General features: G+C 49.7%; 8 protein-coding genes across 20 annotated transcripts in view; 5 read left to right on the plus strand and 3 right to left on the minus strand.

The window, feature by feature from the left end:
* Positions 1–3,854: 3,854 nt before the first annotated feature.
* Positions 3,855–13,531, plus strand: Madm (MLF1-adaptor molecule). The gene is made up of 11 exons (XM_011144937.3): positions 3,855–3,983; positions 5,343–5,429; positions 6,899–7,123; positions 7,228–7,358; positions 7,474–7,568; positions 9,898–9,981; positions 10,067–10,354; positions 10,519–10,678; positions 10,758–10,944; positions 11,041–11,160; positions 11,659–13,531. Exons 1-11 carry the CDS (start codon positions 3,855–3,857, stop codon positions 11,965–11,967), a joined length of 1,815 nt encoding a protein of 604 aa, XP_011143239.1. The 3' UTR covers positions 11,968–13,531.
* A 207-nt stretch (positions 13,532–13,738) lies between these two features.
* Positions 13,739–39,561, minus strand: LOC105185431 (uncharacterized). The gene is made up of 23 exons (XM_025296561.1): positions 39,013–39,561; positions 37,682–38,238; positions 36,390–36,500; positions 35,948–36,039; positions 35,666–35,761; positions 35,193–35,296; positions 20,792–20,856; positions 20,397–20,556; positions 19,894–20,036; positions 19,539–19,749; positions 19,281–19,442; positions 18,547–18,828; positions 17,879–18,127; positions 17,454–17,629; positions 17,183–17,332; positions 16,738–17,020; positions 16,366–16,575; positions 16,017–16,167; positions 15,679–15,901; positions 15,458–15,587; positions 15,259–15,379; positions 14,763–15,146; positions 13,739–14,660 (listed from the first exon to the last, which is right to left on the minus strand). The coding sequence occupies exons 2-23, from the start codon at positions 38,236–38,238 to the stop codon at positions 14,281–14,283; spliced, it is 4,440 nt and encodes a 1,479-aa protein (XP_025152346.1). The 5' UTR covers positions 39,013–39,561; the 3' UTR covers positions 13,739–14,280.
* On the minus strand, positions 20,980–24,991 carry LOC105185429 (uncharacterized). Its single transcript, XM_025296560.1, has 3 exons — positions 24,288–24,991; positions 22,588–23,160; positions 20,980–21,871 (listed from the first exon to the last, which is right to left on the minus strand). Exons 2-3 carry the CDS (start codon positions 22,641–22,643, stop codon positions 21,544–21,546), a joined length of 384 nt encoding a protein of 127 aa, XP_025152345.1. The 5' UTR covers positions 22,644–23,160; positions 24,288–24,991; the 3' UTR covers positions 20,980–21,543.
* LOC105185430 (electron transfer flavoprotein beta subunit lysine methyltransferase) lies at positions 26,428–34,592 on the plus strand. The gene is made up of 3 exons (XM_019842456.2): positions 26,428–27,572; positions 28,579–29,158; positions 33,966–34,592. Exons 2-3 carry the CDS (start codon positions 28,654–28,656, stop codon positions 34,319–34,321), a joined length of 861 nt encoding a protein of 286 aa, XP_019698015.1. The 5' UTR covers positions 26,428–27,572; positions 28,579–28,653; the 3' UTR covers positions 34,322–34,592.
* An 836-nt stretch (positions 39,562–40,397) lies between the features above and the next one.
* On the minus strand, positions 40,398–44,386 carry LOC105185427 (protein-L-isoaspartate O-methyltransferase domain-containing protein 1). 2 transcript variants are annotated; one of them, XM_025296553.1, is made up of 7 exons: positions 44,279–44,386; positions 43,693–43,921; positions 43,380–43,525; positions 42,363–42,691; positions 42,158–42,292; positions 41,800–42,051; positions 40,398–41,572 (listed from the first exon to the last, which is right to left on the minus strand). In XM_025296553.1, the coding sequence occupies exons 4-7, from the start codon at positions 42,667–42,669 to the stop codon at positions 40,479–40,481; spliced, it is 1,788 nt and encodes a 595-aa protein (XP_025152338.1). In that variant the 5' UTR covers positions 42,670–42,691; positions 43,380–43,525; positions 43,693–43,921; positions 44,279–44,386; the 3' UTR covers positions 40,398–40,478. The 2 variants fall into 2 exon arrangements, with proteins under 2 accessions (XP_025152338.1, XP_011143237.1); XM_011144935.3 differs by having other exon boundaries at positions 43,380–43,921.
* Positions 44,387–44,687: 301 nt separating this feature from the next.
* l(3)mbt (lethal (3) malignant brain tumor) lies at positions 44,688–59,514 on the plus strand. Of its 8 annotated transcripts, XM_019842458.2 has the most exons (18): positions 44,688–44,847; positions 49,605–49,743; positions 49,822–49,954; positions 51,633–51,837; positions 52,743–53,037; positions 53,478–53,723; positions 53,828–54,462; positions 54,650–54,809; positions 54,893–55,064; positions 55,398–55,566; positions 55,683–55,884; positions 56,011–56,466; positions 56,554–56,743; positions 56,827–56,948; positions 57,066–57,444; positions 57,563–57,622; positions 57,729–58,041; positions 58,171–59,513. In XM_019842458.2, the coding sequence occupies exons 4-18, from the start codon at positions 51,634–51,636 to the stop codon at positions 58,294–58,296; spliced, it is 3,729 nt and encodes a 1,242-aa protein (XP_019698017.1). In that variant the 5' UTR covers positions 44,688–44,847; positions 49,605–49,743; positions 49,822–49,954; position 51,633; the 3' UTR covers positions 58,297–59,513. The 8 variants fall into 8 exon arrangements, with proteins under 8 accessions (XP_019698017.1, XP_025152334.1, XP_011143228.1 ...); XM_025296549.1 differs by lacking the exon at positions 44,688–44,847 and having other exon boundaries at positions 47,786–49,730; XM_011144926.3 differs by lacking the exons at positions 44,688–44,847; positions 49,605–49,743; positions 49,822–49,954 and adding an exon at positions 50,008–51,222 and having other exon boundaries at positions 58,171–59,514.
* A 640-nt stretch (positions 59,515–60,154) lies between these two features.
* Positions 60,155–168,792, plus strand: fng (Fringe glycosyltransferase). Its single transcript, XM_011144923.2, has 9 exons — positions 60,155–61,595; positions 62,288–62,527; positions 71,374–71,422; positions 74,901–75,003; positions 108,971–109,130; positions 141,560–141,645; positions 162,143–162,308; positions 163,572–163,657; positions 166,397–168,792. Exons 1-9 carry the CDS (start codon positions 61,266–61,268, stop codon positions 166,452–166,454), a joined length of 1,278 nt encoding a protein of 425 aa, XP_011143225.1. The 5' UTR covers positions 60,155–61,265; the 3' UTR covers positions 166,455–168,792.
* Positions 168,793–185,657: 16,865 nt separating this feature from the next.
* Positions 185,658–287,597, plus strand: part of LOC105185423 (uncharacterized) — a 181,711-nt gene continuing 79,771 nt past the window's right edge. For 2 of the 5 annotated variants that reach the window (XM_025296562.1, XM_025296565.1), the window contains exons 1-3: positions 185,658–185,942; positions 189,559–190,281; positions 198,018–198,209. In XM_025296562.1, coding sequence (XP_025152347.1) covers positions 198,203–198,209 — 7 coding nt within the window. In that variant the 5' untranslated portion in view covers positions 185,658–185,942; positions 189,559–190,281; positions 198,018–198,202. The other 3 variants (XM_025296563.1, XM_011144922.3, XM_025296564.1) reach the window with 3 other exon arrangements.

The following is a 287,597-nucleotide window of genomic DNA, read 5'->3' on the forward strand; positions in this document are numbered from 1 at the left end:
GAGGACGAGGAGGATTAAAAGGATGAGAGAGAGAGAGAGAGCGAGGAGAAAGTGTGAAGGAATGGAATGAATGGAGGAAAGCGAAAATCAGCGGTAGGAAATAAGAATTATAGGAGTAACAGCGGCATAGAAATATAGATATATACATATGTATAAAAATAGATGATGAACGAACAATTAATTATAAGAGATAAGCGAGCGAGTAGATGTAAGATATTCGTAAAGTAGATTTAAGGAGGGGCGGGGAATGGGAGTGTGTGTGTGTGTGTGTGTGTGTGCGAGGGAACAGGGGCGAGCGCAATAGGAAGTAAGGAGGAGAGATTATATTGGAAATTGTGACCCCGCCAGGGGAATCAATAAAGTATACATACAATTAAATATTGATCGGTCTTCAATTTTCGGTACTGATTTATTCTTTCATTTCTTTATAAGAGAAAAAAAATTGATACGAATCATTCATTTATTCAAGTTAATTTGTTGAGTGAATTAGAGGGGTAAGTACCTAAAAAATAAGAACAAATTGTAATTGCGCGTGGACGATTTTCTGACGTTGATTTACGGTATTAATCGATATTCGATTTTCGGTACTGATTTACTCTTTCATTTTTTTATAAGAAGAGAAAAATTGATACGAATCGTTCGTTTATTCGAGTTAATTTTATGAATAAGTTAGATATTGATCGGTCTTCGATTTCGGTACTGATTTACTCTTTCATTTCTCTATAAGAAGAGAAAAATTGATACGAATCGTTCGTTTATCTGAGTTAATTTGTTGAATAAGTTTAGAGGGGTATGTACCTGAAAAATAAGAACAAATTGTCATTGCACGTGTGCAATTTTTTGACACTGATTTATGGTATTGATCGGCCTTCGATTTTCGGTATTGATTTATTCTCTCATTTCTTTATAAGAGAAGCAAAATTGGTACGAACCGTTCGTTTAACCGAGTTAATTTGTTGTGTAAATTACGTCAAGTTGTTGTGTAAATTAGCGGTAACTACCTGAAAAATGAGAACAAATTGTCATTGGACAATTTTCTGACACTGATTTACTCTTTCATTGCTCTATAAGAAAAGGAAAAATTGATACGAATCGTTCATTTATCCACGTTAATTTTTTTTTATCATATATAAGTGGTCCATGGGACAATTAAATATTCAAATATATGTTGCCGTATCAATGTCTCCTTTATAATAATTTTGACACGTCTGGAGACACATGATGTATCGTTGCCCCCATTCTCTTCGTCCTGCTTCCCTGTATAAAATGTCGAATTGAAACGTATTAAAAAGTATTGACATTTAGAATATGTCTGAATTCTGAATCTTTTTGATCCGAAGAAAAGGATTGAAAAGTATTAGTTTCCATTAAATTTTACTGCGCTAAATGCGAGACGGTCTCTTTCGCCCGGGTGCCTCACGAGGGAAATTTCTCTGGTACGTCTAAGTCCCGTAAGGCCATCAGTCTTTGTAGTATATCTCGTCGGTGCATAAGGTTTATATTACCTGTACATACATATTTTGAAACATTTTCTTTGGATATTATATCAAACAGATTTTGCGTGTCACGTAATATCCTTCGGACTACACGGACATTATTATTTTGGTCATTTTGATTTCTTTGGTGTTCATTGAATTATCCAGAACGCGCAACTGCCATGTTGAACGACTCAATTGTCGTGTGAAATGTTTCGATTTTCACAAATTCATATAAAATTTTTCATTTTTCACTGATTCACAGAAGTCTTTCACTTTTTATTAGTTCACGCTAGGGAAAAGATTCATGATCGCTGCCCCGAGCAGCTGCAACGCTTTTCGAATCATCTATGTCGGCGCGCTTTTACTCCTCAGATTTCTATCATTAATAACTCGATAATTATTGCGAATCTCGCAAAATGGTATGGGACTTTTATGTTTGTCTCAACCCAATCTACCTTCACACTTCGGGTTGGCAGTACGCTATTATGGTTATAGCACGGACATAAAGCGCCTAAAATGGATGTAGCACGGACTGCCACCATATACAGGTTTTACCGTCGAAACCTGAAAGTGGATGTAGCATCGTAGTTCCCCTCTCAAAATGGATGCAGATGGCGCCCTTTCCCAGTGCGGAAAGTCGGTGTCATCGAAAACACCGCGTTGGCCGCTCTCACGTTCCTCTCTGATAGAAGTAGCCTAAGAAGCGAATAATGGATTTCTTGGTGCCATCTAACGGTATCATGGTGAAACCAGTTTGACTTGACAGATTTGAATGTCGGCTAGGTAGAATTTGAATTTTTATCGAGTAACTCATTATATTCAATAAACTTAAGGCAGTATTATAATCAGATAATTTGATCTCATATTTAAAACAATTTTGAATTTATCTTAAAATTCTGCAAGGACCATTTTATTAGCCTTATTTTTATTACATCGGATAATAAATTGCTGACAATGTCATCATATTCACGCATTATGATTGTTGATTGATTTGAAGAAACTGACAGTTAAGTTAACTATCAATTAGTTTAATTAAAATTTGCAGAAATTGCAAGTTACAAATTATTGTCATCTTAAAGATGACAATAAAGAAAAAACTTAAAGATCTTAAAGATGATAATAATTTGTAACTTGTTTCAAAAATAGTTTTCTTTTTGTCGAAATTGGCTGATTTAAACTTGGTTCCTAAATTCGAATCAAAATTTCCAATAAAAATCGAATTGAAATTTAAATTAAATTTGAATTAAACTCTATTAGCTATATCCGTCAGTTAAATCAACAAGCAGATAGCTTGATTAAAAATAAAATATACAGAAAATCACCTGAAATATCTCAAATATTATATTAAATATCTCATAGTAGCACCTGCAGCACACAGGTTTCGTAAAGTCACACTTAAAAAGAGAAGTAACATTCGGAATATTGTGCAGTTTCCTCAAATAATCAACAGTCATGATGCGTGAATATATGAAGATGACGCACGGGGAGGGGTCGAAAGATCCTAGTGGCCCTACGCCTAGTAAATGCTAAAGTATCTACTTATCACTATTTGTTACCGAAAGATAAAAGGCTGGACAGACGGACTAGTAGTCCAGGTTGATGCTCCAATCACATACACCGGTGTACCGTTATCAACGTGTCGCCGGTCGCTGGTCGCTAGATGGTGCCACAGTAGCGGCAAAAGGGGTGCGGCGCGAACGCAACACGGCGATCGCCATACTGGGCGAACGTGACCGAAGACACAGCGAAAATGAATGCCAGAGTGTGTGTCACATCGGGGCAGTCTCGCTGGTAATAGAGAGGTTTTATTTTGACAGTGCGATAGGCGTGCGGCTAGCGCGATGTCCGGCACCGCAGCGCGTCCCTGAGCGAAGCCGTGCAGCGCCGATACGCGCCCGTCCACCGCGTAAGATCAGAAATATCGCCGCTCCGGGTCTCAGCCAGACGGGAGGACGGGGGGACGACGAGCGGTCCGTGCTGTGTGTGTACCTGCATGTGTCACTGCGAGTGAGTGCAGTTTGGCCCCAGGACCGTCGCGTATCTATACATTGCTTCGCTCAAGCCGAGGTTCAGTGTTTGTCGACTGTGACGTTCTCGTTGCCGCTATCACCGTCGTCGTCGTCATCGCCGCCACCGCTGCCGTGGTCGACGCCAACTGGTCGCTCCTGCTGTTGCTACTGCTCTACCGCTACCGTTACTGCTGCTGCTGTTTTTCACTCTACGTCCGCGTGCACGCTCGTCCCAAGTTCACTACTCGTCGCCGGTCGTTATCGCGTCAACAGCCCGATGCGAGAGTGAGAGACACTACGTCGTCGCCACCGATGAGTTTGGCCTGCTGTTCGCCGCTGCCGCTCTAACTAATCGCAAGCGTGTGTGATGCCCGGGAGCCGCTCCAGCACGGACCCAGAGCACAAGTCACCGCGGGAAAGTGGTGAAGATTCCGAGGATGAGAGCGAGATCCTGGAAGAGAGCCCATGCGGGCGGTGGCTAAAGCGTAGGGAAGAGGTACGCATCCTACTCACCCAGCTGATGATTCCTCAGCTGATAGATGTACTATAATCTTGCATGGCTATGTTGCGACTTGTATCATACCAGCTGCTTGTATCGTATGTACAGCTTGTAGTTTTCAGGAATATGCTAAAAGTCCCAAGGATATTGTGATATTATCCCCGAAACATGAAACGATCTCTCTAATCTAACTTGGGTGCCTTTGGTATTCTTAAGTGTTGCTTCTTATCATTACCATTTTCAGTACAATTAATTGTGCCAGTAAGATAGTGGAAACTATTATGAAGATTTTAGCTTCTACAGTCTCGACATATTTATCATTGTTAAACATAGATTATGGGCTTCCTTAGATATACAGATCTTGGATTGGTCTTAAGTGCTTGAATCATTAAGGCTTATGTGCATTTTAGATTCTTGATATTGCTAGAATTATGTGTTCAGATTGTTCCATACGGTATCAGATTGTTGCTGATATTTCTGAATAAATATTTTAATAAGTTCGTATGCAACTCATAAATGATGATAAAAATATATATATATTGCGATATATTAACTGTCTCGGTAGGTCTTAAAGATCAATGTTTTCATAATATACTACAATATAGCACTATACAAGAGACTATAATTTGTAAGACATAAAGTTTGTAAACATACAACTACTCATACTACAGCTTCTATTTAGACCCCTATTTTATACCTCTTGTTGCTATTTATAGATATCTTTTGAGATAGTACCATTGACGTAAATTTGCTTAATAAGCTTTTGTCTCAATATTGTAGTATAATAAATATCAGGACAATGTATTTCGGGTTGCATTTATACAGGTGGACATATGTACACAGATGGTTCTGTTGTAAAAAACTTCTAGATCATTAAGAGATTTGCTTCTGCGCGACGCAAAATATCTTTAGAATATTGTTTCTCTTGTAGTCTCTCCCTTGTTATTTAGCACGCTTCATCTGTGTCTTAGCCTGTACCAAATTGTTGGCACAAACATCTCACCAATATTAGGGGTCCTTTCATATTTTATTCTAAAATTAGATCACTGACGTCTTGTTATCAAATGTTCAGATCAATCAAATTATTTTGGTCATGTTTACTTACCACACGCTGATGCTTTCCAACATCTTTTGAGATGTATACACACATTTATACATATGTATGTATATATATATGTGTGTGTGTGTGTGTGTATATATATATATATATGTATATATATTGCTTCACGCAAAATAGGATTATAGATTGCGTTATACGTGCATTTACGCATTTACAGATATGTCGCATTATAGACATGTCGCATATCTGTGTATCTACATATTTTGCGTTAATCATAGAGAATATATCAATTTCAGGTATATGTAGGTTCTAAATCCACGATAGCTGAAGGTACTAACTTTGGATCGACAAGAGGAGCTGAAAACGAAGTCACTGAAATGGAAGTATGTACATTAGGAAACAAAAGACGAAATAATTTTTGTATTTGGTCATACTTGTGTTTTGAGTTGGCTTATTTTTTCAAACTAATCCTCGCAGTGGTCATTTATAATTTATTTTCTGCTGTATAGTATTTATAGGTATCTTTCTAAATATAGATTAAGTTAGAGAGAGGGAGAGAGAGAAGGAGAGAAAAAGAGAGCGCAGAGTTTTTAGAGAGATAAAGATAGTAATAATTCGCAAACGCATTATTCTATTAAGCTCAGGCTGGATACATTATTGCCGTAAATACCTTCAGTGGCGAACCCTCTCCTCAGAATCGCTCCCCCTCCCAGGATTCCTGGCAAGGTCACATCCATGTAATAGTAAATAGGCATGAAATCGTTTCAACGTCACTTTAAGTACGTTTAAAATGGACGATTACAGTAATACAATCCATTATGCTATATATAGAGAGACTAGCAGATTGTGTTGGAAGTACCCGCCCAGAGCTTTCGTCACAGCTTACAATACGCATTTATAATACACGAGTATATTTACATAGTACTCGGAATAGTCAAATATCCGGTTAATAGCCTTGAATTCGATTCAGTATCTGTCTACTTGGATGTACATATACACATGTTATTGTATGTTTATATATATATATAAAACTTTACATTGCATCCAACAAATTCAGTCCTAAGGGTTTTACATGTCTCTGCATTTGCAATAGCCAGAAACTTCAAAACAATATTCAAAACAATCAGACGCTTGAGTAACGGCCATAGACCATAACAGATTTATAGTTTGCTCAGGTATCTGACTTCAACATCGACTACAACTGACTTCACTAAATGGCATTAAACGGCACTATTGTAACTGATATATCGCAACCAAGTCATAGAAGGAGTTCTTTCAGTGACAAAACCTTGCAGCTTTTTCTAAAGAAACTCTATACGAGTCGTTTACACGACTTTCGTAAACACGTTGAGCTAGGAAACAAAGTTGGACGATTACAGTAATGTAATTCATGTGCTATATATAGAGAAATATATAGTTGGTTGTCTTGAAATAATTCACCCAGAGGCTGTTACAAGCAACAGAACTCTGGGTTGGTATGCCCAAGTATGCGAGTAACAGGTCTGGAAAATCTAAATATTCCTATAATACCTGTGGATTCCATTAACCTGGATAACGACCTGATACTTTCTTAAATACAGATATAAATGTATATCCAATGACTCATATAGCCTTTACATAGTTTATCTATATTTTATCTATATCTACACTTACAGTAGAGAAGGATGTGAAACCAATATCCGAGAAAGTCAAGTACTCGTTCAAAAAGTAACGCTATTATATCAACAATTCTTATAAGAAGAAAACTTTAATTTCTTTTTTTCTGACCTAAAGGAAATAGACAAGTCGTTGATCTTAGTTGCAAATACATCGGACCATGAAACAAAGATACGAGACTAGTCTTTGCTTTCAGGTGGAACAAAGCGATGTTCCGGGAATCGATTGTGCTTATCTGGCAATGGATACGGAGGAAGGAGTTGAGGTGGTATGGAATGAGGTGCAATTCTCGGAAAGAAAAAATTTCAAAGCCCAGGAGGAAAAGATACAGCTCGTGTTTGAAAACCTTACGCAGCTGGAGCATCCTAACATTGTTAAATTTCATAGGTATTGGACAGATACTCACAATGACAAGCCCCGAGTAAGTGAATTAATTAATCATCCTATCATGGTTGTAACGAAAATTGTAATTTTCTACGTGAGAATACTGCTGAAATTCATTTTTCCTATTCCGTTACTCTCCAGGTTATATTTATAACGGAGTATATGTCGTCCGGATCCCTGAAACAGTTCCTAAAGCGAACAAAGCGCAATGTAAAAAAGTTGCCTCTACAAGCGTGGAAACGGTGGTGTACGCAAATACTTTCTGCACTCAGGTAATACAAATAATATAGTTTGTGACGTTGATATCTATAATATCAACAGATAAGAGCGCATTTTTCAAAGGATCAATCTTTCATGCGTTTGCTTACACATGTCGCAATGTTTCAGTTATCTGCATTCCTGTTCACCTCCCATTATCCACGGGAATCTTACCTGTGACACTATATTTATTCAACATAACGGACTTGTAAAAATTGGTTCAGGTAAGTACTCTTGTAAGAGAAAGAAAAAAAAGTAGTAGAATGAACTTTTTCTGCTAATATCAAATACAGAATGCATACGGGAGTATCATTTTGTATTGAAAACAAACTCAGATAGAGCGTGTATCCATCTCTGATATCTGAATTTGTGCCTGGTAATACTGCAAAAAAATGCAGACTGTCGCACGACAGAATTGTCATTTCCTGTATGAAAGTAATTGTTGTATATATAGCAAGACGAGAGACTATGCTAGGTATCCCCCATCTTCTCGTTCACAGGGTTGTCAGAAGCTTATATCTTTGTTTTGTCGTAATCTCTCATGGGAGAAAAGCAAATATTATGCCGTGCGATCTCTAATTGTCTGAGAAATGCAGAGAAAAGAAATAACTATATTCTTACTGGTATTCGTTCCGCTTATATGTATGAAGTACAAGGCGAAGTAGGTATTTCCGGAATTGTATTATGTGTTTTCTAGTTACTCGTTACTCAGCTGAAGTAAATACGATTTATATGACTCAGCCTGTTGACCGAATAAGCAACGTGGCGAATAACATGATTTGTCATTATTACTGTGTGATATTACTGCGTGTCAGAATAGATGCATCCCTGAAGTGACACAGGCACACGTGATCACACATGATGAAAATATTTGTTTTGTTTCTTTATATAAATGATTATATTTGACTCCGTCGTGTCTCACGAGAAAATTATCACAGATACACAACTGTAAGAGACATAGCGTTACTTCTCTCTGTCTTTATACCCAAACGAATACTGCGAAACCATGTTTGCTAATATATATTCAACAGGAACGCATCAAACGTGATGTTTACTAATCTAATTTGTACATAGCAAAATTTCCGTTATTTTTAGCATAAATATCATCCGCTATATACATATATAGACTATAGAAATGTATAAATCGTGTGTGTGTGTGTTACGAATAGAGAATTGATCATGACTACACGGGAATGAGTGTGGTTTTATCGAATTGTTAAATTCGAATTTACAAATGGTGCTTAGAATTACACATGTGCATACATATTGTTGCTCTCTTTTCGTCTATCTAGATTATAACACGTTTGCCTATAATTCTATTGTAACATTAGTAACATGAGTCCATTAGAAAGATTGTGTTTAAACTGCCTTTTCATATTAGGAGTAACTTGAGTCCTCATTTTTAATTGTAGCAAATAGGCATAATCTAGATAATGAAAAAAACACAGCAAAGCCTCCGTGAAGAGAGAGGAAGTACGAATCGTACTTTCGTACCCGTCCGGAGGATAGAATCCACCAACGTCGGTGTCCTTCAATTGGTGTAATTGTCAAAGGTGGTGAATTTCAAGAAAAAAACATTTGGCAGATTGTGTGTCGTCAACTATTGCCAGCTAAGTAAATTAGGCATAGAGAGGTAAACAATTTCTATACTAATTTTAAGTAGTTTCATTAAACGGAGAGAATTGTGCGGAATAATTGAAATTTGTTTTAGTTACGTTATATAGTGCCACTATGTCGCACTACTTATTCTTCTGATTATTAATTGTATTTTAACTAAGGAGGGCAAAGCGCTCGCGATGTGTGTCTCTTTGTCCTCCTCACAATCACCTAGCGCACGCATTTTCATTGTACTTCAATATTTTTCTCTCTTCTTTTTTTTTTCTCTCATACCCTTTCAAATCCCCGATCAAGAAGGGTTCCTCAAAGGTTTTCCTCTCAAAGGGCTCCGCTCCCCGCATACTTGTTTTGATTTAATGAAAGTGGCTCTTGTTAGCAGAATCACTGTAATCACGATTAAAACATATGCGAGTAAATTATTTGTTTAAACGAAATAACAGCTCACTTTTTGTTTGTGTGTTTGTGTTTTCAAAAAAAAAAAAGAAAAAGAAAAAAGAAAGGAAAAGAAAAAAGAACACATGTTTCTCTTTTCAGAAATACTTTCACATTTGTACATGCGAGAATTATTAACTGTATGAGGGCTCAAGTTACTCTTAGGATTAAATTTTCAGCCAGAACACAATTTTTCTAGAGAGAGGTTTATTCATTCATCTCGAGTAGCCAGCAGACATATAACACGCAAGTGGATACGGCTTTTAAAAGGAGTAACCGAGGTATCCGATAGATAGAACAATTACCGGAAACTATACGAGCCTCGTGCTTTGACTGACGCCCGTTTTTACCCACATGCAGAATCCTGTCTGGTGGCTGCCCCACAACCAAAATTTTTCTAACACATCGTCGAATACTTTCACATTAATATGTCATTTTTATGTTGACGCTTTGCTTGGGACGGAGTGTCTTGTGAAAACGGCAATAATCTCCTTCTAATTACAGTGGCGCCAGATGCGATTCATCATCACGTCAAGACCTGTAGGGCGAACATGAAGAATATGCATTTTGTGGCCCCAGAATATGGAAGTGAGTATACGTGTCTCGGCGGTGGTGTCGTGCGCGCACCCCGATTGTACGTCGATTAACGTCGCCGCTCATTGTCTTTTTCAAGATTCCGTCACACCAGCCATAGACATTTATTCATTCGGGATGTGCGCTCTGGAAATGGCCGCGCTGGAAATTCAGGGAAACGGTGATACGGGTACAATCGTTACCGAAGAGAACATCCGGAAGACAATAGAATCTTTAGACGATGTTCAACAAAAAGATTTTATTCGTAAATGTCTTCAGGTGGACCCGCTTAGTAGACCGAGTGCGAGAGAGTTGCTGTTCCATCCCGTTCTATTCGAAGTACACTCTCTTAAGCTGCTCGCAGCGCACGCCTTGGTCAATTCAGCCAGTAAGTCGAGGAGCGTTCTCCCTCCATACGATACCTCCGAATTATCTATTGCTTTATGATTAGGCTAAGAGACAGTAATTAATAAGGGCCACACATTCCAAGAATGCTAGCTACGACGATCTTGTTCATATTGACTCTCACGCGTTGATGTCGATTTTCTGTAGCCAACATTTCGGAAACAATCACAGACGAAGTGTTGCAAAGGCTATATGGACCAGACACTGTAGTCGCCGAAATAAAATATCAAGGGATGCCCCCGCAGCAAATTCGGTTAAGTGATATCCCCGTTACGGAAAAGTTAGAAAAATTTGTTGAGGATGTAAAGTGAGTATCTCAGTCATGTCGGGATCGTCTGTTTCTTCTTGATAACTTGCTTGACCAGAATCCATTTCACCTTCGTCAGATACGGAATATATCCATTGACTGCATTTCTGGCGAAATTACCGCCGCCCGTTCGATCGAGGGCGATATCGCCCGAGGTGACAGAATCGGTTAAGTCGGTCACGCCCGAGCCCGTGGACGTGGAGTCTCGAAGAGTAGTTAATATGATGTGTAATGTTAAACCTAGAGAAGAAAGTAGTGAATTACTTGTAAGTGCTAGGCTGGACGCCGAGAGCATTCTAATTAGTAGTAGACGGCCTGCGAACGAGCTAGTAAGCACTCTTTTATATCTGTGTGTCTTGCAGATGACAATATTGTTACGAATGGATGACAAGATGAATAGACAGTTAACATGTCCTGTGAGCCAAATGGATACTTCGATGCTTCTCGCACAGGAACTTGTACATTTTGGTTTTATTAACGAGGTAAATGTTCTCCCTCGTGTCCTGTATCAGTCACGAATATGTACCTCTGACCTATGAGACAAGGAGAAGAGAAAACTGGCCAATGAACCAACACAGAACGGGAATTCATTCTCATTATTGTTTCCGTGAATATCGCGGCAACATTGCGTTATCATAGAAACTAAATGTTTTTAATAATTTTCATAATTTTAATCATTATTTTTCATCATTAGTTTTGACAATTTTAGTCGCAACTTTGAATCTTGACCTCAATGAATCGAGCTGTGTTATTGTGTTTATATTCGCAAGCTTCGACTTGTATCGGCTCTTGTTGATCAAGTACTTTCTGTTTCATTGAAAATGCAAGAAGCCCCCGATATCGCGTTAATCGTTGATTGAATATGCGGCAGAAAGAGAGATAGAGAGAGAAGGAAAGAGAGAGAGAGAGAGAGAGAGAGAGAGAGATCTTGCAGAGTGCTTATTTTTGGAACATACATTTTACACATGATCCTATTGCAGAACGATCGTGATAAAATAGCCAATTTAATCGAAGAGGCATTGAGGAGATACTTCAACAAGCAAATGGTAACACCGGGAATGGTATCGTTAACCAATCTTCCTACTCAAACTACTCTATTGCTGCCTGGTCCGGAATTTCCATGCTTGCAACACTTCGACAATTCCGTGTGCAACGCCGCCGCAGTGTCCAATAGTGATAGTGCAACTAACCTGCTGCCAAAAACCTCAGGTATATCCGTGTCAAGTAACAAAACGAATAAGCTTCACGACGACACAGAGCCGCCGACGATCACCGAAAGCGGCAGTTAACCATCCAGGACGTCTGATAACTCAGTTCACTGTGCCACTTTGCACGCTTTATGTATAGACTGGCTATGTATTTTTATATTTAAGTGAACAGAAGGGGGAAAGATGGGGGGGTGGGAGAAGGAGAAGGAGAATGGAAGTAAAGATGGGAGGGTGCCGTGGCTACACCTCTAAACTGACTGCAAGAAAAACAAGAAGTTAGGAATCGCTTAGCGTCTTTACTTTCGTTTCAGTCTGTCGAAGTCAACGGTTCTGTTGTCAAATTATATCGGTTCTCTGTATTTTAGAATTTTTTTACATTATATAGGTATGCGAATAAATTAAAGAAAATGTACGAATCTAATGTAAAAAAGACCAAATACTTGTGATTGTACGATTAAGAGGGCAGTTAGAAGTCCGCTGGTTATCGATTCGTATCTTCACACGCAGCTGTGTGTACGATTTGATATTTAACTGTTGTAATTTACTCATTGGGATGCAATTATGAGAGAGGAGAGAGAGAGAGAGAGAAAGAGAGAGAGAGAGAGAGAGAGAGAGAGGGAGAGAAAGAATAAAAGAAAGAGAAAGCTCACCACGTCCCTTGTAACGGTCTCGTAGAGAATTACGAAGTTTGGAAAATTAAAAAAACCCGTTCGGAATTTCATAGTCTGCGTTTTTCAGAACGACGACGGCGTTCATCGTGACATTTATTTTATGCATGTACAAAAATCGACTGGAATCAATACTTGATCATGCGTACAAAATTACTCTTTTGTACAATTATCGATTGGATCGATTAATATTAAAGAAAGTACCGTATGGGAGCTTGAATATTATTTCGGACGAGTTTCGATGTTTCATCGCGCTCTTGTCGTCTCTCTCGCCAAAATACTCAGCGTGTCGTAAAGTCTAAAGTGTAAAAGTGTGTCGAGCGAATGTGAGCGGCGTTCGCCGAGAGGAAGAGAGAAGGTGACAGCGGCGTACTCGTTCGTTTACCATGTTGTTCTTTCTTTTTTGTTTTATTCTTAGTTACACATAGACCAGATCGCGATTTAATACCGGCTCAAATAGATCTTTGGTGGTAACTCGGATGAAGCCACGGCCCTACTATACTTGGGTATTATTGATGTGATTAAACCAAGGTTATTAAATCTCGATAAAATTAGCTGAAATCCTTGTAAATACTTTATATTTTTAAGAAAAATCTGTTGACACACACAGAAAACTAGTCATATAGGTATATTCGAGTGCTAACAGACTAACACAGATCTTATTACGTCTTTTGCATTTATAACACGTGCTTGGCCAAGAGAGATACTGCTCCAATTTCATACCTCCGTCGAATCGATTTTCAGTGACGCATTTCTCATTAAGTAAACGACTAACCCTACTAGAGGTAACTACTACAAACAACAACATAAACACTTCGATCTTAAGTATGTAAGTAGATTATCAAAACTGAATTAAATGTGTATAGCTTTATAATACAAATTATAAATGATGAAAAAAAAGGCGCGCGATGACTGACTCGTGGATATTATGAAAGGGCTGTACGATGACAGTGATAAATAAATACTTTAACTCGGAATTTTTTTCACAATACCATTATACTCTCGGACTACACCGCCTTCGCCGCTCGCGAACGCTTACGTCGCGTGCCAATTAAAATCTTACGTAGTACAATTTACTTTTAATATTCACTTATTGGAGGGACGATAAGTCTTACGACATTCAATAGACGTAAGCGCGAGTGTTGTCCATGATGCGGCGCGCAAAGCCGCGAGGTTGTACTTGATGACGTACACTTTGACGGATAGAGCGCTAACGATAATCATCTTTCGCACGGTCTCTTGCCGACTCGTGATCAGCGATTGTTTCACGACTTCGGTCTGGCGCGAGATTCTAAGCGACAATGTAAGAAATGAGAAAAGACCGCGCAACGACATGCATCAGCGACTCGCGAATCTTCTGATAACATGCGAGAAACAAGTTTTCTCGCTCAGACGCTTGACAGCATCGACGAATCGTTCATCTTACAAGTCACCGCGAATATGAACGTATTCGCCGATCGTCACCGCGCTTTTTGGACCTTTATCTTCCAAGTTATATCATGTCACAATTATATCATGTTTACGTTTACGAACTCGCGGGAAGAGTCTCCGTTGTAAAGAAATATCGACGAACACCTGAAACAATACACGACGCCCCGCCGGGCTCGCGCCAAGATCCGCGACGGATTCTGTCTTTGTACAATAACAACCTGATTGGCTTGTTTCACGGTGAGAATATTTTCTCGCTACGCGTGTCTCAGCAGTCCCCAGGAGACGGCAAGGAGTCTCAAGCACTCTCCTTCGCGTGTGTGCGATTAAGCAGATAGTCGAGGTCGTGCGAGATGCGGTCCAACATGCCGCTGGTCGCGCTGTCGCAGCCGGTCACCATGATCTCCGGAGTCTTCTTCTCCTCGCCGTCGGGCTGCTTGCGCTCGCTCGTATTGGCGATATCGGGTATGGCGTTGCTGACCGTGTGTTCTCGGTTTTTGAGCTCCGCGCTCGCCAACAGCTCGACGTCGCTCTTCACGGCCAGTGTGACGTCCGGCATCGCGCTCATCCGTGACTCTACATCGGCGCTGCAGAGGACCTTGGCCGCTGGACAATCGGTCGTCGACACGCTGCTCGTCGGCAAGAACAACTTGCTGTCGCGGTACTTGGCGATATCACCGTTGCCACCGCCGCCGTTACCGCTGCCGCCACCACCGCCGTTGCTGCTGCTGCTGCCGCCGCCACCGCCACCGCCGCCGCCCCCGCCGCCGCCGCCGCCGCGAAAGCTACAGCAGTCATTGACGCTGTAGTTGACCGCATCGTTGACGAGGCAACGAGAGCTGCGGTGTGCCGAGAACGTGCTCGCTGCGGTGGTCGAGTCGAACACCGCCACCGGCTCCTGGTACTTGCGCGGACTCGTGCTGTAGTTCTCGAGGTCGATGTCGTCCGACCGGTCCACCCGGATCTCCGGCAGAAATCTGCTGGTCGCCACCACGGCCGTTGACTTGCCAGAGTAGACGGACGACGACTCGGACACAAACTCGCGCATGTCGATGCTGCCCGCGGCGACGCCGCGGACTTCCCGGTACGGCTCGCCGGAGATCGACAAGGTCGCCGGCGGTGTCGCCGAGTCGTTCTCCATCTCGGCGTCACCCTTTGAGCATACTAAAAGCATAGCGAAAGTAATAATCAGCGTAAAAACTAACTCCACGCACAAATAAGAGCAGCTATGAGAGAAACTACGAGCGAGTCGAGCTCTCTCACATATATGCAATACCTTTGATCGGCTCAGACGTGTGCTCCTCGTCCACGCTGCGTTTCCATCTGATTTTTCGCAGCATTGGCCTGATAATCGCAACCTCGGCGTTCACGATGTACACGATGATTATGTCGAAGCCCTGCGTCAACAAAGAATGACTTTCATGCCGTTTCAACATGTACAGCAATTATGTAATTACCGCTGACGCGATACTCACCAAAGCGAACGATAAAGACGCGAATACGTAATGAAAGATTATGGACGAGGAATTGATGTAGATAATAGATGACGATTCCATGGCGATGATACCGCAGATGATGATAGCCGCGTGATGCAGTGTTCGTATCCTGCAATCCAGAAGTGACGATGATAATAACTCATACTCGTAAGCGGGATATCTCGAATGCTACAGATCGTACTACAGGCTTTTGTCCGTACCTCGTTTCTATTGCTTCTCTCTTCATCACGTTCTCCTCCACTAGCGTGCGGACTTTGTGCAGCACCCCCATGTACAGCAATATGAACACCAAGAACATCATCGTGGCGCAGCTGACGAATATGTTGTAGACGCCGCTGCCATAAATGAGCCACCAGGATTCGTGTCGCCATCCGGTACTCTGGTGCGTAAGTTCAGTCGCGAATACAGCCATGATGGGGACACCTGAGAACGTAAAAGTGTCGTTAGGCATTTAATAAATACTACGAGCGAATATGCGCAATCACGCGTAATTCTATACCCGCGATCGGGCATAATTAATTGAGCACGTAATTCTCACCGGTTATCACGGCGATAACTGTCGGTTGAAGATGCTGACTCGGTCGGATCTGTGTAAGCTCAGCGTACACTATCAGAGCCTCGGAGATGGGCGCCGACATGCCCACAAGGAGAAACGCTTCCAATCCGATCGCCACGAGCGAGTACGATGACTAAAACACACATAGCGAGGAGTTGGAGAAAATGTTCGGAGCAAAATCGAAGTACGTAGAATGCAAAATAAGATCCATCGAGCAAAGTCGCGCGCAAAGTGAGTCTTTTGTCGGAGCAAACCGTGGAAACGATGGAGTTGGCACTCTTGAAGTCAACGGTTCAGGTCAAATCGTTGCTGGGGAAGATAACGTTATTACCTCTGGCAGATTATTGTGGACGGCGTAAATGAAGATGGCCATCGCGCCGATTAATGCGCCGCAGCACTGGAGCTTCAAGAAATTCAGCCAGCTTCTGTGCTTCCACCAAAAGGTGCTCAGTATCAGCGCGGACAGCAAACACTGAACCAAGCAACTGCTACATCCGAATATTATAATGAACGTGGTCTGTTCTGTCTTCGCCAGTACTACCTACAATGTTGGAAAAGTCCATTGTAAACGACAGCAACTTTAACGCTTGAGCTCGAACCTTCTTAAGTGAATTATTTCATGACATTATCAATATAGTCCGGAAGCATAAGTGACGCCGGCGGAGGAACATCGATGATCTTCTTAGATTGGAACTATATTTACTTTTACCGCGCGAGTCGTCAAGAAAACGGCGACGGTGCCCGCGGTGGGACACAGACAGTGTGTCGTGACGTCGCCGAATGCTGTATTCGCTATGCAGCTGTTGAGATCCCACGACCCAGTGTTGTCCATCAGGCCGCACGACGTGTTCCAGGAGCTCGTTTGGTTTTGCAAATGCCGGATTTGCAAGTCGACCCATATCTTACTGAATTTATCGATCCCGAAGGAGGGTACCGCGACGCTGATCACTCGGGAATTGATGCGAAACTCGAGATCCGTGCCGTCGCTGGAATTTCGTTCGATCTCCATTCATATTCATCGCGCATTTAATTCAATTGACGGAATTTCATCTTTTCGTAAAATCATAAATATATAGTTAGATTACTTGCAAAGCAAACTCGCCGATTTCTCTCTCGCGCTACAATAACGACTAAATGAGTAAACTCACTCGAGCTCCGTGACATACGCCGTTGGGATAAAGCGGGACATGTTTTTGTACACGATAACAATCCCGGTAAATGTGCTGTTAGACTTTACATTGCGCTGTCTCTTCTTCCACAAACGCACAGCTATTTTATCCTCGTACCAATCAGGGTACCTGTCATAATAAACGATCATTCGCGACATAAATACACAGCTATACAGACGTGGATTTATTACACGATGAAAAAAAAGCTTTGCATCCTGCGGAAAGGTAGGCAAAAACGTGGAGTAATTACACGTGCTCGGCCGACGGCATTTGAAGCGAATGCGTGATACTATCCCCAGTGTGAGATTGCAGTTGCTGAATATCCACGACCATGGACGACAGGGCCAAATGTTTGTACACTTGCTTGAGTTGCTTGGACCAGTGAATTAGATTGCGTTGCGTAAGCTGCAGCAGCACTGACAACTTCTGAAAACCCAGATTTGCAGACTCGTAGTGGAGTGGTCTGACCGAGTCTCGAGAATAAGAAAAAAAAAAAAAGAAGGTTGATGCTCAAAAGCACGGCACAATTTTGAGTGGCGACTTTCATCCTTGAAAAGTGTAGGACTTGAGCGAATAACTTCCATGTTGCAATTGTCCCACTCAAAAGTGCCTTGTGCTCTCGGACTGTCCTCCTCACGACTCTCCTTCTCAATTTTAAAACCGCGTCATTTTTACCTCTTGACTCAAGATCGAGTACTCGTCGCTCAGTATACGATTTAATATGTGAGTGAGCGCCTCCGCCGAGACCGACGCGTTCAGCGAATCGATATTGTGCTGATACCGTTCGATTTCCTCCAACATGCTTATTATTCGATCGCCTTCGCCGGGGTAGAGCGGCAACGTGCGTTTGCGCAGAATCTCCCAAAAGGCGAGGATCGTGTCCGAGCTCGTGGTATTTTGGTAACCCAACGTTAGGCTTCGAAACTGCGAAGTAGAGTTTGCAACGTTAGATGCATTTCTTCGGCAGTGGAAACTTGGAATATCTTTAATCAATTTTGATTAACCCAGCCAGTGTTGGCGCTCGCCACATTAATTAAAAGACCAACATTCTCTTGTGGAAATTACTCTGACGTTTCCATTCGCACGAAGTCGTTAGCAATCTATCTTTGAGATACACACTTTTATAGCGTATCGTCATAAATATTGAAATACGACTGGAGTGGCGCATCAAAAAATTACCACGACCTTTAATTCACTCGTGTTGACTCGTCCGACGTATAGCGATTTATTACAGATGTTTCGTATTACCGGTCAAGGCTGTCTCGACTCGCCGTATTCTTCGTAAAGTCATCGTGAATCATCACGAGCCGAATGCAAAATGCTGGTGGGAACGAAATGCTCACGTTATTGTAAGGCGAGACCAACGGCTTGTACAAGCATAACGAGAAGTCCGGTATCTGCCATTCGGGCGTAGTGGCGTCCTTCATCGAGCAGAGTCTCGAGACTCGTCGACCCACGAAGTATCGAGGGCACTCCAGCAACGCCTCCGATCCTGGCGCCGTGTCCGGCCATTGCAGACCCCAGGACTTGCCGCCGATGCAGATCGGTATCAATGTTCGATTCATCACTTCTACACGGACGGACATGGACTTGTGCGCTACATTGCAGGTGTAGATGGCGGATTTCTGGAATGACAAGCAGGCTATTTAACACTCAAGCTACAAAAGCAATCAAAATATAATAGGTGTGTAATTGCACGTGAAAATTACTCCAACTTACGTAACATTTGCATTTATGTAGTGTTGAATTTATATAACAATGCATTTATATGCGCTTTATATTTCTCATAGACATTGAATAAGACCGAGAAAAACAGATGAACATTTTCACCCTTGCGTAACATCTCTCCCCTCGAAAACCTATTTCATTTCAATTTCGCTTTCGCAGTAAAGATAAATCGCCTTAGTTGCTGAGGGTTCCGGTATAAAATAGATGAAGCAAATTTCTATCGGATCTTCAGACTAACGAGCGACTAAGTCAACTAAGTAAGTTGCAAAGAAAGAGATCTCGAATAGGCGGAAGAAAGATGGAAGGGCCAGAGAAATCTCTGCGCGACGCGAAGACGATGCGCTTCTACCTGAGCGTTAGTGATCTTCAGGATGCTACCCGCTGGATATAGATCCTCCCAAATCGCTTGACCGGGCTCCAGTTTCAGCAGAGCGCGATTCTTCGTCCAACCGAACCCGATCCCGATGTTTCGCATGTTGGGCGTCGTGCATGTCAGCTGAATATTGCTACCCTGTGAACAATAGTTTGACGATATCGGTGTAGGTTTCTCTCGGGATTCGATCTCGCAGATCGTCTGCGACGGGCTAATCTAATAATCGCGGCTTACTTTCTCTATGATGGCGCTCATCGGCACCACCTTTACGTCCGGCTCATCTCTAATCTCGATGTAGATGCTCTTGCACTGCTGCACGCCCCAGTCCACCACCTGACACGTGTACTGACCGCCATCGAGCAGGGTCGCTTTCTCGATGGTCAACACCGATGTGTACACGTCCGAGCCGTCGTTTGGCAAATTGCTGATCCAAATTTCTCGGAAACTAACATCCAAGTCAATGGAACACATGAGTCGAGATTGTTTTCTTTATTTCGTAAAGGGTGAAACACGGGCGTGTTTCAACACGGCCCGATGTTACCCGACATCGTTTGAACTCACGATTGAAATAAACAATTGGATCGAATACCTGGTGGCTTTGCTCGTGTTCACCAACATGCCGTCCTTGTACCAGGTAAAGTTTATGCCGTAGCTTCCTTGAGCGGCGCACGACAAGACGATCTGATCTCCCAAGTGAACATCATAATCGTTCACCTGATTGATCCGCAGATTCTAAAAAGTGGCTCAACTCAGCGAGTTTCACGATCGCACAGCGTTCGATTACACTCTCGACAGACTTTCGATCATAATCACTTGATGGGTTAGCGAATTATATAATAATAACAGACAGAAGAACGAAAGGAGAGAAAAATCAGCGCGCCAAGTCGTAGAGAAGAAATTCGCAATAATAATCAGCAAGAATATATAAAAGCATAAGGAACGATAAACAGAAGAAGTGAGAAGAAAAGGGAGAGAATAATCGATGAAATTACGATAGCTAAGGCAATTGATCAATCAAGTCTAATTATCGAGACATCAAGCGGTTGATACGCAGATATCGCAGTGTCCCGCGGTAATCGCAGACAGTTGTACCTGCAACTTGAGTGCGGGCTTCTGCTGGAACGTGAAGTGCGTGGATTCCAGGGCGATTTCGCTGAGACGTCGACGCTGCACGAGTCGATTGAGCGACTCGCGGATCTTATCCCCGTCGTCGGAGTTGCCGAAAAAATGAAAGGTAACCTCGGCGGTGGGTCTGTCGAAGGGAATGGTCATGATGAAAGAGCGATCTGGCGAATCACCTCGCGCAAAGTACAGTGACACATTCGCAGCAAAAGACTTTTCTAATCGAGCAGAGAACCGAGAGAGTTTACTTGACAGCGGGAAGCGATCGTTCCCAGAGTATTCTCTATGAAAGAAATCGTTCGAGAGACCTCGCGGTCAACCTGCGTATAACTGTACGTTTTACCCTTCAATGTGTACCTACTCACGTCACGCTCAGGATTTTTAGCTCCTCCATTGAAGTGATATTCGAGTTCCTTAGGTACTTGGCGAGCTATAAGAACAAGTACCAGATAATTAAGCAGGTGTGTATCGGTCGCGCGGCAAGAAGCTACGCGATAAGATACAACGGATGCGGGCATGGGAGAAGGGGCAAAGTAAGAGATCCTTGTTCGAGTTTCTTGTTAAAATTTCACATATAATCTTATTATCGTGTAGTGTTACATAAGTATAGATATCCTTCTCGTCGAGACGCGCGCTTCGGCGGCGCCGAGTTTTACAAAGAGTACGCGGCGAAGATCGACTCGCTTCGCGCGACAAATCACAAGCAATCTGGAACTGTACACGCATGTTACATAGATTAATTAATACATTCTTATTCAGCTACCACCCCGGTGCTCCCGCAAGGCAAGTCACTCGCGCGTGGTATGTCCTTGTTCCAAGGATAAATCACAAGAGGACCGCGGCCCTCGGGCGGCCCGGCGGTACTCGCGATTTTTCTCAGATAATAAGTGTCCGGATGTCAGTATCCTCGTTGATGAGACACGCGCGCAGGGCACGCACACACATACAGACACACGTATGTGCCGCGTGCCGGACTGATAAATTCCCATTATTCGCCGTAGTGGAGGATCTCCTCAGCGACGACCGTCCCCTCCTCAGCGAAATGCCTTGGATGATGCGTAAAGGACCGCGCGCGGCGGTTAGTTTCAACTTCCTCCCAAGGACCAGTCTGCGAGTTTCACTCCGGCGACTCCAGGAAAAATGGATCGTCGTTGGTAATGAGGACGCAGGACATGTCCGCGCTACCCGGGCACAAGTGCGCCCGTATCCGCTCCCGGGACACCCTCAGCACCTTGACGCCGATCTCGCGGCAATAAGCCTCGAGCAATATCATGTGCAGGTGGCTGGCCGAATCCATCTCGACGTCGAACGGCACGAGACAGACGGTGTCTTGGCTGTTGCATCCCCGGGAGGCCAACATCCGCAGGGTCGGCAGCATGCCGCATGTGATGGTGCTGCCCTGGCAGCCGAGGCCCTTCTGCTCGCACCTTGACGACGATTTTCCGCTGCAAGCCATTCTCGATCAGTCATCCACCTCGTTACGTAAGTCCGCGGCACGATCGCGGCTCGATAAAACGACTCGCGGAAATACCCGGGTGACGATTTCGCGCGAATCGCGTGCTACGACTTTGTATTGATTTACTTATTGCACACGGCGCGCGAAAAATCCCGCGTCGATCAGTTTCGCGGAGATCTCGCGATAAACGTTTCTGCTGATTCAAGGAACGATAAGAATTTTCCTCGACGTGTCCAAGGCGCGAACAATTTTTTTCAACAGAGAGACCAGCTCCCAGGTATCAGAAGTTATCTGATTTTTGCGCGAACAAACCCGGGGAAGAGATACCGCGCGCTCTTTTGCAAGTTCTAGATTCAGTCCCCGGTGATAATCGATCGATTTCTGCAATGTCACGAAGCCACGGCGAAAGCGAGGCTAAGCGCGCGCATCTGCGTTTTCTGACAAATCGTAGAAACTCTCGTCTGAGAGGCTTAAAGTCGGGAGGACTCGCGAACGAGATAAATAAAAATCGTCCAGCGTCCGCCGTGAGTAAGCATCTTTTTATCGCCGTCGAGCAGAACGCGACCGTCGCGGCGCGGCTCTTCGAAATTTGGCGCTCGCGCCACGTGAGTGCCAACGCGCGCGATAGCCACGTGGAAGAACGAAACGCTCTCTCTCTCTCTCTCTCTCTCGTTCGTGTGTATTTCGTGTGTTCCGGATAACTACCTGTCGCTCATCGCGGCCTGCGCGTGGTAGGATCGTGGTTCCTGGCAGCAAGTCATATCGGTCAGTATCTCCGGTTGCTCGTTCGGCGGTTTAATCCTTAAGCCTCTCTTGCACACTTCACTGAACGTCGGAATTTTCTCGGCCTCGCTAATGGCGGAGGGACGAATCTTCCGCACTTTCGCTGGAAGCTCCACGAGGTGGTTAATCCCGCTGGACTCACAGAAGCACCGACAGGGAGACAGAGAGATAGAGAAAGAGTTTTCTCGTCTCTCCTCTTCTCCTTTCTTCTCTCTCTCTCTCTCTCTTTCTCTTGTTTTCCCTCGAAGACGCTTCCGCTCTGACGCAAACTGGCGCAACGCTCGTGGAATTGTTGTCGCAGCAACGGAGGCGCTTAGACTAGCTCTGATCGGACTCTTCTCTCACAAGCTTCTGTCTACGTTTGACCTCGAGGTGCGCGGCGCGCGACTTTTATATCGATCTCGCCCCACCAGCTCATCACCTTCGCGGATAAACCGCCACTGCCGCCGTCGTCGCCGTCGCCGTCGTCATCGTCGTCGTCGTCGCGCCGTTGGGCTACGTACATAACGGAGCTTTTTATCGGTACACGCCCACACGCGAGCTTTACCGGGAAACCCGTGGAGGAAAAGACCGCGCGACGAGTCAAGGGAAACCGTCGGAATTAGATCGACGGTCCCGGCGCACCAAATTTCTCGGACAGAAGGCAGGTGATAGGAAGAGAAAGAGAGAGAGAGAGAGAGAGAGAGAGAGAGAGAGAGAGAGAGAGAGACAGCGGGATCTTTTTCGAAGTCCTTAGAACATAGATTTCGTAAAATGCATTGCGGAAAAACGGAAAATCCGCGGAAAGAGCAGAGGGGAAATAAATTACAGAGAAGAGTGACGGCGAAAGAAAAATTGAAAATTCCCGTCACTCGTCCTTCTCCCTCTCTCTCCCTCGACAGCGTAAAGAATAATAGATGCATATAAATAATAATAATCTTGATAACAACAACAATGGCCGAAAAAAAGGACGGATCAGATGAGAAATTTATTACAATTGGGACAAGTTTCCTCTTAAGCCGCACAGCGCAAATTTAAGCATTAAGTTGGACGATCGGAAACCGGATCAAAGTGCATGCGTTTGTTATCTGCCGGGGAGAAAAACAGAAACAAGTCGAGGCAAATAGAGGCTCGAATTAAAAAGCAATGCGATCAATGTGCGCGCAGAATTAGCAAGTCGCGAACAACAAAGTGGCGAAGGTGACGGTGAAACGCGCGACGACACACGGTCGATGGTCGATGGTCGATGGTCGGTAGCGTGCAGAGATCGGCTGAATAATTCGGCTTGGCGCGGAATTCCGGGGGACGCGGAGCAACGGCGAAATGTTGTTGCGGGTGACGCGGAAGTAAGCCGATGGTGCAGCTTCGCGTCGTTGCTGATTTATTCCAACGCCACTTCGAAAGAGCATTTGCGCTACACACAGTTGCGGGCCGATCGATAAACTGTACTTCCCGAGTACTTGCCGAGAAGGCTTCGGCTTTTTGCGTTGCGCGCTCGCTCGCGTGCCCGCGGCTTTCGAGCGGTTCGTCGAAGCGCCAGTTGTGGGTCGAGAAGTTCAAGGTGAGCAAAAGAATCGTCGCACCGGTCGCTTCGCTTTTCGCGGATACGCGAGTGTTAATGATTCTTCGATATGGTACACTACCTGGAAACGAAGCGTGCCGAGCTTTCGATGAACCAAAGCATGCGCGCTTCACATCTCGCGTCGCTTTGTCGCGCTCATCGCAAGACAATTATCCGAGGATTCTCGAGATTTGTTGCCACAATATGCCATAATACAACAGCGAGTAGCGCTCTTGTAATGTCACTTCTTCTCACATATTCATGTTTACATGTTATACATGCTCATGCATAAAAAGATTGTATCTGAAATGTATAAATTTCACACAACGTACACCAGAGTCATTGATTATGCAAAGTGAGATACGTTGGAAAAAATTACCTTCGCTGTCGCGATAGAAGCTCGAACGGAAGAATGAGAAGTCCTGTTTATTTGAAAATTTCGAGCGAGAATGCATCTCGCCTCCGGGGAGCGGGAGCGTTGCTCTTCGGCTCACCGTTTCCGTTCAATTTGCGATCGTCGTGGCGAAAGATAACGTCGTCCGTTGATTCCGACGAGCGATACATATTTATGAATACCGCGACCTCGTTAAAGCGCCAATGAAAGGGGAAATTACGTCCTCTAATCAGCCTTAAACGCTCGAGATCGCGCCGCACGAGACTTTCAGCGGGCGGGGGAATTTCAACGGAATTTAACGAGAACGAAACCCGACCCGACAGTCGTGTTGGGAAACATAATTACTTAGTAATAGCGCAAACAAATTTCCATCGACGATGGCGAGCGAGGGGGGGAGAGGGAGAGAGAGAGAGGAAGAGAGAGAGAGAGAGAGAGAGAGAGAGAGAGAGAGAGAGAGAGAGAGAGAGAGAGAGAGAGAGAGAGAGAGAGAGAGAGAGAGAGAGAGAGAGAGAGAAATAAAGACGGCCGGTTCTGCTCGCAGTGACGCGCTAGATATCAATTCAAGTGGATTATCTAACAATCTCATCGGCTCCACAGCCACGTCCTCTTCAGTCAGCGGGCAAGTGCGTCGCACTTATATGGACAATCACGATGACACCGCTCTTTTTCTCAAGTTCACTGACAACTGACGAGGAAGGTTCACCTCGGGCACAATCGAAATCTGAAAGTACAAGTACGCCCTTAGTATCGCGTTTCCTATGAGGTTCGGAGCTCACCAGGTGTACCAGGTGTAATCAGACATCCAAGAAGGAGTGCGATATCGAGAAACACGAGTTTGCAATATACAGTCTACAAATAATGGGACAGATTAGATAAACGAAGACTTGAAACTCTCACCGAGATAGCAAGTTGGCGCGCTATGAGGTAACGCAAGGGCTGGGAACCTCCTATTTTTCATCATTACTTCGACGGTTAGCGAAGTATTAGCGAACGGCTAGCAAAGTTAACGGAGTTACCACAAAGAGAGAGAGAGAGAGAGGCTCCGCAGGCGAAAATTCCACGTCACTTTGTGCACTCGAGGAAAACGAGCCCAGAGCTCCCCTGAGAGTTCTCTCCTTTCGTTGAATGTTGCAACATGTACGTGCGTGCCTTATGTCGACTCGGGTCCAATTTCATCATCCGCGAGCACCTGACCAGGAACTGAGCCACGTCGACCGACCGCCGTCGCGGCTGACATGGTCAATAAACTTCATTTCGACAGGCGATCCGCGATCGCTCTTCGTGCACCCGCCCCCGATCGAGATTACACATGTGCTCATGTTATATTAATCCTATATATATATATATGTATATGTATATGTATCTCTTTCTCTCCCATATACGTCCGACAGAGGGATGATGCAAGCCTTTGTTCCCCCGCGTTTCATCAGTCGCGCAATCGCACAATTTCCGCGATAACGGAAACGAGGGGATTAACAATATCCACCTGGGGAAGTATTAATATCGCCGTCTGTGTCCGCGGTTGTGCCGCGGTAACCTTTTCGCTCTTTCGCGAACGGCGAGGGTGAGAAATATCGAGCAACTGCCACGAGCACACGACGATATTAATTTTTATTAGGACGAAGCACGACCTAATTCTTTTTTTGTCGTACTCGATGAATTCGCCGCGAGTTAATCGAGAATAATAGCCCGATGGCCTACGGTTAATGAGTCTGTAGGGCCCGGCAGCAGGATGAAACGGTGAATAATTAAACTAATGATTCGATATTCGATAAACTGTACGCGCGATAAATTAAATTTTCGCTGAAGGGAATAGAATTCCTGGTTCTTGGAAGTGGATTTTATCCGAGAGAAATTTCGCTTCCTCCAGCTTCGGCTTCGGCTTCGGCTCATCCATCGTTATGTTAATTCATTATGTCAGTTCATTTAAATTTTTCTCTCCCTTGCGTGTCATACGAAATCACCCTCCGAACTTCAATTCTAGTTTCTCAAATTTCATTTCCAGATACTACCGGAACACTGAAACTGAGCGCAATATGTTCCAATTTCGATATTCAACTGCGTACAATATCGGACCTATTAACCCGTATGAGAGGGAGAAACGCGGAGAACATATCATAATGAGATATCGATATTATAAATGATAGTAATTAAGCGTTGAACATACAGAGTGACGATCAATTCGAAAGGATATTAATTAAATGAACGATCATTACGATAACGATGATTACGTGAACCTCACGTGCCGTGTGTGTCCTATAAAGTGTTCTATAAAGTCGTATAAAGGTCACAAAAGCCGAAGGTTCGCCTTCGTAATAATATTTGTTTTACAGCGGCTATGCGCGCTTTGTATTGATGAGTATAACCGGCTCGGGTCCGTTGATATTGTTACTCGGAAAAATGCACGGCGGGTGTATTGCGTAATAGCCGTGTTTTTTTTCGATGTGATATAATGAAATTACGTCGTGGCAAATTACATCAGCGGCGAGGAAACGTGTTTGCGATAATTAATCTACGACAAAACGCCGGATGGATAAAGGGTAGAAGACAGAAAGAAAGAGCGAAACGGGAGGTAACGAAGTTTAAAAAAAGTTATCGAATTAAGGTCCCGGCTTTGACCAGTTAATAGACCGTGTACGTCTTCAGCCGAACGGAAGAGTCTTCCTTTTAAACAGAAAATTCAAATTAGTGAAGACAAAGATGAAGGAAAAAGGTTACTCGCGGCCGATTTATCTGAGACTCTTTCTGAAAGTTTATTTAGGATTCACACCTCGCTAGGATTCGCTACACTGTTTGACCTACTTCTTACCCAAGAAACGTTGATCGATGGAACGTTTTCCGGTCAAGAACCTCGCAGGCGCGCTACCGTCAGCGTTTCACTGAGAACTATATTTTGCAACACGGATCGCTGGAAATCCCAAGACGTCTGGGACAGGGACGCCTTCCAAGTCGCCTTGCAAGTTTCGCGATAAGGTGATTCCCCGTAAGAGCCATATAAATGTGGCTGAGAGTACTCGAGCGCATATATATATTTTCTTACACGGAAACATCAAAACGCGTCTCAATTTCGGAGAAAAATCAAGCGAAATTCGCGCAATGGAGCAACGAGCTGCGCAATTTTTATTTGTTTATTTTTTCAGGTTTTTAGATAATACGACTTGCTGCATTTTCCAATGTTTTCGTGCTTACGAACTCAGTACAAAGCGTCCGGTAGTTGTGATTATAATTGGATTGTGTGGTTATTCGCAGTCGGGGGACCTATTTGCGCAATAAATTCCATTGTAACGTCATCGATAACCGTGCATGCAACACATTCTGTTTTCTTTTCACCGACGCGATAGAAATATACGATTGGATCTGTGAAAACGGTTGTAATTTGCCACGAAATTCACAAATGTCGTCTCGCACAACAGTGCGGCAAGGCGAAACACGTGATTAATGTTACATCGTTTCAGTGATCACTGTCACGGTTGTGCCGGAGTGCGCACTTGTTTTTCCCCGTTGCTCCCATGAATTACGAACGTTATTCGAATTATGAGCGCAAATGCAAATTTTCTCGCGGGAAGAACCGCAACGTCGACACATTTCTTGCGTATCTTTCGGTGACATGGCCGAACGAATTTGTTAAAGTTAACGCGGCAAGTTTTTCAAGCTCCGCTCACAGAGCGTCCTCGTGATCGATAAGGAGGTGTCTCTGACACCAATGTGAAGCAAAATATTTTCTTGCCCGCGATTCTCAAATCAGTCGCGATCCAATCGGTCGGCAATCTTATCGCGTATATCGGGTAAGACAAAAATTTCTTATTATCGTCCGCACCGGGATTGCGATCGCGATAATCTTCTCAGAAGATAATCACGGCTTTCTATCGAGAAACGGAAGTTCTCAATGGACGATTATGTATGCCGTTCTTCTCTCTCTTACAATAGCCACTTATAAAACAAATAACAAGTTTAACTCCGGGAATTGTGTTTATTTTAGGACTCCCTGATAGCGGCGATAGTGTGCTGGGTAGACGGGCTATAATTAACTCCCGTTTCTAAGCCGTCAGCCGTCATGATCGCGAGAAGTGTCGCATGCTTGAAAAAACGCCTCATCGCGAGAAAATTCTCGCGGAGCACAAAGGAAATCTGGGATCATGTTCTGCGGAAGAACCATGGGATGTCGCTTACAGGATTCACGGAGAGCCGAGGGGACGTGGTGAGGGCGATCTTGAACAATACCGAGGTCTCTCGCGATCACATGACCCCGGAACTGAAGTTGTTCCTGTTGACGGAGAATTGTCCTTTGTATCGCGAGCCCTTCGTCGAGGCGAAGGATGACGATAGGCGACTCGACGCATTCCAGGACCCGTTCTGGTCCATATATTGGCCTGGCGGACAGGTGCTCACGAGGTTCATCCTCGACGACAGGGAGCGAGTTTTCGGACGCGGGCCGCGAGGTGCGGGGAAAGGTGCACCAAGAAGGATACTGGATCTGGGCGCAGGATGCGGCGCCACGGCGATAGCCGCGAAATTGATCGGTCCGTGGCAGCAAGTGGTCGCGAACGATATCAACGAAGGTCAGTACATCTGGTGCGATGATTAATCAGTGGGCAGCCCCGGCAAGCCTCTCCTCGACTCGGATCGCGCGAGTCGTTGCGAGAAATACAAATCAACCCGGCATTGTTAACATATGCGCGACACGTCACGAGTAACCACGCAATTGAATTTTCTTATCTAGCGAGGAAAACTTCGCGCTTCCAGCCGCGCAATGAGGCCGCACTCTCTCTCTTTCTCTCTCTCTCTCTTCAACGTTTATTAATAGGATTCCCGGAATTCTCTCTCTCTCTCTCTCTCTCTCTCTCTCTCCCTCGCTCTTATCTGTCGCGGTCCGATAATGTTCATTATCGCGGTATTTTCGTTGGAAAAAAATAGCTCGGATGCAGGATGCGAGCGAAATAAAATACTACGAGTTCGGGAGTCCCTGAACACACACGACACAGTGGGCGACCACAGTCGCGGTGTGTCCTTGCGTGATAACACGTAACTGATGATAAGGCTGGTTTCCCAGGTTACAAGAGCGGCGAAAAGCCCCGTGAGGCAGAGCTTCATTGAGATACGTGTGAAAAATACGCAGGTGGAAATAATCTAGCGAAAAATTCGCGCTCGCTCGCTTTGCTCGCTCTATTGATATTTCATGCAGCCGATCGGCCAATCGCACATCGCGACATCGTAGCTGACTGTGACACCGCAAGATTTTCGAATGATGTAACCGATAGCGATCGTTTCTTGACGACTCCGTTATCTAGCCAGTTATCGTCGGCCTGACGACGCTTGCAACTTGCGTCGAATTCGTTATTAAAAGGACACACGCTGCAACGTCGACTCGATCGATTCGGTGATCTATCGGTGCGAAACTGCGTCGTGCGAAAAACGATTCGTGACGGGTCATAAATTTCCGGGGATAAATGCGCATTGATATCACAAACATATATGCAACGTGCGGTTATTGCGCTTGTTTTGCAGTTTCCTCGGTGAAAAATATATGAGGATGAGAGGTAGAGAGAGAGAGAGAGAGAGAGAGAGAGAGAGACCTTTCGCTTTGTACAAAGTTCCTGCAAACGCAGGAGAAGATATGCATGATATATATGCCTGTATGCGCGGGGAATTACTCGCTTGTTTGAATAACAATCTAACTGCGATCGGGAGAGCGGAAAGATGAGTCAGTAGCGTAACTAGAGCCTCAAGGAGGCTCCCGATTAGCGTATGAGAAGCCTCCAACCAATAGTTCGCCGAAAAACAAATAGCAGCCAATAGTCCGACAATGCAAACACGCGCGAATTGCGCTTTTACTCTAAAGTCCAAAACTTTTCGTCTCTTTTTTCCGTCGGCTTTAGAAAGTTTCCGGCCACGGGAATCCCCTGAGGTTCCGGCCAGGCTCGAGACTCATGGCTAGCTCGTTGGCTCGAGGAAATACCAAATGGACCAGAATTGACGTCACTCGTTGTGGTCAGGTATACGCACGCTCACCTGTGCGTATACCTGACCACGCGCGTATACGCGCGTGTGTATGTGCGCGGGGACGGCCAGGTGTGCATTGAATGAACACGTCGCGACGGCGCCGACGGTAGCCTGTGGCGAGCCTGGCCGTCAGATAACACTGAATTCCGACGGTGTGATTCAGAGAAGAATGCCGAATGCGGCCCGGCCGATTCCATCCGCGCGTTCCGCTCGCGCGCCGGCAACGTGCGTTGCGAACGCGCGTTGCCTGCCGATAGTGGCTATCGGCGGCTGGCAGTATGCTGGCACTAATTGCACACCGTACGTGGAATTAGTGCGCGGTCGCGAGGGAGAAGGTTCGTTCTATCAATGAACCGATTGCGTCGCGCGAGAGGAGACGTCAGGAGAGACGTCTCCTCTCCCGCGACGCGGCGGTTTCCTCGTGACGAGCGCGTGGCTGCGCCACTGCGACGCGCTTTCGTCAGCCGTGTATTAGTTAGTGACACACGGCGACGTCACTCGACTCGCCGTTCGACTTTGCAACTCCGCAACTATTTATTGCGCGTCAAGGAGAATCGCGCCAGGGCGGCGATTTCGCGTTAGGCACGGTCGCTCGTTATTGATAGCGTTATCGCGGCTCCCGTTATCGCGCCTGCTATCGTACAAGCGCGACAGTCCGTTCTTGCATTAGAACAAATAGGATAATTTTTGATCAGATAACGATTTGAGACTGTTAACGCGTCCCAGGCGAGGAGAATGTCCCAGGAGGAAAATGTCAGCGCGAGGGCGCTGATCTTCCGCCGTTCATTCGCAACCGCGGATCTGATTTCCGGACTGTCTCTCGAGTCCGCCGCGGTCGGTGCCGAAAATCTGCGGTTTTACGAGGAAGTAGATTATGACCGTCGAGTCGATGGAAATGAGGGGAATGAGGGTCGGAGATAAAGGGTGAGACAAAAGGGGACAAGCAATTGCTAATTACGAGCAGATAACACGCACAGGCACACAGAAGCGTACGAGCGGCGAGGAGCGAGACAATGGATTCACGGCGAAGCGAATAATGATCGCTGAATTTGTAGAGATAAAGGGTTCCTGTAGAAAACAAGCACAAACACCCGTCGATTATAAGCAATGCGGGGAAACCGCACGAAAGCCGCGGTAAAAGCGCAGCCGAGAACTCCCGATGAGCGACCTGTGCGAACGCATTACGTAATCCCGCGATTAGCTCGAATTTCCGCGGACGACGATTTTTAACGGAGAGTTATTCCAGAGTCGTGCTTCCAGATGAACCCGCGGAATAAATGAATCTCCGGAGAGGTCATTACAGGGCGTGCGGTCCGCGGTTATGTATTACGCTAACAGCTGGGCTCGTAAATTTATTCCGGCCCAAGCAGGTCAGGAGGCAATTAAGAAGTAGCGCACTTACGCGCGGGTTTCCCCGTCTCACGCAGATGCTGGAATGAAGGGCTTGCCCCTCGTGCGTCAGTGAAAGGTTGTCGATTCTCGGTACTACATTCCTCCAACACAGAAATCGACGATCGATACTTTCTCCTTAGCTGTTGCCGGCGAAAACGGCAACGAAAGATGACGAAAGATGATCGTCTCACTTTCGCAGAATACAACCGCGGATTTTATTATCAGTCGCTACAATAAACATCTCGATATCGCGGTTTTCCGAAACGCGGCCGCAGGAAAAGCAGAGAGAGAGAGAGAGAGAGAGAAGGAGAAAGAGCGCGCAAACACATTGCGTATGCTTGCGCTCTCGCGCCAACAATATTTTCCGTCTCGTGTTTATCAACTTCGTATAAAATTACGAAGAAGTCGACGAGGTAAAATCGTCGCGCGTCTACAACGCGCCGCTAACGGGCTTTCCGGTCTCTCTCGCGAGCTCAAAAATTCACGGAAGTGGATTACCATTCGTTGCGCTAGCGCGCAGCCATCTCGCATTAATTCGGCACGCAAATCGAATATGAACCAAGGACGTTATATTTAAACGCGAAGACGCGTGCGTTGGCCCGTTCCAAGGTCCACGGAGCGAAGCCAATTAAAGCGTGTGCGACGAAAACCCGGTGATGCAACGTAGTTGCGTGTAGAAGGATGTAAGGTTCAACGACGACTTCGCGCTATCGCGTGATTATCTTCACACATTGCGCGGACATTGCCATTTAATTGCGAGCGCGAAGATTACCCGATCGCGACACGTTCCACGCGCGAGATACGCGCTCGTTTATCGCATCGGCCTCAATTGACCTTATGGGATTAATGTTATTATCTCGTGGACGTGCGTTTCCATTCGAGCCGTTAATTGCTTCAAAGGGGCATGCAGGTTTTCTGTTTGGCTGATGGAAAAGATCATACCGGGTTTATTCAGATTTAGCAGCAGTTTGCCGCGTTTTCGCGAGACCGTGGGGAATCGAGACGGGGGAAGTTATCGACTGGCGTTTCCGGAATAGCGTCTGCGATTGGAATGAACATTTCCTCGTCGAGTCTTGGGTGTCGGTAATAATACAACCATGAACGCTTCGAGTTTAGACTCGATGCGCGTCAAACTAGAGGTATAAGATGAAATACCACATTTTCCTCGATTAATTGCAAGCGCGCGTCAAAGCGAATCTCTGACGTCCGTTTGCAAATAACTGAGGAATGACATTTTATGTATTTTCTGCTTTTATCCTCGGGAGAATTTCAATCTCTGAGACGCTGATTGAGCAAGATATTTAACAATAAAAATTGTGAAGACGTGACAAATGATGATTGCTTCTTCGAAGGATGAACCTCGACGCACGATTCTGAGCGTATCGAGAGCATTCGTCGCTAATATATCTCGGTCGGTGCCTAGCATTATGATGGAACGACGAAGCCAATTCAACGAAACATATGCGGGAACGTGAGAGAGACAAATATTCACGATTGCGATATTAATAAAGTGCATGAGTCAGAGTTAGGGATAACTCTGATAAACGCACGCGCGCAACACGGTCAGTTACCTGTACTTGGGAACGAGTTCTCCGACCGCAAAATGACAGACACCAGAGAAAGATATTTCTAAGCGATTGGACGACGTGAGCTTGTATCGCCCGTCGAATTTCTAAATCTAGGTTATCAGTCAAAGACACCGGTTAAGGTGTCCGAGTTATGCGCGTTAATTTTTTCAATGTTCCGTTAAATATCCCACGAAGCGGCATCTTCGGTCAAATAAATCGTAGTGAAATCGTTATAGAAATCGCGTAGCACTTTCAACAAATTCGATCAAACGATCCTTCCTGTTATTAATGTAAATACATCGCGAGACATTAATCTCCAATTAATTCTCCACATTGACAGCGGGTAAAGATTATGCGCGCGTAATGCGTGCTTCAGCAAAATGTGAATACATTTCTTGGATTTCAGTCGCTTGCGTCGCTGTTGCGATGAATGCCGTGCTAAATGACGCAGACATCGAAGTGTCGTGGGAGAACCTGCTGGAAAGGCCGCCGGAAGATCGCTACGACGTGATCTTCGTCGGCGATCTGTTGTACGACGAGGAAATAGCGAGCGTCCTAATTGGCTGGCTGGAGAACGCGCACGTACGTGGTGCGCGAATTTACCTGGGAGATCCAGGAAGGCACGGCTTAACCGAGGATCTCAGGAGGCGATTGAGATCGCTGCGACGATACTCCTTACCCGCGAACGTTCAGAGAGAGAATCACGGTTACGACACAGCCACCGTGTGGGAATTTGCGGCCGGAACTAAGCGACTGCTGTAGCTCGTACACTTGCGTGCAGCTGCACTTGGCGACGAAGATTACATTATGCGCGGACTCGTCCGAATTTCGAGATTCAAACTGGGTCACTGGGAGCCAGTGACAGCGAGAAACTTAGAATACAGCTTGTTTGCTTGTGTAACTTTAGTGAGACAGATTTGTCTTCACGTCTTTATACAAACAATCGTAATTCGCTCATCTTCCTCCTCGGTATATGGTATATATGTGTACATATATTTTTCGTAGTCATGAAATAAACGTTCGAGTCAGAGAAGTTCAAGTAGCTCGATCTCTCGCAGAGCTCGCGGAGGATTCATCGTCACGTGTTGCACAATATTTGTGCCAATAGCATGTTTGTGTGAGCGCAACGCGCGCTCATTAGCGTATTGACGTAGTATCGCACGAAAATCATTACGGCGATTGTAATTGGCCGTGTGACTGTGTGCGGACGCAACAGCAGTGGCTGTCGAAGCTCACCGGAATACCGGTTACGGTTTTACGCACGACGCGCGTGATTACGTTAAACCACGGACGTTATTTCGCGCGGGGAAGTCTTAAATAATACTGTTCCCGGCAAAGTGCATTTCGAGGTATGTACGCGTCGCGCGTCATTTTAATAGCAGGTAATCCTATATTCGTTACATAAAATCGATTGCCTGGTCTGGCGAAAAAATTTTGCGCAAAATGCAGCCGCGCTGAAGCGCCGTGCGCTCATGCACTTGCAATATCGCAAATATTTACCGAGCGTGTCGTCCCGTCGCGCAAAGTGTGCGTCACTCTGATAAACGATCGCTGTTAGACGCAATTCGTATTTTCTCATCTCACAATATCCGCGTGAATTTTGTCAGACTGATCTCTCGTGCTGTCCACTTACCTGTTTACTGACGAACGACTCCAGGCTGCCGTGCTGCGATATCAGGCCGGTGCGGAGAGACGTGACGTTCGACAACTTGATTCTGCACTCGTACCGCGATCTGTCTACAAGCACAAAATTTATACGTTGAACAACGAAATCGGGAAAAAGTCAGACTCTGAGATATACGATCAAAATGACAATGTGTAAAAAAGTAAGAGCTCGGTTTGGCTTATAGTAGATAACTGCTTCTCATTGACACAGTTTAAATGTCGTTGTTTTGATTTATACATTGTGCAGCATTTTCCTGTTGAAAACACAAGAAATACGTTCTTGCTGAACTAAAACAACGAGTCACCGATAGTTTTTTTTTGACTTAGCGGAACGGTACATGCGGTAGATGTGTATGTTTCTGAATTATTGGCAAAAAACCATTTATTGCCTAACGTATTGCAACTATATGTCAAACATATGAGACAGCCGTGAAGACTTACTGTTGTATATCTTTGTACCGTCTTTACAGGTGCACGGCTGCTGCTGTTGTTGCTCGTCAAAAGGACATTGCAGTATGCAGTTCTCCGAAGCGCATTCTGTGAACATGCATAATTAATCGTAGTTAAGTCTGCGGCCTTGTGCAATTCCAAAGAATTCCGTGTATCAACAGGATCGTACTTTAGCCGGCCGTATCGCGGAGATAAGCGAGCATAAAGAATGCGACGCACAATAAAGTGCTACCCAAATAAAAACAAGATCGTCTAATCGAGATAAAGCGTTACCGGTGTCCAAAATGTCCAGAAGGCGAGTTTCGCAATTGTGGCCGACGTAGCCGTCCAGACAATCGCAGCGCATTGCCTCCGCTCCAATTTGTCTGAAACCAACAACAAGATAACAGTTGGTTGTTAATTCCACGAACCGCTTCTGTCATCAATTACGAATTACTCGCAAATTAGAAATAAAGTTCTACCTAAGAGAAAATTCGAGTAAAAATAATTTGTGACACTCCAGTTATTGCAAACAAATCCAAAATTAACGATATCAGCGGAAAACCTTTTTAAGCGGAAAAGAAATAGGTGCTCAAAAAGATTGGTATCCACGTATTTGTATCGTGCAAATATCGAGCAAATATTTGAGATTTATTTCGTATAAACAAACGTACGCGTGTTTTATGATTCATTACAATAATTGATCTTTACAAGCTGAATCCGTATTATTTCATACCTGCACATAGCTTCGTTTTGGCAAACCGGACTGTGTTGATCGTTGAAACACAATGGACCCTCGTTACAACTTCTCCCGCTGAAACCGTCGAAACAGTCGCACCAGAAAGACCTGAGCGAGAAGAGAACCGTAAGAATTATGAATATCCCGTGATCCCAGGATTAACGGACAAATTGAAGGGAGCGGAGGATCATTGATGATTCATGAACAGCGAAACCCATATTCCCGCGATGAAACTTCGTAGGCGTTCTATTCCTTAACGTGTTTACTCCCTAAAACGCGTTTCTGAGAGCTTTCGTGAATTGAGATAGTTGGGTAAACAGCAAATTATGGCGAAGCTAAGGTTGACGCCTATTGAACAATCCGAATGCAGATGCTTTTTTATATATCAGTGGGAACAAGGCAAATCTAAATTAAATGGAAGCCAATTTAATTCGTTTAGATTTTTATACTCTATTCAATTAAACAGAACATCGCTTCTGAATAGAGACGCAAATAAAATGGAGTTACGTCAAGTGTTTGCGGTTTACCCCACGAGAAGCGCTCGCTACGATTTTTGCGAAACAACCGTGAAAATTTTGATCATTAAGCTCGGCAACTTTCTCTCAACGTAAGTTCGCTAACATTTCAAATGTATTCACCCGCTCTTAACTCCGCTGAATCTTTGAATTTTTTAATTAACCGAATTAATTCTCCGTTAATGCTAACTTTGCAAGCTGCTGAGAAATCTGCAATAAAGAACTTCTCTTTAACTCTGCCAACGCAGGCGCGCCACGAAAATTCGTTTTACCTTTAACCAATATTATACTTGCAAGGGAATTAACTAATATTAACTTAACGATCACATAAATTCATTCTGCGCGGCGGTAAAAAATGGGCTTTGTTAGTGATTACATAGTTTACTATGTAAACTGAACTATGTGAAATGTCTCATAAAGTATTCCATCATGCGCCATTTATCGGAAAAAAAGAACATTTAAAAAGTTGCCTCGCAAACAGAGATAAAAAATGTATACTTATTTCCTAACCAATTGATTATAGAAACAACATTTTGCGACATATCTGTTCTTACATTAAATATCTAGGGCGATCCTCTAAACTGGTAATATAAACAGCTATTTCTTCATTGTCTTCTTCTTTCATGAGGAATCATTTCCCTCTCAGTTACACTACCAATTATGAGTCATCATTCTATATCGGAGCACCAAATGTGTTCACATGCGAACACAATGTTGAGTGATGCAACTTCGTAGAATGTATGCATATTCTACGGAAGGATTAAGGAGACTCACGTGTAATCCGCGGAGACGAGACAGTTCCCCGCAAAGGAGCAATCGCGCATAGTGCAGGACTCGGGATTCGGCTGTTCCTCTGTCATCTCGTACGTCACGTTAAAGCCGTACACGTCGAGGAGGTCGTTTAACACGCGTACGTGATTGCCCTCGAAGCGGTCGAGCTCAAACTCGATCACCAGGAACGGCCGGAAGGTCCTCAGACGGCGGTACTCGAAGACGTTGCCTTCGGTCACCTCCTTCACCAAGGCCGCGCCGAAATTCATGGTTTCGGATTCGTAGTACGCGTACTCGGTGAAGCGCAGCCCCTTGTAGACGTAGAGCTGCGTCAGGTAGACGACGATAGAGCTGTTGATCGACGGGATGTCGGACACGTCGATCACCCAGCGGCACTTGATCGGCAGCGAAAAGGGCCCGGGGAAATTCGGTGTGTGTATGACACCCCGCGGACCAGCCAGGTGGCCGCCGCAGTATGGGTCGACGGTAGTGGTGACACGCGGCAAACGGGCGCAGGTGAGATACAGAAGCAGAAAGACGCCGGCTACGGTCGACCTCATCTTCGTTCGACGAGTTTTTACAAAGAGAATATCGGCGATGTGGTAACGATAAGAAAGAGCATATAAAAGCGTGTTAATAGTGTAATAAATGTGTAAAAGCGTATAAAAGCGTGTAAAAAATAACAAGATAGCGGGAGGATAATGGAATATTCGATAATTATTATGAGCGAGAAAGGTGGAATGAGGTTTCGAAGGTTGTAAATATGAAAGACCTCGGAATCTCTCTCGTATTTTAGATTTACGGCACAACTGTCTGTCGATGAATGAACGGTAGTAACCCTCGAGACTCTCGGGATAGTCCGGATTTATGACGTCGTTCCTCGATAAACACAGCGATTTAGTTACGATTTATCTCGTTGGACGCACGAAACAATGAGAAGAATCGCCCGTTCTGTCGAGGACGTGTTTGAAAAATCATTTCGTCTCGGCGTTGATCCCGCGTTGTACTTCCTTTACCTTTAACGAATTTGTGCAAGATTTGCGCAAGGGACTTCGAGAGTTTTTTTCTACACATAATTTAACAGATGCTTCCTCACTTAATTCGACATTTTCGTTTCTATATTACTTCTCATTTTTCCGATAAAATCGCAGCTGATAAAAGTGCTGAATGACACTGCAACATTCAACAAATCAGATCTTCTGGACGTCATAAATCAGCAAGAAAGAAATATTGAAGACGTTTGTCTCTCGATACAATAAGTCTTCTGTGACAGTTGTAATTCATTGGCGCGCGGTAAACACACACAACACGCTAACGCACAACATCCAGCTCACCTTGATCGTGGACTCGACGCGTTATCGCGGTAGTATCTCTGGAGTGTGAACGACCGCGCCGAACTGTCTTCGTTCTTCTGCTCACCGTCACCGTTCAATCAGCCACCCTTCTCGTTTCTTCTCGCGTCAACGACGCTCCGGCATGACGACGTCGATATCCCGTCGCGCACAAGCAGCAGCTGGTGACGGGGCCTACTTGCGAACACCACACAGAACACGAATCTCCGAGGGTATCCGGTGCACTTCCATCGACCCCATCGTGCATCATCGAGAGCGAACGCGGGACAGATTCGCGGCAAGACGAAGCAGCGACCGCGCAGTTCGCAGTTCTGTCGTAGAACAACGATGGACGAGGGTGACTGAGCGGATCGGCAGACTGACACCTCGACGCGACCTCGTAGTCGTCAACGAGGCCGTGTATGCATGTACCGATACTGAAAATCGTTCGTCACGTTTATCACGACAGATACACGGAACGCGCGATCCGCCGAGCCGCTGGGCGTCAGCCTCCTGTCGCGCACCAGCAATCTGTCCGCGCGCACCCTCAGTGCACCCCACGCAGACTAAGCCGCGCTCTGTGTACAAACGCTCCAGCGCGGGAGTGTGCTGCGCTGTCAACAAAACGTACCCAGCATCCCTCGTTGTGGCTGTACATATTTCGCGTCTGGAATATTAATCCGAAAAGTTGTCTCGTATCTTCTTTCGTCGTCTAAATCTAAGTCGATGAACTTGAAATCGATACTTTCGTCTCTCGCGGTCTCTGTAAACATGCGGGTGTACTTCGAGTCACCTTCGAGTTTCCTTCTCATTTTATGTTATCGATAATATGTTAGGATCGAAAGGGGAGACGCTTGAGACGAGGGAATCGATGTTCCGATAATACTGGAAAAGGTGATGGAATTAACTTGGAAATGGTACCTTGAAGATCTCTCAATCCGCAAATTTGGATAGGTATTCTTGGGATCAACAGGCATACAATGTACACTAATCCGTACTAAAGTCGGAGGAATCTCGTCTCGGGAGTCTGAAGTTGCAGATTGTAAGTGCACTATGCAGGATGGTATTCAGAAAAGGTGAAGTGTCCGTTTCGTAATCGGGGATGTTGACATTATCCACGTTGTTACACCGTGATCTACGTAATCTATATTGAGTGATAGCACGCTAACCGGTACAATAACTAGTTGATACTGGAAAAGAAATTACGTGTTAATGATTCATAGATATTCGTAGACGAGACTCGGCGTATATCAGCGACGATCGAGTGCTGTTTCAAGTTGCAGAACAACTCGAGATAGGATTTCGTTTTGAAAACATCGGCGCTCTTGGCACAGCACTCCTTCGCGCGGATTATGTAATGATCTTGGGAAGCTCGTGTAGTGACTAGGGAAGAAACGGCCAGTTGTCCTCTGCGTAATAAAAAGTTATATATTTGTTTAAATAAGAGAATAAGATATTTGTCGTTTATCTTAGAATTTCCGGTTGTAGTTTATATACAATTTCACTGAGAAAGGCAAAGGTAACTGTTGTATTTTATCTGTCATGTAGCCGGTGAACGCGTTGCTATCTACATAGTGGCCGATGACTTCCTTGTCGTTGGAGGTAGAGTCTTTCGACAAAGAGCCGTACATGTTTCTACATGGTTTGTTGATCGATATAGGAGGCAGATCTATGTCCATCGTGTCGGTAGCGTCAGAGTCGTCGTGATTAGCGTTCGTGCTAAAAGACTGGCTGGAGGATTGACTAGTGGATGACTGACTGGAGGGCTGACTTTCTTCGTTGCTAAGATTTGCGTCCTCCACTATACCACTGTCCGTTTTCTTGCGTTTCCAAATTTTATGGCGTCGCACGAAGGCTATATCTTCAGCTCTCTCTCTCTCTTGTTCGCTCTCGCTCTCGCTTATGCTGGAATACGTCGCAGCAGTCGACGGTACTTCTCTCTCGTGTCGCGTCTCGTTGATGTTATTAGATACATCGGCGAGCTCGGTGGAACTGCGAGTTGTGGTGCCTTCGCTTGTACCGAAGCAGAAATTCTTCTTGGCGGATTTCCGTTTTTGTTCGTGTTGATTATCGTCAACGCTCGTACTACCCGCCATCTCTCGAGCGTCCTCTCGATTATTCTCATGACTATCCTCCCGAGTCGCTTCTCTAGCATTTCGGGTATCTTCGTTGATAGTCCTTGCATCTTCTCGCTGGTTTTCTCGCTGAGCGTCAATCGGATTCGGTTGTATAACAGCGCGTACCAATTGCAAAGTCGTTGTGATAGCCTCACCTGTATCAGCATCTACGTTCAGCAGGAAGCGCGCTCGACGCTCGGACAACGCGCTTGGATAGTCCTGCTCTTCGACTTCGTCCAAGACCTCGTCCAATACTCCGTCAGCTTCTTCGAAAATAGGTATGACGAAACGTCTGAGAGTGTGCTGTTGCGGACTTGGTTTCCGTTGTCCTGGTATTATCGGCTTCTCGGTCTCGAGATCGGCATGTTCGTTCCAGATATTTTCGCGCAGACGATATCGAATCTTACCGCGGCAGAGTTCTTGCAAAGACAAAGGATTGCATTCCGCTGCAACATAGAATTTAATGAAACTCGTTAGAAATTTCACCGTGAGCATGTAAAATATAGATTTAAAACTGCAGCAAAGATCTGATATACTAATTTACAATGAAATCTGAGAATAAAATTAATCTTTTTTTCTTCTCATTATGAAAGAAAGATATCGGTAATTGGAAAGTATTAAAAGTTGAAGACGTAAAGCAAAAGGTAAATTAGATTCTTTAAAGGTTACGTACGCAGCTGAAGTAAGTTATATTCCGACACCAAAGGTACAATTAGATTAGCAAATGAAACGGGAAGCATTGTATAATGCATCCAAGTATTCTTGTTCACTCTTTCTACACGGACCAAATTATCTCTGTATGGCATTACTAGTATACCACCAACACGAACAAATTGCTTAATAAACGCTTCATGACTTTCAGGGCATGCTGCTCCACAATATACCCTGTCGTATTGTCTACCAGGTATAATGCTGAGACAGTTTCCTGTTGAATTTGAAATCATACGTCAAGTTAAATAAATTCAAAATCTTAGTAACAATCGAAGTTTACAATTATCACAATTTATTGTTTTGAAAATTATTCGTTTTACCTTGTATGAATAACGGCTCACAAAAATCAAACTCATTCAACGCCAGTGACTTCTGTTTAAATTCTTCCAGCCTGTCGTATGCATATTTTAGACAATCTTCATGTAATTCGATACCATGATTCGTTCCGTGTTGTTCTGAAGAAAATAGGAGAAGATATTGTACATGTCATAACATGTTTGTTCATCAAAAGAATATCTGTCTTACTCAACAACAGTCCTGCCATTGTACTAAGATAGCCAGTCCCAGATCCAAGATTCAGAAAGCTCAAACCAGGTTCTAAACTGAGACCTTCCATTACTTCGCTGTATACACATGGAGCTGACAAATGTATATTTCCATGTTTCCAAGCTAAATCTTTGTAAGCACTATCTTTATGAGAGGATAAAACATAATCAGCTCTGTCCACAGCTCTGAAAACTTGTTCCACTTTCTTCGTTTTGATGTAACCAGATTCTATTAAATTATCCACTAATTCATCATTGTCTTGTCCACTACTTACTGCTCCTCCCATGTTTGCAGAAGTATTGAGTATTCTGTAATATTATTAATACATATGCTAATTTGTTATCAAACTATCATATAAATGCATATAAATGCAAATATCATATAAATTTAAAGAAGATAATAGATAATTTCACTTTTCTGGATAAATATGTTTGTCCGAACTGAATAAATATAAAAAGGATGATAAGAAACATACTGATAAAAATGTAATAAGGAATAATTATATTTATGTTAGCATATCATATATCTTCAGGGAATTGCTTTTGTATAAAATAGTAATTATCAATAATTTTATTTAGGAAATAATTAAAATCAATATTAAGATATAGTTGATAACATTAAACATTCTCTACCTATTTATATAACAATAAGTGCTATTTTATTAGTTCACTGCAGCAAATGATTTTTAAAATACCAATAGAAATACAATATGGAGGTCCCAGATGAAATGGAGTCTCAGCTTTAAAAATAAAATCATGTTGGGTCAAAGTGTAACTATCAATAATATGGAGGAGTCGCGGCGAGATGATTAACCACGTCGTCGTTGATTCGTTTTAACATTCTCGCGATCATTAATTCGATTATCAGCAACGAGAAACCGATGATGCAACGGATGATATAGCAGAGGCTTTTTATTTGTAACAAGACACACATACATACAAGAAGCAGACAACGTACTCCGATATACGACTAAAGAAATTTGCATTTTCAACTCACATGTATATTTATCTATGATGATAATGCTGTATTTCGTCGCACACTCTTTGTCTCTCTCTCTCTCTCTCTTTCTCTCCCTTTCTCTTTCTCTTCTCTCTCTCTCTCTCTCTTTCTCTCTCTCTCTCTCTCTCTGTCTGTTTAACTATCTGCAACAACGAAATGTACGAAACGCGAATGCAATTCGGTTTGAAGCACACAATCACGAATCACGAGCACACGATCCGCAGATGTCAGATCAAAAAATAATTTAACAACGACAGCTGATAATATGGAGTCAACGAATCTTCGTCGTCAGAGTGGGAGACAGATTTACCTTTTCGATTAGCTAATGACAGTGACGAACGTTGTCGCGTAACGATGTCCACTATGTCGCTGCACTGCGTACTGCCATAACACACTGAGACATGGACTTCGTCGCGACAGCAGTCGTGTTTTGATAACGCGAAAGGTACATCAAGTCCATCAGCTGATGTTGCAAAACAAGCGGTACACCGCCACCTAATGCTACGCCATTGCCTGAATTGCGCTATTCTCACGGAGCTCTGTGGGCGCGTTTAGCGGTGAAGAGCCATTAATATTATTAAAATATAACAGAATGAACTTCCAATGTCGCAAAATTATATATTGCGTCAATCTGAATGATCGAGTCGTCACGAATAAACGTACGGGACATTTCCGCATGTCATGGGCAAAGAAATTTAGACTCACCGAAACTTGTAAAAATTTAACTTCTTGTTAACAGAAACGCAACGTTTATGATATTATTCTTCGAAACAAAGACCCAGATAAATTATTGTTTTCACGTATATATATATATATATATATGGCAATGCGATAAGCGATATGATGATCAATTAATTTCTCACAACTCCAGTAAATAGACTGAATACTTGACGTACGTTTGTTACACCCAAGAACCACTGCCTTCTTCAAGGTAATTGTATGGTCGCTCTGTTATTCGCTTCTTTCTTTAATCCTTCGAACGGGAAGACGCGGCAGCTTGTTTGAACTAAACGAGCGTCGCCATAATGGCTAACTTTATTTTTAACCGTATTTTGTAACCGATCTCACGTAGGACAATAAAAGGCAACTTCCTCTTTCTTGTTGATAATTCTCCAGAAAGAAGCAAAATCGTTTGAAAAAGGGCAAAATTCTCACCTTTGGAAAATGGGAATTATATTCGCGTCAGACGTATCGACACATAAATCTGCAGTTTTGTCTCGAAATTCTGTTATCTCCAATCATCATAGACCCTCTAAAATGACCCTATATAATAGTTTTGCTCTTCTTTAGCTGTACTTTCCACACTATCATGCACATTTTTCTCTTCTACTTCGACCAACATTCTTGTGGCGCGATCGGCCGTTCGTGCTGAAACGTTCTCGCTTGATAGGCCGACTGGACGGATTATAAAAGAAACTTTCGTCTTGTATAGAAAAAAACCAGACCAGGACCGAACATTTTGCCGGTGAGTAAACTATTAAACTACAAATTAGAAATGGTAGTGTCTAACACATGGTTAGCGTCCACGGACTGCAATCCACGGTTTCCGTGGATGTTCCATAGGTTACGTTGTTCAAAGTGAGACAATCGCATTTGCATTGTATATGCATATATATAGAGAGAGGGAGAGATCAATTACTTCGAGCATTCGCGTATCTCGTACGGGAAAGGTATAATATAGTGCAGTTAAAAATGAACAGACTTTGCAACGAGAAACGTATCTATGCAATACGCCTATGTCTCAAGAAATGCTACTGCGCACCGGTACCGCGCATTCAGCACTTTCTGCACATTTTTACACAGAAACGAAACAGACCTATACTCAGAGCCTGCGGAGTGAAAGAGACAGGTGGAAGCGAGTACAGGTGATATAAACGTGAAGTCAGTCTTTCTCTCGTCCATAATGGTGGCGACTGGTAACTTTGAAAGCAGAGTTGTGCGTTCGCGATATTTTATCAGTATATAAAGTAACATCGGCGCGTAAAGTAATAGCTCGTGTTCACCTGGTGTTACCAATCGTCAGGTGTACATCTTACGGCAGGCGGCGGTCACCGATTGCCGGAGGAGGTTGCCGAAAACCTCACTTGGTGTACGTTGCACGGACGCTCGACTGTTTTCTTTTAGTAAGTATAATAGTATACAACACGACCATGTGCAGCTCGCGATTATTGCAATTTCACGCGATACGCTGGAAAATTGATTTGTATCTGTAACAAATACGAACATCTTGACGATAGCTTTCACGACGTAGTCGTAGAAGATATTCCAAATATGCGGACATGTGAGTTTAATTCTAGCTGATTCACAATAGACATCGAAGCTTTCGGCTCTTTGTTCCAAGCCCCAAATTGTGATTTAATTTGCGAGTAAGAGTGTTTCCCGCTGTCACCTGAAGTCGCAATCTTTAAACTTTAAGTGAATTCGTCAGATTCAAGTCCTTTTAAGGCAGCATAGAAAATATTTTTTGCTAATTAAATTAAAAAGTGCAGCGAACGACTGAAAGGTTACTGTACCTGTGTGGTGTATGGATCGAACTTTACAAACCGGCACGATGCGCGAGTCGTGATTTAATTTACGTTTTTCTATTTTTATTCGACTAAATTCACCTTACTAAATTGCACTCACAGATTTGTGTGTTTTAGTTTGATTCACTCGCGCACACGTTTCACGTACATTTTGCGAATTTTTTTCGGACCTTTAGATGCATATACAAGCAAAAGAGGTTCTTCGACGCTCGACTACTTTCACATTATACTTTAAGTTATTTTAAAGGTACGCATTGTATCCTCCATCGTTTTTTTTGTATTATATAAATATTATCTCCTCAAATACGAGATAACACAAAAGAAGCATGAAACGCGACGCGAGGGAAATAGACTCGAGAAGATATATCAACGATGAAGCGACGCGTACGTGTAAATCGTTTCTTGATTTTTTCATTCGTCATAGTAGCTTTGCTTGTTGTCGATGAAAAAAATTTAATGCTCGAAGCTGCGCGAGTCGGCGATCGAATCAGCTACCGTTGATCGTCTTAATCGATTCCTTACACATCATGATGCCACATGCGCAGTGTTGTTTCTTGGCTCGCATGGAATATCGATATTTTCTGGCAAGAGAGTACTCCTCACATTTGTAAAATAATATACACATTAGCCCGGAGCTCGGAGCACGCAGCTCGGAGAGGTTAGGCTGCGGCTAAAAACGTTAAATAGAACGCGTTGCAATTTCCTCGCGTTGCGTCCGTTCCATGTCAAGAAATTTGTCAACGAGAGATAACGTACGATACAATATGTTGACAATTTACCAGTACGCATCGTTCGCCCTGCAACGTGCTTCGCCGCGAAACGCGTCTCAATTCCTCTGAATATCGAACGGGGCTGTTCGCACGAAGCAACATGTATCTGCCGCGCTAATTAATTCTTCGCGCGAAAACGGATTCTGCGGGATTGATCCATGGAATCCAAAGCTGCCTTTTGCATTCGGGGCACTGAGCTAAAAATAAAGAATTAAAAACCAAGAAATAAAGACATGATTTTGTAGCGATGGATGGAACAAAGCAGCAGTAACTCAAAGTGGAAGAAGTGCGCGTTCGTTAATTGTGCAAATATTTCTCACTAACGGCAGATTGACATCCGTTGCGAGATATAAATTGCGAGCGTCTTGTCTCTGCCATGTTTGTTTTTTCGGACTGATGTATAGCCAAGATGGCTCTTAAAGCATCCTCCTTTCTCTTCCTTGGACGCCATTTTATTTTCATTACTGTTATTCAATTATGGAGCTAAGTAACAAAAATGTCTAGCAAATATATAGGAAAGTTCTGTGAAAAGACGTCATTTCTGCCAGGTACCTTAAGTATCTTTCAAGCGGACGATCATTTATCTTTTTCTATATAAATTTGTGAATAATGAAACGTTCTTATACATTCAGGTATACATTCAAGATCCTTATACATTCAGTCCTTATACGCAGGTAAAAATAATTTTCACTTTTTGCAAGTTCGCGTTAAAAGATTTGTGACTGATTTTAAGGTCTACCCTAACAGCACAGATGTCCAAAGGACGTCCAGAGTCTTAACGACGTCCTGGAAACGTTTCTTTACCCTCAGGACGTCCATAGGACGATTACGTGTCCACAGGAGATTATGTGCTGACTGGGTATTTAAGGTATATTATATGCATTGTATATGCACACGATAAAGTCCGAACTTTTCTCACGAGGAAACTCATGTGACAAATGATTTTTTCACAAATAATGCTTTTCAGACCTAATTCATTTCGTATTCATTTTAAATAATTAATTGGGACAAAGGAAAACAGAAAGAGAGAGTATGAAGAATGCGTGAGCCTTAAAAACTGCGTTTTGATATCCATTCTCAGTGCTGAAAATTTATTGTTCATGTCTCATACATTATATAATATTTTAAAATTTCCATATTGGTAGTGGAATATCGGAACACATCCATAATCGGCAGATTGACAATGGTGTAAAAAAAGAATCAGGGAAGGAATTTGACCTGTTCTATTATGTGGTACGATGTCGACATTGCCATCTAACGGGAGGAAACGGCGTCACCAACTAATCCCGACATGATTCTTTGTGTTATCGACATAAATATCTGAATGTTTTAGGTTATAATGCAGCGTTAATTTTCTAATTTGCAATTTAAGTTTGCCATTTGCCATCCGTCCGTAAGGGAGTATGTATACGCGTTTACGATGCAACATATCGATGCGTATTTTTACGAAAATATAGCGCTTTCGTCATCGGAAAACGGTCAGTGCAGCGTCAATATGTTTTGCATCACGGGCGTAAACTCACATCCACATGCCTTCAGCATCACGAGCAACTCGTAACGATTTCTCGCCACGTACCTGCATTAGTGCGTGTATTCTTTTACACGAAGCTGAGAAATATTTTCCGGATTATATCGATGTATTATTTAGTCGACCAATCAACACTGACGCGCCTGCGCATGCTCCTCTCTCTCTCTCTCTCTCTCTCTCTCTCTCTCTCTTTCTCCCTCTGTCTTTCTTCGTCATTTGGGTCGTCACATATTTGAGAATTAACACTGAACTTGTCGATGTACACCATAATTGTATATTCTTATCGCGAAGACAATGAAGAGCAACAATACACTCGCGTTATTACACGTTGAAACGTACTTTCGGCTCGTAGACGGAGTTAGAGTTAGTGAATGCTGTGGGCGTAAAATCTGGCTGAGCATTCAGCAACGCGCTTAAATCGCGTCACGATTCGCGCCAAAAAGCACAAGCATGTCTCTCAGCGTGTATCGATCGTGTTCACGTCGTCGCGTTTACGAGCGCTTGCAAATGGATTCGAAAGTAACAAACTGTCGCGACTCCGTAGCTGCCGAGTCGCCCGAAATGCAGGAAATCACGTCGAATCGTTGTTATTGTAAAATACTTGTCGCTCAGAATCGTAACAAGCGCGGTAGGCGCCCCTGGCTAGTCAGTCAATTTGTAACTTTTAATATTCCGTGATACGCATTGCCTGCAACTGCATATTCTTTATTAGCAATATTCGCCGGTAAATCAAATTATCGGAGAGCACCACTCGAGATAACTATACATTCAGGTATTCAGTTGACGCGGCTCAACATGTCTCTCGAATTACAAAAGTATACGCGATAAAACGTAAATATGCCATTGTTGTATAATTCTATATTCGACATTTCTTAATATTTGAGGTGTGCGAATGCAACTGACGTGAAAGCGATAACGGCGGACTGAATTGACAGCGACCTACTCGAGAATGGTTGGCCAGCGGGATGCATCTGTTTTCTACCTTTTTTCCATCTTTTTTTTTTCCATTTAGTGATTTTATACCGGACGATACTCGGAGCTGTGCGGCGCTGCGACACGTTTATTCAGTCGTCGCCATGTTTTTTAGCGAACCGAAAATATATTCGACTCCTATTGAGCGAAATGTGTTGAAATATACTGTCGACCGACGACGACGGTCGACCACGTACCAACGTAAGAACGTATCTCGCGAAATAATCGGTCTCTTCAAAGTTCATGTCCAATTGCACACGATGCACTTGGGTTTTCGTCAAATCAATGTTCTCGAGTATGTTTTGCGCCCTCTTTGTAGGCTGCGGCCCTGAGAGCCGCCCAGTTTGTCAGTTTCTTGCTACGGCTCTGTTCTTGTTAACTAAAGTTACCAACAACTAAAGTTGTAACGTATCATCTCTGATCGTAGTTTTCTCCGAAAGGAAGGAAACGAGAGAGACGTGAGAGGTGTAAAGAGATCTGGTCAGGAGGAATCAGACTCAACAGTGTGGAAGAGATCTCTCGACTTGTAATTTCCCGGTCAATTCGCTCGTCTGTGCGTAATTACGGTAATATGCACACACCGCGCACGCCATTGCCGGGCGTACATTGTCGTTGCGAATAAACGTAAGATTTGTTTCTTTCAGCTGTCCCTCACATATCCGTAAAGCATGCTCGCTTTCTTTCTCGTAGTAAGACACCGAGGATATACCCGTTTCGTTTCAAGGGCAGATAGTGTAAGCGAAAGGTGTAGCTGAAAGGTGCTAGAGAAAGGCAAAGGTAACAAAATAACAAGGGAACAAATTTGCACGGTCTTGACGTCGAGTCTGAAATTGCATCGAGATCGATCGGTCTCCTGATCAATCGAAACTCGATGTTCGCGTGATGGCCGGATCGAGATCACGCCTCGATCGATCGACGCCAACGGCTCCTGGTGCGTGTGCAGACGCAGAGGCGTCGTGTAGAGTGCCGTTGGCGTTTGCAAAATGTAGTTGACGCCAGTCGTGGTGCTACTTTTTTTCACGAAGCGACGTTTGCGCGGGAGGTGGATCCGAAATCGGGCCCTGGGACAGATGTCCGCGTGGTTTTCTCGAACGGCGAGGCACAGAACGCGAAGCACGACGTTCCGCGCCGCGCGAGCGGCGATCGCGCAACGGCGATTCGGCGGCGGCGGCGGCGGCAGCGGCGGCGGATACGTGAGCAACGAGGGAGTTTTGCTCCTCTTGAAAAATCTCTCGCGACGACGCGTAACGTTAGGTACGAACGGAATTAGGTATGTAGAGACGCTCGCGCGCGGCCTGATTGGCTAGCCGGGCTGCATCCGTCCACTGTACGGCGCGCAGCAGCCAATGGCCAGCGAGTTGCTGCGCCGTCGCCACTGCGTTTTTGGCCTATGGGGTCGTAGCTGTTGCCGTACGCGGAGTCTAGGCTCGAATGCTTAAAAGATAGGTGAAGATTTTTGTTAAAGGCGTCCGGGTTGCGCGGTGCCTGCATTCGCGTTTGCTGGATGGTAAATTCACCGGCGAGGACGGTGGCTGACGCGGGCGATAAGGATCACGCGGTAGAACGGATCGCGCGGGCGTTATTCCGGTGAAAAGTGTCGTGTGTGTATACACGTACGTTGCCTCCTTCGTCTCTGTGAGTAGTGCTCCTCGCGTGCGATGTACGACGGACGATTCGCAAAAGTAATTGAACGACGGTCCGCCGGTCATGGTGGCCGCTGCCTACGGCACGTAGCTACGCGCTCGTTACGCGTAGAACACGCGTAACGTGCGATCCCAGGGTGCACGGTAGACTTTTAAAGCGTTGAAAAGTGTTGAACATGATTGCTGTGCCTCGGCGAGAATAAGTTCGGCGCGCCATTCAAATCGCTCTTTCGGACTGTTCACGACGAGTGCGTCGAGCGTTCCAGTGCGCGAAATTCTCACGAGAAACTTGTTACCGCGAGTGGCTCGTGTCCTTTATGAAGTGAGAATTTCAATTCCGCGCAAATTATGTAACTTTTAGGGACGAGATTTACCGAGAAAAGCAAGCAGTATGTCTACTAGGTTCGTTCTGTACTATACGTGCATACTTCGTTTTTAATTAATGGATCATGTATTAGACTACGTTACGAAAATGGAGTATATTACGTTTCGATTTATTTTACGATAAGATAAATATCCGTCCAAATTCATGTGTTTCACACGCAATTCTCTGTTTCATAAAAGAAAGGGAACATTTTCCGTAAAATTCCCTGATTTTTTTTATTTGGTGAGGTGGAATTAATGGGACAGAATTTATCATTAATTTATTATTTATTATTTATGAATTATCGATTTGGAGAAGATAACTATTTTAAATCATTTTGCTTTTGGATGTTCTGTTTGAATTATAAGTCTCTGAGGATATCTTTTTCTTGCCATAGCGAAGGCTGTGGTTATTTGAAATAATAAATAACTGATCCATTTGTTAACAGAATGGATGAAGAAATAGTAGTAGATGATGTAGATGAAAATAGTAGTGCTGAAACGCAGCAGATGGATGACTCAACAACACCCGTAGTGCCTCTGCTATATATTCAGCAAAGCAAAGTGCGTTCCAGCCAAACGACAAATGCAAATCAAACTCTTGTTACACCTAGTACTCAACTCGCTGCTATTATTAATCCGGTAAACAACCAGGTAACTTTTAAAAGCCTTCACTCACATCATATGCACATTTCTTTTTTTTTTTGTTTTTTTTACATCTTGTGCAATATTATGCGATATTGTAGGCTTTTTGTTACTTATGTTGTCTGCAGAGGTTGAAAATTGTTCCAAGTAGATTATTACTATCAACATTTGTTATTATACACATATTTGTTAATTCTATCTCTTATGTAAGCACTTGTACATTATTCAAAAGAACAAAGAATATATTAGAACATTCATAATAACCTCAAATTGAATGTATGCTTCTTAGTGAATTATATTATATTGCTCATATATATGCTTCTGGAGTAAAAAATGACAGCAATAAGTATAGTTCATGTTCAGTATACATATATGTAGTTCTTGATGGAGCCTTATTAGATTCCATGTGTAGGTGGCAGTGAGTGGTGCATCTCCTCATAGTAAATATAGATTTGGTCAACAGACATTACATACAGTGAGACTTGAGTAGAGATATGTAGAAATTAGATTAGTTTTCTTGCGAAAAGTATAAATTTGATTAGTTGAAACCATTGGATTTTAATATTCTGTGATGTTTGATAGACTAGGGATTAGTCTTTAGTATACTAGGTACATTGACACAGAGATTACATTGGTACAGAGATGCATATCTACACACACATACACGCACACATCCACACCCACACCTACATCCTCACACACACACACACATATATATATTTACAAAGTATACTCTAGTTAACTTAGTGATTCTTGCAGTTAATATAAAAATCATCCTTGAGTTGACATATTTATCAATTTTAAACTTTCTGAATTAAAAATATGTTGAAATAAAATGTTTTAAAGAAGATGGAGATTTATTCTTCTATTATTAGACTAATCTTTCAAACAGAACAAATATATTTTTATTTCAGATTGTCACCGGGCAAAATAAGGTGTTTATACAAGGTTCAGGTCAGGTTACAACATCTCAAAGTAAGCAACATATTGTAATTCATCGTCCCATGAATAGTGTGAGCTCCACAACAACACCACAAGCTCAAAAGCACATATTACTTAGAAAATCAACGACATCTACTGCACAGATTGTGCCTCTAAATACAAATCAAGGGAGCCAATCCAATGCACAGACAGGAAAACACACTTTTGCATATTTGGGAACTCTCATTAAACCTAACAAATCACGGGAATCTGTTGTTATACCTGCAGGTAATAAAAAAAAATTTTTTTCATTTTATAAATTTCAAAACCAGCTGAGTGGATGGCTGTGCAATTTTATAATTTATATAATATATAAGGAAAGAATGTCACAAATTATATATTAATGTATGTTACATAATCTGATAATACTAAAATAAAAATTATTTAAAAATGCATTTTTGAGCATTTAGTTACAAACATTTTTTTTTTATTTTGTAAAAAGATATATACAATTTTGATGTATTTTTTCATTTATTTTAATTTAATTAAAAACATTTTTGCATTTTTATCTTTAAAACAATTTTATTCAAATTGATAAAGAAAGTTGGAGAAAACATGAAGACACAAATAATTTCTTCGTGAAAAGTTACAATTTTCTTGTAACAAAATATTTTCTGCAATATGTGAATTAGTTATTTATTTATTTATTTGGTCTTAAATTTAAACAGGGGCCCTAACAACGACTCAAATTACTAAGCCAAAATTAGTAATTGCTCCAGTAATATCTCAGCTATCTCAAACATCAACGAGTACCACAAGTGGTTCTCAGAGTCAGTCTTCTAAACATATGGCAAACTTATTATTACCAGTGACCATTCCTCAGCAAAGTGGTTCCACAAAACCTAGCATGTTTAATTTGAAAATTAATACTGCCACTGGTCCATTTAATTCGGAAAACAAGGGAACTATAACAGGTATGAAAATGAACTTGAGAAGCAATAGGCATTAATAAGTACCAACTTTTTAAAAATATGAAGTACCAAAAATAATATAATTTTTAACATTTTTTGTATTCTAGTGTTACGTGAATCGAAAACATCAAATTCAACTTCGTTGCCACCACCATTGCATCCTATAGCGAAAATGAGTTTACTGAATGCAAATAAGGGCAGCTCTAATTCCATAGATAGTATTAAAATTACCGAAAATCCAGATTCAGCTGTTATTACACCAATTCCGAAAAAGGAAGACAATAATCTGCCAGAGAAGCGAAAAAAGACAATTAGCAATATATTACGGGGTTCTAGCGAAAAACGAATGAAGAAACAAAGTCTCCCAAAGTCTCCTCAAGACAGTTTGGTGGATGTTAATTACGCGCTAAGTAGTCCGGAATCCGAAGATAAAGATAAGAAAGTTCAAAACGATGACGACATTACATTGATCAAAGTTGTTCCTGGTGAGGACAAAGTCTCGAAACTCAACACAAATATGGATGACGATGTGAAAATTGAAATTATTAAAACACCAACGAGTTGTAGCGGTTGTAGCATTGAAACAGTGGCGGACAATAAAAACGAAGCGAAGTGTAATAATTATGATGAAACGAAGGAACACTTAAATACTCTGCATCAGAACGATTCAATGAATTTCGATGCTACCAAAGCTTTAGACTGGAAAGACGGGGTTGGTACTTTACCAGGAAGTAATTTACAGGTGAACAAATAGTGATAGCAATAGAAAGTGTAACTTATTGTATCTAAAGAAGAAGAATTGAAAACTTGCTACACATTATAATTATAAAGAAAGAAAGAATATCACATTCCTGTAACATTACTTAAATTTTTTACATGTACAAAAATATAATATAGGTGTATGAATAATTTATTTATTGTTTATTTAGTTTCGTATGAATGAGTTTGGCTTTATGGAAGTACTAGATGAAGACGAAAGCAGTAAACAGAATAAGGATGGTATTGGTGACAAAGAAAACGTATGCTTGACGCAAAATTCTTCAAAGTCTGGTCCTGGCACGATTAACAATGCTAGCGTGGAGAAGAAACGTAAATTACAAAACATATGTTACGGTAATATATAAATATGTATATTTATGTGTTACTATAATAAAACCTACCTGTACTTTTAGCTGATGATAAAAAATCTAGATCGGTATCTGCGGATACGATGTATCACTGCGAAGGTTGCGGATGTTATGGATTAGCTGCTGAGTTTGAGAGTCCAATATCGTGCGGTCCTTCTTGTACAGAACTGATAGAGTCTAAAAAACAACCTGCAGGTCGAAAGGATAAAGATCTGAAGTACGTATTATGCATGTAGTTCTATATTGCTGATGGTATATTTCTACATTGGAAAAAAATGACCAATTTATAAATATTACAAGATATAAAGATTCACTAAGTTTAATCATAAATTCTGCTCTTTAAAGTATTATTTGATCAATATAGTTAGAATAGTCATATTATATTGGGATATTTACGAATTGTAAGGTTTTGATAACTATAATAACTATAATAACTATAATAATAAAAAGACAATAAATAAACACTGACCCTTTCCCTCTCAAAATACAAATTTGATTTTTAATTAAAAAATTCGTAAGAGATTTATTTTTATGAAAAATATTTACATAGGGACCTACGTGCAAAGAAGAAACGCAAGAGATTATTACAAGAACAGCAATGGAAAGACATAGAGGAAAAGTCTGATGAAAAGATGCATGACAAGGTCGAGACAGATGAGGAGAATACAATGGCAGGAATGGATGACGAGAGCCAAGGAGGAGATTCGTCTGAGTCTAAGGTAGGAATTGCCTGCAGATAAAATAAAGAATTTAATTATTTAATAACGCCCATTAAGTTACTGAAGTGAAATATAATAATCAACTTTGATTTATATTTTTACATTGTTACATGTAGTATCCTTGGCTAAAAGGGAAGCTTGGTTTCTCATGGCCAAAGTATCTTGATCATTGTAAGGCGAAAGCAGCGCCAGTTAAGTTATTCAACAAGGATCCTTTCCCGTACACTAAAAATCAATTCAGAGTAGGAATGAAATTGGAAGGAATAGATCCGGAACATCCCTCACGATACTGTGTTCTGACGATTGTCGAAGTTGTAGGTAAGTTATCGAACCTACTAATAGACATATATACGTATTTGTACGCATGATATTAATTGTTAATTTTACATTATTATTTATATTACAATGTTATATACTTCATGTTACTTATTATTAATATACTAGGTTACCGTATGCGCTTGCACTTCGATGGTTATCCAGAGAACTACGATTATTGGGTAAATGCCGATAGTATGGACATATTTCCTGCTGGATGGTCCGAGAAGAACGGCCATCGATTGGACCCGCCAAAGGGTTACGTACCTAGCAACTTCAACTGGAACGCCTATCTAAAAGTCTGCAAGGCGACCGCAGCGGCGAAGAACATATTTCCGAATAAAAGTGCGTTGCAGGCTGTCTTCACCACGGGTTTCCGAGTAGGCATGAAACTAGAGGCGGTAGACAGAAAGCATTCGTCGTTAGTTTGCGTTGCTAGCATAGCTGGTTTAATGGATTCCCGGATATTGGTACACTTCGATTCTTGGGACGAAGTGTACGATTACTGGGCTGATGCAAGCTCGCCTTACATTCATCCCGTAGGATGGTGTCATCACAACGGTCATAGTCTGACTCCACCAAATAGTAAGAATCTGAAATTAATTAACTATATATACACAATTCACATTTTTATTCCTTCATGCTTATAAATACGCGATGTGTGCAATTAAGATTATAGGGATTCGAAATCCTTCACTTGGGACGCTTATCTAAAGGAAACGCGAACGATGGCTGCACCGGCTAGAGCGTTCAAGCAACGGCCGCCTTGTGGCTTCAAACGTGGTATGAAGTTGGAAGCGGTCGATAAGCGGGTGCCACAGTTAATCAGAGTGGCAACGGTTGAAGATGTTAAAGATCACATGTTTGTATAAATTCGTTTGCATAAATATGTTTTCTCTTTCGTTCTCGTTTTTGTGTCTTATGAAGTGTTCGTATCTTATACAGGTTGAAAATACGGTTCGACGGTTGGCCCGAAAGTCACGCTTATTGGGTGGATGACGACTCGCCCGATATTCATCCTGTGGGTTGGTGTATGAAGACAGGTCATCCATTGGAACCGCCACTTAGTGAGTTACCCTTTTTTCAATTTTTACTTTGTTTCACTTTTCAATTTTACTTTATGCATGCACTTCAGAATATTTTATGTTTCCAGCGTTACTAATGCGTATTTTATTATAACGTAGCGCCAGATAATTTGAACGATCGCCCAGAATGCGGTACATACGGCTGTCGAGGTATAGGGCATATAAAAGGGCCAAAATTTGCGACACATAACTCCGCATCCGGTTGCCCATATTCACCTCAAAATTTACATAAATTAAGGCAGATGTCTGACAGACTTAATTTCGCAAAGCATGAGGCGTGTGACTTTGAGGATGATATGCAGGATAAGTCAAGGCTAGAAAAGATTGACAAAATAAAAATGGAAAAACTCGACAAGCCCGATAAACTTTTATTCCCGGACGACAGGATATTGTTGATGGACAAAGAGATTAAACAAGAAGATGGAGATTCATCGGATAAAAACGACAAAAGTGAAAATAGATCAGAAAATTCAGAAAAGTATGTTGATATTTGTAACACACCAAAACTGTGATCATATAATTATAGCGTAAATATATGTTATGTATATTTACTGATATATATGTGTTTACTGATTAATGATTTTTTTGTTTCACAGGTCTTGCAAGTCTAATGGCCAAACAGATGATGATGAAGTCCCAAGGAAACGAAAAAAGAGGTTTGTTGCTTTGATTTTTCATATTTCGAATTCATAAAGACGCACCTACATGCACAATTACAAACAGTTGTTAAAACAGTTGTTAAAACGTGTGTTTTATTTCCAGACGTCATGTCTCCGAAGAGCAATTGTTTTCCGTTTCAAATTCTACGTACAGCGATTTGCAGTGGAATCCTACCCCGTATGCTACAGGCATGCCAGATAAACAACTGCGTAAGGAATTGTATCAATCTGTTTATAATCCAGGATACAATCCGTTACCAGAGGCGCCACATGTATGGGCGAAACATAGTAATGCCTTAAATAGAGTAGTAGCTAAGCAGAACACAAATCCGCGAAGATGGTCCAATGAGGAAGTCACTAAATTTATACAAAGTGTTCCTAATTGTAAGGATATCGCTCCGGTCTTCAGAAAGCACGTAAGTCCTTTTGCAGTTGTCAACATGTAATCAACACAACAGTCTGTTACTATTGTTATTGTATTGCTATTGTTACTATTGTTATTGTTACTCATCATCATCATTATTATTATTATTATTATGTTACAGAATATCGACGGAGAGGCATTTTTAATGTTGACGCAGGAGGATTTGATGTCGTTATTAGATCTACGGCTAGGACATGCTATCAAATTGTACAATAGTATAGTTCTATTGCGGCAACGAGCGACATAAATAACGCAATGTGAGAAAGATGCATGAGATTGACTTATAATACGCAGTGCATAGCTGCCATTATAGAGTCTGTTTAGTGCATATTTATTTGAAATACTATTAAGTACGGCATATATGCCAAATAAATATTTATTTAAAATTCTCTGATTTCGTCGATCGGTGCGACAGCGAAAGGTTATTGCAAAACTTAAACGCTTATATGCATATCCGTTTAATTTTTTTATATTTGCCATAGGATCATTACAAATTTAAACATTTTCGGCAGACTTGGCTACTTAGACTCAGTTTTTGTAAGATATTTCTTGTAGCAGAAATATTTTTCACGGACTAAGTTTCTTACGAGAATGTTTCAATTTAAAATATCTTGTGGTATATCAATTCCAGTAATGCCTGACACATACGACTTGCAGTAATTGTAAGTACTTATAATTATATGTAATTTCCTCATATGAGACAAGTGCATTGAATCATGTACAAATGTAAATACAATTTTAATTATTAAGTATTGTAATAAAGCGATTTAAGCAATCTTTTCACCCACTTCTGTCGCATGTTTACGAAATTAGGAATTAGTAATAACAAATCATGTTTATCATCTCACACATTGCGTGACGCGTTGTAAAAAGCTAAAGAAAAGAATATCGATGTTCGATACGCGTGTTTGAGGGGATCTGCGGACAATTTCCTGGTCGAGAAGCCCGACTGAAGGTATTACCGACAGTATGATTCTGTAGTACTACGCGAGAGAATACAATAGAGTCGGGCAGTATATGTTAAAATTTGATCAATTTATAATTTCGTTTCGTCACATGTTGACACAAAAAACATGTTTTTAAATTTTAAGAATTTGGACATTAAGTTAATCATAGATGCTTTGTAAAGTTATACTGTGGTGCCGATAATCATAAGAGATTATTCAATATCTCACGGAATTGCTGAATCTTTTTTCAAATAAATCTCTTTCTCTCTTTTACTCTCTCTTTTTTTGAGAGACATGACAGCTATAGGAATCATATACTCTACAATGGCATCGATGGTTATATATTAAATATATATACTTTTTATACGCAGAACTTTGAGAAATATTGACGTCCAATTTTATATAGATGAATTCAACTTCCACCAGTTTTGCTAGTAAGATAAAACAGATCGATTACTATCGATTACTATCGATTACTTTCGTCCATATCTTTAGCGAATTTTGTAGTTTAATATTGTTAAATACATTATATATATAGGTGTCGTGTTTTATATTCTACAGCATGTGTGGATCCTTTTCCTTTCTACTATGTCCTTGCATATAATTGGATACCCAATGAATATGGAAAGTTTTCTTGTTGCGAGAGTGTGTAACTTTGTTGACAGCAGTGCAATTTAAAGCGAACAATACCACAGTGCATATGATTGGAATAATTTTCATAGTTCTCGGATAGAATAAGTCCAATATTTGCAAATATACGATTAATACAAAATGCAATATTTCTGCATCTAAATAAATCGGATGTGAAGCATTGAATTTATTACAAATCGCGATCTTTTTTGGAAATATTCAGCAAATGTCTTTTTTTTTTGTACACTTATCTAAGTACAAATGTTTAACAAATATCAATTCAAACCATATTCCCAGAGTGACGTAAACCGCTTCTAACTGGAACAATATACGTTATTATGTATATTTTTTCAGAATATTTTGCAAAGTAAACTTGTGGTGTTCACGTACGTTTGAAGATTCAGCATAATACAATTTCTCAAAACAAATGTAAATGGTGTGAAAATTGTCCGCAGAGCGTCGTTTAAGCTTAACCGAGGCGAAATCCGATCATTTTTACGTCCGACAATTTTGTACATATTTTTGTTCGATCATTTTGCAAAACGAAATGCTTCTTCGGTGCAATTCGTCGTCGGTCGGTCGCGTGCTGCAATTTGAAAGAGAGCGATTTACGCCGGTGTATGCACCTCTCGATCTGTCCCCTCCCTCGGGCGGCCGCACGCTTGTTGGCAATCCCCCTCTTTCACTCTCTTCCTCCCTCCTCGAGCGACCGGCCGGCGACGTGCCTGCTATGGTGATGTTTACAGCGTAGTCACGGCAACGTCTCATGTGATCAGTCGGCGAGCCGTCGTGCGCCGGGTAACAGTAGGTGATTGTGCTGTGTGTGTGCGAGTATCAAATTGTGCTTCGCGACGTGTATCGTATTGTCGCGATCTATTACTCACGAAGCGTTGACAGTTCTCGACGGCTCAATTTTGAGCGGAATGCAAAACGCCGGCACGTCGTTGGCGACGGACTTGGATCATTCAGTGTCAATTACTTTAAAGAGTCGCGTGCGAACGTGAAGCTGTCGCACTTGAAGTGAACGAATCAACAGCGATACCTCGTCTCTCTTTCTCTCGAACGTTCGAACCATAAAACCGAGAGAGAGAGAGAGAGAGAGAGAGAGAGAGAAAAAGAGTGATTGACACTTCGTAATTACCGTACACGATAATCACGGGATGAAACACGAAGCAAAGATCGAAACGCCGGCGTCGATCGGTGCGAGGCTCAAATCGCTATTTCCGGAAGCGTTCCTCGTTTGACTCGCGCGCTGCTTTTTCTAACACGTGACACGTGACCGGCGTCGAGGGTGCGCGCGCGCGCGCGCGCGCCTCGTATCGTCGCTTTGTGTCGCGTTGTCCCATATTATCACTCCGTTTATCGTTCTGTATCGATAGCACATTCGACGCACTGTGTGTCTCTCTCTCTCTCAGCAGAATCCCGGCTCTGCTGCGAGCACGACCGAAGGACGACTGAAGAACGAGCGGACGAGAGTTCGCGCGTCGCCGAGGACACAAAAAAACAGGAGTCAAAGTCAAAGCGGGGAAAGAGAGAGAGATAAGAAGAGTGCTTGGCGCGACGTGAAGTTGGCCGGGCCGCAGACGGTCACGTGACCGCGCGGGAAGGACACGAAGTTAGTCGTGTGTGTGTGTATGTTATGGTCGGCGCGTTTTCGTTTGCCAGACGAAAGGAGGACAGCGATGCTGTGCTGGCGTGGCCGCAGGTGAACCCCGGGGGGGACGATAGATGCGCGGAACTCGCGATTGCGGGACAAGGGTGGCCCAGCAAGTCCACCACCGTTAGCTGCTCGCGCCTTCACTCGCCCATCACCAGCACCGTCGTCGTCGGCGCGGAATCCGGTGCTGCCATCGCCGCCGGCATGATGTCGCGAAGTCTGCCGACGAGACGCGGCCTACAGGCGTTGGCGCTCGTACTCGCCACCTCCTACGCCACGATCTTGCTCTACCAGGCCGTGGCGCAGCGTCAGGTAATTAGAACGCTCCTCCTTATCGTGTCTTGTCCTCGTTAACGCGCCGTTTTACGGCGCGCTCGTCGTGCGGAAGCACGCGCCCTCCTAACCGTCGTATGTGTCGGCGATGCCGAACGAGGCGATCGTCGGTTGCTCGATCGTGGGGAGGGAAACCCTCTCCCGGGGTTTCTCATTGAACACCCCGTCGTGTTCGACGCTCGAGAGAGAAAGAGAGAGAGAGAGAGAGAGAGAGAGAGAGAGAGAGAGAGAGAGAGAGAGAGAGAGAGATCTCGAGCTCAGATCGCTTCGTTCTGCGTCCTCACCGTTTGGCGTGATAACCTTTGAGACCTTTGCGAACGATATGTGAATATTCATAAGATAACGGTTAGGTTAGGAGGTTTGATTTCAAAATGTCGCTGGGGAGAATCATCGGTAACCCCGGTGTGCTGCCACACCTGCGGTACCTGCCGTGTCGTGTCGTTAGGATATGTACAAAGTTATAATTAGTTACATATGAACAAGATCAATAGAGAGGTCTCTATCACCGAATCGATGAGCGATCATTCGAAACGGCGCGATAATTCACACATTGGTAACACGATTTGTCGCGATACTGATCGTTAATCGCCTTGTTTACTTTCCTTTCCGCTGACTCCTCTTTTTGCATCTCTCTCACTCTCTCTCTCTCTCTCTTCTCTCTCTCGTTGCAGTGGATCGACGAGGTGAACCTCGCGGAAGTGAGCAGGAGCGTGATAGTGGAAGCACCTGCGTCGAGGAGGATAATCAGCGAGGAATCGCCGCCGGTGACGCCGCCGGTGGCGACGGCGACCATGGCACCGTACACCACGAACCTCGACGACGTGTTTATCAGCGTGAAGACCACCAAACATTATCATCACTCGCGCTTGCCGGTCATCATCGCCACGTGGTTCCAATTCGCCAAGAATCAGGTGAGTCTCTCCTTTTGTGCCTCGCCATGCTCTTGTAGACCTGTGTAATTCCAATATTTCGAATTGATCGGGGAGCCGCTCGCTCCCCGTCTTTTTGCCTTGGAATCTCTGCCCTTCGATTTTTAGGAATACAGCGCGGCCCGCTAAAAACCCGGGATTCCGATACTTAGCGATATTTTGCGACGTTATCCACTTCGCTCGACTGCTTCGCTGATTTCGTTCGCTTCGTAAATATTATCGTGGCATTGTCGGGATCATCGTGCGGTTCTGCTCTCAATTGTTGCTTTGTGAGATTAAACCTCTTGTCCTGTAATATCGCTTTTTCGGCCAAATGTAAGAGACACGAGTCAGGCTCGTGGTGCAATTTTTACGTGTTTTGGTCAATATGGTACGTATATCGGGCCAAGTATAAGAAGCGCGAGTAAGACTCATCGTATGTTTTGCGGGCCGAACGTGGAAAACTAAAGTGAGATTCAATTTTTACGTGTTTCCGCCAATGTTCTGCGTCTGCGATGTTTCTTGCGACTTGCGATTTATGTATGATCGGGCATTATACAGATGCAACTTTATCACCGACTTTGGCACGCGCTGTCGCGACTTGAGTCACTTGAATGCAAGGGCTTAAGTTAATAGCATTAACTTTTGACGAGGGAATCTTTCACACGCGGAAATAATATCATCGTTGTTTGTTGATCAAGTCTTTAATATTAGACCTATCGCAAGACCTGCAATATCGTGCATCTCTTATCGATATATTATAGACAGGTATAGAAAATAGAACTTCTTTTTTTTTCCAAAGTAACATATTGGTATGTTTAATTTGTAGAGTTATATTTTGCAAAATAACTGTATATTCTCGTCAAACTGTCAAGAGTCAAACATCGATTTGAATTGATGAAACATCGATGAATTTATTATGAGAAATTATTGTAATACATGGAATTTATACGTATGGTATATTATATGAAAATATTACGCAAGCATAATCGATATAAATGCGAGTGTCAGTTGAGGGGGAAGAAAGACACAATTAAATAACAAGAGACACGCGATAATTATCTACCGACTAATGAGAAAGACAAAGAAAGACGAGAGAATAATGAAGCAGCTCGCACGGTGAAGGAAGGGGAGGGAGGGAGGGGTAAAGAATCGGAAGGAAATAATATCTCGGGGAGTAACGGCTTCGTAACAATCGCGGCGTCCGCGAAGTTTGCGAGAATCATCACTCGTAAAGAGAAGGCGGGGTTAATCGTGTTAAGGCGTGATAAATGTACGCATAGTCTTATCGCGGCGTCTTGATCGCCGCGGGAGATACATCTATACGCTTTTCCCGGGGAGCGGAATAGGCCGCACTTTGTGCACGACTCGTCGGGCCCTATCCGAGGGTATCGAAGCGTATTCGCGTGGACTGAGGCGTATTCGCGCGTACTTCAGCAGAGACCGTGTCGCCGAAGATCCGCTCGATGAATTCGCGAGCTCTCACGCCGTGGGAATGGGACTCCTTCAGTCCCTCCTTCCCGTACGGTCTCTCCCTTCCTTCCTTCCCATTCGCTCCCTTCGCTGGATATTCGCGTAATGGTAAATCGTGATCTTCCGCGGAGTCGTCTCGGGAAATTCTGCAAAAAGCTTTCATCCTGAAACTCTACAGGAGAACAATGCCGTCGGCCATGCGATCGAATTAAATCGGAGACTGCGACGGTGATTTATATTTCATGAGTTCGAGGAGCAAGGCGATGGATTTCTATATCTGTCTGTGAATCAATAAATGTACGAATTGTCGGCGAGAGAATCAATATCGCGCAGCTTTTGTTCACACATACACGCACAATTTATAGTCTCGCAAATCTTTCTGTAATAAGTTACTTGGGCTGCGTACGGTCGACTTCTACGATCGCGTTCTCTTCTTTTCTGCACGCACTTCGAGACGCGTGTACATAATTTACGTTGCGTATATTTGTAATATAATATACGTTCCTCGTGCCGGACGAAGAAATAAGAACACAACACAACATAACATAACAACAACAACAACACGACGAGGACGTTCGTGTCGACCAGCGGCTTCTGCGTTCTTCCGCGTTTCTTCGGGTTAATATACCGTTTCTCCGGGTAATTGCTACCTAGATTTGCACGCGTTCACGCGTTTCCTGTGTAATCCCGCAAGGTTGATTCTCTCACCTGTGCCACGCTCCTGGAGGAGCATGAAGCGACCCACGAGGCGAGTCGTCGCCTCGTGTCGCTCTCGTCGATAGCCCGACTCGATTCCGTCCGTCGGGCTTCTGATTTCACGCTCGATTCTCTCGCTCGTCTCTCGAGTCTCGCGCGTTGATTCACATTTTTCACGGCGCGATATAGGAAACGCCAATTGGCCGCGTTAGTCATCGTAATTTCGTGCCTCTTAGAATCTTCCACTTTTTGCATTTATCCTTATTAATTCATCAGCGATATTTGATACTTGATAAGTCGAATATAACGCGTTAACATTTGTCACTTACACATTTGCACCCGCATTCGAATTCGCACTCGAGAAATTACGAGAAAGTTACTTTTTCGATTTTTCATCTCGTCGAAAACAGGTCGAAGGACAGTTTTTCACTTCCGGTAATTAAGCAGCTTGTAATTCTCACGACGCGCCGCGTCTCTTAATTTGCTTCGTATCCCTGATTATTCTCTCTTTTTCTCTTTCCCCCCTTTCTCTCTCTCTCTTTCTCTCTCTTTTTCTCTGTCTCTCTGTCCGTCGATCTCACGCTTTTTCATTGCCTCGTACGTCGTTGCCCGTGACTCGGTACGCATTTTCCGCGCGATGCGAGCGGTGAAAAAGGGCGATGGGAATAATAAAAGTCTCTGTCCGGCGTCGTGTGTACGGCGTCGCTTGTGTTTCGTGGGAAGATCTCACGACTTACCTCCGACCCCGGCGACCTCCGCGTTAACCGACTTAGTCCACCCACGAGGAGAGCATTTCCGACGAACTCACCTTTTCGTTCCTTCTTTCTCGATAATTAAGCGATGCACCGCGATCCCGCGAGTCGGCCGGAACGACGGTGCCTTCGCAGGTAAGAGACAGATAGAGAAAGAGAGAGAGAGAGAGAGAGAGAGAGAGAGAGAAGGGAAGGAGAGAGAGAGAGAGAGAGAGAGAGAGAGAGAGAGAGAAAGAGATAGAGATCTGGATCGTTACTGACTTTCATGTTTTCATTGAGGCGGAAATCCAATGCATTCAACGAGTACGTGATATCGTATAAATCGAATGAAAGAACATTTCTGTGTTGTAAAAAGTGCCGACTTCGGGAACGATTCGTTTCGTATATTTGCGGCCGTTTGATTTCACAATGAATCAAATGCAATATTTATCTTCGAAATAGAAAAACAGTTCATTTATGCGTATTCGATTGAAACTGCGAAGCATTTTAAATGTTAATAAAATCGTAGACGCGCGCGTTTGTCGAGCAACAACAAGGGCGAAAGAAAATTATACGTCAATAATCTCGAACGGGTCGCGTCGAGCGAAGCCCGCGTTGCCTTTCTTCGCGGAATTAAAAATGCGCGACTCGATTTACGTTCGGTGATTTATCGCGGCTTAGATAATAGACTCAGGTAGAAGCTCGGCCGCCCGCTCGAGGCTACGAATTGTCTATCGGGGCAACACGTCTTGGAAGTGTAGATCGGTTTCTTTCCGAATTATTTGCGGGAAAATACCCCTTGAAAATGTAGATTGCACGCTCGCGAGAATTTTTTGAGTTGCACGACGAGCAATCCTCGCGAAGATTGCGCTCGTATCGTAAGCGTATCTCGAGCGAGACGAATGTTGCGCTCTTTGAATTTCTTCGAGCGAGACTTCGCCTCGAAAGGTAGCCGAGTAACTCGAATTCGGCTGACTTTTCGTACGGAGTGAATTTTCCGCTCCGAATCGTCGAGTGAATATCTCCCTTCGCGTTCGAAGAGCGCGAATCTGACTCTATCGTCTCGTAGGAACAAATCGACTTTCTCATCGACCGAAACATTCGCTCGTGTGGTTTAAGAATTCACTCGGAGTATTTTCCATAATCGAACTGTGAGTGAATTTTTGCTTCATTTTCGATGAGATTTCGATTACGAGAAAATGGGAAATATCGCGAGATAAAGAAACAACACGAGTGCCCTTTCCGCTGTCCGCATGCGCAGTTTTATTCGTCATCGCTTTTATTTTGTTTGTCGTCGCTTAGTCAACACTTTCGCGTGTCTATTGGTTTGCTAGCCGGAAAGTAAATCCCTCCGAGGGACCCGAAAGAACGTCGACAGGCAGGTTGTCAGGCCAGTTGAGGTTTCTTCTCCTCCTGTGTCCCTCTGCCAAATCAAACGGCGTCGCGATGTTTTGATTATTAATCCGTCGTATATCGCAAGATGACGCCTTTTAATAACGCGCTCCACTGAGGAGGAACATTGCTCGAGCGTTTATTGCCGTCGCGGTCCCTACATATTCACCTTTCTCCCACCGGCCACCCTTTCGCGGCTTTGTTAATGGTCTTTAATGGCCGCGTTTATACACCTCGCCACCTCGCCTTCTTTTCTCGTCCTTACGTGCCCGGTATTTTATGCGGCGCGATAATGGGGTCAAAGTCGTTAATACCTCGGCACTCGGCTCACTCGCGAGTTGCCCTGCCTCGGGATCCGCCTCCTAGAAACCACGAAAACAATCAGGTCTCGCGTGTCTTGTTCGCGTTGTACCCCGGCTTTAACAACGTTAAGAAAAATCGCGTGTACCCGGGAACGCTTAATGATACACCTCGCGATCGTCCTCTACGCAGGATGCTCTGCAAAGCCCCAATATCGACGTAAATCACCGAGATAATTCATTGAGGTAATCGCCTCGATCGATTCCACCGTTCGCCCAGGCTCCTTAATAATCGTCGTTAAATCGTAGTCAATTAAAAGTCGAGTAAAATCCCATCGAGGCAAACTGATCTCGCCGAAAATTAAGCAAAGAAAGATATCAGTGTTTTGCTGCTTAAGCATACTCGGGAGCTTCTCATCTGCATCAACCTCTCTCTCTCTCTCTCTCTCTCTCTCTCTCTCTCCTCTCCTCTCTCTCTCTCTCTCTCTCTCTCTCTCTCTCTCTCTCTCGCCCAGCGATTAAACCCCGAGGTGACTTATTCCCTCGGTTACTTCTTCTCTGTCCTCCTCTTTTTTTACTCACGATAATCTTCGGGAGATTTTTCTCTGCGGGTTTGTGTCCGGAGTACAAATTTGTCTGGAATTTCTCTCGTTGTGCGCCTCTTTAAGATTCGACAGTCATGCCGTCCGATTATCGTGTCATTAGGCGCGAGGTGTGAACACGGCTAGGCACAAATTTTCGTGATCCACCAAAAGACCCGGATTGTGTGGATCGCGTGGTCCAGGCCCGGTGTCGTTACTCAGAATGACTCGGCCGATACTGCAATCCCCCAATCGACGAAGGTCGTTCCACCGGTCTGAACTGGCTCTGGATAATTGGTCGATTACTTCGGTTATTTAAGCAAGTCTTAAAAGGCCCCGAGGCAATTTCGCGCGGCGCGCCGATGTGGGCTCGCCCGCTCGCTCGCTCGCGCGCTCGCGCTTCGGCGAATTATTTTCTCTTAATTTCCATTGCCTCTGCTTTGTTCACGGCGAGCCGCCACTGTAGTTTTCAATTGGCCCAATATGTGCGATATAATCGACGCGCCACCGCGCCGAACGATATTTATCCAATCCTTCCTGATTGAAGATTACGATACGAGCGTGCGTCGTGGAGAATTCGGCGTGCCACGGACGTGAGGCACGAAAGCTCGGTCGAGCGCGAAGAAATGTTCTCTCGCAGCGTCGCGCAAATGTATGAATATATTTGACGCTTTTGCTTATTCATTTATTGTAATTTATTCGTCGCAATCGCTGCTTACGCAGAATCCTAATGAGTTGGACAAATCAGAAATCAGACAATTCAGAAGATCGATGAGGTGCCGGGGCGACCGCTTCACGGTCGCCTGGAAGAACGAAATTTTTTCGTTCGTTTTACACGATTACAGAGAGATCCCAACGGAGGATATCAAAATTTCTTGGAAAGAATTAAAGCAATTATTGAGCTGCGCCGCAAAAGTTTTGATGAATTTCCCAAAGATGTGGTTGATTCAGCATTTGATGGCAGCACTTACACAAACATGTACATGTATGATACGTATATTAAAAGATATGATAGAAAACAATGGCAATTACACGACAGAATTGAACAAATCGTCTTTAATACAGAATCGGTCCATTTTTCTATCACGAGATCCACTAAAACTTTTGTCGCATTCACCCAAACAGTTCGCCAAACAGCCGCAGACAACCCTCAAATCGAGTTCGCTAATTCGATTTGAGCTACTTAAATTGATTCCCTTTTGTAGCGGAGCGCTTTTCGTTTGCCCACCCAGTCGACTGATACGAATTTCACCGGTTACTGTCGTTACGCTGATCGTGCCCCAACGTCTCTTCGGTGAAGTCATTCGGAAATGTACTTTCTGCCGAACGTGGATGGTTTTATAAAATTCGCGCAGCTAACGCAGTTAACGATATACTCCCGCATAATTTTCTCCGCTTCGGAGATTGCCGGCGGACGACGTTCGCTCGGCGTAGGTGGGGCTATCGTGAAATTCTCCTCCGCGGCGCGAAACGAATTCGTCCCGCCTAATTAGTCGTAACGAGCGCGGCTCTTAATACGGCTCTGCGCTCTCGCCGTATCCACAAACTACGGCGCAGCGTGACTATCGCGCTACGTGAAACGACTCGCCGGACGACGGAGTGACCGACACTCGGGCGAACTCGACGAATTCCCGGGCGAAAGGACCGAAGATCAGCTTAACGACGACACGCGTTAAGTACGCCGTACGCGCCGGATTAATGCAATTATGTCGATGTAATGCGACGCCGGTGCCACTGACGTCACCGCGGCGCACACGCTCGCTCGTCTCTTATTTTTGTACGCTGCGTACACTCGTTGCCGGATATTCTTTCTGGGAATGCTGACGAGTTCTCCGGCCTCCCTCTTTTTCTCCATCCTCGCATGCCTCGAATAAATTGTCGTCGCAATTGTAGCGCCTCTCGTTGCACGCGCTATTTTTAACGTTCTTCGCATTTTGAGCCCTCCCCCCCGCCCTCGGACATCCGGTTGCGACGACATCCGGAAAAGTGTCGTCGAACCTGAACTCGAGATCGAATGTCGCGCGTCGTAACTTGAAAATCCGCGCACTTCTGCTACGCGATCTACCGTCCAAACTCCCCGTGAATTGCGATCGCTACTGGCTGACTGGCTTTACACGCGGTTTACCGAATTCTGTCCGCTGATCGCGACATCGATTAAATCACGCGTGATTTATTTATCACCTCTAGCCGCCCGTAATCCATCCGAGGTAAGCGATTTAATTTCGCCCCAATTAAAACAGACCGACGAACAGGCCGACGTGATGCGCAATTCGCCCGCTCGTTTAATAAACGCACGCCAGGACGACGTAAAATATCGGGATAATTAGTTCGCAATTCCGCAACGCGCCGCCGTTCACGGGATTGTTAGTCGTTCGCGCGGAGAAAGCGGTGTGGGTGTGAAATTACGGCGGCGAAATTGCCTCACGCCGACAATTTTCCCGTGAAAATTCTTTCACCTTTTCTCTCTCCCTCGCCCCCCTCTCTCCCCCCTCTCCCTCCTTACGGTCGTACAATGACGTACGCAGTGGCCACGTGAAAATCATCGGGATACAATGCTTCTGACGTCTGCGGCGTCATCCCCCTTCGTTCGTTCTTGCTCCTTCACTTCCTGAAGGGAACTACTCTTGGGAACTAAAAATAAGCGAGTACTTTAACACGTGCGGTGTACGGCGATCGTAACGTAACGACGCCGTGATACGACGTTCGTCCAGATGCAAGTGCCGCGGAAGGGAGATGCGATGTGACAGATACAAATGGAAAGCCTCAGTTCTCTTTCTCTTTCTCTCCTTCACACACGCTGCCTCGATATAAATTTTCTAACGCCACGAAAAATACACGGGAAACTCGAGTAGTTTCCGATTGAAGGGTACAGTCGGCGGCAGAAAGCTTGCCACGCTCGTTTCCGTTTTTTTCTTTCCTGTTGATGAGTTTCGTGATTCGTATCCGACGGGAGAATTTATGTTCCAGTAATTCCCAGGAGATAAATTTCCTTCCCTATTGGATGCCGGACGTATATTCCGAAATATTACGTGCCGTGCGTCTCGTGCTATTTTATAGTTAATAACCGGGGGATTTATTTCTATAAAAGGTTCTTTCAGTTCTATTTTATTCATATCATGAGCACACGGGATGTAAACAATAGGAATACTGTTATCGAGGCGATCGTTGAAACTTTTTCGTTTGTATACAAACGTATCGCCGGGGTGCGTGATCGGAGACACAATCGTAAACAGACGGCAAGGTCGAAACATTACGCGCGACTTGTTTTATACGGTTTTATATTTGTTTCTTGCCTCGCGAAGTTGTGTCAGTACGACTTCGGGCTCTCGCGAATACAAATGGGAGAAATATCGTAGCGGCGCAAAGTGCCCCAAGGTTAGTGGATTTATTGCATGTAACTGACGCGAACGGAGCGACCCGCTTCGTTTCGAAGGGATAAGAAAAAGGACTGAAATTTACGATCGATACGTGGTGCGTGTTGTTTGCTGGGATGGTCTGCGGTAAACAATCAAGTGCGTACGTGCCGCAACGCGATTATTGCGCGCGCCGCGCCGCGTTGAGCCGGATCGCGAGTGCATGTGTGTGTGTGTGTGTGTGTGTGTGTGTGTGTGTGTGTGTGTGTGTGTGTGTGTGTGTAATCAAAATATAACACGATTTCCTTTCATTCTTGTTTGCAGACCTGGTTCTTCACCGACAGGGAGGACCCGTACTTCCAAAATCAGACGAGTGAGTATTCTCCTTTTTCCTTTATCTTCTCTGATTTTACTTGGCAAGACCAAATTAAAAGCCAGTCCAATTATCTGTCGTTCAGCTGCACGCTGGAATTTTCATTCAAAGTCTCGTGAATTTGCCAGTGATTCTTTATAAAAGTCGGGCAAGTAAATGCGTCATACAGAGTCGTTGCACTTGACTCCTCTTCGGTATCTCATTAACATGTCGCATAAATTAAAGATTGATATCCGTAAATTTTGACATAGAAGACATCATTATTTTTTTAATAAAGACTGCAAGACTTTCTTTCTGAATAATTAGAGAATAATAGACTCTTAATGGGCCGTCGGTTGTAAATCGATCTTTGCTCTTGCCAGGATTTAACAGTGAGACTTATAAGGCAACATTGCGGTCGATTTATGATTGTAACTTTGTGTATTTACTAAAATCGCTAAAATTCGCGACCGGTTGAAAAATCGCGCGCGCGGCATGAGAAATGATCGCGACGATGCCGTTTCATTCGTCGACCGAAGATCTCGAGATTATGAGAGCGCACCTGTCGATGCGCGATCGCGTAAACATTTTCTTTACAAATGGCTCTATTAAAAAAGAAACCCGGGCTAAGCGTACGTGTACTCCTCGTGTAATATGAGGCACGGATAATTACGGCGGCAGGCCTTAATGGCCGTCCTCGTTTATGCGATAATTGCTGGCGAAACGAGCGCGTGTGCGGGAGCTCGTCTCGTCCGCTTGTAGGAGCCGAGTCGCTCGTCAATCATTTCGAAATTTTAGTCATATCTGCTCTCCGTGTCGCTCGCAGCGTCGCAGGATTAAGGTGCGGTTTATTTGGACAATTGCTCGGGGCGTCGAAACAACCGAGGCACGCGGGTGTGACGTCATTTCTCTGTATACCCGCTCTATTTAGCGCTTAATATTGCGGGACGCAGCATATATTGCAAATTTAACAGTCAACTCAAATTAACCGGTTAATTCGGGTTAACCTGAATTAATCGTGGCTGCATGTTAGCGGAACTTGGCGGAACCTGACTAATTCGCCGGATTTGCGCATCTAATCCATCTGGAAATCTAGAAAATCTGGTTTAGCCGCTTTGACGCGTAGCACCTCATAATTACATGCACACACGCGCGTGCGCGTGCATACGGTCTCAAGTCCTTGTCTCTTATGACCTTCACTTTGTACACTTGTTTCTCATATCTTAAAATTTACGACGTTTGGAAATAAGAAGGAGAAGAAATGGTAAACGTCAACTCGGCCGATTTTGTTTTCGTCAAGGAAAACGTCACGTTCGAGAATTGCTGTTGTCGCGGTGTCGCGAATACGCAGCGGTATCGGGGATAATTATCGAGACACCGGATGTTCAGTAAATTAAAAAACGACACGCCGTATGAAATAAAGAAAGAGAGAAAGAGGAAAGCAGAAGGCACGTGTGCGCGAGAATTGCTCGAATAGGTTCGGCGAGATCTGCATACGCTGTATCAACCGGTTTGCGCGAGCCCTCGGGAGTGATCGATCGATCAATCGATCGCGTCGATAGCCACTCTACACGCGCAGAACTTTAGAACTTGGTACTCGCGTACTCGGAGTGAGCACACTATATTTATGGCGAGCATATTAAATTGTTTTGACTATTAAGCAGCGCATTAAAATTAATTACGCGAAATCGCTTATTTGCTCGCTTGTTAATCGCTCGGTTTTCCTTAAGTTAATTCATCGATGACACCGGGGAATATAGAGTGTGCAGTATCTTATGTAAAAAAAGAAGAATGAAAGAAGTAAAACCAAGAGCAGGAATATTTCTGTTTACTCGCGCAAATTTATTTGCATCATTACGCACTGATGAAATGCCCTCGCGGCTCGCTCGCTCGCTCGCTCGATTTCTTTCTTCTTCTCTTTTCCTCGTGTAATTCAAAATTCCATTCCGTCGCTTTATATCCGCGCGTGAGTCAGTAGCACCGAGCACCGAGGATAATAACTGCAACGGCGAATTCTAACCGACGAGACGGATCGTTGCCGGCTTGCTATAGTGCACACCTCCGACTGCACCCTCGGGCGCGGATGCGGATGACGAGGAGGCGGAGAAAACGGATGATGAGAGACGGCTGGCGAAGGGCGGAAAGATACGCCGCGAACACGGATAGTATATCGTGCAGCGGACGAAGTGAGAGAAGCGAGTCTTCGTTCGCTCTTGTAGTTTCGATCATTTTGGACGATCATAACCGCGTCGTTCTCGCGGCCGAGGGTAAGAGTTGCTGAAGAGAAAGTATCGGCGGTGTGTCGCTACGCGGGCATTAATTTCTTGGACGAAACGTCGATCACGAGATGAAAGTGCGCCCGTGATTTGCGAAATAAAGCCGCCGAGGCCTGATGGCGATTAGCTCGTTTCCACGTTTTTTGATAAAGTAGACAGTTGGTCAGAAACATTACAAACGTTTCATAAAAGTCCTTTTATATATATATATATATATATAATGAAGCGGTTATTTACCTAGTCACGGAATTTTCCTAGTCACGTCGCTCGAAAACGCCGTAGAGCAAGATCGGAAACTCATCAGCATGACGAATCAGCAACCGCGCGTAAGAAATGACGAAATTCGCGCGGATCGTTACGAAGAGCGCACGGGCGCTCCTTAATAAACTCGACATTATTTCATGCTCCGCTCATAACTCGGGCCGCGCATTAGTCACGAGCGAAGCCGGCGGAGCGTAGGTGGACGCGGGTCCCGAGAAGGATAATATCGGGTACAGAAGGAGGTACGTAGGAGGAGGGATGAGCACGCGAACCCTCGGGCACCGTCCGACATTTGACCTCACCACGCGCTCTGCACCGGTTTGCACCTCCGCATCGGCCATTTCTCATTACCGTTCCTACCTGACTCGAACTCGATCCACCCTTCGCGGTTTGCCCAGGTGTGGACGCTGACAAGTTCGCGCCGGAAATCTCGCGTGTAACGACGCGCTGGAAAATATCGTTTACGTCGAGAACTCGACTCGATCGAATTTCTCTCTCTCTCTCTCTCTCTCTCTCTCACTCCGCGTCGCGTTTTCTGTATGCACGGTCACGTGTCTTCGTGTTGCGCGCGATTACCTACTTTCAGGAAATTATGGATGCTACAAACCGTCAATGGCCGAATTTTATTAACGACGTAAAGTTGATGACGATTTTTCCACGTATCGCGCGTTCTCTTTTGTTGCAAGTTACTTCTGCAAGTCTCGAGTCTGCAATCAAATTCCATTCAAGACGATCTCGATTGTTTGGCAAAGAACACTCGCTCCGTGCACGCGTGTGCGTGTATGTACAACTTTAATCGCGATACGTCCCGCCGTGGAAGCGGCGGTAGCGCTCCCGAAGAAGCGAGAACCATCAGCTCGAATTAATTAGGCCGCCGTAGCAGCCGCTCGGGAGGATGATTATTAAGCTCTTAATTAATTGCACGCCCACCCCGCGCTCAACTCCTTCCCGTTTGCTTTCAGACGGCCACATGATCGACACCAAGTGTTCCTCCTCGCACAATCGGCGGGCCCTCTGCTGCAAGATGTCCGTCGAATTCGACCGATTCCTCGCCAGCAACCGAAAGTGAGTTTTTCAAGACTGTGCAATTTTATTTTGACATATTTTATTAGTCGCATCGAGTAGTACTAACGCCAACAGAGTGCCAGCTTTGACAAGGTTTAAGCGGATTTACAGAAATTGCAGACGCAAGTAACAAAGTATCATTTGTCCTGGAATTTTTTTCCATGGATTTTTTCTGTTGGCGTTAAAACTACGGCGGTAGTATTCTCGAGTCGAAATTTTGCCTTGAAGACTTTTCCCTGCGACTTTCGTCCAACTTGAAGTATTAATTAGAAATTATCCGACCTTAATTAACATCGACGCTCTTGTCGGTCTCGCCGAAGGACGCAACAGGTTGATTTTCTGTACGCTCTTTATGTCGCTGGCATGACCGCGCTGCGCTTATTAAGATTTTCACTCTCACCCGCTTTTAAAGTTTCTGGATCTTGTTTAATCTGCGCGCGTGTGCGCGACTCTCTCTTACGAGAGATTTTTAGAACATACACATGAGATAAGTTTTATTTAGAACGAAGCGCGTTTACGGAACAATAACAATAATAAAAACGGAACAATAAAAGCTCTCGGTTTTAATCTGTCGATCGGACGACAAGTCGGAATGTTTCTCGTTTGATCTCTAAATACATTATAAAGCCACGTCCATCAGAATCTGGTTATTCAGAGATCATCTGTCTGCTGTATAGCGCCTGCGCTATACGCTATACAATAACACACGAGCAGCATAACAGCGATAACGCATCGCGCGATGCGCTTCGGCGAGTGAAGCGTGACTTTTCCTCGCGAATTAAACAAAACGGAATGAGAAGCAATTCGCTTGGGGCAAAAAGTCGTTCGCGATCTCACTGTTCGGCATTCTTGCCCCCCTTTTTTTTTTCATACGATTCTACATCGCTCGCGCACTCGGTGCACTAATGATAATCGCCCGCGCAACAGTCGGGGACGTGCTAGCCAAGATATCACTGTCCTTACGCGACTCGTTCTCCTAACAATCATCTTGGCGCCGATCTCGGGCGCAGACGGCGATCCGATAAGAAGCCGGACGTAAGGACACCCGGCTATATCGTCACTCGGACAAATAAATATCTCCGCTGGAGGCAGGCTTATCCTCGGGGTTATCTGCTATCGCTACGCGTGTCTCCCTTTTTCTCCTCTCCACTAAGCCGCGTCCGGAGTCTCCGTTACCGGTTTGATTATCCGAGCGAGCGTCTCGATAACAGTATAACGTCGATATCCGGTCCGATAACACGTCGATCTCATACGCGCTAACCGTACATAAGACACGGTCTTCTCTACGCTCGAGACAATGCACGCTGCCGACGACGACGACGACGACGACGACGACGATGACGGCGCGTTTGGCTCCCTTCCCGGGCGAACAAACGTTGACGTTTCCGCGTCGGAGATCCGTGCGTTAGATCACGCGCTGGTGGGCAGGCAGGTAGATGGGAATCTATTATCGGCGATAGATGGTACTAAGTGTTTCTTCATTGCGAGATTGATACGCGATACCCCATCGCGTCGCAGCCGCCACCGTCGTGTCGCCGCTCGTGTAGCCTCAACACTAGGAATGGGATCAAGCTCGGTATGCGCCGGGGAATCCGAATCAATCCGATACTCTAACGCGAGGAATGCTCGCAAACTCTCTCCCTCTCTTCCCCTTCGGTTCACTTTAACGGTGCTTGTGCGGACACAGGGCGAACGGTGATGATACTCTGGCGTTTCCTCTCGTTTCCGTCGGCTTTTGTCCTCGGGGATCCGATTGCCCGTCTTGCAATTACAACGATCCAGTTTCAGAGGCGGTGGATCACTCTGTAATAGCGGTGGCTCCTTTTGAGAGAGAAAATTTCCTTTGCCTTTTCCCTTTTTCTTTTCTAACTGTGACAGTTAGTTTAGTTTTTCCTCGGCCCTTTGTCCCGGCTCCGTCGACTCCGTCTCTCGATGTTGCTTCATTGTATACGAATCTAGATACGAATTCAGATACGAATTTCGGGGCCGTTGTGTTCGTAAGGTGCACTTTTGTTTTCCTTGCCCTTGAGCGCAACGGGCGCAGGTATCACCCTCAACAATGCATTCCTCGGGGAATGAAAGGGCCTTAATCCCTCGTCGCGCGGATATCGAGTTCGTGCCATTTCGTACCTGCTGGTTGGACCAGGGAACCGCTGATCGTCACTCCTATTCTCTGGAAACGAATGTTTTAAGCGTTTTTAAATTCTCTCTTTTTTTTTTTCTGTTTCCCTTTTTCTCCGCAAATATTCGGGAGGTCGCGGTAAATTTTTAGAGAGATTTTCACGCAACGCGAGTGATCTTGATCTTGACACTTGTTTTGGAGGGTTCATTAATCGAGTAACTTGCGTCTTACATTGGATTTTGAAGCGTCCTCTTTTCAGTGCGAATTTGCTTCCAATGGTTGATTCAGTCTGAGAGAGTTAAAGCGCAAACTGCTTAGGAATGAGCCTCTGGAACTATCAATATTAACCTGATCTGCGCTGCGATAATTTTTCCAAAGAGTTTTTGGCGGGTGTAGTTAGGTAGAATTCCGCCTTGTAAAATCATGCGGGCGCAGCACGCAGAAATAGAAGAGACGGCTCTCTCCTTTCGGAGTCCAAATGGCTGCGCTGTCCCTTGTCTGAGGGTTAATGGATTTGCATAGGCGCGTTTTTCAGGCGAAGTAAACGGAGATGACCGCGACGGTAAAAGGGATCGTCTCGCGGCGGTAAACGCGACTTATGATGAAAAAGCTGCTGCGCGATCATTGGAGGTAAGTCGGGCTTCCGCGTTGTTTGCGAACGCGGTGTTATTGCTGCGACTGGACCGTCGAAAATTCGGTGTTTACGTAAGGTGGCTTAAATGCTGACTAACGCGCGCGACCCACGCATCCTCAAAATATTATCTCTACGTGGAGTGGTAGCGCCTAGGAAAACACGTCTAATGGCTCGTCGTCGTCGTCGCGACGACTCGTCGCAAGCCAATTAAACGTTTTAACGTGCGCGCCGTTCGTCCATCCGCCCGTCGGCGTTCCTCTCCGTTCCTCTCGTTTCCTCTCCGTTCGTAGGGGGGGGAGGGACATTTTTTTACGATTTATCTATGCGCCTCGTTGAAAACTCTTCCTCCTCTTAGCTGCGAGAAAAATCCGGTAATGCCCGATGTGACGCGCAAGCTCTCTCTCCTCGTCGCCGTGTCTTTTTCTCTCGCGTCGAAAAAACACCCCGTCGAAGGTCGAACGGTAGTTGATTTTGCCGTAATTGTCCGCGTCTCGAAGTTTTTTCATATTATCGCGTGATAATACAGAAAATTCAAATGCACAGAAGACATTTCTCTCTCTCTTGAATAAGAGCGCTATATCTTTCTCTTTTATAAAGTTATAAAAGTTTCTCTTTTATAAAGTTATAAAAGTTTCTCTTTTATAAAGTTATAAAAGTTTCTCTTTTATAAAGTTATTAATGAATTTCTTTGGAGAATTTAGTCTCGATAAGTTGCTCGACACGCTCGAAACAACAAGTCGCAGTAATCGAGAGAAATAATGTTTACAAAAATGGCTCTGTTTTATGAGAATAATTGTTTTCGTTTCCTTCGGTTTCAACTTCTTCTGTGTGAATCTGTGCTTAGTCGCAACGTAATTTTAATTTTCTCTAGGTTCAGCTATATAAATTTGCTCGATCATAATTAATCTGTATTTTTTTGCATGCCTTACCGCGTTACTTGTATGCAATTACCGCTAACTACCAATTACGTTGCGACATGTCACTACGACAATTTGTTACGATAGTCGCTGTCTTGAGACTTGTGGGCCACGTAGAGGAAATGTTCATCTTTGATCTCGCTTTGCGTCTCATTTTCATACATTGTCGTACGCTTCCGCTGGTTTACTTCCAACCGCTCGCCCAAACAGGCGCTCTAAGTGTGTTGACGACAGATTGTTATGGGAAATTCACCTACAGAATTCCCGACGGGCTGAATGTTTTGTACATCGCGACAGGTTGTTTAATTATCTAGCGTTTAAATATATCAGTCTCTGTCAGCGCGACTGCTCGCGCGTCGCTTTTCTCCCTCACGATGTTTCGGAAAATATACCTTGAAATTCGCTCGTCCGTCTGTGGCCACGTTTGTGCGTTCCCTTTGACGCATCTTCCATCTCTTGGAAGGAAGTTTCCCGCAAGTTTCATCTCGTTCTCGATTGTTTAAGCGATGTCCCGCATGTAGCACCTTACCGCCGCGGCCGAGCTTACACGTCGCACCGAAAACCATAGGATACGGATGTGTTTCCCTTTTTTTTCTTTCTTTTCCGAAACAATTAATATCGCAGGTCTTTTTCGAACGACCGAACGTCCGAACACGTGCTCTTCGTGGTATTCTTGGTCCTTTCCGCAAAGGTTTGCAGCGGTCGGGCGTCCTTTTGTGTTCTTTCAAAAAGTCTACAATACGCCACGATTCTGCGGTACGAGGCGCGATGAGGTAGGGCCAAGACTCTCGAGAGCTGGAGAGAGAGAGAAAGAGAGAGAGAGAGAGAGAGAGAGAGAGAGAGAGAGAGAGAGAGAGAGAGAATGAAGAGGGACGGTAGGAGAGAGGGTGAGCTGTCTCTCGTCCTCATGTCGTGAGGTTGAGACAGGGGAAGAGATTAAAGGCGGAGGGAAGTGGTACCAGCTGGCCAGGAGGAGACGATTCAATCTCCTTCTCTACCTTCTTCTTACCAGCCGATGCCTTTCGAGAGGGCATCGAGAGGACGACAGGAGATAGCCGGGGAAAGAGAAAAAGTGTCTCGGATGTCACATGCGGGCCTGCTGCGCTTCTTATTGCTCTCCCCGCGTCTCTCTAACTACCTTCCTCCGCTTCTACGGAACCTCATCCTCCTTGTTCTTCTCCTGTGGTCTAGGGTTCGCTCTTCTCTCAATTTTGCATACGCCGCAAGAGCGACCAGCAGGAGCTATCCGATAATCGCGAACGCTCCGCGGGGGTGAGAGATCGCGATGAGAGAGGAAATTAGAGGAAGAACGTCGTGAAAATGTCGTGAGTCGACTGTCGATCAGTCGTGGCAAATTCGCATCCCGGACTTTGAAAATAGCCGACGGGCAGGAGGCGAGTCGTTCTTTTTACTCGTGAATTAAAAATTTAGCCGAGCGTGCTGATTTAATGATCATGAAGCGTCACGATACGAGTTTGACGAGAGAAAAAGAGAGAGAGAGAGAGAGAAAGAGAGAGAGGGAGATTTACGAGACAGGCTCTTTCGAGTAAGTTTCGTAACTGCGAGATTAATCCGACCGAGATAACGTGAATATTTTCTTTCTTCCACATCGCGTGAAATTTCTGCGTTCCGTCGTTGAACGCGTCACGCGGCTCTTCCGTCCGTTTAATTATCACCGGCGATTTCGCGCCTCGCTTCGTCCAATTATGCAGGTGTTTCACGCACAGCCGCTCAGATCCCGCGCGTCGATAAAGAGCGGCGGCTGGCGTAATGACCGCGCGAATTTACGGGATTCCACGCGTCGGAGACGCGTCCTCTGACGAAACTGTCGAGAACAAACGCCCGTGTTCTCAAGGTGACATTATCGGAAATTGGTTCAGCTACTTGGAATAAGCTGATGACGAAGCCCCTCCTCGGCTTCGACCGAGAGAGCGAACTGTGTCGCCTCGCGCCACGAACAAATGTTACTATCTCGGAATTTAGTTCCGTAGCAGGATCTCACTGCAGCATTAGACGCGCGCCGCGTATATACCGAGCCGTTTCTCGTCGTATCCGCCCGACTCGGCCGTGCGGTTTGCACAGCGCGATAGCTGCTATCATCTGCAAATAATACCTTTTTCCCGAGAGAGATTCCGATATCTATGTCTTTCGTCGAGGTCGCGCAATCTTTCGGCATCCCCGGCTGAGCCGCTTTCGGCTCAGCCGCGGCGATATTCTCTCCGTGAGACAAGCCGGGACTATATATCGCCTGTCGAGGGAACGGGTGCTCTCTTGATCTTTAATATTACGCCTTGCCACCGTACAATTATATCGTAGATATGGCACGCGGCCTGACACGTCCACATCACCGGCGCGGCGATACGTCCATACGTACGCACACGCACGCGCACACGCACACGCACACGCGGGGAAAGCTCTCTCGGACGGTGAATCAAGTGCGTAAGATCCACTCGAGACGCGACGTCGCAATTAAGGTGGACTTAACAAATTATAGCTCTCCACTCGAGTCCCGAACGTGTCTCGTATGGCGATGCACGTATGCAAATGTTGAGACACGTGTGTGTGTGTGTGTGTGTGTGTGTGTGTGTGTGTGTGTGTGTGTGTATGTGTTGTACACGAGCGTCGTACGTCTCGATCGCAGGACGCGGGCCGGACTCGAACACGCGCGTTGCAGATTAGAAAGGAAGCTCTTCCGCTTTTTTCGCGCTGCTTCTTTGCTCTCTGTCCCTCCCCGTGTCGAGCACTGCCGCGCTCGCGAGAGCGCGGTTTCTGCAGTAATTACGGCGGATATCCTTGGATACAATTACCAACGCCACGAGCGCGCGCGCGCGCGCAGAGCAGCAAAAAACCGGCACCGCTCCTGGACGCGGAGTTCCCGCAATGGTTAACGTCGCGTGACCGCGTATTATACATATATAGGGCTGCCGGTAATGCCGCATAATAAGCGTTTAGAGACGTCGGAAGGACCTGCGCCTCGTGCTTTTCCTCCGCTCTCTTTTTTTGTCCGGCTCCTCCGCGAGCCTGGCCGCGCCCCGCTCCTCAGTCCGTCCGTGATTCTCACCCCCGGGGGCGCTTCGCTCCCCGCTTGTGTGCATCGCGTCGCGTTCGATTTCCGAGTGCGCAACACTCGGCGTGCCCTTTCTGGGAGGGGATCCTGAGGAATTTTCCTAGCAGGCGGCGCGGCGGACGCTGTTTTTCGGCTATTAAAAGATTAGATCCGATCTCTCTCGTACTTAACGCTCAGGGCGCGATATTGTCAAGCTGAAATAACAGCCTGCGGGGTTTGGCCTGCGAGGCGCCGACGGAACCGAATTATCGCGCTCTCCGCGCAGTTTATAAAACAATTGGCCGATTATTACGCGCGCGCCTCGGGAGTAACGTACGACAGCCGAGCGAAAGACGAGCGTTCGCGCTCTCGCGATCACGCTCGTAGTCAAAACGGCGGCGCGGCTTTTATGCGTCGTAATAAAAAACTGTGTCGAATGCATTTTTCCTCTTCCTCTCGGACGGGAAAGGGAAAGTTGACGCGCGATATTTGAATTCTGCTCCCTCGAATTTTTCTTGGGCGAAGCGTCGTTCCGAGCGGCTATGAATGCCTAAAGAGTTCCACGACGTCGTGACGAATGGACAGGCCGTATTCTCGTCTAAAGCCGCTTTTACAACGCCTCGGGTCTTCTAAAACATATACAACGCGCCCTCGCCCTCTCTCTCTCTCTCTCTCTCTCTCTCTCTCTCTCTCTCGCAAACACGCGGACGTGCCTGCATTTATTTTCCAAATTAACCCGGCGCTTCGACTCAGTCGCGAGACAAAGGATCGTATTCCGACCGCACATTCAGCGTTAAGCGCGGCCGTCCATAATTTCCAACATTATTCGCCCCGTTTGCGGATATTAGGTGCGATGTTATTCCAACTCGAGAATCAGATAAGCCGAATGCGGTCGGAATGCCGGGCGAAGCGAGAAAATAAATAATTACAACTATTATTCAGCCGCCTCTTTCGGCCGCGGGAAACTCCGGTTATTCGCATTCGCATTCGAAATTTATCCGGCGTGTTTATCGCACGAGAATTAAGCGCGCGCCGGGTGAAGCCGAACCGGGAGCCGGAATTCGGGCGGAGTGCTGCTTCAGCGTGAAACAGTGACTACATTCGCCGTACGCCTCTCGTCATGTTTGATTTCTCGATTTCAATCTCCTGCGGCATCGCGAGTAAATCTTCGCTCTACATCCGGCAGAGTCCGTCGAGTCGCGCTCGCTTCCTCCGATTCCCATCGACGTGCTGCCTTAATCCGAGCGTGGGTCGAGCTCGGAACGAGAAATCGTCCGATTCGCAGGCGCGTCCGTCCGACTGTAATCCCGCCTTAAACGGACGTGTCTCTCCGTAGCGGCAGGTGTATCGTAGGCGCCTCCGCGCCTGCGAACGTGACGCGAATTCGATAATTCCGTCGTCTGCGTTCCGAGAGTGCCTCTCCCGCGCGAATGCGAAATATTATTTCTTTCGATGCGTCTCGCTCGTGCGCGAGCAGCACCCGCGGGTGTCCCCGTTTTTCACTCATGCTTGTTTGACAGATTCCCGATTCGCTTGCCGATCGCCGGATGTTTGACTCACGGGAGCACCGACGTGGAACAGGAACGGTTCTCACCGCCGTCGTTTCTGAATTTGTGAGCGCGCGATCGGTACTTACTTGTAGGCAACCTTGTGAGAGAGAAGAAGAGATAAACCGGCGGTCGCGGACCGTGGAGGACCATCGAGTCGGCGCTATCGAGTCGTTCTTGTTGACGAGCGCACTTGTCGCGCGATTAAATGGATTTTCTTTTTGCGCCCGCGCGCTCGAGCGTACCGCGGTGTTTATTATGCACGCGTGAACGTTCGCTTTAAAGCGGTCGTCACGGCCATCGATCACTTAACTGGATCGAACGTTCGCTCGAGAGGGAGAGAGACGGAGATGATGAGAGAGATACAATTGATTTATTTAACGCACGATCGTTGAACCGCCGGTCGCGGCGATTGGTTAGATTCGTCGTTGCGCAGCCCCAATCAGATTAATCGACGCACGAGCGGCGTGTTATTATGGAAATGGTCAACCGCGGTCAATCGGCTGTCCGACAGAAAAGCGCGCGCTTAATGCGCGCGTACGTCATGCGCTCTGCGTTATTTCGCCACCGGATTATTATCCCTGCGATGGCGATTGATCCTCTTCTCCCAGGAAGCACAACTGCCTCCCCCTCCTCCTCCTCCTCCTCCTCCTCCTCCTCTTCCTCCTCCTCTTCCTCCTCCTCCTCCTCCTCCTCCTCCTCCTTTTCCTGTTCCTCCGGTAATTTTCAGGCCGTGTAATTCCGTGAGCGAATGAGCGTGGACGAGGTCGCATTAAGGACGGGCAAGAAAAGGCGAATCTCGTGCGGCCAGTAGTTCGCAGAAGCGAGACATGTTCTCGAAGCGATGCGCATATGACGGGGTTGCTGCAAGAAACGACATGCCCTCGCGACTGTCATGCCATTTTCCACCCCGTGGTAGAAATCGATCGAAGCACTTGACCGTGCCGCTATTAAAGGAAAAATACGTACACTGTTATTGCGTCGCATGGTGCTTCGATAAAAATCCTCCTGTTTGTTACACTTTTGTCGCCAGCTGTATTATTTTGTCTACTAACAAGTCCGCTTCTCTCCCCATTTGTTTCTCCGTCGATTTTTGACACGCACGAAGACAGCTGTCATTCCGTTGTAGAAGTTGATTGAAACATCTGCGATCGTGGAGAGCCACTAAAGAAAAAAGCTTCATCACACACGTTAATATAGCATCTCCAGAGAGTTCTAGCTATCCTTACAAGTAAACCGCGGGGAACGTCAGACGCCGATTTGTTTCCAATTTTTATAGTTATTTTTAGTGTCAAAATATAAAGAAATCTGTTATCATTTTTAGCTTAAATTAATTTTTTCAATTTTTTCGAAATTTCTGAAGTTTTTTGTTCATTTCTTATTCATTTTCTACCAGATTTTGACGTTAAAATGAGCTTGTTTGCTGGATGGTGAGCCGAAAGATTACCCAACGTCGAATGTAGCGTAAAACTGAACACTTTTTCAACAATGACGTCAGCCATATTAAATCCGCCATTTTGAATTTTACAAAATGATTCTGATTCATAATCGGCGACATGTGTGCGCAAATTTTAACAGACAATCAGATATATATATATATATTTTTAATAAATATTGTTCTAAATATGTATAAAATAGTGTACTTGTGCAAAACTTGAAAAATTTCGAAAAAAATTGAAGAAATTAATTTAAGCTAAAAATAACAACAGATTTCTTCATATCTTGACATAAAAAATAACTATAAAAAATTGGAAATAAATTGGCGTCTGACGTTCCCCGAGGTTTATTTGTTAGCTTCGAGTCGTACCAATCTCGCATAATAATACCTCTTCTCTCATTTTTTCACTGCCGCGTTTTAACGCGGCGTATGCATAAAGCGGCTCGTCGCAATCGCTCGGATGCGGAACGTTTTAATTCGCGAGCGACATCGCAAAGTGCTCGTCATCTTCCTCGCGCGTCGCGGTTTACGACGCCCGTCCGACTAAGTGCACACAACGATTCGACAAATAAAGCGACACGCTAAGATCGTCGTGTCTCTCTATAGCCGGCCGATGATCGGTATCAACGAAACATCGCGCGGCGGAAATTGCGCGGGATAAATCGCAAAATTCAGGAGGTTTACGACCGATCACGTTCCCGCCGACGCGCCGTCGCGTCGATTATAAAATCGCGACGCTACTTTTTCCTCCTCTTGCCTCTTCTTCTTCTTCTTCTTCCCCCCTCGATCCGCGTGGCACGTTTCGTCCTATACGCTCGAATTCGCGCCGCGACCCGCGCGCGCGCGCGCGTAAAGTATGCGCGAGAGCGACTCGCGCGCGGTATGTGAGCTTCTCTCAAAGTCCAACGGATTTACATCGTTGCACGAACTCGTTCGTAACAGGTCGCTCGCGTATGCACACGTACCTGCGTGTGTGCGTGCGTGCGTGCGTGCGTGCGTGTCGCCATTCGCGGATCGGCTGATGCGCGGTGGCTCTCCTGTATGCACCGAAACTGGTTTGCACCTGATACCGGTCTCGCGATCGAATGACGCGTTTCAATGCGTTCCCGCCCTCCTTCCCCTCCCCTCTCCGTCTGATCTCTTTCTCTCGCTTTCTTCCTCTGCCCATCGCCTTTCCTCCTCCTCATCTTCCTGCGTTACCCGCTCTCCTCCCTCTTGGCGGGCTCCGCGCGCGGAGATCACGCGAACCTCCCCTCCGGGCCATTCGATTCGTTTTTTCGGACCGCGATGTTTGCTCTCGTGGGATAAGATATCCCGGTGATCGTCGGAATTATGCGCGACGCGCCGGTATATTTTATACATCCGCGCGCGCGCGCGCGTCCCCTGAAGCCGTGACCATCGACGATTAATCGCGTGTCGATGCGCTATGCTCGTCGCTCGTAACGTTGTAGAGTTTCCGTGGATTTATTCGACGCATCCCTCGGGGGCTATCGCTTTACGTGTCCTTCTCATTCTTCCGCGGCTAATGTGACGCATTAACTAGGATGAGCCGCGTGGAAGAGCCGCGTTATTGATATCGCGACGGCATGCGATGCGCAGGGGAAGAATGCGGAGGGCTGGGAGTGCTGCTTCAAAGGTCCGATACGGCGCGCGGCGGCGCGGCCTCTTCGGCGAGAGCCGAGATTTCGAGGCGACTCGGGAGAAGACGAATCAAGATTTAATTTACACCTTACAACTTCGGAAATTATTCTCGCGGGCGACTACTCTGTAGAGTAGGTTAGATCACTATCGTCGAATTCATTACATCGAATTCTATGCGCGTCCTCGGGTCTCCGTAGGTTTTCGTAATCCCAGCCGCGTGGCTCGTCCACTTGAACGATAATTCCCGTTGAAATTTCTTTAATTTATTCAAGCCAATCTTCTTCGGGGACGCGTATCGCGCCTCCGAGCGAGCGGCTAGGAAAATAACGTAAAGTAGGCACGTAAAGGACGCAGTGTCGTAAGGTACAGGTGTAAAGGTATCGCGCGGAGAGATTCTTAACTCGGCTCGCTTTCTAATAAAATAGTAACATTCCAACGGAAACCTGTATCTCTATGGTACACCCGATGGTACGCCGTTCCCTTGCGAAGGGTGTACTCGAGTGTACGTGGACGATCTGGAATATCTCCTACGAGCGAATACCTTGCGCGAACTTGTTCCACGTGAAGGTGATACCCTCGGCCTTTAACAGAGACGTGAAACATGTTAACGTTCGCGCACATCGGGAATCGTATCAAATTACAATTAGGAAATCTGACGTTCCTGTTCCGAGTTGATCCTCTTCAAGCGAAAGATCATCGCGTCTCCCCCTTTTCGCGAACAAAGTTTCTCTCTCGAGAGGCGCGTGTCGCGGTAATTGCCGTTGCCGGAGAGGGAGAGAGAGAGAGAGAGAGAGAGAGAGAGAGAGAGAGAGAGAGAGAGAGAGAGAGAGAGAGAAAGAGAAAGAGAGAAAAATTCGTGCCGCTTAAGTGCGACTCGCGCGCCCACTGATTTATGTCCCGACGGTTTTCCGAAAATTACCCACGAAGGTCGTAAAAACCGCGAAGAGCCCGTTCTGGATCGCGTATAAGACTAGGAAGCAGTTCACTGTCGGACCGATAAGCTTCGCCGAGCGTGTCGCGATTTTTCGCCCGTGAGACTTCTCCTCTATAAACAAAGTGCACGTCGCGGTTGCATCCACCGATGCCGAATACTTCGCGGTTTATGATCCGTGGACGCTGAATGGCCGCGAGATTGTCCGGTTATCTCGTAGGTTGCGTCAAAATAGACTCTTACGGAGAACAACATTGTTGGCGATGACGTAGAGCGGTACTCTCAACAGCGAGCGGAATACTCGCGTTACTTAACATCGTCTTACTCATTCATCGTTAATAAATTCGCCTTCTCACTCGGCATTTAAGTGACAGATTTTCCGCTCTACTTGAAGCAACATCTCTTTATTACGCCTAATTATTCAGGAATTGTTAACGTGTTGGCCCAGAATGAAGCGATAATTTCTTTGTTTTTTAAATGCGTAAACGGTTTATGGGGCCTGTATAAAAAATTTCACAAGCTTGGAGCAAGCCTAAGTTAGGTACACGCCATTGTAAATTGCAAGTATCGCTCGTTGTCGGATTCCTGGAATCTGCGATAAGAGCCGGTACGAGTCCACTCACGGCGCGGGTTTTTGCGCTGCACTCTTGCCTTACTCGTCGCATCGAGAATAGTCCATATACTATGTCTCTCCGCATGAATGATTCCATTGAGAATCACGTGGGCGGATAAGGTCGGGGAGGCATCTCGCGTAGAGGTCGATGGATTCGCGAGTGGATCAATCTGTTTCTTTTCTCGACAATGCTCGAGTTTAGGTAACAGGAGGACTTCGTCGTTGAGCGTACGCAAAGTGACCGGGTTCCTCGAATCCCGTATTGCGAGTACGACGCTAATTAACGTAAAGTGCGAGAGATGTACCGATTGACATTATTTCATCGTCCGCCGGTGTCTGTCAATTTGGCGATCTGATCGACTTAAATTTTTTTTACTCGCTACGTGTCGTATGATTGAACTCGCTTCGGAGATCTCGAGAGACGCTTGAAACATCGAAATCGACATAGTTTTTCGGTGAGTTGGATTTCCAACGGCCACGGAAGAACGTGTGTGCCTTCTGCGAGTCGTCGCGTTTTCAGCGCGATGCGGCTAATCATCGCAACCATCGTCTCGTGTCTCCGCTGTTGAAATCCGGATTTATCGAAGATGTACGCGCTCGTTACGGTCCTTCGCGTTCGCGATGCGCGACGATTGGCAGCTCCTCGGGGCTCCTTCCCTTTTCGGCCAGCGTCTCAAGGGGAGCGTCTTGCCGGCCGTCGCGAACACTTGGAAGGCAATTTCTGTTATCAATGTAATATTCTGCAGCGAGAGGCCCCGGAAATGGCTCATTGACTCTCGCCGCGCCGCTCATTGGTACATCCGGCGCGATGCTTGCTGGTACACAATATAACTTGATACACTCGAAAGTGGAACAAAAGAGTCTCTATACGTGACGTGTACGGTCCGTGGATACGTGCGCCCGTCTGAAGAGCACCCACACCGATAATTGCGTTGCTTCCTTTCAACGATGCCGCCGTGCCTCTACCTTCGCTATCGCGAGCCGCTTCCTCGTTCGTCATCGTCGCCACGCAAAAATTGGTCTTCACGTAGGAATGTTTGCTAATGGGAGCACACACACACACACACACACACACACACACGCACACGCACACAAGCGGTGAAAATAACGACATTTCCCGACGAAAAGTAACGCGACTTTTACTCGAACAGACTTGTAATTGGCAGTCGTAGCTCTCAAAAGCGGTTCTGTCTCGAAGCTCGAACATTAAATATATCGGCAACTATATTACACGTCCGTGTTCGGGCAGCACGCCAAATAATTTGTTGCGCTCGATGCGAAATGGTAGCCGATACGTTCCTTTCACTTCTAAGCGCACGTGGCCGTATCTCCGAGAAATTCCTCGTAAATTATCGGCATTTTAGCTGAGGAATATCGCGATCCATTTTTCACTTGGCAAATAGCCTCCAAGTTTCATGTTCCCTCCTGCCTGCCTGCCTGCCCCCCTCTCTCTCTCTCTCTCTCTCTCTCCGTCCCCATCGCCGCGATCGGCGAGTTATAAATACACGCTCGGAATTATGCCCCGCGCCGCTCCACATTATTGCACGCGCAACTCCACGTGGCTTGCGCAAGCCGTATTGTCTGAATATTCTTTCTGCTTCCTTTTTCACGAGATCGTTCGGTCAGTCAGCCGCGACCTCGAGTTACGCTCGGGTTATTCATCGCTGGCGCGAGCGATCGCGGGTTTCGCTCCCTGATTAACTTCGCCTCACCTCGCTTTCCACTCACTACTTATCCGTTTGTTCCTGGCGCCACGCCCACGTGCCTCGCAGGAGCACCGCAGGAGACGCACGTGTATCCACACACCGGTGGATATGTTCGCGTCCGTGATCGCCGTTAGGATTCGGCAAACGAGACGCCTTTGGAGAAACCGACTTTCCCCGCCGCGTACCGCGATTCAAACTTTGCAAAATCCTACTCGGCAGCGAGAGAAAGGGAGCAGCTTCTTCAGGAGTCGTTCGATACGGCAGCGTGTCGCTCCTCGCGTGTCTCTCGGCCCGAATCGATGCAGACCCTCGCGGGTATCCTCAATTCAACGCTGACGACTGTGAGTCGCGTTATATGCGGCATCGGATGTTGCGTTCCTCGCGTGTCGCCGTTAGCCGCCCGACATTCCGGCTCAAATCCGTCGCGTTCGCGAGATACGAATCAGACAGAAAATCAGACAGATATACTCCCGAGAGCAGAACGATACCCGCTGTAATTGGTAAGATCGAGTAACGTAGTGTCTGTCGCAAAGAGGACGTATCGGCTTACCGGAGAAAGGAGAAGGAATAAAAAACAAAATCGGGGACGCTTCGGCGGAGAAAACATCGAGATTGTTGCAATCGTATCCGCGTAACAAAATATTCTCGAGAAAGAGAGATTGCAAAGAGAGAAAAATTTCGCGGTCGATGTGCAAGACCCGACCTCATTCTGTGTGTCGGGTGTGCTCGGGTGTACTGCGATTCGACGTACCGTGGCTGTACGATCCGTTTCTCCTCTCCCCTCCCTCCCCCCTCTCTCTCTCTCTCTCTCTCTCTCTCTCTCTCTTCCTCGTTCTCGTTCTTCGCTTCCTTTTTCTAATCGATTGACAATAGCACTCGGGGCTCGCTGTACCCGCATATATCTCAGAGCCACTCTTATTTCGATCGAGTTGAGGTGAGACAATCGAAGAACAGCATGATTATCGCGGTCGGGATTCGCTTCGCTTTGCGCGTCTCTAGCGACATTTTAAGAGAATCAGACGGTGAAGGCTCGGTTAGAGAGTATCGTTTTCGCTCAAAAACACGGGGGAGAGAGAGAGAGAGAGGGAGAGACAGCTCCGTCAGCGCAACCGAATTTTCTGCTACCTCTGCGGACCTATCGGAGGGAAACTCGCTCGCTCGCGGGAGCAGAAAGATTCCCGACTAGAAATTTTGATCAGGTTCACCTAACATTGATAAGGACCTAATAGAGTGAAAATGAAAAGTAATCCTAAGTAAGTCAGTCCTTATAATGTCCTAACAACAAATGAGTAAGAAAGACCTTTATAAGGTTAGTATGATATAATATGGTTCAGTTAATCAGGTCCTTGTCGGGATCTTATTCATTGTACCTAATATGATTTGCAATATCAAGTTTTAACAAAACAATTTTTGGGTGTCATTTCCAAATATAAAAATGTTTGCATTGAAAAAACACTTCAGATCACTTGAATATATTTTTAAAATGCTATAGAAACTATCCCTTTTTTTAGCAGTCAATAAATAGTTGTAAAATTAACGTGACATGCAACTTTTCTCTTTAACACCACTTCATGTCTTGTCACTTTGTGGTACTTAATGATTCTATGATATTCATTTTATATTTCTTTTCCGAAACATTTTACAAGTATGCTCGAGCGATCTAAAATATTATTTCATGCAAATATATTTTTATTTGAAAATGAGACGAAAGAATTCTCAGCTTGTCATTTCTTATTTCTAATGTCATCCAAAATCCAATACAGTCGTGGCGAGTAATCAGGAGCCATAAATTTGGAAGAAAAAACGTAATGGATCTCCATAAGGTAACTCAATAAGGACCTGATTATGAATCCTTACCAAGATCCTGATATCCACGCTGCACGTTACATGACTTACTTACTAGGACCCGATAGTATTGTCATTCCTGGGACCTGATGTCCAAATGAGGTTAACCCGATCAGAGGACCATGGGATAAATTTCTAGTCGGGTTCCTGCAGGAGGTTTCCCCTCAGCCAGTTGCCTCGTTTATCTCCGGCGAGTTTGAGCGCGAATGCGAGCACGATTCCCGTCCGCTTCCGTTAACAGAGATATTTCTCGGCCGCGGTCCTCCTTTCAATCACCAGCCGAGGTTTCTTTCCCGCACACAGGTGTCTACCGCGGCACACACAGGCTTCGCTGATTTTTCTCGAGACCCCCGCATCCCTGCGTCCTTCAGGTGCTTTCAGGATCCAGTATGTGGCTTCGCTCGACGGTCCTCGCGTCTCGAAATTCAAAACGCGCGGCTCCGTTAGTGCGCACGTAATGCGCGTGTAAACGGCGGCGCGCGGTGCCCGTGGCGAGGACGACGACGGGCGCGCGCGAAGGCTTCGTCCGGTCTCGTCTCGGCGAGGGGGATAAATGCCTGTCTGGTGTCCACGGTTAATTCCTGGCAAGGTGCGCGCGTAATTCCCGTCGGTTCCGCCGCACAATGCAACGTGATGCCACGGCGGCATCGTCGCGGTACGCCGACACGCGGTTGCACAGCCGTCCGGTTTAATTTATTGTACGCCGAGTGCGCAGCCCGCGCGACGATTTAACGTCGGCGGCATTTAACGTCGCAAAAAGCCACCGAACCGTCGCGGGCCGGGGTCGCGGGCTGACACAATGAGGAGTTATTGATCGTCAATCATGCGCGTAAGAATCGCTCTTTACGGGCTCTCTAATTGGCGCACTGCTTGTTTATTATTCGCGGCGCGCGAATTCTTCCCTCTGCGCGACTTCTCACCGATATGTGAACGACGCTCTGAATGAAGCTCTCGAAGTTCCCGTCGAAAAATTACACGCATGCCTTTCCTTTACGTTTCATTTATGCCGTGACATTTTTGCATTTTTTTACAATAACGTAATCGCGTTAAAATTGTGCTAAAAATAAGATATTGTTCAAAGGGGAGGGCGGGTTGATTGATCAATAACGTGTGATAATTAACAACGAGGAGATAATCGACTGGAGATTTCAGCCGCGAATGTAGACACGTTATCCAAGCGCTGTGTTCGTCGCTTCGCTGCAAAAACGGACGATTTGCGTTTTGCTGGAGTGCTCCGCTGCGATATGACCATTTCCGGCGTTAGCTGCACAGCGCGTATTTGTAATACGCGGAGGCGGTATTTACGAGACAGGATGTATGGGATTTTGGAATTATATACGCGATTCACGCGGTCTTTACATCCGACTTAACGCGCGGCTCAATGAAATGCAACATTAATGACGCGCGTATATATAACAGCGATTTTAACAGCGAATATTAACAGCGATGTTAAATATACCGATTAAATGTTCGATATCTAATGGCTCGTGATAACGGGGCCGCTGACGCAATTAAATTTCATTCGCTGCGATAACGACGATAGCGAACGCGCGCGCGTGCATATACATATACATTTACGGTTTCATGGTTGGCCGGGGGAACATCGATCGCCTTTTTCCGCTTCGTAACTGCTTACCGATCGGATCTATTACGATGTGTTTACAGCCCCATGGCGCAGGTTAATGATCAATAATCTCCCCTCCCCCCCCTCCCGTTTTGCTTCGAATACACGCATCGTGTCCGCAGAGTAACCTGTAGCGCGCAGTCTCGCAAAAGCGGTCTCGCATAAATGATTAATTAATATATTCCAACCGCTGTGCTGTGCTCCGGTTCAAGCGAGCAACTCGGATTTTCTCGCGTGATTTACAGGCTCACAGATATTAAGTAGGCAGTCTGGAAAGTTCTCGACCTGACACACACATGGCATTAGAAACTGTCAAACTATAATTGTATGGGAAAGTGGCTGATCCCTGATATAAAGCCGTGTAAAATTTTATTCGATCTGTCAAATCATTCGAGTAGTAGCACCAGTTGAAAGAGCTTTGTGCAAGATGGGCAAGCCGCCCATTTGCTAACAATTGACGAAAAACGCACTCGAATGCGTATTTCTCAAGCGTGTTTGGATTTCGTTTTGAGCAAAATAAAATGGATTTCAAGCGTCGTTTCATAACTGTTGACGAAACTTGGATCCACCGCTATACGCCAGAGCGAAAAGAACCTTCCGGAATCACACTTTAATGACGGTATTGAATTACTGGAAAAACTTGTTGGAATAAATGTATTAAAGTTTGAGTTTGATTATATTGAAAAATGAAACATATTTCACGGCAAGAAAAATTTCTTTCATTGTTAGGCCGAGAACTTTTCAGACTGCTCGTAATCGTAAAATCCTATAGCTTCCCCTCTAATCACCGAGCTTGGGTAGATTACGCTTGAGGTCTCATAATTGTCCCCGACGATAATTCCACACCCTCGCGCCTCGAGGACAGTCTTGTCTTGATTTGTCTCGCGATGTGGGAGAGAACAATAAAGAAGCAACGGACAAATTTCATTCGCTCCGCGAGCGCGCACAACAATTCGCGACAAGGTCATCTCTCGATCGAAACGTTCGCGACGTCAAGCCACTTTTTCACGCATTCCGCTCAGCTTAGCCAACGAGCGATTGCGATGCACGAGCGATGATCCTCGACACTCGACTTGCTTCCTTTTCGCCGGCTGTTGTCGCGGCGGGAAACGAAAATCGAGAGCCGGCCGGCGACGAAGCGGCCGTCACCGTGGAGCGGACCTCGTAACGGCGTATCGTTTCGCGATAGTTACCGCGCCGCCAGGCCGGGCCCCGGTTTAATAATCAATAATTTCCCCCTTGCCAGCCCCCCGGGGCTGCACGTGTACGGACCGTGCCGCGATCGTGCCGGACGCGCCGCGAGAATTTTGTCCGCCGTCGATTGCGGCGGCGCTCCGCCGTCCAGACGATACTTTCGCCGCGGGTTCGGGGGAGGGTGGCCGCGGCTCTCCTCGTGCTCCTCCTCCATCGGCTGCTCTTCTTCCCCCTCCCCCTCTCTCTCTCTCTCTCTCTCTCTCTCTCTCTCTCTCTCTCTCTCTCTCTCTCTCTCTTTCTGCGAGAGCCGGCTCTTACCCCCGCTCTTTATCGTGGTCGTTTTATTTGACAAACAGCGCGGCCGAGCTATGCACACTTCCTCCGGGAATCCTGGCTTTCATCCGGGCCGTTACATCGTTCTCGATTTTTGATGCCTTCGCGCCCCCGGGCGATCGATCTATATTATCGACGCCGGACTCGTCGTCAGAAATTGACGAGGACGAGCAGGGGGTCGGGAGGTAATGGCTGTTAAATTCAGTTTATCGGCGATACGGGGCCGTGTAATAGTCCGCGAAACACGCTCCGCCACTCGCGGAAAATTGCGAGACACGCGTGTATCGAGATCCTTTCTTGTTCCTAAGTGAATCGCCATCGATCATGCTGGACCCATTTATACGTAGTCGTGTACAACATCGCATTTGAGCGAGAGAGAGAGAGAGAGAGAGAGAGGGAGAGCGATTCGCTTTGTTCTCGCAATCTTGTCGGGCTACTGCGGCTCTGCGGGATTAGTTGCAACGGGGGACGCTCCCTCGTGATCGCACACTTGAATTTTGCAGACGTTTACAATTTTGAGATCGCGACCGATCGCTCGCGTGTGTTAGCGCGAAATTAATCAATCCGCCGCGCGGCGGAAGAGGACGCCGGGAGGTTGCGCGCTCCTCTCGATAAAACGCGGCGCTTCCGCTTTCACCTGAGCGGGCCCGTATCGGGTGACCAATCGGCTGCCGCTTGCAAGCTGTTGCGTCGCGACGCTCGAGGGGCCCCCCAGGATTGACCTGCGACCCCGTCCCCCTGCCTCGCACCGCCGCACCGTGCCTTGGAGGCGTCAAGTCAAACGACTTTCATTGAAGGATGTGCCGGTCGGGCATCTTTCTCGCGAACGTGGCAGCCCGGGAGAAAGGGCCCTTTTATCGTACTTCGTGTGCCACACGCGTCGACCTACACGTGCGTAAATTATGTAATTAACGTCGGGCAGTGGTATAAAAGACGAGCGCGCTTTGTGCGGTAGTCCGGGGTCAATTGGAATGATGCTCGTTTGACAGGGAACAAAATAGGGATAGGGAGTTGTTGTTGCGATCATTTCTACGTTCACGCGCGCCCGTGCGTTGAGTTTCGCATTTCTGAAATTTGCGCCTTATTTCCGAGCGTTGTCGAGCGAGTGACGAGGAACGAACCGCCAGTGAGAATGAAATTGAAAAGCTTCATCTCAGGTGAACGAAACAGAGACACGAAATCGTGGGGAATAAAACGAACTGACGTCGTATATTATACGTGTATTGTATACATCGATAGCCGCGGACAGCTACACGTTGTCGTATTTTTCTCGTCCTTTCATCGGTAGAGACTTTTTTTTCTCGTCGCTGCATATCGCGTATCCGAATTCATTTTTCTGCGCGTATCAGCGTACATACAGCACGGAATCTGCTTTTAATGGATTCACCGTTCTCGCGTTATATACGTGCTACCTACAGGTGCAACCTATATCCCTGACGTTATTTGCATGGCGACGTGATAAAATCGCTCGCTCGCATGTGCCAGGATATGCAGGAAACCCGAGCAGATCCCTGCCACTTGATAGTATCAATTCATCGTTAACAAGTCTATTCGCCGCGTATCTATTTCGCCTACAGTCACGATATTTCACACTTTACTCTCGATATCATTGCGTTGTACTCTCCGTCACTCGTGGCGAGCGCCCCAGGTCGACTTCCCTTCGACAGAGACGACGTCTCGGCAGACTCGTTCGAACCAAGTGACTTCTGTCGTCAAATTCGATTACGCCAAATTTTATCGTCTATCCAGGGTCAAGCGAGTCTCATCCCGAGACGAGATTCGCGAGGCTAACCGAGAAGAAAGGGGGAGGGGGGGGAATAAATTCGCACGCACACTCGCCGAGGAGTACGCGCGTCGTTGAAGCTCGTCTCTCTCGTGCGGAAACCGCCGCTCGCGATTTCGGTCCGTGCACTCCTTTCTCACCTGAGGAGAAACCACGTGTTCGTTATTCCCAGCGGTATCATCACGAGGACTCTTCATTATTTCCCATTGTGGAGCCCGCGGCGAGCGCGTAGCGTTCGCGGTTACGTGGCGCACGGAAAGCGGGTTGCCTCGTCTCGCCTCGCCTCGCCTCGCCTCTTCGGCGAGTGCAGGTGCAGCCCGTATTTACCACGTTATTTACAATTTGCGCGGCGCAGGCGATAAGATCGGTCGCGCGTCCTCGGTCGGCGCGGGGAGAGAGAGAGAGAAAGAGAGAGAGAGAGAGAGCGAGAGCGAGAGAGAGAGAGAGAGAGAGCGAGAGAGCGAGAGAGCGAGCGTGTCAATATCGAAAATATGGAACCATATTTTATCATCCTCCCCGGAGATTACGTACGCGTGCAAGCGAACAAACAAATAAACAAACAACTAACAAACACACGCACACTCGCGCTGCTGCAACGACTCCGACTCGTTTTATCGGAGATCTTTCCGGTTTCCATGATGACCTGATCGTGATTCTAACTTTGCAATCGTGCTGGTGCACGCTCGAACAACAACAATGTGCGATACTTGATATAATTGCGGCTTTAATGCCATGTGTTTGGAAGGATCTTCTCAGGACGTGGAAATTATTGCTGACTCTTTGCGTGGCGCGCATAGAGCACGAGCCGGCGCGTTAATTCTCCTCGCTTATCACGGGACGAGAAAGATTATTACGAGAGAAGAGTCCTTTGCCGATAAGTTCTTTCTCTTTCTCTCTTTCTCCCTTCTTCTGCTGTTCTGTGGCGCGCGAGGTTCGCTCGCGCTAATCGAACGGTTTATTTTACCGCTCGCGTAATTACGCGTAAAATATTGACGCTTAATGCCCGATTTGCGGCTTTTAACGCGCCGATAACGACTCCGCCTCGGCCGATCTTACCTGCGACCCGGCGATAGCGCTGCGCCGCGTTACAATATTACACTGGGACTTAATGCCAGTCGTGTTATCGTTAAGTGCCTACTTGAGGATTACGCGAGAGCGTTAATGCGGGAATTAATAGGTCGCGCAATTTGTTCCGAGAATCGCGATATTCGTCGCGGCATATTATTGCGCCCGATTGTGCTCCGTGACCGCGACGAAGCGAGCGCAACTTCTCTCAACGAAAGTCACGGCTTTTGTTACGTCGCGCCTCGGCGTGAGGTGTTATCACAGTCATTTACCGACTGATCAACGGGGCTGCTTTCTTCCGTTTGTTTTTCTTTCGTTTCAACGAAATACTCGCCGAAGTGATTTACTTGTCAGGCTTGATGAGGGAGGAGCGTCGTCGGCCTCTCGCGCAAAACTCGCGCGGAAAGTCAATTCAATTAGCTTCTTGACGCGCCTGAAATCACACGCCCGACTAAGCACGTGAAAACGATCCGGTTAACTGGAAAATTAGCGGCGAGCCACGACGGCCGGGGTGCGAAATTACTAACAATTATCTACGCGCAGAAACTGAAATATATATTGCGACCGATCGAAGCCTGATAGCTCCATTAACGAGATACGCGCGCGCTCGCGCAAATTCCGCTGCAAAAATGATGTGCCGACGCGGTGTATGTCGGCGAGGCACCGTTTGTTTAATTAATGCGTCCGGCATACGTAATCGCGCCGCGGCTATCTCCGCGGAGCGCGCGAATGAATCATCAAGAGGAGGACTGACCGCGGCGAACGATATTATTAACCGGCAATTAGTCGCGATACAAATCGGCCCTGCCTCGCCATTATATCATGCGAGGGAGGCGGCATTTTTCCAAGCGCGCGGAGTAGAGATCGTCTTGGCGAAACTACCGGCTTGGAAAATGCTACCGGACAATTTTTTATTTTACGCGTCAGACTGATCGGCATCGCTTGGTCGTTTGGTACGCTTTTAAAAAAACACCGCGAACGTGTTGCGCAGCTCTTGCATGATCGATTATTACGTTGTAATTTATAACGCAGAGAGATAATGTTATAAAATAGTGAAATCGCTGATGAGTCGGTGTTGATAAATGAGCTAAATTTATAATATACTCGTCGATGAATCAAATAATTGTACGTGTAATTTATTTAATAAATAAAACGGATTATTGACGATTTTCGGGATAAATATATTAATGCTCGATGAACCGTAAATCTAGCGAATCACCTCTCGTTTCAGCCCTCAGTAATTACGAAATTACCAGTTGATAGTATCGTTGGCTGATCGTTTGCGGAAATGATAAACAAGTATTGTTTTGAGCGATAAGAGAGAGAATTTGTGGCGAGCCGTTTCGTCGGGGATGCGCCTACCCTGAATTCCACTTCTCGGCCTCGATCCGTCCTCTCGTTTTGCTTCTCGTCCCTTTGCCGCCGTATCTTCGCTTCTTTTTCTTCCTACGTTCCTTTTTTTTCCCTCGCCCTTCGTAGTCCGGAATGGCTTCTGATAATCGTAGCGCGCGGCGTGGCGCGGTCGGGACGGCTCGTTACCTTTACAAATCGAGAGCCGGCCGATCAGATTCGCGGCGGATGTGCAACAGGTGAAATTACACGTCGAGAAAATTGCCGATCGTCGATCTCCCCGTCTTCCCGCCCGAGACCAGATTTCTCCTCTTTCCCACTCGTCTGTCCCGTACGTCTCGCGTCTCTAAGTCAGGTCGATTTTCAACCCGCCCTCTTTCGCCCTCGATTAAACATTTCGGCTACCCTGGTACCAAGCTGAATCTGAATCGCGTTGCCCGCTTCGATTAGGCTATCCGACGCTCCCACAGGACCGTCGCAAGAGCGTCGCGGCGCGATGACGTCGAGCAGGTCAAGCACCGGGGCGAGCAAGCTCGCTCGTTAAAAGCGACTCGACGGGAGTCAATCGAACGAAATCGGCGACTCACAGACGAGCACACCTGGCTGTGAGTGATAACATCGGCCGCCGCGCGCTAACAACACGCCAATTCGTAGTCCGTCCGTGAACGTTCACCCGTTCGCAATGTGTCGCGTTCCGTTATCCCGCGCGCGGTTATCGAAAATTAATATCGCGCCGATACACTGCACAGATACGCGCGTCATTGGCGTGCGCGTGTTCGCGCTCTCCCATTAATCCCGTGAGTCACGAGCGGCGTGTCCGCGCGCGAGCGAGCGAGCAAACGAGCCGAATATCGAAAGCGCGTTTGCGGGAGAACGCGCGGAGGTCGCGCTCCCGGCACGAACGTGATTTAATATACGCTTTCTGCAGTCCGGATCGTGAGCCACCACGCCCGTGGTCTGAACCGCGGCGGTGGCGGCGGCACACGCCAGCCCTGACCTTTTCCATCCTCTCCGGCGGCCGGTCCTCCTCTCGTAAGATCGGGAGATTGCGGGCTTCCAGCGGCGCGCGCGATCGGCGCGAATGATGCCTTTATACGGCGCTCCGTTCCTTCAGCCCGACGTGCGCCATTTCCGAGCCTGGCCTCCCCACCGCGGGGATTAATTAAAAATAACGTGCTTTTTACCGGCGAAACAGGCATTTCGTTCCCTCGCGATCTCGCTTGTCTCGTCGCTCCGCTCGCCGCCCCTCGCCCCTCGCGCCGCGTCGCGCGCGCTCGAGAAGAGCGCGCAATCCTGTAACGAGAGAGACTGCGCGCTCGCAGCCATCTTTTTGCACGGCCAATTTAATTACAATAACCGCCCCCCCCTCCCCCCCCCCAACTCACCCACCCATCCGCCCTCGCCCCACCGTGCTGCGTCATCCTGGCCGCCGAATTATTTCGTCAAGCGCGCGTTTTTGTTACGAGAGCGCCCGCGGCGCGGCGGCGCTCCGTGACGCAAACGCACGCGGCGTATTATTATTGTAGATAAATTCCCGCTCGATGGGATGATAGCGCGCGCACGAGTGAAAATAATGACAGGGATAAACGCGTGTTTAGCTAGATTTGTCGTTGCGATGAGACGACTTAACGAACGACTCGGTTCACACGTGATTTTACAACGCTCTGTCACGCATACTGTCGCGCGCGAGAGAGAGAGAGAGAGAGAGAGAGAGAGAGGGAGGGGGGGAGAGATCTCCTTATCGGCGAGAGGAAATAAGGAGAGACATGTAGAGCGAGCTGTCCGCGAGTGATGAGAAAGCAGACTAAGGCTGAATTAAATCGCTGATTACGACGTAGCGGTCGTCGCGATGTCTGGATGTGTGTTATAATTATCTGCTTGTTGTTGTGTGTGTGCATTTAGCCGAGAGAAACGATTGTCCGTCGCGCGCACGTACAGACGCGCCTTCGTTAATTCGGGTCTAGTTGTTAACAAGACTGGCAGTCTGATTGCAGTCTCTCGATTAATCTCTCGGTCTTTGTGGATTTTTATTCTGTCGTCTCTCTTGAACAGCTGTTTTTTTTTCTCTTCCTTTTTCTCTGTCTATTTTTCTCTCACACACATATACACACACACACACACACACACACACACACAGACAGAGCCGCTTCCCCGGGTGGGAATTACAGCTATTCTCGCGAGTTATGATTACGGCGCGTTCGTTAACGGTTCGCCGGCGCGTCATTACATTCATTAAATCGGTCGCGAATTATTCGAAAGTCGTCCCTTTGATGGGAATCGAGTCGCGATCAGTTCCCACAATGAACCGAGCCGCTACCCTCTCGCCGTTTTCATCATCCCCGATCCATCTATTTCATTGACAAGTGGTCATGCACGGTCGATAGCGGTACGCGCGCGGCTGCAACTCATCCGTATGTTCGTACGCGGCTGCTACAGATACTGGGTGCTCATAAATTACACATTCAAATCCCAGGTAACGATTTCAACAGACGCAGCGACGTAGCCGTACGTGAGCGTACGGTCGAGCCTCCGTATGGTCGAGGTAACAGTTTCACCGATGCCTCGTTGCTTCTCTAATTTTTCAACTCGTAACTTCCGTCATCCAGATTAATCTCTTAGACGAAGCGTAGCGCAAAAAATATATATAAAATTCCCCAAGACATATTAAAGCCTTAATATGGCTTTCTTAGGTTGAAAGATAGCGCCTCAAGATGCAGTCTAAGAGGTATCTAAGGTAAATGTCCCAGTAAACCGGACGTTGTTTACGCGTAGTCGTCACAAAGAATACAATCTTAAGAATAGTTTGGATCTAAATATTTGCATTTGTTCGAAAACTTAAGATTCCCTTAAGTAGAGAGCAATTATTTAACCCAATGTGTATATCTATTATTAATGAAATATTTATGCGAGTAACGAAGCGCGTTAATGTACCAGTGACCGGACAATTGAAATAGACTATGATCGAATGTTCGGATACAATTTGTCGCAGTGTCTGACCGCAATTAGAAAATTAGTATGTGCCAACGGGAAATAATATAAATATAGATGCTATCTCTTAGTGAATTTACTAACGATCGACCATTATTTTGCCGAACCGATAGGTGCACACTTATTTAATTAATTTTTATTTTAATGCAAAACTATCAAATTGGATATATTCTTCTCCAACTGATCGTCAAGTATTGGAATTTTTTTTACAATAATTATTACTTCCATTCATTATCGTTGAAACAAATAGTAAATATACTTCAAAGTGGTTGGATACTGGGACGTGTCCGGACATTGGGACGTTCACCTTACCGGTCGCGCAGACTCGCCGACCTCCTCATCCGAGAATCATCCTCGCTCCTCCGCGTGTATTTACGCGTGTACGCGCGGGCGCAACCTTGATTCGGGAGGCACGCGTGTCGCTGCACGTGTGCGGCGCGGCGGAGCTTCCGGCGGGCGTCGACGGCTTCTTAAAAGCGCGCTGCACGCGTGGCCGTGCGTGCATGGGGGGCGGGGGTCCTGGGAGTTCCCACGGCCACGGTGGATGTGCACCGTCGCCCCGAGGTACACCCACGGGGCTGTGTCGTTAACAGAAGCATTCGGTCACATGTCGCGGGGTTACCGACCCAGCAGCGGGCCGTTCTTCACGCCCTCGTGCACACACGACACACGCCGCCGCCATCGCCGCCATCGCCGCGCCGTCGCTGACTTATGTTGTCCCAAGCGCAGGTGGTAGAACGAAGGGGAGCCCGATGTGAAGGGTGCGGCGGTAACGACGGCACGAAGGTCGATAGAGATCGACAGGATCCAAGCAAATAAAATTGACGAGGCTCTCGCGCGGGGGTATCAAAGAGCGACGAAAATTGACGGGTCGGAAAATCGACCTTTTCCGCGATCCTTCACGGGAAATTCACTGTTGTTTCTGGGTGTTCTTAGCGTACTGTACCCGACGCGCAAATTGACACTGAACGTTTCTGTCTCGTTTCGGCTTCCTCCTCCGGTAGTGTTTGACTATCGCATAATCGGGGTGAGTTAACAAACCTCAGTGTCAAGTGTTGCGTGTCGGGTATAATAATGTGTTGAAGTCGCGGAGAGAAGATCAATTACGGGGAACCGTAGGCGTTAGTCGGCCTGAAGTTTTCACCCGTGAGTCGAAATTGCAGAATAATTTTCAACGAAGCAATTGGCAATTGCCAATCAGCATTAGGCCAGTTAGAGCCGACGCGGCTAAAATTGATTTCTTGCTTGATCGAACAAGATTCGCGTTTCATCTTTAATATGCTCAACATTTTCCCGATCGCGACTTTGGGATCCTCCCTTTTGACGTCGATATTAAATATTTTCATATTCACGACATCGAAGTTCGCTGATTAACGATAAAGAAAGTGGCACAGAGATGTTAATATCGTATTCTTAATAAAATTATCTTGATAAAATATTCGGGAATTTGTCGATTTCTCAGAGACGCGGCGGGAGAATTACGTGGCGTGAAAAAGTGCTGACGAAACCCGGCGGCACCGAATTCCTCGGGTGCACCTTCGCAATCATTACGAGCGTAATATCCGAGCCGACGAGCGGCGAGAGGCAATTTGGCGGAGTCGCGAACTAAAGGAGATCGCTTGCAGATTTAATAAAGATCTGTTGCAATCCGAGGCGCGAAAATACGGCGGCGGTCGCGCGGCGGCCGCTTCAACGACGGATTCGTGCGGATAATTATAAGGCGCCCTCGGTCTTACGGTACGCCTTGCCGCGCGGGAGAGAACTGTTTTTCGCGCATCCCGTCCCATTATACCGTTGCGTAACCCCCCCCCCCCCCCCGCGATAAAAGCGAGGCCACAGCCGGAGAAGCCGAAGAAAGTATCGGCGCGTTTGTGCTGCTTGTGCGTGCGCGCGGTGAATCATTTTATAAATCACGTTCCTTCGTACTTCGCGCGCGCGCGCGCGCGCGCACGCACTTGAGATTCGCGAGGATACTTTTTTGCGTAAGAGGCGCGTACCTCTCGGAGAAATGAGGCGTAGCCGCACCTGCGGCTTGCGTTGCCGTTGCGGGAATCTTACGGAGGAGTTTTCCCTACGACGTTTATGCACGCACGATCGGATTCCGCGGTTGGAGCAAAACCGAGCAAGACCGCTTCGAAACAATATCCATCCGTTCGGTCGGTCGGCGGTGAGCGGCGGGGCCACGCAGAAGAAAGAGCGATTCACTCGGTTTCGTACATCCGGCCACTGCGAGCCTCCCGTGTAACGCGATCGTTTACACGCTAATTAACGGAGCGACACACCCACGACTCATCGAGCTCAGCTGAGCGTGATGTCGATTTTAGCGTGACGACACTCGACTCGTACGTTCGGCTTGTTCAAGCGCGTGCACTCGAGCCAGAGTATGCCCGAGAAAGAAAGGCGGGCGGGGGGGGGCGGGGGGGGGGAAAGGAAAGAGAAAACTTTTATAGGACGTCCCTCTGGAAGGAACTTTCACATGAATCTAGCTACTGTCGGGAGCGCCTGCTTTGTGTTTACAAATTTTATTAGCTTCGCTGCGAGATTTAATAAGAACGGAAAGGAGAGAAAGGCAGAGAAATGGAGTTCAGACATTCGTCTGCAATTTATTAATTAGAATCTATTAATAAGAATCTCGTGTCAAAACACGATGAAAAGACAACCGTGACTATAGAGAACGCGTTTACATGTATATATGAGATAGAAACGTGACGATACGCGTGATGTGAAACCGTTGAAGTAACAGCTGGGCGCCGGCGAGATTTGCCTGTGTTTTTTACACAGACGCATTGTTGGCACAGTGGCTGGTTTCTCTCTCTCTCTCTCTCTCTCTCTCTCTCTCTCTCTCTCTCTCTTTCAGCGCCACTTGATCGCCCTTGAAATATTTTTCCCCCGTAACTCCCACAAACAAACCGCTCAATCTCGGCACTCCCGGCAAAGGGCAACCCGTGATGTATATCGCGGCAGCGAGTATTTTCGAACAATCGTTTAAATCCTTCAGATCCACTGAGAGGAGTCATTAGTATCTATCGACATTCGAATGTATTATTAATGACACGCGCGAGCGCTGTGGCGCTACTCTTAATAGAAATCATATATCCGAACACGGATCTGCCTCCGCGCGGCGATCGATGCGGCGGGCGATTTATCTCAGCGGATTCGTCGGGCGCCCAAATCGCCCGGCTAACGAGCCGCGATTGAGAAAGAGAGGACGGCATTTAATTGTTTCTTTCAGCAGCTGCCGGTGCAGCTCCGGGTCGCATGATACTTTCGCGCGGCATTACGTTTAATTAAAGGCGCTATCCCGATTTTACGAGGCGGCACTGATGAACGGATTAAAAGGCCTTTCAGAGAGCGTCCGAGTGTCCGCGCGCGCGTTTTCAGTTCGACCGATTATTACCTTCGAAGCGGAACGTCACGCTTTTGCGCTTGCGTGAAAACACGCGGGCGCTTTCGTAGCGTTTACTTCCAGATGCGATCGGGGAACATGGGAAAAGAACGAGTGAGAGACAGAGGGAGGAGGGAGAGGAGGAGTTTTGGTCCTCGCGCTTGCTTATTTACGGCTCCGTAATTATTCGCTTTTTTCAGGGGACAGCCACTCCATTTCGCGCTCGTTACAAGTCGCGACGCGCTCGGCGCGCGTGTTGCATATTCATGTCCGACAGTTTCCTCGCCGTGTAAAACAAATCGCGATGGACCACGCGCGCGCGCGCGCGCGCGCGTATACTCTGCAAGCGTTGTCCGTTCGGCAAAAGAAACAAGAGAAATTTCGCGCCTTTCTTCCCTCCTCTCGAGCCCGCTTCTCCTCCCTCGCGAGGCGTTACGCGCCGTTCGGCCGCAGGTAGTTTCTAATATATATGCAGATCGCAGATACGAGATATCACCGATCAGACACGTGATTTACATACGTCGCGGCTTCCCACTGTCGGGCCTGTCACTCCAAGTGCCTGTGCGCGTTTTCAAGTATAATAACAGAGCCCGCCGCACCCCTCGGAAGTAACCCCGCGAACGTAACTGCTTGACTCTCGAGCGGTCTTTCGCTGCGGACGAAAAAAATAATGCACATTCTACTCGCAAGCACATAAGAACCGGCTCTTTCGAAATACCCCGCCTCAAGATCGCCTCTCGCGCGTCTACACTAAACACCAATAAAGCCCCGACACTCGGCAGGTCGAAACTCATTAGCCGATCCGCGATCGTTCACATACCGTATCTGTACGCGAGTATACATCATGACTGTCACGACCGTTCGCCTAATTTATCATTTCGACAGCTTGACGTACCGTATCATATCGCGGACACATCGTATCATATTCCGAGACGCGGTGGGGGACGACGATTAGAGGGATCGGCGAGTTTTAGCCCGGCAAATGTCAAGGCTCCGTCGAAGAAGGCGCGCGAGAAAGAAATGTGTCTCGGACACACATCGCGCGAGAGCCGGCCGATCGGCTTCAGCGCGTCCTTTCAGCGTCGCGTGTTCGTGTTCCCGAAGCGCGCGCATTGTCGCGGCGAGGGTGAAACGAACGCGCGCGCGCGGCGAACCCCGTTCTCGCGCTCGGCAGATACGATCTCTCGCGATCGTATATGCGAACAACGAGCGACGTCCTCGCTCTCGGCCTCTCGCCGGTGTATAAGCCCCGGCTACGCCATTAAGCTGGAATTCAGGTGTATTAACGACGGCCGGGCCGCGCGCGCCGGCCAACGTGGCAGGTACGTAGCGACCACCCGTGGCCACCCGGTAGCACGCTAATGGCAACCGCCACGGCGGAACCGTTCGTTAGAGAGATTTTATTTCGCCTATCTTACGCGCTCGCTCAGAGCTATACACGACGTTTACTGCCGGCAACACGAACCCGCGTCGCCGCCGCCGCTCCTCAGCCGCGCTGGGAAAGGGTTTTACACGCAGGGTAGACGGGTACGGCGGCGGGGGGAGGGCGATTGCGTACGATTGCGTCGCGGTGTGTTGCCGCCGCTGCCGCTCGCGGGGTTGTTACTCTGATTGCCGCAACCGCATCGCCCGTGGGTGACGAGAGGTCGACCGGAAGCCGCCGTGCAGCGTGCTGAGCCGCAGGAATTGAGGGAAAATCATCTCGGAGCTAATATGCAACGCGAGCGCGAGCGGAGGTTAAAATCAGTACGGGTGAGCGGAGAGCCTTTCTTTGAAAGGCTCGAAAGAGGCGAATCGCGCGATCGCTGGTGTGAAGCCGAGCGAAAGAAGCGGTGACTCATGATAAGGAGTATGACGGAGTCAAGGAGTAATGAATGATAATGAGAGTCGATAACGACGAAAAGAATTGACAATTATTGAGCGCCATGCGCTCGACAAGTTGCCAATCGTCGTCCACCGTTGGTGGCTCTCATCGGTCGAGTTCCGATTATTGATTTATCCGCCGAAGAGGCGAGGAAAATTGTTTTTTTTTTTTCTTTCTTTTTCAATGTGAGAGCGAACGCACACACATCAGTATGAAGCTGTAGCGAGGATCAACGCAAAAAGTGCGTTGAAACGTAATCTATCTTTTCCGCGTCCACGGCGAATGTTTACGTCCATTTCGTGTTGATTTAATCCTTCGACGCCTACTGGTAACTATAGTTACCAGAAACGCACTTAAGAATCCATAACTTAGTGACACAAGGAGATATTTTCGTTTTCTTTGCACCAGTGTAAAGGTGAATTCTTCTTCTAAAAAATGGTATATAGATTGTTGTACGTAGATTCGGTTTGGTCTGTTTTCAGCTCAGTTTTAACGATAACATGTTTTGTCAAATTCCAAGTAGGCACAGTTAGCATTGTTACTGACATCTCGAAGTCCACTATAAATGAATAGATTGGTATCTGTTATAATTTTATACATTTGGAAGCTTTCTCAGATGCCAAATGTGAAATTAAAAGAATACAGAAATTCAAAATGGCGAATCCAATATGGTGGACATGAAAGTTAAGAAATCAAGCTATTTTCGTGAAACCTGGTGACCTACAGCGCTTTTCATGCGGCGAAAAATGAAGGGACGATTGACTATCTAAATGGTGATCTATAAGATATTCTTCTGAAATAGTAAGCTTTTGACGCTCTGAATGATAAACTTCACTCACAAATATAGTAAAGTTTCAGCTCCAAAGTGTCAAGCTGACTATCAGAGTTATGTGTAATGTAGATTACCCTTTACTTTTCTCTAAATAGGTTGCTCATTTCGTATACGCTTTTAGGATCCAAGTCATATTTACCAATAAACAAGAAACGAGCGATAAAAAGAACCAATATAAAATTCTGATATTTTTTCTGGTTATCACCACTTATAGTCTCAGTTCAAAAAAACTAAAATTTTATTCCTGAAACACTTATGAAGAAATCAGGCGTTAAAGGGTTAACGAGTGTGTTGAGAAACGTGCATTCGCGGCTTGCGCGCGATTATTACACCGCCGGCCATCGTTCGTGAGTTAAAAAGTGTCCCGAGATCATTGCTATTCCGTTTTAGTCGCTGCTTTGTGTCAACGTGCCGGCTCTGTCTGATTTCGGCTATGTCGGTTACTTTGCGAAAACTACACCGGGGCGACTCCGGTATTCTCCGTGTAGCTCTCAAACTGCTCGGCAACGAGTACACGGCAATGCGACTAATTCCGCGAGAAAGATAGAGAGAGAGAGAGAGAGAGAGAGAGAGAGAGAGAGAGAGAGAGAGAGAGAGAGGGAGGGGGGGGGAGAGCGCTTGAGCAAAGCGGCATGCGTCGAGTTTCCGTGGTCTTATTCGAGCGTCGCTAAGCTGCGCGCCGCGTCCTCGTTATCGAGAAATGCCGGCGAACGGAAGTTCCGCGAGTGTTACGGCTGAGTAAGTGAAGGGCGCGATGCGCATCTGTTGAATCGTTAATTTCCAAGCCGGCGAGCGGGGAACGAACATACGTACGAGGCGCGAATCTTTATCCTCGTAATCCTAATTAAAGCGAGCTGCGACGTCGCGCACACTTTGTCTTTCTCTTTCTTTCTCTCTTTCTCCTTCCCTCCCGCGTCGTGCGCGTCCCGCGTCGACACGTTGGAGGTCGACACGTTGGAGGTCGACGCTTTAATCACGATACAAATTGCGAGTTCTGCATTGTTACTGTATAATGCGCACGCGCGACATGCGCTATTGGGACGATAAGGTCCTTCGGCGAAGCTGTGATTTGTTATTACATCGCGTCGTTTCGCTATCGCGTGTTTCAGATGGTTCTGCCACTTCGACGACGACAATTACGTGAACGTGCCGCGCCTGCTGAAGCTCCTGGACAACTATAATCCGCGCGAGGATTGGTACCTAGGCAAGCCGTCGATACCTTCGCCCTTGGAGATCGTCAGGCAGGGCCCGGAGCCGCAGCGTCGACCGGTGAGTTTACGAATCAGACCTCGTATCTTTTCACGTGTGTCTCTCAATCGTTCTCACTGTTTTCCACCGAATACCGTCGCATGACTTTACCGATATAAAAAAGCAGAGGAGACCAATGTTCCTCGATTAGTGTCACGCGCAAAGCGAAATTTCGCTGGCTATATCGCCCGTTCATGTGCCGCGACGGACCACCTGCTTCGATCTAAACTTAGACCCTGAGAACCGTAATTGCACGCTTCTCCGAAAGTCAACTTATTACGCGCGTCCTTCGCGCTCGGTCAACCGAGAGAAAGAGAGAGAGAGAGAGAGAGAGAGAGAGAGAGAGAGAGAGAGGGGGGCGCGCCACAGAGAAAGAGATGTCCCTCGGGATTGATCCTAGAGCTGTAATGCTCCAACAGTAGCAATTTGCAACAATGGCAATAACGAGCGTTGCTCGGCGCGCCGCGCCGACGGCACGCGAAAACGCCGTGGGCGTGAAATTCGCCCCGACCGCCTTTGAAGCTTCCGGTGGGTCTCCCGCGATGAAATTAAACGCGCCTGCGAAAGAAAAAACTGCCGGCTGCAGGCGAGGGTGGAAAAAGGGGGAGGTAAAATCGTTTTCGCGGGTCTCTCTCGCTCTTTTCCTCTCTCTCTCTCTCTCTCTCTCTCTCTCTCTCTCTGTCTTTTTTCTCTCTTATTCTTCTGTGCTCGCGGTCTTCACGCGAGAAAACGCTACCACGGCGCACCGTCACTAACGGGTGGTCTTATCGAATTTATGCATCCGCGAGGCAGAGGCGGCGTCGGCTCCCGGCGAAGTCGAGCGTGCATACGTCTCGGTAACTGCGGGTTTAAAGTGAAATAGGGATCGCCTCGCTTTTGCGAGCGGTTCGTTCGACGCTGAGAGCGAGGAGGCGCGAAGGAGATACCCGATAGCGTCTATTCTTTTTAATGCCTCCCCACGGTATCTTCCGCGCCGCGAGTTCGCGCTATTCCCTCGTATATATGTCTCCCTTATCCCGCGTGAGTGTATGATAGGTTTTTATGGCTGGGATCTCTCTCGCGTCTCTTTCTCTTCCTTTCTTCCTCGGACTCGCGTCCGTGAAATCCCGATTTTCCTCCGCGGTAGACGCGCGCGCAGCCTGCCGCGACCGCGCGCGCTCGCTCGCTCGCTCGCTGGCGCGCGGTTTATTGTCTCTCCTCGGATATTCAATCTACGACACTTTTTACACGCCCGACTGCACGTATCCTCGCGAGATTGCTGCCGAAATTGCCGCAGGAGCTGCGGCGTATTGCGCGACGCGAGGCGTTTTTCACGGTATCTTATCCCTTATCGCGAGTTTATGAGCGGTCGTTTGGCGAAGAGTCGCGAACGTCGGACTTATCGGATACCACCTGATACCTCCAGTGAGGAAATGCTAATCCCGAAGATAATGGATATTGTGGTGTGTGTGTGTGTGTGTGTGTGTGTGTGTATATAACGCGTTGGGGAATATTTTTTTAAAGCAGTAGTTCGATTTAACTGCCTCCTCAAAGTGTGTGCTGTGCAAACGTCTTTTCCAATTATGCGCAAATTTACAACGGGGATGGCGAACGCCATTAGAGACACGTCGCAAGGAGGCGAGAGGCGAACACATTTGTAAGAGGGAACGAGACACGTGACAAGGTGTCTTTTCAAGGCACATCGAGCTGAGAAATTCGCCCGGACACAATGACGAATCGATAAAAGCGCGTCTCGCGTGCTCCTTTAGCAGATACACGATGCGATTTGGATGTCGCCGATATGATCGCCGGCGCTCGGCAGCCGACGGCTAAAGGAAGCCCGCGATCTTATCACGCCGCGGTGTCATGCTATGAGGCCATTAATCCTTTTTCTTCTGTCGAGAGAGAGAGAGAGAGAGAGATGAGAAATGAAAAAGAAGAGCCGTGTCTCGCCGTGGCATCGCTCGCTCGTTCGGGAGAAGGAGAAAGAACCGACCGATATGCTCGAGAAAAAAAATTCCAGGACACACGCGCGTCATCCGCTTTAGAAATTGATAGCCGCTTTTAATCCGTTCGTCGAGAAATTTAAGACACACCGGTCGCTATTACCCTCTCTCTCGCACGTCACTTTGGCGCGGATCGAATCAGTGCGCGGCCGAGCGCTTTCTACACTCGCGGAGGATTTGCATTCCGCGATCGAGGAATAAGGCGAGGTACGAATTGGAGGAGCCGCCGCTGTTGCTGCTCCTTTTCATCGCGCCGAAGAGGCGAAAGAAGGGGAGAAAGTGGGAAGCTAAGGGGTGGGAAGGAGAAAATAGATAAAGACGAGAGCGGGCTTCGTGGTGCTCGCGAGATGAAACGATAAATCTTGCAAAGCCCGAAGGAGATCCGTTCTTCCCTTCGAGATTAACCGCTTCTTATAAGGTCCGATCGAAGCCATTCATCAAGCGCGCCTTTCTTGATATCTCTTTCCCTGATTTCTCTGCGCTCGTTAAAGTCTAATCATAGCGCGGGTACCGATTCCCTCCCTTTTCGCTATTCGCGAGCTCTGCGCGCGATCTACGATCGCCGATAATCACTCGGACCTTTCACTACCGAATCGACTACCGCGCTCGTGGAGATCGTGCGGGATTTAGATCGTTGATTTATCAAGCGTTCTGCCTGTTTCGAAATATCACGATCTTGGAATTTTTATTTCTTCCGAGTCGCGCGCGGTAGTTGCAGTCTCCGTTGCAATTTCGACAAATGTCTCTAGTAGATTATTTCTAGCGGACAGATTTCAAGTTACTTTTCGCTGGAAATTGGCGTTCCTCTTGTTCCTCTAACGTGAACTCTATCGCTTTGAGGACTGAGCGGAAGTCTCTGACGTAGACATCTCCGAACATGACGGCGATAAAAGAATCGGCTGAACCCACAGTGGAGCGCCGCAATCGGCCGTTGATAAAATCAAAGTCGCGTCCGCGAGACTTCATACGCGCAAACGTAACCGTAAGAGCGAAGCCGAGAGTGCGGCCCTCTCAGATTAGCCGGGAGTAATCCGCGCCGGGAGGAAACGACGCGCGAGTCGGTGATCTATGATCCGGGAAAAAAACGCCCGGCCGTACAAATCCGGCGCGAGCGTTCGAGGAAAGCCTCTTACGCGCGCTTATCCGGCCGCCGGAACCATTTTTCACGCCATTATTTGATGCCGTGGCCGCGGTCGTGAAATCCGGTCCGGCAACGCCCGACACCAGTCACAGTCCGTACAAACTCGTTACCGGTCGGCACCAGAGATACACCAAACTCGACCGATCGTACACACGGTGTGCGTATTTGTGTGTGTGTGTTTGTATGTGGACGTGGACGTATATCGATCGTCGCGCGGTAACCCACTTAAAGTGATGCGGTGTTCATGCAGAATTTAAATTGGCCGATATCCCGCGAAACGTTCCGCCCTCCCGCCGCACAACTTAATCCATTAAGCACAGGTCGATAAAAAGCGCGCTGAATACAAGATCTCCTTGAGTACGTCGTGCCGTCGAAAGGATTCACCGGGGAGGGCCGGGCAGATTACGGCGTGCCGCGAGCGTATTGTCATGGAAAACACCGAACGTTAAAAGGGAAACCACGAGATCGGAAAGCGACTTGGCGAACTTGGGCGAAGCGCGGATCGTAGCATTCTCGACCCCGTCGTTGAGCATTTTCGAAATCCTCCCGAGGCTCCTCTCGTCCACCTGGAATAATAAATCATATATTAGGAGCTTCTCGCGCGAGTCGCAGGACGGATTAGCCGTGCGCAAATTATTATGTTAGGCATGAAATCTCGACGCGCGCAGTCAGTTTCAATGTATAAATTTTCCTTTTCTCCTCCTACTAAGGATAATATTGTTTATTGAGAAATATTAGGACAGCTGGGTGTTGTACGAAATGTTTTCGCTGTCCGTTTCTCGAGGTGAGGAGAGAGAGAGAGAGAGAGAGAGAGAGCACCGGCGATTTTTTTTCTTTATTTCATTGCGACAGAAACAGAGAGAAAGAGAGAGAGAGAGGGGAGGGGGGCTGCGCCAGCCGATTTGCATCTGAGAATTTAGTCCGAAGTTTCGGCGGGAATTTCTCGCAAAATCGCGGCTCGCGTTTCACTGCGATTATGCAAAATAAATCTGGATACGTGCGCGTCTCTGTGTTGGTTTACGTAAGGCGACGGCCGCGGGAGCGGCGTTTCGCGATCGTTTTATTCCGGTTTTATTACGCAGCTATTTGGCGCACTGCGTTTTCTGCACAGTGAATGGACATTGTTGTCGGTTGGCGCGGTGCGCATAAAGGGACCCCTGATCCGCCGATCGCGGACGTTTTTCTGCTCTCTACGTGGTCGCTCTTTCTTCGCGGTCTTCTTCATTCAGCCGCGTCTTACGATCCGGTCGGACCAGTATCGCCGCCACGAAACCTCTCGAAAGTCGATCGACCGCGGTTCCTGTGAGCACAAGTATCGATGGCGCGCGCACGGCAGCCCATTTGCGAGGACCTTCCGGCTCGTACGCGGGAATCATTTTCGCGCGAATGACGCAACCCCCGCGCGTCGCGCGGTCCTGCCGCGCGATATTAATTAAGGTAAAGATTGCGCCCGATTATATTCCCTCCTCGTACGAGCTGCGATCCGCTCCGCTCTTTAATTAAGCAAAAAGCGGCCACTTTATCTTTTATTCATTTCGTAAAAAGGATCAATTTGCATATAAAAAGAAAGCCGCCGGGCGAGAGGGGGCGGTTGTGTTGCTGTAAATCAGCTTCGTAATATTCGAGAGTACCGACTAGTCTGACTTTCTTTCTCTTCTCTCTCTTTCTCTCTCTCTCTCTCTCTCTCTCTCTCTCTCTCTCTCTCTCTCATCGCGGGGACACTTGGGGAGTCTGATCTACCGGAAAATAGCTCACGACTCGTGCGGCGAATTTATCTCGTTATTTCATAGCGAGAATAACGCGCGGCGAGGACATCGCTCATATCACGTCGATGTTTTACACCGGGGCGGAAAGAAAGTTAAGCCACCCCGCCGAGTCCCGCACGAAATGTCAAAATGTCAATTCGAATTCTCCGCGGTAGTCCTGTCGCGCGCCGCGGCCGCCGCGTCCGCGTCGTCTCGCACGGTGGATGCGGTGGTGGTCGGATTTTCAAGAAGCTCGGCTTCGAATTTCGTCACGTCGCGCGCGCTTTCCTCCGCATGAATGCAGATGCATTCTGCTCGGTCCTTATCTCGGCCGTGAATCGCGATTCACGCTCGCCGATGGACCCGCGCGGCATGGACTTTTCTCCCTCGCTCTCGTTCTCCCCGCCTCTCTGTCTTCTTCTTCTTCTTCCCTCCGCGCGCTCGTATGTATCTACGATGTAATATATACACGCGGGTGAAAGGTGGTTACGCGTACGCCCGACGAGGCATGCCGGCGGCCGCCGCGCCGCGCCGCGCCGACCAGCTAGCCGGAGAGAGCACTTATATCCGAAGCCGGAGCACCGCCGCCTTCGTGGCAGCGTCCTTCGTCCGGGCCCAAGCGACGTGGTCGAGCTATCTCTCCCGACCCCCCATGGGTGTGGTACCATCTTCCAAGCGAGATTATGGTCTCCGCCGTGGACGTTACTCCCCGCGGGCTCCGCGTACTCGTATATTATATTTGCCCGAGAAATCCTCGGGCCCGGCTCGCACCGCCTTCGCCTCGCCTCGCCTCGCCTCGCCTCGCCTCGCCTCTCGGTGCGCACGTGTGCACACACACCGTGTGTGCCCAGGAAGAATCGGCTCGTTACTGCGCCCTGGCGCAGACCGTTCCCTCCGTCTCTCTCTCTCTCTCTCTCTCTCTCTCTCTCTCTCTCTCCTCTCTCTCTCTCTCTCTCTCTCTCTCTCTCTCTCTCTCTCTCTCTCTCTCTCTCTCTCTCTCTCTCTCTCTCTCTCTCGCTCGCTGCCCTCGCGAGCGGTATATCGCACTTAAGACCAATTAATGAGAGCGAGAATGTACGGTAACATCATCCGCGGATGAGGCCGAGCAGTTTGCACTCAACGTTTAAGATGTTAAACGGCGGATCGCTCGATTAAAGGTCGAGGACTTCCCGCGGAACGAGCGCGCACCGCCCGGGGCACCGCCCCCTCCCCCCCGGGTTTCGGGTTACGAGAGATCGAACACGACCCTTTTTCTCGTGGTCGCGCGTAAAAAAAGGAAGAGGTGCGTTATTCGATGCGGCGACTCAGCGATGCGATAGACTGTGACTTACGTCGATCTTTCAGGTCGCTGAAAGCGATGAGAGTTCGCAATATACCTCGAGACTTTGCGAGAATGCATGCATGATTCGGCGGAAAATCGCGCTAGGCCGCGAGCGCGACAAGGCAAGTTAATCTGCGCTCGAACTTTCGAAATGCGAGCTCCCTTTGAGAGCATTTCCCAAGCGGCTCGGCGCGTCGAGCTGCGCAGCAGAATTTTCGGACACCCTTTAGCGCGGCGTAATATGCATTTAGAGAGCCGCCATCGGCCGCAGGAAGCCAAGACTCGCCGCTAATGCCGGGTGCCGGGTCGTGCGGCGGCGTGTGTCGTTAATGTTTTCGCATGTGGAATTTCCAGCGAGGTAACCGATTTTTAAGTGGATTACCGAGCGAGATACCGAGCGTTTCACCGCGAGCTCTCGCGCGAGCTTCGTGTCGGTGCTTTTCGCCGCGCGAAATTTCTAACACGCCCCAAATGCAACCGGGCACGCGATGGCGCGTGTGGATCCCGTCGAGATTTCTCCCGTTTCGCCGCGACGACATTGAATAAATTCTGGCCGTTGCGCGAATTAATAACGCAATATCGCCGATCCGACGTCGATTGCGGTCACGCGCGACGAAATTTGCGACGACAGTCTCCTCGCTTCTTCCAGCCCGATTTTTCTCCCCTGCTCTTTTCGCTGCAAATTTCGCCGTTGCTTCGTCTCCGATGCGATGTCAATTTTCCTCTCTCTCTTTCTTTCTCTCTTTACTTTTTTTTTTCTAACTGCTCATACAATGCGCACTCATACGATCCGCGACGATGACAAACCCACTTCCGACGCGCGAGCCGCGGGGCTCGCTCGGCACAATTAACGCCCGCGAGATACGGCCGATCTGCCAAAGCGTGAGAGCGCCGGCAAGCAGACGCACGGTTTGCCGATAATTAACCCCGGCGACGCACAGTGTTGTGATGCAGGAAATTGATGTTCAAAAAGGTCTACAGCATTCAATTTTCAACCGATTGGGACAATTTTTTTTTTTTTTTAATGAAGCTGAAAAGATTACTTACAATTCTATGAATCCGTGGATTGTGAATCGTTTACTACTCAACTCGTAAACTCCAAACCTGCTGCAGAGCAAGCTGCAAGCTGCAGAAGCAAGAAACAAAGGAAATTCGAAGATTCAGACAGTTCAATAGTAGGCGGAAAATTTCCCGAGTAGCAACGAATGAAGATTTAATGCATAAGCTATTGATTTCTTCGGATTTATATATCGCAAGTGTAAGAAGACAAGTGGAAGAAAACCAATACTATAGTTTGGCAATTATAATGGTTTGCGCGTTGACAGAAGTAGAAAAAATCATCTTCTGAAAATGTATCAATATTTCATACTTTATCTATTAAGGATTTGATTAGGATTCCTGATATCGAAAGTATCGCTCAGTAGAATTGTAGGTAATCTTTTCACCTTCATTAAAAAAAAAAAAAATCGTCCCAACCGGTTGAAAATTGAATGTTACAGACCTTTTTGAACATCAATTTCCTGTATCACAACTAGGGATGGGCGATACAATAGAAAATATCGATATTTCATATAGATTTCATATCGATACGTATCATAAATAAAAATATCGATACATAAAAAATATCGCATAAAAAATATTGATATTAGTAATATCGATACCACTAATATCCTTATTTTTGACTATGTACCTACCATATATTTATTTATTGATTTATACTTGTTTATACTAAAATCTATTATAGTTACCGTTTTTGGAATGCGTCAGAAATAGATGTATTCCTAGTCATTTCATAGGAAAAAAGAAAGGAATCCAATTACATTGACAAATTGCTGAACCGTTGTATAACCGTTGTATTTCCTGAACGCAGCCTTATATTTAAGTCCGTCTTAAGTTCATGTTTAGATACTACGTAGCCAATGAAATGATCCATACAATATCTGAAGATGAACTTGAGACGGTCTTAAATATAAGATCCGACTATGAATACCGGCCTAAGCGTGTGCAGATTAAAAATATTATTTGTTTAGTTTCAGCGACATTTTCGTTTAATTAAGACGGAGTACTTTTAACAAATTACATGATATGTACGCAAATTCAGAAAGCTTCTTAAATTACCCGCACTCAGGTTAGCACAAAAGCACGCACTCCGAGCAAGTGCGCCTAATAATAAAAAGTTACTAGGCACTGGGACGGAGCGAGTGCATGTCAATCGAATTCGCCATTAATTTGCAATGGTTTGCGACGATTCAAACGCAAACGGAACTGAGAATGGCTATGGTTGGTAGCGCTAGTTCCAAAAGTTTCGGTACGCTAAAATTTTCGCCCAGTAATACCAATGATACGTATTGAACTGTATATATCGATATTGCTCTTGAAATATCGGTACACAGTAACATTGAAAAGAAAAATATCGATATTTGGACCCAAAAGTATCGATGTTTTAAAATATCGATACTGTATCGCCCATCCCTAATCACAACAATGTGCGACAGGCCGGGACGCGTACGCGCGGCTCGTTGCACTGATAGAAAAATATAGTTGAATCACAACTATAATCTCACTATATTTTATAGTTCATTTTGGCGTCAACCATATTTTTATAGTTCCTGGAACCTGCAAAATATAATAGAATAAACACAAATATATAATCAATGATTGTCTTAAATAATTGTTTAGTTACTTTTACCACATATATGGTAATTTCTCATTCACAGATATAGTGAGATTTAATATAGTTACATCTGTCATCATTTAGCAAATATTCTGTTATTCTGGTAATATTGACTATATAAAAGAGTTAATTTACCTACCATTGTATCCATATTTGTATCTATACAATAACTTTAATTTAACTTACTATAATTCTTAGTAAAAATATTATATAGCTGGTTATACTATGCCTATATCGTAATTATTACCGATATTATGATATCACTTACTATAAATATGATATTTCGGACTATAATTTAGTTACTGTATATCATTATAGTTCCAAATATTGGGTTGGCAACTAAGTGATTGCGGATTTTGTCGACAGATGGATTTTACACTTTCTTTTGTTTCGTTAACGTGTTCAAAGTACCTAACCTATATTTTTTTCTTATTGTTTGGACTTCTACCTTGCATTTAGTACAAAAATTATATCGATTAGTTGTTTAGTTTTGTTTTCATCCCAATTTAAAAATGGAAGAGCAAGACGTGCACTTCAGACATATTTTATTGTATTATTTCCGAAAAGGCAAGAACGCATCGCAAGCACACAAGAAGTTATGTGCCGTATATGGGAATGAAGCCTTGAAAGAAAGACAGTGTCAAAATTGGTTTGCCAGATTTCGTTCTGGTGATTTTTCATTGAAAAATGCTCAACGATCTGGCCGTCCAGTTGAAGTCGATGAGACTCATATCAAGGCCATTGTCGATTCAGATCGTCATAGCACAACGCGTGATATTGCAGAGAAGCTCAATGCATCGCATACATGCATTGAAAAAAATTTAAAAAAGCAAATTAAAAATTTTGAATTTTCATTCTTATTTAAAATTCGCAATCACTTGGTTGCCAACCCAATATCATATACTTTTCTCTCAGTGTAGTTTGGAACTTTTTCGGCGGCGGCCGATGCTGCAACTGCGAGCGCGCAGCCGCGACGCGGCGCTGGCGGTGTCTCTCGCCCGAGGTGCCGTCAGGTGAAAGGAGCGCGCGCGCGTATGCCCGCGGTGGATGAATGAGCGTAAAGCGTATGCCGCACAAATTGATAGGCAAAGTAGAGCCGGTCAACGCGCGCGCGCCCGGCCGCCGCCATCGTCGTCGCCGTTGCCGTCGCCGTCGCCGTCGCCGTCGTCGTCGCTTGTAGGTCAATGCCGCGGGGGACAATTTGCTAATCGCACCTTTACCTCGCGACTTGGCGCGAGTGCGGTCGACCGCGGGCTGCCAGCGACCCATATCGACGCCTTCGGCTCCGTCACGTCACGTAATTTCACGGGGAACGCGTAGCCCGACACCATGAGCGTTGCTCTGCGATTCGATGAAGCCTCTCCCCCTTGCGCGTCTTTGGTCTCCCGGCGCCGCGCCGTCGGCGACCTGCGATCTTGTGATGACGAAAATTCCACCATCACTCGTCGGTCGCGGCCGAGTCTCGTTCTCTCAAGAGAGCGTTTCTTCGTCTCGCGCATGGATGCGCTTCGCGATTGACGTTAGGATCTCACTCGCGGTATAAATCACCCCCTCCCTGCCCTCCTCGCGGTAGAACTGTGTTATTATTGCGGGATCCTGCAGACGAGCTCGGGGCGAGCCCGCATCTCCGGTCGGGGAACTCGCGGGGGAAGCACGGCTCATTACAACGAAACCGATCGGTGGTCCCGAGCGAAGAAGAGCGATTAATCCGCCGCGGTGAAGTTCTACGTACGTAGGTCGATGGTCGTTGCTTTGCATTTTCCCCGACGGCGTCGTAATTGCGTCCGCAGGAGCGCGCGATATCGCGCGCACCACGCCTGTAGGTGAAAGGGTGAGCGTGCGGCCGCTCGCGGAAAAGAGCGCGACGGCGGGAATAGAAAGGTGGACGAGAGCGAGCGAGAGAGACAGAGAGTGAGAAAGATGTAGCATCAGCAAAGGACTCGCTTCGTTCGTCGCGCGTCGTCCCGTCTCTCGTGGCTTACGGAGGCTGGAAATCGAGCCGCGCACGAGACGGTGATTTCGGTGCGCCGGTAGGCCGATCCACCCGAGGGATAACCTGCCGATGAACCGTAAACCAGGAACTTATTATCTAGCCTGTATAACCGGCCACGCTTTATTATTACGACTACCAGCGCAGAGAGCCGGCGAGAGAGTGCGGCCGTCGTTCCGCAACGTTCCGCGCTCCTAGATCTCGCGACGAAGCAGAGACGAAGGAACCCGCGCGCCGGCCGCGCCGCGCCGCTCTCGGCCCTGATATATCTCCCCGACGATTTCTTGCACGACTCGCTTCGCTCGTTTGCAATGTCGTTGTCGTCCTTCTTACGATGCCTTCTCCGCGCCGCGACGAGCACTCGTGAGTTTTACGCGCGGCCGGCGGGAGTACTCGTCGCTTCTGCGTCGACTCGTCGTCGATTTTAGCATAAATAAAATGATTGGTCGAACGATCGAGACCCTCCGGTGAACAAGAGAAAGAAGAACAAGAGAAGAGGGAGAGATCTCTGGTGGAAAGAAGCAAATCGACGCGACACGATACGTTGAGTCAGCTTTACGGCCGTCCCGATTTAGATCTCGATCTGATCTGATTTCTCGCGTGAACGACGGATTAATAAGACTCGCGGGATTTCGCTCGCGGGAAAAAGCTTCGGCTAATTGGCTCGCCGCAAGTACAACCCGCAAGTTGAGTTGTTTCCATTCGACTTCACTTGCTGATCTTTTACTAGGTAGAATTGGGCATTTACACGGTGCACGGTTACACGGTGGGTATAACGGGGCGCCGCCCGACCACCGCTTTCTGGAGTTGAGGTAATTCCGCTTACTTTGCATAGTTGCGGAATTTACCCGCAAGCGTCATAATACTCGCGGGCAAACTGACCCTTGTTGTTTCGCGAGATGCCTTCGGAAAGCCGCTCGCGCGTTCATTCATGCTTTACGATCGCCGCTTCTTCCTCGCGATGCGGCCCAGCCCAGTTTACCGCCGCGATTAAGCCCGTTTCATCATTTACGCACGCTGCCGCGGATATATACATAGCGCGCTCGGCCGCCGGCTCCGCGGCGAGTCCTTACCTGCGTTATTATCTCTCTCTCTCTCTCCTCTCTCTCTCTCTCTCTCTCTCTCTCTCCCTCTCTCTCTCTCTCTCTCTCTTTTTCTCCACCCTTGAGAACATATCGGCCGGACTCGCGAACCCGCCCGAAACGACTGGCGCGCGTTCGACGAAGAAACGCGAGCCTGCGGATGAGATTATTGCGCTCTTGTATAAAATCATCTCTCGGCGTTGGCGAGTAACAATAAGGCGCCGGCCGTGTTTCTTTTCGTAATCACATGTCTCCGTTGCGCGATTCGCCGCGCGGCTCCGATTTTTCCGCCAAGCGAAGGGCGCTCGGTATTCTCTCTCTCTCTCTCTCTCTCTCTTTCTCTCTTTCTCTTTGTCTCAAGCTTCCTTCGACGCTCCCGGCGGAAACTTCGACGCCGGCACGGACAACGCGTTCGCCGCAATTTGCGCTCGTTATTTCAATTACGTTCGTATTTAAGCTTGCGATAAGTTCGTCGTCGCGCTCGCTCGCTTGCTCGCTCGCTCGCTCGCTCGCTCGTTCGCCGCTTCGCCAAGTTAATTACCGCGCTCTGGGGGTCGTGAGTGTTTCGACATGGCTCTTTTTTCGAGCCCCCGCCGCCGCGCGAGCGGCCACCTTTCGCGATTCGCGTCGCTCGGCTTTTTCACCGAACGCGAGAGTCCGCCAATTAATCCATATTGTCCTACGAGGTGAGACGGCGGATTCTGTCGGATTTTATTATGTCTGGTTAACCGGCCGGTAAGTAGGACGGAATCCGATAATGCCCGGCGATTGTCGGCCGCTAACAGCCTTTATTCCTGCCTCTTTTTGCCGGGTCCGCCTTTAATATCGAGTTCGTTCTTCCCGCGTGTTTCCTGGCGAATCCGCTCCAAGTGCATTCTGCCGCTCGAAGGAGTGTCCGAGGTGTTACGGGAAAATTGCGCCGCTGCTACGGCGCTGCAGCGGTGATGAGGCTCCTTGATCTTCATGCTGCGGCCGATTCTTCGCTCGCAATTAATTTCTTACAAGACACTCTGTCGAGGAACCACGCGGCCTTCGGGTCTCCGTTTGGAAACTCCGGTGGTAATTAGTGCGAGAGCAGATTGAAGTTTCCCGAGTCCTGTAAGGGACTTTGGAAACGACGCGATTCCGCGACCAACGCGAAGAGCCAATTTTTCAGCGATTAAGATCGACGAATGCGCGGAGCAGCGCGGAATTCACGAAAGAGTTACGATCCGCCACTGCGCAATTAAACGCGCGCACTCCGCGCGGAGAGAGTCAACGCGGGGCCCTCCTGATGCGCGCGGAGCGGCCCCGCAGCGACGATAAATTTCCCCCAGGCACGTCCTCGTCGTCGTCGTCGTCGTCGTCGGGCCGTTTTCCGCCTGTAAAACAAACCGAGTCTCGCGTTACCTCGCGCGCGCGCGCGCATATAAACCTGGCGCGTAAAGCGCATCTTTTCACGTAGTCGCGCCGTCCTCGGTGTTCGTCGCCGATTATCTCGCTAATCCGCCCACAAACGATGCACCGGCGCGACCAATAACGATGATGCACGATAACAGTAATAACAGCTGTACAGTAATAACTATAATTACGCGTTATTGTTGCCGCTTATTATCGTTCCCGTTAGAGCGAGCCGCCTCTCTCGCGCGGAACCCGCGCGGGCTCGCCGATCCGCGTGCACCTGTTGTCTATTTCCCAGCAACGCCGCGATGTGAAACCGATAATTAGCGCTGTAACGCGCGGCTTTAATTATAACAGAAACGATAAAGAACGGAGTTCTGAGGAAGCGCGCCTGCGACAGCGCGCGACGCGGAGCTTGGAATCTAGGAAAAGTCACCGCGAGCGCGCAACTCATGATTTATCGAATGATTCTCGTGACAATATTCCGTTCATTTATCTACGTTTATCTGTCTGTCTAATCTACCTATCCATCCGCAATGGAAAACGCACTCGCGTAGATCTCGAAGGAGAGCCTCTCCGCAGCGGAGATATTTTTACCGACGTTTCCGACGGCTTTTAATTATCGCGCTGCTACGGACGCCGAAGAGCGTCGCTGTGGGTAAAAAAAAAAATGGCTAGTGATATATGTGGCCGTTAAACGCCGCGGTATTGGATGCGATCGTGACGTTAGATATAGCCTCGGTTCCGGCTGTAATTAACAGGTAGACAGTAACGTAGAATACCGTAACTCCCTGTAGGGTGTTGACTAGCTTAATAGCCTATCAGCGGTGTTTCTCTTTCGCCAGCGCCCGGCTACTCTCCTCCTCATTTTGTTTCGTCCGAGCGATTTAGATAGGAGAGACACGGCGAATCGCGCGCCGTCGTATATTAAGGGATTTAATCGCGCGCGCGCGCGTTCGGTCGGCCGGCAAGAAGGTGTTTCCGCTGCTTGAAGGCGCTCGATTTGGAAAGCGACATTACGCTAACGATTCCGCGGAGTTAGTCACCGTTTATGTTTCCCTTGGATTAGCGTGTGCGCTTGGATTTGGAGTGACGAGCCCGGTGCCGGGCTCGGCCGAGTGCTAATAGAGGATTTTTATTTACGTTTGAAACGTAAAACGCCGCCTGTCGATCAGCTGCGTCTTTCGTAATTCGTTCCTGATTAGATGAAAGTTACATGCGTAGGAATAAATTGGAACTTTCGAAACCAGTTTCTCATTTTCTCCTTCTCTTCCCCCTCTCTCTCTCTCTCTCTCTCTCTCTCTCTCTCTCTCTCTCTCTCTCTCTCTCTCTCTCTCTCTCTCTCTCTCTCTCTCTCTCTCTCTCTCTCTCTCTCTCCCTCTTTCTCACTTTCGTATTCTCACTTTCGTAAACTTGTGCGATAAGGGGATACGATCTTTTATTTTTCACTTTGTTTAGTTCGTACTTGAGTTGTGCTAATCGCTGAAAGTCGACGGGAGAGTTATTGTCGATTTATTATCTCGCGGCGGCGAACCTGCTCTCGAACGTTTCAGATACGTATTTTTGCTCTGGGCAATGTAGCGCGACTTATTTAAATATGTATGTGTGTTCACATGTAAATCGGATCGCGTATTATAAACACGTCCCGCGTGATTTATGAAAATTAATGCGGACCTGCATTAATTAAGATCAGAAGTCGGAGATCGGTGCGATACTCGTGCTCGACGGGCGGACCGGGAGAGCGGCGCGGAAAGGAGCATAAAGAAAGAAGAAATAATTGATACATTAGTCATAGCTGTGAAATGTCAATTGAATCGGTCGGTTTCGTTTTGATGTCGATCGCTTGCGAAATTCGGTCTCCTAGAAATCGCCTACTTACCGCCTAATTCCCCGTCGAATGTCCCGTCCCCGCGTGGGTTCAGCCAAACACACGAGAGAGAAGAAGAGACGGAGAAGGGGGGCGGGAGGGGGGTGGGGGGTGGAGAGAGAGAAACCTCGAGAGGCGGCAACGACGATAAATAATTTCTCACGCCGTTATTTAATTCGCATTATGCAGAACAGCGCGCGACGTTTACATTTCCAGATTTTTGTCGCGCACGCACGCGCGTGCGTGTTCGAATGGCTCGAGTAGCTGTTTCCGACACGAATCCTCGACGCAGAAAACAGCTCGCGATCGCGTCGTGAGTCAGGGGCGAGACAGGGTGACATTCGAGACGGAAAAATCCGATCGGAGTCTTCCCGGGACGTGCGACGGCAGCCAATATAATGGCTCCATTACAGACGAACGCGCGATTCGCTCGGCTGCGACGCGCGGATTCCGCGGGCGTCTCGGCGCGGAGGAAGCTGCACCCGATTTCTCGATTTCTTCCTTCGCTTCGGGCTGACTGCGTTCGAACTGCATTCTCCGCCGCGCGACGCGCTGTCGAATACGCCCCGGTATAACAGTTATCCGGGTTTTCCAGCTGGTGAGCGACAACGGCCAAATAAAAAAGAGCTGTCGACCTTGTCGGGCGTCTCGCTCGTGCGTTCACCGTCGCGAGGAGCGTGAAATCGATCAGCGTCTCTTTTTCTATTTCTCTCTCGGCACGTGAGCTGGACTCGTGTGCTCTCTCTTTTTTTATCTCTTTTTCTCCCCCTCCCTCTCTCTCTCTCTCTCTCTCTCTCTCTCTCTCTCTCTCTCTCTCTCTCTCTCTCTCTTCCTCGCCACGGTCCTTTCTGTAATTATATTTCTTCCGTTGCGCCAACGCGCCGTGACGCGTGTCGATCGCGATTAGCGATCGCGCGTTAGCTCGCTTTGTAAGAACTCGAGTGACCGCGATGAGCGACTGAAAGGCGACGTTATTAAATTGCTTTTCCAACGCTCGCATGGGCGTGACTCTATCACGCTGTTACGGCTCATCCCGGGAGTCTCGACCCAAATTCCAACGGCACGCTTCTTCCTTCGAGTTGCTTCCCTCTCCGAGAGAAACTTTTCCCGGGGGACACCGTTCTTCGTTCTGCCGTAAATCTTCGATAATTGCGTAACGTCACCGCTACGTGTCTAACAATTGCAAAGCGCGGGACTGTGAAATCGGCCTCGTCAATCGCCGGTATCCCCTCGTCCCGAGGTTATCGCTCAACATTCCTCGGCTCGTGAAAGAATCGCCTTGTTGATTTCCCGTGATGAATCCGCGGATCGGAAACGGCGATCTCTCGGCACCCTGCGGAAATATCCTAGGCGTGTCCGCGAGCCGCGAAGCCGCTCGTGTCTGCGTCCGTAGCGCGCAACGCGGGCGTAGCATCTCTCCGAGGTTGTTCGTAAACGAAGAACACGACGGAAGGCAGAAGATGACGAGGAGATATAGGTGCTATAGGTAGAACGAAACGAGCGTGAGGGCGAAAGAGAGCGAGGGAAGCGAGGGAGCCGTAGGTGGCCGCAGCAGGAAGGCAGTAAACTCGCGGCGTGCCAGTGGCCGTATTAATCATTTGAGAGAGGAGCGAGAGAGAGAGGGAGAGGGAGGGGGAAGGAGAGAGTAAGAAAAAGACGGAGCCAAAGAGTGAGACAGGTAAGGAGGCGGGCGAAATCTCCGGTGAAATACGAGACATTTTATTAAACCTATTCGTTCGGATGCGCGCTCGGGCCGCAGCCGATAATTATCGGCTACTATTCGTTTTAATTAAGAAACACCGCGTGTCCCCTCTCGCAGACGTCTCGGCCGCTGGAGAATGTCGTGACGTGAATGCCCTTCGCGTTCGACGCGCGCGGTTGCTTATTGATAATTATAATACATATTTCCTCGTCTCATTCTTGCGCGTTACTTGCGGATTACGTGTCGATTTCGCGCAGTTGTTGCTCCTCGCTCGACTCTGTCTCCGCTTTATCTTTTATTAAGTATTCTCTTCTGCTTTATCGGGGTTTGCATCGGCGAGCAGGTGCGGCTCGCGTCTCGCGCGATCCGAATTTGCGAGATCCGTCTCCCCTTGTGAGTTTAACTGATTTTTTTCGGCCGGTTGACGTGACTCGGGGGAACACGTCGGCGAAGGAAGGTATGTGGAGTTTAGAACGTGATCAGCCGTGCGTGCGCAATGTTTATTCCCCCTTTCTCGCGACGGCGATAGAGAAACCACAAGGAAATCGTTCGCGCAGAGAACACGCCGGCACTCTCCGAGGCAAATAACCGACGTCGTTTCGTGGTGAACGCGGCCTTCTAATGTAAGATCAAGGTCGATGGGGAAGTGCATCAGCAAAGATCTCTCGAGTCCTACGCGCTCTCTCGCATGCTGCGCGTTCTTTCGCGCCAGCGCGAATTGCGAGGATCGCTCCGCAAATGCTTTCGGCCGCGACGGGTCGGCGTGTGACTGGATTCCGCTGGGGGGAAAAAAAAAAGAAACAAGACCGGCAGATTACGGCAGATTTCAGAGATCAATCAGCGCTGGCGAGATTAAACCGAACGGCCAGGTGTTAGGCGAGTCGTTTTCGAATTTACCGTACTGACGATTATCACTCTCGTGAGTATTTTCGCATAATTCAGCATGAATATGCGGCCACATTCGCGGATTTAATCCGCGAATTAAATGGCGAATTGCTGGCATCGCGATTTATATATCGTCGATTTTCAACGGAGTTCACGCTCGCGAGTGGAACATTTTTTTAACAGACGGCCACCGATTGATTGTTGAGAATAATTATTTTGTCGCTTTGTCGCGAGCGAAACTAGTATATTATTTTCGTGGCTAAAATTCGAGTTATTAGGCAAAACATTTGTCCATCTTATCTCGAACTAAATGACGATTTTAAGCTCAAATGTGTTAGCCGCAACTTTTATGCGCTTTCTCTCAATATTGATTTTAATATCGTCCTTTTGATATCGGATAAAAACAAAAATTCGCCACGGTCAAGCTGCACGGCCCATCAGCCTGTTGGAAACGTTCATCCGGATTGTTTCGTGCGTACTAGAGTCTCGAAATCGGCCGAGCATACATGAAGAGTTCGCGGCGGCGCGGTGCGGCAGCGGTTGTTATTGCGCCGCGCGAAAATTGCGTTGCCACCGCACCGCGTTGCTCGCACGCTACCTATACTCGCAATTTAGCAGAAAATCGCGGCCCATTCGTGCGGTCTGACAGAGGCCATCGGGGCATACGGATGTGCGCCACATGTCGTGCATCCTACGGATCTCCTTCTCTTCACTCATCATCTCGGTCCTCTCTCGACTGTTTCGACGATTTCGCACTTCCCTCTTTGACCTGCTTATGACATTGCACTCGATAATCCTTTTGCTTCGGTTGCATATTCTCCGGTCTCTCTTCTCTCTTGGAAAAAAGGAAAAAAAAAAGAGATACGTTGCCGAACATGCACCTGCAGCTGAAACAAACAGGCTTAATGGCTGTGTGCGGCGAGCAAAAAAACGTGCGTCCCGGAGCGAAAGAGGAGCTACCAATTGAGCGTAACAATTAGTCGTTCGGCGGTAAACGAGGCGACACCGCGTTATTTATCGCCACGTGTTGGCCACACCGTCGCTGTTTTCTGCTGTCCTCTGATCTTCCCTAGTTTTTGCCTGACCCGTGTCTGCCCTTCATCGGCCTTCGAGTTATCGTCTAACGAACCTCGTCGATGCTCGTCTTAAGTGGTTCCTCGGACGGGTACTGACGATACCACCACCACCACCACCACCACCACCACCACCCTCTTAGCTCCTCTTACAAGCGCGCGAATCGTCTATTAACCCCGCGTGTTAGTCTGGCGGGCCCGACGAGCGCTGATGAGGGCCTTAACTCCGATATCTAACCCGGAATAATATCCGCGATTAGGACACCACGTGTTCTCCCCCGTCGGAGCCTCTGTAGTCGTGCGGGAGAAGAGAGCAACCGAAAGTAATCTTTCGTTATTTCGCAAAAGCCGCGTTCTCACCCGCCACATGTCGTGCACTTCTTCCACCCTTTTGCGTCCGTCTCTTCCTCCTCCCTCCAGCCGGTCCTGCGAATTATTATTTAATGAGGCTTGCGTTTCTGCGGCTCTCCTCACATCGCCTCTTCTCGTGGCGTGGTACGCCTTTATGGATGTTGCGGTTTCGACGAGAGAGCAGAGAGAGAGAGAGAGAGAGAGAGAGAGAGAGAGAGAGAGGGAGAGTGGGAAGAAAGGGCGGAAAGAGAGAGAAAGAACAAGAGGAAGAACAACGTGAGCGAGCGATCGATCGTAATCATCGTGTATCATAAAGAGATTGCGGTGGATTTTCGAACACGCGGAGCTCCGCTCGCCACCGCCGCGGTGAGCAATTTTTTCGGCAATTCGATCGTGTCCGCCAGCGCGTCGATACACAATCACTTTTGCAGCCGCGTTGCCGGACCGTCGATCTCTATAATTTGCGCTACTAAAATAAAATCGCCTCGCGTACAGCCGCCGACATTGTGATTAGTGATGAGAAAAAAAGAAGACGAGCGGGAGCACGTCGTCTCCCGCGAAGGGCAACACGCTTATTATTCGACGAACAGAGAAAACGTTCTCGCGATCGTATCGACGCTTCGGGAGCTGAGATTGTGTTACAATCTCCCCGCCCCTCGTCCTCTCTCTCTCTCTCTCTCCCTCTCTCCCGACGCTATGGGAAAAATAAATATTTCCCCCCGAGATGGTGTATGGAAAAATAAATACTGCATTATCGCCATCGGGCACCGCGCCACTCTCCGCGCATCCTCTGAAGATCGACGATCCAGGCCCGCTCCTGCTCAAGCTCGAGACGTGTCGTTGACATCCGTGCCAGGGCGAGGAGGGCGATCGGGACAGGTGGATCGTAAAAATCCGTTTTACTGCTAAACGCGACCAGATCGGGAATGAGAAACTCGCGGTGAGAGGGGGCGGGGGGGTTCATAGGAGGCAACGAGCGCGCGCCGCTTATCTAGCAGGCCGTTGCACCTTCCTATTAAACGGAGGCGTCAGAGGGTGGAGATACGACCGTGGCGGAGAGAGCAGATAAGCTCGCACTTATATATCAAAAGCATCATGAATTTACCGCGAAGAAAAAGAAAATGAATGAGGGAGGGAGAAATATCGGAGACACAGAAATATCGCGATACCAATTTCAACGGATAGTCGACAAACGAACCGCTGGCTCTCTCTCTCTCTCTCTCTCTCTCTCTCTCTCTCTCGCCGACATTTTTTGCTTATTTATTTATAGAGACATATTCGCCTGTGCGTGTCGCGCGCGCGCGAGTTGATAGATACGCGGAAGTTGGCTTCAATTAACTAAACCCCCGGGGTCTCTGCGCGCACTGAATCATCGCGTTCGCGCTCGCGGAATATTACATTACCGCCCGCGCGCCGAGAGAGCGTAATTGGAATCGAAATTGCGCGTCAAAATTCGCGTGGATTATTATTATTATTATTATTATCGGTCCCGGGCGCGCGCTTACGCGTTGCATTATCGTCCGGTGTTATTTACGAGCGAGAGATTCGCGCGCATAATTCGCAGCCCTCTAACGGGGCCAGGCTGTTTTTCCCCGCGTTGCGGGACTCCCGTCGCGTCTCTCCCGTGTAATTAGCGTGCTTCTTCCGCCGCTGTGACGTGGATTATTCATCGTTCTCGCAAAATCGAGGTGCTCCTTTTTCTCGGGTGTCAAACAATTAACGCGTTCGCTGTTGTCCGCGCGCGCTTCCTCTTGCTGTTTGCGCGGAAATTTCGTTCATGTCGGCTCTCCGTCGGTCGTTTCCGTCGTAACGTTTTCGAATAATCTCGTGATTGATTCTTTCAAATGCAACTGCTTGCGTGCCAGGTGTAACTTGAGACACGAAAGTGTCGCCGCGCTTTCGTTAACTTAACGTCACGCGAGTTGGTTCGCTTCCGCGGGAAATCGCCGGAAATTTTCTCTCCCGTCGCGTAACTCCCGCCGCCGCGGGGACAACATTTTCCACCCGCCACGAGCATTCTCCCGCCTTCGATAAGGGAATTCACAGGGAGCAACGTGGCGAGAGACTTGGCGAGTCTCGTCTTCGAAATAATTAACTCCCGTCAACTTCCCCGCCGCGCCGGAACGACCGAGTTCGCTGCCATTTCACTCGGAGCCATTATCGCGCGCGCTCACCGCCGTCCTCCCGCCGGCTGAATTGTACTTTTCTCGACCTCTTCCGCTCGCCGCGCCGCGGCCCGCTTGCGCAGAGATCTCCTTCGCGTGTTATCGCGTCCGCGATTTTTTCCGCATGCCGGACATTGCGATCGCACGGGCGAGCGCGCGGCGCCACGAGCAAAAATGCTGATAAGAGGAGACGCGAAATTCACGCGGAATGCGTCCGCTCCTCCTCGGCCCCACTAATTGCTAATTGCACGGCGATAATTAAATCGGCGGCGGGCCATGGGATTCCGCGCAATTACGATACGCGTCTCGCAGAATGTGCTCCGGCTGTTTGTTTGCCGTTCCGCTCGCGGCCGCCAATTACCCGCGCGCAAGTAACGAGACGAGCAAGGACATTACGTTTATGGGACGGAGGTGTTTCCGATCGAAGCCCCGCTCTCACGCGTTGTAACGCGTCGATAACGCGAGGACGAGGACGTCGCCGTTCGTTAGCCGCTCCTGATCGGTGCGTTGCCGCTATCGCAATTATTCGCGCGTGGCTCGCGCGACCGTTTCCGCCGAGAGTTCGCGATGATATTCGGTAATGAGCCTCGCACGGCGCCGGTGGCTCGATAATTTCGCGCGCGCGTTAAGTCCGCTATAGCGGCGGCGCGGTGACATTTGCATATCGACAGATTTACATAACGTGGCAAAAATCCACATGCGCGCGAGACCGGCGCGAATGATTGTCGCCCGCGAGGCGACACCGAGCCGATTTCTGTGCGCGCAAGAGAGAGACGGAGAGAAACGCGCTCGGATTTCCGCTGTATCGATACCAATTTCAGCGACCGTCTCTCGGCGGCGCTGGCCGTCGCGGCGAGATTCCATTTGACGGCTATGACTGCACTGTCGTCCCATCAACGGCCATCGCGTGTATCTTGAGCTTCCATCTTAATTGGCGCACAAGTGGCTCCGCTTGGGCGCGCTTGTCCCTGAGCTTCCGGAAAGCACGGCGGGCAGGACGCGTTACGAACGTGGGAATCGTTTTCAAGGTGCGCGACGCCGTGAAACAATCCGCTACCGGTAACATCTCTCGGTGTGTTTACTCCGCCGGAAAATCAATATTATTCATGAGGCTGCGTCCGACAGCGGGGCCCGCGAAATTATTAAAAAAAAGAGGGAGAGAGAGGGGGGGAGGGAGGGAGCAGGCCGAGGCAGCAACATCCGTTGCAGCGCGTTGCGGTAAATAAATAACGGCGGTGAGCGCGCCACTTATTATTCACTCAACTCCGTTCTTTGCGTCTCGCGATCTCCTCGTGGCGGAAAAATCTCCGTTCGAAAAAAATCCGTTCGTGAAAATCTCTCCCGTCGAGAGCGAGAGAGGAGAGAGAGAGAGGGAGAGAGAGAGAGAGAGAGAGAGAGAGAGAGAGAGAGAGAGAGAGAGAGAGAGAGAGAGAGAGGGAGAGGCGGCGAAAGAGACAGGGGGAGAGAAAAGGAGAGACTCGGAATCCCGCGAGGTCTCTTCCTCCGCATTCCGCGAGTACGCGCGTTCTCTCCGCGCACGGCTGCGTCCCACAGGCCGCTCGCGCACCTCATGGAAGCGTCTCATCGTACGTGAGAACTCGAGCGCCAAGTGGAGCGCGGCGGTGGCGGCAAAAGAGCACTTTGCGAGCGCATCGGCGGAAAGAAACGTGCTGGAAACGGCGGTAACAGTCGGCATTAGCATGTTGCGCTTCGCCAGGCTGGTGGACCGCGCGCGCGCGCGGCCTTCCCTTCGGAAAAGAGTCGCGCGCGAGCGAGCGAGCGAATTATCGGCGATGCGTTTCCGCGAGGCGACACCACGTGGAAGCACTCAATTAAGCGGACGCGTTACGAGCGCGCGCGATTACGCCCGACTTCCGTGTACACGCTCGGCATTCGACTTTTTTAACGCTGCGGAGCTGAGGGGCTCCGGGAAAAGGAGATGGAGTGAGGCCCCGGCGAGGGAGGGGGAGGAGGCAGGGAAGGATGGAGAAACAGAAAGAGGGAGAGAGAGCCGGTGCAGTGGTTTTAACGAAGCTTTCGTAATTACGGTAGAGGCCGGGTATTGTTCGCAGGATCGGCCGCGGGAACACAATGGGGCGAGTTAGCGTGACCCGTGACGACCGTACGGTATTCGCCGATGCTGCGAAAAGTAGGTATGCGTCGGTTGCGCGCGCGCCGCTCCTCTCGTCGGCGGAGGAAAGTCGCGCGCGGCTGTTTTTCGGGATTAATTACCTCCGGGACGGCGCGGCGGTGTAAACGCCGAGCGTGGCGGCGAGTTTGTGCAACGTGGGGTGCGGGCGCTGATTATCCCCTCCCCTCCCGGTAAGTCACGTCGGCATCGTGCGAATCTGACGAGAGTCGAGCGCTTGTGGTCAAAACGGGGATGAATCGTGCCAATTTCGGCGGAGAGGACGACACTATCGCGATAATTCCGACCTCGACTCGGAGGCTCTCTCGCGCCGCGCCGATCTGAGCGCGAGCGCAACTGCGAGGTTTAACGCGGTTAAGCTGCAATAACGCGCGACAAGATCGCGTGTCCGCTCGCGTGTCTACTCACGACGCACGCTCCCGTGAATGCTCACGTCGTAGCGTATCTCGCGCTTCGTGCATTTCCCTGTCGCGTTTCATCACACGTCGCGAATAATATTCCGCGAGCGCGAGAGCGCGCGTTGTCTTTGTGTTGCGCTTGCCGTCGCGCGAAATTGTTTAACGAGCTCGGCCGCGATAAATCATGCACCGTCATTGCCGCGTTCTGTGCCGCGCGCGTTGCTCGACCTCCGGCCGCTCTCCGGCCTGCCGCGCCGTCCTTGCCGCGCGCGTTTCGCCTATGCCGCGTTTCGCGATTAGACGGCGGATAAAGAGAGAGAGAGGGAGAGAGAGAGAGAGAGAGAGAGAGAGAGAGAGAGAGAGAGAGAGAGAGAAAGGAAAAAAGGGACAAGGCAGATAGGCGCGGAATGAAAAGAGGGCAAGAGAGGAGGAAGGGAGCCGGCTTCGAAAGCCGCGAAGCAACGATGGAAGATGCGCTCGTGACCCATGACGGCCTCCATGGGCATATACCGCGGAAAAGATGTATATCCACGCCGACACGGCGAAAGACATGGCGGCGGGTAGGAGGGGGTTGACTGATGTTTCCCTATGCCCCACGTATGCTACCTCCATTACTCCGATATTATTATACCTGCTGCTTTATATCTCACGGCACCATCTTTGTTTTGCGGCGCATCCGGTGCGCCGTGCACCGTGCGGCCACGATCGCCCCGGTGCGACGCGGAGAGTTCTCCGCTTTATCGGTCCTGTTTTTATTTCCTCTCTCTCTCTCTCTCCGCTCTTCTTTTTCTTCTCTTTCCTCTTGGTTTCTTTCGACGAGCGCGTTCGCCTCCTCTTGCATGCGGCGCGCACGCACGCGAAACTCGCGACGCGTCGGACGCCGCTAATCACCGCGATATAATCGCACCGGTCGGATGGAGGCGATACGTCGTGTCTTTTGAAAAGTGCGTTCCTTTATGGACCGTGTGTGTGTGCGTGTGTGTGTGTGTTTTTGTGTATCATCTGGTTCACATTGAGTGGCGCGTATCATGCGATAGCAATGTAGGTTCGTGAAAATTAAATCAATCGCGAGGATTGTGGGTAGGGAGGGATATGAATAGAAGTACGAGAAATGCACGGGAAGGAGCAAGAATAAAAATTGCACAGAAAGCTTTCAACGTGCGCGAAAGTCGTCTTCACGACGTTTTCCCGACGTTCCGTGACGCATCGCCAGCCTCGTCCGCTCGCTCACCCCTCCGATCTGCGCGTTAGCGAAACTTCGCGCCCGCGATATGCCCGGACATATTTGGTATCTAATTGTTGTCTTTTGCACGCGACATTATACTCCGCGGCCGCGGCCTCGAGGTGTACGCTTCGGTACGCTCCCGAGAAACACGAGATGAGGGAAACGACTGTGTACAGAAGAAAGCCCTGTCTCGTCTCATCGGTAGTTCGTTGTTTCGCCCAGCGAGGTAAAAGCGGAGCGGGCCGTATTTTTGTAGAAGCGGCGCCCCGTGCTTGCTCTCCGCCGACGTTTATTTAGAAAAACTGGTCGGCAGCCTTGTTTGGGAGCCTACCAATATTTGCATGTGCGCGTGTGCTGCTGCTGCTCTTCGAGTCTCGAGGGTTGGCCGAGGATCGCGGCAAGTGGATTCCACTTGCCGCGGCCTCAGGAGCACGCTCTCTCTCTCTCTCTCTCTCTCTCTCTCTCTCGTCCCTTTTACATCTCTCGAGGGACTTTATTCTGTCGTCCGCTTACTCAGCGAGCTCGAGAACGATGCTCGACGATTTCGTCGGGCGATTTATTTCGTCGGTCCGCGGCGGCGGGCACGATGAAGTCATTAGCTCTCGATTGCTCCGCGGATCGTAAGAAACAAGCGCATTCGCTCGGAGAATTGGCGAAAAGGAGCATGATAACACTGCGCATGTCTCTAAACAGTAAATACGAATTGATGAAGTGACTTTTTATCGAGCGTGAAAAATAGCGCGAGAACGAGCGAAGGCGCCTGAAGAGAAGAGATTCGGTCGACACGTCGTCCGCGAGTCGATCCTCTCCTAGTCACGCGTTTCTTTTTCTTCCTTGTGACTCCAATCTCCTTGTGACCTCGCGGAGTTTTGAATCAGCCTGCCAGAGGCTATTTTCCTCCATATTCGTTGTATCCCTCCATCTTTACGAGCTTCCCCCAGATTTGTTTTCCCCTCGAAGCGTTGTTCCGCAGCCGCGTAGGAACGGCCCTGCGAGGCGCGGCGGGAACGGCGCATTGTCCCCGGTGGATTTATTCGTCCCGGTTAAATACGATATTGTTCGAGATTGAAAAACGCTCGACGAGGAATTTATGGAAAATATCGAAGGGCGCGCGCCCCTCGCCGCGTTTATATGCCGCGCGGGACACGCTCGAGCGAATTCGAAACAAGAGCAAGAACGACTTCCTGGCCGCGCGGTGGATACACAGATATCGGCTTGATAAATCTACGTGGAAGTGCGGATGACCGTGCATACAAATCGTCAGCCATTGGTCTCTCTCGCGACGAGCGGGCTGCTGTGTTGCTGTGGTACGTTTATAAAGCGAGAGGCAGATAAGCGCGGAAGAAAAATAAGGGCGACTCCGCGCGCGCGCGCGCGAGAGCGTCGTTGTTCCACGGTAATTTAATTAGATTCGCATCTCGCGATCGATCTTGCCCTTCCGAAGAGAACTCGCGCGAGATTAATCGCGAGAGGCGTGTTCGATGGAAATGGCTACGGTGTGTGTGTGTGTGTGTGTGTGTGTGTGCACGCGTGCGTGAGGTGAAGGAAGTCGAAAGAAAGTCGAAAAGGAAGTCGCGTTATCTCTGTCGCGGAGCCTTCTATTTCTCATCGCCGCGCGATTGGAATTCCGCCTGTGTGCTGCATCTGGCTTTCGCGATGCGCTCGCACACGCTGCGAGCGTTCGCCCGCATGTCGCGCTCGCATTCTCGCTCTGCGAATTTCTTAGTACGTAGCCTCTCGCGCGCGCATCATCCGCCACGCTGGTCGAGGTCATATCGGAGTCTCTAATCTGTTCATTAGTCCTAATATACCGAGCGACTAGCCACCCTCCATCAGATATTACCCGCCGTGTCACTCAGCCTCGGTTTTACGACCTCGAGAACGGATGGCGCGTTCCACGGAGAGAACGATCGGCGAATTGCGGCTCTTTTTCTTCTCGAGCGTTTCGACCGAACGGACGCTCGGACGCGCGGCGGCTCATCCCTCGGCTGCGGTTTCGGATGCCTCGGGACGCTCGTTAAACGAAGCGCTAAGTAATCGTGCGCGTTTCAAGCTCTCTCTCTCTCTCTCTCTCTCTCTCTCTCTCTCTCCTACTTATGCCCGTTTTGCACGGTTGAAAGTAGCTTTCACGCTCGCGGTCTGCTCTCGCAAAGGCGCAAGAAGCAGAAGAGGAAGCTCATATCCGGTGCCACCCGGTCGTCTCAACGACGCGCCGCGGGAGGGAGATTCGCGCTCTCGCGCGCGACGTCTTACGAACGCACGCAGAGATCCGCGTCCGTCGACGCAGAGCCGGCCGAGGATCGGGAAGTTGGTACGTCGAGGAGTCGAGCGGGGATAGTAATTAAGCGGGAAGCATGATCTCAAATAACTTGTATCCGGCCGTCGAGAGACGACGATAGAGAGAGAGAGAGAGAGAGAGAGAGAGAGAGAGAGAGAGAGAGAGAGAGAGAGAGAGAGAGAGAGAGAGAGAGAGAGAGAGAGAGAATCGAGGGAGGCCAATCAAACGGCGGAACGTATCCACGCGGGCCCGCTGCCAATCGTCCGTACATAATTGGATATAGAATCGTGCGGCCTTTGCTCGCATACGACGCCGTATAGTCCCCCTCCCCCTCCCTCCAGGGCGACGTGCCCTCGTCCCGGGTTAGGAATGTAATTAGTCAGAGAAGCACCGGCACACAATCTTGGCCGGCGATCGGTAGGTCCCCTTCGTTACCGGTGCGCGATGCCCCCCGAGATTGCCGGCGTCCGAGATGGAGCGATTACCAGTCGTAAATACGCGCGCGATAATTAAAATTACTGACTGATTGCCTCGTCGGGCTTTGCTTAGCGAGAGTCCGGGGCCGGTCCCGGCAGCTGCACCGGGATCTCGCCTAGGATCCGTCTCCAAAGTACCGTGAAGACGTTAATAACGTGTAGCGGGCAAATCCTTGCGCGAATTCTGGAGTTCGCTCGAAACCTCCGCGACTTTTGGCCTCTGAGAGCTCCTCTCCTCGCTCGTGATAGCCGACGCCTCGTCTTGAAATTTGCAAAATAAACCTTGCCGCCTTCGTCGCACTTTTCTCCGCTCTCCGCGTTTCTTCGCGCGAATTCTGGATTGTCGGGACTTTTGGACTCTGAGAGCTCCTCTTCTCGCGAGTCGCGAGTGACAACCGACGAGTGAAATCATCTTGAAATTTGCAAGATAGGCCTCGGCTCAATTCGCCACACTTTTTGTTCCTCTACTCTCCTACGAAATGTTCGCAGTCGCTTCGATTGGGGTCTCGCTCGGGGAAGAAGTTTAGAGGGCACATAGGCACCTTATACTTTTGCATGAGAGCGCGCGACTATAGTCGACGGCGGTCCGACCACGTGAAAGAGTTCATATACCAGATGGCACGCGGCGCCCGCGGAGAAAAATCCGAGGAATGGCGCTCGGGTCAACTCGCGCGCGGCTACGGAACCTGCGATAAACAGCAGGGAGTCGCACGGGATTACGTTGAACATTGGTTCGCGAGGCATCGCCGGCTGTATAGCGATTCCGGTGTCGCTGTCCGTACCGTGCGCACGCTCCCTCGTAACAATAAGAGCGGGTTCACGGGCGACCTCAGAATTCTCGCGTCCCGGGTCGCTCCCGGTGGCTCCTCTCTCTCTCTCTCTCTCTCTCTCTCTCTCTCTCTTTTTCTCCTTGTCTCTCCCCCGTGACTCCGCAACACGATGTTGTGTTATTCAAATGGCCCCGAAAGAGAGAAGTAAAGAATAGCTGTGCCTTCTTGTAAAAGCGGCCCGATACTATCTCGGGCTACCCGTATCGCGCGTGTATATCAAATGCGTCTGTGTGAGCTCCCGTCTCTTCTCCTCCCTTTATTCCCGCGCTGCTTCCTCCCCTTCTTTTCGCTACCTGTCTCGCGGTAACTCATCGGCCGGACGATATCGTAGCGCTTCTTAGCGCCGCCGTCGTCGAAGCGACAGCTCCTCGCCGTAATTATATTCGCCGACGATTTTAATCGTGCCGGCGCGGCGCGGCGTAATGAAAACAGCGCGGCGCTACGCGGATGAATTAATTATCGCGCAAAGTGCCGCGCGGCGCGCGCTGCACGGATTAGCGCGACGGTGATTTCATTGGCCGTGATTATTACGCGCCGGTTATTTATGGATAGTTTAATAGCCGTCGCGAGCCGTTGAGATTATTATATCGCGGTGCGACAAATTAATTATTAACCGCGCACACACGCGCCGGTCGGGACAGAGCGCCGCGGGACAGCTTGTGTCGGAAGTGCAGCGCGTGCGGACGCGGCGTAAAATTACGCTGGACATTCGTTCCGACAGCTTCTCCCGCGAGAGAGCTTTCCTCTCTCGCGGAAAGAGATCGGCCGCGGCGGAGCGTCGTGATCGGGCCGTGACCCGCGAAGCGCGGAGATTATCGGCGGCGCAATTTCTGCGTCATTGGGCAGCGGTAGGCCCGGCCAGCAACACCGCCGTCTTATTATTCGCCGCAGCCGTGCGAAATTATAGATCCTCAAACGGAGCGGCGGAGCCGATTACACCGGCCGCGTTGGGCGTAGTAGGTATGCCACGTACGTGCACGTAACGGTAACGCCGCGCCGCGCCGCGCCGATCGCCTTGTCAGCTGACCTTACGGACGTATCGCGCGCACGTGAGCGCGTGCGGCGGGCGCATCCGTGCTTCTGCTGCCGCTGTTGGTAGTGGTGTTGCTGATACCGGTGCTGGTGCTGGTGGCCTCTGCTGCCATCCGCGATCCTCCACCACGCCCAGACCGAGCGGAAAGGAGCACACCGCTGTGCTCCAGCGGCGTGTCCGATAGCGCACCAAGCCGAGATGAACGTCGAGAGATAGCTGAGGTCAACGTCGCAGGCGTCTACGGGCGTAGAACTTTTCGCGGTACACACGAGAGTACACGTCTCGGATCTGTCAAAGTGAGCAGCCGGTTGCACCAGCGAGTCGCTCTTTGTCGCCTCGACTTTGTCGTCGACCGCGCGATAACCGCAGATAACGATGTAAAACGATGTATAGGTCGTGGATGCAAAATGCGAGCGACCATCAAACCCCATAAAAATCCAATAAAGTCGCGGATCGCGAAGTAACGACGCGCCGCGCCTTGTGGTCGTTGACCAACCGCCCGCAATCCTCGGGATTTCACGCTGAACCGTCACGGCAGAAGCGCGCTACATTTTACAAGCGAGCGCTATCAGCGCGACGGGTTTCGCGACGAGAGCCACCTTCCGCGCGTCCAGTTAAGTCAATTAAGCGCGCGACTAATTCGCATCGCGAGATTCGCCTCGCGATAAGCCTCGCTCCTTCAGCGCGCGCGGCGCGGCACGTCGCCGCGAGACGTTTCGCGAGCCTCGCGCAAAAAGCGCGCGACGCTTTTATCGCGGTGATGCGTCGCGCACGCACGCGTGCAGCCCGAGCCTCTCCGTAGCTTCTCCGGCGATGCCGTTCGCCGCGGCTCGTGCACCACGCCTCTCTCGCCAGGGTACTAGCGGCGCACGATTCTACGGTCCTATACCGGTATCGAGATAGTATCGGCCGGCATGGATCGCGCTCGGGCCGCCTAGGAGTCCGGCTTTAATAGCCTGCGGCCACGGCAATCGGCCAGAAATCGCTCGTATCTCAGCTCGTTGTGTTTTCGCACCGCTCGGCCACACACACACACACACACACACACACGTGCGCAGGCGAGTATTTGTATGTAGAACGCTGGTGTGTCTCACACTCGCGGCGGCGGCCGCGGTAGCGTGTGCGAGAAAACGTTTCCTGGAGCGAAGTTTCCAGGTCAGCGGGAAAAGACCAATCGGAAGCAGATATCTTTCCCGGCGCTGTTCTCGCGTGCTTTTTATCATCGTGTCGCGAGCGACGACGATGCACCGTTCGACGACGACGATGATGCGACGGTTTGACCGGTACGAGGCGGTGAATCGCACGGACGACGCGAACGTTCCTCGCGGTCGTTCTTTTCTCGCGTGTAATCGCGCTTTCTGCCGATTCATAATTGCAGGCTGGATGCACGCGATTGTGAATCGTTATCGAGTCATTCGCGTGCGACGCGCCTCCTCGCGAGTCTCTCTGTACGCGGCGGGATTTGCAGTCGATTTGCTGATGCTTGTTCTCGTTTGCTGTGTTTCGATCGCGGTATATTTTTATGTACATGAAGCGCGGGTGAAGCAAACAAAGCTTCACCCGTAGGCCAAATCTCATTACACTGAGAGAAAAGTATATATTTGGAACTGTAATGATATAGTAACTAAATTATAGTCCGAGATATTATGTTTATAGTAAGTGTTACTATATAATGTCGGTAATAATTACGATATAGGCATAGTATAACCAACCATATAATATTTTTACTAAAAATTATAGTTAGTTAAACTAAAATTATTGTATGGATGCAAATATAAAATGGTAGGTAAAAGTAACTCTTTTATATAGTCAATATTACCAGAATATTTGCTAAATGATGTGAACTATATGAATATTAAATCTCACTATATTTGTGGATGAGAAATTACCATATATGCGGTAAAAGTAACTGAACAATTATTTAAGAACAATCATTGACTATATATTTGTGTTTATTCTATTGTATTTTGCAGGTTTCCACCAAGTATAAAAATATGCTTGACACGCCGAAATGAACCATAAAATATAGTGAGATTATAGTTAATTCAACTATATTTTTCTATCAGTGTTGTCCTTCTTATCCTTATTTCCCCATATCTTGCCTGCATATATAACACAATTATATGTCAAGCTGTCGGAAAAAGTGACAGATTAATCGAATAATCAACGCAATTCGCACGCGTACTCGTACACGACGTTAACGATTAGAACAAATAATTAGTTTTAGTTCAACGGGCGCGAAAAAGGTTCTATCGAACGCTTACTGTTCAGTCGATCGGCGTGGCTCAAAATCGGTCGCAATTCCAGCTAATTTCGCGAACGTTTCGAGGAGAAAGTCCCGAGTCGCGCGCGTCGTGTCGTGACGCGACACACACAAGGCGGGTTCGCCGAAATCACTAACGACCTCGGCGTAATTTGTTCGGCCAAAGTGGCGTGACACCCCACGATACGCCTCGAAATATAATCCATCCCAATCCCTAATTCTCATCGAGCGAGTCATTCATCCTTAATCGGTCAACGACGATCGCCGGAGCGCGGCCGGTCTGGCCTCCACGCCGACGACGACGACGATCGATCGATCGATCGATCAGCCGATCCGATCTCGGCTCGATGTATCGTGTAATTATAACGGCGACTTCAAGTCGACCGCTCTGTCGGAAAGCCTCCGCTAATGTCGCTTCTCTTTTCCGTGTGTTTCAGCAAAAGGTGAAGTTCTGGTTCGCCACGGGCGGCGCTGGATTCTGCATCAGCCGGGCGTTGGCACTGAAAATGACTCCGGTCGCCGGGTGAGTTTTTACCTCGCATTATGTATTCTCATTTGTTACTTAGTAATGACAATGACAACGGTAATGACACGGCTGATGATGACGTTAATGGAACTTCGCGGAGACGGACCTTTGCTATTCTAGCGACAGAATTTTCCGATAATACGTATTGCATATTAATAACATTGATAATACCCATGATAATTGCTATACATAGTGCAATGTCATTAATTATTAAATATCATGCTAATAATTATTAGGATTGATTAACTTGGACGAGTTATATCGTACGTATATATCGTCATTACATTTACACGACATACAGTATCCAATTGCGTTAATATCACCTCTTTCGCTCGCTTTCGGCACATTAACTCGACATCGATCGCGATATAAGATCGCGTCGATGAAGCTTCCGTGGAATCGGTTCATCTGCATTTTCTCGATTTTCCGTCTGCGGCGGCGAGTCTCCTCGCAGAAATCCTCATCAGCGAACACGCTCGGTCACGCGTGACGCGTGTGACAGTTAGGGTTGCCAAATTCAAAAGTTAAAATTACCGGACATTTCTTCTTTGGTAACAAACCCAAACCGGACTAAACCGGACAGAAATAATAATCATGACATTTACATTAAACATATACAAAATATGACAAGAATTTATTTACAATATTAATTCCCAAACCAGATTTTATAAACCTAGATTTGACTGAATAAAATAATAAATTATTACTTTTTTAATATATAAGGAATGATGGATCGGCGGATCATCTACTAGATGACTTTTCGCGTGGCGCTTGAAACGGAGAAACGTTGCTAGAATCTGAACTCTCATTCCATTGATTGGATATAACTTAAAAACCGGACATGTGACATCCGGTTTGACTTATTAACCGGACACTGGACAAGACTTTTGAAAACCTGACAATCGGGGGTCAAAACCGAGCAGTTGGCAATCCTAGCGACAGCGCGTCAGTAGCGCGCCTCGTCGTGGTGGTTCTTTCAAGGTTTAATCTAACATGAAAACGCGTATTAACGATCTCCGGTTCTCTCTCTCTCTCTCTCTCTCTCGAGCTCTACCTCCGCGTCTTTTTCTCCGCGCGGCTGTCCGTCCGTTTCTACCTGCGACGGATCAAATAGCGCCGTCGGCCTTGCCCAGTCACGCTTACGACGACCGATCGGCGCTCTATCTGTTTGTTACGCATCGGCTGATTCGGTGATCACGCCTGTACAATTACGCATTTCCCTTGTTCCCTTGGCATACGAAATGAAAGTCGCGCGAAACGGGCGAATTCCGCGGCAGCGCCGGGCGCTGGAGCGTGGAAACGCGCGGCGGCGGCGGCGGCGATAAAAAAAATGGCCGGTCGTTACGGCGATCGTAACGACGGACAATTACGGACGGCTATTATCGACGTCGCCCTCGGTAAACGCGTCCCGATAGGCACGCCGCCGGTTGGCACGTATGACGGTTTATAAACCGCGCGAGCGCGTGATCATCGAGATGATCGCCGGTGGAAGGTCGAAAGCTTCGACGCGCACTCGCACCGCTCGTAAATCACCGTTTATGGCGCACAGTGGCCAATTGTTTATCCTCGCTCCTCGATAACGTCATCGTCAAGCGGCACGAACCGCGCGCGGCGCCGGCTATGGCCGGCCGTTTGTTGTTATTAACGATGTAAAAATCTACGAGAGGGTCGGCCATGCGCGGCGATGCGCGCGATCCAGTTTTTCGCGACGCGCGAGAGCGGCCGCGGTGATCGCCGATAATCAATCCCGAGCTCAAATCTCGTGCGCCCGCCTTCGAGTGTGCCCCTTCGTAAAACCTCCTCCTCGCTCGATCTTCGTCGATTCGATCGATTTATACATCAGCCGTGAAGGAATCTCATACGATCCTCTCCTGCTTTCTCTCTCCTGCTCCTCCGCCTCTCAAAAACAGAGCAAGCAAGGGGCTCGAGCTTGAGCGCATCGCCGTCTACTCCAAATTGCGATTAATAAAAAAAGAAATTGCAAGTATAAATTGTAAAGAGGTGAAAATTGAGAAGAAAGAACAGTAAAAGAGAGTATAAATTGCGCATTAATTTTATGCTTCGTCGTGCAAATTTTAGATTTCCCTCTCTTTCCGCCGCGTTACGTATATCCTATACGAGGCTCATTCCGGGACAGACATATGCGCTGTTCATTCTCTCCTGTTTCCTCCTCCGTGTCCTCGTCCTCGACCTCCTTATACGGATTCGGAGACAGAACGGTCGAGGTTGGCAAAAAGCCCAGCACCTGGGAGGGCCCGCGAATCGGTCGTATCTCCGTCCCCTCGTAGTCTCTTCCGCTCTGCCCTCGCGCTCTTCCGTCCATTTCGCGGTGTACACGGTCCCGGCATTATCCTGCCTCTAGTACGCTCGTTCGTTTCGTGTGTTGCGACACGAGAAACACGGCTGCATCGTAAGAACAGGCGAGGCGAGTGCATCGAACAGCTTTCTCATTCGGATGAGCGACCGACGACGACGACGACGACGTGACTCTCCGCAGACTCGACGCAGTTCTGTTATTTCGCCGGACGTAATCCGGCGGCATTACAATTCATCGTCGCTGCAAATCACCGCAAATTTATCGCGACGATGACGACGAGCGTTTTGCTATTCATTCTTATTTTCCCGGCAGCCGGCGTCTTCTGCCGCGCGCGCATCTGTCGGCGGAATCGGCGCGGCAGGAGAAACGCGATGCTTTTCCACCGCGGTTTCTTCTCCGCGTTTCGAGTTTGCTCGCGGTTTGCGGCGGCTCGCGAGATAAGCGATAAAACCCGCGGCCGCTGCAGCGGGGCGTGCGAATTATTCCGCGGAATTCTCGTGCATTTTTCCGCGAGAACGCCCGCGCGCTCTCGCGCGTCGCGCGAGCTGTAAAGTCGGGTGAATTTAATGGCCGTCGCGCAGACGTCGCACGCTCCGCTTGGTGTCGCGCGCTTTGCATTACTTTGATATTATTTCAGACGCCGTCAGGGAGCGATTCCGCCGCGCGACAGTAAGTACGCGCTCGGGAGCGTAATCCCGCTTGTCTTCCTGCCCAGGCGGGAACGTCGGGACGATTACGCGTTCCCGCGTTTTAATTTATTCCGCTCCGAGATTCGCGCCGTGCTTTTTCCGCGCTTAAGCGAATAATACGGGCATCATCGCGCGCGCCGGCACTTTTCATCTCGCGAGCGGAGCATTCCTCCACTTCGCCCGCCGAAAGAGAGAAAAAACGCGCGCTCCTCTCGCCGCCGTCGCCGGCTACTCGCGATTTTATTTCGTCGCGCGAGCAGGCCAAAGAGGAAAACTCGCCTGGTCGCTCTTGGCTGCCGCAGCTCTCTCTCTCTCTCTCTCTCTCCTGTCTTTCCGCCAGTCAGCTAAGAACGCACGACGCAATTGTCTTCGCGTTTCCATTCTTTCCCGGCCTTATCCTCCTCTCGCTGATGGCGCGCTTTTAGCACGTTGATTGCAGAAAAGCTTCGCCGATCGTTGAAAGTCGCCGAGGGTGTACGGCGAACGCGATACAAATCGAGACGCGCGCGCGCGGATCTTTCATCCGTTCTCCGGCCGCGGCGTCTGAGCCATAAGGAAACGCGAGTAGATTTTTCAAGTGCCGTTATGGTCCAATTTTGACGCATAATTTGCGGCACTCGACGTTGTCGAGTCCCGGCCAGGCGAGCCGAGCAGATCGCCCGCTCGCCGTCGGAAACCGCTTTTCTCATTTCCAAGCTCCGCGAGCGTCTCGGCGCTCCGTTAATGCGCTGTAACTCGCGCGCGTCGAGGCTTTCTAAAGTATTTAATCTCGCCGCGCGCGCGCGGAAGTTGCCTCCTATTTTACGAGTCGCCGGACTGTGAAGAGGCAGTTCTACGGTACTCGCGCGCGCGCGCGCGCGCGAGAGAGAGAGAGCCCGGCCTTTTAATCATTTTCAACTCGTCTATTTCACCCTCCCCCGCGCTCCCTCCGCGCGCTCTGATCGCGCTGGATATTTTTCGGAGATCGGTCCGGGCGCGCGATGAGCTGCGTTCTTCGCGCAAGCCATTATCGCGGTCTAGTCGAGCAGCGTGCTATCCGATTTCAGCGGGTTCTCACGTTCCCCGTAAGACTCAGCCGAGCTCCCGGCGCGGCGGACGTTCCGCTCGTTGCTCGCGAATTGTCATACGCTCGTATCCGCTCCGTCAGCCCTCGCGTTATCGTTCCGCCGGCGTCACGGCAACGAGACACCGTAAACACCGTAAACACCGTAAACGGGGCGCGCGAGAAGTCGCCGTGGAAATTGCGATCCGAGCGATGCTCGGGACTATCGGCGAATCGTCATATCCATCCATCTCGGGGCGCGGACGTGTTCGTTTTCTCCGCGCGGACAAACAAGAGGGTTCTCGCCGCAGCGCCGCTTCACGCGAGAACCAGCCTCGTTTGCGCGAGCGCGTGCGCTCGCTCTCCAAAAGGAAATATCGAGCGGAATCGGGCTTGGTAATCCAATCTATATCGGGGTAATTTGCTGAAACGGTACGTTGGCGCGGAATATTTGCAGGCGGAAATCGGCCGACTCGTTTATCGATTTGCATTGGCGCGCACCGCAGCGCTGCGCGCGCGCCAAGTAAACTTTCTCGTTGCGCGATAAATATAGTAAGTCTCCCCGCTTGACTTTTCGAACGATCGGTCCCCGCGACGGAATCTGCAGCCCGCCCGAAAGAATCGAGCGTGGCTGCACGGTAAACGTTAAGCGACGTTTCATTCCCATCTTCTGATTTGACTTGAGTTTAACCGGTCGCTCGTTACTTTCTCGATAACGACGTCCGAGTCGCGCGCTACTTTCCTCCGGCGCGATCCGACGCCGGATGAGTTCAATCTTTTCGACGCTCACGGCCGGGAATTCGAGGTGCACTCGCGAGTCGCGGCGTCTCCAGTTAGCGTAAGGACCACCACCTGCGTATTCCTGCGACCTGTCGAATGTTGGAACTCATCGCGACATGATTACTCGGGACATTCGATCGTACGGTCGCTTAAGCCCGTGTCACACTACGGATTGAAGATCAAGGATTGCGGATTGAAGATTGAAATTTGACCAATTGGAATAAAGCAAATCAAAACCGAAATTCGTTGATTTGTCGAAATCTAATCTTCAATCCGCAATCCTTGATCTTCAATCTGTAGTGTGACACGGGCTTTAAGCGAATTCAAGGGATCGACTTGAAGGACACATCTCACCTTTTCCTTCTCTTGCATTCACGAGAAAGATGCGGTCAGTCTGTTTATCATACGCTATATCTCGGACGAAGCGAAAACATGCCTGTCGATCGATTCCAGCGGGAGAATTTCGGGCCGGAAGAACTCCCCGTATAGAAAATATGTTTTAGAATCTATTTGGGTTCTATCCCGATTTCCCAAAATGTGTTTGGGTTCTAACTGGGAAATCTGTACAGATTCTAGTTAGAAGTGTAATGTTTTAAAAATGCGATTCTAAATGGGAAACACAAACAGATTCTGCTTGGTCACTCCCAACGTTTTCCCAAAAATGTTTCGGGTTTTCATTTTACATTCTATGATAAGAATGAGATGTACAATACCTTAAATATTTACACTTTACATATATATGCATACACACATATACTTGTAAAATGTAAATATTTAAAGCATAAATACTGGGAGCAATATTTTGTGAGAAGTTTTTATAAAATAAATGAATATTTAAAACCATATATATTTTTTATTGTGAATATTAATATATAATAATTATCTCTTATATATACAACAATAATGCATATACATAACCGAATTAATAATATGATATATATATATATATAAATTCGATTTTTAAAATAACTCAAATTGTTTACGAGAGAAATAATTATGAAAAAATATTAATAGAAGGCTTTCAAGCTAAAAAATAAAGAATATATATAAATATCCGACAAACTCATCTAATTTACACATGTACGAATTAATCAAATTATCTTCAAATATAAAAATATATTCTATACATTGTATAAAACGAAAATGCACTACATTACATCCGAATACGGAACAATTTAAGACAAAAAAACATTTGTATTATCCCTATTGCATTAATAAAAAAAGGTTGGAATTTACACGTTATTTCTGTTCCGATTCTAGATAGAGAACCCATTTTTGGGACAAGAATGGGATTTCTAATTGGATATCGTGATGGAATAACCTATTTTGGGACAAATTTGGGTATTCTAGTTGGAATCTAAACTGCATCTGGGAAAATCCTAAGAAATTTCTATACGGGTCGGCGGGTTAATCCGCCGTGTAACAGCTCCGAGATTGAAGTTCGTTCGAACCCGATTCGATTTGTTTTCGATTGCTCGCTTTTTTCACAGCGCAAAGAGCTCTAGCATTCGGCTGAATTCGGCGGAATTTCTCTAACGATCGCGATCGTCCGCGCGGACGACGTGGAAACGCGACGTGGAATCCGAACGCGAAACCGTTCCGCCGCCATTGTATTAGTCGTTTATCGAGCAACAAAGAAGGATAATGGCCGGCCATCTTCGTGGCTCCCGCGGCGGAGATGGATCTTAATTAACGGCGAACGCAAGAAGCCGCCGTTCGTTACAATGGGACCAGCGAGACGAGCCGGTCTGATTGCCACCCACGTGCAGAGAGAAGGAGAGGGGGGAGAGAGAGAGAGAGAGAGACGCTACAGGAAAGTACAGCAGGAAGCACGCGTGTGCAGCGCGCGCGGTGCGTACGGCCGCTCGCGCGCGTATATACCTATATTTATATCATTTCCTTGTTAGCGCACGCGGAAAGAGGAGGCTGAAGGAGGAAGAGGGCAATAAATAAGAGAGATTAGAGCGCAAGGAGACGATAAACGCCCGCGCCCGCGATTGTCCGCGTTTGCCGCGAGCTGCGCTCGCTACATTTTCCTGCTCGCTGGATGCTCCCTGTTTATCGACGGTTACGAGAGGCCAGTTTGAGAGAAGTGGCTTTTAACGCCGCGCGACAGGGTAGTTACGGGGAGGTTATTTAATCCTGTCGATACTACCGGTGACTATAGTCACCCGTTATCGCACGCTCACTGTGTCCTACGGGATGGGTGACTGTAGTCATCCATCGTCGAAATTGTATTATTAACCCTTTGAGGCATAGTGGTAAGTATATTTACCATCCATTTATTCTCACATTTTTATGAAATATTTCATATTTGAGGGATTCTTGCGTCGGGTTTTTTGCGTTTTTTAGCTTCTTATATGATATGGGAACATACATGAAAGGTTGAAAAGTGTTTTGCATAAGTTGTTCATTTATTATAAATAAATAAAGTGTAAAAAATACACATTTTTACAGAAAAAAATCATTTTCCACGAACTATGAGTGAATTTTTTGCTCAAAATCCAGATCTGCGGGTTTTTTGGATCGCTGATTACGAATCTGAGGTCCAAATTTCAAAATTAATTTTCCAAGATGGCGGTTTCAAGATGGCGAATCATAGAATTTTTATCAAATTGGCTAAAATTGTACTCTGGTTAGTTTTTGAGGTCGCTGATTACGAATCTGAGATCCAAATTGCAAAATTAATTTTCCAAGATGGCGGATTCCAGATTATCGCGATTTTTCATATTTGTGGCCGCCACATTGAAACCACCGTCATTGAAAGCACGTCAAATGCCTTTTAGTACCTCTCAGCACCACGTTCGGTTTCTTTTCTTCTTTTTTCACGCGGGAGTCTCGTTGTTTCAGCCCGATACGCGACTCCTGCTCGCGGTAGTCCTCTCTCTCTCTCTCCCTCTCTCTCTCTCTCTCTCTCTCTCTCTCTCTCTCTTCCTCTCGAGCGCAACAAGGTGTACGCTCTCCCCTCGCGAATTCGTCGCTTGGCGTTTTTTCTTCTCGTTTTCGGGCCGTTTCTTTAACCGTTTTGCCGGGCGCGCTCGTATACGTGTACAGTCGTTCGCTGCCGAGCTCTCTTTTATTGCCCGCCTGAAAAGAGGAGGAACAAAAAGGAGGCAGGAGATGCGCGCACCTGCGAGCGAGAACGTTTAGTTTCGCTCCGCTCCGACAGCTTCCTCTTTTCATACGCGCGCCGCCGCGGCGATCCCGGGCCCCGGGATCGTAAACGGTCGCCGCCGCCGCCGGGAGACTTCTCCGCGGCGATGACACGCGGAATCGGATTCGGGAATCACGGGAGTCGGCAATTTGCCGCTCATGCGGCTCCCAATCGCACCGGCGCGGCCGCGCCGAGCCGGTTCGTCGAGGCCTCGTGAATGACATGAATCTCAATGAGACGCCGATTTCGAGCGACGACGTGCGGCGAGATGCCGAGATTCGAATATTTCCGAACAATCGCGCGTCTAACTTTGCCATGCTAGATGCGACGAGACGCGTCCTCTCACGCGCAAGTTTCTCGCTCGTTATTACGATAGCGCGTGGACTCGCGCGCGCGTGCGCGGGAAAAGCGCGTCCTGGGAGAAATACAATGGGGGGAAGAGGGGCGGAGGAACCTCACGACTTTGCCATGGATCTCCCCCTTTAGGGAAAAGAGATTTCACACGTGCGTGATGCGCGTAGCAGCAGGCATTTAACTTGCCTTCCTGTGCGCACTTTTTTCTCTCCCGTCCTCCTCTCTCTCTCTCTCTCTCTCTCTCTCTCTCTCTTGCTCGTTTTTTTTTCCTTTCTTCTCTGTTCTTTTCTTGTTACCCTTCTTCTTTCGGCGGGCTTCTCACCGTAATCGGGTTACGAGGCGGGAATGCGCGCGGCGTCTTCCCTCCCGCCCGCGATAATAAACGTGTCGTCGAAATTACACGGTGAGGGAAGCGCAGAAGAGGGCAGAGGCTGCCTCCTCAAGGGGGGCTGCGCGAGCTTCCCGGCGAAGAGACGAGAAACTCGCACGCACCTTCCGACGGGCGCGCGATATCTTCCGTCGTAAAGAGCAGGGGAATAAGAACAATTCGCCGCTACCTGTTGTATTATTCACGAATCCAACGTATCATTACGACTGAGCGTATCGTTATTAAAAAAATTAATTTGTTTGCCTGTTACTCCTCCCGGCCAATTACACCGGCGCGGCGGCAGGGAGAGAGAAAGAGATCGGGTTCGAGACCCATAAAAACGCGGTTCCCGCGGAGACCGCGTCGTAAATCGCAGACGTTTCATCTAATCGGGACTAGCGAATTAAAATGATCCTCGCCGATATCACTCGGAGGATATCCCTCGGCAATAAACGTGTCGCGATAATTTCGCGGTTGGCAAGAAACGAGGGGGAAAAGGCCGAAAAAAGCGAAGGAAAGAAAACAAGAGTCGTCGGAGGGAGAGCACACGGTGAGAGGAGAGGTGGTTGGAGGGAAGAGGGAGGGAATTGGACAGGAGGTTCGACGAAACTCGCGTCCAAGGATCTCTTCGATTCCCTTATTGCACGCCTAATTGGATTCCTCTCTACCATCGGCGCGATCGCCGCGTATACATCTATCAGCCCGCGGCTCGTAAAACCAATTTGGGCATTCCTATATATATATATATATATATACACATATATATATATAGAGAAACACACACACACACATATATATATATATATACACACACACACACAACGTTATATGTGCTGACAGAGCCCGCGGTGATCTATAGATCGAAAGCTGCAACGATCGCGCGCCGACTCCTCTGTTCTCGACTTTCTGTTCCTCGAAGCGTGTTAGAATGCGTGACTCGGTAAATTAACGCAAGGCCACACTGTATGCATACGGAGAAGAGCGCCTAATTTTCGATTACGATTCGGTCTTCCTAAGCTTCGTCTCTTCAGTTCATCTCGATTTATTTCTTCTCGTCTCTTCGGTTCATCTCGATTTATTTCTTCTTGTACGGAGCGGAATTATCCTACGTGGAGATTTCATTCGGCTCTCTCTCTCTCTCTCTCTCTCTCTCTCTCGCTCGCTCGCTCGCTCGCTATCCCCTCATAATATAACATTTGACTCTGGAGGTCTGAATTTGCGCTGCCAAAGCGTGAAAAGTCGCGTGAAAAGAACCGAGTGTCAGATTCATGCAAATATTACACGAGAGATTGAGAAAGAAAGCATCGGCACTCGCTGAGAAGGATTTCGGGAAATTGCTCCGCCATGTGCAACTCCGAAATTGAGTTTGTTTTCCCCGATCCGAGCTTTTTCGAAATTCAGTTCGTTCCTCTCGCCTCGGGCTGTTCCGATGGGTCCTCCTCTTCGCATACTTGAACGCCGAGTCTCTTGCTCGTGCATTCGGATCGATAAGAATTACGCGTCGAATGACGCACAAAGTTATCGGGGTCAGAGCAGAGGGTGAGGGCAAGGAGGAGGGGGAGGGGGGTTCCGTTTGCATTTCACGGGCGCGTGAAAGATGTATGCGCACGTGCGCACGTCTCAATTCCGTGAAGCTTACGCCGCCACTGTGTCTTATTGCCCCGACGTCTTCCTCCGTCTGCCCGATCGATATCGATTCAATCGCGAGACGATCCCGACGACGTGTTTCCACGATCACTCGCGCTGGCGAAGCCGCGCTTCGCCTCCTTCCTTCGCCTTCCCGGCTCGGGAGCGATGTAGTCTCGCGTCGCTCTCAATCCGCCAGATCGTTCCGCCGCTTGATAAATTGCTTCACCGTGGGACTCCAGGTGAGCAGGATCTTTATTAATCACATTTGCAAGATATATCCGTGCAAAATAAACGAGTCGAGTGATATCGGAACGAAGCGCGCGCGCGCGCGAGAGAGAGATATTCATGAAATGCTCGTGGCCATTGACGCGTCGACGTCGCGTCATTGACGAGAAGTTAAGAGGCTTTAATAAATTTTATACTCTATTCGATCACGACGAGAGATATGAGAGACGCGCGCGCGTACGAGACGAGACGCGTGTTTGACGATCGATGAAGCACGTTGGCGAGCGCGCCGCGGTTGAGAGCTATTTCGCGAGCCAGAACGAATAATGCGACGTAGCGGAAAGACGCAGGGGGGGAGCGGGCGGGGGGAGGGAAAGACGCATAAATCCTCTCTCCGCGACAGTCGGGGCAACGTGCCTACATAAGTCGCCGCCGCCGCCACGTCGACAGCAGCCGCTCTTAATTCATATCCGTTCGCGAATCGTATCTTGCAAATTGCAGCGAGCGCTGCACAAATCCAGATAGACGAGATTTATCGAAGCGGCGGGCACGACGTTCGTCGTCGTGTTTTCAATTATCGATTTCGACTACTTGGCAAGCAACGTCGCTTGAACCTTTTCCCTCGAGATCCGCGCTAGAAAATTCGCGGAATTGAACTCGCGGGATTCCGTATCTCTTACGTTAGTCATTTCTAATCGGTGGATTCGGAAATTTCGGCTCGACTGGGTGCCTCACCGTTTTCTTCCTGGCGTTTTTCTTTCCCGCTGATCAATGTAATTATACGTGTGAAATAAGAGCGAGCGAGCGAGCGAGCGAGCGAGCGAGCGAGAGAGAGATTAGAAAGAAAGAGAAGCGGGAAATGATGAATAGGGGACTTTGGATAAATTGTACAATATTTTACTATAATATTCGCAGTTGCAAATACCGTGACACTCGCAATTTGCGCGTGTCGCGCACTCTGTGGTCGCTCGACACGTCGCGGAGATTCTCCTGAATAACGAATGGCAGGTCGATAATAAGAAAAGAGATCTTCCCCGAAGCCGGCTCGCGTGTTTGTGCGTCTTTCACCATCGGCCGAGGACGCGCTTCTCCGAGGAGGAGGCCCTCCGCGTGCGAGGGGCCTCCGCGTGCCCGATTCTTTTTCCTTATAACCCCGAAATTTCGATTTCGTTGCCGCCAGGTATTTTAACGAGGCCGATATTCCGTGTCGGCTTCCGCCGCCGAAAGCACGCGGCCGGCGAACAAGGGCGACGCGGCGGGGACTGGGGGAGGGCAGGGAGGGGGCGGGTGTGCGCGTACATGAATTCGGGACTAATCTGCCCAATTAAAAGGCCTACGGTGACCGCGACGGAGAGAAACGGGCCCGGGTACGGACCGGACACAGATTCGAGAATCCGCCGATGGTATTCGCTAATGAGTGCGACTCCTCTAGTCCTCTCCGTTCTCTCCCTCTGTCTCTTCTCCCCTTCCGCCCGCTCTTTCGCCACCCTTTCTCTCTCTTCCGCTCCTTCACTCTTTCTCTCTCTCCTCTCTCTCTCTCTCTCTCTCTTTCTCTCTCTCTCTCTCTCCTTCTCTCGGCCTTTTTTCCCGCCCTGCCCTTTTCGGCCGCGTCTTTAGGGCGGCCGCGACTCCAGGGGCCCGTTCGGGGCGGACGTTAATTAAACACGCCACTTCCGAGTGCTTTGCGTAAAGCCGGGACCGTTGTTAATTGGACGACGGCACACCGGCACCGAGACTTTCGGCCGAGTTATCTCGTCGCGAAGCGTGAGAGTATATCGTGCGGAGAGTAATTTCGACAAAACCGGCCGCACCGGGGGAGACGCGCACGCTCTCTCTCTCTCTCTCTCTCTCTCTCTCTCTCTCTCTCTCTCAGCCTCCTCGTCGCTAGAGTATTCGCGGGATTTACGAAGCGGCCCCCTAATTGCCGAGGATTCACCCGCCATCCTTGCCCCCGTCGCTCGTTGTTGCCGTTCGCGCGGCCGTTCGCCGCCTGAAGTATTTCGAGAGCGCGCGAGCCCCGAGAGTCCCGATTTCCCCGACGACGACGACGATGACGACGACGACGACGACGACGACGACGACGGAGCGACGATCGAGAACGGTCCGCGCGGTCTGTTCTTCCGCGCGATACTCCGCGCGATATTAACACCGAAGTTCATTACCTCGGAGATAAATCATTCAATGGAGCCTCGTAAAGTGGGTATCCTGCCCCAATATAGCGCGTTAATTTATTAACTAATAGCCGGACTTATTGGCGGCCGTCGCGGCCCGTCGGCTGCGTGAGCGTTGAATATTTTATTACCCAGATGAAAATAAAGCATAAACGTTAATGGTGCCAATTACGCGATAAGTGCGCTTTATAACGTCGGAGAGCGGTGACGGTGCGGTTCGCTCGGCTCTTTCCTCTTTATTTTTTAACTGATGGAATTTTTCAACGGACAAACGTCCCCCCTCTCTCTCTCTCTCTCTCTCTCTCTCTCTCTTCCCCTCTCTCTCTTCCCATGCGGAATCAATCGTTCCGTTAATAGAGGACTCGTTAATTAGAGAACGTCCCCGACTGGAGAGGGACGTCAAACCGTTCGGTACAATCGCGGACGACAGGGATCCTCCGGCAGGGAGAGGGGGAGGGCTGCGAGGACGAGGGCAGGGGGAAGGGAGAGAGAGAGAGAGAGAGAGAGAGGGAGGCACTATATCGACGTAGTGGGTCCCGCATCGCGAGTGCTTCATCTCGTCGTTACCTTATTTTATCCTGCCGAGCGCACCTGCGCACCCTCCCCTTTCCTTTTCTCCCGCAGTTCCTTCTTCCTCCTTCTGTCCTCTCCCCTTCCCCGTTGTCTTCCTCTCTCCACCAGTTCTGCAGGTTGGAGAGGCTCCTCTCTCGTTGCATCGCAAATGCAATGCATGCAGGCCGTGCACGACCTAGCCTAAGAAGCGTATTTCTGGTTCCACGCGCTCTACAACAGCTCCGACCGACGCTTCTTCGCGAGATGTCGGATTACGTCGCCGCGACGGTTTAACAAACAAGCACGGCGATTCGCATCGTCGGAGGAGGGGGGTGCAGCAGAGGTCAGGGCTTCTATAAGACGGGGCGATCGAAAAGTCGACCTACCCCTTTCAAGGAGCAGACGTCGAGCCGACGACGTCCGTCGCGATCTCTCGTCGTCGTTGTTTCCCCGTTGCGCAATTTTCCCCGTTCGGCATTTTTTTACGTCGACTCGATCTCTTCGCCGTTCTTCCAGTTCTCGCCGCATTTTGGAACCGCCGGTCTTTGTGCTTTTTTTTCAATTAATCGCGTGAGGCAGGATCTATCTCGGCCCTTTTAACCGCGTCGCTTTACAAAGCTGTAATCGATTTTCCGGCTACGTTCGACAGCCCACTTTCTTGTTTCGTTCGTAGATTTAGCGGCTCTCGCAATCCAGATAGAATCATCGATTGCGCACCTGGACTTCCGAAATTTCTCGTAAAACTACGTTACGACCGCGCACGCTGCGGTGTCGCACGGCCGGATCTCGGCAACATCGGTAAACTAGAATCTTTATTTCCAATCTTCTCTCTAATTTAGTCGCGTCTGATTTTCAGGAATCTCTCCTTTCTCTATCTTCGACATACCGAGCATGCGTCGCGACCCAACCCCCGGGATCCTCTCGTGCGCCTTTGGGCCGCGGGCGGCGGTGCTCCTTTGAGACACTTGTCCTCTCGTGTTCCCTCGCGCGCTCACCTCTCTCTCTCTCTCTCTCTCTCTCATTCTTCGTCGTTCTCTCACGAAGGTGACGGGCCGATATATAAAATGGGCACGGTCGCCGATGTTGTGACTATCTGCCGCCGACTCTAATTGGTACGATTTATGTCCGGCGTGGATCGCGCATCTCTCGCCTCACGCTCGCAGTCGGACGTCGACTCCTCCCGGCCGTCAAAATTTCTGTCGATTCGTGAGAATCGGCAGTCTCCCTGCCGACGACGAAGAGGGAAGAGGAAAGAGGAGAGTCCAAGAGAAAGAGAAAGAGGGGGAGAGAGAGAGAGAGAAAAATCGCGACCACCTGTTGAGAGACTTAACCGTTTCTAACCGAACGCGTCATCCTGCTTATCGGGTTGTATCGTATTCGCGGAGCTCTAACGGCGGTCGCGTTATCGCGCTCTTCTATAATTGTAACTCATCATCGGGAAATATTCCTATTACATGCATTTATGAATATCGAGCGCACCTGTGAACTCTTCTCACAGTCGCGGCGAGATTCTCGCCGCCGTTACTCGTGAGAAGATTCCGCCGCCGAAAGGAGAGCGATCGTCGCGGTGGGGGCGAGACAAGGATAACTAGGATCGCTTCCGTGTTCCTTAATGGAGGCTACGTGTTCGCGCGTGAAAATAAGCGACACCGCGAACGACGCGAAAAGCATTTGCGATCGGCCGCGCACGCGAGGACGCGTGCAGTCGTCCTTACTAACGGCACCGACGACAGCGTTCGACGGCGGATTAATGACGGCGAATCAGGCCGATTAATGGCGCGGATTATCGCGCTAATCGGCGGAAATTCGTTACTCCGAGGCCGCGGCGCGTATCGCGTGTCGTCGCAGAGAGCGGCGCGCCGTTCTCGGCGGGCGCGCTTAATAAATGCGAAGAGGGTCGCTTTAATGCGGACCAACCAGTTTGAAGCGGCGAAGCGGTAGCGATGCGCGCGACTGCGGCTACGGCAGGTGCGTCTCCTCGACCTAATCTACATGAGCGGAATGCAGCCGAATTAAGATCCCGCTTTCCTGCCGCCCCGCGCTTATCCTCGTCGCCGTTGTCGTCGTTGTCCTCGCGAGAGAAGTGACAGTCGGTTGCTTGAGGCGGAAATGTGGGATCCGTTAGTGTCAGAGTCGCGGATATTCCCCAAATTTCATGGAGCGAAGTCTCGCTGGAAAGGAGTGGAAAGTGGCAGGGTCTCCGCTCGAGGCGACGGAGAAGACACCGCTGCTCGAAATCGCAAGAGTGAATTCAACTTTTGTACAAGCTTCGAACGAATTCCGACTTTGTGTAAGTTTCGAATGTTCCGATCGATTAGAGAAGCGAGTAGATTCCTGACAGTGACAGTGAGACACATCGGAACGCTCCTTTCGCTTTCAAGTGGAAATATTCACTCGACGGTGCAGAGTAGGGGGGGGGGGGGAATCGAGTGATCCGATGGCCGCCACTTTGCTTTTTCGAGCGAAACTTTGCTCCGAGAAATTTTCAGGACAGGTATATATGTTCAGACCTAGCGTGGATCTATAGAGATTCTCGAGTTTCAAGTCGAGTTTTATAACGCAGAGAGAGAGAGAGAAAGGCGTTAAATTCCTCATCTTCGCATTCTTCCGAGGACTACGAAGCCGAAGGAGCTGTGGCCGTAAAAGCGCCGGGTAGTAAAGGAAGTAACGATCGCGCGCGCTAGACGAGCGCGCGTTATTGGGTGAAAAGTGATCGTTACTTCGCGAGCGCGCGCGCGCGCGCGTCGCGAACGGCCGGTGCGCGGTCCATCCTTGATTAATGTCGAGATTAATGAGCAATATGACGACGACGGTGAGAAATGAGCGTTAACGATTCGCGCAGCCGATGCTGATCGATTCCGCGGCGAGGCGCGAGTTATTTATGATGGCCGAATGATCGAATCGCCAGGCGTCGAGCGGTCCATGTGCGGCGGGAGGTTCTTCCCCTCCCGAGAGACACCCGCGGAGTGACTTGTGGATTGTTTCAGCAAACAGGCAGCCGCGTGATTCGTGATGAAATACAAAGAGCACGGCGGCTCGCTGATGAGAGACGAGGAAGGATGCTCGGTTTGCGGCGGATGAATCGATCATCTGACTCTTGTCGTCTGCACGAAAAAGAAAACAAAAAATACTCGATTCGGGACAACCGATTTTCCGTTGCGATCCAGGGCAGGTCAGACGAGAAGAATCTCAATGGTAGGAACGGAAAGATCGCCGTAGGAGATTTCTGTTCAGCCAATTGTCCTCAATTATCTCCAGCGATTTCCAACGGAGCCGAATGTCCGGCCGCGACAGTGGAGATATCGTTCCTCGTCGCCGAGTTTTCGTCGCCTGGTCTCGGCCGTTCGGCTGCACGGATGGGATCCTTTTCCCCGTTGCATTTGTCCGGATTCCATTTCGCATTATTAACCTCTTAGGCACGGCTGAATTTTCTCTGTACGGCAGAGTTCGACGCGAATTACGCGTAAACGATACGGCACTGCAATGTGCGACGGACGGATGCTGTTCTCTACGCGAGCACATTGGAATGAAGTTTCTGATGATTAAATTATAATTTTTCTTAAAGATATGTTACATATACTTTAACTTTAATAATTTACTTTAACAATTAATAATACAATAGAGTATGATATATTTTAAAGCACGGTACGACACATACAGACCCACGTCACAATCTTCGCACTCATAGCGCGATCTTCGTCTTATCATCGTTCTTTGAACATACGATACAATTTCGTAATGCTCTTTTAAATTTTGCGGAAAATTATACCATATAAGGATACGGATCGGCGTGTTAAAAAGAGCAAATGGTATATTTATTTAAACGAAAAGCAACAACCTGATTCGGCAATTCATACCTGACACTGGCGTATCAAAAACAAAGACTGTATATTCTGTCTGTATATTGTTAACACTGTTACGAAACGTTGTGAAGGCAAGAAAAGTGTGAAACAAGACATATGAAAACGATCAGTTAATTCAAACGGTGAGCGAGTGAGTCACTAGAGTGAGCCACTATAGTGGCGCGTCGTTCAAAAAGATGACATCCGCGAAAGCCACTATAGTGGCGCATCGTGCCTAAGATGTTAAAATCGAATAATTACGCTGGATAATTCTACGGTAAAGCAGTAGAGTAATATAGAGATAATTGAGATAGGACATTTTTCTTTCAATTCTTTCTCTGAGACATACAGCAGGTGACACTTACATTTTTATTTTCATCATACCTTTCACTCCGCCCCTCACCTCCTCCCTTCTATCGCGACAGCGACGTACATGTTTGCTGAGGATAACATCCCAGCTCCTGCGGAGAATCGGGGAAAGGGAGAGCCGGTGCTGTCGCCGAGAAACAGAGGTACCAGTCGATTGGCCTCGTTCCTTGGCTCCGTCGTGTTGCCGGCCTATTAGGCCAATTATCCTTCTTTTACGAGTGTCCTTTTTTGCGACAATCCTCGTCGCGCTCGCGTCGTCCTCTCTTCATGTACCCGTGAGCAACTTTCGCATCGTCAATGCCCGCCGCCGCCGCCGCCGTCGCGTTTCCGGCCGACCTTAATCGTGCATGCGTGTCGAGTGCCACGCGAGGGACTTAAGGACCTTAGTCGGCATCGCGTGACTTTTGGGGTGGTTGTACAGGGCCGGTAATTTATTCCCGCCCGGGGACCCCAGCCCGCCGCGCGAGGTTCCGTGACGCGTCTCCGTTTTTCCCCTCGCAATTCGCCGCGTGCCGGAGGAGAAACGACCGTCGCGAAAGGGTTGGCCAGAGGGGGCTATGAGGAGGACCTCCTCCGTGCGCTCCTTCCTCCACGAGCTTCTGCATAAGGTGCGTGCGCGCGTGGCGCCATGGGAGTGAGTTAATTACTTCATACGTAACGCGGGGACGGTAATTATTTTGTGCGCGGATGCTCGTAAGCGGACATCGAACATGTTCGAGCGACGGCGCGTCATAATCGCGTAAATTACATCTACGTAGGTACGTCTCTCGGCGGGAGGGGAGGGGGAGCTTCTTCTAATTAAGTTAATAATTATTCCTCGTCGGATGGTAATTGAGACGATCGCGAGGCGAAGTATGTCGCGGATCTGCGAGTGACGGCCGATGGGAGAGATGGCGCGCCCTGTCGAACGGACTTTTTAGGTAATTTCGCGAAACAAGTCGCGCGATACGTCTGAGAGATAAGTTTTTGCATATGACGAGCATAATTGATTCACCCTCCGCGCGCTCCGTAACCAGTTTGGCCAGAGAGGGACGAAATGTGCGGTGCAACACGACGAGAGGCGAGCTAGAAAGTTAATTTGCTGTGGCCGGGGGAACTTCATGCGCGCGGAATTCGCGATCCGCTAACTCGCGTAATCGTCGCGAGAAAAATTAATTAAGTCCCCCCCCGTCTATAAATTAGCTTAATCTTCGCCGTTACGTCGAGGCATCAGCGTCTCGTAATTATCCCGTTGAGACGACCATTTTCGGAAGATTCATTAGACTCGCGCGAGCCGCGCTGGGTAATTAAATGGAAGGACCTCGCCGCGAAATAAATACGGGTAACGTCCCGATAAAGCACTCGTTATCGTTGAATCCACCGTGCCGGTTGCGTCTCCCCTTATCGAGACGTTGTATCTCGTCGGGAGCGTCGAGAGCGGAGTGACAAAGTTTGGTTACGGCGTCTCGTTAGTGATTTTCCATTTTCTGTGACGGCGGCTATCAGATTTCCAATTGGGACACCGGGAATCGACGACGGATAACAAAGCCGCCGCAAAGCCCGTTGAAAAGAGAATAATCGTGCGGCGAGAAGTTTTACGAGCGGCTTTACGACGCTGCGAGTGCCCTAGGCTTTTCATACAATTTCCGCGGGATCTCTCTTGAATTACCCTGGAAAGGAGACTATCGTGAAGCATGCTGATACATTTGTCAAGATAAAAAGTCAAGATAAAGAGGTGTTTCCTATGTACAACGTGCAACGTACTCGTCCAGTAGTTTCTCGTTGCCCCGTCTTCTTTTTATTTTGTACATTTTCCACGGAGATGTAACAGCCTGTGAAAATTCAACGATTAAAACGAGGAATGACCGCAATAATGTACCCCACAATTTCACCGCGGAATCGTTAATTACGGAATCGTGTTTATTTCTGATACTAATCCCGCCTTATACCCGCCTGGTGTTTTCAACGGATTATTTCCAGAACATGATAAATTCCCTCACTATCCTAATCCTCTCTCTCTCTCTCTCTCTCTCTCTCTCTCTCTCTCTCTCTCTCTCTCTCTCTCTCTCTCTCTCTCTCTCTTTCTTTTTCTCTCTCTCCTTTCCTTATCCTGTTTCCGCAGACATTCGACAGGAGAAGGTAATAAACACCGGATAATTCTATGCGCGTACTCTTCGCGCGACACATTGCGCAAGTTGACTCCGTGACAGCTTTGAAGAAAGAGGGGGAGAGAGAGAGAGAGAGAGAGGAACGAGAGGAGAGAAAAAGAGAGGAAGAGAACGCAGAGGAAGCTAAAAATGCTGCGTACAGAGGATAATCCTGTATCCACGTAGCAGCGTGCAAGGGATTAAACGCGGCTGACGTGAGTCGCGAGATCGAACCTCGTGATTTACGACGGGTGTCGTTTCCACTAAAGAACCGAACGTCAAAAGCTCGCCCTGTCCCCCCTGCGAACATTCCCGAAATTTCACGCGAGAACGGTGCGACGAGATCGTGCATTAATCAGACGATCAGTTGGCGCGATATTGGATCGGCGGAATTTTGACAGATGTCTTCCGAATCGCAGACTGCTTTAAACGAATATTTTCGCTGTCGCGCGTAAACGACGAAAGCGCAACGAGCGAAGCGAAATGGCGTAGCGTCGATTGACGTATTAATTTTTCTCAGCTGATTAAGTTTAAGCATGCCACACCGAAGAGAAAGAATTCTCAGTTGGTGCGACCGAATGAGAGCCAGATGAAAAGTCGCTGACGAGAAACGGCATCTTTATTATCGCGAGCGAAAACAAAGTCTTCCGAAAATAACACAGCTGCGTTAAAGCTCGCTCGGGAGAGAAGCGAGCGAACAGTCGAGCGTGTGGGGGGCTTCTCCTCCAGGAGTCCCTCCGCGAGCGAGTTTTCATCTGGTCTCTCCGAGACCAACAGAAAATTCCACTACACCGACCGAGTTGTTTTTCCGATGTATTAACGCAGTCGCGGTCGATCGCGCGAATAACAAACTGGACGTCCCGGCGTTTGTTTTCAGAGGCGGCAAATTTATCACCGTCGGCGACAAGATTAGACTGCCAGACGACGTGACGATGGGCTACATCATCGAGTACCTCCTGAAGAAGAATCTGACGGTGGTGGAGCAGTTCCACTCGCACTTGGAACCGATGAAGTTCCTCAACAAGGACACTTTCCACGAGCAGGTAATCGCGAGATAACCGCGCCTGAAATCCCGCCGCGCGCGGGCCCGCTGCTGCGGGCTTTAATATTTGCGCAGGCGACGAGCCTGCGAGTTATGCGGGTGATTGTTAAATTCACGGGGAATTAATTTCCCGAGCATTTTTGCCGGCTTGTTAAATTCGCGCTGCGTGTTCCGGCGTGTACCGCCATATCCGGCGTTGTGTTATTCGGCGCGTGTACGCGCGCAAAAATAATTTCGATGTACACGACACACGAGTGATCATCGGAGCGCGCGTTGCACAATGCAGCGGGAGAGATACGCACGGCGGAGCTGAAACCGCGCGCTCTCGCGGCGCGTACGGGTCGGGATAAGTAGCGTGATGATAAATAATGGAATGATAATAGGATGATTTGAAGCGCGGGACGAATCAGACCACGCGCACCGGCTGCATTGTCTGTTTTATTTCACGAAACACAATAGCCATTATTTAATTGTGCGGTTTCCGTTTATTACACGAGCCGGCCGAGCGCCGTAATAGGAGCAATCGCGGAGGACGCATGACCCGTCCTCGCCAGGTATTAACTAAAGTGGCTCAGGTGCGTCCTTTTTTCGCTCAGGTCCTTTTCTCTCGGTGCTGTCATCGCACGTACACGCGTCGTCGCGCGCATAAAATGCGGAAAATTTGATTTACGCACGCCTAGTTTCACTCATTCCTCCCCCCCCCTCTCTCTCTCTCTCTCTCTCTCTCTCGCTCGCTCGCTCGCGAGAATCGTGAGAATTTTCCGGGCGACGTTAAATCCTCACGCTGGTAAAGTGAGAAATTACAACTCTGTCGTTGAAAAAAATCTGTCACCCAAAATATACGTCGTAATGTGTTTGCGTTTAGATCGCGTTACGTTATGTCTGCATGAGAGAGGGAAACAGAGAGACCGAGAGAGGGAGAGGGGGCGAGGTCGTATGGCCGGGGGCGAGAACAAGCGCGACGCACGCGAAAGGCCGGCGCAAAAAATATTTTTCTTGGCGACCGGCATTACTCGATGCTTCGGTCTCACATTTCGCAGAGAACGCGCGCGCACACACGCACACACACACACACACACACACACACAGACAGACACACAAACAGGGCCACACGTGTAGTCCGGTTGCGTCAAAATAAACGGTATCGTTTTCAGCCGCAGCAGCGATCGCTCGGTTACTGATCCGCGACTCTCGGCCTGGGAGTGTCGCGGATTTTGCTGGCCTTGGCTCAGCTACAGCCAGCATTTTTCGTCTTGTGTTTCAGGTCTCTTTCAGTTACTCCAAGGGATCGAGGGACGAGTGGAACATCCTGAAGATCGACGGCTTCGACCTGAAGGACGATCCCAAGAGGTACCGTTCGTTTTCTCGTACTTCACTTCTCCCTGCCGTTTGTCTCTCTTTTTATTCTCTTCCTTTCTCTTGACTCGAAACATTTCTCGAGAGCGCTCTCTCCACTCTTCGGCATTCGAGCGCGATCGAGTCGCTTCCGCGCGCGGTTCATGTAAAAATGCACATTTAAATTGAATCATTTTCGCGGCGCGAGTTCTGCCGGCGCTCTAATTTCCGATTTCTTTGAGCATCTCCGGGAGAGTGAGTGAGAGAGAGAGAGAGAGAGAGAGAGAGAGAGAGAGAGAGAGAGAGAGAGAGAGAGAGAGAGAGTCCTCTGGCGCGCGTCGCGAAGCTGCATCAAAGCCTCAATTACTCCTATAATTGCTAACTTCGCTTGGAGTGCTCGCGTAGAATGTCGGCTCTCTCGGGGTACCGGCGAAGAATCTTGAAGAGAAATAACTAAATTAAAGTGCTTCGGAGGTCTCCGCGAGAGAGAGAGAGAGAGAGAGAGAGGAAGACTTACGACGCTGCAAAAAGTCGAGGACCCCGTTTATTTTTCTCAACTGTGCTTAGCTCCAGCGGGGAGAAAAAAGAAGGAGGATGGGGGGGATTACGCCATTATTCGAGATTTATATTTAATTTGCAATTTGGCTCGGTTATTTTCTAACGACGTCTCTCTGCGCATTCGTAAACGCTGGCCGGTGGTCGATCCTCGAAGGAACGTCGCGCGTCATCAGAGAAGCGGCGTTTTTATCGCTGTACCCGCTGCAAAATTAATATGCGCGCACAGAGAGGGAGGGAGAGAGAGAGAGAGAGAGAGAGAGAGAGAGAGAGAGAGAGAGGGAGAGCGCGCGGGGATATTTTTATTTGGAGCCGCGCTAAAGTACTCGCGGCGTGAAAATACGGCTTCCGAAATGCACGAAACTCTGCATCCTCGAGCGTGGCGCGGGGCTAACGCGATAATTCGCTTCCTCCGTTAGTCCAGCACCTTGAATAATTGCGCGTTCGCGAGCGAGCGAACGGCCGTTTTGTAGAACGACACGCGCAGTCTACGTGACGATGCGTCGAGTGTAAACATCCGCAATTTGCATTCGCGTTCGTGCGCACATGGCGATATGCCGCGCGACGTTTTCCGTGTAATTGGCAGCGGCGAAAGACGGAAGACGGCCGCGCGGAGTAATTACGACGGGGGAACGACAGCGCTCTCGTGACTTTTAATTGACTTTATAATAATGACGACTTTTACCGGGCCTCGCGCGGCTTCCGTCGCAAAACACCTGTTAGCCGTGTTTATCGCCGCGTTTGAGAGAAAGGAGAAGAAAGCGTTGTTTATCGAATTTATACGGGATATGATCTCTTGCGAAACATTTATCACGCGAGATGAAAAAGAGAACAAAGAGGGGAGAGAGAGGGGAGAGGAAAGGAGAAGAGGAGGAGGAAGAGAAACAGATCCGCGTTCCCCTCGAGATTTTCGCATCGCTTGGGCTGAGTCCGCGGGGGAACTTTTTATTTGGCGTTGCGCGGCATAAGGCGAATTTTGCGTTTGTGAATATTAATACGAGAGAAGAATCACGGGAGATGAGTCGAGTCACGTCGAACTGCGAAGCCGAGCCGAGCCCGAGTGCGCTCTGCCGGCAAAATATACATATATTCGACGACTTGCGGTCGGTATAATCAAAGCGCGGATATTAAATCGTGCCCTCTCTTTCGCTGCTATCTTCGCGCGCGCGCGCGACGGATGACATTTTATTAAAAGTTTATATTACCAAAGTTCTCTCGTGTCACCTTGTCCCGATTGATCGTCTTTGCGGCGGTATTCGTCGCATAGTTCGTCGGCCGGGCTTACGCGTCAGAAAGGAGGAAAAAGGAACGGGAACGAAAAGAAGAATTCGTCGAGCGCTTCGACGCTGTTGGACTAAACTCGAGGAGGATTTGCTCCTTCCAGATTTTTCGCAGCGTATCGTGGCGCTGACACTGCCCGGCCGGTATCAATTGCGGAAATGTCGGCGCTTTACGCGCGACATATCGACACGGGAATGTGTCCGTCCTTCGCGCTCGCGCGAAGTTTCTTCTTCGTCGCTCCCGTCGCGCGTCCCCGCGACGCCTTCGAGCCCTGTCCTGTTAGTAAGCATGAGCGAATTGCCAAGGGGGAAAAGAGCGCGTCCGATAGGAACGGTCGGAATGTATAGCAGGCAATGAACGTGATGTGAAGTGTAAATCGAGTCCGTAGCTAAAGCAATCAGGATGCGAGACAGGAAGGATGTTCGTGCGCTCCGCGCGAACGAACGAGCGCGCTCGCGAGGTAATCAATCAGACGATATAGAGGACGGATTATTGATAGAAAGGAATCATAATGCCCGGCGAAAATTGCATGATTAATGAATATTCATCCTGAACGAGACACCGCTCCTCTCACATTAGAAGCGCCATCGCGTAGATCGACGTGAAAAATCGAGCGGACGTAAAGTCGTCATCGGAAATTACTGCGCGAATAATCTCGTCGGAGATCTCCGCCCGATTTGAAAAAAGGACTTTCTCCCCTCTCTTTGTCTTTACTTTTCTTCCGCCTATTTTCCGTCTAATTTCACCTCGCTCGCTCCTTCCGCGAATCTCGTTCTCGCGGTAGTTTAGATTTCTGCAATGTTTTCAGTATCTGAAATATGAGTCACGTTTGCAGCGTCATCGCGGCAAACTCGCCGCGTCGTGAGACGATCGGCGGTCTCGCGTTAACTCCGTAATATCCGTCCCTTTCTGTTGCAGATTCAAGTCCATCCATTGTCATCTGTTTCCGCACGTTTCGTACTGCCCACACAGATGATGAAGATCGCGCGGTGGACGTATGACGAACAGAAGAACAGTAAAACGTCCAAAAGCGCGCTCGAGTCGTTGCCGCCGTTAGGGAAGAAATGAAGACAAGAGGGTCGTGAGTCCTCGTCTGCTTGGACGGTGTAGAGCTTGTTCTCCGGTCGTACGGAGGAAACACACGTAAGATCGATGTGACATGTGTATTTTATTCAACATATCGGTACACGATCGGTCGCGGGAACAGAATTTCGAACGAGACTAGTAAGTAGTAGGTACGACCGCCATCGTTCGTGTCAAGTTCGTCGTTATTCCGATTAGTTAATGAAGAGATTAATTAACGAAATGATCAATTAATGAAGAGATTAATTAATTAATTAATTAATTAATTAATTAATGAAAATATATGTTACGGCAAGGGTAATTAAACGATCGTGATCCCAGAATATCTATGAGACAGAGAGATTACATAGAAACATTGGTTGTGTGCTTCTATATCGATCCGTCGGCAAGTAGTTGGCCGTAGATTTCGCCGTCGGTATATTTGTTACGAGGGAAACGTGAGTGAATCGTGCGATGTAGAAATAATTTCCCTCGAGTTTCACGAGAATCTTAGGAGCGTGTCAACTCGCCGTGGTCCTCATCGCGCGTGCGATGAAACCATCGTGAAAGCTGTCGTTTTTGAACGTAGAACGTTTCGCCGGATCGAGTTCCTACAAAATTAACGGAAATTTGACGGGAGCCGGTTTGCCGATCACTTTTGCCGTAACATAGGCGCAGGTATCGCCCGCGATTTTCCTCGGTTTTCATTTCCGGCAGTGATCCCTCCGCCCACGATCCTGCGACGGAGCAGCGAAAAAGCGGCGAACGAATAACGAAACGTCTAGTTTCGAGGCTATCGATTAATACAGGCGTCCTTCCCCTCTTTATTTATAAAGGTTGAACACACACATACACGCACGAAAAATCGACACTTCCCGACGAACCACCATCCGTGACAAATATATCGCGCGCGGAATTTCACACTGACCTAGCTTATATTCCACTTTATCTCCATTCGCGTACAGAATCGCCGCATTTATCACGTTAATGTTGACCGTGTTATCGTGATTCGAGGATGAAATCGAGCTGAAATTTCACTCGCGTCCATTTCGATTTTAATTACGAGACAACGACGACGGCGAGCTTTCATCTCGCTCAAGTTGCGACTCTCTTGTGTCTTTTGTATTCTTATTTTGGCGGAGTATTTTCGGACTCCATTCTCTGAAATTTGCGGGATGCCGACACACAGGGCAATTATTCTCGTGTCGCGGAGGATCGTTGAACGTAAAATTGCCATTGACGTACCGTACAATTAATATTTATTTGCTTGCGCGGGGCGGCCCGCGCGCAAGTGAGAATAGGAAAACACGCACACACACACACACACACACACACACACACACACATGCGCACAGGTCGCTCGCGACAGGTAAGCAATAATGAAATAGAGATGTAGCGTTTCTCGTAATTTCTCCACGGGGTACATAATGGCGGAAGTTCCACGAGTAGGCGTATACGACAGCTGCGTCTGTGCAATACGATGCAGGAGAGAGAGAGAGATTTGTACATAAGATGCGTATATAATTATAATTCGCTGACGGTCTCGTCGACGCGAAATGGAATTAAGCTAGTCCCTCGCAAAAAGACAGACAGCTGTATATAATGTGATATTTAGCGCGCGCGAATGTTCACTTTTACGCACACGCGCGCACCTTCCGGTGTGCGCTCCCTTTCGTAGTGTCTCATGTGTCTCGTAGCTCTCTTTTCTCTTCTACACGTAAGGAACGTTATTTATAAGCGACTTGTGTTTTTTGTGAATATACGTGTGCAATATCGAGTATACTACGAGTCGCCGGTTTCCAAGGCGCCGCGCGCGGCGCCCGTTCCCGTAGAACCCGCAGAAATTTCGACGACGACGACGACGACTGTCTCATCACGAGCTATCGCTCGTCATTATCCTCCGTTGCTCGTTGTGAAATTTCGACGGTGCGTCGTGCGTCGAGCTTTGCGGCACTCGCGAAGCTCTCGACGCGCAGAATTTGGGAAACGGCCGACTCTCGTTGCTAGCCTCTGCTGCGACGGGCGAGTTTAGGGGTGAAGGGGGACGCGCGAGGCGAGTGTTTATAGTCATATAAAATAGACTCTACGTTATACCTACCGTTGACGGAGCAGTGGGAAGAGAAAGAGAAAGACAGAAAGAGAGAGGGAGGGAGAGAGAGAGAGAGAGAGAGAGAGAGAGAAAGAGGAGGACGAAGCGAAGGAGAAGTCTTCTTCCTCGTTTTTCCGCAAGTCGGATATGCGCAACTGTCCGTTGACAACATGAGAGACGTGTCGAGGGAGTCCATGCTAATTGGCCAATCCTGTCATTAATGTGCGCGCAGTGAAAGACGGACATGTCTTGCTCCGTCTCTCTCTCTCTCTCTCTCTCTCCCTCCCTCTCTCTCTCTCTCTCTCTCTCTCTCTCTCTCTCTCTCTCTCTCTCTCTCTCTTTGTCTCTGTTTCTCTCTCACTCATTGTTCTTCTCTCTATCAAAGTCACCGCCCTGCCAAACCCCGCGTGTACTGTTCAAAAAAAGAAAAAAAGGAGAAAAAAAATACGAGGGTACACGACGCGCTTCGAGCCTATTCTTATATGTCTATTTAAGCATCGACGTTACATCTCGTTGGATCTCGATTCATCTATCGATAGCACGTGTTATCATAGTGATGCGCTCACGTGAGGCGCGACACGTCGAGCGAAACGGCGGAAGCCGCGACGTTGTCCGTTGATGCGCTGTTATTATTACGCCGATATAATAGCGAAAAAAATATGAGATGTATGATATATTGATTATATATATATATATATATATGTGTGTGTGTATTGCGCGAGTGCGCGTGATAATGTTTTATATAATAGATGACGTGTACAAAATATCACACGTCTCAGAATCCCGATGACGTCTTCGTCGATCGTCCCGTACTTTCCCCGACGCATTCCGCAATTGCGTAAGCTCAACGTACCATTTTCCTCATTTTCCCGGCTACTTCCCGCTACGATCCTCCTCTTTCGCTTCTCACGGAAGGTGTCGCGCTTGTGTTTACGGCTCTCGTAACTTCAATTATTTCCCCCGCAATTGTCTCTGTTAAATTTCCGAGCGCGAGTCGCTTTCTCGCTTTTTCCTTCGCGTTGCGACACGTACGTTTTGCGTAGATTCCACGTAGATGTATTTCTTTATGTCATGAACTGTGTAACACACGAGAAGGTAATATTATCCGTTCGATAGAACCCGAGCGCGTGCAAAGTGATTGATTCTAACGTCAGCGTCATTAATTCCGATTGAAAGAGAGCAAAGAGGACGCGAGAGCCGCGCAGGACAAATGGTACAGTTCTCGACGGGAAAAATCGGGAGACGGAGGATCAACGAAGATGCTGCGACATCATCGGCGCAGCATCCGTCGACTGTGTAATGACGGCCGTGCCGGGGCTACCCACATCTGTTACAGTCAGGTCGAGGCTGTTGGTCGATAAACTAGACCCCTGTCGCTCCGCTCACGATGGAGGAGCGAGCGGTGGCGATTAATGACTGCCAGTGCGCGCGAGTTATCCTTCCACGGTGCGCCGAGGCAATCGTCGTTGAGCGCGCGGCAACCTCGTAAATAAAAGCGGAGCGACGAGTCGCTGCGTTAATTAGCAACCGCTGCATTCACGATGCAGCCGGTGCGCGACGGCCGTTCCTCACTGGGCATCCCCGCGCCACGGTGATTACCGGACATCGGTATATACTGGGTGTACCAGCAGCGAGTAACCGAGCGACCAAGGTACGTCTCGCCGGAAAACTTATTGTCCGAGCCGATTAACGCGCCAATCGCACGCGCGAGAGAGCCTCTCGAGAGCGGCTCTTCGCTATTAATTCGGCGCGCCGATTAGCGCCGAGAGAAAGAAACGAAAGAAACGAGAGAGAAAGATTGATGCCTATGGTGTCATATTCTTTTTCCTTTTGCTTACAGTATCTTTTTTTACACATAAAAGACGACAACTCGACAAATTAACGGTTGCACTCGAGATCGATTAGACTGAAGATCGAAGTCGGTAGCAGCGCACGGAATTAGCCTCGCGCGGAAAGTACTCGCGTTGCTTCAGCCGAGGAGTTTCACGAAAATACGCGGCGTCGCGCCACACGAATCGGGTCGGAAAGTCGATGTGCAGGAGCACGCCTCGCGCATAAGAATCGCCCTGCTCTCTCTCTCTCTCTCTCTCTCTCTCTCTGTTGTTTCAATGAATATCAATATTTTCTCACGTGTATTTACGGTATTCCCGGCGCGCGGTAACCGCGCGCGGAGGAAAGAGGAAACCGTCCGGCTGCTCGAGCGTTAATTTAACGATATATTGCGCGCGGCGGCATGGTTTATTCAATGTTACGTCTGCCGCGCGCGCGCGTGCGCGCGCTTGCGCTCGCATTCCCATATTTTAAATCTCAAATTTCCCCCTACGTAACGCGCGCACCCTCCGCGACCCTTTCGCTCGTTCGCTTCGCGCGCGGCGGCCGCCGCTCGATATTCCCCGCTCGCTCGTCGGAAATACGCCGCGCGTGCGGGGCGATCTAAATATCGTATGCCGCGGATACGGGACGATCGAGGGCGAGAAAAAGCGGCCGAGGCTGGGGTCTCTGCTGGTCGGTGGGCAGGGAAACGAAGGGTGCGAAGGGAAACGAAGCTGAAGACGATTTAGGCGCGAGGGACCGCTAAAAGGTTGCGATACGATACGGCACGTCCGTATCGGTTCGCGCTCGCCGCACGCGCACGTCGGATGGAAACGGAAATATTTCGCCCGCCGTGCGTTGCATAAAGATTCGCCGCAGTCGCTCCGTGCCGCGCCGCACTTGGAATTGCGAGCCGATATATTACGGGATGCATCCTACGTCGTTATTCGTCTCTTTCTCTCCCTCCCTCTCTCTCTCTCTCTCTCTCTCTCTCTCTCTCTCTCTCTCTCTCTCTTCACCCTCACCCTCTCCGCGCTCGGCCGTCGGCCGATCTCTCCTTTCGCCAGACGGCGGGCGGAAAGTTTTCCAATAAAAGATGTTTATACCGACTTTCAACTGCGGTTCTTTTCGCCCGGGGCGTGCTGAAGGCGCGGGGGGGGCGGAGGCAATCATGTTCGCGTGGATGTGCGGCAAAAATTTTTTGTCGGCATGAAATATTGATTTCAGACGTGACGGGGGCGTCTCCGGCGACACCGCGCCTGTGGGATCATCATTGGACGGGATTGACCGGTCGAGTCTGAATTCGCTCTGAATGCTCTTTGCGACTGCGTGGAGGAGAAAAGAGGGTAGAGGACGGTAAGCGAAACTGTAATCAGTTGGTCGTATCTGTACAGGTTGAGGTAACGTGGAATTTAGCGGAATTTAATTCGCCCGAAACTACCGCTCTCGGTGAATAAACTCGCTTTTGCGCGCGTTATGTTTGCACGCTTTTCGGTAAAAGGGGTCGTATCCGAAGTTTGTGATTCGGCGGTTAAAAGCTCTAACCGTGCACTTTTAATTGTGGGTGAGTTTGCAGTCGGCAAAGACCAAAGGGCGAAATGGTTTTCTGTTCCTTTTTCTTTTTTTTTCATATGAATATTTTAACGGCGCTTGATATTTAATTCGACCACGTGGCGACCACGTGGCGCGACGCAAAGTCTTGTCGGGTTGGAAGATTCAGGTCGGGACTTAAGATGAAAAAGCGCAAGAGTATATCTATGAATCTGTGATCTTGCTAAAGTCAGCTTCCCGTTGATTTCGGACGATTCTGTTGATTCCGTCCGTTCGAGAACCCGCGTCTCGCGTCTGGGATATTTCAGTTTGCGAATTGTAATCTACTTTTGCGGAACGCGGAATGGAGCTCGTCCGCGGTTATACAGCCTCGTTATTACACATTAGATATCAAATATTGACTCAAAAGCTAATGGATCTTGACGATTTTAATGTATCATCGGCATAAATTTATTTACAAAAGTAGCGCCCGCTCGATACAGATATTGAGAGCAGCATTATTAATTAAATTGTGACACGGAAATTAATTCCCGCTCGCGCCACTCGCGCGTCTGCAGCCGCGAGCTCGGCTGGCGGTGCCGATCCACTTCGATTTTAATTGAAATTAAAGTGTGGCATATTTTTTTACGGCACGATTACGGTGGACTCTCTCGGTGTCGTGTTTCGCACGACCCATTGTGGTGAGCGGAAAGGGCTGTAAAGTTGTTACCACCTTTAAAATGTTTTAATGCGATTTCGCTTTTGATTAAAATTAATCTCCCCCCCCTGCGCCTGCCCGCGCGCCCATTCTAGCGAAAATTGAAAAGCGGATATACTCGAGCGCGCGTACTCGCGCAGTGTGTTTCTAGCGTTTATTGTTATTCGCTTTTAATCAGCACGAAACTTCACCGACGAAATTATATAATACATCACGGCGCGTATTAGTTGCGCAGGACGCGCTTGTGTTCCTTTCGCGACCCACTCCGCCGCTAATTGAGGGATAACGTTGCCCGTTGCCATCGATTATTACGCATTTTCAATTTTAATTAAAATTCAGCGCATTACACGCGCGCATACTCACGTACACGCACGCATACGCACGCACACGGATGCGCCAGGGCGAGAGCGTATGGCCGGGGAGAACGCTCCTGCGCGAACGACTCGCCGCTCGACGTTCGCCGGATTGGAACGGAAATTTCAGGCTTTGCTCCGCGCGGGCTACGGTATAAAAAAGCCCCGCGCGCACGCGGGAGACGAGGCAGAGCGAGGGGAGGCAAGGCGATGTTCGGGTGTGTGCAGTATCGAAATTTAATAACCGACGTTCGGCCGGCCCGTCGACGTATTCTCGATATCGGTGGACAAGCCAGCGCCACCCAGAAATTACGCCGCGACATCGAGTACCGCAGACTAAACCGGAAAAAAAAGCCAAACGCCCGCCGGCCGGATGTGCGAAGGCAAACCCCGCGTCTGTCCTCTTCCACACGATATGAGCCGGATTTATTAGCGAGCCGCGCGATTGCCGCGTGTACCGACCGTTTCTATTTGTCTTTTACGTCAGCGTGCACTGGCCACTCTTCTTTCCCTTCCCTCGTCCGTAACACACCCAATGCTCCGGGATCTCATTGACGAAAAAGCGCGCTGTGTTTCAGCACAGCCGGCAATGACGCAAAAGCGCCGGGAGAGCGCGGCGGAGGCTGGGTCGGATTAGGGAGCGGGCGGCAGGGGGGAGGGGGAGAGGGAGGAAGCTGCACCCTAGGGCGGCAATGACGTAAGAACAGGGTCGAGTTAATCGTACTTCGCGCCCACCGCTCAAATATTAAGGAATCATTCCGAATCGGCTTGGCGAGAGCAAAAATGCGGCGGTGAATTAATTAATAATCAGAGTGCGATTATCGAAGTACGAGGAGAGACGTTCCCCCCGCGAGAACGGGAACTTGGAACGGATTCAGCGTGAAAAATTCAGCATCGTACGTTTCCACGAATATCTGTCTGGACGAATGGCGGACGTTGAACGCGCCCGCCATCTTAATTCCAAGCTCGATTGATCTCCGTCTCTTCTAATGTCGCCTCTGAATCCGACAATCGGAAAGCTTTTTACCGAGCTTTGAAAGCTTACAGTTGTTTCCCCCTTTTTCTTCCCTCGCCCTTCCCCAAGCTTTGTTTTCTCGGGGGGTTGATTCAACCCTTGTGTCTCGCGCGGCCGCGTTGGTTTGTCGCTAATAGACGCGCCTTCGCGGAATTCGCGACACGTTTTTCCGCGACGCGACGGTGCGATTGGAAGTCGCGCGAAAGTCCCGGGACATTTCCTCTCGGGACGTTGTGTTCGTGCAATTCTGCGCGCGCGCGCGCGCGCGCGTATATCGCTATTGCAGTCCCATCAGCGAGTGAACTGTAACACACATTTCGAAGCTCTCGCGTTCGCCGCAAGCCGAAATTCCAGCGATTCGAGTTCCTCCGTACAACCGCGGCCGGCCCGTCGCCGTTCGTCCGTCACTGTGTAACGGAGGAATGCGGGGATTGGGTTTACGGGGAAACGGGGGTTGCACGCGTCAGGCGGGGGGTGAGTCCATGTCGCAAGTAGGTCGTACTGTCAGTGCCGCGACCCACTTTGGCCCTTCCCATCCTTTCGCTGCAGCTTCTCGGCTCCGAATCATCTCCGAAACCGACCGACCAACCGGCCGGCCGACACGACGCCCCGTGTCGTCGTCACGTCCGCGCCACAAATCTCTAAATACATTTTCAACCCCCGACGCGCTAGGCACACCATGTATACACTCGCACGGACCGTGCTCTTTGTGCAGTAACGAAACTTACCGCCGGCAAGGATATAATGTGTCGCTCGTAATTCGCATTCGAGAGCAGGAGCGTCGGTGGTGGCAGAGAAGAAAAGAGAGAGAGAGAGAGAGAGAGAGAGAGAGAGAGAGAGAGAACGCCATTTGATTGGCTTTATTACCCGATTCTCATCCGATTACCGGCGAATTCTTCATATTTCACTCATCGCGACCGCGAATAATCGGAAGATGGAATCGATCACGTGACCAAGTACGCTCGCAATTTTCAATTACAAATTTGTTCACCGTTCCGAGATTTATGTTCCGCATTAACCCCGCGGAACCTGCCGGAAGTTTGAAGTACCGCGATGGAAAATTTCGAGGTGTAACACGGTGGGAGTTATATTGTCCTTTGACGATCGAAATCGTTACTTGAGGGGAATTTCGAGAAGGCTTGATTTAAGAATTATTACTTAATATTTAATTTCGACCGTTTCGATAGTCTACTTGCATTCCATTTATTCTTAATCTTGTCATGCATTGTGTTAATTGGGTAATCCGCTCAATTGCGGATAGAGTGTGCGCGATAATCGAATTTCTTTATTATTATCTTCCATCAGCGTTGGAACTTTTAACAGAAAGAAAATGTGAGCTTCTTCGCCGGCTACGCTGATCGCAATTTTGCGATCGACTTCTGATTGTTTATTTTTCACGTGCACATTTTCGCGTCACAGTTACTTCGTTCGCACTTTCCGACTGTCTTTCGTTATTGATGTTTCACGCGCGCTTCGCGCTGCGAGCATGTTAAAAATAGGACCACGACGACCCCACAGAACGGAGAAAGAGAGAGAGAGAGAGAGAGAACGAAGATTCTCTCGTTCTTACTTTAATATTAGGCAAATTACAGTAGACAAAATGACGGATTGGCCAGCCGGTTCGGAATATTTTTTCTCGATGGCGCAAATTCTTCCGGCGGAGGGAGAGAAGGAGAGAAAGAGATAGCGCGTGCGCGCGCTCAACCGTGAATTATTCACGGTTCACGCGAAACTTATGTAGCAGTCGTGATAAACTATTAAGGACAGCAGCCGGCCCTGCGCCGGACTCGGCCGGCATACGAGAGATCGTGTCCCCTGAATATTTGAATTTTAGAGACAGCCTACTGTTTCCCGGCCGTTCGTCAATCTTTAACGTCCGACGTGCTTTTCGCGCCGAGACCGGGCCGAATCGAATCCAGTCGAAGCGGCTGATATCTTCATCGCGGCCACCGCGAGTCCGGTGCCTTAATCCAATCGAAAGTGGAATAAGGCACCGCATGACGCGACACCGAGCGTAGCGTTAAGACATTACTCCGATTCTCCGAGGGGCTCCCTCGCAGAGTGGCTTAATTAATTTATCGGACCGACACGACGTCCTGGTAATTCCGGTCGAACTTCGTTATGGAATCTTCGGACAGGGTTCTCGCTCCGTCTCTTCGACGGCGACTCGCGCCGCAAGCGCGATCGCATTCCTCGAGTCGCGACTGTTAACTGTTAACAGGCACTCGGAAGGGGTCGAAGAGGGCGGGGAGGAGGCGGGATGTGTCCGTGATTCTCACCTTCTTTAATCACGTTAATCGTTCGTTCTCGCGGATTACTGACGCGCGCGCGGCGCGTCTCGATCCGTTAATTATTCGACGCTCGCGTCAATGAAGCAAGCCTCGTCCGTCCGTTCAATTTCGCGCAGTCGTCTCGGAGGCTCTTCGGCCGAGGAGCGAGGAGTCCTTCTCCATTTTTCGAGTGAGTCTTCTCGCTCGACGGTGAAATTCGAATCGACCGACGCGGGGAATGCTCTCGAAGATAATTAAACGACGGTGCAATCAGCCGCCGGCGATTGAATCAACGGCTAGTCCGAGTGGCTTTTTAGCGCTTTCACGGCAGCCGCCGCGAACTTGTCGCAGAGAAATCTCGCTTTATCCGTTCGGGAAGTATCGGTCATTGCGCGGTTGACGTTCACTTCCGCTGTCGACTTCCGGCGGAAGCGACATCGCAGAATTCGAGAAGCGCGGAAACTAACGCTCGCTAATAGGCCTCCTTCGTAAAGCGCGAAGTGAACTTCACTCTCTTCGAGTCTCATAAGTGTCGCGCGTATCTCTCGTAATCTTCGTGCACGAGAATGAGATTTCTCCTTCGCCCTTCGTCCCTTTGTTCGCGCGTCGATGCGAGGTCGTCGACGTCGTCGTTGTCGTTGCCGTTGTCGGCGTCGTCGTCATCTTGGAGAGGCGGCAAAGAAGAGTGTCGCATTCTTTGTCTTATCGCGGAAACAAATGCTCTTAATTATTTCGCGACAGTTCGAGCTTTATTAGGGCACTGCTATTCGTCGTTTCCGTCCCTCGAAAGCGAACGGCGCTCTCGCTCTCGCGTCTCGCGCTGAGTTCTTCTGAAATTACATTACGCCGCTGAATTAAAATGCACGCCAGCCGCGAAATCACCCTCGTCGCTTTTGTTTTAGGGAGATCCGGAATACCGAGGGGTATCGTATCTTCGTCTCCGTTTCCTCTTCGTTTCTTCCTCGTCCTTCATTTTTTATTTCACTCGACGCTTTATTGTACACAGCGCGATATTACACGTTGGCGTTGTATAAACCCGCAAGGTAATCTCGCGCAAGATGATTTAATCCGAAATGTAATTTTTTTCTCCCGTTAAGAGTGCCTTTCCGCGACTTTGAGGATTATCGTATAATTTCTTTCAGGAGGGAGAGACGGCGAAAGCCGAGAAGTTTCGCCCCGAGAGCTGCGCGATATCTTTTAATAACGTTATGATAAGAAGGCCGCGCGAAGTAAGAGGGGCGGGACGATTCGGTTGCCATAAATTTCCCTTGTTCCGTCTTTTTGATTGAATATATCCCAAGCTTGTATCAAAAGTCTTCGCTCGAAGCTTGCCTCACAAGAGAGACACTCGGATTAAGAGATTCCTTCGGAATATTTCAGTCGAATCGTACGACAAACGTCACGTCATATCCGTGATTAATCCGAATTAATTCTAATTCAAAGTTTACGTCAAACGTGACGGTTCGCGACACTTGAGTCGAGAGACAAGCTTCCAGCCAGACGACCGTCGACACTGATCGAAGAGTCTTTTGTCCCCAGTGGTTATAATAAAAATTATATTCGCGGTCGATCTTGATTATCAGCTCGCTGATAACGCACGCGCTCTGGTCGCCGGAGGGGAGGGTGAGAAGCCACGATTGATTCCTCTGCGTAAGCGCGCCCCGCGCCGCTGAATTACCGTCGTGGCCTCGGGCGCCGAAATAGGTGGCTTCGATTCCAACAGGGCCGACAAGAGATCTCATTTCCGGCTTCGGCTGCGGGTTCTCGCCCGCTCACACTGTACCGCTCCTCTTTTCCACCAACGGCCGGGATGAGGAATCCGCGCGAGCCGGTTATCCGCCGACGCCGCGCTCGCCATGCCGGAATCCCGGGGTTATACTTCGCGGCGGGAATCGCGAGGAGTCTTTGTAACGGGACACGAACGACCGCCAGCAAAACCGAACACGACGTCCTCTTTTACTTGCAAACGAGGTGGCGATGTTGGTTCCTCCCTGCCTCTTCCACCGTTCCTCCCTCTCTACCTACCTACCTACCTACCTACCTACCTACCTACCTTCCTTCCTTTGCCTTTTCTAGTCCTCTCGCAGAACTGGGGCGGTATACTGATGCATCTCTGTCGAGGCTTAATACATTTAACGCCACCGATACTGTAAGTTTGCGTCTGTTAGCGGTAAGAAAAAAGAGGAGAAGAAAAACAGCGAGATCTCCATCGCCGTGACTCAAATAAGAGTCGATGTCGAGGGTCGCGCGCCGGTCGAAAGTCGGATCGCGAGAATCTCCGCGACGTCGGATTTAACGTTCGTCAGGCTCGACGCCACCGGGAATTATAATGAACGGGACGGTGAAGTCAAGGGAGAAGAGCGAGAGAGGGTGAGAGAGATGGGAGCGCGCGGTGAACTAAGCCTTAGCCTTAGCGAACGGGGTGACAGACTTCTGTTTCCAAGGTAATTTCCGGCGCAACTTTGACACGTTATCGAGCGAACATTTTAACGAGCAGTCATTACGCTTGCCTCTGTGAAGTGCCGTCATCGTTAAACAGGAGCGCGCCCATTGCGACAGATACTTTGCTGCTTGTTTAACGTTTCTCGCGTTCGACTCTCGTCCGACGTGGACGTTTGTCACGATACGGCACGGTGTACCCCCTCCCCCCCCCCCCGATGACTTTTTTCATGGCTCGATATGCGCGAGAAAAGTGGATTAACAGTTCGAAACAACTCGAGTCGAATCAAGCGAACTCTATTCAAGGATCGCACACGGCGGCTGTTCTATACTTTCCCCCCAGGAAAATGTCGATGCTCTTCTCTCGTCTATCTTTGTACAAGACGCTTTCAAAATTTAATTCGACGAAACGATAACGAAATTACAAAAAGCTGAACTGTGGATGTACCATCGATCGTATGCACTGTCTGATTTGTTGAACCTTTCAACCGGAAATATTATTATTCGTGTTATTCAATCGGAGATCAGCTTTTGGTAGCTCAAGGAGCATTTATATTATAATTTATTTATATCACGTCTCGATTTCGTCGATCCGAGTTTGCTCGAGTTGCGCTCAGTCGCGGGTTACGCAACAAAATTCACGTAACTCCGCAGGGATCCGGAGGTTTCTTTTATTTGCGCGCGTAAAACTCGCCGACGACGGCAAATCGCGAGAGCATCCTTCAGCTTTGCGCGTTCGCTCGAAGGCCGTGCCGTCGTCTCTCTGCCGGATAACTTGATCAATTAAATACGCAAAACATATGAGCGCGCGCGCGTACGCGAACTCTCGCCAATTTGAAATATAATTCCCTGTGATCTCTCTTTCCGTATAAATTTACACGGGTAATAATTACAGCGCAACACCGCGCTCGGTATGCTCGGTATTTTGTTATTATAACAAGGAAATTCAAATCCGCCGAATTACGACCGCCTGGAATTTTTAAGCGCGCATTGCGCGCTCGGCCGGTCTGTGCTCGCCGTTCCCTCCCGTCCTTCTCGGTGTGTCGGGCTTGAAAAAGCTCATATCTCGTCAAAAAAACTCTCCAGCCCCGTAACTTTTCCGTGTGTTTAAAGAGAGGGGCGAACCGAAAATACTAATAATAATAATAACGATAACAATAGCAGTAAAGCAGCGCGGGCGGCGGCGCGCGAGGTACGAACGATACCGATAATAATACGCGGAGATCCGCGTCGAGAGGTCACACGCCGGCGCTTTTGCTCCTCAAAGCCCTTAAATTTCGCTTTTTCCCCCCTCGCCCGTCTTTTCGTCTCTCCCGATAATTACAGCGCTCGTCACAAATCCGATTGTTAAACGCATTATTCAAGAACGGAAAAACGTGCCGTACGCGTCGATAACTATTGAGTACGGTTGCACGGCGCACGGACGTGGTCGAAAGCTGCAAATACCGACGGCGCTCGCAAGTGTCTCTAAGTGGGATTCGGATGTAATATTTGAAAGAAATTTCACGCGGAACGGTAATTCGCGCGAGGCGAAAGAAGCAGGCGGCGACGTAGCAGAGCGGCGGGAGAAGACGGGAGGACTGCGGGGGGAGGGACAATGAAATTACTGTTAGTTGTCGCAACTAGTTTGGCCCTTTGAGGTGCAAATTGGTGCATCTAACCAACGCGTTGACCGATATGGTTTCATAGTCAGATCGATGCGCACGCCGGACGGAGCGACGAAGATGGTGCGCGGCCTCTCCGCCGTGCGCCGGGAAGACTCAAAGGATTAAACGGTGGCCTGGAGCGGATTCACGGCTTGGTTGGTTGGTTGGTCGGTTTACATGCCGCCGCTAATGAAAACGATACGTCCATTCTCGGGTTACGTATTAATGGCTAACGCGGTGCGTTCTCGGCTCTCGGCTGGAATATATCGGGAACCGCGTGAGACGCGATACCGTCTCTCTGTGCGCATCGGCGGCGTCGTGGCAAAGGCGTAAAGCCCGTTTGCAATTATTATTAATTCGACAGGCGGAGAAAGAGAGAGAGAGAGAGAGAGAGAGCAAGAGAGCGGAAGATAAAAGTAACGATTATTTCTCGAATTCGCGCCCGCGGAAAATCGATCTCACGAGAGAGCGCGTGCGTGCGTGCGTGCATCGACAGCGTTCGCTCTCATTTGAGCGCGAAAGAGAGAGCCGGTGAGCGACGTTTTGATGAAATTTTCATGCGCGCATTTGTTATCACTTGTATCGGAGATCGCGCGTATTTGCGGCGGACGAGTGCACGTCACGTCGCGTCGTGTCACACGGCCGTTCGCATTAATCCGAGGCAGCGCGCCCCCCCCCCTTCCCCTCCTCCCACGTTTATCGCGGCTTTTCGCGATGGGGTTGCGCGAGCGGCGCGCAATTACGCCGCTGTGCAAACGAACCCCTTATCGCCGCGAGCTTTGTCTCGTACATTGTCTTATTCGTGAGGGAGGGGAGAAAAACGATGTCGAGAGACGCGTTCTCACTCGGGACCGTTCGCCCGGAGCGAGTGTATTAATTAATTAAGTTGATCGGTTAATAGGAATTCGATCCGATGCATAGTCATTGGCTAATAGCGCAAGCGAGATTGGACGCGTTTTCGCGTGACCTCGTATAAATTCAACTACATTCGGCCGAGGTGCCGATTCGATTCGCTCGCTCGTTATAATCAGTTGATTGTGCGAATCGTTTACGCAATTTTGTTCGATCGCGCTGTCGTATCGCGCCGTCAAAGGCGCGTGGTCGCAAAAGTGCGGCGTCCCGCGTCCATTTTTCTCCTCGCTTTGATTGTTGAGTATTTCTCTTTCCTCTTTCTCTCTCTCTCTCTCTCTCTCTCTCTCTCTCTCTCTTTCTTTCTAAAATTCGTGCAGGCCGAGGCGGGCGTTAGCGATTAGTAATACTTAAGCGCAAATATACATCTGTATGCACGTTTTAATTACCTTCTGCGCGCGCTAATATCTCAGTCTTCGCGGCTGGCGTAAATCCGGTATTGTTCTCGACAAGCGTTAAGTCTCAAACAGCGGTTAATTCGGGCGACTGCCACGGCGAATTCAGTCTCGCTGCGAGCGAACGACGTTGAAATTCTCGCGATTCAGCGAGTCAGAACACAACGTCGATTTTCCTCTCGTTATTCCTGCCGTTGCGATAAATAAACGCAGTTAACTGTTCGCCGGCGGTGATTCTTTCGAGCATTTCCGCACCGCCGGCTCGGTTTAATACAACACGCGGTGATTAAACGCGGGGCGAGCTTGTAAATCTATTTTAGAATCAGACTCAGAGAGCAGGCGCCTGTCGGAAAAGTTGCGAGTTAATTGTCGACCTTTAGAGAAGTCGGAACAAGTCGGCAGACAAGATATCCAAGAATGGCTGCCGCTTTCTCAGCTATTTGCCCTACTATTTGCTCTAAATTCACTTCATGAATTTACACCTACGCGGAAGTAAACGCGATTTCGCCGATAGACCACGTATTTCTCACAATTCGAACAGCGAGAAGCGAAAAGCCAGTCATTTTTGGCCCCAAATTCAAGTCGCAGCCACCGACTATCGATAGTTTTTTTTTTTCTTCCTTGTGTGCGGTCTCCCGCCGGCCCCCTTCCTCCCTCCCTCCTCCGCCAACGGCATCTGTACGACAATGACCGTTAAATATTTCGCGCGTCCGCCCTCATTTTGTCAGCCGTATCAACGGGAGGGATCCGTTTCGCCGTCGTTTCGGTCGGAAAAGATAGCGATACGCGCCGTTCCGTCTCGCTTCCTCTTCCATTATCTCGTTACAGAGCCGCGACCCCCATTAGGACGAAGAAGGGGGGCTGGGGTGCGCGAGCGGAGGGCTGGGTGCGCTCGATGAGGCGCGCACTCACCGTCAGCAATTCGCGGGCGTCGGAGGTGTGCGACTTTAAGCTGCGCACACACTTTCGGGACCGAAAGTGAAACTCCTCGTCGCTTTTACGTCGCGCTGCGGCAATTGCAGCGGGGGATGCATCTCGCGGAAGGTCACCGGCGGAGGAGGTTCGCCGGCCGAGGTTTGACTTCGCGCGTTTCTTTCCTCCGTCTCGTTTTTTCTCTCCTTTCTCCTCTGCGTCTCTCTCTCTCTCTCTCTCTCTCTCTCTCTCTCTCTCTCGTGCCGCCGGCTCTATTCCGCCGCCACCTCGGCGGCGGAACGTATTAAGAGCCGGGGGAACGAAGGTTGTAAAGCCCCGGGCAGCTTTTTGCCGCGACAATCACACTCGGGCCGGAAGTTTCGTGCTCGGCCCTCGGGCGGCTGAGTGCGCGAGTACGGAACTTGGTGCTCGCAATGGCGCCCGTCAAGCCTTCCCGACGGAATGTCCTCGGTGCCTGCCACGGAAACTTCCGCGTATCGGCGCGCTCGCGCGCCAGGAGGACGTATCTCGCCGAGCTTTCGACGGGGCGCCGTTTAATTCCGGCGACGTTCCGGCGCGCAGAAGTTGCGTAGGAGAGTAGTCTCGTGAGCCCTTCGGCTTGTGACTCGTGGCAGTCGAGTTCTTGCGGCAGCGAGATCCTCATGTTCGCTACGGTTGAGCTCGCAAGACGTTGGCAACTTTTTCCTCTCTCGCGAGATAATTGAAAGAATGCTCCTGCGTTTCTCGCGCGCGATATATTCGGCGCCACGAAGAGTCACACACACACACACACACAGAGAGAGAGAGAGAGAGAGAGTCGGCGAGCTCAAGTAGAAGCTTTGAAAAGAGAAGCTTAAAGCACTGGAAGCACGTTACGTCGAGCAGAGGTCGTCCAAATTTCGTGACACCCGCCGCTGCGTCAGCGTGACACGTTACGTTGCGGGCAGCAGGAAGAGAGCCGAAGGAAACGCTCGTTATTGGCTTAACTTTCGTAATCTTTGCGTTTTTTCACCGACGAAAAATGAGCGAGAGAGCAACCCCCAGGCTCGCGCGGTAATGATCGCTCGACACGGAAAGCCCGCGGCGCTTTCTGATCACGTCATTGCCCGGCAGCGATGATTGCCCGACATGAAAAGCGCAGAGACTGATTACCGCTCGTGATCTAACGATGCTCCGGTGACTGTACATTTCCCCTACAAAAAAGTATTGTTATTCGCCGCTCGTCACCTCGCTCGAACTCGCTCGGACTCGAGTCGCACGGCTGTTCCCGACGCTGCGCGACGCCCCGTTCGTCCGAAAGCAGTCTCGTTTGCTCGACCTCGAGCGTGCTCGACGAATCAACTATTTTTCGGTTATTTAGTGGTATCGCTAGACATCGCTAAGACTCTTTGTACCTCCGCGCGAGGGAGAGCCTGAACGTAGAATTAACCGGTCCCGGCAGTGGCGTAAATAATATTTGGAGGCCCGTGTTGCCGGATGGCCGAAGGCCATCCCCTCATGCCTCGGGGGTTTCTTGCAGTATTACAAGTGAAAAAGAAAATTAGGTAAATCGTTCATTTTGCCATTTTGTTTACGTATACAAATAATAAATAAAATTTAACTATTCCATAAAATAATTAATAATAATAATAATAAAAACTTCTTTATTTCTTTATGAAATATATAAGCACATGTACAAAGAAAGAACATTTTATATACACAAATAATATGTATGAATTTATATTCATAATATTCAAAAAAAGAAAAAAGAGAATATTGGTCTCGGTCCTTGGAGGCCTCTTCTCTTGGAGTCCCGTACTCTTGGAGGCCCCGAGGCCCGTGTATTCTAACACCCTAACACCCTCTATTTACGCCACTGGGTCCCGGCCACTTCGTCTCCCCAGCTATCTCGCGAGTGTAACGTAACGTTTCACAAGCGCTCCGGAGCCAGCCGGATCGGCCGGGCTCCCTCCGGAAGTTCGGGTGCTGCCGAGGTTACGCGGACGCGCACGTGCTCTTAATCGATTAATAAACGGCGTCGACTCGCACCTGCGTCGCGCTGATTCAAGAGGCAGTGAAGGATTCCCGGCGCGCGCTCCCCCACCGTCGCGCGCGACGCGGACGCAAAACGGTCGAGCGAGTTTACGATCCGAGTTGTAGCGTCGAACGCGTCGTCGGTCTTCCCGGCGAAATGCCGATGGTTATTGGGCAAAAGGGCGAGAGGGACGAGAATGCATCCGTGTAGCCGACGTGTAGCCGCGCGAAGACGCACACCTCGAAGACGAACCGCCGCGCACTTTTCCGTATCCACCTACGACGATCCTGCGGATTCATGTGGGTCGCCGTCGTCGTCGTCGCCGTCGGCGCTCCGGGCCCGCGGTTATCCCACGCCGTGGGATCTCGGTCTGTTAAGCATGTTGACAACGCGTAGCAGCGCGCGTTCTCGCCGTTGGATGCTGCGGCCTGCGGACCGCGCGTACTGATCAATATGGAGGGGAGCTTGGTTGAAGAGAGCGGGTAGGGGTTAGTTTCAGGGGATGCTTCGAGGGGGTTTGCGTCGGTGGCGGCTGCCACGGCGGCGGCGGCGGCGGCGGCGGCGGCGGTCCACGGGGTGGCAGTGGTGGCAGTGTCGATGATAGTGGTGGGTCTCGGCGACGACGTCGAAGGTCGATCTGTGCTGGTGGTAGTAATAGTGGCGGCGACGGCGGTGGTGGAAGCGGTGGAAGCGGCGGCAGCGGCGGCGGCGGCGGCGGCGGCGACGGCGGTGGTGGCAGAATGCGAGAACCGCGAAAGGGGAAACGAGCTCTCTCGCGGCTTTACCGCGCGCAGCTTTGGCCGGAGGGAGAGCGAGACCATCGCACCGGTGGCGGCTCAGTACGTACCGCGACGTGGACGCGTTCGTACCGCGCACTCTCCGGCCCTGACTCTTCTAACTGGGTCAACCCCTCGAACAGGATCCTCTGTGCATTAGCCTCACGAGAGGGACAAGGCGGACGGGCGGGCGGGAGAGAGGGAGGGAGGAAGGAAGGGGGAAAGAGAGAGAGAGAGAGGGAGCGTGTGTGTACGCGAGAGAGAGAGAGAAAGAGGACGAAAGAGCGTGTGGAGGCCCTCGGCGCGACAGTAGTAACAGCGCGCGCGCCCGCGGTCGAAAAGCACGGCCGAAGAGGTGTCCTCGTTTTTCTCTCTCTCTCTCTTCGCGACGTCTTTTTCCGTCAGCGCCGACGAGAGGCAGGAAAGAAAGAAAAGCAAAAAGGTCCGGGAGAAGGAGAGAGCAGAAGGACCCACCGTCGGGCCCCACCGTACGTCGTCCCCGGTGGTGGTGCTCCGGTGGTGAAGTACGTAAAACTGAGTGCTCTCTTGAGCGCGCGCGTGCTCGGCTCGCGCTAGGTCAGTCGGACCTGCGGAGCGAACGCGACGAATCGTCCGGACGTCGACGACGACGGAGGCTGCGGGTTCCGCGCGACGCGTTTCTCATCATCGCGCTGCGCTCCCGTGAGCGCGTGATGATCTGGACGGATCGTTTCGAGTGACAGGTTAGCGTCGTCCTGCAGTGATACGTTGCGTTCGATGATAGGTAGATTCGTCGGTGGTAATCGGATAGGTGCGCAGTGAAAGGGTCACTATATCCCTCTCTCTCTCTCTCTCTCTCCCCCTCTCGCGAATCTCGGATAGTCCCGAGCACGGTGCACGGATTAAAGCTAATTAGTACGAATCTCGGGACGATAATCCTCCGAAGATGAGGATCCTCCTATCGACAGGCGCTCCTCGACAGCTCTCGCGCTGCTCCCCGCTTCGCGGGAGCAGGGCTCATCCTCAAGTGACAGCTCTCGCGATAACGGCGGAATTTCTTGGCGCGTATGCTCGTGGCGTCGTGGCGTGGGATTACGTGCGGCGCGCAGCTGGTTCACGAGGAGTGATCAACTTTCCACCTGCGAGCTAAAGTTCTCTCTGTCTCGCGCTCTCGCCCGTTTCCCCCCTCGGTGCTCGAATAGTTACCTCTTCGTCGTGCCACGACTCGAGCGCGCCTCGACGTAGTGTGACAACTGTGTATTGTCGCACGAGACCGTCGACGAAATTCCAAATGACGCGCGTCCGCGAGACGAGATCGAGCCCGCGAGTCGCGAGTGTTTGCGCTGCAATTTTGCGCTCTGACGTCTGACGACGCGTTCGACGCTCGGCGCTACGCTCGTCCTCGCAACCAGGTCAAGTGTGCTCGCCGCCACCGCCACCACCACCACCACCACCACCACCACCACCACTATCGCTAGCACCACCGTCATCGCCGTCGCCGCTGACCTTCACGCTGCGGGATTTGGGATCTTTTAACGTTGCGTCAAGACCAGCGCGTTTCGACAGCCGCGCGCGTGTCGAGCTTGCGCTCGTTTATTCATCGGCGCGAACGCCTCACCGAGGACGACGTTTCAATCTCCGTGGAGTGTCCTTCGATCGAGTCGCTCTCCTCCTGCGACCCTCCCCTCCGCACTCTCGCGAGCACCCCAGGAAAACGCGAGAGCCGAAGGTCTAGGCGGGCGAGATTACCGCGGGAGGACAAATCGCGCGCGGTTTACACGCGATTACATCGGCGCGCGTGAGAGATGAAGCGCGCTAATGTACGCATCGATAACATACGATAACGTATGATAACGTACGATAACGATATCCCCCACGCACATCGCACGCGGTGTATATATATATGCATTCGAGCGACGCGACGCGGCTCTCATCGAGCCGCTCGCAATTTTTCACGCGACGCAGCGACGCGATCGTTAATGCATACATGCCCGGCCTGCGTGGAACGTATTCCCCTCGTCGTGACATTGGAATACAAATTGCGCATTGCCCCCCGCGTCGCTCGCGTCCGCTTGCGTGAGTGGCCGGTATCCTGGCGATAGAGCCGGGCTGAGACGCGAGCGCGTCGGCCGCAGCTCGCTCGCCGACATACTTTTTTCGCGTTCTCCCTCGTCTCCCCCCCCCACCCCCACCCCTTCGCCTCGTCCCCGTCGCGGCGAACTTCGCGGAGAACGCCACGCGAAATCAGTATAACGCGTCCCCGACGTGGCACGTCGGATTATGCCATTATGAATAGCACATCCCGAGTCGTGGCCGCGACGCGGCCGGGAAGCATCCTTGAAAAATTCACGTCGCCTGGCTGCGCGCCCTCTCGAGCTCTCCTGCTTCTTTCTCTTCTTTTGCTTCTCGACAGTCGTGGATGCGCGTACCTCGGCCCACCGCGGTCCCTCTCTTCCGACTAGCCTCCATGTTTTAATCCTCTGAAAAATGCAACCGGCGCGGCAGCGAGCCGCCGCAAGACCGCGTCTGTTTCCTCCCACGCGCTCTCGAAGGATCTCCGCTCCCGGGAGTGACATCGGCGTCCGGCGGATCTGACGGATGTTTCAAACGCGCGCTATATATGTTTCTCTCAGGGTCGCAGGCCTGCCTGATGTGTGTGATTCCGACTGGGGAATCCGGCACATTTCCGCGTTCGTTTCCACAGTAATCTCTCTGGAGATACGTCGCGAGTAACAGGATACGTTACCCGTTCGCAGCCAGGATTCGCTCTCGCCGTCCTGCCGGCCACGAGAGCGTGAACGTTTGGGCTCGACTCTTCAGCCGAAAGAACAGCCTCTTCGATTTCTTCGACCGAAGGTCGCGCGATAAGGTCCGCTCGCAGGTCCCCCAAGCGTGCGCGTGCGAGAGGACTCATCAACGGCCGTCGTTAATGACTCGTCGAAAATGACCGAATCGAGTCTGAACGCTCGCCGATTGGACGTTTTTCCCGCGATTTGACGCGCTCGCAGCCTCCACCCACTCGCCGTCGCGCTATTGATGCGAGCGGGGAGAGCCGCGCTCGCGCTTGGACGAGACTCGAAGGACGCGAAGACGCGGTCGACCGGTGAGGCCGGAAACGCGCCGTTTAACGGCCGACCGCGATTTTCTATATTTAGCCGCGAGGACGAGCGGCGCGCGATCAGACCGCACGCATCGGGATCGTTCGTTTCAATTTTAATTCCCACCCTCGGCCTCTCCCCTTCTGTTCGATAGCTTGACGTCGGCTGTCCATTACCGCGCGCCAGAGTAGGCGCGCGTGCGCGTACGATCGATCGGTCGATCGATCGATCGATCGATCGATCGGTGGGTCGATCGGTGTCACGTGAGTCGCAGGCGACGCGCGGAATTTAATTTCGACCTTTGAACCGAGCAGTGGTACTTGAGCAAACTTTGCTTCTAATTATATTCACCGAACAATGACGCCGGGGGATTCGTCTTATTAGACGCTTGGATTCAATATTGAGAGAGAGAGGGAGAGAGACAAGGCCGTCGTCCGTTCCGCCCCACCGTCGTCGAACTTGGTGTTTCTTTCACGGGCGGCTTCGAGTCCACTTGTCTGGCATCGATCAAAGCGGGACCTCGCCGTCCCGCGAATTTCACCACGAGGGTTTCTCTTTGAACCTCGGATTCCTTCGAGGACACTTGGTCGCTCGTGTGGCTGAAAACAATCGCGATTCTCGGCCTCCAGCTGCGCGCTGTGAGCCGCGAGGACACGTCGAACGCGCATGACACATCGCGTCGGCGAGACGTTGCGACGAGTGGTCGCGGACGCGCTGAAACGATTGATGGACGAGTGATCGCACCGCGAGGATCCTGCGAATGAATGATCGTTGATCCGCTCGGTCGGCGAACGCGTCAATCGCGTGCGCTCCGCGCGCTTCGGCCGCGCGATTTTTCCGGATATTCTCAGGATCGTCGGGAATATTTTATGCTCGCACCCGGCGCGACGGGTAAGCCGGGGATAAAATCGCGATCGAGGAGGGCACGAAAGGGTCGAGCATCGTTTCGAACCCCGCGTTTAATAAGCTCGCCCGCCGACGCGGTCTCTCGCGGTTGTTATTGAAATCGATGGTTATTAAAGGCGGCCGGTTTAATGCATCCCCGCTATTACTTTCCACGTAGCAACTGTACGTCGCAACGAGGGTGGCACGACGACGACGACGACGACGACGACGACGACGACGACGAGGAGGAGGAAGGGGCAAGGGCGGTTACGGGCGAGTCGGGGAAGGACGAGGTCGGACGGCGAGAGCGTGACCGGAATAAAGCAGGGCGTTAGGACGACGGAGGAGTAGACGGGAGGAATTAAAAAAGTGCGCGCCCAGTCGAGACGCTGCCGGAGTCGTCTCGAGTCGATATAATCCCCGATATCCTGTTAATAGATAGCAGAGGATAATGCACGGTGATAAAGGATAAACTCCGCGGACTATCCCAGGATAATACCTTTCGAAGCTACTTTCGAAGGATCTGCCCGCCCTTCTATGATCCTTCGTCCTGTGAAACGTCCCCGGTGGAGTGACGTCGCGGGGTAATTGAGAAACTCTCCCTCGATAAAGAGAAGGAGAAAGAGAGAGAGAGAGAGAGAGAGAGGGAGAGAGAGTTCCAGTGAGAGTCCAGCCGCGTCCGCGAGAGAGTCGGTGCATTGAGGTGAACGAGGAAAAGATATCTGCGAGGATAATTGATCCCGGACCGAACCCGCCGCCGTCAGTTCTCGACGGCTCTTCGACGTTCCACGTCGCGCCGCTCTCGCCGCGAGTTTCAGTGACATGCCGTTCGGCATTAACGGGTGCAGTGCGTCGAGGGATCCTGCCGTGGGCCATCCTGGGACATCGCGAATCATCGGTGGTGAGTACTCGTCCCCTTGCGCGTACTTCGTGTCTACGGATCTAGGACGCGGTGATATTATTTGTGCCGGGGGAGATCCGCGCGCGCGCGTGCGCGCGCGGAAAGGTTATCGCGAGGGGAATATTTTCCGCGCGGAGACAGTATCGCACTGCGCTCCACTGCGCCGCGCTGCGCTGCGCTGCGTACTGAATATATTTATTCCAGAGAGCCCGGTATGTTATACGAGCGCATATAAATTCTTACTTTTCTTCTCGCCTTTCCGCGCCGAGACGTCGCATCCGGCGAAATCCACGAGCAGCCGCGCGGCTCGTTGCGGCTCTGAAATGTGCATAGACGGGTATTCGTTACGTGGCTTAAGGCCGCCGCGAGTGTGTAATTAAATAAGAGATGCAAGGGGGGCGGCGGGAGAGCAATTTTTACCTCTCTCCGTCTCCTTCTTTCATCACATGTCGTTAGCACTCACTCTCTCTCTCTCTCTCTCTCTCTCTCTCTCTCTGTTTCGCGTGCTCCGTATTTCGTCCGTATGTCTGTCTCTCTCTCTCTCTCTCTCTCTCTCTCTCTCTCTCTCTCTCTCTCTCTCTCTCTCTTTCTGCGTGAATTAATTGCAGTTTTTTACATATTCCACCAATCTTCGGTCTCGGGAGAGAAGAAATTCGACGAGCGTTTTTCATTTCTCTCATAAATCCACTTGATCGACGTCGATCGCTTGTCGGATTCGTCTTGCCGCGCAGAATTTAATCGTGGATTTCATAATTCCATTTTTTCTCTGGCAGGTAGCACTGCCGAACGCAGAACTTGGACCCCGTGATCCGTCTATGATAATGCGTCAGTCGCATCCATAAATCCGTGACGGGAAGATGCCGCGTGACTTTTCAGCGAGCGAGCGAGCGGACACGATTGCGCGGCGGAAAATCTCGAGAATTTGTGCGACGTTTTGTGAACGTTCGCGTTGCTCTGTATCGCCGATTCTCCCGCTCGATAAGTATCGCGGATGCGAGGCGACCGGAAATTCCCGCAATCTGCGATCCCACGTCGATCTCTTTACTTTCTCTCTCTCTCTCTCTCTCTCTCTCTCTCTCTCTCGCGAATAAATTCGCCTCTGCACTCTCGTTGTTGTTGCTCCACCATTCTTCCGCACGCATTCTCCAACTCTCTTCTATCAAACCTTTCCCTATCACGCTCGTTTATTTCTTCCGCTCTGCCGTTGCTCGTTTCTGCCGTCATTGTTGTCGGAAAATACAGCGATCGTTGATGCTGGTGGAAAAACGGCAAAACCGATGTCGAAAAAATTTACTTATATATCTTATTTTCCGATTATGCGCATCGAGAGTTTGATGTATTTCGCGTTTAGTAAATTGATGAAGGGGAAAGCGCGGGATGCGGGGATATTTGAGGAAAATAAGCCTCTACCTTTCGCATCGCGTAGGTAATTTTCGAGAAGGAATAATTCTGGCATTGTTATTCTCGTCATGCGTTTCGCGTTATTTGTATTTACGGAAACGTATTTGCATTAATGACTACATATTTGCGGAACGAGAACGTTGTTTCGGTAAACGCTTATAGCGGGATGACGGCGAAAATACATCCAACGTCATATATTTTCAAATGCACAATTAAATTGCGGAGCATTGTGTTTTTACGCGGATGCTGTTATTTACACGGGGCGTTTTTTAACATTACTTCTTTATGCGTTATCTATTTCCTACCCGGTATATCCTGCGTTATACATCAAAATCATGCAATATGTTTGCCGAATTCGTCTCACCGTCGGCTCACTTTTTATTCACTTTTATTACTTGTCTTGTACTTTCCGCTCTTGTCGCTTTCCTTTTGCCCCTTCTTCTTCTCCGCCTTCTCCTCCCCCACCTCTTGTACCGCTATCTGAAAATATTCATGGCAGCGAGAAGAGAAGAGAGGAGGAGTTATTGTATGCCGTGAAATACTTTTCTGGGATCAGCCACGTCCTGATCCTTTTACTGCCGGTTCGATAAGTCTCGAACTTTGGCACTTTCGTCGTAAGATTTCTTCTCCTTCGTTTCCAAGAATCTTTTCGCAGTTGATACGTTTTCATTTCGCGTCGAAGTTGGCGAGTCTCTCACGCAAAGAGAGGAAAATCGCGAAAAGTCGATGATTTTTAAAAATTTACTCAACCGGGCGGAGACTAAATAAAGAGCCAACAAATTAAATAGAATTAATTGTCAATGTGTCTCTCTCCGGATTATTTCAGAGATGTCTGGATACGATTATCCTCCTTTAGAACAAAAGCAGTATTCCACCAATAGGTAGCAATGTTGATACTTTTATTCGAAAACAGTGTGTGAACACCGAGTGTTCACTTCTCTTCCATGCAAAACGGAAATGAATATTTTGCGCGATTCTTTCCAAAGTAAAAAAATAGTCTCCAAGTTTTATTGCAAGCATCCGCCGTTAGATTAATACGTTCATTTTCCAGTCTAATTTTATTTATTCATTGTCTGTCCTTTTGCCTTGTTATCTTCGCCAGTGTGACAGCGGCTGAAAAGAGAAAAGGCAACTGCAACGTTCCCAAGGAGCAAATAATTGTATCCGGATCGATGACACTAATTCTTTCACTTGCGATCAGATAAATGTCGAGAGAGAGAGAGAGAGAGAGAGAGAGAGAGAGAGAGAGAGAGAGAGAGAGGGGGGAAGAACTCTCATCGGAGCTTCTTGTTGCGAAGCGAAATAAAACTCGCGTTTGTTAAGTTTTATCTTTTTCGATCTACAAAGAAACTCGCCCGAGCGCGCACGAGGAATATCTTCGGTGGAGAGTAATATAGTTACGTATCGCGGTGCTCGCCTGGAAATATTCGTCGAGTTTCTCCCGTTTAAACATCCGCGAAAGTAAAACAAAGGCCAAAGGCATCGTTGCGGGGATCCTCGAGGATCAGCGTGGTCGATCCCTTTATTTCTACCGGGATGAATCGCGTGCGGCGCGCGCGGCGCGGATTCGCCGCGAGATTTCTCCGCGCGACCGCTCAGCCGCGAATCTCTCCGAGGAGGTCGTTCCAACTTTTTGTTTATTTATTTCTTCTCCCCAGGGTCATCGCGACAGGCACAACGCATTTGTCCCGATTTCTCTCTGTACTTCCCCCCGCCCTTTCTTCCTCTCCGTCTCGTCTAAAAATATCGCGCTTCCACGCTACATAAAGGACGCGCAGCGCGAGAGATGGAGCCTCTCGGACGTTTCTTTTCGTCTGGATTCGGTAAATCTTAAACTTTGACGTTTTTACTACGTAACTCCTTTGCCACCGCGTGCGCATAAATCCTTTCGACTTTCCCGACTTGCGGAGGCTCGACCGGGAGATCCTTGGTCGCGGCGGTGGCGACGGCGACGGCGACGGCGGCATCACGGCTCACTAGACACCGGCTTTTCTTTGTCCATTTCGCGAACTCTCGCCGCGGCCAGGTTGTCGTTACTCGCATCGCGGATCAGGCGCCTCTCTGATTGTCCTCTCTTTTCTTCTTTTCTTTTTTGCTTTGTCCCTTCCCCTCCCGACCACCGAAACGTGTTTTCGAGCACCAGAGCGCGTGCAGTCCCCGTTTGACGGAAACCGCTCGTCGACAACTCCGCGCGCGTACCAGCTTCGTGTTCGATAAATCACGAACGCTCGAGCGATAATCCATAAATCTCGCCTCGGTAAACTCTCGCGTCCGTCGACTTTTCAACGTCTTGACCGCAGCGTCGACATCTCTCTGGCTCTCTCGTTCTTTCCCCTCTCTTTCCCTCTTTCTCCTTCCCCTCCCCCTTCATTCTCCCTCTCTCTCTCTCTCTGTATCTCTATCTCTGTATCTCTATCTCGTTCGCAATTCGTTTTACTTCGGCTCCGCTGCGTCTCACGGGTGAAAATATTTGTACGGGACAGAAGTTTTCGAGCGCGCACCACGATTTCGTCGTCGTCGTCGTCGTCGTCGTCGTCGTCGTCGTCGTTTCGCTCTTGTAACTATCAGTCGGATAAATCTCCAAGTTTGGGAGCGAGGCTGCCATGTTCCATAAATTTGCCAGGCCGTTCCTCGCGAACTCCCGTCCCGTCGATCGACTTTTCCGCGTCTTGACCGGCGTCTTGTCCATTGCGCGATAACGCCAGTCCGTGCCGAGATTCACAAACGGGTCTTCCTCCGCTACCCCGCTACCCCCAGCGCGATCACCCGCACGGAAGTTCCTCCCGACGACTTCTTTCGCCTCCGCTTCGTACTTGGTGTTTTCTCACCTCCTGGAGGGACCTCTCGCGCTTTCCTTCCTGTTATCGGGGGTCGTACTCTCGCGCGGCACAACGTGCCGTCCCCTTTCTCTCTCTCTCTCTCTCTCTCTCTCTCGCTCTCGCTCGCGCTTTTTTCACCGCTCGGCTCTGGAATCCGGCTTACGCTCGCAGTTTTCGCCGGCGAGAACATTGCCAGCGCGACAAAATTTCTTCGGCGAGCGCGTAAATACGCCGCGACAGCAGGAATGCGCTGTTCGGCCGCTGCGACCGAACCTCCCGTCTCTGCGATTCTCCCGTAACAAGCCGCTCCCCTGACGAGGCGAGGAGGCGACGACGCCACCGACGACGAACCTGCCGACGTTGGCAGCGTAAATACAGAAAAAGCTGGTGCGCGCGCGCGTCCCGCTTTACGAATATACGGACTGTTACGTGCGCTGCATGCGTGGCGAATGGCCCGCCGATGCGAGTCTGCCGCCGAATCTGTATGCGCTCGGGGTCATCGATAATATATGCGGCACGCGATAAACATGTGCACACCCGCGCAAACGAACGTTCGCGCAGATTTACGACGCGGTATAGGCGTGTCAGGACGGCTCCAAGCCGCCAGTGAATCCTCCGCGATTGTTGAACTTGGAACAGGTGGGACGGAATATTTATAGGATTTATGAGTACTGAAAACGACAGAGATCGTCGATTCAAGTCGATAAGTCGCGAATCACTGTGGTGGAGATCGGGAGATCTCCTCGGAAGGAAAAGGTCTCTCAAGCGGAGCCGCTCGGTCGACGTTAGGTCTCATTTTCGCTTCACCTTTTGAAGAGCGGAAGTCCGAAGGAATTCGAGGACAGTAGGCCAATTTACGAGGGAGGCTTTATGCCCCGGCGGGGAACTCGAAGATGACTCGGCGTAATCCTCGTAAATTTCGCGGAGCACCGCGGCGAAAAAGGAAAACAAAGGGAGGAGAATCTCGATGGGGTTTCCTTCCTTTCCTCTGCCTACTTATCAGCGGCAGACGTTGCCGACTCCCGCGGGGAAGATTTTTCTCTCTCTGGACAAAGGAGTAAAATTTTTACGAGTCCCACGGCCGTTGGGCGCCGAGAAAATCGAATAAACTCTCAGACTGAAGCTCGTGATTAGATGGAATCGAATCCTGGCCGCCCCTGTCGTCGCCGATAGCGACTGTGAAAGTGCGGGAAACAGATACGGGACTTCGCTGCGATTTGTCTGCTTGACGACGCGAACCGCGGCAATACCGTCCGCAAAATGATCCAGCGATTCCTCTCGATCCACATTTCGCAGAGTAAATGAGAGATACGGAGGAGAACTAAACGAAAATCGCGCTCGTACCGCTCGTCTTCTGCTTCTCATCAGGATCAATCAGCCGCGTAAGCAAAGTATACAAATTAACGCACGGTGGCGATTTGTTTTCCGCGACAGACAGTATACCCGCGGAGAGCGCGGGTGTATTATTGAAACAATGACGCCGGTCTTTGACCTGTAATTGTCGGCTCGATTCACGATTTGTCAAATAAGCCTCGCGAAACGTTGATTGCTTCGTTGACGCGACTGCGCAGCGCTGAAAGCTCCATCTTTTTCATTCGGTCGCAATTTCCCCCTTTCGCGTACGTGTACGTACGTGCGTGCGTGCGTGCGTGTGCATGCGTGGGAATAATAATGAAGCCATGTGGTTTCCGTGTGTGTTTCCATTGTATTGCGTTGTACACGCTCGCGTAGTTGTACGTAAATGTGCCCGCGCGTACGCCGGCCGCATACGGTCAAATACGGTCACAGAGTTCGCTATTTCTGGAGCAGTGCTTATCGTAACCCACTTTAACCCCGATTCCCACCCCGCTGATACGCTGACACGCACACATCACGCGAGACCGCGCTCTCGCAAATTCGCCTTACATATATCAATGTGATCTCGAGCTGTGACAGTCCGAGGGAGGGTTTATAATTCCAGCGTCGTGGAGTTCCTCGATATCAAAATTGCTGGGAACAATATGTGCTCCGGGGAACCGAGTGTGAGTTTGGGAAACAGCTGGAATCGTGCGAGATGGAGTTAAATAAGTAAAGTGTCTGGATGAGTGCCCGGAGTGATGTGTCTCGAAAATTCAGCCGAAGCGACGGTGAGATCTGAAGCAAATTCTTCATCCATACGAGCGAATGTTTCAGTCAGTCGCAATGAATTTATTTCTATGGCGGAATACGTCGTGGAAATATTCGCTCGACGATTCTACGCGGAGAGTTCGCTCTATGCGAGAGGTGAAGGCCGCTGAAATTCGAGCGACTCGGCTGCCTCGCTCGGAGTTTCCGAGCGGAATTTTCTTGGAAAAAAATTCTCAAAGCGCAATCCTTGATAATTCTTCCTGCAAATTTCTCATCTCGACGCTTTACCGCTTATACATTTATATATATTCGCGACAAAATTGCAAAAGGTGACACCGTAGCACACTGCGACGACGTTCCGCGACCGTTCTGTGAACCTGGCAAGCAATTTGATAAAAAAGAAATATGGTTCGATTGTACTTCGTTTGTACCTGTTCGTACCACTTTTTGTTTCGTTTGTATCTCGGAGGATACGGAAAACAGAAGAGGAAGGAAAAAAATAGCCAGCAAGTAAGTACAATATATCGCAAAACGGCCAACGCCATTCGAAAGAGAATCGTTTGTGTCCGTTTGTACCTCCCTTCAAATCGTTTGTACCTCAGAGGAACCGAAAATACAGGCCAAACGGGATTTTCTTTCGGACGGCGTTGTCCGTTTTCGAGTATCTTACGCTAGGAAAAATGTATTGTTGCGCGAACCAAAATTTCGTTGTAACAAGAAAATAATTTGGTTAAAATAATATAAAACAAAACTGTTTAGTTCCTGTAGACAAATATCTCGTTTGATTACGATTTGTTCGTATAACACAATACTTTTGTTACAGCAACCAAAAAGCTTCAACTATATGAATTTTATTAAAAATACTATAATTTTTTCTTAATATATAAAGTCTAAATTTTAGTGCACAGAAAGACAAAATTCCAGTACCCATTGGACATTATTTTGGTTTATGTAAAATAATATTTCGTTATTATGTAATTTTTATGGATAAAATAACTAAAACGCTTAATTTTTATATATGAAGTCTAAGGACAAAATCATTTGGTCCAGGGAACAAAGCAGAAAAATATATTTAGTTGAGACAACTAAATATTTTGTTATATATAACAACATATTTGGTTGCTGTTAAAAAATGCCTCAACTAAACAGTTTTGTTAGAGGTACTACATTTTTTTTCCTAATGTATACTTGCTTGCTGGCTATTTTTCCCGCTCCCCTTACCTTTTTATTCTTTGAGGTACAAACGAAACAAAAAATTATAACAAGCAGGTACAAACAAGGTACAATCGAACCGTATTGAGAATCTTTTTTTTTTTTTATTAAGTTGTTTGCCAGGTTCACATCGGTCGTTTTGCGAGTTTCTCTGGCGCTTTCCTTTTGCTTATGATCCATGTTGTTTATCGGTTGCAGGAAGTGCCGTATGTTCGTGAAGCTCGTGGCCCGCGTCGTTCGCTTTGCTGTCTTTCATGTCAAAAATAAAACCACTCGCGGGAGCCACGCGAATTCAGCCATTGGACGCATCGACTGCGGTGCTCGTGTAACAAAGCTGCGGCGGGCTGGAGAACGGACATCGAGGGAAAGTGCGATCACTCGGCATGAAGGGTGAGTGAATTTTTTTAATTCGCCAGGGGCCCGACCTGTGTCGGTGTCGCCGACAGTTTAGTCGTTTGTCGAAAAACTCGCGACCGCGACGCGAACGAGTACCACAAGGTCCGTCTTGTCGAAGCGAGCCGAATTTTCGAATCTCGCGGCGATTTCGAACTTCGCCGCGAGCGGAGGGACTCCGACCGTGAAGAATGATATTTTTTGAGCGCGAGCGATTTATTAGGCCTGCGGGGCCGACATTTTTTGTTTTCGTTGCCGTGTTGCCGCTGTTGTACAGATGGTAACAGATGGTGCACGCAGCGTGCGAGACAAGCAATCAAAAGCACGCTCTCGAGCACTTTGTCGATGTAACCGCGTCCCAGGAGTCGCGCGTGAGCGCCAAGCGAACGCGCGTTGCGGCGTGATCGCACCCTCTCGTTCTCTCACGTTTTTTATGGACATTCCGTTTGATGAATTACATCGCGCAACGATCCATTTCTCGCGCAAATAAATTTCGTGCCGCGCGATTTAATAACATACGCGGTGATAAAAATCTTTGTCCTCGCGCGATGCGTTGCAGCTGAAAAATCCGTCATGCACCGCTCTGCGTGTTTGTTGAAAGAGATTGTGTGAGAGAGAGAGAGAGAGAGACAGAGAGAGTGTGTGTGTTCGAGTATGAAAGAGGGTGTGTGAGAGAGAGAGTGTGTGAAAGAGAGAGTGTGTGAGAGAGAATGAACGAAACAGAAACACAGAACGAGAGGGAGATGTGAGCAGAGAGAGAGAGAGAGAGAGAGAGAATGAGGAAGATAGGGAGAGAGATTGCGCGAGTGTGATAGAGAGAGAGAGAGAGAGAGAGAGAGAGAGAGAGAGAGTGAGTGAGAGAGAGTGTGTGTGTGTGTGTGAGAGAGAGAGAGAGAGAATGAGAGAGAGAGAGAGAGAGAGAGAGAGCTTAAGATGGTCTTGAATTTCTAAACGTTGAAATTTTCATTGATTAGACGGTGACGCGTTACCATGCAGGAAATATGTGTTATGGAATTTCAAAATGTATGCGCCTAATACATCGTATGTTGGAGTCGGATATTATCGAATATTATATCATATTCCAGGTTTTATTTATAATATTTATTCTTAATTTTAATATGAAAATGCTAAGATGGCGCACGCTTGTAGTATTCTAGTCAATGAAAATGTGGCGACCGAGCCACCGACAGTGTTTGAGGCCGTGGGTCGAATCGCGCGTGTTCTGCGATGTGATTTAGGCGTTCCTCCCGTGCGGACGTGCACTCTAAAGTCCCGGGCGACTCGCAGGAAGTATATATCAAAGCTGGTCTCCGTGAAAATTTCCGGAATTTCGCGTCGCCTCCTTGCGAACATCCAGGCAAAGCCAAGTCGCCCGACGGCGAGCATTATGCGGTCATGGAGTAACAGCTATTTTGCATAACCCAATTAGCCGACACGTGTGCACGTCCGCGCCCACGTGCACACACACACACACACACACACACACACAAGGTACGCGAATGAGAGTCAACATCTCGTTGAATTGACGACGAAGGAATCTCGTGGAAAATCGCCGGTGAGTTTTAACCTGCCCTCACGACGTGTCGATTATTCTTGCTTGGTCTTCAAACAGATTAAAAATCCCGCCGCTCGCCGTCTGCGATATTATCTGGCAATTTGTAGGGATCGCCCGCTGCGCGTCCGCTAATTAAGAAGCGAGCGGCAACTTGTCATTCATTATTCATAAACTGTGGGCCGTCGGGGCGGCCGCGGTGCGGTAGGCTTTATTAAAACGTCAGTTCGCGAGAGCAATTTGCTAACGTGACGCTAATTAGCGGCCGGCCGCCTGTTGTACGTCGCGCCGCCCGAAGAGTCAACAAGCGACCGGATCAGGAATCAGGGCCGATAATAAAGCAGGTCTACGTGATAGATCGAAGTTTGCCTTCGCGACGCGCTCTCGCGGATGTATCATTCGCTCTCCGCCGCTGAGAAAATAAATAATTCCTTCGCTCCGACGAGGAGCTCGGTCTTTCTCGCGTGAAATTTCGCGTGAAACCAGACCGCTCTCGCTCGCACATGTCGCGCGGGAAGAATCGCCGTCACGATCGCCGTGCGAATTTGATCTCGACTGTTTTCGAAGGTCTTTCGTACCTTCCGAATGATGCAGCCATCGAGGAGACCTGTCTTATACCTGTCTAGTGTTATTTCGCGACACTCTTCATTGATTATTCAAGCTCGATGATATTTGCAAAACGCTCGTCTTCTGTGTCGCCGGCGGCGGAAGGAGCTCTCGTCGCGATAATGCGCGGTTGTACTCGGCTGCTTTTCAACTTTTAACTTCTTCAACTTTTAACTTATTCAAGTTTTATCTTCAGCTGGGGCGCAACGGCACATCAAGGTCCGCATCGTAGCTTTTTTGATTTCTCATGGAACCTTCAAACTCGATGGCACTGCGAGCTTAATGTCTCCGAGCTAGGGCTAGGCGGAATTCTCACTGGGAACTGCGGGTTCGCCGCATGGCGAACGTGCGTTCGTTCAATTACGCAAGTACGACGCGACGTGTCGTCGGATTATGTCGAATAATCGAATATGAAATAATTGGCACGATCCAAGTCACGTCCTAGAGAGTATTAATTGAATTTTGCTTCTGCCCGTTATAATTAAGCTCCTCGGGTGCGCTCATTGGCGTTCCTCGCGTGGCGTATTCGAAACGCAAAATTCGAAACGAGTTCGGTATTATAAGACGGTCGTCTCGTACTGGATCTACTTGTTGAATCTTTCAAGCGTTTAAGTAATAACGTCATTTTTGCCGTACTCGGTGTTTCTCGAAAGAAGGACTCATTGCTCAGGATTATTCCGAAACTCGATTAGCTCTATATATTCTGTCCGAATTTAATTGATACCTGCTTATCTCACGTATTCTGTTTGCAAGTGCGAGCGAGTTACTTAATTAACATAATGTCGGCTTAAGTGGATAATAGAAATTATAAACACACAGCTGAAATATCTTTCGGGACAAATGAAAATTAAACAACTCCGAAACGAGAGTACTTGTGAGATTCAACGGAAAAGAAAAACAAAAAGAAAGAAAGAAAGAAAACCGTTCGTATCATCATGATATGGAGCAACGACAATGTTATGTACAATGTTACGTCTCGAGATTTCTCATTGGACCCTTCGAGTCCCGCGGAATTTGCAGACGTTAACGTAAAACGTCGACTGTCGCGACTATCGTGAGAATCGAGGTATAAAAATGCGTGTTTCGCGAATCATTCGGGAATGATGAGACGGGATTTTCTGCGCAACGTCGCGAGCGAATGCGAGCCCTGCTCGAAACTGATTACCCTCCAGATCAAAAGGCAGTCTGCCAGTCGAAACGATTAGATTCCTACGAAATTGCGCCGACATGTATCCGCGATTAGCTTTTAGCTATCTCAGCCGGGCGCAGGCTGAGCCGCCGGCGCGCGGAGTGTAAATGCCTATGCGGCTGATCCTACGATTAACTGTCCTTATATGACGGTTATTTGTGTGCGTAAGTGTATGCGCCCGACGCAAACGGCATATTGCGCGATTGCAAATCCGATAGTGAATTATCCCGGCGATTGCGCATCGCGCGGAGCCCAATTCGCTCGCTCGCTCGCTCGCGCGCGCGCGCGCGTATCGCGCGCATAAATCGTTTCTCGTCCGTTTCCTATCGCTCGTAAAGCCAAATTAACGTCGGCTTCTTTTCGGTCTGATCTGATCGCGCGCACGTTACGCGTGACGCTCGACGGACAGGTGATTATCGCCGTAAAACACGCTGTCGCTCCCGCGAGTTTCGATCCGTCGCACGACTGTTTGTCGAAGCGAGCGAGTTTTCGCCGTGAGAGACCGCGCGATCGGCGGTATCCGCGAGAGCGCCAATTGAAGCCTCCACGAGCTCGATTCAAGATTAATCGAGACCGCTTAACAGCCTCGTCGTTTAACAGCACGTTCGGTGCCGCGCTGATCCGCAGCACGGAAGCCTAAGTGATTCCTTAATTACCGGAGACGCGGTGCTATCGAGAAACGCTGGAGACGCGATGGATAAGGTCAGTCAACAAAATGAAGAACGGGAGAATGCGGCTTCAAGTTCGACGGAACTTGAAATTACACTTGACACCAAGACCCACTCGCACTTTTTCTCGTCGCTTCGCACGGCGACTCGCGCGCTCACTTGCCGCGTGAGAAGCGTGAGATTTTAATCACCGAGGGTGCGATATTATTCAGGATTGTTGAAGATAAATAACGGTAAATAATGTAATTTAGTGAGCAAATTGAAGAAGGGGAGGAGACAATTGTAGGTACTCGGCTGCCTCTTTCGGCTGGTTCCACCAGCTCCGCTTCATTGGGCGTACGTTCAAAATTTCGTAGACACTATTAATTATATCTTATAACGTTACTTAATGAGACACGGCGGTATCATATAATGTCGGAGTCCAATGTGGAGTTAATCTCGCCTTGAAAGCCTCCTACGTTCCGGAGAACGAGCATGTAAAACTCGCGCACACGCGAAGTTTCTCGTTACATTCGCCAGGAAGAATTATTTTCCGAGTACCCTCGCTGCTACTATTTTGCAGTAGATACGCGGTTTCACGACGTGCTTTATTACTGTTTGTCTCACAAGACACACATACACACACACACATATAAACCGAGAGCGCTGATCCAACAGAGTTAGAAACGTTCGTGTTCTCTTTACGGCTGCCGTCGAACCTCATCCTTTTGCGTTACGTCGAGAGCGCATGCACATCATTGGCCAGAAACGAGCATCCAGAGATCACGGATTCGACAATGAATTATCCTTGATAATATACGGCGGCCATAGCTGCTTGTGCTCGCCGGACGATAAATCGCCCCCGTTGTTTTCCGTCTACGTAATATAAACGACGCGTTTATGCACGTGAATTTACATCGTTTTAATTACATTTTCTCGCGACGAATATTTTCCGCCGGTCGGCGGAAGAGAGAGACAGAGGGAGAAGGGCGGGGTCGTCTGGGGGGGGGAGGGGGAGGGGGATAGCGAGATAGGGAAGCGAATACGAACGTTCCGCAAATATTTGTCTCGTCGGCTCGCGAATGCGCCGCGGGCCGCGCGAGAATTTTCCGCGGAAAAGACGTCGGACATAAACCGCAGCGAGCGAGAGAGAGAGAGAGAGAGAGAGAGAGAGAGAGAGAGAGAGAGAGAGAGAGAGAGAGATGCGTGCCATGGCGCTTTGCGATTTCGCGTGTGTCTTGTCACACGAGCCGTATTTCGCGCGCGAGCCGTCGTAGAGCCGCGCTTATCTTCAAAACACGTCGCGATACAAGGAGAAAATTCTCGCTGTCTTGCTCTCCCTCCCTTCCCCCTTCTCTCTCTTTCTCCTGCTCGCTCCACATTTCATCGCAATGCAACGCGTTCCCGCGTCGCACACGTTGCTTTCATAATGATTTGAATTTAAGATGCAATTTCTACAATGTAGCTCGCCCTGCCACACGCGGCAGCAAAAGCGCGCTCGCACGACGTATTTTCTTTTTTCCACAGTTTCGTTCCATATTCACGAGAATCACGCAGGAGACTCCTTTCCTTTCCTTTATTTTTTCATTTCTGCGAATATTCGTGATTTCGACTGTAATGCGGCTTGCGTGAAAATCGCGTCCCCGCTTACCCCCACCGCGCGAAAAATCCTGTGTGCGCTTCTTCGTAGTCGCTGAGGCTCGCGGCAATCACGAGCGATCATAGATTCGAGTGAACGAAGACAAAGATAAAGCCGGACCCGGTTCTAACTGTGAGATGAGAAAAACGTGTCCGAGTGAGTTGGGACACGCCGGGAGATTGATATACGTCGTCGCACGTATCGATTTTTCGGACGTGCAAACCCCGGCAGATACTCACATACACACACACACACACACACACAAATATATATATATATATATAACTAAAGTCATGTTCAGTTCTTGGGGAAATGAGTTAGCGGGAGTTGACAGGAAAGAAACGTCTGACAGAGACGGATGCGCGCGCGGTGATCAATTCTCATATCAGAGGTAATAAAATTACACCGTCGGCCTAATATCCCGCGTAATAGCTCAAGATTCGCATTCGTCAAACTGTCTGTAAACGCGCTCACGCAATCGGAACGGCGCGCTCCGTCTTCGCTCGAAACTTGAGGAGTCGACTCGCGCGACTTCGACGACGAGGTTTTCGATTGCGTGTATACGGCGAGCTAATTACGACCGAAACGTTTCGCAAACGAACGGGATTTGTCTCCGTGTCTCTGCGATCCGAGAAGGATCGTCGTCGATCGCTTCCCCTCCCCCATCTTCGAGACCCGGACGAAATCCTCCGCGGATGCGGAATTTGTATTTTGCACAACGGACACGGCTGCGAGATATGTGTAACGCGTGTCGAATTTCCGATATTACTTCCGGGTATGGCTCTATGTAAATGCCTACCCTTATTAACAAAGAGTCGGTGTCGAAGTTATGCAATAACTCCGTTTCGCCGTAGGCGAACCACCCGGTTCTAGTAGGAGTTCCCGCGCAACTTTCGAGTATTACTGGCTCATAACTTTCCTCTGTCGGGCTTTAAATGCCTCTTTCGAGGCAAGGACGGCGCTGTTTCAAGAGCCGCCGCCGCCGCCGCTGCGAATTCGAGCCCCGCTGACGTTGTCAATTAAAATTTGGGAAATTCACCGAACGAGAACTCTTTTCGCGTGTCAAGAGCGTAATTACGATACGACAATCGAATAAGAAACGCCAGTGTAGTGTAATTAACGAATTTTGATGACTTTCGCGATCGCTCCGAGACTCTCGCTATATGTGTATGAATGTGTATGTATGTGTGTGTGTGTGTGTGTGTGTGTTTACGCGATGAAGTTTTTGTCGTGCAATTACGCCAGCGATTATTATTACGCGGCAAACTGCGGTGTTGTCCCGTTATGACCCGGCGCGAGGTGTTCCGTAATCGCGGGCTGATAACGCGCGCTGAAATTTCGGAGATCTCATTAATCGCCGCCGCGAAACTTTCAACGGTTCGAGGATTGCTTTGCTTAATTTAATAAATACGTCATTTAAGTTCGGGCATAATCGAGAGGACTTTAAGCTCCTTGGAAGTAAACGGGAGTCCCGGGAGGAGGAGATAGCGAGAAGAAAGTCGCTCCCCTCTCTCTCTCTCTCTCTCTCTCTTTCTCCCTCTACCTCGTAGCAGGTGTTAATGGGTACGATAATCCTTTAGTTTTATCCTGCAAAATCCCTCGCCCGTGTCCCGTCTAACTATGTTATCCGTGTCTGCCAGATGTAATACTCGCGCCAGTTCGGGACTAATTTAGTCCCGGGAACTTTCGGCTAATCGTATCGCGTCCCGAAGAAACGCGACGCGTCGGCCCACTCGAGCCACTCGACAAGACAATATTCGCATATTTCGCGGTCAATTATTACATTCTCCGCTGATTCATTATATGCTGCTCCCTCCGAGACGCGCCGGGATCTCGATTAATATCCATGAAGCATCGTTTTCGACGTTGCAAATATTTGTCGGCCACGACAGTGTGATATTATTCACACACACACACACATGCACACACACGTAGATTTTGATTATTTAAATCCCCGCGCTCACACATAATAGCGCAGCATAATAGTGCATCTTGCAATACGCTCGGCGCACGTTCGGCGGGTAAATCCGAAAGTTTCGGGGCGGCGCGAGCGACGGCTTTTAATTACTCTCGAGTAGACCGGCAAGCGCGGCACGACAATAATCCAGACCGCGCGCGTCGAGTGCATTTTTACGGTCCTCCCTCTCGCCCCCGCCTCACGGCTCGCTCGTTCTTCCGTTGCCATTTCATCCGCGAGATAGAGAGAAGAGATCGATATTCTCATGAAAATTCAAGAGTCGCGCGCAAAATGGTCGGAGATTTCGAGGGTCGGACGTAACTCGGAATCGCGAGAAAGTCCGCCGCGGTGGCGCTCCGCGGCTGAATATCGCTCCGTAAATAATCGATAATTCGTTAACGCTATCTTTCCCCTGGAAAACGGGGTTAGTCCGCCCCCGCGCGGCCCCCGTTTGTGTCAGCCGCGGTGGGGTGTGTTTCAGAACCGGCTCGTGACCTTCTTGCGTACGTTCCGGATTCTCGCCCTCCGTGAGACGCGCCCTACTTCCAACTTCCTTCCGCGATCAAAATGCTAACAAACGTGACTGACGTTCCCGCTGCCTCGCGCTCGTAAAATCAGGTCGGCGGGGCCGCCGATATCATTAGACGCGCGGCGATTTCGGACGTTGAACTCGTCTCGTCTCGTCTCGTCTCGTCGAAAAGGACGGACTCGCGGCCTCGATTTCATCGGCAAGCGCATGAAAAACGCGTTTCGCGTTCTCGCGTATGAGAAGAGAGAAATGTGAGAGAGAACGATCGAACCCTCGGCAACGGTAGTCCCGGTGTGTAGCTATAGCAGGTGAGCGCAAAAGTTTTCGCTCCGACTTTCTGACCCAGAGAGAGAGAGAGAGAGAGAGAGGAGAGGAGGAGAGGAGAGAGAGAGAGACCGACCCAGTTTTACGGTGGCGCTTTCAAACATGCAGATGCGCAAGATACCAAAGATAATAGGAGACAATAGAGATCACTCGGTAGAACGAATAAATGGTCTCCGATAAAATTACTCGCTCCGCTTTTCAATCGCGAAACCCATCGAAACTTTTGCACTCGCCTAACATTATCACCGAACTGCGGCAGCACTTTTGCTGCGAAATACGTTTCTGGTCTGTGTAATGATTTCACTGTCCAATTATATAACGCGCAAGTACCAAACACTTTTGTCAGCGTATAATTTCATCGAGATGAAAATAGAGTAGCCTGGAAATAGAGACAGATAAAATTATCGTGTTGATGTGTTACAGATTTGCTCTCTCTCTCTCTCTCTCTCTCTCTCTCTCTCTCTCTCTCTCTCTCTCTCTCTCTCTCTCTCTCTCTCTCTCTCTCTCTCTCTCTCTTTGCTCTTTTCATATTTACGTGAAAATTTCGATCACTAATGCATCGTACGTTTAATCTCGCCGCTCATCAGCTTCGAACGATTTCGCTGTTACCGTATAGCGTTACTCTACTATTTGCGGCATCAATACAATACCGTGCGATGCACAGCTTCCGCGTGATAAATATATCATTTGCCGTATACGATATCCTCGGCGGATACTCGCTTTATTTTTACCGTGGACGTGATCGGTAACTCCTCTCTCTCTGCCCCTCTCTCGTTTTATTCGCACCGCCCTCGCCGCCATATTTTTATTATCTACCTCCGCCCAGGGGAAAATAAATCCATCCGTCTGTCCGTGTATGTCCATCGACATCGCTCGTTTTTCGTCAGGTGATCAGTCGCTATTTCATTATTTATACACGCGCGTTTTATCCTCTTTTCATTCTTCCGGGCGCGCGACGCACACACAAGAGCGGTCAGAGCCGTCGTTATGAATTTCTCAGGCCGCCGCGATGTTTACATCTCTCTGTTTTTTTTTTTTTTTTTTCACGCTACTGTCCCATCCGTCGTCAAATCACATTTCCTCTGTAAGGCGTTAATTAGCTGGATCAGCGACCGCGTTCATTCTCGCGGATCGATTAGTGTGACCACGTGTGCGCGCTCGCTCGTGCGTGGCTCTCTTTTTCAACGCCGGGCCACTTCACCGGCATGTTTTCCGTCGACGGCGCTTTATTAAGCCCCATTCGTGACCAGTTTTTCATTCCTCGCCGCCACTCCCCGCGCCGCCGTCGACCGTGTTCCACGGGATTTTCCGTCTCCATTCTTGCGGCGGCGCAATGGCGCGCGCGCGCGAGAAACCTCCCGCTCGGCAGGAGCTGACCCGGGCGAGTTCGAATAAAACGAGCAAGAAAATCGGCGAATCGGCTCGGGCTCGATAAAGCGTGCGACACTTTGTGCATCCTGCGACCGTGAAAATAAGATTTATAGAGGTCGAATAAATGAGACATGTGTGTGTGTGTGTGTATGCGCGCGCGCCGTGCAGGAAGCAAAGGAGAGCCATTTCGGGGAGTCGTAAAATGCGCGGACGTAAATGCGCGGGAAGGTAAACACTTCTCCGCGAGTTGAAATAGAAAAGGCGCGGCATTCTTAAGTCATGACATTTTTATCGCGACGCGATGCGCGAGCGCGCTTTTTGCTTCTCCGCGAGCGCGCGGAGCGGGCGATGTTCGTCTGAAGAATGTATTCTGACGAATCGTATGACGCTGGTAACGCGTTTGCAACAGCGCGAATTTTTTGCGCATTTTTCGCTAACTCACGCTTTGGAGAGGGCGTGCCGGATGAACTTTTCTGATTTCTGCGCGCGTCACACGGACCTTTTATTTATCCGCGATTAATGTGCCTTCGAAATTCGCGATGCGAAATCGACGCTGCGCCCGCAGTTATCAGTACTTGCATAAGCGACGGACGATTAATAGTTTAATAATTAATAATTTCGGCTGGCACACATTTTTCAGCAACGGTCCGCCGCTCGTCTTCGACGTCGCGCCGGATCGAGTGCCGAAGTAGAGACTGGAGAGAAATACAGGCGGACACTTTTCAGTTGCCGCTTTCCCGAGGCATTTCGATCACTCGAATGATAGATCGAGTCCCTTTACCCGCGCTCGCGAGATATTCCGGATCGGGTTTGCCAATTGCTCGATTCATATCCGTCAATAAGCATAAACGATCGCTCCGCGGCCGAAGCGGCCGTAATATCGACGCGGGAAAAAGTCCGCACGTGAGAGAGAGAGAGAAGGAGGGGAGAGGTAGGAGCTGTTATCGGAACCGGTGGAATTTCAGGCTAGACGCCCGCGTTATTAAACGTTCCTCGGTACGTTTTCCGCGCACATGTGCGGTTTCCCCATTAATCGTTTATGTAAGTGCTGATGACTTGGATCGCAGCATCAATTTCACGTTGTGCCTCGTTAAAGTCGCATTGATCGCAAATAAATCAGACCTGCGAATACGAGCGCAGATAAGACACAGAGATTCACTCGACGCGATTCACTGAGACGCGAAACGGCGAAACGCGAGCGCGAGCAAACGCACGATTAATAATCGACGGAAAAAAAGAAAATGACAGACGCGAGGGGGGACACAGCTTGTACGAGGGAAGCGCAACGACACAGTCCGCGCGGAGATACATCGACGTTTATTGACTGAATCTCCCCTATCTCTCGCTAAAGCCTCGCCCAGCGAAATAAACAAAAATGGAACGGGTATTATATCCGCCATTAGATACCGATAAAGTTGACAGCCTGATCCGATACGTCGGCCGGATTTTACAGCGTGCGAGTCAGCAATTGGCCGGCCGTCCAACTTCGTGCAGCGAATTTTATACCGGCCGGCATCTTAGCTCCGAATATCGCGGGTCTCACTGCTTCACCGGCGCATTTGCATATCGCGAAGATACCCCGCGACGACGCTAATTATCATAAACGCATGCGCGTCGAGCTGAGATAATGGCATTGAGAGAAAAACAAAGGAACCAGAAAACGAGCCGCTTACAACGAGCGAATGCAACGCGTAGCGATCGCCGCGTCTTCGCACTTCACGCGTCGCTCCGCTCTTGTTCTCTCGTCTTTTTTATCTGGCGATGCGAAAATACGCGAGTAAAAACGCCGCAACGTGGGGTGGCCGCGGCAGTGATTCGATAAATATTAATCCGCGTGACGGGGGCTGACCGGACGCGACCATCGTCGTGCGGCTGTGGCGGCGCGCGCGCACGCGCGATCGCTACGTGATGATCGTTAATTAATATCTCATGAGCGCGTAAATAATGCCCGCGCGCGCTACGGCGGTATGCCCCTCGTTGGAATTAAACGCGATACTATTAAAAGTCGCCGCTCGGAGTCGATAAATCATCCGGCAATCCCGCCTCGCAGCGCGCCGCCGCCGCCGCGCCGTCGCGGCCTACGCGGCGTGATCTATCACCGCGCTCTCTTCGCGCGGATGATATATCGTCCGACAGTGTTCTCCGCTCGAGTGCATTTTTGTTGCCGTTTCTTCTATTCCGGCGTCGTCGCATTAATGACGCGTCGTCTCCCGTCGCGCGTCTTCTTCTTCCTCGCGCTCTCTCTCTCTCTCTCTCTGCGCTTTTTTCTTCTTATCGAGACTTCGAGGGCGTTTCCACCGTCCTGGCGCGCGAGAAATAGGTCTGTTTCTCAATTTCCCGTTTTCCTTTTCGCCCTCTCCCTCTCCCTCTCCCGGCGTCCCGCCCGCTCTTTCTTCTCCTCTCTTTCCTTCCTTTCCTTCGTTCCCTTATCCTTTCCCCGCCACCCACGGACTCTCCATGTCCGTTCCTGTGGAAGCGACCTTCGCGTCGCGGAGGCTCTCGGAGTGCGAGGACGGAGAAGAAACGCGAGAGAGGGCTTAATCGTTCCCGCGGGTCGGTGGATTTCCTCCGCCGGAAATTTCCCGCCGCGCACGCCTCATTGCTCCGCCGCGCGGCGCGGCCGTGCCTCTCATCGAGGACGTTTTTCGTAATGTAGGCGGGATTTCTATCTGCTGCGGCTTCGGCAAACGAACGCGGCGTCGTGTTTATTCTGTACGTGTACGTACACGGCCGTAGAGGATTATTGCGGCCGCGCGTGCGAACGAGGTAGCAGCGCGCGATGCACGCCCCGATGCCGTGTCAACGCATCCCCACACGCGGCTAACAGCAATCGCATCGCGAACGCGAAAAGCAGCGGTGAAATCGGCGGCGCGCTCCCCGCGAAAATCGCTCCGACAACTCCGCTGCTGCCATTGCCGCGAAGCTGCGCGCGCTTCGATTTTCGACACATTTCGTATCGGCCGCTCTCTCTCTCTCTCTCTCTCTCTCTCTCTCTCACTTGTCCGTCGAACCATGGAGTAATAAAAAAAATTGCGGCGAGCGGTCAGGTAATCTATTATTTCCACGCGAAGCATCGTTCATTCTGCCCACTGGAAATTACAGTCTGTGTGGTACGTTGACTGTGTCTTCCTCTGGCTTTTTCCACCCCCGAGTAACTGCCTCCGGCTCTATTCTAAAAAAAATGTCCACCCGACGGGACGAATGAATTATTTCCCGACGGCATTTGTTCACCGTGCAGGATACGCAGGATCCGTCGCAACATTTCGATCAAACGGCGCTGCGAAACACGAGCGCGATTCGACGAGCGCGTTAGCGAAGCGCGATCACTGTAACTGAAAACGGAATATTTCATTAGTTCCGCGCGAAATTGACGCAGGAGTACTACATCCGTGCGTAAGGGTCCATCCCTCTCTCTCTCTCTCTCTCTCTCTCTGCCTCGGCCGCGCGATAATTCGCCGGCCGGGCATATTTCTTTCCTGGGAATTTCACACCGGCGAAGAATCCCGATGGGTTTCTCCGTCGCCATCGTCGACTGAAAGATTATCCCTTTAAAATAACGCGATACGGATCGATGCGGTTTTACCGTGCGTGCAAATTGCAGATAATGCGCGTCACCAGCATCTGCGGAGGGGGGATTTCCGTACGGCGGGAATTGACGGCGATCGGCGTACCTCGCGAGAGCGGCGCGAGCTCGCGCGGAAAATTTCACCGCGCATTTTTCAGCGTGAGAGATCGTTGGCCGATTCAATTGCGGGTATTTATATTCCTTGAACGCGGGGACGAATAATGACGTCGATAATCGCGCGATTCGGTCACGGCGATATTTCCTCTTCCCCTCCCCTCTCTCTCTCTCTCTCTCTCTGATTTTCTTCCACCTTCCCGTTAACGTCGCGATAGATTTTTGCTACGCTAGGAAAAGCCGCGAATACTCGGCCGGCGGCCACCGCCGCTCGCTCCCTTCGCTCTTCCCGCTTCTCCTCGTCCGCGTCGAGCCCCCTGTCATAATCCGATGATCGCCGCGGCGCGGAATCATCGCGCGGTCGACGGCGCACACGAGACAGCTTTTCCGCCGGCACCAGAAAATATTTCAGCCAGCCGCAAGCCGATTAGCTCGATTAGCAGCGCGAGCTGCGACGCGCTATAACGCGATCCAGCGGCCAGCGTGATAATTTTTTTCCAGCTGCGGCGCGATAATTTCATCCGAGCTCGTTTTATCAGCCACGTCTCGCGCGAGACACGAGACTGCGGCGTAAAGCTCGCAAAAACTATGCGAGAAAACAATACACACTTCCGCTTCCGCGCGCGCGCGGAAACACGTCGGTAGGGGTGATTCTCGCCCCTATCGGGGTCGCCGAGACGTCCCCCTTGGAAATTTTCTACGTCGCCGCTTCTGGTCCGTTTCCTGCCACCCTGAGCGTCACTTTCATGCTCCTCGTGTGCTCAAATATCTCGCAGAGTGCAAAGCCGCGCGAATGACTCGCTGTAAATTCATTCCAGGGGCCGATAAATTTCTCGCTGGCTTCTTCGTCCCGGGACACCGTCGCCTTCTCGTGCGATCGCGCGCACGACGGCGACGTGTAAACGCGCCGCGGTGTAAAACGACGACGACGACGACGACGACGACGACGACGACGATAGTGCGCTCGTCGTTGTCGAAAACGTGCCGCTGCGAGTAAGAGGGCGCGGCCCCTCCGCGACAAATTGGCTGCGGCCGCGGTGAACACGGCCGCGACAAATAGGCGTTGTTTACTTATGTAGGTCGACAAACAAAATGGGTGTCGCGCGCTTAGCCAGCAGCAGTCCTCGGGAACGGCTCCGGCGCCGCTGTCGGAGTCTCCGAACCGGGATACACCTCCGCATCTGCCGCGAAAGCAATTTTCCGTGCGTTAATTTTCAACCGTCTCTACCGAGAGCACTTCTTCCCACAGGAGAACAGGATAGGAGAAAGAATGTAAGAGAGAGAGAGAGAGAGAGAGAGAGAAAGAAATGCGATGCGAGCAAACGACGCGCTCGTCTCAAGAGACTCTCAATTTTCCGTTGGGAATAATCTTTCGTTGGCAAAAAAAAAGGCGCGCGGACACAGATTTTTATTTAATTTCCACCTTTATCAACGTTACGTCATACTCGCGAGCGAGGAGGGCGGCGTTCTGACGCGGTTTATTAATGTTTCATCGGCGTGACGTGACGTTGCGTCGTGGAATGAGAGATTCGCCAAACGCGGATTCGTTAAACAGCGGCGAACGAAGAGCGCGCGCGGTGCCGCGCCGGAGCGACCGGCCAGTAGATCTGCCCGGCTCTGGCCAGACCGGGCCGGGTCGCTCAGGACTATCCGATACCACTGTAAGGCGAGCGAGCGTTAAACGATGACGGGACAGTTGTTATCGAGTTATCACACACGCGCGTTGTAACTCGCGTTACGGCTCGCGTGTAACTCCGTTATTTCTCGAGGCGTCTCGGATTCCTATCGCGTTGCAGGATTAATAAATAACGACGGGGAACGCGGCGCCGCGAGGATGTGCGTGAAGCGAAAGTGACGCGCGAGCGGCGTGAAGTCAGGCTATGCATATTATTATCGTTATTATGATTATTATCCTTACTGTTGCTGTGCATTCATATATAATCGTTATTATTATTATTAAAAGTAGTTTCTCTGCAATTGAAGGCGAGATTATCGTGTCAGCCGAAAGATCGAAATCGACTGAACCTTTTTACGCCATATTTTTCGCGAACAACGAAATTGCCGTGGAATGATCGTTGCGATACGACAGTCCCATCGCGCTCGCCGTCGCTATTCACGGTCATTGTTAAGTAACTAACATTTTATGACGAGTTCGAAAGTTGCGCCTCGGCCGGTTTGCACGGTGATTGTTCGCCGAGTGATGTATAATAGAGCACGTTTACGAAGGGCAGCCGGTAGCGCCGGCATCGTTGCCGGTGTCGCCGAGAAGTGGAAATAGTTGGGAGTTGCTCAAGTCTGGTAACAGCGGGAAATAGTCGAGGGTCTTCGTCGCCGGCGGTGCACGATGGCGGCGGCGGCGACGGTGGCGATGGTACTGGTGTTGGTGAGTTGATCGGTGGAGTGCAGCGCGGATCCATAAGTCATGAGGTTCAACACGTTCAACCGGCTTTCCAACAGGACGAACAAGCAACGGGGACGAGGAAGAAGCCGCGAGAAGAGGAGTGTTTGCTCGTGACTCGCACCACCTTCTCTCTCTCTCTCTCTCTCTCTCTCTCCCTCTCTCTCTCTCTCTCGTTCTCCCTGTCGCTCTTGTCATTCTCTTTCTCTTTCCTTCCGCCTCTCTCTCTCTCTCTCTCTTTCACCACCATTTTCCGCCACAGCTCTCGTCGATTACACCCCGTAGGTTACCACTCGCGTACCTCCAATTACTGGCCGATCACCTACTCGCCCTCGTTTACAGAACCGTTTGACCCACGCTGAGAATTCTGCGGTCGCTCTTCCGCGCGGAGCGCGTACATCGTTCGCTCGCGTCGGAGGGATTCTCAACGGCGAGTTTGAGGGAAGATATCCCAGCGTCGTAGACACGAAGTACTCGAGCCAACGAGCAGCCAACGAAAGCTATTCTTTCGCGGACGCGCGTTTAACGCCCGCGCGTGAACTACGCGGTCGTCCGTGGGTAAACTTCACTCGCGTCTCATCTGAGGATATTTCAGCTGGAGAGCCTTGCTCGCGCGGCTTGCTCTTTTTCCAAACAGACAAGGAAAGAGAGCCAGAGTCGCGGAGTCTGTCCGTCGGGAGGACGGACAGTGAACTGAAATACGGGAGGGCGGAGGAGAGGCTAACGGGCGTCAAGTAATTTGCTTGGTGCGCAAACCGCGAAACGACGGAATTATCGAAACTCTCGGCCCACTGCCTTGCCAATATCGGCGCCGACTGCGCGCGATCGTCATCGCCATCGGCTGTGCGCGTTCACCGCCGATGATTATTGAAGCGTAATGCGTCGATAGCGCGCGTATGCACACACGGCACGCGCGCGGCTCTCTCTGTATTTGCGCGCGCGCGCGCGTGTGTGTGTGTGTGTGTGTGTACGTGCGTGTCCAGTCCGTGGCCCCATTTTCAGAATGGCGCGCTTTACCTAATTCAATTCCGACTGCGCACGTTTGTCCAGCGAGTAGACGGAGCGTCGACACAATGAAGGACGCTCGGACGCTGCTTTTACCTACCGCGGCCGCGCAGCTAATTGAAGAATATGAAGGATAGCATCCTTCGGCCGTGCTTCGGCGAAACGGTTTTCCCGCTCGCGAAGACCGACGCGGCGGGCGTTTTTAGTCCTCGTTTTATTTCAACCCGACGATACGACGACACTGCAGCATCCCCCTGTCCCGGCGCGCTTAGGGTCGAGAGGGCAACATGACCCGTTACGAGAGTAATTACGTTGAACGACAAAGACTCCCCCGTCCTCCTCTTGCTCGTCTCCTGCATCTTTGCTTTTATGTCGCGTGTAATCGGCGATTCGACGGCAAGTGTAGAGCCACCAGGCGTGTCCGCGAATATAAAACACCAGGCTGCGAACTGCGATCTCTCGGCCGCCCCTCAAGTTGCAATTAACTTTTCGATTCGTCACGAGCGTCATGAACGAGCGTATGCGTGTCACGGGCGCGTATTTTACGTATTTTTCATTCGGCTCCCTGTAATACGCTCTTTAAATCTTAATTTTTAACCAGGGAAAGCAGCTTAATTTCAATCTCTTAAAACCTACTTGATAAGTAGTTAACTATTTAATTAATTAATTTTCAAATTAATTAATTAACTCGATCGAGTAATTTTCTGCGGGATATAACGGAAGATAATGTTGAAATGTTTAATCATCACCGATAAGAGATATATAGTATTATATATCTCTTATGATGTGCAAGTCGTGCATTTTATCCTTCGTTCTTCACTACATCTTCGAAATTCCACTCTTAACAGTTCCCTGTCTCGTCTTCCCTCTTTTCTCAAATATTTGGCTTTAATCGCTTTCCGGAAATTACATCAAAACTTTCCTTCTCAGGGCACAGCCGCGGTGTATAAACACTTCTCCGCCTTTTTATACGGTTGATACGCACGAATACGAGTTCGCGGGCTAGCGTGCCGCAGTAGTAAAGTCCGTGTGTATGCCAGACAAGAATCGCGCGGCGCGCCTCTCGGGAATTCCAAGAGGCGGTGCGATACGCGCGCGTCTCGAATCCCACGTCCGCATAACCGCTCGAGCGCTAAGCAAAAATTAACTTAAAGTTACTTGCGCGTCGCACACGTTGCTTACGAGTTCAACCGCGCAAATTGGCCGTCGCGCTTTCTCGATGCACGGAACAGGCTCGCGACGCGACGCACGCCGGCACCCAGCCGGTACTTGAATTTGTATCGCGATTACTTTCCCAGCAAACACAGAGGAGTCGGGACATCTCTCACTCGAGATGTCTCGCAGCTTTTATCGCGAAGCGACTCGCGCAGCGGTTGCCCCGTTAATTGGAAATTATGTGGCTCCGACTCGTCACGCGTTACCGCGAGCGCGGCTTCCACGCCGGTAAACAATTGGAAAATACCCGGCGCCGCGACGCGACTTTTTCGCGGCGATTTGTCAGGGATCCTCGTGAGAAAACACCTCTCACGGTGGCGTCGGGGCGTTGAAAGAGCGCGCTCTCTCGTCGAGCGCGCCGGCGTAACGAAAAATTGCCATTCCACGCGCGTCGCCCTCCTTGTCGAATTTTCCATCGACACGGTGTGCAGTTTTTTCACGATTGCACAAAACATCGCAACCATCGCAAACATCGTCATAGTGCAGCTTGCATATTCCGCTGGATGCGATTTCGCGACTTTCATGAATAATTATCGATCGACGATATCGCGCGCGCGCGCGGCCGTGTCACGAGATACGCATCTGCAGCGGAAAAATGTGCGCTGTAATTGCACGGTAAAGCTATCAGAATCAGGAAACCCGTTTTTTTTTTTGTACCGTATGTACGTTACTTTAGCGTTGTGTGGATAATCACTTCATGTCGCTATTACTGCTCTTTTGTTCGTCCATAGAAAGATACGACCCGCCATGTGTGCGTATAACGTCGAAAATTTGCCTGCAGTGAAAGCGATTAAACATTTTTTTCCTCCCCGAGTGTACTCAGCACGTATATAATAGCAAGCGCGGGAAAACCCGCGCGGAATCGGGACCGCTCGTGCGATTTCATCGCGCCGTCCGCCCGGCCGCAACTCCGACCGCGTACGGGCACGCTTTATTACGTTAAATCAGCGTGTTTGCTAGACACTCGGTGGCGTCGCGCGTTTTTGACGATTTACCGGGCGCATTGTACATTTTCTATTGATCCTCGTGTGACGTGTGACATTTATTCCGTTATTCGGCCTCGCCGAAAGTACATGCTCGCTCGCGCGATTTCGCGCGATCGTGTGTGTGTGTGTGTGTGTGTGTGTGTGTGTGTGTGGCGAGCCGCGAATGAGCGATGGATACCGGCCGCTATCGATTTCGGTTAGCGTCGAGTCGTCGAGTACTCTCTCTTTCTCCCTCCCCCCTCCCCCTGCCAGGTACTCGGGCGAATATCGGGCCCCCCGTCACTCGAGATAGCTGATGATGTTTGCACGCCCAACAAATACACCGGTCATACGTGTAACCGGATCGCCGGGGCCTTCGCGCGGGGTAATCTCGTGTGCGGCGTGTGCTTTTTTCTCTTTTTTCTTCTTTTTTTCATTTCCCCCGCTTTGCGCGCGCGCACGCGCTCGCGAGCGAACGCGCATTAAAAGTGGGCACCGCCGACATGAGTAACCCGCAGCTGAGTTTGCCAATCAACCCGCGTATACAGTTAGCTATGGTTTTTTTTGCACCCCTTTCCGCTCTCTCCCCCCCTTCCTTTCTGCCTGCACTCGATACACAACAGTTCATATTTCCGTCGCCTCGCAGTGGCGACGTGAGTTTATATGTTGCGCGTGCGATGAAGGTTCTATTTTCGCATTATATTGCCGCGATGTATCGGTTAAATATCGAGTATTTTTTATTGCCCGGCGCATGGTTTTTCCACGAGAGCATGCACACGTGGAGGATATTCGTCCTTGTTCGCCGATCAGCAATCACCGAGCGCGAGTGTATCACACGCGCTGCATGAAGCGTGCACTTTCGCGAGTACGCCGCGTTCGAAGATCGACGCGTCCCTCCTCCGTCCCTCTCGCTTGGCCCAGATATTACATCGGCGTAAAGGCCGTCCGCTCATGACGGCGCGCATGTTTTTATCGCTATCGACATAAATCCGCTTGGCCCGCGTTCATTGTGCGTCTATCGAATCACGGGTGAAATATATCCCCGCGAGTTCGCGCACGCGCGAGTTTACACGCGCGCGTGCGGCGCGTCGACAAATCACCGGGCGTCGAGTCTCTTCTGAAATCGAACATCGATCCGGGCGCTTCGGCGAGGCGTCGCGCGCGATTACCGCGTCGGGGATTATACATCGACGGGAGAGAAACAAATCTGATTGATCGTAACTTCTCGGCTCGTGACTTCGTGGCATCGGGAGGATTAATTTTCGTTATTCCGTCGCGAGATCGATCGCCCAGCGAAACGGAGACGGAGTCTCTCGCACCGTTAAACCGGCAGGAAAGTTCTTCCTCCTCTTTCTCCTTTTCCCTTTTTTCTTTTTTTTTTCCAAACCGCTAAACGCTCTCGTTCGCAGCCGAGATAGATATCGATAGGCGCGCCACCTCCTTCTCCTACTCCGCGCTAAAAGCCCTTATTTCTCATCTTTTTTATGTCGATACGTTCTCGCGAAAGCGATTCGGAGAAATGCGAGCGGAGAATGCGAATGGAAAGTGGCGCGGGCGAGGAAAAAGAGAGAGAGAGAGAGAGAGAGGAAATTCAAGGTAATCCGGGGTCTCGTTCCCGCGGACTCGTGGAAATATCTCAACGATTTTTTCGCGTTGATTTCTTCGTTCAGATCGGCGACCCCCTAAATCCTCCTTGAGATATTCACCTCGAGAAGCCTCACGCTGGCCCGCTCTCACGCCTGGTCGCCTTCGCTTTTTCGATCCGAGAGGAGCTAAGGGAGAGAGAGTGGCTAAGGGAGGAGGAAAGGCAAAGGGCAAAGGGTGAGCACGACGTAATATTTTTAAGATGCTGGAGGTAAAGGGAATAAAGAGGGCGAGGGAATCCATTTCATCGACCTTGCTCGAGAATTCACGGATGAATGTGCAGATGATCGTCGTAAGAATGTTTCTTCAGGGATCGCCGGACGTGATCGATCCGTAATTAATGGACCGCATCGCGCAGTAGTTCCGGGATATTACGTCGCGTCATGGTGTGACTGTTGAATGCGATAACTCAGTCCAGAGAGGGCTTCGTGTAGAGAGAGAGAGAGAGAGAGAAAGCTCCTGAAGACCAAATAGAATATACGACGTGTAACCCAAATTCCTTCTCAGCGCGAGATGAGTGCGATCGAGTCGGCGCGCTAATTAAGCCCCGCGCGCGACCGCAGGTCTCGCGATGAAAAATGCAACGACCGTCGCGAGACGGTCGCGACGAGGAACAACGAGGGAGAAATCCGCCGGTGAGATGCATGCGCGCGCTCGCGCGCGGCGGCGAAGTTTGAATAAGCGGTGCGTGTTATCGGCCGATAGAGTCCGTTCGGCGGGGAATCGCGATTCTCGTCACGATCGCTTCCCAATCGCGACTCCGTTTGCCATCGCTCAGTCCACGGGGCGTCCTCGAGGAGGGACTTCCGCTTCGTCCCATAGTGAAACAAATGGCCGCCCTCGAATCGGATTATCCCGCGGCGATCCCGATGCAAAGCCGTAAAATTTGACCGGCAGTCCCTCGCGTACACACGCTCTCCCGCGAGCGGCGGAGAGGAGGGGGGGAGGGAGAGGGTTGGCGGGTTTCGGCAGGACGCGCGAACCCTACGTGACACACATCGTGCGCGTCGATCGATCCGGCCAGTTGCTGGAGTTCAAGGCTCGGCATCTCGCGGCTACAGGCCGCTGAGGATCTCCAGCCTACGGATGGTGGCCTCATTAATTAACGAACAGACGCACGAACGAATGAGCGGCAGAGGGAGATGGAAAGAGAGGACGGCACGGAGGGCGCGTATTAGCGGGTCGGATGCACCGGCTGGAGGAAAGAAACGACGGGTGGCCTCACCTCTGTGCGGGGTAATCGATTGACCGTACGCGCCGGACAGGAAAGCGGGTGTCTCATCGCCGTCGCGAGCCGGTGCTTAATTTCCGGCGTAATCCCCACGCGAAATATAAATTCATTAGGAGCGGAGGGCGGTGCCGGAGGATTTCGCATGTGCAAGTGGCCCGCGCCGCGCCGCGAAACTTTTCCCCGCGGCGCCGCCGCCGCGCAGAGGAGGACCTCTCGCTCTCCCCCGGGTTATCTCCCCGGCGGGCCATTAAGGTCGACCACCTGAAGCGTCGTTTCACCTGCCGAGACGATCGGCAATCTCGATCCGTGCTCTCATGCAGAGCGGCAGACGCGTGTTACATTTTTCACGACGTCGACGTCCGAAAAATTAAGAATTTCGCTCCGGAGTGACGGGGGGAAAGGACGCCGGGCGGAAGGGGCGGAGGGGAGCGAGAGAGCCGCGCGGAAAAATTTATCACGAGTGATTTATAAAGCGCGTAATTATATTCACAACGAGAACGCGCGCGCGCTGCGTAATTTCATCGAAGTAGCCGGGCAGGAAGGAAATGCTATTAACAAGGATTTCATTAGCCACCGATGCGCCGGGATGATTAATTAACGAATATTATACGGCCGATATTTATATCTTATTAATTCGATAAAACGGAGTCAATATTTGTTGAAATGAATAATTTGATATCGCGCGCTGAAATTATGAGATTGGTCGTGTCTTCATTATGTAGTTATTTTAATTCAATTAAGCTTCTCGCTGGTATATCGATACGCGCGCGCTCGTTTAAACACGCTTGTTATTTCTCCTCCGAAGTCCGAACGCTGTTTCGCACAGAGACGCGAGGAACGCTGCCTCGGATAAATCGTTTAGCGCGAAATTCTGCAGGAAGAAAGAGAGGAGTCTCGACTAAGTGAGACAGAAGTCATATTCTCGCGTCGCGTCGCTTAAAACTTAAATTGTTTTCATTCGTATTTCATAAATTCGTCCCCCCGAGGAAATTCTTCCCTGAACCGATTAAGCGCGTCAGGCATGAATAAAAAAACAAGAGAAAAATTAACGATCGAATCAGGGACGCTCGTAATTGACACGAGAGACGAACGAAGAATTGTCCTCGATATCAAAAACGCGCGAGGCAACACCGCGACCCAAGTCCACATTTAACTCTTCGCCCACGCCGCGGCTCTCGTCAACAATCTTCGATATCATCCGATCGTCGCGACATTCACGGTGAATATGTAATTAATCTTGATTCGCGCGTCGCGGATACGGTCTGCGGGACACGAACGCGGATAATCGATTAATGAAATATCGCCTCATTTAAAGCCGCCAGCCGGATCAATATCCTTCGCTAAAAGCGACCTACTTCTCCCCTTCCCCGCCGCGCTGGTCGTGATTCGCGCAGATTCGCGATATCGCTCGCTCTCGTCGCCGGAATCGATCTTTGATTCGGCGTTTTGTAGGAGGAGAAACACAAGAAAAGAAGAAATAAGAGAGAAAGAGAGAGAGAGAGAGAGAGAGAAATGACGTTTTAACATGACGGCTTTGTCGAGCGAAGTCGAGCGAACGCTTTCGCGGCGGCGGACCCGGTCGCAACTTCGCCAAAGTCGATCCGAAAGTCCAACGGAGAGGAACGCGCGCGGCTGATTCAATAAACATGAAGCGCGCGGAAGTGAACTTTTTTCGCTGTCCGGCAATTTCCAAGCAACGCGCGGACGAGATCGCCCGATCTCGGGGCGGGGAAACGATTAAAAAGCATAATGACCAACCGCCGGTCCTTCGCCGCGCGATAATAAAACTTCGAGCCGATAAGCTGGAAAAGATTTACCGCTTTTCTCGTACGCTCATTCATGGCGACGCGATTTCGCACACATCCTCGGGAAGTAACATGGACAAGATATCAATTGTCGGCGGCGGGCCGGTGGCTTTTCAAAAGGGCGACAGCGGGCGCGATTGTCCCTGCGCGACGACAATGCGATTGTTTTTGCGTCCGTCGTGTCGCTCGATCTAAATAAGGTCCACCTTCCATCCTGCTGTTCCCGTCGACGGGACAATTGGCCCCCGCCTTGATAACGCGCTCAGGCTCGTCTAAATAGGGATTATATTATACCGCGGGGCGGCTTCCTCTCACCGACACCCCTCCACGCCTCCGTCGCCTGTCGCCGCGCTCGGCCTCGTCCTCATCCTCGTCGTCGTCGTCGTCTTTATCGTCACGAACACGACGGGACGTCGTTGTAACCATCGCTCGACGACTCACTCGACGTCGCGTACGCGAGACAAACGGCGCCAAATCGGCCAAGCGCGTTCGCCTGTGAAACGGGCATCGCCCGCGGTCGGCGATCGAAAGTCGCGCGCTGTGATCACGATCGATCCCGCGAAGGGAGAAGAATGATAAAGAGGGAAGGAGGACGATGCGCGAAGAGAGAAGCGCGCCTCTGCCCCCCGAAGCGTCCGCGATATCTTCCTGAATGCTCGGCCGGAAGCGAACGATGCGTTTTACGGCATTACCGCGGGAGCGACGCCACCATATGCACTTCCGCTTGCGTGACCTGCCCGGCGCATCCGTCGCGTGATTTATGCGTCGGTTTATTGGCCCTAGCCCTTTTGTCGAGCGCGTCGGCCAAGCGATCACCGGCGTCGTCCCTTCTTTCAGCAAGCCCCGCCGTCAGCGAGACTTCCCGACTAGAAATTTTGATCAGGTTCACTTAACATTGATAAGGACCTAATAGGATGAGTGAAAGGTAATTCTAAGTAAGTCAGTCGGTCCTTATAATGTCCTAACGACAAATGAGTAAGGAAGGTTTATAAGGTTATAATGATTGGGTCCACATTAGGACCTTAATCTTACCAACCTAGTGTATGATATGATATAGTTCAGTTAATCAGGTCCTTGTCGGGATCTTATTCATTGTAGCTAATATGATTTGCATTATCAAGTTTTAACAAAACAATTTTTGGGTATCATTTCCAGATGTAAAGATGTTTGCATTGAGAAAACACTTCAGAGCACTTGAATAAATTTGTAAAATGCTATGGAGACTGTCCGTTTTTTAGCAGTCAATAAATAGTTGTAAAATTAACGTGACATGCAACTTTTCTCTCCAACACTACTTTATGTCTTGTCACTTTGTGGTACTCAATGATTCTATGATATTCATTTTATATTTCTTTCCCGAAACATTTTGCAAGTATGCTCGAGCGATCTAAAATATTATTTCATGCAAATATCTTTTCATTTGGAAATAACATGAGAGAATTCTCAGCGTGTCATTTCTTATTTCTAATGTCATCCAATATCCAATATAGCCGTGGCGAGTAATCAGGAGGCAAAATTTGAAAAAAGAAAAAACGTAATAAGGATTCCTTAAGGTAACTCAATAAGGACCTGACTATGAATCCTTACCAGGGTCCTGAAATCCACGCTGCGTTGCATGACTTACTAGGACCCGATAGTATTACGTTATTGGGACCTGATGTGCAAATGAGGTTAACCTGATCAGGACCATAGGATAAATTTCCAGTCGGGTTCTTGTCGGGCGAGCGTGTACGTCGCGCCTCCGAGCTTCCCCGACAAGTCACGCATCGGGTCTCTCGTTGATGCTGAGAAACAACGCGGAGCTGAGACAGATTGGGAGGAATGCGAAGCAGGGGGGTAAGGGCGGCCGGAAGCGAGCGAGTTGCTCGACGGCCGATTTGCATTCGGTTATCTTTCGGACAATCGCATAAAACGTTGGAAGGATTTCCACACGGGCTTGAGACTCGCGCTTATGCGAGCGCGAATCAACGTGGGATTATTCCACTTTAATGCAGTGCTTCCTAAGCTGAGTTTCCGCAGCGACGGAGACTCAACAAGTTTTCATCGGCTGAAATAATTACGCACGACGGCTGATATGACAGAGCGGAGGATTTATCTCGCCCCGTATTTTCTCATAATATTTCTCATCCTGTTTATAATCAGCCCGCAGCTCGCGCGTTGGAGGATATCGCGATACAAAAGAAAAGAAAAACAAAAACAGAAAAATAATCGACTCATTGAGCCGCACGAAGATGAGGCTCCCCGATTGAGAGGTCTCCAAGGTAACATTTGCCGACGTAATCGGCGGCGCCGTCGGGATCATCGGCACAATGGCGGCGTTGTTTCCCGCACGACAAACGCGAGGCACACTTCACCGTGGATGCCTGCGAATGACACATATTGTCTGACGCCGTATTTCGTGGCTGATACTGCGGGACGAGCAGCGAGGCGTAAGAGAGGGTTAAGAAGGGTGGCTTAGTGACGAAGAGACCGGCGCGCAGCTACGGCGACGTCGAAGACGCGACGTCCTCGGGAGGGAGAGGGAGAGGCCGGCAGGACCGGCATGTGACAGTTACATCGGTATCTGATCTAACCGCGCGGAAAGTTGAAAAAGTGACGTCAAGGGAAAGGGTTTCTCCGGCGCGGAAAATAAAATTAAAAGGACCCGAAGGGAGGACAAAGCAAAGCGTCGACCTGGATTTTCTATGAGTAGCTCGATCTTTTGGCGAGCTCCGAGATTCGTCGAGGCGTAATTTACAAATTATAGATTACACAAGCGGGACGTTGATTATCCCCTCTCCTCTCTCTCTCTCTCTCTCTCTCTTTCTCTCCGTTGAGACTCTTCGTGTCTCATGTTATTTGTTCCACCGTCCTCCGTCTGAACGTTCGAATTACTTCGCATCTCATCTCCGTGAGTATCCGTGTCATGCTCCGGCGAGATAGAATAACCTCCTGCTCGTTCTCTTCTCCGTCTTACACGACGCGATCGTTTATTTTATTACGAAAGAAAGACCCCGCCGCGTCGCGTTCCTCGCTTACGTTACGTCTGTTTTGCTCGTCGGCTCCGCTGGAGCTGGAGGACCCGGCACTGGAAACGGGCTGAAAGCTGAAAGCCCGTGCTTCTTCCATAACGGTCGAGTCAGCGTTCCTTTGTTAAGAACAACTTTACTCACGCGGCGATTTTCCACTGTAACTCGGCGTAGTCGCGGGGTAGCGGACGGAAGCAAAAGAGGAGAGAGAGAGAGAGAGGAAGGCGGGGCAGAGACGGAGAGGGAGAGTGCGTGTCGGTAGGGGGTTGCTCTTGCGGAATGCGGGGTGATTGATGCGTCGGAGAGGACTCGGAAGTCAAAGCTGGCTCGAGTTTTTCGACGATGAAGAGCGGGAACTGCGAGCGCTGTAAATCAGAGGCGCGTGAAAGCTCGAGCCCGAGCACGGGAGCGTTGCAGAGCGCTGCGAGATCTCCGCCGCGAAATAGAGATGACGGGTCGCGCACTGACTTCTCGGCCGCGCCTGGAAACGTCGATTTCCTTGATCGATGACACCACGGAAAATATCTAACGAACGCGATCGTCGCTTCTCGCGCGCCGTAACTCGCGCGAAAGCTCCCTCTCCCTTCTTTCGTCCCTTTCTCTCTCTCTCTCTCTCTCTCTCTCTCTCTCTCTCTCTCTCTCTCTCTCTCTCCTTCTCGACGTCGGCCTCCCGGACCCGTACGTTTCCATTCAAACAAAAAGAATCTCTCGCTCACGGGAGACTTGACTTATCGACTCTTTTAATTACACATCTCTCTTTTAATTACGCGCCTTTAATTACGCGACTTGTCTCGGCGGCACGTCCGTTACAGATATACGAGCGTGGTTTGATTACTTCTCGTCGTAATCTATCTCAAGCATACGGCGGAACGAAATCAACGTTCGGACATTGGGGGAACGAAAACGCGAGTCCGCGACGGAAATGATGATTGATGCCTCGAAAAAGTGGCCGCGAAGACAATCGTCGAAAGATTCTCGTTAGAAGAACCCAATGGGTGACACTGTACTTTTCTCTGCCTCTCCCCGGTAATGTATAAAGTATTCCAGGTTCCCCGTCGTTCCCTCCGGCGTTCCTCTCTCATCAATTTCCAGCTCGTTCTTTTGCACTTGGAGCCCCTCATTGAACGCCGTCCTCAGTCGCGCAGACTTTTCAGATTTACCTTCGTCTGATATTCGGCCGAATAAGTCGAAATTGTCGAACACCTTCATTATCTATACATTTCATCCTTCTACCTTCGTCTGCGGATTCTTTGACATTTCAATAAATTACAACACAGTTGTAAAATGCTCATCTTGGGAAAGCTCTCTATCTCGAGAGACGGGGAGAGAGAGAGAGAGAGAAGGAGACAGAGACGGAGAGAAAGGACCGCAATTCGAGACGCGCGCAAACACATTAAAGCACAACGCGCTGCTCAGGGACTGCCGCAGGAGTTTCCATCAAACTACAGGGAAAATGCAAGGATAAAATCTGAGGGGGATGAAACGCAGGAGCGCGCGTGTATCGTTTTTCCGGTGCTCAGGACTTAATCGCACCGTCGGGAGCGCGACGTCGCTGATGAACCAAATCGGTCGCTCGCGGAATTTCCATCCGGCAAGCTCACAAAAAACGATCGCTCTCCTTCCCCCCGGCAACGTTTTTTCGACCCTGTCCGCGCCCGCTCGCGATTTCCGTAAGTGCGCGCGTGCGTGCGAGTGAGAGAGAGAGAGAGAGAGAGAGAGAGAGAGAGAGAGAGAGAGAGAGAGAAAGAGAGACTACGTCGAATTTTAATTAAAGCGTGCTTAAAATCCCCAGACGCCTCGTCGCGCCGCGTCGCTTCTTTTCCGTTCCCCGCGCGATTCCCCCGCAAGAGCTGCTTCGACGGTGCAGTCTTGCACGACGTTACGCGCGGAACGAGAAGCGGCGGTGCACCAGCTTGTGTAATAAAATCAGGGAGAGGCTTTGCTGAGAGGTGCCGGCGAACGAGACTGGATTTCCCTTTCTCCGACTGTGTCCGTATGTGTATGTGTAGATGTGCGCGCGCTCGTGTGTGTGTGTGTGTGTATATGTGTGTTTGTACGCGTACGAGCGAGCGCACCCCCGCGGGGGATTTTATTTGTTAAATTGTCCGCGCTTCTCTCTCCATAGCTGCGCCGAGCCGAGCCAACTCGAACGCCTGGCTTAAGAATTTTAATTCGAGCCTCCGAGGCTCTCCGAATGCGCGTCGAAATTTCGCGGAGGAATAAGGACGGCGAGGGGTGACTCGAGCGAGTGATCTCTCTCTCTCTCTCTCTCTCTCTCTCTCTCTCTTCCATGCAGCGAGAGAGCGGGTGAAACGAGATAAGATCGGAGCCATCGCAAGCTGCCGAAACGATCATTGATGTGAATCATCGTCGCGCGAATTTCGTCCTGTCCGTCGAGGCCCGCCCGGGCATTTCGCGACATATCGTGCGCAGACGACCAATGAAGTCAACTTTCGCGAATGTGTACCGAGAGCGGACTCGATTGCCGGGACGAGCGCAACCGGCCGGGGTGCACTTGAACGGCGACGTCGTGACGCGATGTTATTGAAAATGGCAAATGCATCGCGTGTCAGCGAGCGAAAGCGCTCTCCTTCGCTTATCGACTCCCTCCTCCTCCCGGCTCTCTTTCCCTCTCCCCGTTTCTCTTCTGCGAAAATAGGGAAATTCCAGGATCTTAATGCAGGCAGTTCCACAGCGTTTTTGCATACGACCTGCCCGGTTGCATAATAAAGCGATTTAGAAGTTTTTTGCCGGGCGATCGGGAGAGAACAGACGCGGCTGCCTGGACTTCCAATTTCCGCCAAGGGACGGCGGGGGGTCCCTCCTCGGGGCCCGAGGACCTTTCGCTCGATTTTTCCGCGGCGACACTACCGACATCGTTTTCCCGGGGACGTTCCTTAACGAACCTTAAGGAACTCTCCCAAGATCGCAGGCTGGAGTTGATTTCGTGAGTTTTACGACGGGGCAGGCTCTCCCGAGACCTCCTGCGGGAGTTCCCAGTGTCTTCCCCTTTCTTGTCCCGTGTTCTTTTCCCCCTTCTCTCTTATCTCTCTCTCTCTCTCTCTCTCTCTCTCTCTCTCCCTCCCCCTCCTCTCCTTTTCCTTTTCTTCCTTCCCCCGGCTGTCCTTATCAGTCGATTTTTCGCTGCTCCGCGAATACGTGCGTCGAATGAACGATTATCCCGTGCGCGGAGCAATTAACGTCTCAACTATCTCGGACACGTGTGAAAAATTTCCAACGGCGCGCGCGGGCCGGCCGGCGCCGTTTATATCTCACTGACTGTGTCGTCGTTAGTTTCCGAGGTCGCCGTCGACAGTGCCGGGCAGCCGGGCCGAGTGTAATTGATACACCGTAGCAATTTCAGCATCTCCGAGAATTACAGCGTAGTGTAAGAAATATTTAACCATCATGCAGTGGCAAACGCGTGGCAAAGCAACGAAACGAGCACGACAGACAGTCAGGCTTGTCGGCAGCTGTAAGAAGCGGGTAAACAAAGAAGGAAAGAAGAAAATAGAGACAAACAAAGGAACAAAGAATCGGATGGAGAGAAATCTCTAATAATAAAAGAAGGAGAGACAAAAGGATAGGGGCTTTTTGGCCTTTTAGCTTTTTGCCTTCATCTCGTTAGCTGTAACAATCTCTGGTCGTTTAGCAAGCGTAAAACAATTCGTCAGCGTATTTGAGCAGCTACGCTTTGTTCCGCAGGCATTTGGTAGCTCCGCGTTTAGGCCAAGACCTATTTACTTCTTTATTTCGTATACGCGTTCACATCTCACCGTGTTTGTAAAGTAATTTGACTGGAGATATTATAATTGTTAAATACTGAAGGGAGTAATTCGTTTCCTTGCCCATCTCCGTAATAAATTTCCTGCAGTAGCGTTATCGGGGAAGAAGGTTCCAGGCCAGGGGTGTAGACCAGAGGGGCGTGTGCCGAGCGGAGCGCAGAAGGAAAGGTGCACCTGATGCATCCCTTGCAAGGGACCTCAACGATGGCGCGGTTAAAGGCGCACGCAATGCACAGGAGTATGTCGCGCGCGCGCGCGCGCGATTGAATTTCATGTGTCGGGAACTACACAGGTGACAGTTGGCGCATTTCCGTCTCTTTCGTAGAATTATGCAGCGGTTGACGCCTCAGTTGACGCGCGTGCACGCGCGATCGATAGACCGGTCGGCCGGTTCGACGACGGGCTCCGCCAAGTTGTCGCGAACACGAGCATTAGTCGCCGCCGAGATATGATTTCTCCAACTCCTCGCGGCAGCAGCTCCGCGGACTCTCCGCGAAATTGCCATCCTCACTCGGTCAGTCGCCCGTCGTCGCCCATTCCCACTCTCTCTCTCATTTGCATCCTCTCTCTCTCTCTCTCTCTCTCTCTCTCTCTCTCTCTCTCTCTCTCTCTCTCTGTCTCTCTCTCTCTCTCTGTCTCTGTCTGTCTCTGTCTGTCTCTGTCTGTCTGTCTGTCTCTGTCTGTGTCTGTCTTTGTCTGTCTCTGTCTCTCTCCTTGCCTCGGTTCGAGAGCCACTGCACGATCAATGTAAAAGCTCTCAACGCTCTCCGGCCGACGTTATCGTCCTTTTTCCGTATTTGCGATCGCTAAAGGAATACTTTTCCGGGCGGTACGTCGAGACAAATAAAGCATATCGACGAGCTCTGGCGTATAAAACGGTTTGAAGAAACAGACACTGTTTTTTCCGAGCACGCACGCTGGCGTTTCGCGCGAATAAACACCGAAGCAGCCAATAAAAAAGGTGGACGCTGTAGCGTTAAGAAAGCCGATCAACCGAGGGGAGAACTGCACTCGCGATGCGAAGACGCGGTGCGACGGGCGGGCAGGGCGGAGGGAAGAGGAGCTGGTCGATGTGAGTGCGGCGAAGGGGATGCAATCTATAGCTCGAGGGGGTTGCTGAACTCTCCAAGTGTCAGGCTGAAGCTTTATGCGTCTACCTCATCTGTTTTCCCGGAGTTTGCGTTTCTCCGTCACACGTGTGCGTGCGAACGCACGCACGCACGCACGCACGCACGCACGCACGCATGCACGCATACTCACGCGCGAGCGTGCGTCCGTTCTCAAAACGCGGAGTCGCCTTTTCGTCGCACGGGTCGCATCGGTCGAGGGGACGGATGGGCAGAAGGGGCTTTAAGATAAAGGAACGTCCGTTTCCGGTAACGGATCACCGCCCGGCCGCGACGGAAATTGGTTGGCACGCGTTAATTCACCTAACCGGGAGAAACTGCCCGGCGGGGGATGTCCTGAAATATACGTCGCGAGTCCATGGCGAAAATTCGTCGAAGGATCCCCCCGGCTCGGGGAAACGATCCCGAGGAGGTTCACCCGATCGATTCCGACCCGCGAACGCCGTCGTTTCTCTCGAAACGGTGAGGGGAAACACACGTTCTCGCGCGTATCTCGCGCCGGAGGAAGCGACTCCGCCGATCCTCTGCGTCGTGAACGTCTTTAGAGCACACACGTGCTCGCGTCCGCTCGTGCTTGTCCTGTCGTCCTGTCAACGACGTTGCGCTCGTTAACGAGCACGTGCGCGAATGAGAAATTCCCCCGAGTCTGCTGTGAAGATCCGGATTCGCAAGCCCGCGCGCGCACCTGTTCCCTCCTGAGACAGATTGCTGCAACAGCGCGAGAAAAGAAGAACGGATCGCGAGAGCAACAAGTAAACCTTGCTTCTTCGCGAGATGCAAGCTCGAAACGCCACCGGCGAATTACCGTCGTCTTGCGAAGGAAGGAGGGGGACGGAAAATATCGTCAGACCGCCACGCCGTGTCTCTCTCCTCGACTTTGTGAGTTAGCATTCTTCTTCTCTCGCGCTTCTAACGCACTTTTCCTGCGCGGACAATCCGCGCAAATTGCACGAGCCTAGAGTGGCAATTTTGGTCCGCGACGAAGTCTCAGGATTTGGCATCGAAGCGGGCGGCAATGCGGAGACACGAGGCGTGCGCGCTTATCGCCGTGTGTTTATCGTCAACGCGGCGCTTCTTGTAACATCGCGTTAATTGAATAATTTGAATAAAAGCCCGGGAGGAGCTTCTCGAGGCGCGAGCGGAGCACCTGCGAGCATGTACGCTCGCATAACGGAGAGGAATTAAAAGGTCCTCTTACGTTCCCGCGTCGCGTCGCGAGGGGATGCTGCGGTGGAGGGTGCTGTTTCTCCCCTGAAATCCACGCTTCTTTCACGCTCATCCGGCTCGGCGCTTCAACGCCAACTACCACCGCGCGTAATGCGCTTTATTTCCCGCGGATTAGAAAAATCACGGGATGGAGTGGACGTGTTCCGCGTATATGCGCTTCCAGTGATTTCCATTACCGCCTCGTCGCTGGCCTCGGCGAGACTTCGCTATCTCTCGAGCTACTCCCCATTTATTTCTCTAACATTCGCCGACCTAATTAACGCATTAGCGCGCGCGCGTCTTCATATTCCGCTATTTTTTCGCATACCTCCGCCTTCAGCTCTCTCGCGTGCACGTGTGTGCACACATTCTCATACGTATATACGAGGTTCCCCCTCCCCCCCCCTTCGAAAGAGTTCCATTCACCGGCTAAACTCTTATCTGCAATTCTGAAGCGAGCTGCACGAGAGGGAGGGAGGGACACGTCGGCGCGATTATAAACTGCGAATGCGGGGCTGAAACACGCGCCGGGTATTCGGGAAGTCATCGTCCCGTATCGAGCGCGACACAACAGTCGGCCTCCGCCACCTTTCCTCCGTCTCTCCTCTCCCTCGCTCCCCCTCCCCTAGTCCCCTAATTGTTTTCATTTCGTACTTTGGACGTAGCAGCATACAGCTCGCGCGCGCGATCGTCCCGTCAGATGAAATCCATTATTTCCATTACGCTGTGCGACGGCGCGGAATCGAATTAACCAAACACACGGCCCGGCGAGACGAGCGCTGACGATGAGGGAGAGAGAGAGAGAGAGAGAGAGAGAGAGAGAGGAGCTGGCCGCGGTGGAAAGAGCGAGGGTCGTTTTCAGCGGTTTAGATCCTGATAAAACGCGATAACGCGGCGCGCGCGCGCGCGCGGTCGCCGGTGTATATATAACGGCGGGTTGAACGATAACGCCACACAACTTTTGCCGACGACTCGCTTTCGAGTCCTCGTTTCAGTCGACGTACGAAGCCCTCTTCCCCGCCACCGCCGGCGCCGGCGTTTTGCTCTTTTCGACGCTTTGCGCGAGTGCCAATCCACCCCCGTCGCGTATCTCCGGAGGGGAGCGGGATAATTGAATGACTGCATTTGTGCTTTTAGAGAAGCGGGGCGCAGGAGGGGCTTATCGACTCCGCTCGTCCCGACCGGTATATATCGCGCTTATTTCTCTCGCCCTCCGCCCCCGCGAGGATTTTCTAATTACGTCCCGCGCGCTATTTCTCCCGTCCGCAAATCGCCCGCGAAGAAGCCATTTCGCGGGGAACTTCGGTAAAGATGTACACCGAGATATATACGTTCCGCAAATTATTGGGCGGGTGCAAAAGTTTCGATGGGTCTCGCGATAGGAGAATGGAGCGAGTAATTTTGCTAAGAAGGATTTATTCTCATTTTGCCGAGTGTAATCTCGCCATTGTCTTCCGTCGCCTTGCGTCTACGTGTTTGCGTAAGTGTCACCACGCGAAACTCGGCCACGACATCTTTGGGAAGTCCATCGAAACATTTGCGCTCACCCGATACAGCAATGTAGGTCTATTGATCTTGCGAAGGCACGCGTGAAAGGGTCGATTGTCGATTTTGATGGGCGTTGGATATGTCGCAGAGCGGCTAGGAATAAGAGACGTGTATTTCTCTTTGTTTGCGCTCCCTCGTAAGTTTAGATCGCCCCGCTCGGAGGAAACTCGGTAAAATTTGTGGCGAACGAATCTATCTTCGAACCACACGAGATGTATCGTATAAAAAAAAAAGAGTCTCGTGCGTGGACAAAAGCTTTCTTCACGTATGGTACTCTTTATACGTACATAACTGTGTGTTAGAATTAAACACTTTAAACACGGAATTTTTCAACATACACCTTCAGTCTTCAAACATATGAAGAGGAAACGCAGGAGAAAAGTGTGATTTCTTACTTTTATTCGATATTTTGCGATACATCTAAAGAAAGCGGAAAATCAGTCTCGGATTCCACCGTTGTGATCTTTTTAATTTCAATCCTGGCGCGTCTCTCTCTTAAGCCCGTGTCACACTACGGATTGAAGATCAAGGATCGCGGATTGAAGATTGAAATTTGACCAATCGGAATGAAGCGAGTCAAGAGCGAAGTTCGTCGATTTGTCGAGATCTAATCTTCAATCCGCAATCCTTCATCTTCAATCCGTAGTGTGACACGGGCTTTACGGAGTTGCTGCGCGAGCTCCGAGAGCTCTCACCCCCCGTCGATTGTTTCGCGCTATTTGCCGGCGAACGTATCGACGAAAATCCCTGGCGGTGCGCTTTAAAATTATCGCTTATCGATATCACTATTGGCAGAATCAAGAGAGCGTCTGGCGTCACCGTCTGTTTCCACTGCCGGGAGCTTCCACTGTCAGGCGCGTCCTCTCGCTCGCTCGCTCGCTCGCGTGTCCCGGCCATTCGGCCGATCAGTTTCCGCACGCGACTTTTACTATTGGCGAGGTGTCCATAACGACGACTACTCGGTCACTCTCGAGCTCGTCGCTGCTGAAACGGGCGCCGACGACGACGACGACGACGACGACGAACGTAAAAATTTCATTCCTTTTCCCCGGTAACGCGGAATAGGGGGCGGTAACGGCGAGAATAGAAGGGAGAAATGGCGCGACGGTTCATTTCGACGGCGCACCGAGAACCGTAGATTAGAAGCCGACGATTGCGAGTCCCGCGGCAATGGGGCACCGTCGTCGGCGACGGAATTCACCGATGATCTCGCGAATTGCTCGTCGCCATTAGCAGCCGACAAGAAGGCGCGATCGCGCGCAACTTGTCTCGGGAAATGAAACTCTGCCAGCGTAATGCGATGTACACGCTCGAGAAATGCGAGAAGTAACCTCTCTCGCGTTCACGCGGCTCGCTCAATATGCCGGCTCTCCTCGGCCAACTCGAATCCAGCCTTTCGTCGATAATTTATTCCAACGTAAAACTGTGAACCTCCATCGAGCAACTTGGATTCGGAAGAGGAAAGAAGTACAATGAGACAGAAGCGCACTCACACACAAAGAAAAGTTGGAATCTCCCGAGGGAACGTTGCGCGACGCGCCGAGCTCAGGTTGTGAAATGGAAAGCGATCCTTCGCATCTCTGCAAGTTGCACGGAAGGCGCTTTCCCTCGGTGCGAGAGAAGGAAAGATGCTGGAAATTAGAGAGCGACACTCCGTCGAGAGTTCGCGCGTACACGCGAGTGCGAGACGCCGTTTCCGCGCGGGATCGCTTCCGGCGCGGCGCGGCGCGGCCTCCTGCTTCGCTCGTCCTTCCCCTCCGCGCCGGCTCTTTCGTCTCTCGTATTTTCTTGCGCGCGTCTTTCACGTCGACTGACGCTTGATTACGAGAAGTTACAGCGCCGAGGTGCCGAGGTATGTGTGTATTACACACCCACACACACACACACCACACACACACACACACAGTCGAGTATATCGTGTGACAGTCGGCATAAAAGCGGTGCAGCGGCGCGAAAGGGCATCGGAGGATGGATATTACGAAGAGATGACGTACCGCTACCCTCTTTTCTCCACTTCTCTCCCCCCGCATCGCGGCGAACCGTTCGGCGAGAACTAAGCGGCGGTTTCGCACGAGGAACCGTGGAAATTGCAGCCGACTTGGACGTTCTCCGCGCAAAGGAGATCGCAGCTTCGTCGGCAAAGTGCTCTCCATGCGCCCTTTTGGGACTTTTTCGTCCTATTTTCGCCGCTCACTCGCTTCGGAGTATCCTTCTCGCCTTGGCTTACCATGTTGCCCGGCGCATTGTTGCACGGCGCGTTTATAGCGTCTCGCGCTTTCGCACATTCGTCATCGTCGGATCCGCTCGCGGATGGAAGATTTCATTCATCCGAATTCGAACGCAATTTAACTCGATCCGACATTCGATCTCGCCGAGTCGCTCGAATTCTCCAGCTGGATCTTGTCCAGTCAGCGTTGGCGCGATGGACCGTCAAACGGTCGCTGAGCAAACCTCGCGCACCGCTCGACTCCGCGCACCGCTCAATCGATCCGCTCAATCGATTCGGACGAAGGAACAATTATCTAACGAAATTCGCGTCGATCATAACCGCCGGTTAAAACCGCCGGCGTCAGACGTCGTCGCGCGCTTGGCCATGTCGCCCTGCCGGAAATCTGTCGTTCGGAAGCCGTCTAATAATTCGATTAATAGTCCATCAGGCGGCTCGAGTTGCGAAATAGTTGTCTAACGAATACACGCGTTGTCTTCTTACTCCTTTTCCCCCTCCCCGCCCCTGCGTATTACGTATTGTTGCCGTACCGATGGAACAAACCGAAGTTTCAGAGCTCATTAATTATCAGCGTGCCGGCGCATCGTCCCCGCTCCGGCGCGAAACTCTCGGCGAGAGTAATTAGCGTTACCTCAATTATAACATAGTCAGCGGCCGCGATTGGCGCTGCTCGCGACTCTGTCAATTTGGACGAGCGCGGATTCGCGGCTGTCAATCAATTCTTCATTTATTGAGAGAGGGAGAGAGAGGGAGAGAGAGAGAGAGAGAGAGAGAGAGACAATATGTATTTTGGCGAGTCTGCACGAGCGAAGAGATTTCCCGACTGTTTGTGGAAAAACAGGTTCTGTATATAATAATCAAATATATATTCGTGCAACATGCGCGCTCGCGTGTGTTTGCCCCGCCTAATGTTTAATGATGCAGCAAATGACAACGAATGTCTAACGATAACAAGTTCCACACAGTCCAGCGGAAACCTCGCGACGCGCAGCGAGACATGCAGCACCAAAGACAGGCAGCAGCCGCGACGAAATATCATAATCTTCGGCAAGATATTTTTCAACGGCCGCGAACGCTCCAAGGGCGGCACTTGGGCCGCTTACAAAACGGGCGAAAGATTACACGTCCGTCGCAGGGTGCGGGCGAGGCGCGAAGGGGTTAATCTGCGAGCTAATTTAAGCAGCTGCCGCGGAACGTGCGACCGGCGCAATTAATCGTCCGCGATGCTCGACATTGATACGCGCGCGAGCGCCGTGATAACGTAATCGTCCGAGGAATAATGGCCGGCCGGAGTAAGGGCGACTGTTTAGCGACGGCGGCTTGCCGTTCGCTCCTCCTCCTCCTCCTCCTCCTCCCCGCCGCCGACACCTCGCGAGGAATTGGGTCTCTTTATCGCGCTTTTTAACGCACGCCGCTTTTAATGAGCGCGGCCGTTCGCCGTTCAGATGAGATATGCCCGGCTTGCTTTGCGAAAGGGCGAGCTCGCCGCTCGCGCTGCGCAGGTTACGGCGGGCGGGGAGGCGGGGGACTAATTGGCCGTAGGACGATGTTGGCGCTAACGGCCGCGCGTTGGAATTATTCAAAGCGATAATAGTTAATTGATACGCGCGCGAGCCGCGCAGAAATGTAACGCCTGCCGCGCGCGCATTGGACGCTCGGCGATCCGTTCCGAGTCGCGAGTAACACGCGCGCGCGCGTTTCAGCGAGCGTGTGCATCGAGCGAGCCGAAAGCGCGGACGCTCCGCGATTATCCAGCGGAGATATTGCATTTTTCATTAATCCCCCCGATTCAACGAAATGCGCACACGCGTAATTACGCCGGCGGTTTCGCCGCGCGACGTCGATGGCGGAAATGCGCGCGCCCGCGACACATATCGCATTTTTCGATAATTATCATACGTCCGATAATGAGGAGCGTTAAACAATGCATCTCTCCGGCGGGCTTCTGAGCTCCGTGCGTATATTTGCAGCCGCTCGATGTCCGCTGTATGTATATCCGCTGATATTTTAATTATCCGGGAATACGATACGCAATGCAAAGCAACGCATGTCGCGTTTGTCCCGGCGGAACGAGACCGTAATTCCACGCGCGTTTCGGATAATTGAAAAACATCCGGACGTGCTACGCTCGCGAGAGGGCGGCCGCGAAGGACGCGAAGGGCGCGGCCACCCGCCGCGCCGCGGCGAGATTTTTTAAGGCGAAGCGACGAAACAACGAGAATTCGAGCGGAGATCGGCCGACAGGCTGTACCGCTAAAAAAGAGAACAAAGAAAGGAATTGCGAAATCTTAAAAATCCGGAACATCGAGCAGCCCGCAGGACGAAAATTTGTCCGATTTGACAGGTCGCGCGCGCATAAAGTCTTGCGTCTTACAGTCGTTCCTCCGTCTCTCCTCGTCCTCTCCTTCTCTCAGACGATTCTTCAGTTACGATTTATAACCGAGCGGCGCACGTTGGCGCGCGACAATCAATGTAAATCACGTATTTATCTCGCGCGATAACGAGGCTAGAGCGCAAATTTCAAGAAAGCCTGCGCCGATCGTTATAAGTTGGCGAAAGTCGGCGAGATCGGCGGAGGAGATAAAAATAGACGGACAAAGAGAGAGAGAGAGAGAGAGAGAGAGAGGGGGGGGAGAAAAGAGGAGCAGGCTGCAGGCAAGAGGGAGAGTCCACACCCAGCCTGAATAATGATTCTAAAGATATTCTTCCCCCCTCGCGTGCTTATTCTTCCTCCCTCTCGATAGTCGGCAGTCGCAGCTGCGCCCTCTCCCTCTCTCTCTCTCTCTCTCTCTCTCTCTCTCTCATATCCTCTGACCCATTAAACTTACTTTTCTCCTCGTTCATCCGCGTCCTATCTCCTTTACCCTCCCCGCCGCCCCCAACCTCTCACCCTCTGCCAACCATCCACTCAGCCAGCCAGCCAGCCACCCAGTCGCCCGGCTCCTCGACGGAAACGGCGAGTCGCCGATTATCCTGGAGCGAAAGCCGGATGCAGATGCAGCTGCATCGCGTCCGGAGGTGCGCGCCCGGCTCGATAACCGTGCGCTACTTTCGCGATCGCCGGCTTCTTCCACTGGAGTGCCGGCGCTCGGCAAACACAATCGTCCCGGATCCGCGAAAAACGGCGATTCCGCCACGGTCCGCGGGAAACTTTTGCTTCTTCGTCACGAATCGTTCTGGGTTCGAGAAACGACCGTAGGGAGGGGAGGGGGGAGGGGAAAGAAGGTAGACGAGGACGGCGGGCGGTAACTTCGCGAAGTACGTAACTTAGAACTTAACTCCCGAGTTCATTAACGACAGGTATTAAGTTCTTGATTGCCGGGAACCGCCGCGCCGTGCGAGAACGAGAGCGACTGCGCGCGAGCGAACGCCTTCTCAGAACGCGTAAAATTATCTTTAACTTCGCCTGGAAAGGCTCGCGATCGATGTGTGTCGCCGCGTGCCGAGGGGGAGCAATTTTATATTTCTTTGAGTCATATATATATATATATATATATATGTATCGCGTCATATATATCGCGCGAATCGGAGCGTGAGGCGGTTTACGTAAAAAATAACGCGACGTCGCGTCGGTGCGGCTTGAATTCAGCCTGTGAATCACGACAGCGGCGACCGTTCAATCGTGCGAGCGCTCTGAGGAAGCCGAGAAGATGATCGCCCCCGTAGAATCGCGGATTTTTTTTTTGCTCGCACTTGTCGCGTATTTCACTTCTCCATGACTTCCTACCTCCGATGTGACAAGTGGCGAAACACGCTGTTACTTCCAGCTCGTGCTTTCGATTTGTGAGTTCCGGCATGTTGCCGTGCGTTTCAGGGACATGCGAGCGTTTGCAATTTACGCGATATTGTCGACTGGCGGACCGGAACGTTTAATAAGTTTATTGAATTAATCACAGTTATTAGGTGGCGGTTGTTATCGCGTGTGATTAGCATTTCGGCGCGATAGCGGTTGCGGTTTAAGCCCCCCGGCCGACCTTCGTCGTTTATGCCGATTCCGATTGAATATCTAAGACCCGGCGGATTCGGAATTATCGATTGTAATTCGTCCGATAACGCGAGCACATGCGAGCCGCGTACGGGCCGCGAGGCGGATCGACGGGAAAGCGTCGATCATCAGCGGCATCGGAAGACGTGATACATCTCGTGAGAAAGTCAAGGGGGGCTCCCTCCTACGGCCCGATGAAATTTGACTTACCGTTCCGCCGGCCGCGCGTGCACCAGCGAATTCTCCGACACGAACGTCGGCGGATTTTCGATCCGTTTCGCCTCGTACCTCGCACTCAAAGTCCCCGCAATAAGAATGATTCAACGAAATCAGAGCCGTCAGGCTCCGCCGTCTTCCGCTTCTCGCGCTGGGAGCCAGATTTCGCTTCCGTTTCCGTTACTCGCCCGTACATTTGTGTACATTCTCGTCGCTCGCGAAGCGAATTCGCGATCACTTCAGAGATCACAACTGCGATACCGCGGTCTGCGAATTAAAGATACCGCGTAAGCCTCTTGACACTGATCTCCTTTACAATAATACGCTAGAAAAAAAAAATTTAGTATCTCTAACCAAACTGTTTAGTTGAGGCATTTTTTAATATGCAACCAAATATCTTGTTTTATATAACAAAGTATTTAGTTGTCTCAGCCGTCAATATATTTTTCTGCTTTGTTCTCTGGACCAAATGATTTTGTTCTTAGGCTTCATATGTAAAAATTAAGCGTTTTAGTTATTTTATCCATAAAAATTACATAATGACGAAATATTATTTTACATAAACTAAAATAATGCCCAATGGATACTTTTTTTGTCTTTCTGTGCACTAAAATTTAGATTTTATATATTAAGAAAGAATTATAGTAGTTTTAACAAAATTCATATAGCTAAAGCTTTTTGGTTGCTATAACAAAAGTATTACGTTACACGAACAAACCGTAATCAAACAAGATATTTGTTTACAGGAACCAAACAGTTTTGTTGGGCATATTTTAACCAAATTATTTTGTTGTTATAACAAAACTTTGGTTCACGCAACAATACATTTTTCCTAGTGCAGTAATGATAATGATCACAGAGCCAAAGCTTTCTCTCGAGTGTACTTTGTACGAATAATAATAATAATAATAATAATAATAACAACAATGATAAACGAAAGGAACAAAAGAAGCAAGCAACGACGGTCGCGCGCGAGAGGCGAGCCAACGTATTGTAAATTATTAATACCTTTATTATAGCGCACTTTTTCACAGTACTTTTGTACGTAATCCGAGAACAGTGACTCACTTGTTCATCCCAATGGCGCGCGCGCGCGCGCGCGAATTCCGCAGTATCCGTCGCCAAAGGAATTCGATATCTCCGCATTCTATCTCGCTATCGGCAATTCTTACGTCGCTCATAAATTTTATAACGCGCGAACTGCTCTGTCGGTCGGCGGACGTTGCGAGCGTTCGGATGGGCCGGGGGGCGGAAGGGGGAGGGAGAGAAGCAAATCCCCCGACGTATCTCTCAGTCGGCGCGAGAACTCTCGAAATTTGAGAAAAAGACTTGAACATTTTATCAGGCTACGGGAGAGTGGCCACACGGCGCGATGCGCCATTCCCCTTTCCATCGGGATCGACTTATCGGGCGAGACTGGGTCAAGCCGAAAGCAACGTCTGCGGGGTGTCGACTCCGAGCAGACGTTGGAGTTAGCCGACACCGTATCCGGATCCGGGATCAAGCCTTCGTCCGGTCGGCTGATCGTAAAACCTCGGACGAGAGTCGTGAAACTTAAAGCCGCGCACCTGTCCGCCCTCTGGAAGCTTTCACGCTCTCGCAGCTTCGGCAACGGGGGGAGGGGGGGTTAAGCACACGGAACGCAATTAAACGTTTAATCCGTAGGAATGCAGGCGACGCTGATACACCGTCGAAAAGTGCGCCTCCACCTTCTTCCCCGATACTTCCTTCCGTTTCATTTGTCCGCCGCTACACAGCGACGTTCTTATTCTTCTTATCGGCCGTCTGGAAACTTTCGGAGAGACGCGTCGAAATAGCGATCGCTTACGTTAATTACACGAGTCTCTTTCTTTCCGTTTCTCTCTCTCTCTCTCTCTCGATCGCGATAATAATTTCGCTAGTTAATGAGACGCGAAGCCCGAAACAATGGCAAAAATAACGAGAGCTTAAACCATATGGATGGCAATCGGGCGCGAACGCTAATCACGCGATAACCTCTAACGCAATCTAGTAACTGTGATTAATTCAATAAACTTGTTAAACGTTTCACTCCAGCCTTCAATAATACCATTTGGAATTGGGGGAACGTTCATATGGCCGAAAAGCTCAGTAGCGCACATTAATACCACAATGTGCCAATAAAAGAGTAACGTGAGAAGCGTGAAGTAAAACGGCAGCGTGAAAAGAACGATAACTCGCATACTCGTATTCGTCGCTCTCTGATGTATATTTGTTACTCTTCCGAGATGTACCTTGCTGACGAAAAAAAACTGACGAAAAGTTGCGAGGCAACGGTCAGTCGAATAATAACGCCGCGGCGGCGTTCTCACAACGCGAGGGCGAATTCGGGATTCGTTCGACTTTCGTTCTCTCTCCCGTCGGGATGATTAACGGATAACGGATCGTCCGTGTCCGATGCTGCCCTCCCCCGCCCCCTCCCCCCGCGTCGCATATTTCGCTCGCAATTACGTGCAAGTACTTTCAGCCGGCTGAAACGAGGCTGTCCGGATGCCGTGCGCTGCGGCGGGAAACGAATGGAAGGGAAGTAAGGCCCGTTATAGTCGACCGATTGCGAACCGGCGAAGACAAAAAGGCCGCGGCGATCGATGTTCTTTTGTTTAACGTATGTTGACGAGAGACAACGATCGTTTCCGGCATGGGATGAGATCGACAGGAGGGCACGGAATGAAGACGAAAAGAAAAATAAACGCCTCGGAGGTTGGAAATCGCGACGAGCCGAGCGACGTTCGGATTCTCCCAGACATTCTTCGTTTCGAGTTTCGTGAAACTGCAAAATACGAATGAAGGGAGGGAGAGAGAGAGAGAGAGAGAGAGAGGGAGAAAATTCACTTGGCGTCACTTTGAAAGATTCGGTTTCACTTTCGCTCACCGCAAATAACGTCGCGGATGATCGCGAGAGTTATAATCGGCCGCTACGCCGCGATTCGCCGCCGCGCGAGCTTCCTCCACCGTGTGTTATAATAATAACGAAAAGATAATCTCGTGGCGTGTCTATATCCATTTGTTTAAATTGGCTCGTTCGCCGGAAGTTTCCATCGTACTCCAAACGGCCAGGAATTAAGGCCGCTGACGCAGCTGGTAACAAACTTCGCGTTCACGGAAAACCGGGAACTCCGGCAAACTTTGGCGGTGGAACGAACGAACGAACGAACGAACGATGGCGAGAGGATCAAATGGGGCGTATCTATTTTATCGAATCATCGGAGCGATTCGCGACCTACTAACTGGAGTTACTTATAGCCTTGAGACAATGCGCGAGGTCGCGCATTTAAAGTAGAAATTAGGCAGGATATAATATATCCGACGTTACCACGTTCGACGACGCTGTCCTTCGTGCACGATCGTGATTTTCCAACTCTCAACATCACTTTTGAACCGACGCAATTCCTCGTCCTCTCTCTATCTCTCTCTCTCTCTCTCTCTCTCTCTCTCGCTTACCCGAAGGAAGACGGCGATCGACGCGCCTTCGTCCAAAATTCTCATCACGTGTGACGTACACACTAGGAAAAGAAATTTAGTATCTCTAACAAAACTGTTTAGGTGAGGCATTTTTTAACAGCAACCAAATATCTTGTTATATGTAACAAAATATTTAGTTGTCTCAACTAAATATATTTTTCTGCTTTGTTCTCTGGACCAAGTGATTTTGTTCTTAGACTTCATACGTAAAAATTAAGCATTTTAGTTATTTTATCCATAAAAATTACATAATAACGAAATATTATTTTACATAAACTAAAATAATGCCCAATGGACACTATTTTGTCTTTCTGTGCACTAAAATTTAGATTTTATATATTAAAAAGAAGCTATAGTATTTTTGACAAAATTCATATAGTTAAAGCTTTTTGGTTGCTACAACAAAAGTATTACGTTATACGAACAAACCGTAATCAAACGAGATATTTGTTTGCAGGAACTAAACAGTTTCGTTGGGCATATTTTAACCAAATTATTTTGTTGTGGCAACAAAATTTTGGCTACACGCAACAATACATCTTTCCTAGTGCAGAGTTCTATTTACCTGCTCATTGTCGCGCTGATTTTTATTAATCGTTGAGAAATCCGGCTGTTGCTTGGCCGAGTTGCCAAGGATACGACAAATGCGAAAGTATTTCAAGATACGTGTATCTTCCGTAATTCCGTTTCATAGACTCTCATCGTTACTCGTGCAATCAGTTTTGTAGGTGCAATTAATTACACTCTAATTATACTTTGATTATATTTTTCAATTGACTTCGTTACTCTCACCGACGACCACGGCAATCGCGCTTTGAGAGCCCGGACGCTTTGGATTCAGCGTGAAACTTGCGCGCGCGCGCAATTTTTAATTAACCCCCGTCGACGAGAGAATCATCTTCAAAGCACCGGTCGCCATTAACAGACAGACAACAAACAGGCAGACTCGCGACGCGTCCCGCGCGCGCTTCCCTGAAAATGTAGTCCAGTATATTTCATAACGTAACTCAATAAGACGCGGTGATACATCCCGCTGTCGGCCATGACGGTCGTCAGCGACGCGCAAAGTAGAACACACGATCGTAAAGCTCCGTCGTAAATGACTGCGCGCATGTCGTAAGAAGCGTCTGAGAAACTGCGTGGAAAAGAGATAGATGAGGAAAGAAAGAGAGAGAGCGAGAGAGAGAGAGAGAGAAGGAGGGGGGGGTGGAGAAGGAGAGCGACAGAAAGAGAGAACAAGCGATTGCCCCGGACTAACGGCAGCCTCTCCCTAACGAAAGGAAGGACCGCGCCTCGGTTGAAGGGTCGAAGTCGAGCGAGGGTGCGCGCCAAACGGCCTCGCTTATTCAGCATTTCTCGGCGAGCTTTTAAAGGCGACGTCACAATGGCGCGGAACGGAGTGGCTATTATGCACGGTCCACGAGCCCGACGTCGACGTGCCCGCGCGATAGCCGGTAATGACCGTGGATGGTAGGAGGAAACACGGTTATTCCGCGCGTCCTGTCGCCGCGGCCGTCGCTGGCGTCGCGGAGAGGAGAGGAGAGGAGAGGAGAGGAGGAGGAGTCGCCGGTCCTGGGGTGGCTGTTAAGCCCCTTCGGGACAATCGCTCGCAGCGACTCGGGAACAAGTCGCGCGACCGTCGCTTTTACGCGGGGACAAATTGCGAGCGCGCGCGAGCCTGTCGAGCGCGTTATTTACTCCTGTAGTTCCGAGCTCTTCGGCTCGCGCGCCCCTCCCCGTGTGCGTGTATGTGTGTGTGTGTGTGTGTGTGTAACACACGCTGGAGTTGTTATCGCGAGAGCACGCGAAGCGCCGCTAATTGCCGTTGATTTACGAACGCGTGAAACAACGCGCGAGGCCACTCGCGCGACACCGGCCGGCCGCCGCTGAAGTTCGCGCACGAGCGGGATGCCGGAAGTCCGTCCGAGTCGACGAAAGCCGTCGAGGAGTCGCTCGTCGAGTCGACGCCGCGGCCGGCGCCGACCGACCGCGATTTGTGTAAAGAGGGATTACCTTTGTAATTATCCTCTAGAATTATTCTTTTTAATTTTCTTCAAATTGTGCCTTTTTATGACAGAGGGAAAGAGAGATATTTAAAGGCCAGATGCAGAAGGCAGTTTTGCATTCCCGTTCCACTGTCCACAGGCATGCTATCTTCGTGTAGTAGTTTTGTCCAAGAGAATGTAGTCAGACAAAGATCGAATGCCTGTGGCACAAACTATTCTCCTCGAATGCGGACGTCGCAGCGTCTGCTGGCGCGTTCGCTCGACACAAGTCTCCGTGTCTTCACACGCGAAGAGTCGAGCGAAGAGGCGAGCTCAAAGGACACACGAGCGTAGAAAGTTCCGCCGGCGAAGCGGTAACCCGGCGATCGCGATTGCCAAACTGGCGCGCGCAACGGAATGTCATTAACGGAAGCGCGGGCGGCGTTTGGAGCAAGGGGCGAATTAAGGGGAAAAAACGAGCTAGAACAGTGTTTGCTTTTAATTGCACCGGCCGGATTGTTCCGGCTTAATTTAGGTGCCTCGTTTAACGGTCGGGATGAAAATTTCGGGAAAATCCGCGCGCGCGCGCACGCGCGCGTTCCCGGCCTCGCCGACGCTGCCTCCGCGATCGTTGCGCATTGTCCGTCGCGCGCGAGCGTGCTTGGCCACGCTCGTGCAATCTACATAAATTTAGAGATTTCGCACGGCTGTCGCGTTCCCGGAAGATTCACGCCGCGTCCCGCATTCAATTACGAGTAAACGCGCGGCGCGAGCGCAGCCCGCAACGCGCGAGGTCGCGACGCGCGAGATACATCTCCGTCCTCCGCGCTGTCGCGTCGCGACGGCGCGGTAAAAACTGCAATATCGCGCGTACTCTCGCGCTTATAGACGACGCTCGTGCCGCGGCGCGCCGCGGCGCGTACGCTCGATAACGTTTCGGCCGAATTTCACGGGAACGAATCCGGAGGTCGATCGAAGCGCCGCCGGGGAAACGCGCGCAGAGAGAATTGTTTGTTCAGCAAACAGCGAATTTGTTGAGAGACTCGCTCGTTGTCGGCGGAATCGCACTTTTGGAATTTCATACCTTCCACTGAGAGGAGAGGAGACCCGCTCGCTCGCGACGGTTTGCGTAATAATCACGTCACGTTTTCGCGACATTCTGACAAGCGTCAGTCGAGGAGGAATTAAATTCCGCTCTCGTCGGCTCTCGTTGGCCTTTTCTCCGGGTCGAACCTCTGAGAAGAGCCATTGACAATCGTCGAATTCCGCGCACATACGATCGCCGTGAACACGACGTCGCGCTCTCAATCGCACGTACTCGTCGCGCCGCCGCGCCGCATCGATCGCGCTCGCGCTCGCGACGTTGAATCGCGAACACGTCGAAGCCCCCTCCGGCGGTAATTTCACGGGGCGCTCGCGCTTCTCTTCAGTTCGCTCGAATGCCGACTCGAGCATTTTTTCGGCACTTCGCCTTAATCAAGTCACACGCTGCGTGAAAGCGGCGGAAAAAATAGCCGCTCCTGTGCGAGGAAAAAGGGTGACGGAGGAGGAGGAGGAGGAGGAGGAGGAGGAGGAGGAGGAGAGAGAGAAGAACGGGCGCGATTCTCTCTCTCTCTCTCTCTCTCTCTCTCTCTCTCTCTCTCTCTCTCTCTCTCTCTCTCCCTCTTCTCACTCCCCGGTGCACCGTGCGCCGAGCATGCGCCACTTGAAAACGATCAAGAGCCAACTTTGCTGTGCCCAGGCCGGAATCCGGGCTCGACATTGCAGCTGCGCCATCGGCCGATGACGCAACTCGATTATACAGCAAGCCGCGCGATAGAACGCAGTCGTCCGCTTGCGCGCGCGCGCGCGCGCGAGTGTACGTCTGCAATCTCGTCGACTCATTATTTCATTTGAAAGTACGATGCAGAAAGGCGTTATCTCGCTCGCGTACAACACAGTCGTGGCGCTCGCAGCTTCTCCGAGCAAGGAGGACCGCCACCCCCCCTGTGGAGCGTCGCCATCCTTCGGACTCCGTCGAGTTTCCCGCGAGACGTTTAATATCTAGCGGACAGAAGCAAACCGCTCTCTCTCTCTCTCTCTCTCTCTCTCTTTTATCTTACAATTCAACACATAGATTTCTGCAATTTCTAATATTCAAATCGAACCCTCTCCCTCCTCCTCTGCCCCTTGACCCCGTCTTCTCCGTGAGTTCTAGTTCATATCTCGAAGGCGAACTGGTTGGCCGAGGGAGAAAGAGGAGGGATGTTCTCTTCGCACAACGGAAAGCCCCGAGACAATGATCGTTCGACGTTTCCGAGCCGCGTTGCTCTCCGTAGCGAGGAATCCGCGAGCGATTTCCTCCGCCGACGACGCGGAGCACGGGTTCACCGGATGCAGGCGGAGCGTAAACGAGACCGGCGGGGGAAACGTTCTGGAACTCGTTCTGAGACTTATCAAAGACGCCGGTAGATCTGCCCGCGAGCTTTGTCCGCCCGGAAAAAGCGGGCTGACTTCTTTTCCGGCCGCGGAGCAGGACCAGGCGACGGGACGACGTCGGCTCGGAGTCGGCCATGTCGCGCGTCGACAAGCGATCGCTTCCTCGGCGGGAGCTGCCTCTCGCGCCGAAATCCGGACTCGACATTGCGGCTGTGCCGACCGATGACGCAACCGACCGGGATATACAGTACGGAGCACAATGGCCTGTATGTAGGTCGTGGTGTCAGTGCCACCCCCTCTACCATTCTCTTCTTCGCCTCGCCGGGGGTTGCCTCGATTCCGGCGTGCCTGGAAAATCCTCGCCGGACGCTGCACCTCGTCTCTCTCCCTCTCTCTCTCTCCCTCTCCCTCCCTCTCTCTCTCTCTCTCTCCTCTCTCTCTCTCTCTCTCTCTCTCTCTCTCTCTCTCTTCCTCCCTCTCCCTCGCCTTGCCATCTTCCTTCGACGCTATCACGGCCAATTTGACCGTCACATTCGCGCGCGCGGATCGCCGCAATTTCAAGTCCGTTAATGAATGCGGTCGCGAACAAGCAGACCGAAATCCGGAAGCCGGAGCGCTGGCGAAGTTTCGCCTCGCTCTCTCCCTGGGAATCGTACCGCGCGACCTGGATACGCCAACGGCCGCAACAGAGGCCACCGTTATGACGTCCTTCCGTGGAGGCTGAGAAGAAGAGGAGCAGGAGGAGGAGAAGCAGAACTCGGTACATTTGATCTCTTAAACCTCCCGACTCCATTGTGGCTGCCGTCGCATCCTCCTCCTCTCCCTCCTACTCCTCCTCCTTCTCCTCCTCCTTCTCCTCCTCCTCCTTCTCCTCCTGCTCGCACCGATAAAGCGAAAATCATCACGACGATTTGTTACGCGTAATACCGCGGCAAAACGGTGACGCCTCGACATACCGCGCAATCGTGATCGGGACGCGGATTTTTGTTCGCGATGTTCAATTAAATAATATCGCTTCAAAGCGACATGACGTCATTACAAGCTTACTATTATTCAGGACGGTATACTTTGAGTCATTAAGTCTCCGCGGCAACTCGAGACTGTGCGCGGACAAAGAGCGCGGCAGAATAACTTTAATAACATAGCTTTAATAACATAGCTTTAACGTTTAATGACGAGATGTAGGGGTTTTACGGTCGCTCGCGTCCAGACAGAGAGAGATATTTGTAATGCGAAACATAAAATCACGTGTAAAAAACGGCAGGGGAATATTTGACACGCAATATCTCGCTTTTGCATATCGGCGATATTTCGCGTCGGGGTATATACGCTGCGTGTCCAATATCGATTCGGTAATCCACCAAATTCGATAAAAAAAAACATTGCGAGCGCATGACAAATCTAATAAGGATACATAAACGTGTTTCTCTTCTCCGTATGCTCTTTCTCGCACGTTCGGGCCGCTCGAAGGCAACTCGGTGAGATCTCCCTTTTCCAGCTGCCCTGCGACGTATTCAAGGCTCATCGAGAGACACCGGTGACATTTCCGTGTGTTTTCTTGTGAGACATCCCACAGCGTGTGCGCGGATACATCCTTATCAACGGGAACGCTCGCGGGAACGAGCGCGCTCGTGGGGAAACGCACATTTTTCACTCGAAAACGCGAAACGTCGGGGCGGGGACGAAAGGGTGGAGAACAGGATGAAGTACGTAGTTTCTCGGATCTCTCTCTCTCTCTCTCTCTCTCTCCCTCTCTTCGCTTTTGGCAGCCGCTCGAGCACTGTCTTGCGCGCTCGCTACCTAACCGTATGTCGTTGCGCCCGGACTCCCAAAAAGAGAGAGAGAGAGAGAGAGAGAGAGAGAGAGAGAGAGAGAGAGAGAGAGAGACCAGCCGTGGAGGCGAACGCTCGAATTCGCGCAGCGCGACGATTTAAACAGTCCGAAACGGAGCGGAGCGAAAGTACCACTACCACCCTTTTCTTCCCTCTGCCTGGCCGCCCCGACAGATAGAGAGAGAGCATCGCAACGTCCTTTAACTTTTCCCATTCTTTCGCAACGCGCCGACCGGCCGGCCGGCCGGCCGGGCTGGGCCGGGCCGGGCCGGTCGGACCCTCTCGCAATTCCGCGCTCTTCTTTCTTGCCAGCTCCTCTTTTTTCGCCCTTTTCTCATGCCACTGCGCGCCCACCCACTCGTTTTAGAACGTCGAGCTAGAAACTCGTGTTCCATCGGCTTTGTAGTCGCGACCATCGCCGCCTCCGTCTCCACCGCCACCGCCACCGCCACCACTATCGTCGTCGTCGTCGTCGTTCTCAGCGGTCTCAGCTCGCGATGGTCTTCTTGCGCACTTTCGACGACTCCACTTTCCCCCGTTTCTCTATCTCCTGTCCCGACGGGTTTCTCGGGACTTCTTGTTGGCCCACGGCGAACGGAGGGGATCTCCTTTCGTCCCGGTCGGCTCCCAGGAGACCGCGCGCGATCGTAATGACTTTTGTTGCAAAAACCTTCGAGTGGTCTTTCGCGAAGCTCCCACGGCCGCCGGTTGTTGATCCTCCCCCGTCGCTTGATCGCGCAACGTCGGATCGATGCTCTCGACCAGGACGAGACCCGACGAGAAGACAATATACCGCCGCCGCCGAGTATCCCCTGACGGGTTCAATTACGGGGCGAGCAGGCCGCGGTTCTTGTGAAAGTTTCAGACGGACGACGGCACCGTCGGATGGTCGAGCGTCGCCTGAATAATCCGAGCGTTTCGCCGAATAATGCAACCGGCGCAAGTCCAGCGCGCCGCGCGTTGTCAGTCGCGCCGCGGCCGGGACTCCCCGGCGACACGCCGAGCGTATCGATATTCATAGCGCGGCGTCGACGCATAAATTTTTACGACGGCACGTGCTCGCGCTCGTGCTAAATTAACCCGCGGATCAGTGATTTCGCCCGAGGAGTTACGAGCGACCCTCGCTCCGCCAGCCCGGGACTCGGCATTACATTCGCCGCATTCCGCTCGTCGTCGTCCCGTCGCCTGCCGATTCCGCGTCACCTTTCTCTCTCCCTCGATTTTCCTTCCTTTTTCTCCCCACGTTTCTTCCTTCCTTCCCTTTTCTCCTTCGTTCCCTTTCGGGACAGCGACTCGCGAGGCGCGTCGCTCTGACTCGCGGTCGTTGCGACACTCGCGCGTTGCCGAAGCTTTCTTCCTTTTTGTCCGTTCCGGCGGAAGTCTTCTCTTCATATGTCGCTCATTCATTCGGAAGAGAAGCGCTCGCGCTCTCGTTCTTGTCTCGCCATTTTCACGGGGCTCTGTGTTCGTCGAGCGAATGTCGAACATGTGCTCGTGACGATTTAATTTTGCGCAAACTGCGCTCACGACGTACTTCACATATCAAGTCGGCCGGTCGAATGTGCGAGCTCGAGCAATTTGCTGGACTCGGTTTAATTGAACGCGTCAAGTGTACATGCGGCGGCGGCGGCAGGCGTTTGCGCGCCGCGTCTTTAAGTGCGTTTGCCATTTTCCGCGCGAAGCGAATTAATCACGACGAGCGTGCTAGCGCGCGCCGGGCGCGCTAGCGGAGCGCGCAGCGTTGAACTCGCAGCGCTCGGCGAAACGACGATGTAAACTCGTCAAACGTGTTATTAGCCCGCGGCCGTTTCGGTGATCAACATACCGCCGATGTTTCGAAACATTATTGCCGGCCTTACTTAATAATCGCTGTGGGCGAAAACAGTTACTCTGCAGTCCGCGATCCGCGGTCGAAAGCCACGAACCCGGCGCCGAAGTGGAATTTAGCTCGTAACATTATTCAATTTGTACGATTTAATTGCGCGTGACGTCAGTAAGGGCAATTTAACCATTCTGACTTAACTGCTCCGATATCGAGCGCCGGACGGCTCCGGCTTGCTTCAACTGCAACTCGTACGTTGCGCACTTTGTGTATGTGTGTGTGTGTGTGTGTGTGTGTATCGCACATTCGGTCTTTGTGTGCGTCGCGTTTTAAGTGCCCAGATATATTCGGACGTCGGGATCCCCGAATTATCTCAATTGTCCGAAATATCCATACGTCCGATTCGGTTGCCTGCGAGTCAAGTGGAGAGAGAGAGAGAGAGAGAGAGAGAGAGAGAGAGAGAGAGAAAGAGTGAAATTTGCTTGCACTTGCTCGCTGCTTGAAATCACGCGTTGCTACCGCGAATACACCCATCGCTTCTTCTTAGGGCAGCCGCTCGCTTATAAGCTCGCGTGTAGGTTGGATTCTTTATAAAAAGAACTCGTACTTCCACGAGAGGAAGGCACGACGTTTCGAAAGTACCTCGTTATTCGCGAGCATCTCCCAAGGAGATCTTTCCAGCTACAAGTAGTAAAGCCCGTGTCATTGCGACGCGGCACAGTCAACCGTAGGAAAAATTATCCACGGCCCCCGTTCCACGAAATTTGTACACGTCGACACGCGAAACGGCCCAAGTTTCTTCCCTCCCCCCTCCCCCCCTCCGCCCCTACGCTCTCCCTTTTATCGCGCTGCTGAACTTTTACAAAGAACCGTGAAAGTGGCTGGAACGCCATTATAAGCGCGCGATGCACGGAATTTTACGATCAGCCCCTAAAGTTGCCCCGCCATAGCCCCGACACTTTCGATAACCGAGACACTTTTTATCTCGATTTCGAGAATAAATCCTGACGAGAAGAAAGGAGGAAACCATCGCGATTTCGCTTTGTCCTCTCTCATTCTTGCTGACGCATTCACCTTTCCCTCGCTACGGCTCGTTGCGCGCGACTTCCGGACTTGAGCCTCACAAGCGGCGAATGTTGCTCGCGAAGAACGGCTTTTGTAAAGTGCGTTTGTTACCCAATACGCGTCTAATCACGAGGCTCATTATTATAAGAAAAGATTCGTCGAAACGAGCTCGCGAGTCGAACGAGTTCAATCTCAAGGTTGACACGAACTAATCTTCTCGTCGAACTCGCCTCAGGCGAATGTTCATGTTCTGAGAATTTAGTCCAGCGAGGCGACGATCGTTCTTACCGAGTTTATCGTCTGATTTATTCAGGCTTTCCCGACAGAAGTTGGATTAATCATTCCCATGATGCAATCGTAGATCGACCGTCTGGTCGATCGAAAGAACGTCTGTACCGTGCAATTAGCCGTCAGCATCGTAAATCTTTCCACCGGATTGAATCCAATGTCGTAGTCGATGTTTTCTTACGAAAAAATTCGGTCGATTTCACTCGGTTGCAGAGAATTTGCGCTACCCTGAGTGACCGTTGGTCACAGGTTGCGCTCGATTTTTTTCTTCGGCGAGTGCAAAGTTGCTCGTGCAAACTGCCGCGCGCCGAGGACCAGATTGTTTTCCGCGCTTTTAAAGCGCGGCTCTTAATTTTGCCCTCCGGGCAGGATCTACGTCACTTTAACTACTCGCAATTGCCTCCGCGAGACAAGTCGGTCGAGTCGCTCGCTCGCTCTCTTCCTCTTTCTCTTTCTCTCCTCCTTGTTTTTCTCTCCACGGCCACGGCGGTTTATTTCCGGTGTATCGATTATCCGCCGTAACATCGATAAATTGATAATTACTACAAGTCTTCGATCGATCGCGTCGTTCCCAGCTAATGCCGCGAGGCATCCGAAAGATTGATTGTGAGTGTACACGCCGAGCCATCAATTCTCGCGGATAACCGGCCGCAGCGTTTCGCCGCACGGTAGATTACGCTAGCATAAAGAGTCAGACAAATGAAGATGGAACAAAGCACGAAACTGCATGGAAATAATGCGCAGAGCTGGGCGTTCGATTTACCTAAAGCGTATCTCGGCACGTAAATCGCGGCGCGGACGTGTGCGCCTCGGAAAGTACCGAAATTCCGAGAGGAGAGATGTTTTTTGCGCTCGCTCGCTCGCTCGCCAGAGAGAGAGAGAGAGAGAGAGAGAGAGAGAGGGAGGGAGAGAGAACGATCGATTCGCCGTGTCGTAGTGGGCGAAGTCTGTCCCACACAAACACCCTCGCTGTACTCGCATCGTATCTGTCTGGAGGATCGTCTTGAAACGCGTGGCGAAGTCGCTTCTTGTCAAAAACTCGGAAATAATCAAGCTGATAAAAAGATGAGAGACCGATAAAATTCACAACGGCTATCTCGGATGATTTATGACGGCTTTGCAGCTGAGGTCTACGTGGACGCGGACGCGCTGTCGCATTTCTGCATTCTTTTTCCCCGGCGGTATAATAGCTTTTTATTAAATTTACATAAAAACAAGAACATCCCCGGTGTTTTGATGGGCGGTATTCGATAAAATCGCTGCTCGTCGATCGGCCACGTTCAACCCGGCGTGGCGCCTCGGCCGCGCGCGCGCGCGCGCGCGCGCGATCGACCATTGCAGCAGCGCCGAGCCGAGGTCGAAAATTTTCGGAATATTTTACGCGCGCTATTCCGACGTTATTCCTTCCCTGAAAGCGAGCTCGATCGAATAAGTTGCAGCACCGCAGCGAATTAAAGGCGACGCTACGGCGGCAGCTGGCGAAATAAAATCACGAGGACGCGGAAAGAGAAACGCGCCGCTACAGTGAACTGCGCGAGTCCGGCGGGCTATCCCGAATGTGCTTCGAATTTAACCGCGACCGCGACCGAGGGGGCGAGAGGGGGAGAAAGAGAGGAAGAAAGAACACGGTTTCCTGATTTACCGTACCGGAGTCAACGATAAACCAACGCACTACTAACGATCGATATTAATCCTCCTCAAACGTCGCTGTCAGTTTCGCGCGCGCGCGCGCGCGACCGCGCTCATCTGAAAAGAATAGATCCAATTTACGTTCCGCTGTGCCCAGAAATGCGTTTATGCGACGCAGCGAGCACATCGGCGGGAGATCGATCTATCGTGAAATTGCGTTGCGCGACCGCGGCACGATGTATTTCAAATGGCTTCGCCGTGCTCTCCTTCGATATCGGCGATATTGTAGATACGGTTGCAGCGTAAAGTGCGTGTAATTGCATCGACTTGTGTGAGGCCAATAACGACGACGACGACGACGACGACGACGGCGGCGACGGCGCGACGGTTATTCGCGACGTCTCGGCAAAGTATTACATCGCGACTAAAGTTTGTTCGTAACACTGCCAGCTTGTCTTTAGCATTAGCGGTATGTTTGCCTCTTAAACGCGCGTCCATGAAAAGTCAGAAGAGACGGCAGCAGCCGTGCCGCTTGTGCCCGAGAACGATTAAACACGTATATCACCTCGCGCTCTTCATCTCGTCGCGTCGTGTTTCGGGAAAAATAAAACTATAAACAAGCAAACTGTTTGTTTGTTGCGACACGAAATCGTACAGAGGACTGAACAGGCTGTTTTCTTTTGACAGAGAAAGAACATCGAAGTCGATGTTGAGTTATCAATTAAAAATTCCCCAGAGCGTTCGCGTTCTCGTTGTCGGCGCCATCATCGAATCACATTCGACATTTTTCTCGCAGAGGGTTCGATTGAGAGTTTTCTCCCCCTCGTCAGAAGATCGTTCTTTAGCATTTGGCCATTGTGTGTGTGTGTGCGCGCGCGCGCGCGCGCGTTATATAGCCCGGTTGCTCATTGCGCTCGTCACTTTTCTTGCCTTTTGGCTTTTGGCTGATATCACGAGCCTAGCTAACACGGTAAAAGCCGTTCGTTCTGCATCCCCTGCTTTGGCAGGTCTCACATGAGAGCCAGAGCCCGTTTAATGGGCCCCAATAAAAGCCTTTCGAAAAGGAGGGAAAAAAAATACGGGAAAGGAAAAGGACGTGACGTTGCCGCCCGGCGCTGCGTTTGACGACACAAAGGAGTGACATAACAGTAAGTAAAAGGAGCGATAAATTGATTGCCGTTATCTCGTCGACTAACAACGTGGCGGGCGGGCGAGAAGGGTCAAAGAAAACCACCGTGAAAGGAGAGACGAAGATTATTGCGAGACGTTACCGAGGCGAGCTGCTCGTGGAGGCGATTACCAAAGAAAAGTAAGATCAGAGAGAAGCGGAAAGATGAGGATAAATAAGCGAAATGTACCGAGCGAGTTGCCTCGTCTCTCACGGTTCTCCTTGTAGACGCGCGAATATCAGATAACAGCCCGAAATAAATCCCGTCTCATTGAAATTCTTTTCAATCATCCTGTCCGTTTAATATCCTGCCGTTTAATATAACTGCTAAACGAAACATCAATTTTTACAATATTTGACAATATTTGAGGTCTACTTGCGTATTCGCGCACAAAGCAGCTTTCCGTGTTAATTTTTGAACATCAGAAATGCGAAAGGCACAAAGAGAAATTTTCCCAGAAACGGAACTTCAACGGTAGAGGAAAAGAGCTGCGCGAGAGAAGGCTCCTCGGAGCGTCGCACTTCCAGCGTAATCATTGCATCTCTTAACGAAGCGAAAGAGCGAGGAAGATTAGAAGGAGTTAGCGAGGGCGACTGCAAAATGGAGATGGCGCAAATCTCTGGAATTCGCGATCGGCTGCGTTCGATCGAGGGAGGTTCTTTTTTTGCAAGGGACGCGTGCAACGCACGGGTAGACGAGCAAACGTATTCCAGAGACGGCGTCTCTCCATCGACTTCGATACCCCGGCGCGATTCAAAGGGCTGCCTCGCATACCTCGCTCGAAGATGCAGCGTGCAAGAGAGGAGGATCTTCCCTTTCGCTTTAATGGCTTGGATAACGTCGCGTCGCTTCTGGGTAACGAAGAGGCACGGGGATGCTCATTCTCAAAGCTAAACGGTATGCCAGAGGGAGAGAGAGAGAGAGAGAGAGAGAGAGAGAGAGGGAAGGGGAGAGAGAAAAGCGGCCTTTGAAGGTCCCGATCTTTCTCCTAACCGGTCATCCCCAAATGTCGGATTTAAGACGCGTCGTTTCACTCGCGATCGTCCGCAGTTGGTCGCAGATCGCAATGAGCGCAGATTCGAGTCGAGCAGACGTCGACGGGCACGCGTCTGGAGCGAGTACGGTTGTCAGAAAATTGATTAGAAATTAGCGAAATACGGATCCGTGCGCGAAATCGATGAGTCGCTCACGCCGGAAGTTTAATTCGAACGCGAATTTGGAACGACACGATATATTATGAGAGTTAAGCGAAAACTAGCGAGATTTTATTACACGCTCGCGTCAACTTTGTGAGTCCGATGACGACGGATATCAAAGATCGTTACACCATTATATTCGTTATCAAAGGATAACGAATCGTGCGTTATTGGTTATTTTTCGATGCTAAATAAACGTAATAAGCCGAAATTCGAGCGATGTTTATTTACGCTCGAAACGGAGCAACGCGCGAACGTTCGCCGCGGCGTTTGCCTGTTGCGGCGGCACGGCGAAACAATTCGTCCTGCATTATTTTTATTGCGAAGGAGGAGAGAGCAAAGAGAACAGAGAACGACACACACACACACACACACACACACACTGCGGGGCGTGACTCTCTCCCGTGTCACGTGTTCCGGGAGGATTAAGCGCATGAAACTTCCGAGAAGTTCCGATTCGACCGGCAGCAATAATGCAGCGTTCTGAAACACTGAACTCGCGACGCAATAATCCCCGTAAGTGCCGTGATGCATCATGGCGTGCATCGTGTGCAGTAATCGGATGGAGCGACCGTTCCGTTGGAGGGACGCATGAAAGTTCGTTACTCGCATGGCGGATTTTATGACGTTTCTCAGATCGGCCGGCTTTCGTCGTGTTTGGCGTCGAAGCGAAATACCGACTCGCGCGACGCTAATCTGCGCGCCGCTGGACGCATTCGAGATTAGATATCGTGAACGGCGGTATAACGGGCAAGAGAAAAAGAGAGATCGCGAATAACGGCGGATCCGCAAGAGTGACGAGGCTGAAATCCGCATCCACGTGAATGCGCACACCCTTCTCCCCCCACCCGTGCCGCCCTTATCGCGCGGATTAATTAGTGTTATTTATATCTTCGAGCGCATTTTCATGGCATCCGCGCTCGCGAACGGAGTTTATTAATGCTGCAATACATCATCGTCGCGTAATCTCCGGCATAATCGGAAAAGCCTCATCCGCATTTATTACGCAGACGGCTACTTTTTGTCGCGCTTAACGCGACATATTTAATTTATGCGGTATTTTCGCGTTCGTCTCGTCGTCCGACGATTAAAAACTTTGCACAAAGCTCTTTTACAGAGGGCTCTTTTTTCACTGAGCTCTTCTCTCTTTTTCCTTCTCTCTCTCTCTCTCTTCCCCCTCCTCTCTCTCTCTCTCGCTCTCTCTCTTTGCTCTACTCTTATTTTAGAGGACCGAAGGGGGACAGTTTCTCGAGAGAATCTTTGATGCCGGGCTAAAAACAAGTTTATGAGTTGAAACTCGTTTGTTTGTCTCGTCCAAAGCGCCGGGAGGTACCGCGCACAGCGAGATAAACGCAGCTACAATACGTCATAGCGGAGGCGTTTCGCGATTAAAGCAAACATTGTGCCGGTATCTTCATCCAAAATGTGTGTATTGTTCAGAATTCAATGCTGCCGAGAATCGAACGTATGTGAAGTTGGCCCCGCACTTCTCTTGTACTTTTTCGAATCATGCTGCAGTGTGCTACGTTTGTGCCGCATTGTGTCGCAAGCCGCAACTCTGTAACTCAAAGTGTACTCAAGAAAATTAAGAGAGACTAAATTTTTGCTAGCCCCGCACATTCCGAATTTTGAGCTTTTCTTTATTGTGCCGTATTGCGCTATGCTTGTGCTGATTTGTGCCGCAAACGCGAGGCCGATAACTTCAATAACATTTGAGAAAGAAAATGAAAGCGAAAATTTGCCAGCCCCCCACTTTTCTCAACCTGGTCGATTGCATCTAGTGGTCGGTCGTTATCGTGCGGTCGATACTGCAACGTATGATTCTCAGAACGCTAGTTGACGTCTCTGTAAATTCCGTTCATCTTTCCTCGCTCGATACTCGTTTTTGCTTGGGACGAGATCTCCACCATCGCAGAGCCGCGCTGAAGAGAAGCGGTCAATTGTATCTCCGTGATTTTTATTGTTAATACATTGTTTGTGTGTCATAGTCAACGCGTAGCTTTTTTTTCTAATTATTTGTTCCGAACGTCCTACACGCCTCTCCGTGACTATAGCTAAGCGATCCCGTATTCTCGTTGACGGATCAAAGTGAATCCGCAACATGTGTACACACAACATATATACACATATATGTATATATATATATTTTTTTTTTATTTATACATTTTATTTATTCTTTTCTACTATTATCTCTTCACTTTATAAAAATTACACGACTACCTCCCGTTTCCTCCTATTTTCTTTGTACATATATTACGTTAATGTATGCAAATGCCCGAGCAAATACCATACGTCGTCCCCTCACTCTTCATCGTTTATTACAGAGGAAAATCTCTCGCGTTCGACCAGTAATTAATTCATTCTACAGAATAAATCGCTGTAAATCTCGCGGCCCGCAGTGCAGATTAACCGCGGTTACTTTATTATACACGTACGCGTACGCGTACGTATGTATATGCGACAATACGGTGAATACGAGCTGAAACGCATAGTGCGATCGTGCATTATGCTACACAAATAACGTATTTGCTATGTAATATCATAACGTATTCATAAATATATATATATATATATATATATATATAATTACACATACATGCTGCGTCGGCAGTGTAACAGATAATAACTGCAATCATCAACAGACTCTTGATTTATGGCGCGCTACAATCGCGCGCGTCGCGGCGAATGGCGTTTCCACCGTCCGTCACGTCGATCACCGCGCGAGCGCCGCTGAAAATTAATTCGACGCAGCAAGCGAGCGAACGAGCGCCCGCGAAATCGGCGTCCGTTTGTTTCGTACACCCGAGCGAATAATTTTCGCGTTTGTCCGCTAACGCACGCGCTCTCTCGCCCGCATTCACATTTTTGCGTCGCGAATTTCACGATAAATTTCGCGATATGCGCACGGCTGTTCCATCGTAGGGCGATGCAGAGCGGCTAGAAAAACGCGCATACGCGGCACGAGACGCACGGCTTCTCTCTCTTTTTCTCTCCCCCCCTCTCTCTCTCTCTCTCTCTCCTCTTCCCTCACACTTCTCGGCAGTTTCTCCCTTTCTTCTGTCTCTCTTCCTCTTTTTTTGGAAACTCGCCGTAAATTCCGACCTCGCGAATCTCGCTCTCTCCCCCCTCCCCAACGCGAGCTTATATGGAAATGAGCTTGCGCGGCGGGCTTAAGCGTGTTCGTTTATCTGCTTCGGAGCGGCCGTCAGAGGGACGCCTGAAGGGAGGATGGCCTGTCGCGAGAGAAACGCGAAGGGTACATCGCTGTCCGCCTTGTCGTAATCGCCGTCGACGTCCACGTGGACGACTTCGACGTCGTGACGTGCATCCCGAACGAACGGGGAATTTCTGACGGGGGGATGAGAACTTCCCAAGGCTTTCTTCGTGGCTTCTCCAACGCGGCGCGGCGGGCGAGTAGAGTAGATCGGCGGGAAGAACGACGGATGAAGAGGGACCTAGCCGAGCGTGTAACGGCGTACAAAGGAGCAGTCGGGGATCGCGAATAATTTTGTGCCTGTCGTGTCTAAACAAGCGGCAAAAGCGGATATCCTCGTCAAAGATGTCGAACTGTATTATTAGATTAGCCGCGCTGTGTATTGTGTCCGGCTCTTCTCCCCCCTCTCTCTCTCTCCCTCCCTCTCTCTCTCTCTCTCTCGTCTCCCGAGGGCACGTTACCTTCAAGCGAGTAACTGCGAGATCGAATTTCGTGAGGTAATTTAATTAGACAGGACGATATGTGCGCATCCCGCCGACTGTCATCCGTTTACGTCTCACTCCGGCGACGACGACGCTGCAACTCCCCGAGCAAGTGTCCAATTCACTCTCGCTATCCCCGCTGTACGTCTCAGCATTAGACAGCCATCTCGCTTTGAGGAGGCTCGTCATTAGACGAGGGATCGTCTGTTTGGGTTTAAACCGTAATGGCGGTGCCGGCGGTGGAGCGGCAGCGCCGAAGGGGCGGCGGCGAAGGGGTTGGTCGGTGCATCCGACACGGCAAGTAACCGACGCTCAGGCTCCTCTGAAGAGTCTGTTTGAGACATCACTCCGCGGCTCGGGTCGTTCGCGTAATCTAAACAAGCGGGCAAAAGTGGTGGCTGCTGTGGTGCCGAAGACGACGGGGTGGGCCGTCTAAGACGCGCGGGCGCGACTTAAGCGGCGCGCGAGGACGCTCCGAGGACGCGCTCCGCTGTTTGCGGGGCGTTTAAGCCGGCGAGAATTCTGCTGATTCTGTATCAAACAAGTCGCGGTAATAAGCGAGCTGCCGTGTAAATTAAACACTGGGAACAGCCGTCTGCGACAGACGGCGGTACTCCTACAGTTAGCCGGTCTGCTCGAAGTAATAACGAGGGGATCGCTTCTTCGAGAAGCGCCACCCCCCTCCCGCCGCTGTATCTACATTTGATGTAAGTCGCTGTCATCGGCGAACGTGTCTCGCAGCATTTCCGAACCCCGTCCCCTCGACCGTCTTTTCGCTCATCGATATATTCCTCGATGTCTCTCTCCTCGCTCGAACTGATCTCGCGTCTCGACGGCAATTACTACGAAGGGCGGTGGCGGCGTCGATTTGGCAATTACTACGAAGGTCGCTCGCTCTGAGCCATCCCGCGCCGTCGACGGTGTACTTTTAATGAATTTAGTTTTGATGAATTATTTTGTTAAATGAGCGAATAACATTTCTCCTTCCCTCTCTCCCTCTCTCCTTCCACTTCCCCTCTCCCTCTCTCTCTCTCTCTCTCTCTCTCTCTCTCCCTCTCTCCCCTCTCTCTTTCTCTCTCCGCTGTTCCGCTTGTATCCCGCGTGATCCCGATTCTTCTTTGAAGCTGCAGGGCATGCACCCTACATGGTACGGCCAGTGAACAGTTACCGAGTGTAATCTCGTTACAAAGGGCTGCCCTAGATCGTGTGTAATTTAATTCATGGCTTGTACGGCACAAAAGCAAGGGCTAAGACGCGGCGCTACAGAGGATATTAATGTATAAGAACACATATTACGTTATGCGCATTAATAATGACATCGATAAAAGAGTTCGACCGGATTATACGGCTTGCATGCGCCCGATGAGCCGGTACGGCCGGTACGGCGGAGGGCGGAAGAGAAAGGGACGAATGAGAGAAGATATGTCGCGCGCGAAACCCCTCCGCTCACTCCCCCGCACCCTCTGTTCTTCCGCCGTCGATGGATAATCAGTAGATATCGCAATAATGCGCGCTCGCGTTCGATCGCGACTCGCGAGCTGAAATATTTTACCTTCGATGCGATGATGAAAACGGCAACAGTGTAATATTAATGATCGCAAGCAAGCTCCACGGCTCATAATTCCTATCCGTAAATGAGCTGACTAATTGCGCCGCATTGTTGTTCATTAACGTAACTTTGTTTCTCGCTTACCTTCCGGCGCCGTCCGTCCGCCCGCCCTCCCTCCCACTCACCCCTCCTGTCTCGCCCATCTCATCCCCTCAACCGTGGAGGGTACGTTCGCGTCATTACAGCGCTCGCATTATTCTTTCACCGCTTCAAGGATGTTTTCTCCGTAGCAACGCCGGCACCTGGAATTCGCATTCGCTTCAATTAGCCCGCTAGCCGGGCCGCGGCCGACAACAAAGCATTTGTAAGGGTCGGCGCGATAAAGCCCGTGGTATGCGTGCGGCGGACTTAAGTGAGTAAAAGAATACTCGACTTAATTAGATATCGGCTCGAAGAGGTGGACAGCAAGGAGGGGAGAGTAGGATGAGGCGCGCGGAGATCGAGAAATTGCGTATTAAATATTAAACAAACAAAGGTGTTCGCGAACATAATTATGCAAAAGGTGCGAAGCGGGCAACGGTTCGCGAGATATGCGGGCGAGGGACGGACGCGCGGACGCGGAGGGAGAAAGACAGGGAACTGTGATGAGAGAGCGAGCGAGAGGGAGGGAGAGAATTGCCTCGGACTCCGGACCTCGTATATTTTGACAGCGCACTCGGCGCTAAACACGCGCCGACTGTCTAAATCTCGAGGCTGAAATAACGCGATTCACGTGCATACGACGAGGAACGAGAGGAAAGCTCGGAGGGAATCGGCCGGCCGCGTTTAACGCTAAATGCGCGTTGAAAACAGGAAGCTTCCCTTGATTCTCACCTTTTTGGTGCCCGCGCGCAGTTAAAGCGCCGGCGCATTAAACTTGCACGTTCCTTTCGAATTTCGAGCCGGGAACGCTTTACCGCCAAGTGCCGGCGACTAATAATTCATGCGTTCTAAAAGATGGAAGAGCGCGAGCGCTCCAGCACACGCCGTTAAACGCTCGGCGCACACCATGCGACGCGGAGTGCCAAGTAGCCGCGAGAGTCTCTGCGACGATATCGCAATCATCCACTTTTCTCCTCTCTCAAGCCTGTCGCTCAAGACGACGCTGTCGTCGGCTAGCGTGTAATTTAGTTCACGACGTGTTTCATCCTAACGAGCGAGATAGGACAGGATGGAGAGGGAAGGACGGAGAGAGCTGCATGCACATATATATATATATATATATCTCGCTTATATATATATATATATATAGAGAGAGAGAGAGAGAGAGGGAGAGAGTCATATGACGCTCTCCCAAAGGCGAGCACGCGGAGAGCCGGTTAAGATGGATGTCAAAGACCGCCTACAGCCGAAAGACACACAACGCGCGCGGCGGCGGTGAATCCTGCCGTGCACGGTCACGATTTCACGTGGCTGTCGCGCACGTGTGAGTGCACACGTGCCGGTGTGTGTCTGTGCGCAGAGCAACGTGCACGGGGGTGGTATTGATCCGACCCCAAGTACAGGCCGGGTTTTGTGTCTCGTCGCCGCGTGTGCGATCGTGTGCACGTCCGTACGTGATTCGTACATCGACGAGATCCCAGTTTGCCTCTTTATCGGAGGCCCGGCTGGCTGCCTGCCTGCCTACCTGCTGGTTTGCTCGCTCGCTCGCTCGCTCGCCTGGGTCCCGGGCTGCTTGCCGTTTCGTTCCAGCTCGATCCTTCCGGCCGCAGAGCGGCTCGTTGCTCCCCTGCGAGTAGTCCCTCTCGTTACGCGGGCGAGCCGCTTCTTGCGGCGACGGACGGCGGGTGGCCGGAAATTTTTTCTCCTCAGGGGACGCAAGTGCCCGTTGTGTCCGTCACCGTGCGCGGAATCGTGTGATTCGATCAGCTCTCTCCTTTCGTTCCTTCAATGAACGTGCGCGCGTGTCTCGGTTACGTCTCGTCTTGTGTAACCCACGGAGCGGAAGATGAGCGATGAGGAGAGAGCGTGGCCGGTGGTGCGTCGCTCGGATGATGTCGCGCCGACTGTTGGATGTAATTTTGTTTTTAATCAGCGATACGCTCTCGCTGATCTGTCATTCTCACCTGGCTCATCTGCTTCGATACGCCGGGGCTCGATAAGTTTCGTCGCCAGTGTTCACACACTCAGAGAGCGCCTCGTCCGTGCCGTCAAATTATGATAATGGAGGAGGAGTAGTTTCGTCGCGCGCGCGACAGAGAAACTCGCAACGATGTATTGATATCGCGATAATTGATATTACTCTACCTTCCCTCGCCCTCTGTTCCCTCCCTCCCTCCCTCCCTCTCCCTATTGATACGAATCGCGCAATTTGTCAAGAGCGCATAACTTTCCCGATATTGTGTGTTTTGCGGAATCTACAATTTCGCGCGCTAATTTTTCGTAGGGGCCCGCTGCCGCGGATATAAATTCAGCGCGCGTCGCCGCGCGCTTTTAATCTCCCGGCGATGTGTCACACGCGCCGGGCGGTATTTTTCCCGCGCCACGCGCATTGCCACCTTGCGTGAGCAAATTGAACGGTCTGGCTCACTCCATCATCGAGTGTCAGGGAAGACAGAGCTCGTGGGATATTCACGATGCGCATTACAGTTCGCCGTGGGTAATCATGTGACGTAGCCGGGCGTACGCGTGCACCCGACATCGCCGTCAATTTATGGCTACCGCCTTTCGTGCGATCATTCGGAAGTAGGCCTTTCGCTCGGAGTAATTGCGCAATGGGGAATCACGGAGGCTCTAACTGCCCCCGCCGCAGGACTCTTGATGTTGATTGCTCGGCCATTAATCGAATTGAAAATTCCACGTCCCGAAACGCGAGCATTTGCCCCGAAGGAAAGGGGAAAGTGGCGCAACCTGAGGAGTCAATTTCTCAACGATTTTATCGACGAGTATATCTCGATATTGTATGAGATACAATTTCGGGCTTTCGATTTTCATCTCCCTCCATTGTGAAATCCCGAGATATAATTTTGTAATAAAACCGAAATGTTGGAGTTAAACAGCGCAAATAGGTAGATATTAATACAACTGTATCTATAGTGTTTCCGGCTTAATGCTTCCTTTTCGGAGCAATGACACGCTTTGGGAAAATTATATCTGAAAATACCATCGCGATGATCGAAATTCGGTGTTACAAAGTTTCGGGGGTTTGCCCCAATTATCGAATTTGGCGGTTCTGATTTTGCGGAACAATGTATGTTCCTCGTTTTCGACGGATTCGCGTGTGATATCGGGAAACCAAAATAAACATACGCGGTCGTATGTGTGTGTGTGTGTGTGTGTGCAATAGCCGCAAAGAGCAGACCGTGGTAAAAGTGCGGAAGTAATGTAAATGGAAAAATCCGCAAAAATGTGCTTGATGGAGAATTTGATGAATTTGATTGTACACTTTTGTGTCGCCAATCTTGCCGGCACGATTTTAACGCAGCTCGAAGTTTATGGCGACGAGCGCCATATACATGTATGCATACGTGGCTGCACATATAGATACACACGCGGTTTAATAACAAGCGGCGTTACGAGAGAGGCCTCGTATAGCCTCGTTCGCGAATTTACAACCGCCGCGGAAAATTCGCAAGTTGGCCAGATGACGTGCCCTGCGTCTCTGCGCTGACGTAGATAACTTTGAAGCGCAAAAAGAAAGAAGATAGATTAGGCTCTTTGCTATCTCTCGCGTCTCAACTTTCGTCGCTTAATCTTAATGAGCAGCTCTAATCCCCGGCGGGAGAGAGAGAGAGAGAGAGAGAGAGAGAGAGAGAGAGTTAGGAAGATTTTGCGATGTTGACTCGCGGAATCATCGCGGCGCTAATTATTACGCGTACCTTTGACGGCGGCGACGACGACGACGGTACCTTCGCTGAGCGGAAGCCACACCGTGCGCTCCTTCCTCGCGCGATAATTAATTAAATAAATAATTATGCCGAAGTGCGAACGCATCACTTTGCGGTCCAAGGGGCCGGTGCAAGTTGCGCGCCATTGATTCAGTCGCTGCCGGTAATTATTTTAATTAACGGCGCAACTTCCAACTCCGCGGGTAGAAACGGACATGAGGGTGAAGGAAATTCTCTCTCTCTCTCTCTCTCTCTCTCTCTCTCTCTCTCTCTTTCTCACGATTTCACGACATTTATCGACGAAAGTTTGGTGACGCAGGAAAAATAAAGTAAAAGATATATGCGAGGGTCAAGCTGCGCGGCGGCGCAGCGGCCGAAGGGGAGGAGAGCGTTTCGTGAGCGTTGAGAGTTTCGTGGCTATAAATCGTCTCGTCCACTTGGTTATACACTTACTCCACTTGGCAGGCATTAAACAGAGATAGGAGAAGGAGAATGGCGACGGGAGGAGGGAATTTCCTACTCCTCCGGAGGAGTCCTCTCCGTCTTAAAACTTTTATTAATTTCCCGGAAATCGCCGCAAGGTAAAGGAAGGAACAACCCGAGGGGGATAGACCCTTTTATTTTCAGTCGAAACTGCAGGCGAGAGCGAACGGACAGCCAATTAATGTGTCATTATCTAGCCGCGTGGGTGGGGCAGGCGGGCGGGAGACACTTTTGCGGACACTCTTCTTACGCGTGGGAATTCGCGCGTCGAGCACCCCCGAGGTGCACACAATTTCGCAAAATTCACGGAGTCACATTCCGAGCGCGAAGAAAGTACGACGAGCCGCGTTTGATTAACAATCGAGCGGCGCGCGATAACAGTGCCGCGCAGACGATAATGCCGATGCTCGAGCGGAATCGGGGGCAATTAACGGCCGGGCTTAATATGCCGCTCTGTCAAACCCTTTCGCTCGGGTTTCGTAACGCCGGCGAATAATCTCGCGAGGCGCGGGGAATCGACGACGACGACGACGACGACGACGACGATGAACGCGGAGTACGTCGCGCGAGCGCGGCGCGCTCCGTGGCGCCGGCATAATTATTCCAATTAACTTGCCCGGGACTCGCCGGGCTGCCCGATAAGCGACAAAGAGGACATCAGCCGGCCTCGGCCGTGATAAACATTAACAAAAGTTTCATCTCGCCCCCCCTCGACTAATTCATTCCTGCTGCCACGCGCTTCCCCTCCTCTCCCCCTCCCTATCTCTCATCCTCTCTCCTTCCCTTCACATACTACGCACTCACCCTCTCAGCCTGCGCCGCGAGCCAGTCTCTCTGGCTCGCGGCCACCCTCGTCGTTTCTGCCTTCCGCCGGTTGGATAATAGCGACCGTATTATTCGCGAAGACGAGTCGCGTCGTCCCGTTTCCGGCGTTCACGCGGCCACGTCGTAATTGGCTCTTTATCTGTTGGCGCACGTCGCACGTATCACCGTCACCGAAACTAAGGCGCGCGCCGTTGCGGCGGTAACACGCGCGGATTAATCTACGCTAGGATCGAGCGGGTCCGGTCCGCTTTTATGCGCCACCCTTGGCTCAAGGTAGGATGAACGTTCATTGTTCAGAGTTCATCATTACCTTCGCGGAGAGGCGCACGGAAAGATCGCGGAAGATCGAGCTTTTCCTTCTGCCAGTGGGGAAAAGCTCGTCGTTTTTGAGGGAAATCATTTTGAAAATGGAAGCTCCTTCACGTGTGCTTCCATGCTTCTCCATCAACGACCTCGTGCCGCTGATTATCAACGTATCGCAAACGCGACGCTCCTCCGCGTTTGCGATACGTTGATCCTCCGCTCCTCCGTTTGAAACAAAATCAGTTTAAGCGAACTTGTTAGAGAAAAGTTACGTGTAAAATGAGCGTGTTTATTTTCTCGACAGAGGGCTGACGTTTGCATGCGTGGCATTTTTGTCTCCTTCTTTTCGACTATCGTGTGAGGTTCACGCGTCAATGAGGCGTACGGAAAAAGAGAGAGAGAGAGAGAGAGAGAGAGAGAGAGAGAGACAGATTGTCGGGTAAAGGAGCAGACAGAGATTTTAGGCAGGCGGAGAAAACATATCCGTGTTAATTAAGATGAGCACGATGAGAGAAGCGTAACGCGAATATCGCTCTCTTCCCCTTCCTCTCTCGCGCTCTCGCATCCGAACATCGTAGCGCGCTTCTCCATTCAATAGTTCCTCGAACGCGTCATACCGCACGCGGTGATTAATCACAGCCGCCTTCTTCGTCGAGACAAACGTCTCATTTACACGGCGTTGCTTCTCGTACGGGAGAACCGCGTCGTACAGCTCGTGCGCCGAAACTTCAACTCTCGCAGCCGATCCGCGCTCGCGCCGGTCTCGCAAAGCGGGATTAAGTCGACGGCTGCCGGCGCGAGTGTAACTTAAACGCGGCTTATTATGCAGCCGAGCGATAATTAATGTCACCGGCGTCACGCGGCCTAATTAATCGTCCGGAAAGGATCGGCTGGGGACAAAGAGGGAACTCACGCGCGGACACTTAGCTATTTCCGCGCGATAACGATAGCGGCGTCTTAACGCGGGGACGGGAGGGGGAGAGGAGCGAAATATTTTCCGCGGGCACGCGATACACATTAAAATCGCGGACGATTTCACCGCGGGGGAGGGGGGGGGGTGCTTTCATCGCCGCTGCCCCCACCGACGATCCGACGTGCACACGAGTTCGCGAGGAGACGAGGAAACTGACGAGCGGGACTGCCATTATTTATCGCGTTATTACCGCCGTCATCATTCATGTACGGCACTCTTTCCGCAATAACGCGAATAATAATATTTATACGTAAGCGGTGAGTGTAATGAGCAATTTATATATAGCGGCACATATTATTATTATCGGCGAGGGCGTCCGCGCGTCAGCGCATTGTGTCGGGCAGGCTCGCCGTCGGTGAAATGATAATGACCGCGCGGAAACATCGCCGGGCAAAATGTTTGCGGCCGAACTCGACATAACCTCGCCGCGTAATCAAATTTCACCATTTTCGTGGGTTCTCGCGATTTCGTCCTCGTGCGGACCGTCGGCGAAAGAAATGCCCCGCAACGTCGCCTCGTGCTTCTCGAAGAGAGCTCGTCTTCTTGTTGCGAGCGAACGGGGGAGAGAGAGAGAGAGAGAGAAAGAGAGAGAGAGAGAGAAATCGCCAAAAAAAAAAACACGTCTCACGTATCGCGCGATACCCCATGTTCCAACGTCCGTGAAATTTTTCCGCCCGAACGGAGCGAACTCGATTCGTCCACGCAGCAGCGCGGCTGCTGTCTTACCCGAGCGTCGACGTGACCGCGTAATTGAGTTTCGCCGACACGACGAGGTCCGAGGGGTAGCCTCTCTCATTAAATGCGCCGTACGTTGAGCGTACGAGGACGATAAATAAGGATAAGCGAATCCAAGCGGAATCGATCGAGCAGCCACGGAGCCGAGTGAGCGCGAAGCCGCTGCCGTTCATGCAGGCTCGCGCGCGCTTCTTAGACGCGCAAATCAGCCTCTCACGCAGCCGCGCGTCGGTGTCGACCGGTCGACAACATTCGCGCTCGATGAGCGAGAGCAGCTCGTTAGGCGAGCTCGATCGGGGACTCGTTGCACGCCGCGAGAGAACGACGCGACCAGGAAGCGAACGAGAAAATTTGCCGAGAGACTTCTCGAGAGGAAAAGCAGCCCACGTGCCGAGTTCGAAAAGCCGCCTCGGAAGGAGCCGGCTGGAGAATTTCTCCAGCCGGTGATAACTCCGGGTCGTCCGGGCTCGAGAAACAAGAGAAGACCTGCTCTCTCAGCCTCTCTCGGCCGGGGGTGGCTTCGCGGAATTCAATTTACATCGAGACAAATAAAAGTTGCGGCTACCGCACTGGCGCGGCGCGCGCGTTCGCGACCAGCCATGCACAGCGATAAGCGCATTCTAATTTAAATAAAATCCATTGCGGCCGAATTACCGCGCGGTAACCGCGGTGGCGACGAGCGCTAGGTGCGCGCGGAGGGGGCGGACCGGGAGAGGCAGACCGAGCGCGAGCGCGGCTGGTCGGCTCGTTACGTCGGAATTCCGCTACGTGATATTGCACGCGAGGCCGCCGACAAAATATAACGCGAATTCCGTTTCGGTAAACCTAGCAGCTGCATCGATTCCAGCCACCCTTCTCGCCTCCTCCTCCTCTTTCTCCTCTTCTTGCTCGTCCGCCTCCGTCTCCTGCTCTGCTCGCCCTGCCTCTCGCGGCGTAACGCGCGGCGGTACGATGCGCGAAAATGAAATGCGCGATATCTCGTGCCGGGAACGCGCCGCGTTCGTGTAACGAGCGGGCACGCGCGGACTTCGAAACGCACGAATCAATTACGCCAATTATGCTGTGTTATGCATCATTATCACTCCGCCGCGCGGATACCTCTCGCGGCCGCGCCGCCGCCTTCGAGAGATTCCGCCTGCCTCTTGATAGCCGACGGCCAGATACGCGCATACTTCGCGCGTTGATATGCGGAGGCGGACGACCGTGCGCGCCTCGGGGGCTTCCAATTAGTGCGCTGCATCATTCTGAGCGCGCGCGCGCGCGCAAGCGACTCGAGCGAATTGCCGGTCGGCCGACGGGAAAATCGCGCAGAAAGGCGCGTGTCCCCTTAGCCCTTCCGCCGCGGAAAGCGTGCGTGCGCGCTCACTCGCGGAAGTCCTCGGAAAGCAGCTTTTCCAGAGGCCGCTTGGAAAATACGAGCGTCCTGGAAACGCCTGGAAGGATATACGCAGAAGTTATTATCCCCTTTGTTGTTGCTACCGCGCGGCTCGCGATAAGTTCGCGGGGACTTTTGCAGGAAGCTCAAAGTCGAGACTTTTACACTCGCGGGCGTTAGTTTGTTCAATAATATATTATTTCGACCGGTTTTCTCTTTTTCTCTTTTTTTTTTTTTTTTTCTTTCGACAACGGAAGGCCATGGAAAAAATGAGAAAGGTATAAAATTATACGCGAATATAGGATTATCGGCTGCGAGTCTCCCGTAAAAATCCCCCCCCGAGCGAACTTATCGAACGAGCCAATGCTACTGTTACCGTTGCTTTTACTATTATCGTTATTATTATCGTTGTGAAATTATTATCGAGACGAAGCAGGGGGAGGGGGATTCTAACCAGCCCCCGTCGCTGTATTTTCCCAAAGTTGCTTCATTTCCTTTCCAACTTTTTCCTATTTTTTATACTTTGTCACGGTGTGCGATTGGCATTTATTCTACTGACTCGAGTCTGAAATTTGCAACATGATCCTGCCTTCCAGTGACGAATGTTATTCGGATTCTCGCACGACGACCCGACGGTTTCCGGCCGCGCAGATCGCGACTGCTCTCGCCTTTCGCGATTTCCCCGACGCGGCCGCAGCTTTCTCACCCGCAACCCTCGGCAGCTCACGGCCACCACATCGCGCGCGCGCGCGCGCGGCCTCTCGTCGGACTGGAACCGCTTTTAATTACTAAATTTTTGTCGCGCTCACTTCGCTCTCGCCCGGCGCGGCGCGGGCGCCGCGCGCGTCTCCAGTCGGGATTAATTCGCGTCTGCATAGAAATTACATTCGCGATCCCTCGGGACAGTTCCTCGTTTTCTCCTTTTCCTTCCCGCGCTGCTTTCTCCTCAAAGGTGCCGACAACGAGCACCGGGGGCTTAATCGCGCAGGTTGCGCAAAAATAATAATCTCTGCATGCTCATACGAACGTACGTATACCGTATACATACCGCACTGCACCGCACCGTACCGTGCCGGGCGCTTGCTTCGTGAATTCTCGCGCCGCCCCCCGCTTCCGCGTCCCACATACACTTTGAATCTTAATGGCTCGATTTGTATTCACAACGAGGGGATGAATTTTTCATCGCCGCGAGAGACGTAAGGGGGACCCGTCCCGCCGTCCCGCCGTCCTGCCGACGCCCGCAAGCCGAAAATGACCAATGACAACGTGACCCGTATTGTGCTGCGACGCGTCGCGTCCTGTGTATGCATATTGAATCGCGATATCGCGTCGGCGTCGGCGGGGCTTTGACAGAAGAGATCGATGATAAAGAGCGAACGTGCACACCGGATGTCGTGCGTGTGTGCTTTAACACTCGCTATTACACGCTGCTGAGGGAGAGGAAAAAAAATTGGGGGAGCGCGAGAGAATGAATGCAGATTCTCGCGGAATGCACTTCTGCGTAGCTCGAACCAGCAAACTTCACGAGCCTGCAAATGCTTGAAATATTGCGTGCGTGTGTGCGCACGTATACGTTTGGTAAAAAATGTATCGCCGTCGGATCCGCTGAAAATGAACTCTCTCGTTACGGCTGAACTGGAATCAGGATTCCATCGCAACTCCGCGGCCGCGGCGCCGATCGCGCGTAATGAATAATTGCAGAGCGCAATCGGCGCGTTTATTATTACCGCGGTCCGCGTAATTCATCTCATCGGGCTTAGAGCGGAGCCTTAATCCGCGCAAATGAATGTCTCGATCGATCAGCGGAGAATCCGTTTCAGCGGCGGTGGAGTAGAGATCGGATTCGCTCTGCGATCGCGAATGAAAATACTCATTCGGCGACGCGGAGCGGAAGAATTCGCTCTGCGGCAGTGAGGAAGAGGAGACGCGCTCGACTTGGAGCGTCACTTTGCTCCTCGAGTGGAATTTCGCTCGAAGATATTTGGAGAGAGCGGCCGTCGATTAGAAAAGTCGCGATCAAAGTCGCGATTATTATCGATTTATTCTTACAGCGCGTCGACCACGCGCATTCGACCTTTCGTTTCTTTCGACACTTTACGACGCAGCGCGCAGCGACGATAATTGTAATGTACATCGCGAGTGGACGTCAAGTGCAGATGTCATTAATAAAATTTACGATAGTCGCGCTTGTAAGTGCATCGTTAATGAAGCGTGTGTCGGTTTGTGCTTGCGATCACAATAAAATAAAACAGCGGCAAATGGACTTTACGTGTCATCGATTAATATTGCTACAGGCATGCCAATATCCGCGACCCAGTCGCGTAACACTTCAGTTGATTAATTCGCTCAGTATCATTAATTCGTTTTATCGGTGCCGAAACACGGGGTTAATTCAAACTATTGTGTTATTTTATCGATAGGGCAGCTCGCGCAGCGGGAGTTTAAGTCAATTAGCTTTTTTCAACGAGAAATTATTTCTCTTTCGCCGCTAAAGCACGCGCCGTCCACATACTTTAATATTATATAATATTTTAATTTCTAGTTAGTATGGTATTCCAATTATAGATAATTTTGTCCTGACTCGGCCAATCGGAGTAATATCAATTCCCTTGTTTCATTGTACCTTGCGATCGTTTCGTGAAATCGAAACTTCCGCGGACGAATCCCTACGCGTTTAAATTCGCGTCATTGGAGGTGAAGTTGTACTTTCACCAATTAAGTTAATTAAACGTCATCAGCGGCGAAAGCTGTTCTATGCACAACCGCGGTAACGCCACTTTCCAACGATGTAATTAATTTGTCGTCCACCGACAACCGAGAAATCGATCTTCTCGATCCGTTGATATCTACGGCGGAAATGGGCAGGCGATTACTGACTAGCGCTTTGAAATCGTCGATTAAATCAAATCAACGACGAAAGTCAGCCGAAATCCCTTTGTCGGCCCGGCGAGCTCTGAAGTGGAAAATGACAGACAACTTTATTCGCTAATTGGAGGCGACGCGTTAAGCGGATGGAACGTTTCCTGCAGCTGCGCTCGCAGCGTCGCGACGTATTAAACCGTCGTCTGTCCCGGCGACGTATTATTTAGAAAAGTCAGCTAATTCCGGCGGCCACGTCAAAGCGAAGCCGACGCGAGTGTGTTTCGAGCGATGAATGCACGTGCGACCGCAGCGCGGCTCAAATCGCCGGCGTAGAAAAGCGCGAGTCGTAAAAACGCGCAGTCCGTCGTAATTAGAAGCGAACACAGCTCCCGCGTGTTAACCCGGCGTCCGCTTTATTTGTCACCTCGGACCGCGGACTGTAAAAAATCGCGATCGACGGAAGACTCCGCGTCGCTCCGACGAATTTATTCGCGGACGCGCAAGTCGTCAACGTCGGCAGCGCTCGTTATCTCTCTCTCTCTCTCTCTCTCGGTCTCTCGGAGTTGCGCGCATCATCACGGCCGATTCGACGTGTATCATCGGTAATGCTTCCAGTGGCAGCGGTGAACCGCAATGTTTCATCACTTCGCGGACCTATGACGCGGAAATGCGCGCCGGAGATGCGTTAACGTTGATTAAAAGGGAAACGGGCGAGTATCACGGCCGTTTAGCCAGCCGGCAGATCCTTCGCGCGACGTCGAGATTTATAATCGCAGATTAAACGAACCCTCGCCGTCGTCGCCGTCGTCGTCGTCGTCGTCGTCGTCGTCGTCGTCGTCGTTGGTGGAATCGTCAATTCGCATAATTAAAACCGATGGTTTCAGCGACTATCGAGAGTTTCCGATCCGTTCGGCAGGATTCGGTCTCTCCGTACTGCTCGATTCGACCGCAAGCCAACCGGCCCATTTTAGACTGTCAATTAGATTAATTGGGAAAGACCAATTACTCTCTCTCTCTCTCTCTCTCTCTCTCTCTCTCTCTCTCTCTGACCGTCGGTTACAGGACCGTCCGCTACACGGATGGATCGATCTTTCGAGCTTAACTGCGAAATGTGGAGATTCACTTCCTCTCTCCCTCTCCCTCCTTCTCGCTCTCACTCTCGTTCTCGCTCTCGCTCTCGTCCTCTATTTATCTACCTCTGTTGAATAATTTAGTCGGAATCTGAATGGTCCTCCGCCGTCCTCCGCACGATACCGCGCGTGCGCGCGCGTAATCCGACTTTTGTTACGCAGGGTAACCGAAAAACGTGAATCGCGAGTTCGCGTAATCGGCTGATTGCGTTCTCGATTTTTCAACGGTGTGTTATGCAAGCAGCGCGGCCGTGTTATACGAGGCACAAGCGGCAACGAGACGCGCCATTAGCCATGAGCGGAGCCACTTTGAGCTCCATTTAGATAAAGCATGTGTGTGCGGAGCGAGTATATAGAGAGCGAGAAAAATGTTGCCGCGCGCGCGCGCGCGACTGTGTGCAGTCGACAATATCGTGAAACATGCACGTTGGCCTTGCTCGCGACGTTTCGTATCGACTGCAGCGGGTATAATTCAGCGGGTTGTACCGTGCTTATAGCCCGGCTGCTTACACATTTTTCCCGGTGCGCCGCGCAACAGTCCCGTCCGTGTATCACCGTGTTTATCATTCCGCGATATCTGCCGTTATTTCGCCGATTTCCAAAGGTGATTAAAGAGGCGGGACAGAGAACGGCTGCGGTGAAAATTACGCCGTAAAAGCGTCGAATGCGTATGCGGGCGCGGGGGTGGAGGAGGAATTTCCGTGTGTATGTTTATTATCGATTAGCAACGACCAGCGAGATATGCGTTATAACAGCCCGTTAAAGGCCGCAATTACTCGAGCAACATTTTTCCCTCAAGCATCAGCACCGTTTACTTCACAGAAGGGTCTCATATTAATATTAGAACGTTCATCGGAGACGTGAGTTATATATAACTGGGGATCAAAGCGCCAGAAACTAAAATTGTACATATTAAGAGGCTAAAATTATTAATCAAGCAATTTCACCGAATAAAAAAGCGTGACGAAGCACTAACCGCTTCCGTGGCAAAATCTCGTCGGTAATTCGAGGCTTCAGAAGCTGCGTGAGAGAATAACGTGAAGACGCAGTTAGGAGCTCGTTTCTGCTGCCCGAAGAGGAAATTCGCCCGGTCCGACCTGAACTTCCAACCGAGGAGGATTGGACGTTTATCATTTAATCGATGCATAAAACTCATAAAGCGTCTCTGACGGGGCTCCGTTCTCGGAACTTTCGGCCAAACCGGCCGTACCCTTGAGCTTACTCGCGAACGGAAGCGAGAGGAAGGTCGCGGGGGGAGGACGAGGACGAGGACGACCAAGGACGTTAGCGTACGGCGGCGATCGAGTCGCTCGTTGATCAGCTTTGCGGCCCGCGGACGATAATCGGACCAACTTTAATTGCCTCCGAATCTACCGGCGAGTCTTGTGACGGCGCGCGGGATGGCAAAAAGTTCCGCCGAAGGCGGAAGGATCCATTAGCGAGACGATATTCCGGCCAAAGGGGTGTGAGGAGGCCGCCGAGAATTTTCTCGTATTATCTCGAAGCGGCTATCCACTTATCCCCCCATTTTCCTCGGTTTTCGCTGACTTTGACGTTGGCTTTGTGTGTGCCCAACGTCGCCCGTTGTTCTACCTCCTCGTCCGCTGGCTACGTATCGGATTTTCGAATGTTATCATGGATCAGGAAGGCAATTGCCCGACGGGAGGTAACACTTCGCTTCGTCATAGGACGAGGACGTCGGCGTCGGCGCCGACGACGACGACGACGACGACGACGACGATGATTTTCTCACCTTGCGATCGATATCTCGCTTGACACCGCGTCTGTCGACGAGCCGATCTCGCGCAGCCCGGGACCGGTTTATTAGCCCTTCCATTCGCGCGTACAAAGCAATTACTCTTCCGGCTGGTCCGAGGGGAATACCTTCCGAAGTGTATAAATGTGTTTGTATTCAATGTTAGATAGAACGATCCACACATACCAGATGGAGCATGAATGAAAGAGAGAGAGAGAGAGAGAGAGAGACGGAGAAAGAGAGAAAAGGATGGGAGAGAGGAAGAGAAGAGATAGCGAGAAAGAGACTCTCTCTCTCTCGCGGCCGGCTCGGCCAAATGGAGCACGGGAGATCGCCAATTCGAGATAGAGCTGCACGCGATGAAACAAGGATTTCAGTCTCCACAGAGAGAACCGATATCCTCATCCTCCGCCGGAAAAATATGCCGGTAATCTTCTCGCGCAAGAGCCGCATCGCTTCACGTGGAGGACGCGCACTGGCACGTGTGTATTTATGTGTGCGTGCGTGTATGTGTGTGTGTGTGTGTGTATGTGTGTGTGTGAAAAGGCGTCCGCACTTTACGAAAGTTCTCTAACCCACATAACGCTCATACAATCTGCTTCGCGAGAGGAGAAACGTACGAATCGTACGTGTGTTCCTGCTTCCGATCCGGTTTAATCTCCTATCGCAATTTTCCCTTACGCTCTAATATTCCCGAGGAAGTCTCCGCGACGCGAAACGCCATTCTCCGAATAATTCAAGGCGCAAATCGTCTTGAAATATCTCGCCGAACGTGAGTCAGAGACAAGACACCGATTTCCATTTCGATAAACGTCGCCGAGCATTTTTTATTCAACCGTCTTCCAATCGTGCGAAAACGGGAATGTATTATGTTTCGCTTTCCTTTCTGCGATCCTCAATTATTCGCGGATCTTCGACATGAAAGAAAGGCAGAAAGAACGGAAGAGAGAGAGAGAGAGAGAGAGAGAGAGAGAGAGAGATTATTTTCTTTGGCAAACAACGAGTACTTTGTTTCATTAGAAGAACGACGTGGCGTGTTGCGCTCGAAGTAATGCGAGATCGCGTCGGGAAACGAGACACGGCGAGACGAGTTCGCGCGCAGACGGCGCCGCTGCCGTAGTTTCTCTACTACCGGGCACTTAACTCCACGGTCGAGCGCATATCCCGCATTCTGGACCGCGCGTTTACACGAGAACAGACGACGACGGGGGGGGGGGGCTTTACGAGGGGTCGGCTGCTCTCGTTGCCATGCGGCCGGTTTGCAGTTGACACCGCGCGGCCAATGAAAGCTTCCTCGTGAGTGCGCGCGCACGCGACACGGGAATTCCAAAATACCCTCGGAAGAAATTACCTTCCCTTGTCCCTTGTGAAGTTTCGTCTCTCCGTTTCTCCGCGCTGCATTATACTAATTGCGACCGTGTTTGCTCTCGGTTTGCTTTCAATTAAGGTTAATTAATGCCGGACACCCCGTACCAACGAGATTTCGGCAGGTATCGATGGATGATGCGCGAGTGCTGAAACGCGAGCGACGTTTCCAGATACCGTCATATCTCTCAGCGTGACTTTCAATGAAGGATATTTTTAGTTTCGTCTGTTTGCGCCGCGAATATTATAATGTATGCTCCGCTTCTCTCTCTCTCTCTCTCTCTCTCTCTTTCTCTTTCTGGCTCTCCTCTATGCTTCGGTGTGTTGAATTTTTAGGTGAAATTAATGAACGTTGCTTTGGAAAAATCCAGACGCGAGAGAAAGTCTGGGAATTTCCGCGGAACACATTCGACGATGTTTCCCCGTCTCTCTCCTTTCCTCCTTTCGCGAACTTCTCCGCTCTAATTGCAGCAGCCACACGTCATCGCGCATCGACGTCCGACTGAGATTGGTTGATACACTAATTGAGCGACTGATTCACGAAAGGAAGAGAGAGGGAGGGGAAGGGAAAGGGAGGAAGACGTAACGAGAACGACTTACGTATTTACATTCGCGAATTGATCTGTCGAATTGAGCGTTGTCTTCTCGCTCGCGAGAAAGAGAACGCTCGCTGCAGCGCGGTCGATTGACTTTCCTCTCGGACCGTAATGACGAAGTGGCTTAATTACGAGCCCGTTGTTATTCATGCAAATGCCTGACGGTTATTGCAGCCGGGGGAGAGCGCTCTCCATTATCGGCGGTCCGGAACGTCGTCGATTTTCTTTCCCGGGCTTCTCCTTTGCCGCGCCCGGCGACACGTCGCCGCGAAATGAAACATTCTTTTTTCCGCGCGGCCCGACCGGAACGATGAATTAGAACCGTGCCGCCGCGATGCAGATATTGCTCCCAGAGAACCGACCGGAGCACTTTTTCCCGTCGAATCTGAATATTAATCTTCGTTACCGCGGCGCGTCCGTCGACTTTCCCTTTCGTTCGCTCGTTCGTCGCCCGAAGCAATTATTTCTTCCAAATGTTCCCATGGACAAAATTTATATTCAAGTTTTTCTACCCCAAATATTTAGCCTACAAACATTTACAAATGAATCGTCACAACCGTGGAGTCATTATATTTTAAATAGACATTACATTTTAATAGATAAATACTTTGCAATTATGTCCGAATAATTTTGTCGGGAAAATTAAACAGCTGAGAGAAGCGCATATTAATGCTCATTAATGTACTTCCCTCATTCACATGCAATTTATTTGCAAACTTTTAGTCTCATAATAATTCACACACACACACACACACCACACACACAGAGGCTCTCCATAATTTCAATACCTTAATTACAAATGTTTATATTTTAGCTATCATTTCATTGTACAATTAGTTCGTTGAATAGCATGTTTCCCGCTAAAAAATTGAACAATCTTGATTCTGCTTTGCTAGATGTATAGTTGTTGAGACGTATAGTTGTTTACGTAAAGCGCTCGACGCTGCGCGAGCCAGTGGAAAAAGACCGGACGCGGCCCAGTAGTTCGCCTCAACGAGAGGCGAGACGTTCCTCCTGGCTTTACAGAAATCAAGCAACCTTCGCCTTAGGTGTTTAGGTATCTGATTATCAGAACATTTACCTTACACTCGCACCGGCTGTATAAAAATCCTGCGAGTTGTAATGAAATTTGGACTTTGGAACGGTACGGGGATCGATCGAGAATGCCTGAGAGAATAACGAGAGCGATCGAAAGCGAGCACGGCGCCCTCCACGAATAAAGGCTCCAGAATGTAATTAAAGTGCGAAGGGCCTAATTGCTCATTTGGGCTCGAGTGGGCCGCGCTTTCGCAAGAATTTTAATCCGAGTTTTAATTGCCGAGACGCATAATGTACCGAGCGGTAAAACATTATAACGGATGATCGTCCCCTTTTCTCCCTTGCCCCCCTTCCGCTACATAGTCTCGACTCAACATCCTGGAAGTCTCACTAACAAGAAGAATCTCGCCGGTTAACGCATGTAAATGTTTGCGTAGTTACATCCGGATGTTCGCGCGCGGCCAAGCCGTTTTCTCCGTTCGCGAGCGCTCGACGACGGCTCTTTTATTTTCGAGCTCGCGTTCTCTCCTCCTCCTTCTTTTCCTTCCCCCTCCTGCCTCACCCTGCCGGTCCCTCCTCCCGGCTCCTGTCTCTGCCAACAGCGCTCTCCTCGAATGTCATTCCTCCCGCACGATTGCTCGCGACAGATTGGCCGCGCGAACCGAATGAAATCTCCAGACGTCGACGCGGCCGACTATTAGAATTACAGGCACAATTCTTGCATTATTAATGAGGGAGCTTAAACCTCGCATAGGGGAAACTACCCTGGAACGAAGAGGGGGGAGACGAGAAAAAGCGGCGCGCGACCGGCGTCGGGAAAATAGCAGTTCCTCGGTTCAAGGAACTGCACGCTCGCCCGCCGGGCGTCCTTTATCTTCATTTGAGCGAGCGTTTATATTAAGACGCCGCGGATGTAATTACGATTGTCGCCGTTCCCGTCATCGAAAGAAAGGCTTTGCCGTGATCTTGTCAATTCCTCAGCCGGCGCGAGTCTCCGCGCGAGTAACAGCTCACAGCTCAGCTCAGCTCAGCGATCGATCCCTCGTCAAAGATGAGAAAGATGCCGCGAACCGCGAAGTTCGCCGCGGCGGCGTTACTAATTAATCGAGTGACGACGAGAAACCCGCTGGAATCCTAACGAGTCTTATCGAATTAACGTCTCGGCTCTGTACTCCTTTCCTCCTTTTTTCAAAAACACGTCTGAGGGAGCACTAGTCATGTCCCCGGCGCAGACGGCGTGTCTCACTCGTCCCGAGAGACAATCCTAATTTCCTCTCTCGCGCCACCCACGCTCATTTCCTCGCGTGGATGCGCGTAACGAAGTAGGTACAAGGATAATAAAATTCCAAGATGTCGGGCGGAGGAGCCACCATTAGAATTGCAGGCGACGGGACTTAAGAGCCAGAACAGCAGAAGGAAGAAGAGCAAAAAGTGTATGGAAAACGAGAGGACGAGGAGGAGGAGGAGGAGGAAGAGGAGAAGGAGGAGGGGAAAGAGGAGGATGACGGCGACGTCGACGACGAGTGCTGGTGGTGCTGGCGGTAGCGGCAGGAAAAGAGGGGGGAAGGGCCACGAGGGGTGCGGAATGGCCGGGACAGCGGGCGTCGTCGAGGCGTTGGGGAATTTCATTAATAATGCAAGTAGCGAGAAGCGCGGCCGTATCGCGAGATATACGTTCCGTAATTATTCGTGGCGGGGCCGCGCGCGGATAAAGCCCGCTACCGATGAGAAACAACAATTATTTATAATGAAGAAACGTGACGCTTCCCCCGATGGGAGTCGAACGCGCAGCTGAGCGCTGATTCAGAAGTCGAGCGTCGCTCTTCCCCTCCCTTCTTTTTCTCTGGCTTTCTCTTGCTCCCTTTTCTTCTCTCTCTCTCTCTCTCTCTCTCTCTCCCCCTCTCTCTCTCTCTCTCTCTCTCTCTCCCCCCCCCTCTCTCTCTCTCTCTCTCTCTCCATCGCTCTTTCGAGAGGACCGCTCGCGAAAGCGCCGGGCACTTCTTTATGCGTGAAGAAAAAAATATAATGACGTCGTTAGGGTCGCGGGTGGCGAGACGTCGCCACCACTCATCGATCGGCTTGCATTGAGACGGATATGGCGACGTGAGCAAAAAGGAACGCGAATTCCGCCCGACATTCTTCTGATCGCTCGGGGCGGCGGTGGCGGCGGCGGCCGGGGGGTTGAGGTCCTCTTTAAAAACAATTTTCCCGACGGATCGAAAAAATACGGCGCGCTTTCTCGCACGCTGAAATTTCGCGCCGTCGAGTCGCGCGGTCAACTCGCGAATTTTCTCGACTAATTTCGAATTCACCCCCGCATCCGTTTTCAATTCGAGAATTTAATCGAAAGCCATGCGCGATGTCCCCGCTCGGTGTTCCCGTGATTTTTCGCGGCTTTTTGTGTCGATTTGCTCATTTTAATGGATTCAGCGAGCAGGGGGAGCGCGCGCGCGCGAGTGGGCTACAATTCGCCGGCGCGCTGACAATTTTATATCCCGGAATGCGCTTTGCATGCGCGATGCATTTGCGAGATTTCTTCTTCTTATTTCGCCGCAATTCCGTTCGACAGACATTCCTCCGCCGTAGCGTACGGTCTGCACTCGAACCGTAACGCCGTACGGTGCTCGACGGTAGTTGCTGCTGACGCATAAAATAGCCGCGCCGCGCCGCACAAAGAACCGCCCAGCGTCATCCCTCTTGGAAGTCGCCAATTCATTTCTTCCTTTCTACTTTCGGAAGAAAGGTTGGCGTAACGTAAGAGGGTGTCGGGAGAAGAGGATAGACAGTGAGAGATAGAGAGAGAGAGAGAGAGAGAGAGAGAGAGAGAGAGAGAGAGAGAGAAAGAGAGAGGGTGAAAGGAGAGGAAGAGAGAAGGGGGTAAACGATGGCGCGTAAACGATGGCGAAGGGTAGATCGAAGGTGATCGCGACCTTAGAGCACCGGTAGAAAAATTGCCCGGCAAGACGGGGCTCCGTAAACCGTGCAAATAAATGACGGAGGACTGACTGAGTCCCTAGTAATCCGCCTCTACGTTTTTCGCCATTTATCTGTCCCCACTTCTGCAGAGGTCCTTAGTTAGACGAGAGAACCCTCTCTGCACAATTCTTGGAGATTTAATTGCACGTAGTCGTTTCATCCGCGAGAACACTTTAAGACTCGCCACGCGACGGGTCTTCTTATTATCTCCACGGCTCCGCCAGAGTCGAAATTTCGGCTCTGTATCAAGCGTGAAAATTCCGCCAAAGCTGAAGGACCCTTATCTCTTGCGTACCTTGACGTTGCAAACGCTTAGTCGCTGGCGTTTCTCCTTCGCGTTGAGTCTTGAGGAAAGACTCACTTGAGAAGTTATTCAATATTCTCGCCCGTCTCTCAATATTCCACCAGCGCTTAATCCCTATTCTTAATTTCAATTTAATGGCAAGATGTATCACAGTTAGTAGTTGCAAATAGACACACAAACAAACGTTCGATATTTAATATGAATGACGAGAGCAATGGATTTCTTTTGTCCTTTCATTATCCTTTTTCATCGGTTGTCCCCCCTCATTTCTGACGAGGTCGCCAAACGTTAATTAAATTCGGTAGCCTGCTACATACTAAATAACTCGGTGCATCCGGAAATGCATGACGCGTCGTTGCCTGCATCCTGTCTTCCCGACCCAGGCGTATCCTATTCCAGGCTGCTCCGTCGGCGTGGCGCGTCAAGTATTCGCTCGTATCGCTGATACCGGTCTGACTCTGACACTCACGTGGACCCAATGCGATCAGACGAACACGCGATGCCAATGATAGCCCGGCTGAATGTCCGAAGAGCCGACGGGACGTATATTTTAATCAGCCGCTCTCGAGGTAATCACACTAATTGCCGAAGAAGTACACGACGCTCGAAGATAAGTCCGACGGGACTTGGAAGATTCGAAATGTTCCCCCGCGTGTGGATCGTCGCGATCGCCCGTCCGCTCAATATCGAGCGACTGACGGCAGATGACGTGGCACTTTTCGCCCATTGTTTTACCCTTGAAGTACCCTCGCGCGATGCACACCTCTTCGTGACCGAGTCATTGCATAGCGAGCGACAAGCGACAAGCGACGCACACAATGCGAGACGTGCGGTGCACGCGTGTCTCGGCGCGTGAGTTGATGCGGCCTCTTGAAATATTTCATCGCACAGACATCGCAATTGCTTGATTCTTCATCGGTGGTCCTTCGAGTTCGATGGAATTTGCAGGATTGCCGTGTCCCCGGAATTTGCCGCTCGAGATTCCCGCGCACCGACGCGATTATCCCTCATTTGTCAATGCAATTTCTCGCGATGTGTAAACTGTGAATGTAACGGATAACGATTTTATCCCCTCGCGTCGAAAGTCGCGTCATAAATCTCTCGCCGGTTCAATTACACCACCGATGGCTCATCCGCTACCCCCGCTAACCCCGCGCGCGCGCGCTCGTTGCTCGAACGGAGTTCTCCAGTTGCTTCCTCGAGATCATCCTCGAAAACATCTCAGAATTGGAGATTCTGTCATCCCGTCATCGAATCGATATATAGCCAGTTGATGTATCTCCCTCCTCTTCGCTGCACACTTGACTCGATCGCGAACACGAGCGGCGCGGCGGGCTAATTCCCGAAGTGCGCGGCTCGAACAAATTACGACGGTAATTCGCGAAAAACGTACGAGCGCGCTCTCGCGCGCGACGAGAGAGAATTCTGATCATAAATATTCAATCCCGAACTTCTCCCGCACTTGCACTTCGCGGCGGGTGATGTTTCAAAGTTCCGACCGCGCGCGAGAAGCGCCGCGTCGAGCGCGCGCACATACACACACACACACACACACACGTGACATCGCTTATTACCATTTGCGTCGTGACTTATTACCGCGTGCGGTAATAACGGCCGGCAGGATTTATCGTTAGCGGCTGTTAACCCGATATAAATCGATATTCTATATCCGACGAACGAACGCTGGAAGCTTGCCAATTTTCATAGCGCGGCCGCAAGCCGTTTGATTGTTTCTATCTGCGCCGCGAGTTTCGAGATCGCCGCGTTGGTCTCGTTAGTCCTCCCGCCTTCGATGAAACTCGACTCTCTAGGAAGTTATTCGTTTACTACCTACTTAATCCGATGATTAATTAAATCAGAATTAGCCCCTCGAACGAGTATCTCGGTTAAGCTCAATTTACGCTTCTTAGTCGAGCTTAATTATCTTGAGCCGGTCGTAGCTTAAAATGTATCCGCGTATATGTGTGTATAATTTTTTTACCCGTTTCGAGAGAGTCTTTTGGATGTAGACTTTTGCGACGTGTACGAGTTTCGTCGAGCTGTGTGTGTGTGTGTGTGTGTGTTCTCTCGAGCCACTCGGGGAAAATAGCTCGACGTCGTTTTTTGACTTGAACGAGAGGGGAGTCGAGATTGCGTCAGATAATTATTATACAGCGTTAATATAAGCGGGGGCGAAATTAAGATCGGTAACGGTTCCGCGACGTCTGGCACCTCTGCTTTCTACAAATTGCAGGGAGAAATCAACGAGCGCGCTCCGCCGGAGCGAACGAAATTAAGTGCAACGCTTTCCCGGTAGAATCAGTCGACCTCGCGCGCGCAGCTCGCGGACGAACACAGAGCGAGAATTCAGATTGACGTTAGAAAATTATTCGCGCGCTATTCCGACGAGGCGGTGGCGGAAAAAGCAGGTTTCCGATATTTTCAATCTTCCGACGCGACAACACGGGGTCGATGGGGAGGGGTGGGAGGGCACGAAGACGACGTCCACGCGAAAATGACAGTTAAACGCGAGCGATTTTGCGCGAAGAAATTGACGTTGTCGGCTTCTTCAATTTAATCCACCATCCGGTCCACCTCTCTCTCTCTCTCTCTCTCTGTCTATCTCTCCTTCGCTTCCTTCCTGCCTCCCTCTCGCTCCGCACCAAGCGGAACGAGAGTGGAGAAAAATCGAGTGTTGGTAACGGAAGGACGAACGGAGATGCTAGAGGGAAGGAAGAAACCAGACCGCCCGCAGCGACGAAGGAAAGAGAAAAAGTTGCCTCTTCCCATCGGGGAGAGGAGAAGACGTTGACTTTTTTTTTAGAATTCATGCCGGTTCGCGCACTTTCTGTCTACGCACATGTATTCCCACGTAACGTACGCTACGACGGATCGGTACATCGCGACGCGTAGCGAATAGCGTTGGAAACAAAGCGGGGCTCGAGAGAGTGTCGTCGCTACGCGACGGCAATTTCTCTGCCATCGCGAGCAGATCCGTGAATTTCCCGAACGTTTCTCGAGTCGAACAAGTGTCGGCCGATCGCGCGCGATTGTGCGGCAAGCTGGGAGTTGCGTGGCGTTTCTCATCCGTCGGATGATTGCTACGAGGTAACGCCATGTCGTGTGTTTGACTTTAACACATTGCATGCGGGAAACATACTTTTACGTTTTTTACAGTGTGGCACTAGAGCGAGGGGTCACGTAAAAGTACGTATTTAGTAGATTTGTGCTGGAGGAGAACGGGTATCGTATAAATACGATGGGCATTGTAAGTGTGTATAGTGTTTGTGTTGCTAGGCAACGATTTCCATTGTTTCTTTCTAGAAGTTTAGTTTTTTTTTTTTTAGTTTGTTAGTTACTTGTTGTTATGAAAAAAATATTTTTGAATAAATAATAAAATTAAAAATTGTCTATTTTCCTTTCATTTTTAGTTCACTATTCTATATTTACTTATTAAAAAAAAATGTTTATTTTTTTTTCTTAAATAATATATTTAAGTGTAAAATGAAAAAAGTTTCGTTGAGAAAAACGGAGTAGTTATCGATTTTACTGAATGACCAAACTCCCGCGAAATTCACGAAAAAACGCCCGCTACACGCGTAACTCCGCGGCGAAGTATATCCGCATGCAATGTGTTAAGACGGATCTCGTTCGTGTTGCACAGCGAGAACGACAGTCTGTTGGGTCGTCGGTCGGCTCGAGTAGAGGTCAACTTGACGCGGAAATCGCATCGAAATCTGGACTGGCTCAATTCGTACGTGTAATCCTTCGCCGTGAGATTCTTCGTCCATTTAATCTGTTTCTTTTTCACTTTCTTCAATGTTTTATCTTCATGTTATAGACCACAACTTTTTTTAGTTTGCTCGCCGCCTTGCATATAATAGCCGACGCGTGCATGAATTTACCTTCGTCGAAAAAGCGCACAATTTACCTTCTTCTGGTATCAATCGCGAGCGATCGAGCCGATCGATAAAACCGATAAATATTGGAAACGTTCGTCGTTCGCTTCCAAACGGCTGGATCGCGTCCAGCGGAGAGTCGCCCTTTTGTCTCGATCTTTGTCGATCGGTTAATTGGCGAAGGGGGAGGAGGGGCTAATTGGTCGACAATCGTCGTCGTCGTCGTCGTTGAACGGATGGAGGATATGATCGCGCAAATTTTCGCGCATGAAAGCGAACGGCCGAGCGGCGCGCAAACTCGACTAATTGCGGCGCGTCATTAATTTGCTTGAATCGGCCAATTAACGCGCCGTGGCGGGTGATCGGGTGTCTTCCGCTATCTATTCTTCCCCGGGGCTCGTTTACGTGCCCCTGGCCGCAGGATCGGCTGAATTAATCGGGATGACACGAATCGTGAACTCGCCGAGCTGATTTCTCCCATCCGTCTCTCTCTTTCTTCCGTTTGCTCGACGCACGCACGGATGGAATTCTGAAATCCATCGACTTTATGCTCCTCCCCTGGAAATTCGCCTGTTATTTCAATTCGGCTCGTTAGCTCATTTGTTGCGATTACGAGCCGACGCGCGCACGCGCGCGCGCGGAACGTCACAGCGCGCTACGAGCGAGAGAGAGAGAGAGAGAGAGAGAGAGAGAGAGCTCGGTTTTTCGCGCGTCTCTTTTCTACGAACACACACTCGCCTGTCGCAGGCGCATCGACCAACCATGATACGTCAACAAACTGTTGTTTGTACTACCGCCGGCGGTAAATTGCCCCTCATAACGAAATAATTTCATTCACCTGCCGTGTTATTTCGCGTCGTCTCGACGTTCGTGGCGCGCGCATGTGAAACGGTATTATTACGAAACGCGTAGTTATTACGCCTCGTACGACTCGGCCCGGCCGAAAATTATTTCCTCTCGCGGCCGACAACGGCCACGAGTTATTCGTGTAATTGAGTAAGTTCAATTATTCTTATTACCGCGGGGACGCGGACGCGAATTGCCGTGTTTCCCCCTCTTCGTTGGCGCGCCGTGTCGACAATGCGGCGGATAAATTGAGGCAGGTGGATTGCGACTCGTTGATTCCACTGGACGATGACGGGCGGTGATTATCAAGCTTCGAAAACGCCGCGCCGCGACGAGAGCTGCGCGGTCCTTATTTCGTTCCTTATTTCGGAATGAAATTCTCGCCGCGCGCTGCGGAATTCGACGGCGCGACGTGCACGTCGCGCGCGAAGCAGCAAGCAAGAATTGCTCAACATCCTCGCCTCGCCGCGGGAAAATATAAATTACCGATAACGGTAATGAGATACGCACGGAACGTAGAGAAATGCGCGGTGTGATTTACTATTATTATTCATACATATTAATCATAGCGAAAGAATCGCTTAGCCGCGTTGAAAGTCGCAGCTTCTTTTGTGAAGACGTAACGAGCAGCACCGTTCGCTCTTTTACAAAGCGAGCCTTTTGTTATATATGTATATATATACATTATTGTTACATAGTATACAGCATTATATAATGTTACACAGTAGTGTATATATTTGTAATATATATACATACATATACGTATAACGTTGAAAGTTTCTGAGCATTAAGAGAGAGAGAGAGAGAGAGAGCGAGAGAGCGAGACAGAGCGACGCTGAAGGTTGCGAGCCGCCATTTGAAGACCCAAAGTCGACGGGAATAAAGAGCATTGAAGAAATAACGAGCCGACTCAGCTGTAGTCGGTCGGATAAGCTCGGTAAAGTGTTTAACGCGCTACGTAACCCGGTCGATGTCGCCGCGCATTAATCCATATATTTGAAAAAGAAAATTGATCGATCTCATTTCCCGCCTCGAGTGATTCAATTCGTAAGGTCGGCGCGTCGATGTAACGTCGAAGACTCGAGTC

The sequence above is a fragment of the Harpegnathos saltator genome, unplaced genomic scaffold (assembly GCF_003227715.2).
Source record: "Harpegnathos saltator strain DR-91 unplaced genomic scaffold, Hsal_v8.6 scaffold148, whole genome shotgun sequence".
In the NCBI taxonomy this organism is placed as follows: domain Eukaryota; kingdom Metazoa; phylum Arthropoda; class Insecta; order Hymenoptera; family Formicidae; genus Harpegnathos; species Harpegnathos saltator.

Excerpts from the sequence above, each read along its gene's own strand:
- Madm (XM_011144937.3), top strand. The coding sequence starts at position 3,855 with ATGCCCGGGAGCCGCTCCAGCACGGACCCAGAGCACAAGTCACCGCGG. Across the intron at positions 7,359-7,473 it reads CAAATACTTTCTGCACTCAG|TTATCTGCATTCCTGTTCAC; the intron begins GTAATACAAATA and ends GCAATGTTTCAG. Across the intron at positions 10,679-10,757 it reads AAATTTGTTGAGGATGTAAA|ATACGGAATATATCCATTGA; the intron begins GTGAGTATCTCA and ends CACCTTCGTCAG.
- LOC105185429 (XM_025296560.1), bottom strand. The coding sequence starts at position 22,643 with ATGACTTGCTGCCAGGAACCACGATCCTACCACGCGCAGGCCGCGATG. Across the intron at positions 21,872-22,587 it reads CAGGCCGCGATGAGCGACAG|CGGAAAATCGTCGTCAAGGT; the intron begins GTAGTTATCCGG and ends AATGGCTTGCAG.
- LOC105185430 (XM_019842456.2), top strand. The coding sequence starts at position 28,654 with ATGATCGCGAGAAGTGTCGCATGCTTGAAAAAACGCCTCATCGCGAGA. Across the intron at positions 29,159-33,965 it reads CGCGAACGATATCAACGAAG|TCGCTTGCGTCGCTGTTGCG; the intron begins GTCAGTACATCT and ends CTTGGATTTCAG.
- LOC105185431 (XM_025296561.1), bottom strand. The coding sequence starts at position 38,238 with ATGAGGTCGACCGTAGCCGGCGTCTTTCTGCTTCTGTATCTCACCTGC. Across the intron at positions 35,762-35,947 it reads TCTGGACATTTTGGACACCG|AATGCGCTTCGGAGAACTGC; the intron begins GTAACGCTTTAT and ends GCATGTTCACAG. Across the intron at positions 20,857-35,192 it reads AGTCGTTCGTCAGTAAACAG|CTCGCCAAGTACCTAAGGAA; the intron begins GTAAGTGGACAG and ends TTGTTCTTATAG.
- LOC105185427 (XM_025296553.1), bottom strand. The coding sequence starts at position 42,669 with ATGGGAGGAGCAGTAAGTAGTGGACAAGACAATGATGAATTAGTGGAT. Across the intron at positions 42,052-42,157 it reads TGAGCCGTTATTCATACAAG|GAAACTGTCTCAGCATTATA; the intron begins GTAAAACGAATA and ends CAAATTCAACAG. Across the intron at positions 41,573-41,799 it reads ATATAACTTACTTCAGCTGC|CGGAATGCAATCCTTTGTCT; the intron begins GTACGTAACCTT and ends TCTATGTTGCAG.
- fng (XM_011144923.2), top strand. The coding sequence starts at position 61,266 with ATGGTCGGCGCGTTTTCGTTTGCCAGACGAAAGGAGGACAGCGATGCT. Across the intron at positions 141,646-162,142 it reads AAAATGACTCCGGTCGCCGG|AGGCGGCAAATTTATCACCG; the intron begins GTGAGTTTTTAC and ends GTTTGTTTTCAG. Across the intron at positions 162,309-163,571 it reads AGGACACTTTCCACGAGCAG|GTCTCTTTCAGTTACTCCAA; the intron begins GTAATCGCGAGA and ends CTTGTGTTTCAG.